Source organism: Cheilinus undulatus, linkage group 14 (assembly GCF_018320785.1).
Source record: "Cheilinus undulatus linkage group 14, ASM1832078v1, whole genome shotgun sequence".
Taxonomy (NCBI): Eukaryota; Metazoa; Chordata; class Actinopteri; order Labriformes; family Labridae; genus Cheilinus; species Cheilinus undulatus.
The window spans coordinates 31045355-31331595 of NC_054878.1; the positions used below are offsets into that span (position 1 = coordinate 31045355).

Genomic DNA, 286241 nt, shown 5'->3' on the forward strand with positions numbered 1-286241 from the left:
GTGTTTTGTTCTATTTTTGCCTATTTTTTTCATGTTTTTGCTATATGTTTGGTGTTTTCCTGCTGCTATGACTACATCAATCTCCCCCAAAGGAATCATTAAAATTTAATTGAATCCCATCTAATCTAATCTCAGAGTATAATAGCTTCATGCGGCCACACCAACCCCTTCTGATGCAGTTTTATCACTCCCAACTACACAAGGCATAAACAGCTCAGTAGGCAGCATGCTAAAGGCTTTTATTTTTATCAACACTGCAGAGTTTGTTTGGGTTAAATGGGTGGATGCTGCTGCTGCTAGTGATGGAAGTTGCAAGTGTGATTCCTTCCCTCTTCTTCTTGCACTCACAGGGCAGAAATTAGTAGCAAGAAAGCATGTAATTGACAAAGTCACGTGTTCTCACTACGGGAACGGGCACAGCCAGCTCGAGAGCGAATGAGAGCGAAGGAGAGAGAGAGAGAGAGGGAGAGAGGGAGTGAGAGAGAGCAGTACAGAGGTGGTGTGAGTGAGGAAAGGGATTGAAGGGAAGAAAGAGAGACATGACAAAAATATCAAAAGGCAGAAAGCACGCCGTACCATGCGAGCTCAATTGGTGACCGATGGGATCGAGGATGTCGGATTAATGGTGACGACCGCAGCCCGTTTTCGCAGAGGAAGCTTCTCTATTGCAACTTGGGCGCAGAGGGTCCGCGGGGAAACATGGCCGAAGGTTATTCTGCAATTATTTTCCTATTTTCTGCTTAGTTTTTCCCTCCCGTGCCGAGTAGAGAGGCGGAGGGACGGCAAGGTGCAGCGTGGTTGTTCTTGTTAAAAAAAAAAAAAAAAAAAAAAGCTCAAAAATAAGACTTGAACCGCCCCTCGCGAGCAACACATCTAAAGCGTGTTTCGCTGCGGTTGCGATATAAAGCATTGTTAGCATGTATACTCCGCTCTTCAGCCCACTAGGAAAGCTTGAGGAACCATGTGTACACCTGCCTTTCGGATCCTGTAGCCTTACAACTCCACACACAGTCGTATAGGAGCGGGCTGCAGATGCACGAGACAAATCCTCCACAAGTTCCACTACTGAGCATGCCTGTGCACGAGACAGAGGCGAGCATCTGTCATGGAGTCACAAACAACTTTTTTTTTTTTTAAAATAGGTAGCACCACGCGCCAAATGTGCTGTCGAAAATAATAGTAGTGGTGTAGGAAATTTCTACCGGCCGTGAACTTCACATAGCCAGTGTTTGGAGTGAAGGGGATTCCCCCCACGCTTTCTTCAAGAAGTTTTTTTTTAACGCATTGAAACTTACATAAACCCGGTGTGCGCGAGCGTAGTCACATAAATGTTCTAACTTTCTTCTTCTGTGTGCCCCCTCCACCCGTGAATTGTTTTCAGGAGGGCCGGGTAAAGGTGGCGGAGAAGACCCCGCCAAGTCCACCGAGCAGGAGGACCGGACTCGACCCCCTCAGGTCCTGTCGGGCTCGGGCTTCTGCAAGTGGTTCAACGTCCGGATGGGCTTTGGATTTATCTCAATGACCGGCAGCGAAGGGAGCCCCGTCGACCCCCCTCTGGATGTTTTCGTCCACCAAGTAAGTTGACGTCGAAGAAAGCACAAAAATCAAACATCTGCATCAGCCCCATCCGGGTTTGGGTTCATTTATTTAAAAAATAAATGAAAGTGGTTGATTAGTTTTATTTCTACTACTTTACTGTCACTTCAGCTCCCATCTTGATACCCGCAGGCCCCCTTTAGTCTCCTCCACATTGTACCCTCCGGATGTTTTGCATTGGCCAGCATGTTAGTGTGTAATCACACGTTGTCCACGGGCTTGACAAAAACACGTTTAAGTTTCCTCTTTAAGCCACATGCGTCCAGATCGCTCTCTCCCCTTCCTCCCCCCCCTTTGCTTCCCCTCTTCACTGTAAAGGAAGGGGAAGAAATGTCGTGTGGCTGTGACACGGTTAGTTTCACACTTGGCTCTAATGGACAGCAGAGCTCGCTTCATATGCAGCCAGCCAACATGTCGGAAAGCATGTTATTTCTCTGAGAACCTAAACTGGGAGGCAGCGATCTAAGCTCCTTTTCTGCTGTTTTGTTGCTCTGACGTCCTGTTAAACTGAACCATCCCGTTACGTTTCCACTCAGTGCTTTTCCATGATTTATTACACATGGACTTCATTTCTGGGGCCTTGTTTTCTGTAGCAAACAAAGGGCACCACAAACCTCCTTTCTTTTCAAATCGTCCCCTTTTACAGTCCTATAAAGTGGCTCTAAAATAGTATGGGAGGAACGGCGAAGGATTAGGAGAAGCATTTTCACTAGTTTTCATTTGACACCCTCTCCTTGAGGTGTCTTTATTGTGGACTCACTGGGATGTTGTGCTGAACTGGTGGGAAGAAAGGGGAGGGGGGGCACAGAAGAGGTCAGATGTCAGCAGTGATGTAGAGGGGAATAAAAAAGATGGCTCCACTGATCATTATCAGGCAGACCTAGATGACTAAAAATACTAATTGTGCTTCACAGAGACGTTCATTTTTAACCCCTTTATTTTGCATTTGTGGGACTTCATTATGTTGGTGCTATAGATTTTTAAAATTGTTTACAGCTCTCTGATTTTGCATGTTTGGCTTGGGAAAAACTGCCTTTCCCTTTGTTTTTGTTCATCATTTACACAAATGGGGAAATTTGCATTGCTTATATGAGATCCTAATACTGCTTAACTAAACAGTTCCTACGTAACCTTTATTTTTATCATTCCAATGTAATTATTGATTTTTAGCTATTGATGTAAACATTTGTACAAAATTCTGAAATCCTTCATTGTCACTGGGATTAAAAATGCTTTATAAAGGCAGACCAAGTGCTCCATCTGCCTTCCCATGCATGGCATGGATGGTCACACTTTAAATAATGCATGTTGAATTTTTTCCTGCCTATACTAGGACGTTATGAATATTTGAAATAAATGTGGATGTTCAGGAAAGTGCATATCACAACATTGCATTATCAGCTTATATGATTGATACTTTCATATTGTGGCTCCATGGTCTAGACATACTGCATTTGTATCCAGCAGATACTGCTGTAATAACCCTACCAGACAGAGATGACAGAAGGAAAGTCTAGTTTGGGAAAGAGGCTAAAAAGCTGTGCAGAAGTCAAATAAATGGTTTCCATCTAAGGAGTTTGTAATAGCACAGGAAATGCTGCTGTTATAATGCTGTCTAAGGGAGTATTTTCTAATGCATGAAGTGATTTTAAAGGCTCGGCTGAGCGAGGTGTATTTTTATGATAAAGATGTGGAGAGGAAAATGGGTGCACTGTGTGCTTAGGATAATGATTTTCTTACAGCAAATTTTTACTTTACATTTTTGTTTCTTTTTTCAGCATTTATAAAATGCACATCCATCCCAATAAAACCTTGAATGCACACACTAGATTACATGTTTACATGAGTGCATTTCCCTCCAGTGTTTACATCAAGACAGCTTTCATTTAGCACAAAGCACAGACAGCATGCATTCATACACACATTGTCATATTGTATGCAAAACAGCTTGCTTGCTATGCCTCCATGTATACATCCATTAAATCAGTCACCCATTTTCTCCTATGTGTTTCTATACTGTCACTCAGCAGCCATTTTGACATATAGATGCTGTTTTAATTCAGGATGCATGATGTTGGCTTTTTGCTGATCTCTGATATGCTGATATAGCCAAGCTCATTTTCGCCAATAGACACATACATAGCTAGTACATAGTGAAGATATTCAGAACTAAATGACAAAGAAATCATTTGGATTACATGTACATTATATACAAAATGTTTTTTTTTTTCAAACTAAGAGTCAACCCAAGCTTCTGTTACCTTTTTGTGTGCTACAAACATCACTGTAACAATGTGGTGACAGACAGCAATGCTTTAAGCGCTTGAAAACTGAAATTAATTCTTCCTAACTAAACAGCAAGTTTTCAGGCTGGTTTCCTGGGAAAATCTTAAAAAAGATGTTTGAAATAACACAAAAATCTAATTATTTTCAAGTTCAAAATAATCAACTAGCTGTAATTTGGAGTTAAAACTTCAGTCTTTAGAGCACAGATCAGGAGAACTGCCAAGGGAGTTAAATATCCCGGGCTCATCCCAATTTAGGAAGATGCAGGGACATGCTACCAAGACATTGCTATCAGCTAAATGCACTGTTTTTAAGAGATTTTAAATATTGCATATGGATTTAAAAATGGATATTTAGAATACCAACAAAGCCTCCTACTCCTTTTGAAACCAACACAGACGATCAATAATTTCCACTTCTGCCTTCTGAAAAGGGCAGTTTAGTTTTAAGGTTATAAAGATTCTACATATCAAAGGTAGAAGAATTAGGTATAAATGTGTAAAATTAGTGGTCAAAGAAAATGAAGAGAAATAGATTTATTCATGCAAATGCAGAGAAAGTTCAAATTTAGTACACTGTTGAGTAGTACTTCTAAATGCAGTTTGTTTTTAAGTTATTGAGGTAATCTCTTTGCACTTACCCATAAATACACTGATCAGAGAACAACTTTTTACCAACCTAGAAGAAAACATGCAGGGCTAAAGCCCTGTAAGCCCCCCCCTCACTACGCCTATGGCACAGATTGAAAAATGTTTAAAAAAAAAAGAAAAAAGTAGGTCCATTGGTTCCTTTGGTGCACAGCTTATTTGAACATTTGGCTGATATTTTAGCTGGAAATTTGAGCAGAAATGTTGATATTTGCAGATACCCATAGTTGCTTTTTTAGCTGTTACCTGCCAATACTGATATGGTGCTTAATCATACATCTTTTATTTTACGGTGTTTTTCTTACTGATCATGTTCAGTTAAAATCCTGCAGATGATGTTAGAGTATATGGAAGTGCTGGGAAATTACAATTTTGGCTTCTTATGATCATGTCATATGCTATGCTATGCTCGTTTTATCATATGTGAAATATTAAAGTGTTTGTTGTTATTCTTTGGCCATAAAAGTTTTTCATTTTTATTTATTCCTGGTTATAAGATGTAGTCAGTTTTATATGTTAGTTTTGTCACTCATTTATTTTCATTTATTTTGAAAGTGCTGAGAGCATTTTAGTTTGAGAAAAGCATCGGGTGCAACAATGCAAAATCAGTGAGTAATTATGTTTAATCAGGGTTTCTGTAGATCCTTGAAAAGTCATAAAAGATTGTTAAATTTAAATTCAAGTCCATAAAAAGTCTTAAAACGTCAGATTTTTACTTGTAAAATGTTTTAAATTTTAAATGACACATATACGCGGACATGTCCTTTTCATATTATTGTTTTCTGTCAACTTTACATGATTTTAATCATTCTTTTTGCATATGTTTATCCAGTTCTCAGGCCTACCACAGGGTGTCCAGAGGGTCTTAAAAAGTAGTTGATAAATCTATTTAGTCAAAGTACGTCTGTTAAAAATATTTAAGTCTTAAACACAAGAAAATGAGGTCTTAAATGTTGTTGCTTAAAAAAAAAAAAAAAACATCTCCACCATAAAAGGTCACAAGTAGTTTTTCTGCTTTTGATTTAAATGTAATTTTAATCACACGAGATGTTCTTTAGGACCTCAGATTATTAAAATCGATACAAATCAACTATAGTAAGCTATATTTTATTAGCTGCAACAGGAAAGTGATCATAGATACATCAATGAATTTAAATTGAAATTATAGAATACTTTAACTACCCTAAAATGGTCAATAATGCCATTCAATTTATTTTCTTAAAAACCTGAACGTATGCTCTTACCTTGTAGTTTCAACTGAAGTGTAGAACGTGTAAAAAAAGGTACTTTGAGACTGTGGTATAGCTGGTCTAGGTAGTTAAACTAAAAAATAAGATCTTCCATTGTCAGTTACCTTATGGTATCAAACCAAGGCCTTCTTCCTTATATTCTAGTCTCAATATGCTACAAGAAAGCTTAATTTGCATACCAGAAGAAGAAATACCATTGGGCTTTCCTATGTCATCACATTCTTATCTTACAATCAATACGAAGTCCTGTCACTAATGTAACGCATTAAAAATTATAGATACAATATTGTCTTTAAATGCACCAAATGAGTCTTTTTAAAAGGTGTTAAAAAGTATTAAATTTAATGTTAGATTTTCTGTATCTGTACCAAGTTGCCAACTAGAAATATCTGAACTCCCTCATCATTTTGTCAGGTTCTCGCTGACAAAAACTGTTGTTTTTCTTTTTAATAATTTAACTTTTTCAGTCTCAGGTTTGCACGCTTGAAAATATGTTATGATAAATATCCCTATACGGTATACTGATAGAATTAGAGTGCCAGAAATCATTAGATTTGGGTGTTATGATCCAAAAATGTCTACGCCTTATACCATTTGTGATTTCATATACAATAAGTTAAATAGACAAATTCAGTCCTGGTCTGGTGGACTAAGAAATCTCACATCTTTCATTCTTGAATGTTTAAAAAGTAGCATGAGTTAATTGTTTCTAGCTCAGGTCCTATGAAAGTCTTAAAAAGTCTTAAATTTGACTTTTAAAGGTGGGAAGGAACGTTGTTAATTATAAGGGTCTCAAAATCAATCAAGAAAATCATGATTATGATTTTTGTGATAATCAAGCAACCCTAGTATGAGGTTTAAATTTGTTTAGCAGAAGTTTCTGGTCATTTTTTTTTTATTTTGCTTATTTTTATTAGCATGACTTGAAAGGTGGTTCAGTATTTTCTGAATGTATGATAGAAGGTTAGCTAAAGAAAAAAGGAGGATATTTCTACGTTTTCTCTGCACAGTTCCTCTCCTATATGTTTTTGAGTGTAGGGCAGAGGTATAAGAGCGATGGGGAGGGGACAAGGGAGCATGAGGACAGGAGAAAAAAAAAGGGGGAGAAGAAGAGAGGAGGAGTTTTCCTAGGAGAGGGAAAGAGGAGGGATGTGGGAAAAAATCAGTGTTAGTGAGGGCCGGGTGGTGGTGGTGGGGGGTGCCAGCGGTAGCAGAGGAGGAAAACATAAGCGAGAGGTTTGAAAAAGAAGGAGCCAGTGGAGGAGCAGGAGGTGAGAGGGAGGGTGAGAGCGTGTACGAGAGTCAGCAAGAGGGTCTCTTCCTGGGAGGCCTCTTCATCAGCGCTCCTATCTGATCACTTCCTTTTTGGAAGGTGTGTCGGAGAGAGAGAGAGAGAGAAAGAGAGGGGAGAGAGAGTAATTAAGCTTCTTCACCCTCTGTACCTCTCTGCTTAGTGATTCCAAGCACAAAGCCGTTTCATTATCTCTGTTTGTCAACCTCTTCTCTACCTGCACTCAGTGTTTTTTTCGGTGCGTTATAAGTGTGGGTTTGTGTGAGTTCCTGCTGGGACGGGGGGTGCTCTCTCCTCGGGCATTCTTTTAAAAAGAGGAATTTCTTTAAAGACAAAAAGGCAGGAGGGTTGGGTGGGGTGAGGAGGGGGTGTGTGTGGCGGGTGAGGTGGGGGGCTGCTTGCCCTTTGTCGGTAATCAGTTTGAAATGTTGAACAGTTTGCTGCTGCTGCTGCTATTCTCCTGACTGTGTGTTCAATTTATGGAGCCGCTGAGAGTCCGTGAGCTTCTTACTTTCTCCTCCTCACCACCAGGTTGTTGATGTCTACATGTGAGCCGTTGTAAGATGTTTCAGGTTTTTGTGAGTGTGTGTGCGCGTGCAAGAGAGAGAGAGTGTGTGTGTTTTGTGTAGCGAGGTTAAAGTGGGCCCCTAGTGAGATTAACCTCTGGTCCGTGTCACCGTTTGGCATGCAGGCCCCACCCATCTCTGCCTCCAGATAGCCAGTATCAGGCTTTGTCTCTCCTGCAGCCACACCACCCCCCCACGCACACACACGCACTCCCCCTCCGTTCCTCCTCCACCAACCCACCCTTCTCTTCTGCACATCAAAAAACGCAAAAGAAGAAGAAAGGCCAGTCATGTGACTTCCTTTTGAGGAGCTGGCCACATAGAGCGGAGATGATTGGTAATTGGAAAGGTGGCGGAGGAGAAAGCAGAGCAGGGCTCCAAACAAGCCGCAGTTCACCTGGAACACAAAGAGAGAGCGCCTGCTCGGTGCTGCCTGTGTTTGCACCTCTGACATTTATTTAATTCAATTTAGTTTCAATCCATCGACACGCACTGAAACATTCAACAATAAAACCTAAAGAAAGCTCAAATTAATAAAGTTAGAGTGTTTTCCCTCTTCCATGCAGATGAAAAATCATTTAAGTGCTTTAAACTTTGACATGCCTCGTCTCGAACATAAGTGTGCTATAACTACCCAGATCCATTATTAAACATTTTAAAATTGTTCATTCAATGCTTTTATTTAAAACGCAAGGAAATAATAGACTGTTGTAACCTTAAAGAGCTTTTGTTTAAAAGCTTATTTTTATTATTTGTTAAGTGTATTGAATCCAGACACACATCAACAAATTTCCAATACATGTTAATGTAAATATACTGGGATACACACAAAAGGTAAGTGTCATCAGATTTAATGAACAGTACTCCAGCCCTCCCTGTACAGACTCTAACTGAACCCCAGAAATAGAAGACAGAATAATACATGTTGATACAGACTTATGCGTTGCATTAACGCTCGCCGGACTTTATCTCTGCTGTTATAACTGCACACTCCGTGGGCTATTCTCGTTTAGAAAAAAATGCACTATAAACTATTCACCAGTAAACCTGCACATTGGTTCAGTTTCTCCTTTGTACATACTCTTTGTGATGTTTGTATTCTATTTATATTCTTGGTTTTTTACTGTTAATAATTTTTTCTCTAACATTCTATTTACTTTCTAATATATTAAATATTTTCATTTTTATTAGCCTCTTAATATTCTTATTCCTCCTCTATGTTATTTGTTTTGCACTAAACACCAAATCAAATTCCTCATATATGAAAATGTGCTTGGCAACAAAAGCCAATTCTGATTCTTATTCATAAGATATTGAAACATTTTATATTAAACTATTAGACTATGTGTCAGTGAACTTATCCTTTTTGCTTGAAGCATGCCCAGAAAATTCATTAATTCTATACGTAAAGCTATTATTGATTTGCCACTTGTAAATCAACCAGATGTACGAAGTGGGATTTTAAAAACAAAAAATTTACATGTATGAAACTTCGATCTTAAAAGTACACAAATGCATGCTTATAGTCTGATTTTGGGGTGTTTTTTTTTTTTTTTTTTAACTAAATACTTTGACACTCACTATACACACATTATCTACAGTCTTCTCTTTAAAAAGGGCTGAGAAAAAACAAAGTTCTTGAATGAAAAATATATTTTCTACTTTATCTGCAACAGATCTGCCTATCTGTGTGATCTGCACTACTAGCTCAGATTCTAGACTTATTTTTTTAATCAAATGTGGGCATGTTAAAGTCTTCGCATTACTGTCATAAGTAAGCAAATTTGGTAGTAACAAATATCCACATCCCAATTGCTCATGCATATATATTTAAAATGAGTGCTTACACTTTTTGTAGACGTGTCATTAATTGTATTGTGTGACAGTATTCACCCTTCACTGTCAGGTCTTGAATCAAAACTTGCAACTGTGCAACTGTTTTAGTTGTTGGTTTATTATTGTTGTTATCATTTAAAGTGTACAGTATGGGTCTGGGTGTTTTTGTTGTTGAAACTGCCCCCCCTTGAAAAATAAATCTCTGACCTCAGTGGGACTAACATGGCTAAATAAAGGTTATATTTAAAAATATATACGTCATTACAGTAAATCTGAAAACAGTAGACCTCACCTGCTAGCATCACTGCCACAAACTAAAAAAGTACCACCTACTAAGTTCTAACAGCTTTATGCAGTTGTGTTTTCTCAATTGAGGTTTTAAATGAATTAATAATCTCACCCCAGAACCTCTGTCCAGATGTGTTCAAAAACAGGACAGTAACAAGTGTTGGAGGACGATGCATCAGGTTGTCAACGTTTTGACTAATAACTTTACGCTTGTGACGTAGATTTGACTGATTTGTGTTTGTGATAGTTTTTACATTCAGCTCTATGATTGTGCTGCTGCCTGTCTTGGCCAGTACATTCTTGTAAATGAGATTCTTAATCTCAGTGAGGTTTTCCTGGTTAAATAAATACAAATAGAAAAAACAGTAAGAAGAAGTGCTGTGAATGGACTGTAACTATAACAGACAACACGGGAGATTTACATTTGCACAGTCAGCTTTCTCCTTTAAAGGCTGTAAACTGTGAAACCATGTGAATTTAAATTAATCACAGATTTAAAATCTTTCACCAACAGCAAGTGCTGGTCAACAGTAAACCAGAGCTGAACTCATGCTTAGATTGCCATTTTAAGCTTCCAGTTTGTACAGGTTTATAGCATGTGTGTGTGTATTGTTTTATAGTTATTGTGTCTGTATACACTAAAGCCCTATGCTGTTGAATGCCAATGATTGTCATACATTTTATCCACTGTGCTTACTCATTAATAGTTAGAGGGGACAGGCACTGGTTGCTTTTTATTCTGTCTGGACATCTGCCATTGTACATCATCTCCTTACTGAACTTATCCAACAGCCATGATCACACTCTCTAAAGTGACTGGATATTAATGCTTAAAGTTCTGGGAGCAAACACTGAAATTGGTTAAACATCCTTCAGCTTTGCACAGCTGTTACCATAGGTCAATTTCAAACATGAAAATTACTATTTCCCTATTTGTGCCGCCTTGTTGTTGTTGCCCTCTTTTCATGTGCTTATGTTAGGGCTGGGCAATACATCATATTTGTGGAAAATCAAGATTTTGACATTTCAAAATCAAGATTTTCTGTTAAATGTAACTGCAGTAATACCAAATTTAAAAGATTCTGTCAGAAGCTTTAGTTTTATTTAAGTTCTGGCAACCCAGTCAACAAAATGATACTTTTTTCCTTACATATTGCACGTGTGTAAGCAGTCAGCGTTTTCAAACTCAAGGAAAACATCCCCTCAAAGACTTGGTCCTGCTTATTTTTAATAATCATATTGACTCTGCATTATTGTAGTAGAATTTGAAATTAAATGAAGTTTTAGTCTGCTTGCCAACATTTTTATCTAACACTGATTCTGTGGCAGAGATGACGAGCAATCAATTACAAAGAGAAATAATCTTCTGATGGTTTTGTTTACTTGAGTAGATCTTGGAGAATCATCAGCATGTTCATGTTTCTTAAGCAGAAAAAATCTTTGTGTTCCTGCAAATAACCATCTATCCTGACAATTTTGTTACATATTGTTTATAAAAAATAAACCTGAGTAGTTTCTTTTTCATTTGAAAAAAAAAAGCTTAAAATCATGCATCGAGTTTGGTGGGAAAAAAAATCAGAGATTCAATTTTTTAACCATATCGCCCAGCCCTAGCTAATGTCTGTTTAATATCCTTTTCTTTTTGCAGAATCTATTTGTTTAAATGTACTCTTAATGCCATTGCAAACTAGAAAAGCACTCAGAGAGCGCAGACCTCCGCCATTAGCCCTATCTCCCAATAGTGAAGAATCCTTTAAAAACATTCCTGAGTTCAGACGGTGATCTGGATCACTACCAAAATCTAATTCGCCGATTACTCCCTCCCTGGTGGGGTGGAGACACGGTGAGGCAAAGCATTGGCTTCGCTATGTGTGGACTGTCATAGCGGAAGCACCCATGGTCTCACCGGATGACTGAAAGTCATGGCAGAGGGTGAATATTCCACTATTCCTCCCAGCATTGTAAGAATTCTCGTTACAATTCGCTGTCTTTCTCTCTGTTACGCCCAGACTCGTCTCCTCGACCGGGCGTGTGTCTTTCAAACTCTATAAACTCCAAAACTTTGACTAAGTTACTCATGTCCGCCATCTCCTGGTGTAAAGTGGTAACAGTGCAGACATCTGCCATTAGCCCTATCTCCCAATAGTACAGAATCCTTTAAAAAATTCCTGGATCCAGATGGTGATCAGTCCCAAAATCTAATCAGTTCTTCCTTATGCCATTTCTGATGTTTCCTGAAAATTTCATCAAAATCCGTCCATAACTTTTTGAGTTGTGTTGCCAACAAACAAACGAACAAACCCACCCGATCACATAACCTCCTTGGCAGAGGCAATAAGAGTGTGCCTTGGATGACATCCTGAGATTAAAGATGAATGACTGAAAATGGCCTGACTAGGGACAAAACCTAGGAATTAGACATAGCTAAACTCTGCAGAACACCAGCTTCATGTTATAGCTGAAACCATGTTATACTGCATCATCCTGATCAAATGTCAAATTCAATTCACATCTGAAAAGGAAAGGCAGCATTTGAATTCAGTTGGAGAAAATGCATAGCTTGGTTTAAAAAACTCAACTAGAAACATTTTTATTGTATATGTATCTATTATTCTTATTTGGTATATTCAGGGTTCCTGTAAACCCTTAAAAAATCTTAAAGGTCAGACGTTTTAAAGTTAAAGCCTTAAAAAATGTCTTATTTTCACTAATGGGAGGTCTTAAGTTTTAGAGGGAAACTTTGACTAAGAGGTGTCTTCATTTCTAGCTGCATTTGTTTTTTTTGTTTTTTTTTTCACGTATATGCTTGTAGCGTATGTTATGATTAATATCACTGTATGTTAATTTGATTGGAAAGAGGCATTAAATGTGCCAGAAATGATTAAATTTAGATTGGTGCACGACTGTCATTCCTGACTGTTTGATACTCAAAAATTGGTATTTATTTTTTACATCTCAGGTCTTAAAAAGCCTTGAATCTGATCTAAAAGTGTGTAGGAACTGTAAACTGTCTCACAAAGGTTTGAACAGCTCTTCGGAAAAAGTGTTGAAGTTTGCAGCTTTCTTTACTTGGAGGATGCTGGATTTATGCTGATATCCAATATGCTATCAGGTTCTATTTGTCCAATACTAAGATCAATATATGAATGTAGTTCAGACCTAAAACTTCAGTCCTTAGAAAACACTTTAAAGTTCAAGAGATGAGATTGAACAAAGAAAGACTTCAGGTGAGGGTCTGCTGGTCATGCCTAGAACTACACAAACTTAATTGCACAAACGATCAATGTTTACAGCTAATACATGATTTGTAAATATTGGTGGAAATATAAATATCTGCCAATACTGAGAGTAAGTTTTCGAGCTAAAATCTGCTGACATCTGTTTAATGCTGATAAATCCTGCATCACTAAATACATTATGAATAGACCTGAAAGTTAATAATCTGCTCTCATTGAATGCTTTTAAGGGAAGTTAAATGACTATGAGGCAGAGCCATTATGATTATGTATGATTTTTGGTGTTTTAATTTGTTTTTTTCATGTCTGTTAATGCTGTTTATTTATTATTATTGATTTATATTAGCATGTAGTGCATCTCATTGCTTGTTAGAAATTCTGGTGCTGTTACCTGTTTTACCCAGGAGCCTTTAGCAGAAGAGATATCAATCTCTAAGGTTTTTCAGGTTGAATAAAGGTCAAGTATTTTGTCTTAAATTGTGCTTTCCTCAGAGGAGGTGTTCCCTCCTTAAATTGTGGAAAAACTTGATATCTGAGTCAGAGCCCCTGTGCTTTGTAAGTGTGCTGGTGTTTTGAATGGCTGCAGTTATTAGCAGGCTGTGTGTTTTATCACCAGTCACCTCAGCGAGGTTCATTTCCCCTCTCATGCTGATAAACGTAGCTAGATGATCTAGTGCTTCCTCCTCCAGATCAAATATTTGCCCCAGTCATAATCGGGGGTGTTGGATGTTGTTAATTTGAGGCAGGGGAAACATGAAGGCTTTTAAGTGTTTGATGGGGGTTGGGCAGGGTTGAGGGGTCAGGGCCACTAATGACAACGTGTTGAGGAGGGCTTGGGTGTCAGCGTCATAAGAGCAGCTCTGTTGGTGGTTTTCTTTTTTTTTTTTTTTTTTTTTTTTTGCTTTTCTTCCCCTCTCTCCTCCGCTCTTTTTCTCTCCCTTCTTTCTTCTTTGGTTTATATGCGCCCTGTTGCGTTATGTCCATCCGAGCTGATCTGGCCCAGCTTTGTCCACTTAGCATTTCCTGTGTGTAAAAAGCTACTTAATGGCACCACGCCACATGGTGACCGCCATCTCTGTCACACTCACACACACCCCCTTTTTCCTCTTAGCACGATCCAGCGAGGACCACCTCTCTGATTTAAAGCATCCCATAATTAGCCCTTCCATAGCTGGTGGTCGCCACGGTGAGAGAGAGGCAGGAGGAGGATGGTGGGTCTCCTCTCTCTCTCTCTCTCTCTCTCTCTGCCACTTCCCCATCCCCTCACGTTACAGCTTCCTGTATTGATTGCTGGGCCTGGTGATGACGAGGGCCTGGCTGATGAAAAGGAGGGCTATTTCTATCCAGGATGTTGGAGTCTGTATTGATCGCCGGCTCCATCCTACACACTCAGTCACACACATGTGGCACTATAGGAAGATATTTATTACACATACGGAAGCTGGTAAGCATTTTCAAGCCATTTTAGAGGAAGCCGGTGTCTGCTTTAAGGCTCAGTTTCTGTCGTTTTTAGGTGCTGGTGGCTCTTGATGAGAAAGCATGAGAGCTGGTGTGGTCCGCCACTCTGGTAGGGGGTGGTGCTGGGATGGGTACACCGCTGACCCCCGGATTTCTGCTGCTGACCTGTGGGGCTCCTGATCAAATGGGGGTTTTGTTCCTGGGCTCCCCCCAGGTCCAGCCACTGATCAGGAGTTGCTCCTCCATTGGAGCTGAACAGAATGCGCTGGAGGCATTTCCATGAATCCCCCCTCCTCCTCTACTCCCCTCCCACATCCACCTCCCCCCTGCTCCAGGCCACTCCTCCATTTTGTGATTTCCCTTCTCTCTCTCTCTCTCTCTCTCTCTCTCTGACGTTACTGGTTCCCTCTCCTCGGCCGTGCCCTTTCCTGACCTCTGTGCGTAAACTGAAACGGGTCAAGACACCCGCCAGGTCACTCGAGCGGAGGCGACTCAGGTTACAGGTTCTGATTTGTGAAGTTTTTATGCTGTCAAATGCACATGCACATGGTGGCACAAACAGACATACATGCAAGTCCACATGCTGGTTATTACGTAATTGTGGGGCGGCTGAACTGCTGCAGAAATTAAACTCATCTGAGACATGTGGGGCATGACTGGATACCTCATCCTCCATGGAGGAGATCTGTGAGTGTGCGTGTGTTTTCCTGCGGTTCTGCAGAACAAAAGGGGTTGTGTGGTTTCCTCACTGGTGCATTGTGGGCATTGCTGGGGTTGGAGAGGGGGTAGGGTGCTGAGACAAACCACTCAACTTTGACCTGGAGAGACAAGCTGCTTGTGGTCTGAAGACAGGAGAGGAACAGGAAGGGCTCATGCGCCGCACAGTCTGAAGACCAGTCGATGATTATTCATCATTATTCTGAATGCGTTTGCTTTTGTGGGGGATGGGCGCAATTTTTAATTTGCTTTTTACTGATTTCTGCTGTGAGTGCCTTCGAGTCATTGAGATGGTCTGATGCTTAAAGTAATTAAAGAAAATTGACATTTTCTGACTTTTTGGGCATTTTCTCGTTTCTTTGGTTTGTTAGAAAAAAAATAGATTTGTGTGCGGCTTCCATTTTTACAGTAATAAAGGATTGATTGCAGTATTGCGGTATCACTGTTTCTGCTGCCCTGCCACTTGTTATTGATCATTATTGGATGCTTGAAGCCACAAACTCAGTTTATTAACGTCATAGTTCTTGCTTTATTCCTCCTATACCTGCTTCAGATCTCTGCTGTCCACTCACCTCCATTCCCTCATCCTCACCGTTTCCTTTAAAGCCAAACCCGATACACAAACGAGTCATCCGTCAGCAGTCGGAGCAGCTGAGAGGAAATCCGAGAAAGAAACTCATTACTTTTCTGGCTTATAATAAAGTGTTGTAATCACCACTAGTCTTCCCAAATCATACATAAAATATTTTAAATAAATTTGTGAAGATACGAGGCAAAACAGCATCAGAGAGGGTTGTTTTAAGGCAGAGTTTCCCTGTCTTTTCAAGGTGGTAATGAACACAAAACGGACTTTAATTCTTGTTCAGTTTGACGCCAAATGTTACTTATTTTACTAATTTAATTTCTTGACCAATATACGTATATTAACATTTTAAAATCGAGGAAAGAAACTGATGGTAACATTGTGAAAATCTTCCGATTTCAGAGCAGAAGTTTTGATAAATTTAAGTAAATGGGAGAATTGAATAATTGTATACTTTCCCTACTCCTTTCCGCTCATGTAAACTGGGATGTTTAGGTATTCAAGTATTATTTAAGTAGCATTTAAGTTATCATTTACATGTTCAAAATAAAGATATTTATCACTCAATCATTTATATCAAGTTACAGTATATTGTACTTACACAGGTGCATCAGTTTAACACACATAGGTCAGTATTGGCCAAATCATGTGGCATGAGCAGATATCAGAGCTGTTGTGTCTGATCAGTTTTTGTCTTGCATCTGATATATCTAGTTGCAGAATTAACAGTTTATTTTTTTACAGGACAGAAAAGGAGACTTGTTGGACAAACTGAGAAAATGTTGACATACTAGGAGTGTTACAGCAAAACAAGTATTAAAAAACACAGCTTTAGCTAAATTGTTATTCTAAATATTGGGATAAGTGTTTGTCTCTTAAATGTGCATAAAACAAAGCCTGAAAATGTCCATGTCTGTTTTTAGTTTCCACCTGGAAGAAACTCTTAAAATCTCTCATAGATACTCCAAACTTCATTGTTATAAATAAATAGTTCAGGTAGCATCATGTTTGTTTCTCCTTTTCTCTTTTTCTCCTGATTTTCTTTAATGTGTTAACTTTAATTTTTGCACAAATCTTGTAAGATTTATGGTGTGAAGTTAACCTGCAAATTTAAGCTCAGTCTTTTAAGTTTTATTGGATGAAAACTCGTTAGATTATATGATGAAAAGCTTTTCCTGAATTGAGTTATAGTCTTGGTTCCATCTGTTTTAACTTCATTTAACCACTAGCTGAGATTAAGTAAAATCTCACATAGAGATCATTTTTGAAAAAAATGTGGAAATATTTATCAGACCGAGAATTTGCTTAAAATGTTCTTTGAATTTTTAAAATTTAAAACCTGTGCTGATAAGTTCAAAGACAGTTACTATAAAGTATTTATTTCGTTTTTAAGTTTCTTTTATTTTTTTAAATGTTTATAAATAAAGTAATGTGTCCATTTTTAATTCTTTTACAATAAAATAGGGAGTGTTTTAATGTCTATAACCTCTTATATGTAATCACAGTCATTCACTTGGGTATTTATCATCATGCAGCGGTAACCAGTTGAGTATACATATGAGTGCAGAGCAGGAACACTATTCTTAGTTTTTAATTAATTCACACTTCCTTTGTCACTTCCTCTCTTCTCCCTTTACTTTTCCCACTTATTCTGCTCTCTTACATATTCATTTATCTCTATGAATAGACCTCATATAGAGCACCTTTAGCTTCCTGTAAGTGCTGTCGTCGACAGACATTATAGAAAAAAAAATGCTGCTGAGCGCATTTTCTCTCCTTCCTCTCGGTTCACATCTGATTCCCTCTGCTCATTCTCTCCTTTTTCTTCCTGTCTCCTACACATCTGCCTCTAGAGCGGGCAGTGAATTTACAGATCGCCTGCATTGTTATTTTTAGGCCTCGATGTATAGTAGGTAGTAGGTTTGCTCTGCACACTGCATGCTCGTGTGGGTGTGTTTACCTATGCCGAGATCTGCAGGGCTCCATGCATTCATGAAGGTCACAGGAACAGTGCATAGAAGCAGAGCGTTCTGTGGCATCATGAAGACATAAATCATTGTCCAGTGGTTATGTAGTAACTAAATCGATACTGGCGATCATGTAGATAAGATGGATGGTGGATGTGTGGAGAGAAAAAGGTTGCATGGTTGCGACGTTGTCTTCTTTTCTCCCTGCAGAAAGAATAGGATGTGGCGTCTCTGTGAAAGTAGATAAAGGGAGTAAAGCAAGGACGCTGTGTGTCAGATAAGTCTAGACTTTCATGGCAGTTGGAGCTAACCGCTTAAGACAATCCACCATGTTTGAATTGATGTGCACATTATGTGCTGCTGGATGTTGTTTGCAGCTGCAGCAGTGAGAACTAGATCCCAAAGAAAACTTCTTAGATAAAACATATTGATGCAGGAGTTTTCTTTTAATAACATTATTTAAGTGTCACAGAAGCTTTCAGAAATGTACACAATGTGAAAGCTAAGGCATAATATATTGAGTGTTTGTGTAGAAGAAAATACATTGAGTCAAGACAGAGACTGTCTGTACTGTATTGAAGATAAAACATTCATTCTTTGTCAGCTCTCTGTGGAACAAGTCAAGGTAAAACAGTGACAATAACTCAGATACTGTAGATTATCTCAATGCTTTGTGTTTTTACCCCTTCAGGATTATATCAGATTTTTGTTTCATTATATAAAGAAAAATGTATAAAAGCAATTTCACATAACGTGGTTGCTACTTTCTATCATACTTTCAGCTATACCTCCACTTTCTTAAACACACACCCTTGTGTATTGTGTGCATTATCATTAGGAATTCATTGAGCTATAAGCGCCAGCCGCTTTTAAATGGATAATTGCTTTTTTCCTCCCAACAGAGCAAACTTGTGATGGAGGGCTTCCGCAGCTTAAAGGAGGGTGAGCAGGTGGAGTTCACCTATAAGAAGTCCTCCAAGGGCCTCGAGTCCCTGCGGGTGACCGGACCTGGTGGGGGACCCTGTGCAGGCAGCGAGAGACGACCCAAAGGGAAGGTCCCACTCCAGAAACGCAAACCAAAGGGAGACCGGTGAGTGGGAAATTTGATAATCTTGAAAGAATGATAATTCTGCAGGGATCTAATGACTCATATTAATGCACTCATGCCCCATAAGTCACTGCTTCAGCCAAACAAACCCTAAATTTGTGCAAGCACTGCATCTACAGAGCTGCCTATAGGCACAGGAGACATATGTTATATGTACATCTCACTGCAGTGAGTGATTTCTGAGTGGGCTGAGATTATAGATTAGATCTATTCAATCTGCCAGACTACATGCCTGTTGCTATGGTTATTGTGCACCATAATAAGGAACTGAATAGGGCACTTTGCCTGCCATCGCCGCTTTTTTTTAAATCAATTTGCCAGCTTTTACACTAAAGACGGCATTAGCACAGGGATGTATTGGGCTTATATGCATCTCAATGCGGCAGCAGCTCAATCAATTGTTTTGTCCTCAGTAAAATCCTGAAGGGTGCTTTGCTAAAATCTGTCAGAGGAAGCCATATGGAGCTCCTTGAAAACGCCTGCTGGTTTAAAGCAGAGGAGACAGAAGAGACAGAGGATGACGTATGACGGCACGACCATGCAGAGGCGAGAATTATATTGTATGGGTTGTAGGAAGGCATCACATGACTGTATTAGAAAGTCCAGCTATCTTGTTGTTGCCTTACAGCTCCAGCTTTTAAGGTTTGAAGAGAAAAGCTTGAAATGAGGAAACAGTATCTGAGAGAAGGCTCCCTGATTGGTTTACGCAGCTGAATAATTCAGCTTATTTGGGATAATTGATCCAGTGTTAGGTCAAGTGTCGCTACCTTCGGCTAAGGTGGTACTGGCAGTGTTGGATTCAGACATGGCAGGTAGATGGCTGTGATGTAATCCGTCATTGTGAGCACGCTCAGTGTGAGCGGCTCCTGTGGCTGTTACGCTGCTCTGACCCCTGCTGGTCACTCTGTTATGCAACCAACTATTGTGACATTTGTTCTTCATACTGGTGTGCAGCTTGTGGAAGGTGCTCAAAGTAGAGGTTGTGGGTTTTTTTTTCTTTTTTTTTTTTTTAGCTTTTGAGGAAATAGTGACTCAACTGTCTACCCAACTTGCTCTCCAGAACCATGCTTCCTAGAGAGACTAAGTCCATTCAATTCAACTCTGCTCTGGTATGCTATGAGTTGTTTCACAAATATTTTCAGCCATCTTGTCCTCATTAGTGCAGTATCTGAGGTGGTTTCCAGCCTCTTTTTTCACAACATAGATCATCAATTAGTCATGTTGTTTCTGAATCATCTTCATTGCTTTCATACCAGAAAAATACCTTTGAAACTGTTTTTATAAAATACAGTTATGCATAACTACTGGGCAATGTTCAAAAAAATCTAAATACCTCTTGTTGCTTAAGATGCCGGTACATTTCAGACTAATGTTGTCAAAACACTTTCACTACACCATGCATTTAAAAATGATTGGAGATCCAGATATTATAAGCTGATTTGACGCTTTCTGCTGACGTTTACAGCTGATATATCAGCTGTGTAAGTATTGACCATATTTACAAATAATTCTGCAGAGCTTATGGCAAGAGGAACAAACCCTATGACAACTGAAGCCCTTTTAATATTTAAATCCACATTCCTTAAATGTATAATTTTGTTCTAAGGCAATTAAATATGTTTTATCCATTACTGTAAAAAGTAATTTTTGAAATTGAGTTCAATATAAAACAAAAACATAGCTCTTAGGTAAGATTTATGCTTAATTGTAAGGAAAATGAACAACAATGATCTAAAATGTAAATCTGTACAAGATGCTTTAACCACCTCCAGGAAATTTGGGGGTCCTTGTTCTGAGGCTCTGTTATTTTGGGGGTCACAGACTAAAAAATTTGGGAACCCCTGTTCTGAGGAGTAATGTTTGTAGCTTTGTTTATCCGTATACTTTCAAATGTGTTAAAGGACTAAAGTTTTTGGTCTTAACTGTGTTTATATATTGGTATAGACTAAAATGAATCTGTAAATATCAGCATATTAGATATCAACAAAAACAAATACTATGCATCCATTAATAAAAGCTATAGCAGCCTTTTCCAAACATCAGTATGCTGTGGCTCAATTTTGGACCTGAAAATCATCTGGGGTCCACCAAAACTCATTAGCATGAGACTCAGATTTTTATCTTTTATTTATCATATTTTTCTGTCATAAACAGGGAACTTCTGTGCAATGTTAACATTGCTTGGAAAATGTTTGTGGCATCCCAAAGTAAAAATAATGAGCCACTTTTTTAATTGTATTTTGGTCTGGTATCTACAAAGTCACTTAGATTTTCTTTTTTTAAATATTATTCTCTGTATATGTAGCATTAATGCCACTTTCCAAGTAGCTTTAATGTCTCTAAAGACACTTAGAACTTCATAAAGCGAGCAGCACAGTAGAATTGGTGTGTCACCAGTTAATCCAACACAGATTAAACCACTGTATACATCAAACAAAATAAATGATTAAAAGGTGACAGGAGTTAAAACTTGGGACTGTGTTTTGACTTTTGAAACTTTAGAAAATAACATCTAATCAAGTTTTTATGATCTTTTAAAACTTGATTTGATTGTTTTATTTTAAACTTCCATGATTTTCAATTATTATAAATGACCTCTCACGGCCCACCTTCAGTAACTCTTGGGGCCACACTTTTGAAAGCACTGAGCTGTCGATGTTAAGCAGTATTTTAACCAAAATCTGCCCCAAGCGATAGAAAGAGCAGCCGTCCTCCATTTATATTCACAGTTTTGAATCTGGATAAGTTTTCTACAGGCAGAGAGCAGAGGAGGCATGCAGTTTTTGCCTTTACTGACAGAGAAGAACAGCGGATTGGAAACGGGGAGGAGAGACATGCAGGAAGGGAGCCACAGGCTGAGAACAGAACACCTGCCCTCATGGGAGCAACCTACCCATAAGTTCATCTGTTCCCCATGAGTTGTGAGTTCATCATTAAACCAATACCATTATTTGTAATAAGTAGATTGAAAAGGGTAAAGTAAAACTTAGCAATGCTTTTTCACTTATCTTGTGCACACTTTTTGAAAAAACGAATACCTTTTAAAACTTTTCTTGCAAAGCAGTAAATAAAACAGCATATACAATACAGAGGCACCTAAAACATCTCACAAAAGCAGCTACACACATCACAGAGAGACAGAAGACCAACTAAAAAAAGGAGTTAAGGGAAGTCAATAGTAGATACTTCAGAAAACCAGATGCACTTTATAACAAATCAACATATGAAGCTATGATCCAGGCTATGTCAATCAGTCCTGATTACAGCTTTTGAGATTTAGTGCTTCCAAGATATTTAAAGAAAGGTTCTCAAGTCTGGTAAAATATAAATACGTTTATCATTTTAGTCATGTGCATGTTATGATTATTAAATACTCTTCAAGGTTAAATGTCCTAGACAGTGCTTCAAACATTTTTGATGCAGTTAGACGGGAATCAAGCTGACTATCAGCCTCCCTCAGAATAATGTGTGCAAATCTACTGGCAAAAAATAGAATTTATTTGGGATTCAAGAGACACATGATGAAAATAGCTGGAGTTATACTTGATATGGATTCTTAAATATTAATTTTAATCTGGTTTTCTACAGATTTCAAAATGCACATTTTGTCTCATATCATGCAGCAGAAGAAAAGAAACCTTCACTCCAAGATTGTTTGCATTATAAATGTATGAAACAAATGTTAATTACACCTACTAGGGATACACAATATTTTCTGCATGATATAGGTATGAGCAGATATTCACTAAAATGTTAATCATCAGCAGGGGTAGAGCCAGGAGTGTGAGACACCTGGGGTTTAGCCCAAACCTAGAAGGATCCAGAGGCTTTACAAGAATGTTTTTGCTCAAAAGACAGTTAAAAATGTTTATTAACTATGCCTGCAAATAAATGCATAATTTGGGCATAAATGATGCAATTCCAGTTTTAAAAAGCATCCTCTACAGCCAACATAATTTCATCGATTATTATTTTTCTCCTGTCAAGATTAATAATTTCCTGTTCCGTTGCCTTAAAAAAGGGCAGAAACTGTTAGCAGTTCAGAGCAAAAAATCAACAATTCCTGTCAAGAAGGACAATAAAAGCAAAATGTGGGGTTCCAGCCACCCCCTCACTCTGCCCAGTGGTGGACTAGGAAGAAAACTTGGCCCTGGCATTTTTTGGTTTCAACTAGCCCTTTACCCCTGGTTAGCTTTAGGGGTCTGAACATGATATAAATGTATCTTAGTCCCTTTATAAAGTTCCCTCAAACTGTTTTAATGCCGTAGACAATTAAGATGGCATGTTTTCACTCTCTTTGACTGGCTCTCTTGATGTTAATTGGTAATGCGGTGAACATGATACAGATATCACAGTAGAAATACGTAGTAAGTTTGTATTATTTATCTCTTAAGAAATCTTAATAGAATTATAACAGCCCTGAAGTGTGATGGCCCACTGGGAAATGCCCTGTATGACAGATTACCAGTTCAGCCCTGGCTCCGCCCATGATTACTGGTATCAGTGGATATGAAAATTTTAAACTAATATTTACAACCCCTGTATAAATTTTTTTTACCAGCCTATTTTAGCTGTACATAACCAGCCTTATGTACAAATAAACTGGAGAGTTTTGGGCAGGACAGAAGTCTTATTTGCTTATCATTCCATAATTTTTAAAGGGTTTCTCTAAGGACTGAAGTTCACTTCTTTGTTCATCCTTCAACTTTGAATTGGTTTTAAGGACTGAAGTTTTGGGCTGAACTACGCTAGACACTGGTATCGGCTAAATTGAATTTGTATTTGTTGGCATGTCAGATATCAGCTAATATCCAATAATGTGCATTCATAAACTCACTACATATTTCTGAGCAGATTCTTTTTTCCCCTCGTGGCAGAGAGAAAATATATAGCAGAGCTAATTTTGCCCGGCACTGAACTTGTCACAGTTTAGCCCCTGCAATATAACATATAATGATCTGTTTTCCTGTAAAGTAGCAGTGATTTGTTTTCATGCTGATCACCTATGTTTTTGCATCTCTTCTTCACTGGCTGTCATACAGGATGAATTTTAACAGCTTGAATCATTGTTTTATGATTGTGTGACTGCTGTTTAGCGCCTCTGCAAATACATTGTTTGGACACATGCTTTGATTAAAATCATCATGAAGAACAGTGATGTGTTACTCTGGTATGAAGAAAATGTCAAAACAGTGTGTGAGTCACTCGTCTCTGACTCTGTGGCCTGAGGAAAGCTGGGCTTTGCACAGCAGATTAGCATTAATGAAAATCTAACACCTAAATTCGCTCAGAATGTCTTGTTTGATCTGATTCTGTTCCAAAGTGTTTGGTGGTGTCCTGATGGGCTGAAATATTGGTCACATTTTCCTTCAGTTTTTTTTCTCTACTCTTTCATCAGCCAATTGCTACTTGTCAAATTTAATAACACTGTGTAGTTTGCCATACCACAGAGTGCTGCCCACATGAGATTCAGTGGAATATGAGATGTCACAGCACCATCTAGTGGCTGAATTAATTTGGGGTAGCTCTGTAGTTTGACAGGCCTTAAGAGATGCTGACATTTTTATAAATTTGTTTGTTTTTTTACAGTAAGGTCAAGTTTCATGTTGCTTTCACATTTTTTATTTTTGGCTCTACTATCAAATAAAGTATTTGAATGACTCAGGATTATTGTACAAACATGTAGAAAAAGAGAGGTAGTAGTACACGCCTGTGAATCATAACTGTACTAGAATACAGGAGTAGAATAAGTAATAATACTTATTTTTGTAATAATGAGAAACGGAAACTGGATGCAGTTGTAATCTGAAATATTAAAAAAGAAGTAAAAAATCCGCTTTTTCAGGTAAGATTGCATAATGTTCCAGGGACTATAATGTATTGTTTATCAAGCTAAGTCATTCTGCAGCCAGTCTGGTTGTACATGATAGCTAAGGCCAGAGGTAGTGAGTAGAGAATGTATGTTTGTCAGTGGAAAGTGGGAAACTTGCAGACTTTAATCACTGAAGGTATTTTTGCACATGCACTCCTGGAAATTTTTTGAAAATTACAAGACTATCTGTGCCTGAACTCCTTCTGAGATGTTTATTTAACACGTCACTTAAAACATAAAATAGGAGGGTAAAGGGTGGGATATCCTAAAGAGGTGGATAGAATGTAAAACTAGGGCTGCAAGCACCACTGAATGGGCCCTCACACCTTTGCACATCTTGGGATTTGTTATTTATGTCGGTCTCGTGGCATTCTTGTTGGAGACAACAAACAAACATAAACATAAAAGCATCCATCCATCCTGGATTTAAAAAATCTCTCTGCTGTCATCTTTTTAAACTCTCCCTGACTCGCTCCATATCTCTCTACTTCTGTTAGCAAACTGCACTCTGCAGACTCGTAAGTATTTCTGGGTTGATGTACCAGAGTCATTTGTGACTAGTTTTACTGCAAAGACGGGAAAAAGCTGTGCCATTTAAAAAAGACTACCGTTGAAATGCATTGACAACAGCCCTGTTCGGAAGGAACAAAAGGTCATTCTTTGAGTATTTATGGTAGGCCCAGCTACAGGGGGTATATACACAAGCAGCTAGGGATGCAACAGTATCAAAATCTCACGGTACGATTATACCTCAATAACAAGTCCATGGTACAGGATTAAGTTCGGTATTAATAAAAAAGAAAACCCAGACAAAATGCGTATGTAGACATGGAAAAACAGATGTTTTCATTTATTAAACGACAACTGCACCTTAAATTTTAAAATATGCGCAAAAAGTGCCATATGTGTGCATTGGTATAACATTATATATCTACACTTTGGCTCCTGTGTGTTTGCTAATCTTCTAAAACCTTTGTTGTCCACCTCCAAAAATAGCTTTAGTTCTTTGGCGATATATTTATTGATACGCCTTGTGATGTGTTGAGCCCTTGCGCTGTTGTAGCGAAGTGGGACTGTGAACACTTCTGTAAGAGTGTTTTGGTCTGGCTGGATACTTGCATCTTTGCAGATCTTTTCTGAATGATTATTTGCCAAGTGACTCCTTATGTTACTCATATTCCTGATCAAATGTGTCGCCAGAGTCTGTCAGTGTCTCTATTGTGTTTTGTTTGTACGTCACCTTTCTCCTTTCTTGACATGGGGGAACCAAAATGCTTCTGCATGTCAGAATTAAAAGTCATTGGAGTCTCCACAATCTCAAAAACATAGTCAGTCTGCTCCCCCTTGCCACTCGTAGCACCCAGCATTTTTGTGCTGTTAGAGCAAGCCAGCGAGTGAATGCAAAGGATGATGGGTGCACAAGGGCTGATGGTAACTGTAGTAAAAATAACGCTTTTTGCCTCGAAGACCTATCTGAAACCATCACATGTCCACGACGGCATTGAGATGCTTCTGTCACCACGATACTTTTATATAAACGATACTAGTAAATCTCTTCAAGCAGCGTCTGTTTGCATAGGTTATGAGCTACCTCTGCATCGATGCAAAATCATCCACATCATGATGCATTGTGGAAGGGATTATTTTCAACACCACTAGCTTATACCCAAGTTGTGAAGAAAGTTTTATTATGGCCTTGAATAGTTTTGCCATTTCTGTTCATACATGCAGCTCATCTCAAAATAATTTCTGAAATTTTTCAGCAGTATTGTGCATGTGTGAAGATGCAGACAGAAATCCAGAGCTCTATTTACATTTGCACAAACGTCCAGAAAATGTCCTCATTTTTTCTTGGTGAGGTGCAAAGATGACAATGGCCAAAGAGAAGCCCAAGGCCCTCTACTCTCTCCTTGCACAATTCACTTCCTGAAGCCCTTACAAAATCAGAGTATATGTCATTTTAACAATAAATGCAAAGTCTACCTAATTTTTAACCTAACCTGTGAAACATACAAATGAATTAAGTAATTCGGAGTTATATATAAGATGTCAACTAGCATACAAAATACTAATACTACAGAATTGAGTCTACCAGTATTGTTTTTTAAGGCTGATAAGACTATCAGTAGTTCATGAGACCAATAACTGGTATTAAGAAACAATAGGCATTCAAACTGAACCATTAGTAAGCAGGTTATAGTAAATAGAATTTCAGATTTAAACATGTGATAGGACATAAACCTGTGGTTCAAAATAACTTGGCAACTATTACTACAGATAAATATCTGCAACAATGATAAAGTTGAATGTTTACATCTGAAAACCATGCACCTTTTATGGTCGACATACTGTGTGTTTTAAACAGCAGTACAGGTGCTCACATTTTTCACTTCAGTAACAGCAGCAGTACCACAGTGTAAACACACTCTTGCTGAAGATCCTACCCGTTTAATGGTATGGCCCCACTGAATTCGTCTATCTCACTGATTGAGCGTTGTGCTCCGCCCACCTCTGTTGCCTACCATCTTTTTATGAATTGAGGTGTCATCTTTCTATAAGGTGTAACAGTAAACTATTGTTTCATTTTTGTGGATAAATGTCACATACTGAGAAAGAAAAGCTGTTTTAAAGTGCTGGCTTATGCTTCTGGCATACGCAAGCTACATGCAAAACATTTTGGGAACTAGATGCAGTGTGAGGTGGACAGGCGTTGCCACTTTAAAACACATTTTCTCCTTCAGTATGTGAAATTCAACCATGAAAATGAAATGGTTTGCGGTCTAGTAACTACACCTTTTGTTGTTCAGTTCCAATGAAAAGATGTCTCAATTAAAAAAATGTAGTAGGCAACAGAGGTGGGCAGAGCACAGCGCTCTGTAGGCTTCGACAGTGGGGCCATACCATAATTATAATAAACAAAATATGCTCAATGAAACAAAAGTAAAACTGTATTTTAGAATGTACTCCTGTATAACAGCTGATGTATTCATGTTTATCACTTTAGGGTTGTAGAGGATAAAGTGGAGCTGATTTACATTGATTTTATTCTGGTGGCTGACTGCAGACATTAACCCAGCTGCTGACTGCTCAGGAGCTACCTGGTAAGAGGCTGCATGGGGGACTGGCTAATTACAGCTGCAAACAAAGGCTTTGTGGTACAGAGCTGTGTTCCTACTTCAGAAACCCTTAACTCCAAGGCTAAAAATATGCTTTAATACATGTACCATTTTCAGCTTAAAAAGAAAAAAAGCACAGTTTTTGAATTAATTTTATCAGCAATCTGCAAGTAGATTACATATACAGATTCTTGGCCAGATACTCAATATTGGCCCTGATAAATCAGCGAGGCCAAAGGTCAGTAAACCTCTACAAGAGACCCCGTATCTGTCAACAAAAGTAACTTCAACCTGAAACAATTCATTGCAAAAATGATCATTGAGGTTTATGGTTTGTTGAAGCAATTAATATTTTTAATTGCCACATGTGCCTGGTCTTTAAACAAAGTTTATCAAGGTATTCAGTGTTATTTTTTATCATATCATCCTAAGTCATAAGCTAGCTGCTTTATTTAGATGCTTTCCTCAGTGACTAACTTAGATCAGATCATCATGCTACCCTTAAAGGGGTACTTCAACATTTTGGCAAATTCGCCCATTGCCATAATTCCTGTGGTCTTAGTAATAGGTTCGTTTCCTCTAGTTGTCGGTGCAAGCTGTTTTTAGATCTGGGGGGACTGATATACCAGCTGCACAGCTAACACCATGGAAGCAGACGGCATTTTTTGCTTTCCCTCATCAAACTCATCAAATACACAATCCAACAACTCCAAAACGTTCTCATGAACAAGTTTCGACCTGCACATTCACCACGCTATGAAATAATAATGGAACATTAGGAGACGGAGATGTTTTAAAGTTAAATGCAAAGCCGGAACTACACTCCAGACATGGCTGCGGCACTGTGTCATTCCGCCCAGTGGTTTACTCAAGAAATAGTTCAGAGTATTTGCTTCCTGTGTCGTAATGTTACATAATTATACATTACTATTTCATAGAGTGGTGAAGGTGCAGGTCACAACTTGTTCACGAGAGCGTTTTGGAGTTGTTGGATTGTGTATTTGATGAGTTTGATGAGGGAAAGCAAAAAATACCGTCTGCTTCCATAGCGTTAGCTATGCAGCTGATATATCAGTCCCCCAGATCTAAAAACAGCTTGCACCGACAACTAAAGGAAATGAACCTATTACTAAGACTATAGGAATTATGGCAATGGGTGAATTTGCCAAAATGTTGAAGTATCCCTTTAACATCCCAAACACGTAAAAAACTATCTGCTCTCTTCATAAACACAAGCTCAACTGTCCTTCTAACATTTGTTTTCACCTGCAATCTGACTTTAAAGCAGTACCCGTGCAAAGAAGAAGCAAAGAAGATGTTTATAATGTCTTATATAAAAAAAAATCAGGTTAATTTACTGAGGTGTGACATCCAGGAAATGTTCATGTTGTGAAAGCTATATTTCCAGTATGTAAAAATGTCTGCCAAAAATGAGGCCCTACGCAGAGCACATGATCTGGGTTTAGGGAGTGGCAGGCCTGCATGTGTAAATGCAAACAGCTGAATTTTTAAGCAAACTGTGGGAAAACTACAAGCAGGGAAGAACAGGTGTGAACAAGCAAGAACAAGCAAGTCAGGAAGTTTTCTGGGTTGGTTTTTTGGAAAATTTCTGGAGAGGACGTGTGAAAAGGGTTCATTTTTCAATACATTTGGTTACAGTAATTTCACTTTAACATGAGCGTATTTTGGAGGAAATATTGCACGTCATTACGTTTTCAAACACATCAACTACCGAGCAAAAAAAACAAAATTTAAAGGGAACATATTATGCAAAAATCACCTTTTCAGGCTTCTCTAACAAAAATATGTGCCCCTGTCCACAATCCCCTCAAGTACCATAAAAATCCATTCCCTTCCCCTCTCTTTTTCCACCTTTCAGAAAATGTGTGCTAAAATGAGCTGTTCTCAGATTTTCCCCTCATGATGTCACATGGGGAGTAAGCCCCTGTTCCCAGGTTTGGTTGGCCTTCCCTGCTTGGAAAAAAAAGTTCCACACTCCTCTCGTGATCTTCCTCTCAGCTGCCAGCTGAGATGCTGAATGGCTTAGTGGATTACCCTGCTGACTTTTGTCTGGGAGATTGATGGTTCGAATCCCAATCAGGGCCTTCACTTTGCATAAAAGTGTCTGTAACATTATTACAACAGGAGTGCCCCATCTATTTCCTGAGAGGGTTGTGGTCAGGGGCGGAGTCAGGCAGCTAATTACCATTTAAAGCCACAGACACAGAAACGGCTTGTTCAGAGAAGGGCTGAGACAGAGGGGTTTTTAGACATGCAAGAATCTAATACAGGAGTGTTTTTACTGCAACAAACTTCACAGGCATGTTTTGGGGACCTCTGAGACCAATATAAACTTGTCTTAAAAGGGTAAAATATGTCCCCTATAAAGTCAGAACGGACAATTATGTTTAGTCAAAGTGAATCAACTAGCTAGTTTCAAAGCTTTTCTGTCAATGACATAAAACTGGCCAGTTGCTTGGCTTTGACTACACAATTGTTAGGAGCACATAGAAAATGATTTCGCATCCCCAAACAGCTGTTACATTTCACTTGATTTTAAAGGGAATTTAACTTTAGCTTAACAACCTTGTTGGAGACCTATATTCTCATGTTTTATTGCCAATATGGAAAATCATTACTGTACAACTCCTCGGTAACTACTCAGTATTTCAAATAAACTTTAAATGAATTACATTTTAATTTAACTTGAGTAGAATTAAAGGCTTGTAATTTTAGTTCTCATTAAGTATATTTTACGAAGGTGGCTGTACTTTCACTTGAGTTCAGGCCTGCTCACAGATTTGGCTGGACCCCTGAAAAGCCCGGAGACTTCTTCCTTTCCAGTTGTGATTTACTGATAGTATTAATGTATGTTGGATCAGTAGATGCTAGCACCTACTGATCCAACATACATTAATACTATCAGTTGTGATTTACTGATAGTATTAATGTATGTTGGATCAGTAGGTGCTAGCATACGTTCTGACTAACAGTTGCTTCATTTAGGAGCTGAAAGTGTGTTATACTATTACTGTGTTCTAATGCTGAAATTACTTATTGTGCAAAATTTTGGTCCACTTTTCCTTTTTACCAATATTTGCCACATTTTAACCTCTTTCTGTCACTTTTTTTCTGCCCATTTCTGGCATTTTAACCCATTTTTGCTACATTTTCAGCCTATTTTAGCCTCTGTTGACCCATTTATGCTATTACCACTATCTTCACGCATTTTGCCAATTCGAATCACATTTTATTTTTTATACCCTTTTTTGCTTCTTTTAACCTAATTTTGCCACTTTCCATTCATTTTTTTCCACTTTTAACTCACAATTCCGTTTCACACACCCCCACCCCAATTTTTGCCCGTCAACCCCTTTATACCACTTGTTATGTCCATCTTTGCAGATTTTAACCACATTTCACTATTTGTTATGTCCATTTTGTTACTTTTGCCATTTTCTGCCTCTTGCTTTTGTTTTTGATATCGGGTTTTGGCCGATTTAAACACCTTTGAACCATTTCTAATTCTCGTTTATAAGGGAAAGGGGTTTACATTTTTAAGATTGCATACTGAGGCACAAATAAACAAAAAATATGTTTTGCTTTGCTAAGAGTGGTTATTTTTCAGGTAAAAAATACAATATAGCTATCACAGCTTAACTTCACAGTGGACTGTAATTTTGCTGACCTCCATATGTCCCTATTTTTTGGCTGGGCCTCAGAAAGCTCTCCCCTTTTCCCCCCTTATGCGCGGCCTTGCTTGAGTGCAATCTTCTTGTACTTTTTCCACCTCTGAAAATGTAAGAGTCTGTTTCTGCGTTTTTGATGACTGAAAAGTCACTCAACATCAAATAAACACTAAATGCACAGCTTTTGTGTTTCTGTTTTTCTTTCTGAAGAACTCTAGATCTTTCCAAACTTTTGGCATATTTGTGCATTATATGTTAGTTTTATTACAACCCTGACACCATGTTTCCTGTCTCTCCTCCAGCTGTTATAACTGTGGAGGTCTGGACCACCATGCCAAGGAGTGTGGCCTGCCCCCCCAGCCAAAGAAATGCCACTACTGCCAGAGCATCACGCACATGGTGGCTCAGTGTCCCCACAAGGCGCTGGCGCCCACCTCAGGCTCTCAGGACCAACAAGCGTCTACCTCTGCCTTCAGCCCAGGGACCGGGCCCTACCTCTGCCCCCCTGAGGAGGAGGAGCGCTCTGGCTCGTCTCCCCTGGAGGGCTCCTCCTCTTCCCCCGAGGAGCCCCACACACGCGGCCCCCGGACCCAGAGGTGGAGGAAATCCTGAAAAACAGCCAGTAGAGGTGAACGTCTTCACCGCTAACCCCCTGATCCTCATGTCTCCTCGCAATCAAGGAAGCCCCGCCCCCTTCAAATCCCCCTCATCTACCTCACACCTGTGAAAAATGGGAGGTCTTGATTTCTTTACTTTTTTATTTTATTTGTTTGTTATGTTTCTAACCAGCGCAGCTATGGCAACGATCACCGGGGTACGGACATGTGTGAATGCGTGTGACTGACTTGCAGTCATCTGGTGCAGCTATGGCAACCACCGCTTGAAAGGTGACTGTAGGGAATGACTGTTTTCATGTTTCAATCAGTGCAGCTCACGAGTGAAACAACACGGTATGAATTTGGTTTGATGAGTTTATTTTCATTTCTTTTTTTATCCCTCTTGGACCTAAGTGTCGGCCATTTTAATGCTTCTTTTTCCTACAGCTGTTGAGTTTAAAGCCGTAAATTTCTATCCTGAAGGCATTCTGAAAATCATGATGCATCCTTTTAGCACACACGGTAGCTTGTTTTAAGAAGGATTAGAAGAAGACTTTTAAAAGCTCAAGACCCTCTAAGCTATAATCCCGACTCTGAGGATTGTTAGCTTTAAATGCTCTATAGGGAAACTTTATGGATTCCAGAGGGAATTTTTATTTTCTGAAAGACAATGGGCTGCTAAACACGTTCTCTGTAATCTTGAAAACCCTCACTACATACCTCTCTCTTCCATGAAATAGACTGGACCAACTGATTGTCAACGAGCAAGCATGTGTGTTTGAGAGTGTGTGTTTGTATGTGTGTGTGCTGAAAGAAAACAAGACTGGGGTCAACACTATTAACGCTCAGTTTCCTCTTCTTAGAAATAGTCACGCCTTAGAGAAAACTTCATGTAATCCAGATAGTTTAGATTCAAAATGATCATTAGATTCCATTTCAGTTGTTGCATAATTAGTTGAAAATAACATTGCAGTTTATAAAATCATAGTATTAAGTCATTAATATATATGTAAAGTCACAAGATATAATTGAAATTCTATTAACTTTAAGTAATGCTTATAAGGAGTTAGCTGATAGGTGAATAGCCCTGTATATTGCATGGGAAACGTTGTTGTTGTGTGAAATCTTGTAGCTCTCTCTCTATTTAACCACAAAACAATTTTTTTTAACGCCTTCGAACACCTCCGACCCAGCACAAACAAAACACACCTTTGTTTGATAAAGGTGCAGTTTCTGACCATTACAGTATCATCGCAGCTGCTCTACTTACTAAATACCTCACCACTTCTTCCTCACAAAGATGAATGTTGCAGAAGCTGTTTTTTCCACTCTCCCAGCAGTGAGATCCACCTGTCCCTCTTCCATCTGTGCCTACTAAGTTGTCAGTTAGCACCAGCCAGGTAAACGCTCACTCCTCTTCAGGGCTAGGCGCTGCCACCGCTGCTGCTGCTTTAGACTCACTGAAAACAGAGAGAGATGGAGAGAGAAAAGAGAGAGAGAAAAAGTGCTGCTTTTGGTATAACTTGACTCCCAAGCATGGCTTTAGTGGCACTTATTTGTGACCTAACAACTCTTCTCTGACCATATTGAATGTGAAAAGAGCTTATCTGAAGTCGACTCCTCACAAAAAAGTTCACTTCGGAGTTGTATCTTAATGTTCTGACAAATCAAAATAACTTTGTATGATGATATGAAACTAGCTTGTGTTTTTTTAAAGCTCTAAGTAGACAACCAACTTATTTGGTATATTTCTATACCAAAGAGTTTGGCTTTATTTTTTTGAAGGCATTTAAAAGTTGAGACTTGCTGAAGTGCTTGCTAACCTCGCCCTTTCACAATAAGAGGGACTTTATTGCTGAAAGCGCAACACTGCAGTTGTTATTGTTTTTTTATGTACAGCTTTTTGAATGTGTGCGTGCGTTTAAAATCAAATCTCAACAATGCAGCATGACAGGAGAAGAAAAAAAAAAAAAAAAGAAGTGAATGACCAAACCGTATAAGGAGCACAGCCCATGCTCAAACCTTTATGAAAGCAACATCTTTTTGTATGATGTATTTTTACATTTTTACACACAATTCCTCTCAGGATGATGAACTGTTCTCAGGGAATTAACCAAAAAAGTGTATTTTATTCTTTTGGGAATCATCCACTGACTGACTCAACAAACTCTGTCAAGCTATGGTGAAGAGACAAATGTAACTGATTCATGTACTGATATTAGCAACTACCTCTTGAGTTATACATAGTTGTGCATTTCTTTTTGTTTTGTATATTTTTTGATGAGCTTGTATGATTAACTTTAGGTCTCTATTGTACTGAGGTGTTGTGTGAGAAGTTCCCTTGTGTTGCCACAGACTCCCTGGTCTTCCTTCCCATTTTTGATGAATTACTTTTCCCGTTTACTGCAAAAGTTTCTTTCCCTCTCTCTCTCTTTTTTTTTTTTTTGTTTACAGCAAAAGCCTACCTCATATGCGCTGTTTCCTCACAAACTCCTTACCTCCTCCCAGCCCCCTCTACCTCCTCCATGCAGTTGTTTCTTTTTTAAATAAATTGCCACTTGTCGCACTAGAGTCACACAGCATTTTTAAACAAATCAGCCCTGAAATGGCTCATCACTTGTGACTCCAAACTATCTTACAATCAAAGCTCTTTTTGAAGGTTCAGCACAACTTTTCAGAATGGGCATGTTTGTCAAGTGTTCTGCCTGTTTAATGCTATAAAATCAGTGGAGAAATCATCGCTGAGCTGCAGACATCCAGCGAGTTACCTCAGTTTGTTGGGCTAGCTATTGACATGTTAAGATATTCCATATGAACACATTTTGAAGAGACACCGACTGTTGTTTTTAGCTTGTTTGTATTTGACCATTACCATTTTGTAACCACTTGATAGGATGGGCTTATGGTGGAGAAGAATTGGATTGTACTTCGCACAAGGAGTGCCTGTCTCTATGTTTTGTTTGTTTTTCCCTATTACCAAATAGATGTTTTCCTCTTTTTTTTGGGCTCCATTGTAATGGCCATTTTCAGGCATTTTTACAGCCTCAGATAATCAGAAGTTGTGTGGAGATGATGCCCCCTCCTTGTTGCAAACTACATTAGTAGTTTAGAGCGACATTGTTAACCTGAAATCAGTAGATTTTGTACTAATGGTGACATTACATAGACGTCATTCTAAAAAAATGTTTATGAAGATGAATATTGTTATCAGTACCTTTTTCTTTTTATAAAACTAACTCATGAGATCAAAGATTGATTTTGCATGTAACCACAGTATTACAATTCAAAGTCAGCTGACATTGTCGCAGACATTGTGAAGTGGATGCCTCATGCCAGTTATGAACAAAATAAACAACCTGGTAAAATAGTGATATAATTGTTGTTAGTAGCTTTATATATTTTTTCCAATCAATGTAACTACTGATTGATCTCTTGTTTTTCAGTATGTGACAGCCAAGAAACCCTCTTATAAATACAATTATCCTTATCAAAGTAGTAACAATCAAATGGTTGTCATAGATGTTTGCCAGACCTGCATGCAGGATAACAAATTTATAGGTTCATTTCTTCATATTTTCCCACTTCAATCAATCAATCAATCAATCAACCTTTATTTATACTCGAGAAATCATTGAGGGGCACCCTCATTTACAATGATGTCGAGTCAATTACGGAAAAAAATTAAGAGAATACTTAACTTTATCACCATGTAAACATGAGACAACACAACATCTTCAATAAAATCACAGATGTTTCTGAACAAAACCAACCAACACCAGTAAATGCACCAGTTGTATCGCAGCAGGGTGAGTTTGAGTCCAGGGCCTTTAAATCAAAAACACTTATTGATATCTAGTGTGTGGTCACCAAAGTCTGAAGTCCCAATCCAAAATTAACTATTTTTTGAATTAAAATCAATCTGAGACCCCAAACTGGTGCATTTCTGCCACACAGTGGTGGTAGTGGAGAAATGAAATATATGACAAATAATGATACACATGCTATGGGCTTCATCCAGTGTTCAAAGGCATTGTAGAGATATCTGAACCATGCCAATCCTGACAAAAAATGTAATATTTATTGACAAAATGGCTTAACTTTTTGAAAGCTCTCTGTTTGGTCTTTTATTTCAGTGTATTGATTTGTATGTGCTGTAGAAGTTGATGGGATAATTCAGGTCTTACGGTCTGATTCTTCTGCCTAATAATATACAAGGCTCGACTTCCGGTTGAGGCCACCTTCTCCGGTAGCTTGACGTTATTTGAAAATGAGCAATTTCCTTTGCACCAAATGGACGCCCCTTTAAATTTTCAGGTAAAACTTGACACCAAGCACAAAAAATCCACCCAAAACGGTTGAGTTTTACGCTGTGAAAACAGAAGAACTTAGTGACCTGGTAAAAGAAACTACAACTCCCATTAGAATTACACAAGCGCGCTAGCATTGGTACTTACGTAATCTTGGAGTCCGTTGGTTCTGTGGCCGTTGAATTCGTTAGTGCTCTCATAATTAATTATTTTGACTTTACAGTCTTTTTATATACGTCTTGTCATTTCCAGTCTCACCCTGTGTTTCCAGAGACATATTTTAGCTAGCCGCCCCCACTGCTTCAATCAGTTTGTGACGTTTAGCCCGCGAAAAGTGTTTTGCTTGAACGCGGCTCAGAAATATATGTCGAATAAACAACAGAACAACACAATTAGCACAAAATTACCGTCCGTGTCTTAGCATGTCATTCAAGCCTTATGATATAGTGTCATGAAAGGCTCTGTACCATCGCTGGACTAGTAGTTTTATGAGGATTTAAAACTAAAGGGGGTTTAAGTGAAGTTGGTACCCTCCGGGTCACAAACCGGAAGTTCCTGTTATAATTCGACCTCCCATAATAAAGTCAGACCAGAAGCTATAAAGTGATAAACTACTCTGAATCGAGGATAGCTGAATGAAGCTTTAAGACGAGAAACGGACAAAAATAGCCGGCTTTGCCTTGTTATCCAGCCCAAGTCAACCCTTCAACTTCGAATATGTTTAAGTCAACTTAGAAACTTAAATATTTCAGTTTACTTTTGAGCCCCAGGTGGATAAAGTCAGATTTGTAATTTATCCCCTGCTGTTTTGTGCTGAGCTAAGCTCACCACGTGAATGAACGGGTTTACAGAATTAGAATATCTTCCAAACATTCAGTTATTTGCATTGCAAACTTTTTACACTCTGCTTCGATTACAAATCAACATTTAAAGGGTTCCAGGGGCTCTTTGTCTAACTTTTGAGAAGTAAGCTGATTTTGGGTCCCAATATGAAGTTGAAATCAAATTAATGTGGCGTTCTTTTACTGAGAATTATGTCTACTAACATTAAAAATTAAAATATGGCTTAACTTAGTTGAAATTTTTAAAGCTTGATAAAAGATAATGGGCGTCACTAACCCATACATACCTGGCCCAAAGTCTGTCCATTTTGGGCCTCTATACTAAGACAAAAACCTGAATTATCCTCATCAATGTATTAAAATCGCATGTACAGACATGTTGTACTAGGCTGACTGATGGAGGACTTTTCAGTCTGTGCCACTGCTCCCTCATGTGGTTGTTTAGGAGAATGAATGAAGTACAAATACCTCAACTGCTGCCTTTTATCAGCTGCTCTTTGCCTTGCCTTGACTGGACAAACAATGTATTATTGGGACGATCATTTATGATGTTTATTTTTTTAAACTGAACTATTGTTTTTATGTACATGAAATCATACTGGAACATTTGACCTCTAAAGGGCCTCTTAATCCAACCAATGCAGTTTTAAGTGCAGATACCTCCTTGTATTGGCAGATACCCTCACATTTCTCATGTTTGTTTTTGTTTTTTTTTTTTTTACTCTCTACATCATGGCCAGAGAGAGTGTCTCCTGGTCTCTTTCTGAAGAAGAGCCAAGCACTGATTGCTTTTGAATGGGGAAAATGTTCTTCTATGTGCATATCACTCATTATTTTAGCCCCAATATAAGTGTACTGCCTTTTTTATTTCTGTGAATCTTGGATTGGATTTTTAAATATGTCTGAAATGTTTTACTTGATTGGAAAATAAACATATTATATTGGCATTAAAATATGTATAATTTCCTATTAGACATTGCAGTGGTTCGTTGCTGTCTGTGACTTTAATTTCTTTCTGTCAGACTGTATATTCAGTCACAAGCATATATATTTCCATTTGATGAATTACTAGAAAATTCTGTCTGTTCTTGTCTTGATGTTGAATCCCTAAGACACAAGTCTTAATGATTATAGAATGAATACATCTGTAATTTGCTACATGGCTTGCTGATGACTGAGGATGCAAAGTAGCTCCTTATCTGTAGCTTTCAAATTTCCTTGTTTAAAGTTTTTAAAATTTAATCCAAAAAAATCTTTTGCAAGTGACGAAGCAAGTTCAAAGGTATTAAATTAATTCAGATTCACTTTGAAGTTTAGTCTCTTGTGGCATCAATCAATTTTAAAACATAAAAAGCATTAGTTTGTGTTTTACATAATTAAAACACTTTATTATTATACTGTTTTATACTGTAAACTGTTGCGTAAAGGCAATATTTGAATAGATTTTTCCTCTCATGTCAAATAGTTTGCAGTTGATAGAGTGAGAGAAACTTTGAAGTGAGTGCGATGACTGAGCACAAAGACTTTAGGCCTCACTGAAGTCCAAATTCTTGTCTTAACATGGCATGAGTCTTTAACATAAAAGGGACTGATGTGCCTCTGAACCAAGAAATGTAAAGATGCCTCCTATTTGGACATTGCATAAACAAAACAAAAGTTTGAAAAAAAGTTAAGTTAAAATGAAAAGAAACGAGTGATTTGATGTGTTACATTCAAGGTTATAGAGCTGAACATTTTTATTTAGTTTTTATTGTAACTGTCTTTCGACTCCGTTTTCACTTTCAGTGTAGTTTAAATGCATCTTTTGTGAAAATGCTTGGTTTTAGTTGAGTTTTTATTTATATTAATCTTAGTTTGAGTTTTGAGTTAGCACACGTTTCTTGCAGGAGCAAGACCCAGAGGGACCAGAAAAAAATCAGCTTTTTTTTTTTTTTTTTTAAGAGAGTATATATTCAAATACCCTTTACTTTCATTGTTATTTATTCATGTTTGATATTCAATTAAAGTTCAAGACCTAATATATTTTATTGGTAGGTCTTGAAATCACATTAAGCCATGTTTTACATTGCTCAGACTTGGGTGGCCTGATATCTTTTACTTTAATGCTAGAGGTTAATGTAATCGATCTATAATTATTAAAGATCCTTTGTGAAAAGGGCAGAGGTGGAAAAAGTACACAACTATGGTACTTAAGTAAAGTTACTTCGGTTGAAATTTACTTACATAGAGGTCACAGTACTGGTCTATAAATCTACTCAAGTAAAAGTAAAAATGATCTAATTTAAATTTTACCTAAAGTACGGCACAGATACTGAGGAGTTGAACGGTAAAATATGATATAGATCTTTTTAGTCTCATTCCTCATATCGTGCTTTCTTTGTCATCTGACTCCACATTCACTCACTGATGGCAAACGCTGCTATAGTGGCCATCAACATGAACTTATCCCTTTATGCATCCATGTATTCACACAACACAGATGCAGAGAAAGGACCAATTGTGGCTGTCCTGCCAAGGGACACATAAACACGTGTTAATCCTGGGGATTGAATCCTCTACATTCTGGCTGTGAGATGACTAACTGTACCAACTGAGCCGCAATCACCCCAAATAAAGAAGCACAACTGGAGTAAAATACCAGCACACATATCTATCATTAGTCAAAACACTGCCATATTTGAGTAGTGTTATGAGGCCAAAATGGTACAAAGAGCCATGTGGGAGCAGAGAGAGTGTATCTGGATAAGGACCAAATTGTGTCACAATTTCAAGACAAGGGCAAAAAAAAATAAAAAATAAAAAAAATAAAAATAATAATAATCCCAATCTCACTGTACAAATAAGATGATTATAGATATCACTTTGCTCTGATTACCATTATTTACAGTCATAATTAGAAAAGAGTCCATTCTTAAATCCTGTGATGACAAAAACTGAAACAAAATCATAAACAAGGTGTAGGGAGATGGTGGTCAGTATGCAGGCACATTAAACATTGTTATACTCTTTGTATAAAATCACAAATGTAATTTCTAATAAATTTAAATCTGTCAGCATTTAATGACTTAATCCCTATAAGTTAGAGTTCATCATTAGTGCATTTGTTTTTTTAAAATCACGATCAATTGCATCTTTATTGTTCCTCAGTGTCTCATTTCAATATTATAAACTCTCAGCCAGCCCATTGGACAAATCAAAGGTCATACGTGTCATGTTAGCAAACACTTACATTTACCTTTTTATTTTAATTTCAATCCATAACATGTTCTTTTTTTCACCAGTTGAGTTCATGCTTAAATCTTTAATGTACCTTAAGTTCCTTATTTTCTTTCAAAATAAAAGCAGGTCTGTATCCAAAGAGGCAGTCAATAACCTTTCATTTAAGACAGTATAAAATCCAAAATGAAACAAAACAGTTATAAAAGTAAGAAAGTGCAATTTCAAAATGGGGAGATTGATCACGATTCATCATAGAAATTCTATGTTTAATCATAATGAACATTTTTTATCATTTGACAGCCCTAAAATTATATAAAAAAGGGCCTGTATGGGTTGGATAATTGCCATAGGTATGCTGGACCTGACTTACGCGCCATTTGGCAAACAGTTTTACATCACAGTCTTTGTGCCACTTTTTTTTTTTTTTCAGGTACACATTTGTTACTGACTGAAAAACAGCTCCACAACCCACTTTTGGGTCTTAACCCACCAGTTCAGCTCCACTGCTCTATTGCACATTTGTATACATTGAGCCTCGGTCCTGTATTTCTCTGGCCTCCTGATGACCATCATGCAGGCCTGTGCCAGGCCCGTGTCCCATCTCTCCAGGTATCCTCCCAGCTGCATGATGCTCATCATCATGTGTGCACTAGCCCACCAGATCCTGGGCAATCCATATGCATCCAGTGAGCTTGATCAGGCCTGGAAAGTGCACCAGGTTCCTAATAAAAGAACAGCCGCCGTTCCTGTATCAAGCATCTGACCCGCCCCATCCCCGCCCTCCTGAGTACATCGGCATTAGACACACACAGTCTTGCCAATGATACTCAAAGATGCGCCGAAGTTGTCACAAAGGAGTCCAGCCGGCGCCTCTTGCCATCAGTCAACATCCAGGCCTCACAAGAGTATAGTAAGACCAGGAGGACCAAGGACTGGAAGACTCTGACTTTCATCTGCATACCAGGAATGCCATACTGTCTTGCTCAGCGAACTCACTGCCCCATGCTCAAGTCCAAGTCCATGGTTGATCTCAGCCTCATAGTCATGGTAGGTGAACTGCTCCACAACTTCCATGCTCTTACTATTCACAGACACAGATTCGATGGCAGCATCCAAGGTGTCCCCAAATGCCCAAATATATCACAGTCATACTTTGATATTATTCCATTTAAAGGTACAGTGCGTAATATTTAGCCCTGTAGCATTTAGCAAAAAATCTTGGTAAAAATGACATAAGTTTTATGAGTAGACCCATCTCAATTAGTGTGTCTTTACCTGAATATATTAAGTGTTTTGTTTTTATTAACTTAGAATGAACCTTTTAGTCATCTAAAGGGAGGGTCGTCCATCTTGGATTTTTGCATCTTGTGTGTTTCTACAGTAACACAGATGGGACCAAATAACAGACACATCGTAATACAGAATGTAACTTAGATGTTGCTTTTATTCCAGTTTAAGTTCCCTGGCAGTGAGTACTGCTATCAAAGTTGCCTTTTACATCTTTCTTCTGCCTCTCAGTTTGTTTTCTACTGATTTCCAACAGTGAATCATACTTTTACCTGACAATAGAGGAGTGTCATGGCTTAATAAATCACTGCACCTCTGACACTGAAACTAAAAGTCAGTGATATCAGGTTTCAAAGGGTATTAAAATGTGCTTCTTTACCTTTTCAGCCCCCCCTTTTTCTCCACTAGGGGGCAGCCTGGTGCTGCTGTATCATCTTTCCGCCTCGGGCCTGTGAAGGACACAGCCAAAGCAGATTAATCACCTCAACACATCTGACTCACCAAAGACGCTGGTGTTTCTTCACCACCTCTCTCTCTCTGTTCTCCTGCTTTTCTTTAATGGCCCAGCACCTCGCTTTTTTTTTTTTATTTTATCACCAGCTGCCTCTCTCTTTCCTTCTCTCTCTCTTTCTATGTACATCCAGGCTGGAGAGGGGGTCTATTAAATGAATGCCTTTTTGTTTAGTGTTTCCCTTTGTTACCTGCCATCATTTACCTATACAACTCCCTTTTTTCCTGCATAACATATCTAGAGATGGCTTCCCCAAGGTCAGGCATTTTTATGGCATTGGAAATTAGATGTATTACGGTAATAAAGATGAAGACATGAGAGGGTAGAGAGAGAAATAGAGGATAAGCACTGCTGGACAAACAGTACAGAGTGTCTTCTGAGAGGCTGAAGAGAGGACAGGAGTTCCTATCCTCACCTTCCCTCTCTCCATCGTCCTATCCCTCATCCCTAAACTGCGTGTTGACCTTTGTAGTACCGCCTCCGGGCTGTATGCTTTAACCTTTCCAGTGAGATAGAGGGGGCCCCTGCACTGGGAATACAAGATAAATCACAACTGCTGTCTGTTAATGCGGCAGATGACAACACACCGGCACATGCACGCTGCTGAAACCTTTTCTTGTGTCACAAAACAAGAAAAAAAAGAACACACAAGCATGCCTCCGTAAAGACACTCCCAGCATCAATGCACTGGGTTATTATTTTTACAGGCGCAGCCTGAATTATTCATCCTTTATTAAAATGAGGAATGATAGCCAGGAGTGTGTTTTTTAGGTATTCTTTCTTCTTGTTTGAGTAAAACACAGGGGTCATTAGGAGTCATTTCTGGTCAATTTTGTATGATCAACCATGCTCCAGAGAAAGACAGAAGAGAGGGGGAAAGAAAAAAAAATCCCATTTACTTTCTGTGCATTGGGAATTCATGTTGAGAGAGATCAAAGGGGACAGACAAAGAGATGAGAGAATCGACATCTCCTCGTCTCCATTTGGCTCCCTCTGAGAGGAGGAAAATTACTTTAAAGCTGCTGCCTTGATGAAAGAAAAGGGCGTTATGCCTGATGTATTCCTCTAGAGGTGGAATCAACAGTATGAATGACTCAAAGGGAGAGAGGGAGAGGGGGAACATTTGTTTGAGAGAACCTAATGGTGGATTTTGGTGAGGGGCGAGAGTGCTATTTGACAGCAGTGAACAAAACAGCCATTCTACTGTCAGATGTCACTGCCTCTACACTGTTATTTCCGGTGTGTGCATTACTAAAAACATGGGAATGCTAAAAACCACAGCTTTTGTCTGATGCTGGTGGGTGTGAAGCCATCTAAAGTGGGTTGGGAAAATAATGGATGCCAGCACCAGCAGATGCCAGCATGTCTGTGGTATTACCAAAAATATCATGTTTTCTCTTTCTGCTAAATCCATCTGTAGTGTTTTTATTGTAATGCAGTGTTTCCAAACCTTTCCCCTTAGAGCCCCTTCCCCCCCAAATACTTGTATCTAAACAGAAGAGCTGAGCCCCCATGACCCACATGACAAAAATGACACTTTTATTTGATTTATTCAAACTTTTTAATTTCAAACCTTTATTCTCAAAAGAACTTTGAGGTTTTCCACATTTTCAGTGCCATCAGGATTATACTGGGCCGTCTGAGGGACCCGGCTGATACCCAGAGCCGTCCCCCTGCCTAACCCTAACCCATCAGAGGAACCAGCTAGGCTCAAAGTGGGTTTGGGTTAGTTTGCACATGGGTATATATGCAGTTGGTTCGCTCAGGATGCAACCCGGGCCCCAGCTGAAACCCAGAGCTGTCCCCCCACCCAGGGCTGCCCACAGAATTGGCTGGGCCCCTGAAAAACCAGGAGAATGGGCCCCATCACAGTTTATTTTTATTGATATCAGTGCATGTGTGTTGGACCAGTAGCATCCTATCATTTATGTCATATCTTTATGGCATTTTTGTTCCATTTTTGCCACATTTTTCCTAAATTTTACCACTTTTAACAAATTTTGGCCATTTTCCATCTATTTCATAACTTTTTAACCCATATTTTCTGATTTAGCTCATTTTTGCTTAGTACTTCTATTCAATTTTTTTTGCCATTTCCTGCCCATTTTTGCCTTTATGTAGCCACTTTTCACCCAATTTTGCAACTTCCTTTCTGGCATTTTTATCCCATTTTTGCCATATTTTTCTTTTTTTCAGAATTTTGCCACTTTTAACCAATTTTTTGCCATATTCCATCCATTTTCTCATTACACTTTACCCATATTCTCCACTTTTGCCTTATTTTGTGACTTCTTTTTGCCACTTTAATTCCATTTTTGCCATTTTCCACCTGGTTTGCTGCTATTTTGCCACTTTTCTCCCATTTTTGGCAGCTTTAACCTATTTTTGCATTTTTTTGCAACTATGTAGTTGTTTTTTTTATTTAAGTTGTTAAAGTTTTTTTCTTGCATCCTGACATTTGTGTACATTATGGCCTTGCTATGAAGTCAGACATTACTTTCCTTATTGCTAAGTTCAGTGTGCCCATCCACATTGTCAACATCACCAATAAAAAGGTATTTTTCTTTTAGTAAAAGAGGTTTATATTTTGAAAAAGGTTATATTGTACTACAGCATAAATGAAAAAAAATATTTTGTTGCTTTGGTAGGAGTAGATATTATTATTTAGGCTAAAAATAAGGCAGGCTTAACCCTGCACTGGACCATGATTTAGTTGACCTCCACTGGCCCCTGTTTTGGCTGGGCTCCAGAAAGCTCTCCCCTTTATCACCCCTTGTGGGCGGCCTTACGCCTGTCCAACCCTTACCAGTGGTTTAAGCCTGCAGAAGAACCAGAAGCAAGACAAAAACAACAAATATAATCAATTTGAAAAACAGTAAACAACTGGAAAAGAAGTTGCTTAAAGTCAAGGTCCTGAACTCTAGAGGGGAAAGGACTTAAATCTTAAGAGTTTGTTGGAGGGCCTTCCATGAGCTTGAGTCACTTTTACCAAATTAAATGCAAGCTCGAAGGGAGCCTGATGTAAAGTTTGGCTTAAGTAGTCTTATATTTTTGAGTGAGAGAAAGCTTACTCTTACAGTTATATCTATAGATCTCTGGGAAAAGTAACCTGTAAGTGTGCTATCATTGTTTTAGTTCATTTGTGTTGATTTAATTTTGACAACCTCACAGTAGACAAAGCCTCACGCCCCCTTAAGGACAAGGACGAATCCAAGGGGTGGCCGAGGGCCCTGGAATTCTGATTGGTTACCCCAGTGACCACCCCAAAATTCTAAATTATGATAGGCCATACGCTTTGTCCAAGGCAAGGTAGGGAATTTTACTGCAGGACTATGAACCTTTTGAGGAACTCTGTGCTTATTGACAGGAACCAGGGTCTAAATAAAGTTCTGGGGTAAAAAAAAGAAAGTACTCCTTGGGAAGTCCTTGCTCAGGCGGCAGTATTTTCCACATGCCTGGGAAGTAGGGGAAAGGGGCGACAATGCTGAACATTTCTGATTGTAACTAGATCAACGGCTCTGCACACAACTCTCATGTGACCACCCAGATCAATCGAATGTGTTCACCCTCCACACTGAAGCTGTTTGATGTGCTTTAAACAGAGACACATTCACAGGATCTGAACACAAACCTGCCAGTAAGAATGTTTGTGCATGCAGCTTGCAGCATTGCTTGCAGATGTCATCATCATCAGTCATTTTTTTCTGTAAAAAATGACCGAGATAATAAACTTATTGCATTTACAGCCTCTGTTGTGGTTTGTAGTTCGTCAGCCCTCAGGAGCCACCTTCAAGCCTGGGGTCTCAAGCAGTTGCTTCTGCATTGATGAATGACATCAAGAGAAATGTGAGGTTCTGTGTCATGCACAAGGACCTTTCAACATTTAGACCCGAGGAGCTGGGATCAACCTGGCGACCTTCTGAAGATGTTGGAGTCTACCTTTGAACTACAGCCACAGCAGCGATACACAATCTGAACTCTGATTCTGCAAATGAGCCGAGCATTTAATGATGTCTGCTATTGATTCATCCACTAATGAAAAACAAATCAAACACACATCAGATACTTTGATCTAAAAAAAGGATGTTAAGGCCTCTAATGCTGTCCCTACCTCTGACAAAGCAGCAGTCAAGACCAGTTAATGTTGCAGTCGGGTGTTATTTTACTCAATTTAATCAAAATCTGAGCAAAATGACGAAAACATTCACAGGGGAAGATTTATTTTTTAAATATTTTTAAATACAGAATAGGGTGTTGTTAAACATTGAAACCCTTTTCATCAAATATTATAACCAAAAAAGTAATTATACTTGAAGGAACATATTTCCGCAACTTCCAAAAAAGTTGGTACAGGGTCATGCTAACCTCTCTGTAGCATCACCTTTTCTTTAACAAGAATCTGCATGTGTTTGAAAACTGATGAGGTTGCTTTCTTTTGTTATGGATGTGGAATGTTTTACCATTCTTGTTTCAAAGAATTTAACTTTACATTACAACAGTTCTTCACATTTTACTCGATGTTCAGCTCAGGCACAACTTAATGAAAGTCAAATACACTCGAACCCGGGCCACCCGAAAATAATGGGTGCTTACTCTGTAATGTTTGCAATGTGGTTATTTCATGAATATAACTGCCAGACTTTGTTTATGAATGAATTTGAATAAAAAAAACAACTTCTACAACAGGAAATACATGGTCCTTCAGAGCTGATGCTAGAACAAATTAGATGGAGGGCATTAAGGGTCACAAACTGCCATTCATAACTATGATATCCATTCATGTGTTTGCCATCGACAACAAAGCCAGCTTCACCTCAGAAGCCTTTCAAATAATCAGGAAACCCAGGCATCAAGTTAATTAAACGTATTTTTTCTTTAAAAACAGCTGGAAGCAGCGATCGTTGGTAATGAACCTCCTAAGAACAGTTCTTCCCCTCTGTTGTGCATTTGTGGGTCAGGTCTTTTTAAAATGTGAGCTAAACAAGCTTGGGCTTGTTTTTATGGAACATTGCACGTCTGTGGTCTGAAAATATGGCTCTCAGAGTGAAGAATAAATTTTCACACATTGCTGCAGAGGCTCCAAATGTCAGGGCATGTTTGAGAGCATTCAGTACACTTGGCAATATGGCAATGATGTGTGGCACTTTGACACGATGTGCTGTCCTGTCCTGTCTCCCTCACTTTGCTGTGACTGTTTGTGTGCGCTGAAAAACTCTTTAGTGACGTCATACTCTGCCTCAATCACTGGCGATACTGTAAAGTCTATAATGAGCCTTATAATCTAGAGAAGAGTCACTTTCAGGATTCAGTGCAAAAAGTGCGATGTTCAGCTGTGAGTTGCGTTTGTTCAATCTGAAATCCACCTCTCCAAACACATCAGTAGTGCTGAAGTACAGCCTCCAAAGTCCTGCAGAGTGGGCTGAGTGGGATGGGAGGCAGCAGTGGCTCATAAGGGGGAGCATGACTTGCGAATGCCCCCACATGACACCGATATTGAGTGGTCTGACATCTGCGGCTTGCAGCCAGACCTCACTCCAAATTTTGCAGTGAGAGTAGAAAACCTCCCGAAGGGGGCCCCAACTGACAGCACCCACAGATGTAACAGTAGATGACTAAATGTTGCTGGTTTAGCCCTAGCTATGAGCCAGAGTCACTTAACATAACTTCAGCTAGCATAAAATCATGTACGTAAAGTTAATATTTTGAAATCACAAACATTTAATGTGCTTAGTATTTTGATTTTGACAATAACACCAAACAGGAAATGTGGAAATAAAAATTTTAACTTATAGTATGAGTATGGGTAATGAAGACTTGTTGGAGCGGCCATCTGTGAATTTTTATGTGTCAGTATTAATTAATACTGAGGGACATTAATAACATCCTCTGCAATAAAGTCAAACATGCAATTAGCAAAAGTCAAATTACATCATGTTCCAAATCATTATGCAAATTGGATTTAAGTGTCATAAACATTCAATTTTTTATTATTCAATTAAACTCATGGATGGTATTGTGTCTCAGGGCTCTTAGGATCACTGAAATAATTCTCAGACACCTGTGATAATTAGTTTGCCAAGTGAGCCCAATTAAAGGAAAACTACTTAAGAAGGATGTTCCTCATTATTAAGCAGGCCACAGGTTTCAGCAACATGGGAAAGAAAAAGGATCTCTCTGCTGCCGAAAAGTGTCAAATAGTGCAATGCCTTGGACAAAGAATGAAAACATTAGACGTTTTATGAAAACTTAATCGTGATCATTGTACTGTGAAGAAATTTGTGGCTGATTCAGAGCACAGATGGGTTTGTGCAGATAAAGGCGTAATGAGGAAAGTTTCTGCCAGACAAATTCATTGGATTAAGAGAGCAGCTGCTAAAATGCCATTACAAAGCAAACAGGTATTTGAAGCTGCTGGTGCCTCTGGATCCTCCAGAGGCTTGCAGTCGTGCACAAACCTACTATTCGGTCTCCCCTAACCAATGTTCACAAGCAGAAACGCTTGCAGTGGGCCCAGAAATACATGAAGACTCATTTTCAAACAGTCTTATTTACTGATGAGTGCCATGCAACCCTGGATGGTCCAGATGGAGGAGTAGTGGATGGTTGGTGGATGGCCACCATGTCCCAACAAGGCTGCGACATCAGCAAGGAGGTGGCAGAGTCATCTTATGGGCCGTAATCACAAGGAGAGAGCTGGTAGGCCCCTTGGGTGTGAAAGGTGTGAAAATGACCTCAGCAAAGTATATAGAGTTTCTGACTGACCACTTTCTTCCATGGTATAAAAAGAAGAACCGTGCCTTCTGTAGAAAAATTATCTTCATGCATGGCAATGCACCATTTCATGCTGCAAAGAATACCTCTGTGTCATTGGCTGCTATGGGCATAAAAGGAGAGAAACTCATGGCGTGGCCTCCATCCTCCCCTGACCTCAACGTTGTTGAGAACCTCTGGCGCATCCTCAAGCTAAAGATCTATGAGGGTGGGAGGCAGTTCACTTAAAAACAGCAGCTCTGGGAGGATATTCTGACATCTTGCATAGAAATTCAAGCAGAAACTCTCCAAAAACTCACAAGCTCAATGGATGCAAGAATTGTTGAGGTGATATCAAAGAAGGGCTCCTATGTTAACATGGAACTTGGCCTGTTTTGATATTTTTGATTTAAACAGCTTTTGATTTCAGTAAATATGACCTCCTAATGCTGCAAATTCAACAAATGACCGTTTTCGGTTCTTTACAACCTATAAAATGTTTTGAAACTCTGTTCTGTGTGATAATTTGGAGCAGTGCATTTTGAGGTTTTTATTTTGGGAAAAAAATAGTAGCTATTTGGAGGTTTGTTCAATAAAATATGATTTATCTTCTAACAGTTGATGGCTTAAAAATTAAAATGACTGTCATTTGCATCGGCTATTTAGGAAAATCAGAGAAAAATATCATTTGCATAATAATTTGGAATGTGGTGTATTGTGTTAGTCAAACTAAAACTGGAATTTTAAAATGCATGTAATACATGTTGGTCTTACAGAGGTTGTACTAAAACAAACTGGTCAATGTCGGATGAGCTTACCCAAAATAATGCAAAGGAGATCCATCTTGTTTTGCATGTTATCATGCAGGGGCATGTTATCAACCATAATGAAGCTTTCATTGATACAGTGATTCTCCTGCAGTGCATGTATACTTGGAGAAGTACAGTAGTCCAGTTAAATTACTTACTGAGGCATAACTGTAGCTTGACTTGCAGGTAAATATGTAGCAAATACATTGCCTTGTGTATGGGGAAACTGCCATTTAAGGTAAAGCACCAGAGAGTCCATTTACAGTCACACTGAACACATGCTAGATCTAAAAATTATTTGTTGTCATTTTAGACAAAACTATGTTTTTCTCTGGAGAAGTTTGAGGAAAGGTCATGTAAATCTAAATAGCCTCCAAACATCGCATTAGATTCCCTCAACCTTATTCATCCAGCCCCGTCATTTTTCTGACAGAGCTGTCAAAGCCAACCGTCCTACTTACACGTAAAGCAAATAGAAATGAAAACATTGTCAGTGAAAAGACTCATGGGGTAACGGAGACGCCAGGAGCAGGGTGAATCACTTAGCAAGCTGTGCTCCTCCATTCTGCAGCTGCCACCCACCACAACACATCTGCCACTGGGAAGGGAAAAAAAAAACACCAGATAGAGACAGAAAACACATCCTAACAAATGGCAACACGACACAAAAGATCATTTTGTCAAATTGAAATTCATTTGCAGGGGAAGCAGGGTTTGTCCCCTTGGGTACATGTGTGGATGCAGAAACCTACATACAGGTGCAGACTCAGAAAAAAGTGCTCACGCTGGATGTATGAAAATTACAGTAAGACCATTCGATTTCTTTATACGAGGCTGATGGTACCTCCAATACCCCCCTGTGCTATCTCTATACAGACACATGCCGCTGCTGGGCGAGGTCCTAATGCGTACCAAATCACCACTTTTCAACCAACGACGCCCACCCGGCTCAACCCCTTTACTGCACCCCCTGCTTTTATTACATTTCCCCAGGATTTCATATTTTACACGCTGAACACCACAGAAAGGAGTCGAAGCTCATTTCTCGACCTGAAATGGCAACAGAAGGGGAGTCATCTACCGCAGGCTGAATATTGCACCAAAAATACTGCTGCTAGCTTTGTTGATATATGAACCACATGGTTACAAATCATTAAATTATTTACACACACTGTGCCAGGAATCAGGGATTTGCTGTTGGGAGGGTGGATAAAATGATAAATTATGGACTTTTTGCTTTTCTATTTTAATCAGTGAGTAAGTTTGCAGTCAGGGCGTATTAATTACTCTCATTTGAAACACCATTTAACAAAAAAATTATGCTATTTGCTTTTTCCTTGTTTTTATGTTTATACAAGTAATTAAACTCCTTTATCAGTTAAATCCAAGTCACAGTATACATGATGAATCATTTACTTATACTGTGGTGTTGTTTTATACACTGTTTCAGATCAGGCTTTACTGAACCAAGCCGTACATTGGTGAAAATGCAGCTATACACCCTAGTTAAAAGCAGCCAAATTTATGCAAATGTATTGACAGACTTATAGACTCAAAGGATTAATACATTCAGAACAGCTGTGAAAAAAATCCACCCCTGTTTAGTTTTAACAAACAAAAACAGAGTTGTTTGACCAAAATTGTTTTGTGAATTCCATTGCAAATGCTTTTCCTCTTGCAGACCACTACTGTGAGACGCTGCCTGTGACAGGATCGAAATACACGCTAAAACTTTCAAAATAAAATTTGATTAAACTTAGCGTTTAGGTAAGGCTTAAGGCAAGGGTTAGGATACCAAAAGTTAAAAGTCAAGAATCTGACCTACAAATCCTAATTGCAAAGTTTACAGCTGACTATAACAGTCTGATTACAGGAGAAAACCTTATCTTTCATGAAAGCTCTAACACAGCTAATGTAGCTGAGGCTAAAGCTAATGAAGCTACATTTGCTACATAAGCTACGTGGTTAAAATAGCTGAAGACTATACACATTTTACAGTTTCACAAATCTCCTTCACCCATATATCATCCATGCAACATAGCTATGTAGCTAACATAGCTAAAGCCAAAGAAGCTACATTAGCTTAGGGTACATTTTCTAAAGCTTACTTAGCTAAATAGGGAGTTACCAGAGTAGCTAACTTACCTATGTTTACATGAGCTACTTTTGCTAAAGCTAATGTAGCTATGTTTGCTTAAGCTATGTTTACCTTAAGCTACGTTTATCTTTAAGTAAAGCTAATGAATCTAAAGTGAGCCACTGATCATGTTACTACTTCTTTTGTTCAAGATTGATATGTTGAGTGTTTTTTGCCTTCATTAGAGAGACAGGAAAGTGGATAGAGCCAGCAACATGAATGAGAGAGCGGGGGATGACATGCAGACATGAACCCAGTTTGCTTGCGATTATCGGGCACAACCTTATCACTAGGCTTTCTGTGCTGCCATGTAACTACTTATAAAATAGGTTGATACATAATTTAATCCTGACTAGACCTCTGACCTTTATTTTCTGGGCTAGTGATGAGTGCACCATCTCACTTTCCCTGAGAGTGCTAGCTCAAGGCTTTCTGGCTAATGCAGCTTATAGTTGCAGCAGCAGCAAATGTAATTTCAGCTGCAGGGAAGAACGATCGATGAGAGGAGATAGAACTGAACAATCCACAGTGGATACCTGTTTCTCTTTGGGACTACTCCAACAAAACCATGATATTTGGATTTACTGTTTTAGCAGAGGTTACAGTTGAGATCATCAGTTTATGAAGACTAACATGCGACTGACGGTAAGACCCCATTTTCTTTTGTAATGTGTTATTTTAAGGTGGTGTCTAGTTAATGCATCACTGGTTAGTTATTTATTTAGATAATTTGCTCATGTTGTTTCAGTGTATATAGTGAAACTGGTTACTCATAGTTTTCATAATTCACATTATTTCACATTGACAAACTAAAGAATGGCTTTTGTCGTCATTTCCGAGGTCTGGTCATGGGTAATATTTGATAAGCAGGCTGTAAGAACAGGGTAACAAGAACTTAGGCTCATGTTCTACTGTGGTGGACTAGGATCAGGTTTGGACAGACACGTTTCATCATTTCTGCTTTAGCGCAGACTTAAAGCCATATCATGGTATTTCTGTTTTTTTATTGCTGTGAAATGCAGATTATTGGTCACATGGCTATCTAAAGTATACAGTATGTCCAGTAGTTGTTCTTATAAGCTGAAATTCTCAAGGACATTATAAGGTCATTGTTACATTATAAGGTCATTTTGGCCAGACAAAAAAGTCTAGCTAAACTCAGATACATCCTCTGGGATCAATAGCTCAGGTACAAAGTCTCAAGGTAATCCATCCTACTGTTGCTGAATGTTTAAGTCTGATGTAACTGGTGGTGGACCAACCGTTTTTCCCTATTAAGCAGTCCTGCTCATTGATTTGTGCCTTCGCACACAGTGACCTAATACAGTAAGAATAATAAGGGAATAAATAAAACAGCATAAATACTATGGCATAGTCCCTGACTGTAGACAAAGTCATAAAAACTCTCCTGACACATCTTTCTTTCAACCAGCTCTACTGTATATAATGACTTTACAAGAACATGCAGCGCTACTTGTTTAAAAGAAGAAATCAAAGTGGACTTACATAAATCTTAATGGGAATGTGAATTATTAAAAACCACGGGGAAATGAGCAGAGGAATACATTTCCTCCTTCACAGAACCTTCCTTGGCAGGTGCTCTTAGCCTACAATTTCTGTATGACGAACCAAAGTCACATTCAGAAAGCAATTTTCTGTCCACAACGCAATCTCGGCCATTAATTGCCTAATGAACAAGATGTTATCCAAGGATACCTTTCCAATGAGCACTTAGGAAAAGGAGGAAGAGGTTTTAATATGATGGAAATAAGTGTGACAGACTAAACGGTCCCCGCTGAATGCACTGACGCAGACTCTGACCTTGCCTGTCAATCTGGAGGGCAGACAGGGTGGCCGTTCATGTTGTGGCGGCAGGAACGGTTTTCATCATTACTCCCAGAAAACCTTGTCAGAAGCTGAGCCCTCTGACTGCCTGCCTGCCGCTGCCTGTGGGGGGGAAATAACAATAAACAATGAAAAATCAGAGAGGCAGAAGGCGTGGAGCAGTCTGGGGTGCTTTTTGTCAGGCCGTGCAGCCCACTGGGTATCATTCTGAATTCTATATACTTACGGTCATCTGGATTTCGTGTTCTCTGAGGGGCAGTTCAGAAAATCTGTGGTCAGAACACAAAATACACAGCCAGGCACATAGCCAGGTGGATACTGAGCAAGGCAGTCAGAAAAATAGCTGCTCAACACGCTCACAATGTTGATTTGATTAACAATTTAGCAATTACCTAATGCATTCCTTTGGATAATACAAATCAAGTCTTTGAGCGTTTAATCAATTAGACAAGGCTGACATTTCAGACATAATGCTCATTATTATGCTCAATGGCATCACTCTAAAATGAATTTCCAGAATGCTTCCTGTTTCCTGATCATTTGGTACCAAAAGACCATGAAAAAGTTGCAAGAATAATATACGGTCAGAGTACAATTATGACATTTTTAATGACATTATTTGTAAAACTTTGCATCAATGTGGATTTCCATGAGCTTATTTTCTGACAGGACAGCAAAGCTTTTGGAGTCGTTTCAAAGAAATGTTTCCAGGTATTCAATCACTTCAGCTGGCACCATGAGATAGAGATGCGAGGAAATGACAAGCAGCATTGGTAGAACGCCAATGAGTTTCAGGATTATGTCTTCTTCCCTGTCGATTATCATAATGCGGTCGTCTCAAATGAGTCATTAACTTTCCATTTGTGTACAGCCGAGATGTCATCGCTAGCTTTGGCCGTTGTGTGGCTGTTTGTTTTCTCTGAATTTCCAGGATTAACAAGGTCGAATGATGATGGAGCTAGTGTGGGAAGACTGGGAAGTGAAGACGTTACCTACCGTGTTTGCTTGTCATTTCTCAACATGTACAGAGAAAACAGAAAAAAGACGTGTCGTGGGGCCAAATGTGATAGCGTTGCTTTGTGATGGAGAACACATCTGGAGACAATTAGTGGATAAATGCTTAAATCCCCTCTAGGAGAGATGAGTTGAACTCTTGGCGTATGAACAAAATTGAGATATTGCCATGCTAACGCACATTATGGGTCTCAAAGGTGATGATTCCCACATCAGCTTTACTGCATCTGAACTCTACATACATTCACAAGTCAACCATCAGTGAGGTTTTATATGCATCTATAACTTCAGAAACTAAAATTCAGAAAAAAGGAGCTTCCTCAGAGCTTGAATCAAATCCCACAATCCATTTGGTTGATAGATTTGCCCAGTTGGACTGTTAGACGGTGAAAGTGTCCGTTAACTCTGAGAAATTAAGCAAGTTCTGAACCAAACATTGACATTGTAGAAATGTGACACTGGCACTGCATTTCACCACATTTCCATTTCATCATAAATTAAAACTGAAAGTTTGCTGTAAATGTGAAAAAGCAGAGAACAAAGTTGACTGAATATGAATTTAGATTGTTAGGAAGTTTTCTAGACTTTCAGGCGGGACTAAATGCCGGGCTCGATCACACACTGAGGTGTCAGGGCAGATTTGACAGTCAAGACTGACCTGTTTTCCTGCAGGTGGCCGGGTTTGCGATGCATGGAACAGACACATCCACCACATCCCAGAGCAGACATTCCTTTTTAAATTTTCATAACTTTGAAACTTGCTAATGCTCAGCCACTGCCTGTGCTCTAAATTGTAAAGGTATATTTAACAAACTTTATGTCACAGTTCAATATGTCATCAATATGTTGATTTTTTAATGAAAATTTGAATTATTTTCTTAATTAAGGAAATTGATTGGGAATAAAGGGGTTGTGTCCTTTTCATAGAATCTCAGGTAATTCATTTGTATGTTTTCAAGAATTTTCCATCATTTTCAGGGAATTTGGGGGAATGTAGCTGTGCATTTTTTGAGGATTTGGAGAGATATTTTGGGGAATTTTGCTTTAAAATTTAGGGAATTTTGGCCGACACACATCCAAAACAAAAGCTCAAAACCTAGCAGAAACCAGACCTTTGGGGCAACTGTGGAAATCCCTCTTGGTTGAAACTAATTCAAAGACAAGGCTGACCTTTTTAACCTTTCAGGTCCTCATTCCATCCATCCATTTTCTACACTTGCAGACCTGTCGCCAAATTTGAGCAAAAAATTGATGGTGGTGGAAATGACTCAAAATTTGACCAGAAAGTCATGGCCGGAGACCTTTTTCCAAATTTGAGCAAAAACAAACAAACAAAAAATATATATATCAACAGTCTTGAACATCACTCAAAATGTTACCAAAAATTCATGACCACGGCCCTGTTGCCAGGGAAACGACTTGAAATTTGACCAAAAAGTTATGAAGGCGGGACGTTGTCAACTTTGAGTGAAAAATCTATGATGGTGGATTTTTCACTCAAAGTTGACAACGTCCTGCCTTCATGACTTTTTGGTCAAATTTCTGGCTAGAGCCTATCCAACGGTGGGGTGCACCCTCGACTAGTCACCAGTCAATCACAGGGCTGAAACACACTCACACCTACGGGCAATTTAGAGTCATCAATTCACCTTACGGGAATGACCAAAATGCTTAGGGAGAACCCAAGCATGCAAACTGCACAAAAACGCCCAAGCTGGGCTGACAGAAACTTTCTTGCTGTGAGCCAATAGCACTAACCACTGTGCTGCCATGCGGCCCTTATCAGGTCCTACTTATCCCAAATAAGTGGGAGAAACTAAAAATGCATTTCCAACAAAAGCTCAGGTCTCAGGAAGTTAAACTGTAAAACCAGTATACCTCAAGTTTTTTTTTCATTGAATGAACACCACTGGGAAGTCACTACAAACAACATGGGTGTGGCCTTAAGTTATAATCAAACCATCTGATGATTTTATGTCAAGTCAGTTGGATGTGTATCACCTTAAATTTAAGAAGTCAGTGCCTAATCACGTGTATTTTATCTAAGCTATCATTATCTGCTGTAGTAAGTCTTCCTTTGGGCCTCACAAATCCATCAGTTGAGCCTTGCTTTTTCCAAAAAGAAGAAAAGCTGGACATGGAAAACCAAACTTTTAATCAAGACTTCTCTCCATTGGCATTACTAATATTTCTTAAATGTCCAAAGCCAAAGTGAAGCATCACTTGTAAAATTGCAAAACAAACAAAAAAGCAACACATTTTGAATCGACACCAAAGTATCACTGTATTGATTTTGAACATTTGTCAAGCTCTGACAGCTTAAACCCGCCCCATACTGGATCCAAGGCTTGTGGCTGGTGGAAACTTGCAGACTGAACTAGTCAAACTGTCTTCGTCATTTTCTTGCACTGAGTCATTTTTAACTTCTTCTGCAGTATTCGCCTTAGATAAGGCTTCAGGACTCGATTCTGTTCAAAGCCCACACCCTTCCCTGAAGGCCTGGTCTATCTTCAACAAAAGCAACAATGCTTTGCTCTACTACGTCTATCACAGTGACTCATCTTGGCTACTTGTTTTCAGTATGACTTTGCTGAAAAGACTATTCCAGTGTTGGGAATGAGTCACCATTTTTTCCGTCAATGAGCACCACTTAAACAGTTTTATTGTTTTAACCATCAAAAAAGCCACCACATTATCCCCAGATAGTACGCACAGCTGGCCCCACGATACCAACAGACAGACTGAATCCGTGAATGATGAGAAGAATGATCCCTACAGCAGAGTTTGAAGCCCGATCGCCAACAGGTGACGGATTTTTGAGGGCTGTGTTGGTATCTGCTACATATTTTGTCCACAAGAGGGGGGCTACCATGATACAAAGTACTACAAAACTTCTTGTTCTTGTACAAAAACAAACATTTTTGTAGAAATCCTGCATTTTTAAACAACAACTGATACAGACGGCGTTGTGAAGACAGACATGGAGAAGGACTTTGACAGTTTACGTTGTTTGTCGAGGCGTTCGAATGAACAGAACAGGCCTGGTAGAAAGTTCTTTACAATGGCAGAACTTTGGCACGAGAAAGGCGTTACAGAAGAAAACGATGAGTTATCGACAAGGTCAGCATAAATGATTCCAAACTAAACGTCACTTTTTTTTTTTTTTTTTTTACATCAGTTCATTATTAAACCATTTGGCACTGACTACCGCTCCCTTTTGTTGGTGAGATTATCATTGTTAAATCATTCAAAAGAAACTTAAGCCACTGAAGGGAGGGGAGGATGGGGTCACACATACATGGAGGTAAGACAAAAGGGCATTGACATCAACAGAAAAACTACATCAGGTGTTACTGTCACATTAAGAGTTTTCCCGTCTGCACAGGTGTCTGCATGTTCATGTGTGCATATATGTTTGTGTGTTATCTGTGTATAAGTCCACTTCTAGTATGGACCAGACGTATATTTTGTCCCGCTCTGATCTTCAAATGTACACGTTAAAGTCTCTCCCTTCTTATAGTGGCGGTCACAGTGAGGTGACACTGCTCAGGTATCTATATTTCCACAGGAAACATCCGTCTACATAAGCAAGTGGGTTCAAAAGAATCCTGTTCGGACTGCCAACCTCAGTCTGTGGTTAAGTCAGCATCGATTTTACCCTTGCCGCCCCTTCTGTGGTTTAAGTTGAAGGGGCAATTGTTTTTGCCCAGTGTTCATGCCATGGTTTCCTTTCCTGGGAGTCTCCTGTCGTTGAACGTGTGCATGTTAATGACCTCCTCCGTCTTGACGATAACGGGTGGCTGAGGCTTCTGTTTGAGGCGGCGTTGGCACTTCAGAGAGACGCGCAGCTCGTCCATCATGGCGCTGCAAAATGATCGCTGCGGAAGAAAACAGGAAGGAGGGAAGAGTTATGGCAGGCGGCGTGCTGTTAGTAAAAAAACATCCAGACAATGCAGATCTGAGGCACTGTTATTACTTTACTGGGGATACTGTATTATTCAGTGTAAGAAAACAAAGCATTTCCATGATTGCTTGCTTTTATTTCACTGTTTTCTTTTATTCGCCTCTATTTGTTTCAGGCAACACTACATGGCCAAAAATATGTGTGAAAACCAAACATTACATCCATGTTGAACATGACAAAAAACCATAAAAAGATTTTAAGATCAAGACTTCATGTATTTGTCATTTTTTCTGTTTCTGCAACATAAAAAGACAAAAGGCTGTTTTTCTAGCCCCCTAGCAGTGTGACAGAAAGACAAAAAGAACTACAAAGGAATAAAAACCCCAACAAATACTCTAAAAGAACTCAAAACCTCAAGTTCTCATAAATATGTTGATATGCTTGAAGACAGATTGCCCACATGTTAATAATTGATGCCCATACTCTTCTATGTTGGTGATGATGGACAGGCCTGCCCACAGACTTGGCAGGGCCCCTGAAAAACCAGTTAATGGGCCCTTCCTAGCTGTGATTTATTGATATTATCAATATATCATTAGCATTGGTGCTAATGGCTAACAATTACTTCATTTTGGAGCTGAAAAGTGTGTCAAGTTATTATGGGGTTCTGATTAAATTATTTACCCATGACACCTTTGAACCCCTATAAATCACTGTTTCAAGCTATTTCGCCACATTTGTTTCAGTTTTTGCCATTTTTGTGTTACTTCTAACCCTTTTCACCACTCTAGCTTTCCATTTCTTGCCACTTTAAACCCATTCTTGCTATTTTTATCCACTTTTAACCATTTTTATCACCCATTTTTGCTACTACGGCATTATAGATGAGGAAAATTATCATCTCAGTTCTAAGAAATTACTTGCTACAATACCACCACAGTATTACCAGGGATGGGTTAGGGTTAGAGGGTTAGGGCAAGAGGCTCAAAGTTAGAGTAAAACACCACCAAATAACCAGAGAACTGCCACAGTATTACAGGGGTAAGGGGTTAGGGTGTAATGGTCCTGGTTAGGGTAAAGTACAACCTCATTACCCAAGAAGTGCAACAATATTATGAAGGTTAGGGTAAGGGTAGAATGCCACCTAATTACCAGAGAACTGCCACAGTAAACATAAAGGAAAATTGCAGTGGATGAGAACCTTGTAAATGATATATATAAAATGAGTGATTCTTGATTAAGAAACAAAATTATTATTATTTCTTAGGTAATCAGTAATGAAAAACCATTTGAGTATTTTCAACTTGTGCGGTCTCAAAGTGTGCTACACAAATCCTCCTGTAGTCATACGACTGTAGTATGTTTTTATCAATACATTTTGACTAGAATGATTTGAGATTTTTCACATTTTTTAGGGGTGCTGTGACAGAAGAAGGATGAGAACAGCTGTATAAAAAGCAGGGGTGGAAAGTAACTAACCACATTAACTCAAGTTACTGTAACTGAGTAGCTTTTGTGTGTACTTACTTTTTACTTTTACTTGAGTAGATTTACAGATTACTACTTTTACTTCTATTTAAGTAAATTTTATCCAAAGTAACCTTACTTTTATTTGAGTACAATAGTCTCGTACTCTTTCCACCTCTGATAAAAAGTTGATAAAAAACAGCTTATTTCTTCTTTGACTTTCAGGTGACCACTTGTAACTGAAACCTTTTCATTGCTTTAGTCTCAGCGGTTTTTGTTGTGATTGCAATTTTCTCGCAAAAAAAAAACGATCTGAACAAGATTTGTATTTTGATTTTTAACAGTCCCTGTGAGCCTGGCCCTTCAAACTCCAAACCCATTTCTCTGAAGCATCATTTAAGGTTATATAAGCCTTTTTTTGGATTTAAAATCTCCTCCATTGCCAGGTAAGACAATTAAGGACAGCTTTTACAAGCTATGTAGCACTCCTCACGATGAGTTCTGTGATCCTCACACTAAAAAATATTGCTGAAGTGCCTCTGTAAAATTCAATGTGTCTGATAAAGCCGTAAGTGGAATCATTAAGCTAAAAGCTTAGAGTTTCAACATTTGCCAGACTAAATGAGGTCCAGCTTCTTGTGTTGATTCTTAAATAATGTTTTCTGTGTAACAAACGTCCATTTAAAGGTCTAATGTGTCCTAGATTTTCCTTTTTTCCAGCTTTACCAGCACACAGCGGTGTGAATGCTGTTTCAAAGCCTTGTGCTGTGATCAAAGAGAATCACTGAATACTCATCCTGATCGAAAAACAGAGAATGTAAAGATATTGAATAAAGGAGAGAATATCCACTCCTGGGCAGATTAAATCCAAAAATGTTGGTGTGGTACCTTCTTTGAAAACATCAATCACACTCACACAATGACATGTGTTATATAACTCCCACAATAAGAGCCTGTGTTGTTCCTGCATTATGTATGTGCTGTGAAATCCTATAAAACGTCAATACGATGGTGCACCAATGTTGCCAAGATGAATTCCCATACATTCACTTTGTGATTATGCAAAATGTAATTCTCATTCTTCGAGGGTGTAGGAGGAGAGGAGACGTAAGAGAGGAGGGAGAGCGGTAAAGTACCAAGCTATTATTTTTCCGTTTTGTGCGCGAGCGTAGGTGTGCGAGATGGATATCTGTAGGTGGCTCATGCGCCAGGTGTTTTTGTTTTTTTTCCCCCCGTATTTACATTTATTTTCCTGCCGTATGAATGAGATATTTTGTACGCTCGCTGAGATGAGTGATTACAAACAAAGAAAAGGGGCAGGAGGGCTGAGAGGGAAAGAAAATGGTGAAAAACAATAAGGGAGGGACATAGATTAGAGTGATGGAGGAATGAAGGGGGGAGAAAGCCGGGGATGTGAGGGTGTTGGAGGTTGGCAGAGGAGGAAAATAGAGAAGGAGAGGCTTGTTGTCAGCATGTAAATTACTAGCACCTTGGCAGCCTAGAGACCGTGGCATTTGCAAATTATCTGAATATTGTGACCCAGCTCTTGCGGCTCTTGATTAATGATAGCTAAGATGTGGTCTGAAACATATGCACACTGTGAAAAAAAGCCCCAAAAACTAATTACTATTGCAATAAAGTAACACACTGCGGCGCTGTGCTAATTTTGTAGGTGTAAATAATTAAAACAGGCTATCAAAAGGACTTTCACAATTATCTGGAAACATCATTGTACAAGTTAAAGTGCACTAAAATACACACGCCACACTGTGTGATGAATCGTGAACTCAGTCCTAAAATAGAGTGCGGATGGAGGAGTCGGCATTAGATTCAGCCCCTTGCTAGAAAGAAACAGAGCCAGAGTGAGGAGGAAAGAGCGGCTGTGTTGTGTACAAGCTGAAACTAAAGTAGCTGCATTTCATCCTTCTGAGAGAGTTTTGGTCTCTTTAAATATCTCAGAATATGAAACCCATTTCCACACAGTCCTCCCTTCTAAATCAGACATCAATGAAAAAATAAATACTCAGATGTGAGATTTCAAGGGTAAAACGTGGAAATTCATGCTGAAATGTCTGAACCAATTAAAAAATGACTACCTCTATGACATTTTTTTCTTAGCATATTATTGTACTATATATACAATATACTTTGTTACTTTCTTATTTGGTCCATTTTCCTTTTAAAGTCCCTATTTTATTCTTTTATTATCTTTAATTGCAGGGCTTTATGTTTTTAAAGCACTTTGTAACACTGGTTTTCATCAGACTCCTCAAAAACACTGTGGCCACACTAGACATTTTCAAGTCAAGTGGGAAAACGCTGATCATCTCTGTTAATTACTTCTGATTTTAAAATGAGGACTTTATTTATTAAAACTGGTCTTTAAGAGAAACATTTATCGCATCTGGCTGGGTTGGTTGATGGTGTCCTTCTAGCAAGACTAAAGTACTATTCATATAGGACTAGTATTTACTGTACACTTCTGATAATTTGTGAAATACCCCCCTGATGCCAGTGTTTGGTGTGGTGTATTTGCTTGGGATAAGTGAAGTCTGTAATGTACTTGAATTTACAGACATTCTTAAAGGGGAAACATGACAGTGAAGTATGGCTGCAGCACTGAAAATGCACAGTGAATTTTTATTTCTAAAGGTCATACCAAAAAAAGCAATGTTATGCATGATTCCACAGTTTGCAACATACAACATGCGTTCAAGTGTCATTCCCTTCTCTGTATATTCTAACATTTTTAGATCAGAAGCAGACTGTCTATGACTGATGAACTTGTGAAATATTCCTCTAACTAACTCATTATGCGTCGAGATTGTGCAAGTCACCTGACCACTGAATCTTGAGCGACACATTTCTGATCATAAATTGTGTATAATGCATGGCTAAATAATCCTGTCTTAAGGTAAGAGGAGAATTTGTTGTTAAATGTGTCATTAAAACAAAGTACTGTTAGGTTAGAAACAGCTCCAGCTGTGTGTAGCACATTTACGTTCACATGGACATGTGTCTGTCTGCCTGTCTCAATCTGGACTGCATAACATCAGACTGAAAACATCCTTTATCTGACTTAAACCATAGGCAACAGCCTGCTTTTTGACTGTTCAGATTTGTGCTCATTGGGGAGCGAAACTTTGTTAAAATTGACCACGATGTGACAAAATATTAGCCACAATTTCGCACAACAAAATAACATTGCTCGTGTGAAAGCTGAGAGCTTATATTGACTCTCTACATGCTCCAATTAAAACAATGTTCTGTGAATTATTAGCATGAAAAACACTCCACCAAACCAAGGTTACTATAGTTAACTAAAACCAACAAAATAACTAAAACTAAAATTTGAAAATAATTTTAGTCAACTGAAACTAAGTCAGAACTACGCTTTACCAAAAAAACGAAAACTAACTAAAACTGTATTGTGCATAAAACTAACTAAAATAAAATAAAAATAGAGACAAAACACCTTAAGTTTTAGTCTTTGACACAACCATACTTACTGGCAGCTACACCCAAGTCTGGGGAGTGTAAAATTGCCTGATTTGATTGGTTAAGACTTCACAGAGTGGTAGTTTTATGCCGTGACTTGTATTCAATCCAAACATCTTTAAATAAATAAAATGACAAGTGAAGAGTAGCCTGTTTGAATGTGTTTTTAAAAATGTGTAACATTCACTCGACCCCAACATGTAACCAAAAAAATAACTAAAACTAATAAAAACTAAACCAAAAAAAAAAAGGATTTTTGCAAGATAAAAACTAAACTAAACCAAAAAAAAAAAAAAAGCAGAGTAAAAATGAATTAAAACTAAACTGAAATTGAACACAGAAAGTGAAACTAAATAAAAATACAAACCAATGAAAAACCCCAAACTATTATAACCTTGCACCAAACTCTAGACAGCAGGGGGATTTCTATGCTAGTGCTACAGCCAGTTTCTCTGCTTGTGTTTGTACAGCTCACAACTGCAACTGAAGCCAAGCGTTTAATGTTGGAGCTGATAAATATTGAGCTGTAGCTTTTGCAAAGAAGAAAAGAGAGAAGACATTGGATGAGATGGACTGTATGGCTGCTCAATTAGATGAGGCAGAGGATGGGAATGTTCTGTGTGTTCAACCACTGAGAGATGTAGATGAGGAAATGAACCTCTGATATTTTCAGATGTGTGCGATGAGATTTGATGAATTTGTTTGTCATCTGCAGCCATCTATCTCACTCTAGAAGTACACACAACATGCCTGTGGACATTAACTGTGAGATTGACAGTCCCCCTATGCTACCCAGCGGACAAATCACAGTGCTCTGACTGTGTCGTTTTGACGTGTGGTTACATTTTTGAGATGCACGTCAGGCACATGCCTAAGCTTCTGCATCATTTGGTTCAGAGCTACGCAGAAACTACACAATAGAGTATCAATCAGGGTTAACCCTAGGAGATTTTCAATTAATCCTCATATAATTTTGTATTGGTATGAGATGAAGATAAAGTTCGCAGTCCTCCTTTTTCACTAATGTCACTTTATATTTAAGCAGACAGTAATTTGAGGCAGTCAGGGCTAGAAGAATAAAGTGCACTATCTATCAAACACAGAACAAAATTCTCTTTATTATTATTCCTCTTCAGTAGCTCAGCTAGGAAACACTGTCCAAGTGTATTAATTGAAGAAGTTAAATTATTAGAAATTAAATTAGTTTTGGCTAACTCTTCTTAGCTTCAGCTTATGGGATCTCCTCACAGCCAGCATGGACTTGAGGAACAATTACAGAAATGAATGAGTCATGTTCTTTCTGCTTTGTGAGGGTTGTTTTAAATGGGTGAAGTATAAATCCATCCAGCTTATTCTATTTCTTTTTAAAGCACTTACTGCTGAATTTATAAAGACAGAACAGAGATGGGGATATGCTGATGAAGGACAGACATAACTCCATAAAATCCCTTTGAAATAATAAAAGACAAACAAAGGTGAAAGAAAAGACAATGTTTACAGTTTAAAATGCACAAAAAAAGGCTCTAGTACCTTCTCCAGCTGGGCGTTCTGCTTGGACTTATACAGGACCTCCCCCACAGCCACAAACACCGACAGCACCAGTCCTGCAGCCAGCACGATGAAGATACCGCCAATGTTCTGCACCCCCAGAGCGCTGGCCTCTTTGCTCTCCTCCTCGGGACAGCCGTTCCCTCTCCACCACTTCTCCTTCATCATGTGCAGCTTCCCTTCCTCCTGCAGCTGCAGAATGGCTATTGTGATCTTGTCTCTGTACGGAGAGCCTGCAGGGAGAGGAAACACAACAGGGGACAAATGAACAGGGATAATAGCCAGAAATGAAACACCCTGATTATTCCTTTGCAAAGTCATTGAGGAGCGGTTATATATAACCAGCAAAATGCCCATGTGATCATATAACCTGTCATGTTATTGTTGGCTGCTTAGATGGAGTTTTTTGTAAGTCCTTCTTCAAATCCCACTAATCCCTATATTCTCGGAGTGATTCCAAAATACTCACTCCTATCTGCAGTGTGTGAATTATAATGCACAGAGAGTTGGCAACAAAGGCTTGGCTTTGTGTGCAGAGCTGCTGTTGGTTTTGATGAATTAGCTGGCGTGTGCAGAAACTTACATACGCATAAATGGTGTGTATAAACCCAAAAACATGGGGAAGCAGTGGGGTGTTTGTTACATGTGTGCTTGTGTGTGTTAAGATGGGGTTGCTCTTGGTTTTTAAAATGCATTTTAATGGCATGAATTTCAAAAAGAAAGAGTGCCTATGAAAAGTATTCAACCCATTGGCTGTTTTACCCTTTAATTGATTTTATCAATCAATCATGGTCAATATAATTTGGCTTTTTGAGATAAAAAAAAGCTTTTTTTATGTCAAAGTGAAAACAGATTTCTACTAAGTAATGTCATTTACACACAATTATGTAATGTCAAATAAGTGTTTAGTCAGTGTTTAGTAGATGCACCTTTGGCTGCAATCACAGCACTGAGTCTGTATGGATAGGTCTCAGTCAGGCTTGCACATCTGGACACTGTGATTTTACTCAATTCTTCTCTGTAAAACCACCCGAACAGCCCGTTTCAAGTCTAGCCGCGTGGATTTCCTCCAGGATTTTCCTACATCTAGCCACATTCATTTTACCCTCTACCTTTACAAGCCTTGCAAGGTCAGCTGCTGAGAAGCATCCCCACACCATGATGCTGCCACCACTGTGCTTCACAGTGGGGATGGTGTGTTTGATGTGCAGTGTTTGCTGTCTACCTAACATAAGGTCTTGCCTGATGGCCACAAAGCACCATTTTGGTCTCATCAGGCCAAAGTACTTTCTTTCACTTGAACATGGAGTTTCCCACATCCTTTATGGAGACTAGTAGAGATTTAATGAGTTTTCTCCAACAGTGCCTTTCTCTTTACCACTCTCCCATAAGGCTTTGACTGGTGAAGAACCCTGGGAACAGTTGTAGTATGCAGAGTCTCTCCCAGCTTGTAACTCCTTCAGAGTAGTCAAAGGTGACTTGTTGGACTCTCTCACTAGTCTCCTTCTTTCACGGTCACTTAGTTTATTGGGACGGTCTGTTCGAGGCAGATTTACACATGAGCCATATTCCCTCCATTTCTTGATGACTGATTTAATTAAACTCCAGGGGATGTTCAGTGCCTTGGATTATATTGTATCCATCCATTCAATAGTAATTTATCTGAGTTGCTTGGAGTGTTCTTTTGTCTTCATGGTGTAATGGTAGCCAGGAATACTGCTGAGCCAGTGACTGGACTTTCAAGACACTGGTGTCTTAATACTACAATCACTGCACTCAGGTAATCCCTGTTTGACTAATTATAAGACTACTATCACCAATTGGCTGGACCTCTGTTTAACTAGATCAGACACTTTAAAGGGGGTGGATATTTATGTAGTCACTCATTTCACCTGACATTTTTTTTTGTTTAATTGACATTACTTTGTTGAAATCTGTTTTCACTTTGACATTTAAGAGTTTTTTGTAGTTTCTTCAGTGGTGAATACTATTCATAGGCACTGTAATTATTAAAAGGGACCAAATCTAGATAAACAAGCTGCTGTTTTATGCTTTTATTTGCTGCTAAATGAGTGAAAACAGGCAGATAATTGGAAGGAAGGCTTACATTACATTTGTGTTTGGCTTTATATTGTGTATTTGGGAAAGGCTGCCCTCCCTTGTGTTTGTATGCATATTAATAGCATGATTAGTCAAAGGGCCCAAATCCAAACATGCTTCCATATGACATAAATGATGTATGTAAACACGTAAAACAACAGAGCCCGGCGGGGTGTATATTACATGCATGATTGGGATTATATATGTGTGTTTATGAGATATGGTTGCTCTATCTGGTGTGCTTTTCTGCATTTTAATGTCATGAGTAAAAGGACCCAAATCCAGACAGTGGGATGGGGGCCAGAATTAGTGACAAGGCATTAAAGCGCAGCGGGTGCTGGTGTGATCAAAGGAGGAGTAATCGTTTCAGAGTACCCGACTGGGGTCGTGTTCCTCTCCCATCCACAGTAAGTGTGACACAACACACGGCCAGTGCGTACACTGTGTCCCAACCAGGCCACGGAAGATTAATACTCACAGTGAGCGTTCATGTTTCATTTATAAACTGCTTTAAAAGCTTGTTAGTGTATTTATGTGATTAGAGAGCGAATACATGCTGAAGCCTGGTTTCCATTTCAGGCTTTTTGGCTTATTTGCTTATTCGGAGTGACTTTAAAGGGATGAAACAGTTGCAGAATGCTTAATTTTTCTGATTCTAAAAGCAGACGTCATTTTTATTAACATGTAGGAACAGTTTGTGCTTAAACTCTGAGGGAAGATCAACAAAACATGGCCCCAGGTAGCATCACTTTGTCTGGTGCTCTCATACAGTTTTGCCTGTCAGCCCCTTTAGTTGATTTCCTCTCCGTCTCATCTATCATTTATGTGCTGCCATCCATCATCCTTTCATCTCTATGTCTCGATGTATTTAGGCTGACAAAGGGGACATTAATATAAAACCTGAAAATTACACAAAGTGTCCCGGTATTTTTTGGTGAACAGCACATCACTGCTTTCTTCTTTGATCATAAACAGCTTTGTGCTTTTCTGAGTGCATTCATGAGTGCTTTTCTTCTGAGAAAACCAAATGCATACTAAGAGCCTTTCATTCTGTGCATGTACAGTAGCAATGCGCTCTGAATACGCAGTTGTGTACATGCATGTGCTGCGTGCATGTGAAAAGCATATGCTTGCTTCATTTGAAGATGAGGGATCTATCAAGTATGCGAGTCCCCTGATTCCAGCTCCCCTCATATTTCAAATGATTAATGATGGCCTAACAAAGCAGTCCTTGGATAAATGCTAATAGGATGGGTCCTCAGAGAGGAGAATATGGAGAGCGGGGCCCGGGCGGATGGTAAAACGCTGTGCTTGACACACTGCGCATACACAACTACCTGACAGATGTTCAACACCAGAGGACATCCATCACTCCTGCCCTGTCTGGCCCCAAGTATTAACGTGATCTCAGTTTAAGTCGATAGCTTTAAATGACGCATTTCCGTTTTTGGGGAACTGGATGTGTGAAAAAGCGACAGGCGCTAAAAGGTTAAGACTTATTATGCAGCTTGATCGCGTTTATTGCTGTAACAGCCCTACTGGGAATGATCTGCTAAACAGTGTTGAGCATGAAAAAAGTTAAAGGCTGGAAGTGAATGTGAAGAATTATGTCTTCATCATTAGAGGAGAGCACATATTCAGAGCTTTTACTTCAGTAAAAGTACTAACACTGCACTCTAACAATTATGTTCAAAGGTACAATATGTACATTTTTTACATTAATAAAAATGATTAAACCTAGTATCTAATTCTTAGTTTCAGAGCGGCAACAGTCTTTTTCATGTCATGATGTCTACCATGAGAGAGACACCACAAAACATTGGACACATTAGATTTCACCCCAAAGACGACTAAATAGGTAAGTGTTGTTTCTTACTCATGTTTTGTGCTCCTGCAGCATGATAGTATTTGCACATTCTGTCACCCAAGCTCTCCCATAAAATCTGACATTATGACCCTACCCTACATATAATATGTATATAATGTTATGTTTTATACTGTTATTTTTTTACAAACAAATTTCTAAGAAAATCTTTTAAAATTCCAGGAGAGTCTGCCCCTAAAATCTCCTTAAGTTTCCTGGACACATACACCTCACAGTGGGAGGGACTGTCGCTGATGGATAGGAGAAAGGAGGGGCCACAGGAGGTGACAGACAAAGCAACAGAGTCAAACCGTAGAATTACAGTTTTTACATTTTATAAATACTAAACTGAATTGGACGTATTCACTGTATTGATGTATGAGTGGTAAAGAACAAAAACTTTGAGGCAACCTGGCTACACACATGACGATTACACAGGTTGCTCACAGGCCGTGTGACTCAGATTAGTTAAATGTTATCTCATGGCACATTTTAGAAATGTGAGATGCAAATGATGTCGCTTTCATCCACTAGCATAAGAGGATTTTCCTGAATATTTTCTGACTTGTTCTCACATTTTCTCACTCCTACATGTTTTATTTCTAAAAGGGCTGGAAATAAACTTTAGGTGAAGTTGTGTAAAAAGAAAAACATGCAGGGCATTCTGAAACTTTTTTCCAAGTTGTAAAAGTTGATCAACTATTATTTGTACCCATGAATTTATTGGTTAGAAGAATTTTACTGCTGGAGTTACTTTACATCAATGATATTTTCTTTGCTACAAAAATTCAAAGATTCATCTGCTGATTATTTTCTTGGTAATCTGATTGTTTCAACTTTGTAAAAAAAGTTACCTGGACACGCCAGCAGGACTGTTTTATATATCCATTGCATGGATCTAGTTCACATTCATCTGGGAAAACTCCCATAGAAAGTGTTTGGGAAACAGGACTTAAAAAAAATAAACTCAGAAGGTGATTGGATGATTATTCTGTCTGTCACATTCATGACGGCCAATAAAAAAAAGCAGTAGGCATGCACAGCTCTAGTAGCAGCCTGAGCTCTACAGGCAACATGACAAATTATCCTGACCTTAAATCCCTCAAAAGATATCAAAATAATTACAAGGAAATGCAAAAATTTCCCAGATCAATGGGACATGAAAGCTTCTGTCTGTTTTACCTGAAAAATGACTCAGGGAATCATTATTGCTGTCAGTTAACTTTAAGTACTCCATATGCTTTGTTTATAAAAGTCTCAATGTGTGAAGTTAACAGGAGCTGACAGATATCTGTGATGGAGTGGAAGATTAAAGCAGCATGAAATAGGAAATGATAAAAGACGCTTAGATTTATTCCACAGAACAGTAATCACATAAATCTACTTAATAACATCTCGTTTTTCCTGAAGACGTTGTGGTCAAAGAAACAAGGAGAAAACCACAAGATAAAAAGGTCCTTACTCTTCAGGAAAGACTTCTGCAATGAAAACAGATCTTACTTTGAATTAATGAAGCAATCAACTATCTCAAGCCTTCTTCTATTGCATTAGAAACATTTTAGAGGCTGTGATCAGCGTAATTTCTGAAATACTGAGCAATGAACACCAGAATTAAAGCCTGAAATGACTTAGTGAGCTGCAATAACTTTTAAAGAGGACATTTGTAATCATCATTTTTCATGCAATAGAATATTCGACCACTTATCACTGAATTAAAGTGATTTGAGAATATTTTGCGGCCATATATTTGATGCACTCTATCACCACATGAATGGAAATAGACCTGAAATACATCCTGGGTCTGCGTGGCCATCTCAAGGGCATAAGTGGAAGTACTCGTGCACTTATGGAGCCACAGAGGGACTATATTTCACTGCATCACCTCAGCTTTGTTACAGCCGCGGCAATCACGGCATCCCTGCAGATCTATAACTGCCCCACACTCATCAGCGGGGGCCGCGTCCAGATGTGGATGGCCGGAATGAATCCTCCGTATTTTGATGGCCCTCGTATCGCTGGTGATGGATGCAGCGATTACAGATGGCTGCAGTGCTCTCTGTGGCCTTGTCATAAACGCTTTACCCCCGGTGACATTCGGACGGGAACAATCACTAAGTTTTCTAGGGGACCAGGGCGTGAGCTGCAGGGCAATTAACCCTGGTTAAATTTCATACATGTTACAAATGAATTATGATCTAGTCTGAATGCTTATAAATCTTTTTTTCTTTTTGTTTTTCTTTAAAAACTCCTACAAGACACAAACATGGATGTACAACTTTTGGGTTTGCATTTTCATACTTGACAGACGTTTTTAAAATTTCATAGATCCCTACAGCCATGTCTCTATTGTTTACATCTGTGCACAGCTGGTTGTGCATGCTGGATAGAATTACAGAGGAGCAGAAAAGGACGCAGAGACTGAGTTAAGTGTAAGGAGAGGAACAGACAGTACCATCCGTACCATCTTTAATTAGGGGGAATGTTAGATCTCTCCCTAACAGGCCGGAGGAGAACATGGCGCTCACCTGGCTGCAAAGGAAGTACTAGGAGTACTCAGCCTGGACAAGCTTATAACTCTGTATACGATCTCTTGTCCTCACTGTCTCTCACTGTCTCCCCTTTCTCTCTGTAAGCAAGAGGTTTTTCAGCTAAATGTAACTCAGGAATACATTTTTAATGTTTAAAATATTATTTTTGAAGACTTAACCCCTGAGACAACCCTTGTAAAAAAAAAAATTACATACTGCCTGTTAAATAAAGACAGACGCTATAAGACGGTTTGTGAAATTTCATCCCTGTTTGATAATCCACAGTCAACTGTAAGTGATATCAGAAAGTGGAAGCATTTGGGAACAACAGCAACTCAGCCACTTAGTGAAAGTCCAGTAAAGCAGACCGACAGTGGACTGTAGAGTTGTGGAAAAATTTTCTATGGAGTGACGAATCACATTTCTCTGTTTGGCAGTCAGATGGGTGAGTCTGGCTTTGGCCTGTGCCTGGAGAACATTACCTGCCTGACAGCACTGCACCAACTGTGGAGTTTGGTGGAGGAAGGATACTGGTATGGGGCTGTTTTTCAGGGTTTTGGTTAGGCCCCTTATCTCCAGTGAAGGACAACCTTAATGCTTCAGCATACCAAGACATTTTGGACAATTCTATGCTTCCAACTTTGTGGAAACAGTTTGAAAAAGGTCCTTTTCTATTCCAACATGACTGTGCTCCAGTGCCTGAGCAACAGTGTTAATTTTTGTCGGCTTAAACTATGGCTAAAAATGTTTGTTGACATGGCAAAAACTAGACTAAAACTAACAAAAACAGATTTGGGATGACTAAAACTGACAAAAAGTAAGTTTCGTTTTTGTCAAGATGACTAAAACTAGACTAAAACGTCCTGAAAAATGAAGCCAATGTGGAAATGCAAAAAATTGCAATAGTGTCCACTTGAGGCTGGCTGCAGGAGCTCACGGCTGTGACACGCCGTGAATAGGCAGTGTTTGATACTATGACAATGAGTGAATGACGTGAACACCATAATGTATGAACAGCCCCATGGCCAGCCCACTGTAGCCTAAAACATCCTCTGTAAGACAAATTGTCCCACTGTTACTGGGCCTTTAATGTAAAACTCAAGTCATTTTTTTATGTAACATTTAATTTTTTCTTCACAACCATCTATCAAATTATCTCATGACCCCCACAGAGGTTGGTAGAAGTGCTGAGAGAAAGACTAAAACTGTCATCATAGCGTTAGTCTCTGTTGATTTGTTTGTCATTTCTCTGCCATCCTATTTATCCCGTGTCTTGCCTCCTGATAGCACCCTTCAGTCTGACAAGTACAGTCTCTTACTGTGAGGTTGATCTTTTCAAATCAGAGGGGCCCATGGAGGTCAGAAAAATCATGGTCCATTGTAAAGTTAATCAGTGATAACCATATTTTATATCTAACCTAAATGTAAACCTATTTTCTTAAAACAGAATGACCTTTGTATTTCTAATGTTAAGAGCGTGGATGGGCACATTGAACTAGACCATTTGGAAAGTTATGTTAGACTTCATAGCTAAGCCATTATGTGCACAAACATCAGGATAAACAGGTGTAGAAAGTGGCAAAAACTGTCAGAAGTAAGAGGTAAAAATTTGTGAAAGGTTGGCAAAAATTGGTCTTAAGTAGAAAAATGTGGCTTAAAATGGCAGAAAAAAATGGGCTAAAAGTGTCAAGAATTTGCGGGAAAATGGTGAAAAGCAGTTAAAAGGTGGCAAAAATAGTTTAAAAGTGGCAAAATTTGAGGAAATAAGGGGTGAAAAGTGGTTAAAGGGTGGCAAAAAATTGGTAAGAAGTGGAAAAAAGAGGTTAAAAGAGGCAAAAAAGGGATAAGCGGCAAATATTTTTATTGTAACTGTGCTTTTTTAATCTCTAAATTTAACAACTGATATGTTTTAATGATTGTACACATTTTTAAGAAAATTTAGTCTTTTCTATTCTGTTATTTATTGTTATACAACACAAATGTTTTGAGTGTTGACTGACTGCTGCCAACGAGATTTTGTTGTATTGTCTCAACAGTGCAATGATAATTAAGCTTTTTTCTTTTTCTTTGTGGGTTAAAGAGTGGAAAATCTGACAAAATTGGTTTAAAAAATGGGTTAAAATGGGGCATAATTGGGCCATTAAGTGGCAAAGGGGTTTGAGGTGGCAAAAACACTGGCTAAAAAGACAAAAATTGGTAGTAAAAAGGGCAAAAAGCAGTTAAAAAGTGGCAAAAATGGGTGAAAAATATCAAAAAGGGGCAAAAATCATCAGCTTAAGTAGTGAAAAGGATTTAAGTATAAAATAGTCCAAAGTGGCAAAAAATGATGTAATGTGGAAACAAATGTGGCAAAATAAATGGAAACAGTGATGAAAAGAGGTTAAAAAGTGGCATGAATAAATAATGCGAATATCAAAACCAAATAATAACTCCAGAATGAAGTAATTGCTAGTCAGGATGCTAGTACCAATGCTACTGATCCAACGCACATGCATTGATACTATTAACACATCACATCTGGGGAGACCCATTCACCAGGTTTCTCAGGGCCCCGGCCAATTCTGTGGGCAGGCCTCCATTTGTTTGAACAGGCAATTCAGGACAATTTAAGGAGCAGACTGTCCTGAAATTGTCAGCAGTGCATGCAGGAAGACATTAAAATGAAGGAATCTGAGCCTCTGATGGTTTAAGCTCCTATATTGGTGCTTTAAAATGTTATAATACATTTTCTATCAAGAGCTGGATCAAATAAACAGTTCAAAAAGTTTTTATTGCTTGTTCTTTACTCTTTGAAGTGCTTTGTTGTTGCAGTTGAATGGTCAGATACAATTCACACTGTGTCAGATAACTCACAGGGAATTGCACTGAATTGACTTTCTTGTTGCTCTCTGTGATTGCTATGCGCTCACAATCTTGTGCCTCTGTGACTCCAAAGTGGGCTAAAACACACCATTAAAGGCCTAACTGAATGTTGGTTAACCCAGGTTTGCTTCTGCGCTCTTAAATAATCCTGTGAGAAAATCATTACAGAGATAAAAACCCACACTAGTAAAGGCTACAGCTCTGACAGTGCCTGCATCTGAAGCTGCGGGCACATTTTAACCTTCTCCATAAATTCAACCTCAAGCCATTCACTTTTCATTAAGCTAAACCTTTTACACCTCACGCTGTTGAACCATTTTACCCGAGACCCCATCAATAAAGGTCAACCTTTCCATTCCCAGAGCTGATCCATCATCCAAACTATATACCTTTATCTGTCACATAGTATCTGCAGTATCTCCCTCAAAGCTCAACGTTTCTCAAAGGTTTTTTACAACACCGCAGGCAGCACAGAGAATTGTTTTTAAGAGGTTTGACGTTTACCCATAGGTGTTCCCACGCCGTATGCTTTGGAGTCGATCAGGCCGCCGATCTGTGTGAGGTTGCAGTTACGCTGGGTGACGAACTCGATAGTGGTGGACTCCATGAGGAAGGCGTAGTCGGAGGTCAGGACACGCTGGATGCCCTCCTCCACGTTCTTCACCATTACGGACTGACGTCTGCTGTTCATGAACTCCCACATCTTGTCATAGGTGGAGATTTTTGTTTTCTATGTAACAACAGGTGATAGAAGTAGAGTGAGATTGGCATTGACATAAGGCATGAACATTGTCTAAACTCTGAATGCTGCTGTTTGAGTGATTCATTGGGTTTAGTTGGCCTTAGTCATTTCTGAACTTGATTGAAAAATAAAAGAAAATTAGACGGTGACTGTAATTAAGATGTGGACATACTGTTGCCTCTAGTCTGGGAAAAAAATGGACTTGTCCCTCCCGAAACCCAATTTAAGGACAACTTAACATATTTTAAATTTTGAGTTATATTTTTTATTTATGTTGTTTTCTTTCTGGGAAGAACACTTTGTATTGCTTTGTTTCTGAACAGTGGCCTACAAATAAACCTGGCTTGCCTTACCTTAACCTGCAATCTTTGTCGTGGGTAGTGGGCTGAGAAAAAGAAGTCCTAATATATAGAAACTAGATGGTACATAGTTTCTAGACCATCTTAAGGATTCAGATTTAAGACCTTTATAAGACTTAAAAAACACTGCATGGACTTTTCTGGCCTCTGTAGGACTCAAAGCCTTGATTCCCAGGTTTTCTGTGTGGAGGGAACATAAATAACCAGTGGCTACTGTGACCCACAACAAAACATTTTTTTTTAACCATCAAAGTCTAGATGTTTAATATAGCTTTACTTTGTAGCATAAATTTCATTGTCTGGCTGCAGACCTCAGCTTTTGGACGCCCCCTCTTGCAGACCACTACTTTGAGACTCTACCTCTGTCAAGACGGAAGTGACACAATTTGCCAGTACCCCCTATTTCCTAACCTTGCAAAGCAGATGGTTAGAGAGTGACAGGACCAATCAGCGACGAGGGGCAGTACTTGTGGGCGCGGCGGAGTTGTGACGTAAGCGAGCAGCAACAAGAGGCTGGTGCAATTATGGCGGAAGACATTAGTGTGGATGCTGCTAAAGCGCCAGTTTTATCAGAACTTGACAACATTTCTTTGTTAAAAGAAGAAAAAAGAACAGCAGTGAGTTGTTTTCCTTTCAAAAATGACAAAAGTCGTGTACTGACATGTCTACAGTTGCCATGGTTCACCTTATGCAGTTCCCTATGAAGTTTATTCCTCGGTAGCTGTGCACGCACACCTCGGTAGCGGCGATGACGTCACATATTTTGTTGCTCTGATTGGCCCGTAAAGATGTGACAGATGGAACGTTCATCCAATCACCCTCCAAGTCTTCTTTTCAAAAGCTCTGCCCTTTCCCAAACACTGTATATCGAAGGTTTTCCAGACGAGCATGTGAAACAAATTCTTCTGGCATGTCAGGCTACCTATTTGCTGTTTTAGAAGATTTTTAAAATTCAACTTAATTCTCACAAAGTCTGGCAGTTACATTCATGAAAGAATGAAACATTGCAAACATTACAGACTAAGCAACCTTTCCTAAATAATACAGAATAAAGGTCAGGGATCGTAGCCAGTATTCAATTATGTATAGACCTGTTTTGGAAGTAGTTATGCTCACAGTGGCTCGCTATAACTCACCCTAACCTAAGAAACTTAGCTATGTGGCTAAGGTAGCTTAGCTGGCGTAGGTAAATGTAACATTAGCAAACACAGCTTCTTAGGAACGCTAGCTATTTGACGTGAATAAAATATGGGTTTATGAGATTTACGTTACTTATGTACCTTATGTAGCTAACATAGTGAATGTAGCTCCTGTAGCTTCATTCGCTTCAGCCGCCATTAGCTGCGTTAGAGCGTTTTCACAGAGGATGAGCTTTTGCCTGTGAGCAGACTGTTTAGTTGGTGGTAATATTTTGTAATCAGGTTTTACAGGTCAGGTTTTTGACTTTTCAGTTGGTGTATCCTAGTCCGTCCCTTAACCACTGCCCTAACCCTTACTGGAAGTTTAATTTGATTTTATAAAACATGTTTCAGAGTGTAATTCTGTCCTGACACATGCTGTCTCTTAGTAGTAGTCTGTGAAAGGACCCTGAGATTTGTAGTCTGCAGCCAGACTGAATATAAAGGCTTTAAATGAAGCGATCCCTGTGTGTGACTTAGCTGAGCCACTGGTTCCAGCCTTACTCTTTGTGGTAAGTCTAATAGCATCACGTAAAAGCATTATTAGGATAATTGTGAGGCAGTCACAGGAAAGGCAGTGGTTTTCTCCCTAAGGCTGGCACAAACTGAAGTCATTCATCTCAAATGAACCTCCAAGGTCATGTTCAGCCTTTTTTGACAGCAAAACTAGTTTTTAAATTTTGCAGCGGGTAAAGGAACAAAAAGGAACAGTAAGCTGCTAGATGAACAGCTGCTCACCCACAGCTCCTTAGAAAGTATAGAAAGTAGACACATCCTTTACAGTCCCTTATTCCTGATGTTAAAACTACCTGAGCCATGTTCAGCGAGAAAAGTGGATTAATTACCGTCTGACAAATGGAAGCATAATAAACTGATTTAAGTGGCAAAGAAGCTGTTCAGTGTTTGATACAGATTCAAGTATGTGTGTGAAATGACATGGGTTATAAATCCTGGCACACCCAGGTACCTTAAAGAATGCCATGGTGGCCCCATCTTCCACCACCCCGTACAGGATCTTAGTCTGCTTAGCGAGGTCATCAGCTGAGTCTATGGGCGACTCCATCCTCTCCACGGTTAGGAAGGCGGCTAAGTTAGCCGTATACGAAGAGATGATGATGAGGGTGAAGAACCACCAGATGCCTCCCACTATCCGAGTCGACAGCGCCTTTGGCATAAGCTCTGAGCCTGGTGTGAGGGAGGCGTTACACTGATAAATGCATTCATCTCAGACAGTCTCTGCTATGATTTAATCTTGTATTCAAGTTTAGTGGGGCAAATAAGATGAGACCAGTTCCTAAGAAAAATCAAACTTGTTTCAAGAGCTCTCTTTAGTTTTCAGCTCAGGCAGATGCGCCACTCATCTTAAGCAGAAATCACTAGAGAGCACCCAAAACGAGATGATTGTTGGGTTTCAAACAAGTGAAATTATCCCGTCTAAGTCTTTGGTGAGAGCTTTGAATAACACTCGAGAAGAAAATATCTCTTTATGAAATGTTATAAAAATGTTACAAATCATTCAAAGTAAATCAAACACATTCAGTATTGAGCATTGAACCCAGAGTGGAGAAGTGACAGGCTGTTTGGGCCAGAGAGTCATGTACCCAAGGTAACCTCACATCCTGACTCCACATCCCACTGAGCTCTAGGTGCTGATTGGCCGGGAGCAACAGGAGAGAGCACTGGGTATTGAGGTGTCATCATAGAGCCTATTTTTAGACTGTATATTATCATAGACTGTATATTAACATGGAACGAACAACAGCTGCCTCAGAGGGAAGTCAAAACGAGGAGATCTCTCTGCTGACTTGCTGCAGTGAAGGTCATAAACCTGCCTCTTCCATGTTAAACTTTAAAGTTAAAATACCCTTAAAAACCCAGAGAACGGGCCCTCCCCAGCTCCTAACAGTTCATTTTAGGGATGAAAGTGTGTCTAGCAATAATTGGGCTCTGATATTGAGATTATTTATTCATGCCACTTTTAAACTCCCTATCATCATGGTTTCCATCAATTTTGCCACATTTTCTACATTTAACCCACTTTAAAACAATGATGCCACTTATAACCCCTTTTCACTACTTTGTCTACCCATTTTTGCCACACCTCTGCCACTTTTAACCCCTTTTGGCCACCATTTAACACCCCTACACTAACTTGTCTGCCCATTTGTGGAACTTTTTCTGCCAATTTTCAACTCATTTTTCCACCTTGCATCCATGCTACCATTTTTGCCACCTTTTAACCCCTTTTCACCATTTTTTCTGCCACCCACTGATGCATCACAAGAACAATATTTGATGTTTTTATTCAAATTTTGCAACAATTTCAGCTCTTTTCTTGCCATTTTTTGTGATAAAATAAATACAATTATTTTGATTGCTCTGATACGAATGAAAATAATTCAGGCAAAATAGGAAATGTTGTTTATACACATCAACTTGGGATCTCTCAAGAGGAGCTGGAAAGTGTTGGGTGGAGAGGGACAACCGACCCAACCCTGGATAAGCGGAAGAAGATGGACTGTAATGTCAGATGTCATGCCAATGTCATGACTTACGCATAAGGACGGAAAAGTGAGGCAACTTTCTAGGAAACTTTGATCCCTACAATAACTTAAAATACTCATCAGGACCATAGAGAGGTGAATGGTAGGGGGCATTCTGACCAGCAAACTATGCCGTGCCCAAGCATGCTTCAGCCCAAATCTTAATTTGTATGACTACTGTGGGTGCTCAGGCAGTTGACACTTCCTTGGCCCTGCAGAGAAGGAGGTGGTGGGCTTCTTCACAGTACCATTGCTCTTGCATATGTGAGTAAAATCAACATACAAGACCATTCCTTTTGACAATCATTTAGAGAGCTGTATCTGACAAAAACAACAAAAAATAAACTGCAAAGTGATTAAGTTATTATCCTGTTTCTGTGTATTTCTCCATTAAGCTGATTATGTGAGGACACGTCTCGTAAACTGCATGTCATGTTACAATGTAATGACATATCTGTGTTAAGGCTCAGTTGGGCTTGGAGCAGTGTGAGTGCAGACCAGTGGGGGGCTGGGGAGGGGAGACAAGCATGGTTCAGTATAGTGCAGGGCAGCTGGCGCTTGTGTGAGTGCACTCATAGCCAGGAGGCTAGCTCCAATGGTACTGATCCAACACATATGGATGTTTATAGATTAAAATCTCCTACGCCTACTGGCTTTAATTCAGATGTTAAATGTCTATTTACAACTCTTTTAATTCAGGCAAAAAAATTATCTTGCTGTGTTGGAACACCCGATGGCTAACATGTGGATATCACAAATGGCAGCCTTTGTTGCCTTGGAGAAACTAAGTCATGATTTTGGTCATAAATCTGACAAATTCTGGAAAATAAAGTAACTCTATGACTTGTTGCTTCAGAAAATTAAAAGCATTTTCCTAGAAAAAACTTACCAGCTTCATCAATTGTTAGCTACTTAACTATTCCTGGTAAACTGGTTCAAAACACTCTTGTAGTACTTGTGTACAATTTCTCTGTTTATAAGCTCTCTGTTGCGTTTGTTGTCAGTTTGGGATGTTTTTTTTTTGTTCTCTTCTTTATTTGTGAAGGCATTTTTGAATAATAAAACTCAGTAAAAATGAAATAAACCACAGCTACATCTGGAGAGGGCCTACCATCAGATGTTTTATCAGCAAGGTTAATTTGGGCTATGGGTAGCTGAAACGGCTCCACCTGCAGCTCCCTTCTGGGCATGTCTTGGCTACAAAATAGCATCACCTGCATAATATGTCAGCACCAGTTTAAGGGTATTTTGGCATAATGTGTTCAACTAAATAAGACAAAGATGGATGGTCCATGTTAATATACAGTCAATGCATAATATGTGAACCAATCTCAGCTATGCTCTAAAAACATCTGCATGTTTTAATCTATAATTCAGGGGTTTAAGCAACATTTTGATTTTACTTAAAGTGCTATAAGTGCTGTTTAAATCCATTCCCCTCATATATACATATATAGGTTTACTCCATGTTGCTGTGAGCTAAGTAGATCAAATTAAAAACCCATTACATGCACATTTACTCTGAGTTCGCCTTCCTGGCAGTGAACCCCCAGAGATTTCCCTCTGTTGCCGCTGGCCTGAATAAAACAACCCAACCCTGAGAGACAGTGGGATATAGAGAGCTCCAGCTCCACAGAGCAACAGCAGCCACAGGGCGGAGGCAACTACCTTGCTGCATGAGAGCCCCAACTCCAAACCAGAAACTATTGAGCAGCGTAAAATTGTTTTCCACTACGTCTGAGTCAGGGTTGCATGGGTGCGGGTTGTACCACTCGTACGGGCTAAACCTACAAAAGGAGAGAGCACAGAGACAGATGTGTTAGCAAAGAGATTAAACAGCAGGTAAAATTTAAAACACAAGCAGAACAAAGAGGATGGAAATGTGCAGGAATCCTGCGTTGTGGCCTCAGGGTCGGAGCCTCTGCAAAGCAAATCATCCTGGCTTTCACAGAGATCAACTTATTGGCATATTCAAATGCCATCAGTTTATTGTGAGGACAGATCAATAGGCTGGAATAACACTGTCACAGGCGATAATGTCCCAGAGCGTGATGATCTTCGGAGCTCATTTGGATTCACTGACTCAGAAGGAGCCGTTATGCGATTCCCCGAGCGACTGCAATCACTGTTACTCTGCTGGTGCCATATCCTCCTGCGACCCCTGACATGAGACTTTTCTTTTTCTCTCTTAGAGCCGACTCTTTTTCCAATCCCTTACTCCCTACTCTCCCCATCCTGCACCTCATTTCCCCTCCAGATTGCCTCCCCTTCCCCTCTGAACCTCCCCTTTTTACCCCAGGCTTCTCTCCCTCTCCTTCTCTCCTGATTGTCACCGTCTCCAGGTCGGGTGTGGACATTTCTCATTTATTATCCTAAGCAAAAGTGGCACGGCATTAGCGCAAGGTGATTGGGTTAGCGGTAAGCATCGGGAAGTGATTGAGTTTGTGCTAAAGTGGGGAGATAGAAGGAGCGTTGTTTATGCAGAGTTGCTGGGGCTCCATCAGGTGAGGCGTTTAGGGAGTTTCTTTTTTCCCTGACATGCTGCATGCTAATCAGCCTGTGGGTTATATTTATCTTAAAGGTTCAGACTGCATGGAAATGTGATGCAGTTTAGAGGCGCACAGGGACGTATATAGACAGGCTTTACAAGATGCAGAGAAGCGATTTACATCACCAAACCAAGTGTTATAGAAAGAAGATTTGATCTACATACAGATGTGTGATTTGCAGGGTAATTAACACTTCTTTTACAAGCATGCTGCAACATTTTGGTCATATTGCTCTTCCTTTAAAGTGATCTTCAATCCCCAGAGAATCATCCAGCCTGCACGGACATGGTTGTGATGACACACTATAATTCTTCCTGTCAACCCCATCAGGATGCCTGATTTGCTGGAATGTCAATGAGCTCGGTCTCCTTGAAACCACAACAGGCAACTGAAACGGCACAATAGCCTTGTGGAGGAGCTGTATGCTGAATGAACTCTGTAGTGTGTGCGTGCTGGTCGATGTATGTGTGTCGTTTATGAAGCCTCTGGTGCAGGGGTGTTTGCGCATGTCCCTCTATAGCTGTGTGGGTGTGCGTTTGTCTGCCGTAGCCACTGTTGTATTTGCATTGGCTCAATCAAATATTTTCTCTGATGGTTTATTTATGGCGGTTGGATAATGCTGAGCTGCAGCCCGAGGCACATCGTGGGTGTCATCAGATATGTGCCATAGGTAAGGTCGTGTAAATCTGTGTAAATCTATACAACACACTCTTGATTGGATTGTGTTTGTCCCTCTGAGCGCCTACATGGAGATCCTCTGTGTGACCTTTGCCTGAAGCCGGTCCTTCTGTATTCATGTGGGCCATGTTCTGCACACTGATCACCAGGAAAGAAAAAAAAAAAAAAAAAAGGAGGAAGTGCAACACGGACGTAAGGTCACCTCCTCACGCTGAGCATGAAGGACGTGTCGAAGTGCACGCTGAATCCTTAAAAGATCTCCTCCTTTTCTATTCCATTCTCCTTCGTTTGTCCCCCTTACAACAATAACACAACATGCTCCCTCCATTAACTGTCTGTGTGGTTCAATTACCCAGCCTGGCATTATAGATCTGCTGCTTTTCTTCTGAAGAGGCTGTGTTGGAAGAAAGAGCGGTGGAAACATGGACACACATGGCTTCAAATAGCCTGTAATTACATGTTAGCACCCTATAATGAGAATGTAACGATACACTCAACCTAAAATTCACTACTTACTTGGACCACATTTCAATTTTATCCTGATTTTCTAATTTTGAAGATGAAACCACATTAAAGTCAGTTTAGAAATAAATATGATTCTATAAATCACTGATTTCATTATAAAAACAACTAGCATTACATTGCTGTATATTACTGCATTGCTGCTATTTATCAAAAAATGCTGCATCTTATCAGTGCTACCATTATATAATTTTAGAATACCAACAGATGCACTGATGACCTAAAGTGCAGCAGCCACCTTCATTCACTGCACAAAACCCCCCCAAAATGAAAAATTTCCCCCATTCTTTGTGTATGTGGGGGTAGAAAAAGGCACAGACCAGGCCCATGGTGTCATTTCCAAACAGCTTTTCTCCCTCATTAGATCATAATCCTGCATCCAACCCTCCAAGCCCTAAGCCATTTTTTAACCATTTTGTCTCACCTAGACTTATCGTCTTAAAAAGACTGCAAAACATCAACCCTGTATGGCACAGTCATGCTCTAACATCCTTTTTTTCATGGGCTTTAAGAATATGTGTGCTGCAGTAATGTCACTTGCATCTTTAAAAAGAAGAAGACAAAAATATAATAAAAGGAAACTAAAACTCATAGATTTTTGTGTGTGACAGAGTAAACAATAATGACTAAGACTTAAAAACTCAAACTTGTTCTTCCATCCCCTGGGGACCAAAAAAGTGAAAAAATAATAATTGTGCCAAAAAAATCTTCAAATTATTGGTGTATTTTTCAAAAAGAAGTCCTTGCGCTTTTTGTATTTTCTCCATTTTTGCTATTATTCAAAGCAGTTCCTGTCTGCAGTGACACAGAGGGCCACATCACATCTCAATCATGATCTAAGTGTGAAGACATGCACAATTTGACAAAGCATGACACAATGACTGAACAGCCTGCCATTGGTTGTCACAGCCTGTCACAGAGCATTGTGGGACAAATACTTGGTGTTTAGCATTAGCTGCTAGCGGCAGAAACAATTGAAAATTGATTAAAAAATTGATGAAAAGATGTTCAATATCAGATTTACTTCTGATACATTATACTTTTCACAATTGCTATTAATAAACAGTTTTGCAGCCTTTTGTTCTGACATTCAAGCACAGATTTTTTTTATAAGTCCCAAATTTGCGCACCTGTTTTATGTTTTATTTCAAAATGTTGAAAAGTAAGGTCATCTCAATTGGCTTTGATGTGTTAATCATCTGCCCAAATGGCTTTATCTTGAGACCTGAGCTTTAATTGGTGTCCATTTTTGTATCTCCAAGTTATTTAAGATCAAAGGACCTGATTAGTATAAAAGCTAAAGGATTTTATCCATTCATTTTTTAAAGAATGTCCTCATATGAGAACAAAAGGTTCATTTGATGGTATTACACAGTAAAGAGTCCATCTGCATCTGAGTTTTTCTACCAATTAGCTGCAAAAACATGCATTTGGTACAAGTCTGCAAAAGCATTTATACTCTCTTCCATAGTTGAAAACTGTTGGTTTGATTCCAGAGTCTTCCCAAGATATGTTGGACCATAAAACAACAACCAAGTCCCAGTGTCCACATACGGGCACTTGCTGTTTAACAGAGTTGTAGCTTCGTAGTTTGTAGTTTGTAATGCCATATCAAACTAAAACATTACCAAGCCTAAATGAACAAGTTTCAGTAATAAAATTTGAAGACTGTTTTTTAACTTTACCAGTTTTGTGTCAAGACTGGCAGTAGAACATTTTAGCAGGAATGTCAGCCACCTTTAATGTACACTGACAAATGCATTGGGCTTCAAGAGGGCAGACAAAGAGTCCATGAATGAGGCTAATGGGTCTATGCAGAGATGCACACAAGTCATTTTTTGCAAGTCCAAGTCAAGTCTCAAGTCTTTGGGCATGAGTCCAAGTCAAGTCTCAAGTCTTTGGTCACGAGTCCAAGTCAAGTCTCAAGTCTTTGGTCACAAGTCCAAGTCACGTCTCAAGTCTCCGAAGGTTGTAATGAGCGCTCTATGATCTGCCTCTGACATCCAGTCTGCTTAGACCACTGCATTTTTCTATCCGAGGAATCTAAATCCTGTACTGTGTTATCACCATCAGTAGGGTGGGGTATTGCCTGTGGCCGGCTTGCCGTGGTGTGCATATGTGTACACTTTACATATGAACAGGGCTTGACATTAATTTTTTTTCACACCAGCCACTGTGACTAACGACTACTAGCCACTGTGTTTCACTACAGCCACAGTTCTGTTGTTGGGTATGTATGTGCTATATATGTACCTCTGCTGTAACATCCCTCATCAACATAATCAATACCAGCCCTCCTCTTAATAAAACTCTTCTCTGTGTACATATGATACTCTACAGACACATGAGTCAGACTTCACTGATGGAGACAGACACTGAGACACTGTTATTTGTCATATATACTTCATTAATGGTAGTAATTTTATACTAACACAAAAACACTTACTGTTAATGAACTGTTTAATCTGAAATAAAACAAAAACTCAATGATCATTTCTAATCCTCACTCAGACAGATCTTCAACAGAGTATGCTGAGTATTTCTTCATTCTCCTTAAAACTTCTGTCATCATTCATGGTGTGAATTTCTTTATATGGGTAAAATCGACTCCTTAGTTACTAATTTATCTGTTACAGCCTCGTATCTGTCTGTCTCTGTTTCTCGCTGCCTCCATGAACAGTATTTAAAGTTTTAATGTTCCTATCGTCTTTTATGTCCGTTCATTATCAATAAGCAACAATGCAGAGATTCCAATACTGATTTGTTCCCCATAAACATATGATATTAAGGGAATATTACCCAAATCATATTTTAATATTGTGCACACCTATGGCTCATGCGGGCGACACAGAGACACACACAGCTGAAGTGCACACACATCAACAGCGCTGACGCTAATCCTCCGTGGTCAGAGGAGCTTTAATGCAGGAGAAGAGAGTTTAGGTATTCTGAAACTTTTGCCCTCAACAGACTGAAGTCTGAAGTCTGACGTCTACCAACATGTTAGCGTGCGTTTCAGAGTAGGTGTGTGCGTGAGCTTCGCGGTTGTGTGTCATATGCAGCATGAACGAAGATGAGGAAGAGAGGAGAGCGGCTGATGGTGCTGCGTAAAAGGCGCACGAACCGTCAAACGTAAGGGGAGGAAAGGGGCAAAAAATTACAGGGAGACAGGAGATCACGATGGAAATATTAAAAACCAAAGATTGTGAACGCGTCACAAATCACGAATCCAAGTCGAGTCTAGAGTCTTTTGCGCTTGAGTCCAAGTCAAATCTCAAGTCACTGATGTGTGCGACTTAAGTGCGACTCGAGTCCAAGTCGAGGACTCGAGTGCCCATCTCTGGGTCTATGTTAAGAAAAATCAAGTTTAATGGTGCAGGCTTCTAGGAGGTTAAATAACACCCCATGTGGTCTGAAGTAGTCGTTTAGCCAAGCCCGGTTTAATTCTGCTTCCCAGCATATGTTTTGAACATACTGGTGCCTTGAGTTGTGACTGAATGCCTCGACAGCTCATTGGTTTTCATCCCTGACTTTGGTATAGTAGATCAGTGGTTCAACTCCATGTTCAGTTTCCAGCGTGGGCCCTTGGGCTAGGTCCTTAACGCTAATGTATGTAGCTTCTGACTAATGCATCATCTAAATGACTTTGTAAAATTGCAGTGTGGTGTGGTTTTATGCACTGAATTTTGTTGGGTGTACTTTTTGTAAAGCTCATCAGTTTCTTGCAGTATTTTCACACTGTTTCAGTCGACTATTATCCCACCTCTCTTCCACATAGCAACCTTGAAACCATACTGTGCTTTCCTTTCCCCAAAACCTTCACCTGCTTCCACCACATCTATACATCTTTCTTCTCCAGCTAACAAGAGAAGCCAAATCAGATAAAGCCCCCTACTAGTATAGTATGTTTTTGCCTCATTGATTCCATATCTGTCGACATTTCTAATTGTGTTGTGAGGTATCGTTGCATCCTTACATTATAAAAATGCAAAAATCTTCTTCACAGAAGATTTTTTTCTGTGTTGGCAAAGATTATAGGACGTGAGACAGTAGCTCCTTTTTTTAATAAAATGAGGAATCAATTCCACCACATACCAAGCCAGGAGAAAATGTATTTCTCTGGAGCTTGAAATGAGATAGCTTATTTAGTCGGGAGGGAAAAAAGAAAGGGAGTGTGTGTGTGGGATGCTGTTCAAAGACGTGAATCCCTGTCGAGATTGAGGTGTTTAGTGTTTTATTGTGCAAAACCGGGAGTTCATAAGCACACTCTTCTCACTCTATTTGCAGGGGGGATTAAAAGGAAATAATATACCCTGCATTTAGGGGGATTGTCCGGTCAATCTGCAGCCGTGCAATCAATACAACAATTATGAGAGAAACTGGCTCAGCGGAGTGGAGAAAACCCTGGACTTCAGGTTGAAACTCTGCTGAATATTTTTGGCCACAAGCACTATTTATTGCAAAACTGTGCAAAACAAGGGCAAAATGCATGCACTCAGACAAGAGCATTATAATTTAATCAAAGCACTGAGGCCATTTCATTATAGCAGAAGAAATATCAAGATAATGCATGCTAATCACTTACCCTGACCAACCGTGGAAACAAAAAGGGAGTAAAAGAAATTTGCATATTCTGAACTAACTTAGGTGACAGTTGCTGCTTTTTTCTCGGATGTGATCATTTTGCCGGTAACATTTGATGAGATGTGCGTTAAACCCAATAGCTCTCAGAAATCGCAGAGGGAAAGAAGCAGAGGAAGAGGAGCCCTGGGGTTAACACACATCTTTCTGCATCGGTCATGCATCGAGGGGCTCTTAGAGGGGTGTTTGTAACAATTGTTCTTGTACAATGTCAGCACTGCACTTGTACATTTCTTAAAGCTGATTAAAGGATATACTGTATAACGGGTTGCTGGTTTTACAGTTGCTGATGCTTGTGCAGAAATAATGTGGTGAATCAGCTGGTTTATAACTTGATTCCAGTGTTTTTTCTTGTTTTAGCTCACTAAAGCTGAAATGGAGTCGGTAAGAGAACCAGAGGAAACATCTTTTTCTCGTTCCTTATTCCCTTTATGACTGTTCAACAAAGCTGCTTCATAAGTGTGTGATAATGAGGTTTAGACAGCAGATTGATTAGGAAAGTTTTGTGGGTGATAAGTTCAAGGTGCTGAAGGCAGCTCTGGAATCTGAGATTTGTTGTTTTGGCACTGAACTATTAGCTAAATCCATTAAAAACTGCCTACTCTTTTAGTATCCTCAGGCAACTTTAACAAAAATTAAGAATTTAAAAGCACCAGTGCACTTTTTGAAATGATTAAATAGTGTTACATATAAGAAAACAAGCAAAAATACTGTTTTTTTCCTCTAAAGTAGCATATTTAGCTTTATTTTCTTATGTTTTAAACCTCTTACAGGACTGCTTTTACCCACTTCACAGCTTTATCATTTTCTCTGAGTGAATTCCTCTCTTCAGGCTCGGAGGGAGCAACTGCTGCGTGTTAGTGAAAGCAGGCAAACAGCAAGTGGAGGAAAGGAAATGGGGAGGGTTGACATGTTACCTGGCTATGACAAACAGCACACAACTGACACCCAAGCAAGCCAGCAGAATATACATCCAGATATCAGGCGAGAGAGGGTTGAGGAAGGAGAAGACGCCCGGGTTGGTGCCGTTGGGCTTGCGATACAGGATACTTATCCCGAGCGTCATGAAGGGTTTGGAGAAGTCGATGACCTTCTCTCTGACGTAGGTGATCGCCAGAGGAGCCACCGCCAGGTCCGCTTTCTGTAATGAGATAAAAGATGTGGAGAGGGGCAGGTGTTTGAGTCAAGCAATAAGATACAAGTAATTAAATTAACATCTGATTTCTGTCCACAGGCGCTTTGCTGGATATGTGTGCTGAAAGCAGGAGTCACGATGGAGCAGAGGAGGCAGCAGGGGGCTTTTGATCAGATAGATTTGGAGGTAGGGGGCTTTTTTTTTCTTCTTGTGGAAATTACATATTATATGTCTGATCCGTCTTGTGTGGTGTCACAGTTGACAGCAATTTTAGGATTAAATAAATCTGTGACAAATCTGTCCCACCTGTAAAGGAGATTAGCAGTTGTTGATGCTTTACGCTTCCTCTGAGTGATGGTTTTTTGTGGTATAACAGCTTCAAGAAGAAATTTTGATCAAAAAGAGGCAGTTTTATGGGCTTTCTGCTCATGGTGCTTCAAATTTTTGCATTTTGTAAGAATTGTAAATATCAAACATGTTTGATATTATGATTCCAGATCAGGGAGGCTCTGACTTGGTCAGGAGCAGTAAAATAATTCTATTTTACCACACACTTGAGGATTATTTGGACAAATTAGGCCACACTATGAATACAGTTCTAAAACTCAACTGGTCTAGCCTCAAGACCCACCCCCACCATCAGGATGACAAATTGTGACCAAATTTTTAAAAGGACTCAACTGCTTGATTTTACATCATGAAGAACGATGTCTTTAAGACCTGAGAAAAGACCTAAGTGGCATCACAACTTACTTTAGTCCTTTTTGCCATAGAGAGAACCTATATTTCATGTGTTCTTTATCATATTTGCTGTATCATTATCTTTTGTCTTTAATGGTGGATGGCATCCAGCATTTTTTACCCTACCACCTCACTATCACTCCCTAAAAATACGCCATATGGATGCAGTCTCCATCTGCAAACATTTGCGATATAAATGGGTCGTTCTGAAGAGCTCTGTCACTCCACATGTGGTACTGTGATGAATGCCACCTTTGCTATAAGCTGTTTCTGTATTTTCATCCCTGTTTGATATTCCACAGTCAACTGTAAGTGATATTATTTGAAAGTGGAAGAATTTAGGAACAACAGAAACTCAGCCATGAAGAGGACGGCCATGTAAAATCACAGAGCAGGGTTTAATGACTGCTAAGGCGAGTAAAGTCACCAAAGCTCTGCTGATTCCAAAGCTGAAGAGTTCTGATCTTCCACAGGCATTAATGTAAACACAAAAACTGTGCAACAGCAGCTTCGTGCAATGGGTTTCCATGGCTGAGCAGCTGCATGCAAGCCTCACATCAATGACTCCTATATCAAGCATCAGGTGGAGTGGTGTAAAGCACACTGACACTGGACTCTGGATCAATGGAAACGTGTCCTGTGGAGTGACAAACCAAACTTCTCTGCTTGACAGTTAGATGAGTAAGACTGGGTTTTGCAGATGCAGGGAGAACGTTACCTGTGCCAACTGTGAAGTTTGGTGGAGGAGGGATAATGGTATGGGGCTGTTTTTCAGGGTTTGGGCTAGCCCCCTTATCTCCAGTGCTTCAGCATACCAAGACATTTTGGACAATGTTATGCATTCAACTTTGTGGCAGCAATTTCCAACATGACTGTGCCCCAGTGTACAAAGCAATGACTATAAAGACATGGTTTTTATAAGTTTGGTGTGTGGAAGAACTTGGCTGGCCTGCACAGAGCCCTGACCTCAACCCCATCAAGCGCCATTTGGATGAACTAGAACAGATTTCAAGCCACGCCTTCTCATAAATGCTCTACAGGATGAATGGGCACAAATTCCCTCAGAAACACTCAAAAATCTTGTGGGAAGCCTTCCAAGAAGAGTGGAGGCTAATTTTGCTGCAGTTTAGACCAATAATATATTATTTAGGTTAGTTAATTGTTCAGTGTAGACAAAAACTACTTAGCTGGGATACTTTAGGCGAAGGTATTATATTAAACACTTGGATTTTTTTTTCCATAAATCAGTGCTATTGGCCACTCTTTACATCTGTAAGTGGGTTACACACATTCTAAACCAACAAGAAGTGCCAAGCATGATGCTATGACAATTCAGTTTTAAATAATGTGAAAAAACTGCAATATCATGTCCTGGAAAATAGTGGGTTTTTTTAGATAAGAGGTTATGGCCCAATGGCAATGATGTGCAAATTGCTGTGTTCAAATGTCTCTTTATTCAATGTAGTGTCGGCTAATGCTTGCACTTGAAGAGAATGGGTTTACTATTTTGGAAACCTTTTCAGTTTTTATGTTGAGCAAACTTGGAATTTTTTGTAAGACTGATCAACTTATTGAGTGTAGCTATTTATACGTGTGCACTGCTTTTTGCAGCATGTTTTTTTCTTGCTATATTTTATTAATATTAATTCCTGGGAGGCTCACGTCACTCCTGTCTTGCAGGTTGCAGGAGCTGCTTGGCTCTACTATAATTAACATTATCAGTCTTTCCCATTTATTGCCATTATGGTTACTGATGTGTAAATTATAATGATCAGTCTATGTTCACACTTTGATGTTCCTTCTGATAGCAATATGACTGTGATTGTAGCTGTAAATCTGTTGTGTTGTTTCTTTATTTATTTGTCTCTTTCTTATCTTTAAGCCAAACACAGTAGCAGCAGATGGCTGTTCCCTGTGACTCTGATCCTGCAAAAGGCTTTTTGGTTTAGACCTCCTCAGTGTAAAGTTTCTTCAGGGGACTTTTATGAAAGGGTGCTACAGAAATAAACATTGATTTCAGTATTTATTGTCTTTTTATTGTCTTTTATTTGTACTTTTGGCATCATCAAATATAACAACATGACCTTAGTAATTCACTGAGATTTAAAGGTTTAGTTTAATGATGCACCATATTTGTTCTTCTGCTTAAAGACAAGTACAGGTGCATATAAAAACATAGAATACCATGTAAAAATTGCCCCCCCCCCCCCCCATCACTTCTCACCTGTTTTCATCACTTTTTGCCCTTTGTTGCCAGTTTTCTCCCCATTTTTGCCAATTTTAAGCCAATTTTTGACATTTTATTAAGCCTATTTTGCCCCCTTTCCCCCATTTTTGCCACTTTCTGCCCTTTAATGCCAGTTTTCTCCCCATTTTTGCCAATTTTAAACCAAGTTTTGCAATTTTATTATACGGCTTTTGTCCCTTTTCACCCATTTTTGCCACTTTTTGCTGCCTTTTGCCATTTTTCCCCACTTAGATTGTGGCTCTTGCAAAAATATTTTTTCAACAATGTGGCTCTGTGGTTCAGCAGGGTTGCGTAACACTGCTCTAGAATATATGGAAGTGTCTCTTGAATCAAATCACAGTAAAAAATGTACTTTTCATGATATTCTAATCTTTTGAGATGCATCTATATAGTAATGGCTGAGTTTTCTGAGCCTCACTAAAAGCAATCCATTCCATGACCTAAGGTGGTTTAGGCCCAAGGCAACCACCAGTATGACGCCCTTCCCCATTTGGTTAGAAGCAAATATGGCAACTTAACAAAGCCAGAGAAGTACAGGACATACCCCCATCTGAAATACAAATACCTAACAGTGTTTCATTACCTCTTAGCAGAGCATCATAACACAAACCCCCCACACTGTACAATTTTACAGGCATCTATCAAATATAGATAGCTTGATATATAGACACTTTAGGGGCTTTTTGAGGTTTGGATCTTGCTGATACGGCTAGAGGTCTTTCCTTAGGACTTTTTCGGATGATCAAAATGTTTTATTTTCATGCTATTTTATCCATTCTTGGCACATAGGATAAATTCAACATAAACATCTTAATCATTAAAAGTGATCTAAGACATTAACCTCATATTTAGTGCACATCATAAAGAATACACCTCGAAGCCATAAGCAATCATCTACCTTTGTCTAACAGTGAACTACTTATAGTTCTGACAATGTTTACTCACATGGTCCATAAGCTCTCGCACCATGCCGTTCCACTGGCCCGTGCTCTCGTCCAGTGCTCCGTACTTTCCATCCTCCACTAATCGCACCTCATAGCGGAAACCAAGGATGCCTGAAAGCTCCCTCAGCAGGTCGATGCAGTAACCCTCGAAACGGTCGTTTCCATACAAAGGCTTGTCTGACTTCTTAAACATGACATATGGCTCCTCCTGTGCAGGGAAAATAATTCATTTAGAAAATGTGTCTGTTTTGTATCAGGCTTTTGTCTCTGTTTGTTTGTTGATTGTGTAATTGTCATTTTATTTGGCTACCAGTATGGTGGATACACGCAGGGATTTGTTAGCCAGAGAGTCTGTGATGTTGGACGTCTTGCTTTTGTGACTGTCCGTCATATTCAGGCCGCTGGGAGGATCCCACGTTCCAATCTGTTGAAACATTTTAGTGTCAATCAAAATCACCCTGTCAAGTCTTTATTTAAGCACTTTAAAGCATCTGGAGCAGCACTTCCTTTTAAAGGCTCAGACTCCAAGAGGTAATTTAAAACGCACCTTCTCCAGCCCCTCCTCCTTCAGACTGATGACATCAAGGTCGAAATCTGTCCTCAGTCCGTTGGTCTTGTTGAAGAGAACACGTCCTGTCAAACCATCCCAGTGTGCCTGCAGACAGAAGCACACAGCATAATAAACTAAAAACCATCCACTCCTGATACAGCCATTCCATTAACCTTAAGATATCGTCTTTCTCAACAATATCAATCTCTCCGCTAACCATACAACTTTTTCTGTCCCAATTACGAATTCCGTCTGGCTCTCCTTTCGCTGTCGATCTCAACAACATAACAAGAAACAATAAAGCAGCGGGGAGAGAAGGAGGTTTGACAGGTAAGAGTTCATTATGCATGTGCTTCATTGTGCTTGAAGTTTCACTTCAAAGCTGCTGGAGGAACAGACGGGCACGGAGAGTGATAGCAGACGCAGGAAGGGGGGAGGAAACGCCAACCACTACAATGGGCTCATTCTGAAAATTACCTGCAATGATACCATCCACAGAATGAAAGATCTTTGTAGAACAAAGCAAACGGCTGACCCTGACCAGAGTTAAGAAGACGCACAAGGCTTTGATACAAACACGGCTGGAGATGCACAGGAAATGCCAGAAAAGTAGGAGAGGGGGAATCACAAAAAAACATGTAGTTACTCTAAGTAATGAAGTGATAACATTATTAGAACGGCTATTGAGAGTATTAGATTTAAAAGAACATTTTTTCAGGAAGCTGGGGGTTGTTTTAGAATAAAGTCAACAGGAGTAAAACTGCTGCAAAATGGAGAACCAAGTTAACAGAGTCACTTTATATAAAACATGCTTAGTCTGCAATAGGGGTGGAATTAGCTGGGTTACCTGCAGAGCAATGCAATATCACACAATACAGATAAGTATGATTAACTGTAATATGACATGGTATGATACAATACAAAACAAAGCAAAATGATTTGATAATTAACTGCAGGACAATACATTATGATATGATAGGATACAGTAATGTTCTACGATAAGACAGTGAGTTACAAAACGATACAATACAATGTGGTATAATACAGTACGAAATGATACAGTAGGTGATGTGCAATAAGTTGAACTCAAGATGGGTGGCAGGAAGTGATTTCTGCATAAAGACACTCTATCAAAGCTGCAAAAATTTTGCCCTGTTTACAGCTGTGCAAACCATTTAAAATGTAAAAAATAAAACAATCCCCAGCTACTTTTGTGTCCAGAAAGTAGTGACACATTTGGATTCAAAAAAATCAAAAGCTCACAGAAAAACAGATTAAAACCTCCATCCAAAGCCCTCCCCAAGGCTTGGACAAAGTGCCAGATAACCCTCGTGTAGGTCCATTTTCATTCAGCTTTACTTGCTGCGATGGGAAATCTGTTTTTCTAAGGAGTTCTGGACCATTTCTCTCAGCTCAGTGATAAAGTTAATAAATGAATTCATGTGGGACAAGTTTGGCTTTTAGAATGTGTGTTAAATATCAAAAATGAGAAGGGTAAACTGGCTCTCAAATGGGAGCCAGCTCCTTTGGTTCCCATAAAAGAGCCAGCTCGTTGGTGAACAACACGTCATTACTTTGTCTTGGTTAACTGCATATCACCATTTCAATTAAAAGTATGTTTACGAGAAAACGAGGGAGAAAAGCTGTTAAAGAGGTTCAGCTAGCCTCTTAACTCTGTATAGGACTCCTCAAGACTCTTCATCTGGTTGGATGTGTAGGAGAGAGTCTACAGGAGGAAGTAGTATAGGATATTGATCAGCACCACGTCAGTTAAATCAGTTAACCTGTGGGAAAAATCACAAATTTCTTAAGTTGAGGGATCATACAGAAATTTTGTAATGACATCTTTCCTCCATTCCCTAAGCAGTGTTCTTCACCTCCTGCTCCCATCTGACATCCATGTGACACCAGAATCACATAACTGCAAACAACCTGCACGATATGATAAAATACATGATACGATACGATGCAGTACCAAGACAAAAGACATAATACCATTAGTTACGGTACGGCCATTGGCGTAGCACAGGGGGGAGAAAGGGTACTGACTACCTGGGCCTACAGTAGGAAGGGGCCTTGAGAAGCCTGCAATGAAAAGTGTGTTTTTATGTATATTTTCTAACACTTTTCTAACAAGTGTTATTATTGAATCAAAAGCAATTTAATTAAACAGTAAACAGACTTAAATTGTATTAAATAGAATAAAATAAACTGCTGGGGGCCCTGCTCCTCCCTTAAAAATGTCCAAATGGTGTCCAACAAAGAAATTAAATTTAATTTAACCATAGTAGAAAAATATGCTCATAAATGGGAAAATTACGGTGCAAAAATACATGTAAATGCTTATATATTTGTAAAATGATGCAACATTTGTTGCTTGGCTAGCCAGTTAAGGGGGGCCCTGTGTAATATTCTTTCTGGGGGTCCAGAATCCCTAGCTACGTCCCTGGGTATGGCATAGTACTAATCAGTATTACACAGAAAACAAGATACACAATACAATACGGTATGGAACAATACAGTACCATAGCCTGCTATACCATACAATACATGAAGACACAAGACATGATACAATAACTTTAGGGCTTGAATCAATAATAATCAATAATTAAATGATGAAAAATATGAGGAGAAGTTTTGTTTTCCCAAGATGGAGACAAGAAATAGGTGACCTACAAAAACATCTTTTGGCCAAAAACTCTGGCGGAGCAGAAGTTTAGTTTTTGGTTAAGACCATGGCAGGGTAAAAATGTTACTGGTTGGCTGTGGGACATTAGAATCCCCTATATTTCACACACTGTGTCTTATACAACTGTCAAAAATCATGCATGAGAGAGGAGAGGTGTGTGCGCTGTAGATACAGGATGAGAGGAGTAGTTGTCTGTGTGTATGATCAGTGGATAAGAGTAACAGAGATGAGAACTGAAGAGACAGTAAGCTTTAGAAAGCTTATGATAGCTTGGCCAAACAGTGAGTGACAAGGGTCTGTATGATATCACAACATATCAATAGCCTTTATAAGGCTGAAGAGATTATAAAGAGCAGCTTGATTGGTTCAATCTGTTGCTTTCTTTGCTACAGTGAATGCCAGATGAAATAATAAAAGTACTCCAGCGATACTCTGTATTTCAATACAAGTAAAATTATTTCATTCAAAACATATCAGTGCTGCCATCAGTATGATCTTCAAGTGTGCGTGTGTGTAAGGGAGGAGTAAGGCTATGCAAAAACAAATTTATATATATTTACAAGACCACTATTATCATGGCATTCCTTCTAAAATGAGAGCCTGAATGGTTTCAAGCATAATGATCCGAAGCAGACTGCTAATGCAGTGAAATCATTAATGTAGAGGAAAACAGCTGATAAAAACAGACATTTCAGTGAAATAAATTAAATTTAAAAAACTGCAGAAATGTCAAGATAATCTCTGGGAAGTGCTAACAACACATGGTATAATAGACCAAAAGATAACTTAAGAAATCTGAAAGTCTCCCTTAAAGAGCTCAAGATGTGCTAAATTAAAAGGGAAGTCACACTCAGTGCTGAATTTCATAATCCATGAGATTATGCCCCCCCCCAACACACACACACACACACACACACACTTCATTCAAGTCCTGCCTCTTGCTCCTTTCCTGCATATCTCTTCCCCACTCTCTCATCCTTGTTTCTGATTCTATCCACCGTCCTCCTCTATGAACAAAGGCATAAAAATCCCCAAAACTGTGCCTAAAGTATGACGGTGGGTGGGCTGGCATCTGATGTTAAACTGATGCATCTGTGCATCTCTAATTTTTTGCATGTTGCTCAGTGTTTGTTGCAGCTATTTAATGTAGCAAAGCCTGCTAACATTGTAACAGATATTCAAAATTTCATGCTATTTCAGCAGCTTTGTAGACGTCTGTGTCGTGTTTTGGAATAGAGAGATGGACATCCTATTCATGGGGCGCAGATGGTCTAGGGCATTGATCATCAACTGGAGGCCCTGGGGCCAGATCAGGCCCCCCACAACCTCCCATCCGGCCCCCAGAAGATTATGAAATTCAGAAAATATGTTATGGGTTTTACAGTATCTTTTCATTTTCAAAAATCCCTAAAGGAAACCTAAAATTAAAGGAGAGTGACTTTTTTTTTTAATTTGCTTGATGCTTGAACAGTTCCACAAAATCCACCTGTCTGCTATTATTAGTCAATAAGATGCAAGAGAAACACACAATCATCAGTCCATTGTTGATTAGAACTGCCAGTTATGGTGTCAACCAATCAATCAAAAGGCCTGTTTACTGCATGTGTTTTTCACCAGTCAGGATTAGACTCAAAACCCGCGATGCACAACATGACAGCCCTACAAATATGTGGCTAAAATATCTCAATCGCCCCCTTGTGGTTGGCTGCAGTATAGGTGATAGGGACTGAATTTACTGCTTCTCCTTAAAAATAAGGTACATTTCAAAGGAAATCACAACATCTCAATAGATCTTATGTGCTTAATCAATAGTCTGGCCCCCACAATGCCTGCCAAGAAAAAAATCTGGCCCTTGCGCAAATGCAGTTGGTGATCCCTGGTCTAGGGGTTAGGGTGTAGGGCCCTATGTACACGGGTGTCTTGGGTTCAAGTCCAGATTCGACTCCTTTGCCACATGTCTCTCCCTCACTCTCTCATCCCTTTTCTGACTCCATCTACGGACTTCCTCTCTAAAAAAAAAAGGCATTAAAGGCCAAAAAATATATCTTAAAAAAGGAAAAATCTCATTACTGCAATATTGCCAGATTAATCGATCATTATATAAATTGTTGGTTGCTGGATAAGGTGTGGTAGGTTGAGTATCATTCAGTATTACGCAGATTACATGATACAATACTATATCATACCAAACCAGACATGAAAGTATGTCAGTGGCACTCAGAATGGTGTGTCGAGACTACTGTAATTTGCCTTGAGGCAAAGTCGATACTGTAACATCTGCTTGATAAAAATACGGTCTGCTGTGAGATTTTGGCTTGATCTTACGTGTGCCTTGGGCAACAAAGAAAAAAAAAAGAAAAGGAAAACCACTATGATACAGTTTGGAGAAAAACTGGAGAACAATAAAATCTTTACCTGGCAATTCAGTGCCTGTTTCATCTATTAATCACACAAGGTGGCATGAAATAGTGACATGCTGATGGAAATTACCAGGAAATTACATTTCTAGTGCAATATTCTCAATTTAGTTGACTAGAAACTCCTGCCACCAGTGTGTGGGTACTTGTAGATCTTTTCCCACCCTTTTCCTACATAACTCAGCAGTTTCCAAAGGTCATTCCACAGAGCCTGCTGATGGCCTCGTACCTCTTTGATGAGGCTGATGAAACGCCCTCCAAAGCGCCACGGCTTGTGTCTGTTACACTGCAGGGAGCTGACGGTGATCTGCTGCGACTGCTGCACTGCCACCGCCACCACGTGCACAGCGTCGTACATCAGCGCCGCGTCCGTCTGAAACAAGGATAAAGGGTGATATGGTTAGACATTTTTACAACAACTGCCAATACATCTGTCCAAGTAACCACCCTTTCAACGGTCCATTTGTTCACCTGCAGAGGAGTGTAAGAAAGTGCGCGGAGTCTCGGGTGACTTGTTTTACTTGGAGACATAAATTAGGTGGAACGCCAGGCGGTAAACGCCCCGCACAAATGGCACAGTGTCTCAGCCTGTTAGTAAAAATACCCGAGCACTGTCTGAGGGAATGAGAAAGCTCCGCCAGGGAGAGTCTCTCAGTGGACGGCTGGGCCTGTCACCGGGAAGACTAATGGCTCCTGATGGGTGTGCCTGCTCTCCAGAAAGAGGGATGCAAAACAGGCACTGCTGGTGCAGATGGGACGACTCGGACCGGAAGACTTAGCGTAACATGCTAACCATGGCACAAAGCCTATATAACTGGGACACATGGGGAAACAGCCTGAGTGATAGCCGTGCGTGTAACCCTAGAAATAAGTCATCAAAGGGAGTAAAAGCTCAGCTGATTTTCTCACACTGACACACTGAGATTTATCTTCACACACGACTTCCTTTCTCTCCTCGCAGTTCGCGACTCTCCACATTTACCCAGGTCAACACATTACAGCTCAGCTCACATCCTCTTTCCATGGTGAAACAGACTGTGGTGATCTTATTTGACAAGTCCTGGATGACCAACCTGCATGCGAGGGAGTATGAAAAATGACTGTGAGAGCAGAAAGTATGCGCAGATATAAGGTCTTTGTAGATGCACTGGCTGTCGGGGAGAATGAACCGGGCTCAGGCCCTCAGCGGGAGACCAATGAGCTGCTGTTCTGCTCGTATCGGCTCCGTATGTTATCTCTATAGGCGCAGTGGAGCATCTGTGCCATCCATGTGGAAGGAAAAAGAACGCATATGAGAAAAAAATACGCTGTGTGTACCATTTCTCAAATGGAAATGTATGTTGGCAGGTCAATTATAGAAATAAATCTCACTTTCAAGAGCAGGAAAACAGACAGAAAAGAGGGGAGGGAGTTTATGATGTGGGCAGATTGTCAGTTTTCGCTTGCCGCACAGCTCTTTTGGAGTTGGTGACTGCTGATGTCAAAGGCAGCCGCAGATCAGAGGATGGGAGAACCATCGCTGCTCTCTTTCATCCACACTGCGTCCCTGAGAAAGAGGACAGGCAGTGCTGTATGTGCTCTGCCAGTGCCGGCAGTGTGAGAGTGTGTGAGAGGGAGTGTGTTTTGGTGTTCATGGCCAAAGCCGATTAGGGAAAGAGTCTAATCTATTTCTTGAATAGCGGGGAGGAGTTCTAAACACTGCCAATATCCAAACACTGAAGAGAGAGTTCATCACGTCCAATCATCCAATTATTCTGTTACCAACTATCCAAAGAAGCGTGATTAAATAGAGCTTTATTTCATTTATTTTAAAGGAATATATATGTTTTTGATTTTGACCAAAGTTCTAATAATCACATTGAGTTTCAGTCTACTGCGTTCCACTTCAAAAGTTCATGATGTATTTTGAATTCATTTATTCAACAAATTCACTTTGGAGGAGATTTTAAGTTTGGCTGCGACTCGGTGGAATTCATGCAATTCAAATTAAATCTGTTGCGCTGCCTTCCACCCATTCTTTTTCAAATTTCAGTTTAAAGTTTGACCTTTAATCTCTTCCCCGACAGCCTCGACTTTTCTTCCTTCAAAAATCAATCAATATCACATTCCTGCTCTTCTGTCTGCACACTCTTTATTTATCAGGGTCAAACTGCAGCATGCACAGCAGCTTTGGATTGAGAGTTATAAATATATAGTCTGAAAAAACTTATCAAACGGAAATCTGACAACTTATGTATCCTAAAAACAGACCGCTTGAAAGTTCTGCTTGGAAGTTTATTTTTGTTTCACTTTCTTTTCTTTTTTTTTTTTTAATTACTGGCAAGTTCAAAAAGCCAGCTGGGATATTTTAGCGCCAAGTTGACGTGTGACTGGAAGCTGAAAATATGAGAATTTATAACTTGGTGATGCATTTTTTAATATGCGAGATATTCTGTTTAAAGACTTGTTAATGATTAAAGGAATATCATGGCAAATTTTAATGTAAAAATTTGTGTGCAGTGGAAATAATTTTTTGAGTATGGCTCAAGTTAAAATATATATTTTACATGTTTCTCATCTACTGCAATTTTATCTTACGTCTTTCAGGTATTCTACTTTTTTGAAATACTTTTATATTTGAGTTTTCCAAATAAGTGAACATAAAACAGGTGAGGACAAGGGTAGGTACAATACAACCTCAAAATTACAAAAGTACACATGAAAGACTCAGGCACAGTCTGACAAACTTAAATGAAAACAAAGAGTTTCTTCATTTATTGCAATTCCATTTTTCCCAATATTTCTCTCTTTTTTTGTATTTTAATTTTGAACAATCATGCCACCCATAGTAATATATTAGGATTGAATACAAGTAACAATAACGAAAAGATGCACTTTGACCCACAGAGTTCGGTACATCATCCTTGCTATGTTGAAGTTGGTTCCCCCAACTGGGGCTTCCCTAACTGAGAGGATAACTTCACTCATGGTGCAAAGTGTCTGATGACGAAAGGCATTTCTGAATAAATCTAGAGGTTTAAGGGACAATTGTCAAATCATTTTAATACAATGATAAAATAATACTTACAGTGATTGAGTTCTGTCTTCTTAAAACTCTTTATAATGCATTTTCCCATAATAAGTTGTTGCTGAGCATTTTGTTTCTCAAGATCTCACCTTGGTTAATAAAAAAAAAAAATGGAGACAGGCAAAGCAAAAAGATTGAGTCCTCACTGAGTCCTATTGCAGAATTCTGGCAGCTTGTGAACAACACAGTATAATGGGTTTCCCCTGTCAGCCCATTCCTATTTTCCTCCTTGTTGCTCGCATTGAGATAGGCAAAGAACGTAAAGAAGGAGATGACAAGGCATCAGGAATGTCTGACAAGGCTATTTCATTGATTTTCCTTCACTTTTCTCACTCAACACAGCTTGTCAGCTTGCTTTACAAAGGAGAGATACACTATGTGGACAAAAGTATTCAGTCGCCTGACCATTATACACTAACAGGGACTGTACTTACTTTCATTCATATACATTTACTTTAATATGGAGTTGGTCCCCCTTTTGCAGCTGTAACAGCACCCACTCTTCTTGGGAGGCTTTCTACAAGTTTTTGTGGGAGTTTGTGCCCATGCATTCTGTAGAGCGTTTGTGAGGTCAGGCACTGATGTTGGACCAGTAGTCCTGGCTCACAATCTCTGTTCCAGTTCATCCCAAAGGTGCTTGATGGGGTTGAGGTCAGGGCTCTGTGTGCTAGTCAAGTCCTTCTACATCAAACTCATCAAACCATGACTTTATAGTCCTTGTGCACAGTTATGTTGGAATAGCAAAGGGCCTTTCTCAAACATCTGGAAGCATAGCATTTTCCAAAATGTCTTGGATAGTGAAGCATTAAGATTGTCCCTCACTGGAGATAATGGGCCTTGCGGTTGTTGACCCTGCTCTGTGATTTTATATTGTCTACAGCTTGTGTCTGAGTTGCTGTTGTTCCTAAACGCCGCCACTTTCTACTGATATAACTTATAGATGACTGTATTATTATACTCCTTTAGAGGAGTTATTGCAAAGGTGGCATTCATCACAGCACCATGCTTAAGTCACTGAGCTCTTCAGAAGGACCAGTTTTGTATCACAAACTTTATGTTTGGGTTTGGTAGCTGATGATTTTTAACTTTGTACATGATTTGAATAGTTTGGAAGCCAATCAGGATCTTAAATTCAAGTGTTTTTGATTTTGATGACGAGCAGGTTTATTGGATCTCTGCAGGTAGATTTTATGGGTATTTCTTAGTGCTGAAGAATGAAGTTTGGTTCTGTATTTGTCTACACAAAGTAACTCATGGGAGAATAAAGGAGTAATACAAGGTGTATAGTGATGGCTATACACCAGATCTTTAGTTTCATATAAAAGTGTGATTGATATTTTTGATTTAATTGAATTTAAACGTGATTTCTGACAGTTTGCACATCTGCTATTATATTACATTACAAATATCACATCCAGTTCAGCTACAGCTGTTTTTGTGTTGTTATAGATCACAACACTAGTTTCCTCTTTTTTTTTTTTTTAGAAAATGACTGAAATTACCATAAAATCAGGCGGAAACTTGTGTTTCAATCCAGGGATGGCAACATAAATATGTCAGGATCTTGAGAGAATAACTGAAATGTACCTGTCATTACAGGAAGAGTGGGTTAAATAAAATCTATAGATGTGTGCCCACATAGAGCGTCTGAAGAGTGCTGTAAAGTTTTTTTAATCCTGGTAAACCTGTACTTAATGCAGCATGAGAAATTTGGCTACAGGATATATCAATTCAATATAGGTTTTATAGTATAAACAGGGTCGTGCAAGCTGCTGCGTTTGCACTCTAAAGCCAAACGACTCCCATCAGCCTCTTGTTGGTCTGATTTATGTCTATCAGCTTTTCTCTTTGACTTTACAACCAATCCCAGAAATATTTCCCCCCTCTTTTAACTTTCGATTGCAGCGATATATCAAATATTGTCAAGGGCTCAAATGATTTGCATGGCAGAGATCTCCCTCCTACTTGCCTTTGGAGCAGAACAATTCCTCAAAATCCCTTTGTGATGGAAACAAAAAGAGGCTGGCATCAAGTGGAAGACAGAGAGATGAAGGAAGAGGAGGAGGGGGGAGAAGGAGAAAAAAACGTGAAATGATGGCTCACGGCTCTGGCATATTGCATTCAATTTAAAAACAATCCAAGAGCGATCTTGATATTTATATCTGAGCCGAGCATGGGTCCTGTGGGCTGTTTTAAGTGCTTTAAGTGAAACCAATCTGAAAGCCCCGGGGACACTCAGACTCAGTGTGGAGAGGGTTTCAAACAAGATGCCCAAAACCTTTGTTGCCATGTCTTTCTCCGTCTCTTCTTTCACTGAAACACACATCTGAAACACACAATCCTCTTCTGCTTCTTTAAAAATATATACATCAAACTGCTTGGATTTTTCTGTTAACACACAGGTTGATGATGTTTGGTTGTGATAGGCTCTAGGTTGTTCAGGGTACTCTAAACACACTGTTCTGTCTCCCTAGCTGGGCCAAACTAGTTGTAATGGGTTCATTCAAAGTTAAATCTCTGGTTTGGCTATTGCATTTGACTTCCCACTCATTTTTTCCCCTCTCTTTCTGGATCCTTCCCCAACTTTTAAAGGATGATAAAACAAACTGACAGCCAAGTACTTCATAGTTGGACACAATCTTCACCTAAAATTATACATGTTTTTTAGCAGCATAATTTTAGCCTTGCTTCAGAGTAAAAATATAGTCTTCGACCCTTTTATTGATTTTATAAATGAATCATGATCAATATAATTTGGCTTTTCTGACACACACACACACAAAAAGTGAAAAAAACTCTTTAATGTCAAAGTGAAAACAGATTTCTATAAATTAATGTCAATCAAATAATAATATGTAATGTAAAATAAGTGACTGCATAAAAATTCTCCTCCTTTAAAGTGATTGCCCTAATTCAACAGAGGTCCAGCCATTTGGTGCTAGTAGTCTCACAAATAGTGACACGCTGATCACCTGAGTGCAGTAAATGTGCTTCGAGTGATTGTAGTATAAAGACACCTGTGTGTGGAAGGTCTAATAACTGGTTCATCGGTATTCCTTGCAACCATTTACACCATGAAGACAAAACAACACTCCAAGCAACTGGGAGAAAAAGTTATTAAAAATTACAAGTCAGGGGATGGATACAAAATATTTCCGGGGTACTGAATATCTTCTATTGTTCAGTTAAATCCATCATGGATGGAATATGGCACATGTGTAAATCTGCCTGGATCAGGTGTTTCCATTACAGGTTTTTGCAAAATAAAAGTGTTTTTTTCTTAACTTTCAACCAAGTACAATTGCGCTTTGAAAGTGTTTCCATTGAAGGGAGTTTTCTCATAAGATCTCTTCTCGCGTGACTCTGCTGCAAGGAAACTGGACACTCAAAACCTGTTGCGTGTTGGTATGGTCATGTTTACATCTACAGCCATTGCCTTGACAATTTTAAACAAAAGATGAAGGTGATGGATGTTAGTTCAGAGGCAAAGCCAGTCTATAAAAGGGTAAAAGTATGATGTTAAGAAAAGTCTCGTCTCCTCTTACATCCACACACACTGCGCCATGTTGTCTCAGAATGATCTGGTCATGTGACACCATATATACGTCCTGTGACATGTGAATGCAGAAAAAGTGTTTCCATTGCACTTTTGCAATATATATTTCTATATCAAAAAGTCTGAAAAGCCTCTTCATGACAGCATAAAAACGTTTTGGCGATATTTGAGAGGTTTTTCAAAATTCAGGTGTCTCCATTACCAGTTTTTTATTGCGCTATTAAGATTTTGCGTATTTCTAAGGGAAATGGAAACAAAGCTAATGTGAATGCTCTGGAGGGGCCGAGTCCAAACCTCAATCCAACAGAAAATTTGTGGCTGAACTTGAAAAGGGCTGTTCATGCCTGATTTCTGTGGAACCTGACAGAAATTGTAGTGTCAAGATATGCAAGCCTGATTGAGACCTATCCACACAGACTCAGTGCTGTGATTGCAGCCAAAGGTGCATCTACTAAATACTTGAAGGGGGTGAATATCTGTGCAAGTACTTATTTTACATTACATATTTTAGTCAATTGACATTACTTTGTATAAATCTGTTTTCACTTTGACATTTAAGAGTTGATTTTGGTCAAAAAAGCTAAATCATATAAAGACCATGAGTGATTTATAAAATCAATGAAAGGGTAAAACATCCAAGGGGGTGAATACTTTTTATGGGCACTGTATGCAGAGAGGAATAGATTTGCTTAACAAAAACATCAAGTATGGTACTATATCCTTCACTAACTTGTAAAATGATTTTTACATTTTCTATGAAAAGCATCTTAACCCCAGCACTTCACAGCGACCTTGTGTAAAGTGTGTGAAATATGAGTTGGGTATTTTTTAACAGCAGCGTTTACTACAAGTCAGGAGTCCCCTCTTGCTTAATATACTGGTTTTTCCACACTTCATCTTCCCTTTGAGCCTCTTGATGTCTTAGTGCATCCTTGCATGCTCCCTTTTTTTTACAAACATGATGCGTGACCAAAATACAAATCTAAAAACACATGCAGAAACCAATTAGGAAGATGTGTGCTCACCACACACGCTTAAAAACAGGAGCACAATCAGACACAGTGACAAACCTCAGCGTGGAGGCTTCCCAGAGGTATGCCTCATTTGTTGTAGTTGCATGCAGTTTCCTCATTTAGAACAGGTGAACTGCAGGCTCCACTGATCTACCTGCTGTTAGTGCGTGTGAGTTTACACAAATATATTCCTCTTTACTGCATCAGTATTCACACCAGCCCTCCACCTGTGTATAATTCCATAACTCCTGCGATAATGTTGCACCCTGAAAAACTGCATCTCTTTTTCTCGTCTCACCTCTTTGCAATCAGTCATCCTCTTCCCAGAATTCCTCAAAACACACGCTCTCACACACACTACCAGTCTGGCGATGGACGTGTACTGTGGCTGCTTGTGTACAGTGTAGAGCTCCACTGTTTATACATATCATATACATCTGATTAGCCCTAATGAGATTAGCACTGACCTGTTATTCACCATGCATCACTGGGCTGCAGCTGCCAGCCACAGAGCAACAACACACTCACTCGCACGCTGACGCACACACACACCGGCAGCATTGCCATCAGCATCAGAGTCAGAGAGTCAGCGGGGGAGAGAGAAGCTCATTGTTTTCTTGAAGCTGCAGTCACTATGCCCTCAGATCGCAGACAGACCCATGGGGTTTGATGATTTGATAGAACAAGGAGGTAATTATTCATTTCATTCCTGACTTTGTGAATGTTTGTGCTGCTTCTCTGCACGGTGTGTGCAATGCATGATGCACAGAGATAAAAAACCCTGCTCTTATAAACCTCATGAATGTTCACAATTAAATCTTTACAAGTCAAGATACACCATGATTTATAAATTCTACTTCAATCACAATAACCACTCACTGAGTGTTTTATCTGTCATGATGAAATCCTTTTAAAGAGATGGAAACCAGAAGAAAAAAAACACATCATTACAGGTGATAAATTTCAAAATCATAGCAAGTAATGGCTGGCTTTGAAGTACGGATGTGAAGTAAGCTAAATGATTGAAGGTTGTCAGCTTTGCTAAATGGCTCCAGAATTTATATTTACTTAACCCAATCATTAGTTTTTAAAAAATAATTTAGCCCTCTAATGGAAAGAAAACTCTGTGTCTGAGCTGTGATTTAGTGCAATAGTTCTAGCTAATGTGTCAGAATGCTCAAATAAAATTATTTTAAAAAACAGGGCCTAACTCATTATCCCCCTTTGAGGGGGTTGAGCCATAGGACAAACCACTGCAGTGCTATGATGTGCTTTAACTTGTAATGCTTAAAGATTATGAAATCAAGTTAAAACTGAGCATTATCTTACACAACATATAAAATCTTCAGTAAGGGTTTTAACTGACACTTGAGAAAGCATCATGGCAAAAGCAAGATAAAATCAGTTTAGACTTGAGAAAAAGAATTGTTAATGTTCACAAAGCAGCGTCACACGCAGTGATTCCAAGTGTCAAGAACTGGAGTGAGGTCAAAAAATTCAATGAGAGCCACACAGTCCAGAACAAGCCTGGCAGAGGTAGGAAGAGAAAGATTTCAAAGACCCTGGAAAGAAAACTAGTGAGAGATGTGTCTAAAGACCGCAGAACAACTGCCAAGACACTAGTAAATGACGTAGCCATGTCAGGAATTGTAGTCTCAAAGAAGAGCATCACTAGAGCCCTGAACAGTAATAGACCAAAAAAAGGTCCACTTCTGCAGAAGAGACACTTTCAAACCAGACTGAAGTATGCTAAGGCCAACCTTGAGAAAAATGTTGATACTGGAAGCATGTTCTTTGGTCAGATGAGACCAAACTTAATGTTTATGTTTGGAGAAAGAAGGGAGAGGCATATAACCCGAAGAACCCCCACAGTGAAACATGGCAGTGGGAGTATTTAGTTGTGGGGCTGCTTCAGTGAGTCAGGAACTGGTAATCTCATAAAGGTGGAAGGAATCATGAAGAAAGAAGCATATGTGAAGATTCTGAAAGAAAACCTCAAACAGTCAGCAGAAAAACTGCATCTGGGTCATTGCTCTGACTTCAACATCGCAATGACCGAAAACACGTGACTCCTGGTGAAGAACTACCTCCAGAAGACTTAAGTGAACATTACTGAGAGGCCTGACCAAAGCTCTGACTTGAATCCCATTGAAACTGTGTGGGGTGAACTGAAGACCAAGGTCCATGCCAAAAGACCATCAAATCTGGAGGAGCTTGAGAGATCAAAGAAGAATGGGCTAAAATTGCATCTTCCTCTGTAAAGACACAGACCAGACCAGTGTGGTTTGGTGCCTCTTATTAACTGCTTTCCTTATGGTTTGCTAAGTTAGATGACAGCATTGAACTGATGCAGATAAAAATCTGCTAATGACATCTGTTGATGCTACATTATTTAGTGATGTGCTGCTGTCTGTCAGCAGGGCTGATATCACTGATACTGATGGTGAACGGATGCACTGGTGTAACCCTACTATCAATCCTTTTGGCTTTTATTATCTTTACATGCAGGTTTCTTTGGCTTATTGGTCTTACCGAACTCATCTATTGGATTTCAACTTGCCTTTTGCTGTTGTGCACACTTATTATTAAATGGCAAGCCGATTGGAATTGCCATTACATCTAGCTTGTTGGCTAACTGTGCCGACTGTTAAAAAAAAAATCACACTGTGGAAAATACTGGATGAAGTCATTGCGATGTCAGCCATTTGGCTACCAAAGGAAGCTTATGAATCCAATCTGCAGTGACCACCATATTGAAACACTGGCAAAGAGGTGAAAGACGTGAAACTTAAGCCTCCAGACAAATGGCTACTCTGTGCTAGCTTGCAGATATCAACCATGCCCATTATTATGCATAACTCATATCCTTCTTACACCAAAATGGACGAGTTATAGATAAATTCAGTCTGACAAGTCTGACAAAATACATTTTTAAACCAGACTGTAAAAATGATTATTTCCACTGCAGAGATGAGCATTTTTAACACTGGGTGTGTATATGACTTCCAGTGCTTTTGGCAGGCAGCCCTAAGTGGACATTTGAGGAACTGCAGTTTGTTTTTTGCACTTGTTTTTCAACCACAGAGACTTCCACTTGTAAGAGACTGAAGCTGAATAACACTCCTAGTTACACGACTACACATATTTTTTATAATGCAGATGATTATTCTCTTGTTAGGGATATTTAATGGACACAACTTTTAAAATGTGTTTTTGATGACAGATACATTATTGGGCTCCTAACAACTGGACTGTGTGGCTGGTTAGCCTAGGTTCAAGGTTCAAGGTTCTTTATTAGTACCCAAAATGGTAAATTTGTTGTGCAGACGGGAGCACAGGTTAGGTTAGTTGCTGCTGGTTCTCTTTTTGTATAGATAAACAAACTAGAATATATTCATAAGTGAAAGAAACAGACACTTAACTCATTGAGGGCCATAGACGTATATACGTCATTTAAAAACCAACGTTTGAGCGCCATTGACGTATATATACGTCAAAGTGTTTTTTTGGCAGCTGGCACAAGGGGGCGCTCTCATGCTCCCTGTAAGTAATTTTGGGGCTTCTGGGATAAGTAGTGGGAACACTGCAGTCAGAAGCGATGGTAGATCAGAGCCACAGAGGTAAGAGGTGGAGACCCTGGGGTCAAAGAGCAGAGCGATCATTACGGAGGTAATCTGAGTTAAAAGTTCTAAAAATAGACGCTGGAAGAAACTTTAAACTTTTGCCTGAGGAATCGCTTACTCACTGAAACCGACACTGAACTTAACAACAGCGAAGCCAGGGATCAGCGCTTTCATTTATCTGCCTATGCTGGCCAAGAGGCTAAAGAATGCTGCGAGGTCTCCCCCATGGGTAGGAGAAATAAGGCAGCCTCTCGCCAGCTGGACGCACACAGCGACGACACTTCAGAGACTGACTTTTCCGACCCAGACTCTGACGAGTGAGTGAAGCGGATCTTGTTCTCCGTCCCAGAGCAATGGAGGTAAGTTAACGCTAAGAACCCACTGATTATTCAGCCAAATTTATCGAATGAAACCATCACTCATGCTCCTGTGATTTCAGAAGCAGACTTGAGAGAAGAGCAAGCCCCATGCAGTTCTACAATACCATACCAGAACAAAAATAATATATTATAGATTATATATTATATATAAAAACATATATAGCTATTATATTACTTATATAATTTACAGGTAGTGCCAGAGACATGCAAGCAGGAGAGGACATGGGCGTATAGGGGATCATGTGGAGGCCGTCCAGTTCCAGAGTGTGAATGGCATGACAGTGACTGGAAGCATTGTGATTTATTTTACAATAAAATAACATTTGTAATACAATTTTCAGATGTCTTTTATGTCATTGAAGGTAAAATTATAACATTCAAATCACTGTTTCGCTTGACAGACTCTCTTTCACAAAAATGCATTATTTCTCAGTTTTCTAGAAAAAAAAGTCTTTTTGGTGAAACTAGCCTCTATTCAACTTAAGATAAATCAAGAACGGAACAAGGTGCAAACAAACAGTTTTTTTCCATGATGAAATAGAGAGTTTCTTCTTTCATTTGAGCTTTTTGGTGTTTTCAGAGTCATAGTACAAAAATATTCTGTGGGTCTTGACTCAAAATGGCCAAAACGCTGGCACAAGCCACTTTCCATTTTACAAAAGGGTTGGCACTCAATGAGTTAAGGGCAGATTTTGTTTCTTCATCTGGTAGAACTTTATTATAATAACTTAGTAATCTATGGTAATAGGGGTAATCATCAAGTAATTTCTTAAGAATGAGGTGGCTATTATCAAGTAATCAAGTATTTACAGAGTAATACTTTATTAATAATCAAGTAATTCCTCATAATTTTGTGACAATTTTCTGGTAATTAGGTGGCAGTTAGCCTAACCCTAACTTCTAACCATAACCCTTGTAATATTGTGGCAATTCTCTTGTAATAATTAGATGGTATTTTACCTAGTAATGTCTAAGAAATAAGAGGATGATTTTCTGTACAAGTTGCTTGATAATTCCCTGGTAATTTCATTATTTTGGTCCACTTAATTAAAATGAGTCAATTCTGAATAATTTTAAACTAATTTTTAGGGGTATGTTTAGAGGGTTATGGTTAGGTTTAGGGTAAAATAATAGCTAATTACCAGAGAACTGCCACAATATTACAAGGAATTACTTGATAAGTAGTACAGTATAAGGTAAATACAACCTTAATTTTGCCTTAATTCCAAAGCATTACTTGGTAAATGCCAACTTTTTATAAGGTAATTACAACCTTATTCTTGAGAAATTACTAGACAATGACCCTTAGTAGTATAAAACTGCTGCACAAAAATAAGCGCCACCCTTTATCCTCATAGCGCCGAGCTTACTAGTCTTCTATGCATAGGGATTAAGCTAATATCTCACAGTTTTGGCACCTAGAATATGAATAGGCTCTATTCCAAAATACTGAACAATCCCTTTGAAGGTCATACAGTTGATAAATGTTCCAGAGCCTCAAACTTGTCTCAATATTTGGGTGAATTTACAAATTCAAGCGCTGTTCTGAGGTTGAATTCTCAAGTGCGTACATATTTGTGGCACTGGTGAATAATAGAAGAATCTGGGTGATGAAACCGACCTACAGCATTGAGAATCATGCAAACTTTCACTTCTGGTATAAGAATGAAAAGCAGTGGAAAACAGTGGAATGTGACGTGTGATTTATGGGGCATATTATGTCTGTTTCGGGCCTGCTGGCAGAGAAGGGAGAGCAGGCAGTGTCAGATCATTCTGGTGGGAAAAAAAACCCTCGGGTGACTGCGGCTCAGCCTAGTGCAATCTTTCTCACTGTCCCAAACTTTTCCACTCTGTCTCCCTGCATCCCTTTCTCTCTGACCGCCTTATTCTGCCCCAGTCTGCTCCTATCTCTCCCTCCCTTTCATCCCTTTTGTCTTCCTCCCAGTGTCTTCCCTCCGCCTGCTCCACTCGCTCTCTACAGTATTTCACTGAGCTGTGCGTGAATGTTTCTCACTGTGGGTATGGGGGGGGGGGCTTTGCCAGCGCCGTCACTGCCATTTTTCCGCTTTTTTTTCTTTTTGTGCGTTGGAGGTTTAATCCCTTTCTCACATTGCGTTTCCACATGCAGAGGCACCACAGAAGCCTGGTTGTACTTTTTTTTAAATGAGGTTTTTGTCACAGGGAAGTGAGGCTGGCTTCTTCCAGCGAGGACCCCTGGGTAACAGATCCATTGATGGTGCCGGATTTATGTGAAAGCGTCTTCATGGTTTTATTGTAGATTTAAGCACACTTTAAAGGGGGATAAAGGAGTACACTGCAGAGTTTTTTGGTTTGAAAGAAAAGGGTCCAGTGGGAGCAGTGAGAGGGTGAGCAGATCTCTGTTTGATGTATGTCTATAAACTTTTATCCACTGTTTTTGTAGTCTTATTAAAGTTGACTTATCAAATAGATACAGATGCCTTAATGTTGACTCCAGATTGAACTTAGACAATTCTTAAATCAATGCCAAAGGGACTAAAACTGTCTATTATGTGATTCTCTGTGTTTATATTGTTTTTATATTCAAAAGCTCTATTTCTCTAACTGCAGGCTTGTTGGCGAGGGCAGGAGCACTGGGCAGTCATAGCTGCAGCTAATCTTTGGCAATTAAGATCTCCTTTAAATCACCTCGTATTAAACCTTCAGACACCAGAGTATACTACAGCTGCCAAATGAGGTAGCCAAGCTCCTCTTCAACCTTTAAATGGAGTAATTTTTTTTAGTGATTTTGCAGTGTAGTTTTTTTGGCCTTATCAAACACCTTGTTGTCCACTTTTATGGTGCCTTCGCCCCTGTAGACTGGGACCAAATCTTATATTTTTCGGAGTAGAATTTTATGCAATTCGAGTAAAATTTCCTCAGGTAAATTTGCTGTGCATAGGTAAAATTTCTGCCATGGTATGGAGTTTATGCAACATTGAAATCACCACTTTAAACGCTTGTGTTGCGGTAAACAATGCCGCCGTTAATGTAACAAAGTGATCAAAGACAACAGGTCAGTCTGAGTCCAGTCATCAGCATGTTTAACTCTGACACTAAAAACGAGCGGCCAGGTAACAAGCCAAACGTTATCTGTTTCTGTCCATATGATTATTGTGACGCACACTAAAAAGATGAAAGGTACACTATATTGCCAAAAGTTTTCACTCACCCATCCAAATAATTGAGATCAGGTGTTGCAATCACTTGCATGGCCACAAGTGTATAAAATCAAGCACCTAGGCATGCAGACTGTTTCTACAAACATTTGTGAAAGAATGGGTCATTCTCAGGAGCTCAGTGAATTCCAGTGTAGGACTGTGACAGGATGCCACCTGTGTAACAAGTCCAGTCATGAAATTTCCTCACTCCCAAATATTCCACAGTCAACTGTCAGTGGTATTGTAACAAAGCGGAAGCGATTGGGAACGATAGCAACTCAGCCACGAAGTGGTGGGCCATGTAAAATGATGGAGCGGGGTCAGCGGATGCTGAGGTGTATAGTGCGCAGAGGTCGCCAACTTTCTGCAGAGTCAATCACTACAGACCTCCAAACTTCAGCTGGCCTTCAGATTAGCTCAAGAACAGTGCATAGAGAGCTTCATGGAATGGGTTTCCATGGCCGAGCAGCTGCATCCAAGCCATACATCACCAAGTGCAGTGCAAAGCGTCGGATTCAGTGGTGTAACGCACGCCGCCACTGGACTCTAGAGAAGTGGAGACGCGTTCTCTGGAGTGCGAATCGTGCTTCTCCATCTGCCAAACTGATGGATGAGTCTGGGTTTGGTGGTTGCCAGGAGAACACTACTTGTCTGACTGCATTGTGCCAAGTGTAAAGTTTGGTGGAGGGGGGATTATGGTGTGGGGTTGTTTTTCAGGAGCTGGGCTTGGTCCCTTAGTTCCAGTGAAAGGAACTCTGAATGTTTCAGCATACCAAGAGATTTTGGACAATTCCATGCTTCCAACTTTGTGGGAACAGTTTGGGGATGGCCCCTTCCTGTTCCAACATGACTGTGCACCAGAGCACAGACCTCAACCTGATTGAACACCTTTGGGATGAATAAGAGTGGAGACTGAGAGCCAGGCCTTCTCTTCCAACATCAGTGTGTGACCTCATAAATGAGCTTCTGAAAGAATGGTCAAAAATTCCCATAAACACACTCCTAAACCTTGTGGAAAGCCTTCCCAGGAGAGTTGAAGATGTTATAGCTGCAAAGGGTGGACCGATGTCTTATTAAACCCTATGGATCAAGAATGGGACGTCACTTAACTTCATATGTGAGTCAAGGCAGGTGAGCGAATACTTTTGGCAAAATATGTATGTTCTCTCCTCGTCCTGGCGTCTGTAATAACAGAAACATGAAGCAAGTGTTTGCTTTGCATGGCGGCTCTGTCGGCCTGTCTGGTGCTTTTATATGAGCTGGGCTAAACATGGTTTGTCTTTCGCCCAGTGCTGCAGTGACTCGTGTAACAACTGCTTAAACAAACGTGTAGATACATGTTAAAACTATTGATTTGCTTGTTTTAGGTTCATGATAATTGAAAGAAGCGGGCTGTGTTGATAAATGAGCTGGGAGAAGCAGGTGTAGACTGTGTAGTAGTGTAAACTCACTGCTACTAAAGCAAAGTTAAATCAATGAAAACATTATACCGCCGACAAATCCTTCACAATAAACGCCCAGTTTAGTGTTTTCCCCCAGTGCTTTTATTGTAAAGACATGTTCCTACACTGATCAAATGTAAAGTGGAGACAGCTTTTCTAATGCCGAGACTGCCAGGATTCAATGGTTGATGAATGACTCAGAATAGACAAAAGAGGGGGCCAACTGACTGACAGTAACACATTGCAGGAAAAAATCCCTAATTGTTATTTTAACTAACCACACATGATAAATATTAGACATGCATATCCTATATACCTAACTATTTTGGGAGGTTAAAGCTCTCAGAGCTGGTGTCCCAGCAGACCGTTCAGCAGCAGCAGCATGCTGTTGGCACCATTGTCCTCTTCAGCGTCCACACTAATTAGCACCACGCTGCCTAACCTACATCTGATTAAGTGGCTGTTTAACACGATGGCCTCTCCTCATATTTAATCAACCCCCAGCCAGGTTTAGCTAAAGAGGATAGTAGGTGCTCACTTGACAGTTTTTCCCCCCTCCCTTCTGATCATCAGCTTCAAACTGAAAAGTCCAAAGTTACAAAATAGTTTCAATTCAAAGTCTCTTGAAATTATGCCCATAAACAATATTGGTTGAATTTAAAATCCCACTACAGAGAGATGACAGAAAGTTAGAACTGGTTGTGAAAGAGTGGAAGAGGAGGGGGGAGTTTGTTGGAGGGCTAAACAGTCTAGCACATTTCGCTACCATCTGGTGGACACTGTGGCCAGAGAGAGAGAGAGAGGAGAGAGAGAGAAAGAGAGAGAGAGGAGGATGCAGGCAGTATGGAGGGAGTCCACACTTGATTCATTGCCTAAACAACAGAGGCTGTGTTAATTACATCTGGGTTGCTGCTAAACAGTGGGCATTTCACAGGGGTCACTGCTGGGTAGGGTGATGCTATCAATTTCAAAATGGGTACAACAACTGGTGCCTTTTGCTTTTTTATGCTGTTATCACATGGGAGCATGCAATAACACATTGTTCTTTGCAAAACTGCAGTAATAATGCCAGCTGGGTATAACTTGTTTTCAATATGAGCTTACAGTGGACATACAGTCTTATATCTCTCTGAACTGTGCTGCATTGGTCTGCACGCCTCTGTACATTTACATGTCTGTAAGCAGACATTTGTAGAAGTGTGCAGGGATGCTAATTATGGAAGAACAGTATGTAACTGGCAAGAGCAGCCATTGTGTAAATTTAAGCATTATATAATAGTTCTGACCAAGAATTCTGATTAGTTTTCTATGAGTGCTGATCTAGAGTACAATATCACTGGGACTTTTCACAATGTGCACCACTCCACCTTAGCTGTGAATTAATGTTCAGCATCAGCATAGACACAGAAAAAGAAGCAAATGTGCAGGATACTAATGGGTTGCCTTGCAACAGGAAAGCTTCAGTAAAAATATGGAAATAGTTTAATCAGTAGAGAAAAAAATGTAAAGAATATTTTGTTTCTTTCTATATGCAAGTCCTCAGACTGCTGTATTAAAGTGGTATCACTCTCAAGGGCAGGATGTTGTGCTGTATATCGTTGCCCCCTCCCCCCACAGTTTCTCTGAAACATGTACAGTGCTCAACAAATTTATTAGATCACCTGTCATATTGGACTCAGAGACCATCCAGCATCATGAAGTGCATTAATGTAGACTCTTTCATTTTCAGTGAGCTCTCCATGTTTTACCATTTTGAACAGGAATGAGGAATTTCAAACGGAATTCACTTTTTTATACCCAAATTTTAGCCGGCTCACTGGGCTTCTCTGAGAATTCAGGAATTAATCAAGCATAACATTCAACCACTAAAACTCATTTTTCTGTTCAGGAATGCAAGTAATAAGCTATAATTTGACATATTAATCAAGAAATAATAATGTGCTTTGATTTTTTTTTTCAGTTTTTTTGTAAATCAGTAAATTTGAAAATTCATGAATAGCAATAAAAATTATATTTTAGTATTAAAAATATCATTTTGGTTAAAGAGCTTCTACATATTGGTGTATTAACCATTGCAGAAACTTAAAAAATGATTTTGATAATTACCAATGCTGTTAATTTAGGGCAGCTGTGGCATAAACCTTACTTTGGGTGGTGGTCTAATTTGTTAAGCACTGAAAATACACAGAGTGATGCAGGCAGTTTAAGTCCCAGTGATGTTGTACTCTATGGGGCTCAACAGTGTGGTTCCAGATTTTAAAATTCCATTTATTTTTTCTGATGTGGATTTCATTATCAGCCATATTATCAGAAGCATCTGGGTTAGCCTTACCCTAGCATCCTGGGAGTGAAACGATAATGTAAGCTCTTGTAGATGACAAAAATTCAGAAAATATCACTCTCAAGTCAAGAAAAACAAAGTTGATTTGGGATCTCAGCCAAAAATACTACAATACCCACAATCCATGACTGTCATAGTGACATCTCTGAGTGGTGGGGTCTCTGGTTACCATGAAAATGTCAACTGAAAAAAAAAGTGGCTGTTGACTGTTGATGATGGCTATTCAGATTGCTGCATATGAAGCAATAAATATGCAAACTATGATATCAAAAGCGATTATTAACAACAAATAAAATGAATCACAATGGATTGTGTGATATGTAGTTCCTCCCTCATTGTAAAGAAATATGCACACAGTCTTGTATCTTTGCCTTTTTCTGCTCTTTTGAACGCTGTTTTAGCACTGAATTAAATGCTTTATAGTCACGAATAGTCAGGTAGCTGGTTAGCTTGGTTCATTCATTAAAAGAGTTGTAATAAAGAGCTTGCAAAATGTCTATCGGGGATTTGAATGGGCGAATTGTACTTCCAGAAACAGAGCTGCCAAAAAAAGTTGCTGGGCTCTGGTGAGCTCTATCACAGTGATAACTAAAGAGGGGTTCAGGGCCCCCTCATGAGATGCCCTCCGAAACATTTAAAAAAAAAACAACATGAAAACTTTTCAAGAGTAATTAAACCTGAGGTGGATCTACTCTGTAATTAAAAACCCTTAGAACTTAATGGACGGAGCTAGGAAGGAGGGGGGATAAGACACACCCACTTCCTCCTTTCCACTGTCCCTTATCAGCCACAACATCATTCAGTCCATGCTGCTTTTTAGATTTTTCTATTAGCCCCAATGTCATAACCACTCAAGGCAGACTTACCACTGAGTATGAAACAATGATATATGGCCATGAAGAGGGCACAAGTTTGCTGATTATCCAGTTAATTTTGAGAAAGAAACAGTCCATCTGAACAATCTTGGGCAACAGTACTACATTACCCACAATCCAAGAGTATCAAGGGCCTTAACCTTTGAATTTCAGCTGTTGGCTGCTATTAGTGAAATTAACGTTCTTGGAAAAAGTGGGCAATAATTGATGAGCTCTGTGGTGATGACATGTATGTCACAGTAAAGGAGATTACTTTGATTCTGATTCAAGTCTGTCTTACATTAAATTACTATTTAAAATATAATCCCATTCTGAGGCTGTTGGGTTCTTTAAAGAATTTCATAAGCCTATGGGGAAAGACCCATTAGTGAGGCTACACAGCTGTGTGCAACATTAAACTGGCATTGCCAACTGGCACTGTTATTTTAGGCGTTGAAATGTTTGGGAACCCTTGCTCTATAACAATACTCATGTCTCTTGTCCAATCAGATTAGTTTGTCTAAAATTATGTATAAATTCTGGAAATAGCTTGTAGCTTTTACTTCAAGTTATTATTGTTATAGAATTGCTATTAAGCACTGTAGCTGTGTATTGAAATTCATTCATTTTCACACCTTCAAATGTATGACTGTTTATCTGCTTCACAAAGGCGACATGAAGGTGCACCTTTCTGTATCCAGTATGCACTGTAGTCTTGTGTTTACAGGTTTCCATTTAAATGAATCCCCTATATACTCACACTACACACACTATAGAAACTGTGGTTGGGTGTGTACGCGGGTTGGCCAGGCTCTCAAAGAAGGATGATAACTTGCCAAGACCTCCCAAGGCCAGCCAATATCCTTGAGCATAAGTGTGACCATGACAAGCACACACTCACACACATACGCACAGCTCCTGGGGTGGACTGTTTGATAGTGATCTGATGATGGTTGTAGTCCCTGATTGCACAGGCTTTTATTGTGCTATATAACATCAGCAGGCGCCTGCTTGCATTACTGTTGAGGAATGTCTGCTGTGCATGGTGCGTGTGCAGTGATACTGAATGATTATGTCAGGGAGTCCATTTTTTGTGGATTTTTTAATGTTTTAATCTATTTTTATTGAATGTAATTTTCTTCTTCTCCCCTATGTATCAGAACATTAACATGTTAAGATAAAAAACAAAACAGACATTGAAATAAAACCTGGTATAGGGGGCAAAATCAATGAAAAAAAAACACATGATAGTTTTTACATGCCACCTCCTCATCTCTCTCCCGCTGCCTGTTTTCCCTCACAAAAGGCTTCTATGGAGCGAGGGAGCATTGGTGCTAATAATGTTGATGCTGTGCCAAGCCCAGCTGGTGGTGGCCGGCACAGGGCATCGAGTGTCTGCTCTCCACAGTCGCTGTCTTTAAAAGGCTCGCTCCTCTGCCAACTGGGATCAGAGGGAGGGAGATCACACTGCTGTAATGGACTCAACCAACCTGTGAACCTGTGTGGAGCTCCGTCTGTTAGCTCTGCCTGCCCGCTCTCAAATCCAACAATGAAGCATCATGATATTTCATGTAACTACAAAGAATAAGATAACTGACAACATCCAGATCACAATCTAATTAACTCATTATCAGGATAAAAGCAGTTTTATTATGCACAATTAACATAACGATGGTTAACCTGAGATAAAAAGATTCTTAGCCCACCCTCTCCTCTGTCAAAAAGAAATTCTTTAGCCAGATTATAGCAGCAAAGCTAAACAACAAAAACTAACCCTGTGTTAGTTAAGCAGTATTCCTGGCTACCAAGAGAAAGCCATTGTTGAAGAAAAATAATCTTAAATTTTGACTACAGCTCACCAAAAGGCATGTGGGGGACTCCATGGTCAGGTGGGAGAAAGTTCTACAGTCTAATGTGACCAAAATTGAGCTTTTTGGCTATTAGACAAGACACTGTTTGCATTGCAGATCACCACAAACACACCATTCCCACTGTGAAGCATGGTGGTGGCAGCATCATGCTGTGAGGATGCTTCTGAGCAGCCAGCCATAGAAGACATTTAAAGGTAGAGGGTGAAAGAAATGGTGCAAAATATAGGAAAATCCTAAAGGACAATCTTATTCAGTCTGCAAGAAAACTGCGGCTTTGGAGAAGATTTGTTTTCCACTAAGCAACACAGAAATAGTTTGAAGACAACAAGGTGAATGTTCTGGAGTGGCCGAGTCAAAGTCCAGACCTCAATCTAATAGCAAATTTGTGGCTGGACTTAAAAAGGGCTGTTCCCGCCTGATTTCTGTGAAACATGACAGAACTTGAGCAATTTTTTAAAGAAGAATAAAGTTGCAGTCTCCAGATGTGCAAGCGTAATTGAGACCTATCCACATAGACTCAGTGCTGTGTGCAGCCAAAGGTGCTTTCATTAAATACTGATTTTAAGAGATGAATATTCCAGTCACTTATTTTAAATCACAGATTTTTAATTAGCTGTAATTACTTGTCGAAATCTGTTTTCACTTTGACAATAAAGAGTTTTTTTTTTTTTTTTTGGTACTTTTTTGGTAAAAAATGCAAATTATATTAATCATGATTGATTTATAAAATCGATAAAAGGGTAAAACAACCAAAGGGGGTGAATACATTTTATAGGAAATGTATGTCAATCATTTTTTATCAAATATACAAAGACAGAATCCATTTATTTCTTCCTGGATGAAATTAGTTTTTCTGACATGTGCCCTTTTCTATAGACATGTGCATGCATGAAAATAAAAAGAATTTCAACCGTGAAACTGAATCTCTAAGCAGAACGATTTCAAGCAGGTTGAAGAAAAAATTGCATATAAATTTAGCTAGTAAATCCCGGGGACTGAAATCAGGTGTAATGCTAATAAGACAGTATTAGGGGACCCTTAAATAGTCAAATTGATAACAATTTATACAAAAGAGCCTCATATGATTGTAATCTCATGGTTGACCGCCTGCATAAGAAACAAGGATCATTCCTTGCCTGCCATATAGGGGAGCTTAATGTGCAATTTTACATAGAAATGCTTTTTTTTCCCACAAATAAATCTTGATTCATAGCCTAATTTTGGAAAAAAATTCACAGCAACACCAGAGTCACAGTAACCTAGAAGAAACCATGCATATTACCATAATGACCTTTTTAGATTTACATTTGTGTCTTTTAAATGTATGTTGTACAAAGAAATGCACAAGATTTCCACATTTTGGAGAAAATTTTAAAAATATGTGTAGGGTGTAAGGGTGTGACTAATGCACTTATACTCTAATTAAATAGTTTATTCCTCTCACTGTGACTTCGCACGGGTGTCTAGCAGCAGCACATTTATTTCACCCTTTGATTGCGGCTCATGTGTTGCTCAAAACAGCGTGTCCACACACTTGAGGGGTGACGGCACTGATTTAAACCGGTGTCGGAGGATCAGCTCAGTTTCTTTACAGGCTACCACACAAAATATTTGAGGAACAACTACATGGACAGTATTCTTTTCAAGAGTACTTCTTAGAGCCACTGCTGCCTTGATGCATCCTGTTAATCTCGTGAGACATTTCTCACCTCAACTAGAAATGACGTTATAGTCTCGACGCCCCTAGTAGGCTGTCATTTTTGTGCAATACACTCTCAGTAATGGTGTCACATGGCTGCTTTGTTCCTCTTCCTACAGCCTTCAGGGTGTACTCATCTCAATCTAATTTACTTTTTCTTTCATTGTCCTCTTTGCTGAAACTGCACTTAGGTTTAAAACTGAAAAGGTTTTAAGGATGACACTCAATGGGACAAAGAACAATGCGGCCATATGACAAGAGTGTACTGCACAGCAGTGGCAGCCTAATGTCACATTGATGATTTTTTTCTGTGTATGTGCATGTTTTTATTTAAACACTGCTTTCTTTAGCAGTCAAATCTACTGCCTATCAAGAACCTTTGCCGTGAAAAAAATGAGTCTGTTTTGGCAGCATGAAGCTACACTCTCTCTGACTGCCAGCTAGGAATCATTCATCTTGATGCGGATGGTCTCATTTGCTGTTGTAGGTCATAAAGATGGTCTGTTTGAATTTTAGTCCGTTTCATAACCAGAAAAAAAAGCTTCAACTTTCAGTCTTTAAATAGCACCACATATGGCCATTCTGGGCTTCTGTAGCTAGAGAGAATTTGACAATTGCATTAAATGAAACCCTTACTGAAGTCAGAATACCATGTCTACATTAAAAACATGTATTTAATAATATACTTACTGAAACCATTACGTGATAAAGAAACTCTTACTGAGATTCAAATCTAAAGCTTCTTTAACCTCCTGAAACCTGAGCTTTTGTTTGGAATGTAATTTATATTTCCCTGCTTTAATTGGGATTTCAAAGTCCACACTAATTCCCCAAAATGTGGGCTTTGTGCTCCACTTTTGCAAACCTCTATAATGGAGTGGCCTTAACCGTGGGGCAGGAAGTGACATCCCAACCCTTGTTGGGGTTTTCCTTAGTTTGTGCTGTGTTATTTTTAATTGGATCCCCCTCCCCCTTACCCTGACCTTTAGGGTTTGTCTGCCTAACCCTAACCCTCTCTGGGTCCTTTGTTTGTAGTGGGTAAGATTAAAATCCCCTTCAGTAAATTTACAATCTTTATTCATAAAAATCAACTTCTGTAACAAAAAAAAAAAAGCCACTTACTGTAATCTCTGACAGCGAGGCGGAAAATATATGTCATTCAGTACGTCATTCTGGTTCAGACTTGGGTAATGTACATCACTTCTTGTTTCACACATCCATCTGGAAAACCTTCCATAGACAGTGTTTGGGAAAGGGCAGAGGCTTTGAAAAAACTCTCGGAGGGTGACTGGATGAACGATCTATCTTTACGGGCCAATCAGAGCAACAAAACACGTGACTTAGCTGTTACCGAGGCATGCTGCTGCTGAGCAGTAAACTCCAGAGAGAACTGCGTAACACGAACAATGGCAACTATAGACATGTCAGTACACGACTTCTGTTGTTTTTGAAAAGAAAACAACTCACTGCTGTTCTTTGTTCTTCTTTTAACGAAGAATTGTTGTCAAGTTCTGATAAAACGGACACTTCAGCAGCATCCACACTAACGACTTCCACCATAATTGCACCGGCCTCTTGTTGCTGCTGGCTTCCCGAAAGTACTGCCTCTTACTCCTGATTGGTCCTGTCACTTTCTAACCAGGCCCAAACTGTTCAGATGGGAGCTTTGCAAGATGGATTCGCCAGTGAGAAACACGGAAACAGGCAAATCCATCTTGCAAAGCTTGGGAAGAGGTCTGCAACAGATGAGCCCAAAACACCCCACCAAAGAGGTCTGCAGCCAGATCCTCTTGGAAAATTTCAAAGAAATTATCTTATGTTCTGTGAAATTTATGTAACAAAATTTAAAAGTATCCAATAATAAGTCTCCCCAAATTTCTTCTAATATACACCCAAACAAACATTATTTTCTTACCCAATTCCCAAACATTAATAAACACATTCCCCAAAATTCCATTTAAATTTAATATCTCTTGAAAATTTCCAAGGATATCCTTATCCATATTCCAAAACAACCCCCCCCCCCAAAAAAAAAATTACAAATACATTTGCGACATTTTAATGAGAATACCTAAAACTTTCAAAGCAAATTTACCCAAAATATTCTCATCAAATCCTCCAAAATAAGAAAAACATTTCCCAAATTTCCATTAAAATGCTAAAGATTTTCAAAACATATTTCCCCCAAAGCTCCAATGAAACTTTCTAAAATATACAAACTTATAATGAAAATTTTAATGGAAATAGTTGAAACTGTCCAAGCAAATAACACAATAATCCAAACAGATTCCCTTAAATGAAATTTGTGAAAATTCCAGAGCAAATTCTTCACATATTTCAGGTCATTCACTTCAACTTTAATGCAGTGGTTCTCATCTGGTGGGTCATGGTGCCCTTTTCAGAGGGTCACAATTGTTTTCCTGGAAACAAAATTGCATCAAAGGTCAATGAAACTCTTTCAAAAAGTGTTTTTTTTTACCCCTAGTCTTAGATTAGTTGGTTTTATATGTTTTAGGTTCAAACTGTGATGTTTTTAGAAAATAAACCCAACTGATCCAAAAAATATCAGAAATTCAGGTAACAACTTTTCATTGGCTGGTCTGGAGACTCGACCAGTTGAAAACCAATGCTTTAATGGACATTCTGGACAATTACCTAAGAAATCCTAATAGCAGAAATAATTACAGTTTTGTAAGATGGCTGAAATGCCATGTCCCCATATGTGCATGAAGGGTCTTAGGAGGATAAGGAACATCTAGGGAACGTCACATTTGGCGCCCCCTTGTGGACAAACGGAACTTCCTCTCTCTTTGCTGATGTGTTAGCAGCTTCAAATGCCCCCAAAAATCTGTATCAAAAGTCAAATGTGCAACTCAGAATTTTTCTTAGACATGTAAACATTTTAAAGTGGCTTTTTTCACAGTGACTTGTTTATCTCTTCTGACCCCAACCCCCTGGCAGTGATATCAGGCATTAAAAATAATGACATAAAAATGATCTGTCTCCTTCCTGATGGTCTGATTTGCTTTTAAAAGCTCATATAGAAACATCAATATCAATGTCAGTGTTTTCATAAACAAGAAAAACAGTCCTCTCAGGAGCTTTAACTGAGCTATTTAATGTGGGATAAATAATAGTTTCAAAAGCGCAAGTTCACAGTTGTATACAAAATATATAAAGGTTTATTGCAATTTTGTCCTTCAATCAATTGTTTCTAATGAGCGGTGGTACACTATATAAAGCAATTAAATAGCAATGAACTAAAATAGCCAGATAATATGAGTCATGCTGATACATTGCTCTGAGTCTGCAGCAGAAATCTACTATGAGGATATTAAATGTACTGTGGAGCTTATTTAAGCTGCAGGCTGAAAACTGAAGTCAGTTTTGAGCAAATAAAATGAATCCCCAAATACTGAATCTAATTTCCAGTTAAGTTTATTTGTGCAATGATTCATATCAGGCTGGATTACAGTTTATGTGTGTTTGTGTGTGCGTCTGTGTCCTCTACTCGATATTTTATTGACCGGGGAACAAATTTGGCTCAACAGCCACGCCAAGGACCCTCATTTGGTGGAAATGTTGCATGAATGGAGCTCACTGGGGGAGGGATTCAAGTGTCGGTATTCTCTTCCCTTTGTTACACTACAGGCTACCGTGTGCTACCAAACAACAATCCAGCCGGAGAGGCCGAACCCGAGCCAAGACGATCCCTTTGGAGGAGACACTGAATATACACACAGTAGAGGATATACATTCCTGTATGTGAACATGTATGGAGCAAAACCCCCAGAGTGGAGCGGCCACCTAGCAGGCTACTCTCTGTTTTCACCGTGTGGGTTGCTCCTACTCGATTCCCTGCAGTGCTTGTTAATGCAGCAAGGTGTCTGTTCTCCCCCTCTCCTTCCCCGTCCCTCCCTCCCCTTGTGTATTGCTCTGCAGCCTGCTACCTCTCTGTTTATCTGTAGACAGTAACACTAATTCAAGAACTGCAATACATCACTGACTGTGAATATCATGTAATGATAAATAGTGTACTTTTTAAGAGTTGTTCATTTCTGGTAGCAATACTCAAACCAACAAGAACTATCCTTAGACCCTCAAATAAATACGACACTCTGAACAGAATTTTCTTGCAGTTTGACCCACCCTGCCACCACCTCACTTCTCACAGTGGCTCTTATGACATGACTGCAGTTATAACATTAACACCAGTTAATTATGTTAACAGGTGAAACTGACAACGTATTGCAGTAAACAGAGCGACACCTACGAGCTACTTCAAGCAGACAACACATACTGCACTGATTTCACACTTGACATGCATCATTATCAAATCACCTGACAAACATCTTCTCAACTGGAAGTCCATTAAAGCTGCAAGATGACCAGTCTCTTTCTGCCATGATATTCCAGCTCTGTATTTTCACCCTTGCTTTCAAAGATAATCTAAATTCCCATGGGATCATTATCCTTTGCTGAGGATCATGTATTGTAAGGTATGGTTTCATATGGTATGGTGTCGTAGGAAATAGGGCTCTGCTCTCATATTGTAGCATATTTTGTATCATTTCATATCATATTGTACTTTTTTACTCTGAGGTTGCCACCCTTAACAAATATGAGTACAAATATATTACTGAAAACTGGTCCTGGTACAACATTATTGTATCATATCATAACTTTTTGTATCAAATTGTGTCATATTGTACTATAGATTGTTTCTTATGTTGTGGTATTTTTCATATTGTCTCCTGCCATATCTTGTTGTATTATATTATATCACATGTATCATACTGTATGAAATCCTATCTTATAGTAATGTTTCGTATTGTTCCATATCATGCTGTTATACTGTAGCACAGTGTTTTTTTCAACCATTTGTCCTTGGACCCCCCCACCCCCTACATGTACCTGCAGCCTGTCATTTTGTACTTTCTTTACTCTCGGGTGGCCATCCTTAGCAAATATGATTACAAATATATTTCTGCTAACTAGCCCCAGTTTAACATTGTCATATTGTTTCTCAAGGAACAAAACTGCGAGGCCAGACGTTATAAACTGAAAAAACAACATTTTTGTCTTACTAAAATATTATTGTAAAAAAAATGTTATTTTCTTTCAAAATTAACGGAGCTTTAAGCCTTCTAAAGTGAGATCAGTCCCTAGCACCTCTACTGCAGCCAGCCACAAGGTGGCGATTAAGATATTTTAGTTACATATTTCTGGAGCCCTCTTGATGCTGTGTTGTGATTGGCCAATAACAGAGGGGGACATTGCACTCTCAAAAAGTGTTATGTGGAACACTGAGGCAAAAATTGCAACTTTAATTAAGATAACAATTATTAGTATGTGTTTACCATGACAAATTACAGAAATGCTAGTGTGCTTCTAGTCTGATAAGCTGCTAGATGGAAGATTTGATCTAAATTTACAGTTGATCACTGATTTAGTACATGTTTACTCTTTCCAACCTTTCCACTAAAATGAGCAAAAATATGTTTTTGATAACTACTGCATCATATTGAGAGGTTGTACTGTAGCATACATTTGTATCATATCATATGACATTGTACTTTTTTACTGTAGGGTTGTCATCCTTAGAAAATATTAGAACTTTGTAGTGTATGATATGATATTTAGGGGTGTGACGAGCTCTTGTGCCATGAGATCTCGCAAGATCAAAACGCCACGATTTCTCGTAGCAGAGAAAAACAATCTTGAGAGATCAATAATGCTCACACACTTGTAGCAGCGGCTCTCCTTATAGAAAAAACAATACCAAACTGAAAATTATAAAAGATCACAAAGATGTCCTGGACACTTTAAAACTGTTGGTGAGAGAGCAAATGAATAAACAGAGCAGATCTGTGACCCATTAAGATGACCGCTCCAACCTCCACCCCCTCCTCCGCGTGCGCTACTCTGGGCCGCACATGATCTGCCTATGCATGATAAGTTCATCACAATGGTCCGAAATGATGAAATGCTGCTGCTGGAAACCTGTGCAGTCTCTGTTAGGAGAATACAGCGTTTATTTAGTCCGTGTATTTGCACAGACTCGCACATAGTGCCGGTATATGTGACTTTGTAACTTTGATTCAGTCGCTGCTTCATCATGTCTCCGTCTCATCTCACCTTCTGTCAGTCACGCATCCATCAGCTGTTGGCTGTGCTATCATCAGTCAGAAGCTTAACATGAGAACCGCAACGGGCCGTTGTATACTGCAGTGGTAAACGTAGCCAAAAAAACTCTGTTTGAGCGCCATAGAGTCCACCAATGCACACAGATTAACACACACGCTCATCTGTGCATCGTGTCCAACACTGTCAAAGCTCATATGAGAAAAAAAGACCACTAAACGATAAATAAGCTATGTCTCTAAATTACAACAAACGTTTTATTGACAGAAAGATTTATTTTGAGTTTTTTAAATAAGGATGTACTAAAGAGGATGAGAAATAGTTTGATTTTACTGATGCAGCTCTTTATATTGTGCTCGGCTGTAGACAGTTTTATAGTACTTTCAAAATAATCTAAATTCTTTTATTATATATAATTAAATATAATATTAATATAATTATTGTAATTGTAGCGATGAGTGCATAGTGTAGTAAAATAAAGATGTGGTAGACTGTAAAAATGAAAGGTTTGATGTGAAGAGCATTAAAAAGTACAGTTTGAGTCAGACAAGACAAACTGTGTGTAAGCATTGATAACTCATTCAGTACATCAGGAGTTACTTTAAACGTTTCTGAACACACCTGAATGCTTTGCAATTATGACTTTCAGCTGTATAAAGGACATATTATCCACCCATCTATTTTTTTTCCAAAATGAAAAAAAAAAAAGTGTAAAATCTCGTCTCGTCTCGTGAGATAGGTGTCTCGTCACACCCCTAATGATATTGCATCACAGTGTATCAAACTTTACAATATCATTACCTGCCCTAAGGTAAAATTACATAAGTAAAGGTAATGCCAGGTCTTGTACTTTTAATTTACACAACATAAAAAAAAGCATCATAGCGGAAGGCGGTATATCCAAACATGTTTTAACATAGTAACCGTAAGTTAATGTAACAAAATGCATTGCATTGCATCATTTGCTTTGTTCAGTGTAGCATATCATATGGTAAGGTATTTTATCATATTCTATCCTGTCTTATTACATTCTATTATATTTTATCAGCATGATTTTGTATCAAATCATATTGTATTGTATGGTATTATATAGTTGTTTACTCTGTGCTTTCCACCCTTACACTGATTTGGTACCCTAACCAATAAGCCCCCCAAAATTAATATGTTTTAGATTAATTATAGTGTGACAATAACAACAAATGCATTGTGTTAACAGACCATTTAATGTTCAGTCCAAGCTGGCAAATGTCACATCGTTATTAGTAATGTAGGGCTATACTCATTATCAGCCAGTACTTAGTTCTTGGTACTGCAATAGGAAAACAATTGTGTTGTAATATCTATATGTCTAAAAGCTTTATTTCTAATTCTACACAAATCATCCAGCAGTGGTAGAAAACATATAACATTTGAAGCTGTTGATGTGATTTCAATTGTAGCCAGCCTTCTGGTTCCTGGTGCTAACAGCAAGTGTGTTTTAATACAGGTCCCAGAGTTCAGTTCAAAATGAAATGTATCGACCGGTTGGGAAAACAAACACCTTGAGTGGCTACTCTGTCAAGAAAATGAAAGAGGACAAGCAACCCGTGTACGTGTGCACAGAGCACCCAAACAAACCACGGCTGTGAGGATTCATTGTGTCACTGTTGAATTATAGAAGTCAAATAAAGAAATCATGATCAAATGTTTTGCATTATGTAAAATGCATGCATGCTCAGGATTTTGCCTGGAGAATGGCATCCAGCAGAGACTTTTCATAACAGCAAAAAGTCTGAACATGCAGGCTGCAAATGGTGGTAGCGTCACATTTTTAAAATGATCATATTTGGGTTGTGGTCTGCTTTTGTTTGTCGGATGTGTCTGATTTACTACGGCTGAAAATGATCCCATGTTGCATATTACAGTTTTCATGGTACAACTTTGGTGTAATGGGAGCAGGCATTGTTTCCTGTTATGTAATTCTGTCCCATGGGGGAAAAGCAGACTGCCATTATGAAGAATATATGGAGGCAGAATGCCAATAAACTTTGGGCATAAACAGAATTATGAGTTGAAATCTTAAGGATTAAAACCCTGAAGAAAAATATTCAGATTTTAACTTGGGTGTTTGAGGCTCTCTCGCTCTCTTCCCCTGTTTAATTATCTGTGTGTCATCAAACTGTGTTTTTATCACTGCACAGCTACTACAGAGGAAGAAAAAAGCCAAATTAGTTTTGTTTTGGAGACAAATGCTGTGTTGTTGCTTTTAAATCATTGTCATTAGCAATTATTTACTGTATCCTGGGAAAGTTTGCTGCGTGTGCATGTTATTGTGCTGATTTGAAATGTTTTGCTCACAAATATGTTAGCTCTCATAAGGTTATGTTCTCCCTGATTTGGAGGTATCTTACAAATGATAATGTGTTTTAAATAGCTGCTTTTTAAAATGTCCCACGGCAGCCCAATCAAATCACACTTATTACCCCAAACAACTGCTGTCTATTAATAATTATTATGAGCTATTACACCCGAATAATCAGTTGTGATTTTAACAAAAGAGATAATCCCGCCTTCTGCTGTGGTAATTATGGCTCACTGAAATGTAGACATAAATGAAATGATGCAGATGTAGAAAATATCGGGCCCTTAAGCCTCAGCAGGGTGTTCAGCTGGGAAATAGGGTTTTTTCACACTCAATTTAATCCAAGTGTATACTTAGCTTGCTGAACTGGGATTTAAAGGAATTCAAATTAAAACAAAGCATTAGAAGTAAACATCTTATTATCTGCAGGCGGTAAATATAGGCAAATGGGATGAAAACAACCAGATTAGGTGCGAATCAATCAATCTGTCCATCTATCTTTTCCATCTATTACTTGTTTAAGATGGAGGGTAGCCGTTTCAGCTGAAATGACTCTGGGGGGATGAAGGGGAAAGCTTTCCTGGGCTCAGCCAAATGGGGGCCCATGGAGGTCTGGAAAATCATCGTCCCCATTTGAAGTTAATCTTTGATAACCATGTTTTATATTTAACTTGATTAATAACGACTTCCATCAAAGCAACACACATAAATGTTCTTTATTTATGCTGAAGTATTATAAAATGTAAACCATTTTCTTACAACAATATCTTTCTATTTGTAATGTTAACAATGTAGATGAGCACACTGAACTAAACCATGTGGACAGTAATGTTAGACATCATAGCTAAGCCATGATGTGCACAAACTCCCATATACCAGATAATGAAGCAGGAGGAATTTAAATAACTTTAAGGGAAAAATGGTAAAATTGTTTCAGAATAAATTGGAAATTCAGCAAACATGGGTTAAAAAGTGGTAAAAAGTGGCAGAAATGAGGTGGAAAATGGGGAACGAGTGACATGGCAAAATTTGGCTTGAAGTTGCAAAAACAGGAGGGAAAAATGGTGGAAAGCGGTTAAAAAGGGCAGAAATGGATTGGTTGGAAAATGAGCAGAAATAAGTGGCAAATAGTGGTGAGAGAGCGGCAAAAATGGGTCTATGGTGGCAAAATTTGGCCTACAGTGGCAAAATGGGCTGCATAAATTATGAAAAGCTGTTGAAAAGTTGCAAAAATGGATTGGGTGGCAAAATTTGGTGGAAAAGGTGGTGAAAAGTAGCTAAAGAATGTCAAAAATAGGGGAAATATCTTTCTTAAAACCTCTATCATATCAGACAGCATCTCTTGATTTTAATTGATATTACTGATACTCAATGTGTATGTCTAAGTGTTTTAATTAGTCAAAATTGGCTAAATGTTGCAAAAATGGGTTTAATTTGGAACAAATTTGGCAAAATAGATGGAAACAGTGATGAAAAGTGGTAAAAAGTCCATCCATCCATTTTCTATACTGCTTATCCCGTTCGGGGTCGCGGGGGGGACTAGAGCCTATCCCAGCTGGGTGAGATTGGGTGAGAGGCGGGGTACACCCTGGACTGGTCAGCAGTCAATTGCAGGGCTGACATATAGAGACAGACAACCAGGCACACTCACATTCACACCTACGGCCAATTTAGAGTCACCAATTAACCTATAGAGCATGTTTTTGGTGGTGGGAGGAAGCCGGAGTACCCAGAGAGAACCCACGCATGCACGGGGAGAACATGCAAACTCCGCACAGAAAGGCCCTGACCGGGAAGCAGACCAGTGACCTTCTTGCTGTGAGGCAACAGCGCTAATCCCTGCACCGTCGTGCAGCCTGTGGTTAAAAGTGGCATCAATAAATAATTTAAACATCGGAACCCAATAACAGCTTGACACACTTTTCAGCTCCAAAATTAAGTTTCTGTTAACCAGGGTGCTAGCATGATTGCTACTTATCCAACCCACATGCCCAAAATCCCCAGTTGGGGGGGACCAATTCACTGGGTTTTTCAGGGGCCCAGCTGATTCTGTGAGCAGGCCTGCTCTGTGGATACAGTTGTGGAGTCACACAACCACACAAATACACCACACTAATTAGCATTCTCACTCTTATTATGCACCCCTCCACATCACAGATACCTCTGACAAACAGAGTTAAGAGGAAGGGGCCGAGTGTTTTTGTGTCCGCGAGGAGGGACTTCTCATTATGAATCCTTCCCCGAGACAACGCTCGGCCTCACCCAAGGCACCCAGTGTCACTGTGATTATACACCGCCCTGCATTAATGCCAGCCTAGCGGCACGAGTAAACATTGCATGCACCTCTTAACATCCTCCTCCATCTACTCTTCCTCATTAAACCCCTTTTTTCAGCCACCACTAACTCACCTTCCCTCCCTCCTCCATCCTCCCTCCTTCCACCTCAGTCAATCAATCCTTCATGAAATCACAAGGTGACACAGGCCGGCGTTGTCCTGGTAACCATCGCTACAAAACTGTTGCCTGGTCACCGTGCACAAACAAGCCCAGAGCCCAGCGAGACTCCGGTGTGGCAGAGAATAAGAGTAAGGTGTGTACGGGAGAGAAAAAGAGAGGAAATAAAAAAGGCTGGAGGGAGAAGTCGGGGGAGGTGGAAGGTCATACATTGGCCTACGCACACGCACGCTTTAATCTAATGATACCCTTCAAGGTGGCTCCTCCGCCCAGAGCACTGTGGCATAAATGTCAGGCAACTCTGCAAATTAATTAAACGCATTGGAGCTGCAGAGAAACCCAATATTATTTTAAGCCATACATTTATAACGCAAGAAGGGGCTATTGTTTTAGAATAACCAGCTGCCCCATTATGCCTTTATTATACCATTAAAATGACAATGTTTTTACACTTGTGCAGCTATTTCTCTGTTCACTCATTAAAAAGGAATCCTCTCAGGGTGGAAACCTCTGAAGAATAAAACACATCAGAGCTGCGATTCATAAATAGAGCACTCTAATGAAGTGCTTTATCAAGCTCGCCGGAGCTGTTTGGATGCATTATTTATTATTTAACGCCGGTTCTAGTCCAGTGAGATATGTCAATACGTAGTACAAGATCTGACAAAGTGATTCATGCAGTGTAATTAATCAATCCAGCATTCTGCACTAATTTCCATTAATTTCCTGCAGAGGAAAAACAAATGGTGTGATTTAACCTCATTGCATGATGCATTCATCCTTTTGCATGTATAAGTGCTCATCTTGTTTTGGTGCATTCAGGAGCCACATGGGAGAACGATGCTGTTTATTAGAGGGAGATAAAATATGATGCACTATATTAACAGCAGTGTATGTCTGCAGCAAGAGATCATAGTCAATTTCTATATATTACCATTGCTGTATGTAGGATATTAGAGAGTATACAGTATGGTTTCTATAGCTGATTATTTTTCCATTTTTAGGCGCTATTTAAGGCTGTGACGGATGTATGAATAAGCACCTAATTCAAAGCTTTGTCCTTGAGTCTGTGATGCAAAGACACTTCTTTCATTACACCGATTTCTGATACCACATCTTCAATCTGGCGAGAAGAAAGAAAAGGCTGGCTGCAGGAAGGAAAAAAAAGGTGTTTGTCTGCAAGGAGGGTGTTGCGAGGGAGGTGGAGTAAATTGACTGTTTACAACAACAGACCCACAGAGAGGGACCTTGAATGTCCATGACGAGACGCATTCTCCTTTTTTTCACTTTCAAATCACCTCATCCCATGCGTTTTTGGAAGCCATCCTAAAAAAACCAAGGCCATAATTTCCATCCAATTTGTTCCCTCTCTCTGCATGAACACTGACAGATTGTCATATTTTGGCCACACTCCCAGAGGAGAGTTGAAAGAGGCAGGAGGGCAGATAAACGGCTATTACCATTCACACCAGCTCATTACGGAACATTTAGACCCAGGAGCTCCAACCCGAACGCTACACTCAGAGGGGCGTTCATGCTGCTCCCATTCCCTCCCCAGGAGCCCTGCACCATGGAGTGTCTGATTGACAACCTACGTTCAATCATTTATCCTCTCAAAATATCTTATATTTCACAGAATTGATTTTTTTTTTCCAATCTACATTCCTCTTGCTTCATAGAGATCATTCTATACAAACACAAGCGCCTGCAGCATAAAAAGCTGAAAGATGCTGTTACATTATGGCTTCCAATTGATTTGGTCATTTGGACAAATAAAAATGAGTAATGGCTGCGTGCATGTGCACACACAGCACATCGTGTGTGTTACGTAAGCAGCATAAAAAGGGTTATGGGCGCCTACCGTCATGAATCCATCCAGCAGGCCTGAGTCCGGTTTGGGCGGGGCTTGTAGCCGCTCCATTGACCACTTCTCAATGATTGACGACACCTGAGAGTTTTCTGTGTTGAGGATGCGGAAACCTGTCATGTTGACTCCACTGTAACGGTACGGCTCCATGTCAAGGGCAAAAAGGTCCTGGAAAAAGATGAAAGCCTTGATGTGATTCAGGAAAAAATAAACTATTTTGTTTATAATTATCTTTTTCATACTGTAACGGTTGGACTTGTGTTTTTTTTTTTTTTACTCTAGTGATTTGATTTTTGTATTTTGTTGCAGTTTGGAGGGCTGTGCATTTTTCTGTTCTTGTATCCCTTTGTTACAGACTGGTGGGAGTGGTTAGAGGCACAGGAGCTCTCCAGCTACACAGCTGCAAGCAATGTGAAGCAATCAGCTCCAGTTCTTATTCACCTGGCTGAAGAGTTAGAGGTGCCAGAGTATGCCTTAACCAGCGTGGTAAAAGGATCTTGCTCTAGCTTTGTGCCTTGAAAAGATTCTGTCATTTTCTTAAGTTTTTTCATGAAGACTAACTGCCTTTGTACTCTTTTTTTCTTCCAGTGCCTCCGTCCAGACTCCACTTGCATCTACCACTTCACCAGCCTCCCCTCTCCAGTTAATTACACCAGCCGTTTGTGTTTCCTATAAATATCAACTTCTTACCAACACCCCAGTCTGTGTGTCGCTCCTGGGTTCAGACCAAAGTTACCATCACACATGCAACATATATTTTAGAATAGATTTTAAGGTTCTTTTACCGGTTTTTAAAGCTCTTAATAGTCTTGTGTCTTCTTATTTATCTGATTTGCTTTTACCCTGTGAGCCCAGTAGAGCCCTCGGGTCTTCAGGAAGTTCTCTGTTAATGGTTCCCAAAGTTAGAGCAAACTCAAGACCTACCTTTTAAGTCTGGCTTTTACCTGAATTTAATATGCTCGTCCTAATCTGTTTTAGTAATTTAGGTGTTATCTTATTCTGTTTTAATTCAGAATTATCTTTTAGTAGTTTATCCTCTTACCTAACCTCCAGTTACTCATTTTAAACCTTCAAGATGGCATTTCCTCTGTGTGTACTGGGTACATATATTTCCCTGTTCTAGTAGTGCCTTTTAATTATGATGCATTTTTGCCAATACTGTGAATGAATTGTGGGGGGGTGGGTTAGCGGTTCTGACAGAGTGGGTTTGGGTCATACCCAAGCCTTTTATCTTCTTTTAATTTATCTGTCTGTGTGTAAAGCACTTTGTGCTACATTTTCTTGTATGAAAAGTGCTATATAAATTAAGTTTGACTGACTGATTGATATGAGTGAAGGCAGTCTCCCAATATGCAGCCACAAGAGGGATCTGGCTGCAGACCACCGAGCCCCTCCTCTTGCAGACCACTACTGTGAGACGCCACCTTCTGTCTGAATGCAAGTGACGTAATTGGCCAGTGCAATGTTTTAGAAAGCTTTTATAATTCAACTTTATCAATAAATAAAGACTGGAAGTTACATATTCATGAAATAACCACATTACTAACTTTACAGACAAAGCAACATTTCATAAATAAAAGAAAAAAAGAATCCTAATTCTGGAATAGATTATGTGTAGACCTGTTCTTTATGTATTTATGCAAACAGTGGCCTGCTTTAGCTTCATTAGGTATGGCTGAAGCTAAAGTAGCTTTACTAGCTACGTAGTTAATGTTATAACATATGCCAATGTAGAAACATAAGCTTTCACTTAAGCTAACAGCTTAAGTGAACCACCGTTCACATAACTACTTCAAAAAACCTAGCTTTAGCAGACATAGCATAATCTAATGTAGCTAACATAGCTTCATTTGCTTTCGCTTTAGCTATGTTTTTTATGTAGCTACATTATCTACATAGCTAAAGTATCTTTGCTAGGTCTAGCCTTAGCTGCGTGATTTGTGTTAAAGTGTTTTAATGGATGAAAATCTTTTTAAATAAAGCAGACTGTAAACTTAGTTTTAATAACGTTTTGTAATAAGGTTTGAAGGTCAGGTTTTTAACTTTTGGTATTGCGTCTCACCATAGGGTTCTACAGGTGTGTGTGTGTGTGTGTGGAGGATTGCCTTGACCGACTGTATGGTTTTATTAGCTTAGTTAGCAGTTTTCACTCCTTATTTTTGGTGACAAAAGCTGGGTTTCCATTACAGTTTTTCACAAAATAAAAGCGATATTTCAAAAATTTCTAGTAAGTACAATTGCGCTTTGAATGTGTTCCCACTGACGAGTGTTTCAGGCTTGAGCCTCATAATTCCCGTAAAATCGCATCTCGCAAGTATCAGCTGCAAGGAAGCTGGACCTGTTGTGTGTTGGTACGGTGATGATTATATCTTCAGCAGTTGCCTTGACAATTTTGAACAAAAGACAAATGAAACAAATGATAGTTCTGAGGCAAAGCCCGTCTGTATTACAAAAGCCACAAATAAGGGTATAAGTATGATGTTAAGTCCACATGGGCACACACATACTACGCCATGTTGTCTCGGAGTGAACTGGTCATGTGACATCATACGTCATGTCCTGAGACCTGTAAATGTGGAAAAAGTGTTTCCACTGCACTTTTGCAATACACATTTCTATATCGAAATGTCTGAAAAACCTCCTCATGATAGCGTAAAAACTTTTTTGCAATATTTGAGAGGTTTTTTTGAAATTCAGGTGTTTCTATTACCCGTTTTATTGCACTATTTAGTTTTTGTGCATTTCTAAAGGTAATGGAAACGCAGCTAATGATATGAATTGGATTATTAATTTTGGCTAAACGCACTCCAAATACATTCCATAAATGATCAACAATCTGCTCTTCTGTCGTTTTTAATACATCCAAAATGTAAAAAAGGATTTTTGTTCAGGCAGAAAGACCAAATGTAACTGATGCTACAAGAATTTGAACAGAAGGGTTAAGCTTAAACTGGTTCTGACATTTTAGCTGAAGCTAGTGCTTGCTTAATTAGCTAGCTGCCTCGCTTTTTTTGACGACTTGGATATGAATTTGGAAGCTAAATTTGTCTAAACAGACATTTAAGAAATATTAATCGCAAATTAGAAAAATCTAAATTCCTCTCCAAGAGGTTTTTTTTTTTTCGTGCTGCCAAATTGTTAAATAGTCGAAGAGGATGGAGCTACCATTACTCTTTTAGGGCCCTATGAAATCCATTTAATTTTTTGCCAAAGTCCGTTTTTTCCATTTTATTTTTTTTTTTGGAATTCCATTTTTTTAACCTTCCCACTAATTTTACCATAAAAGAGTGTTTTGTTTAGGTAAGTGAATAAAATGTTCACTAATAAAAAAGAAATAACCTTAAATTTATTGAAAAAGGGCCACATTTGGCCCAGGAGCCATTGTTTGGATAACCCTGATATAAAATAATTATAATCAGTCAAATATTTCCAACGTTTTAAGACACATCCAGGTTTATAATCACATCTTAACTGATCTTTATATCGTAAATGAAGAAATCCTTCTGTTCTCTTAAACAGACAGTGATAATAACTGAATAAGAAGGTCACAATGAAGTTAAATGGTTAAAAGTAAACCTGTTACCTAAATTGTCTTTACTCTCACAGTCTGTAACAGTACACGCAGTGTGATGCTATATTGTTCTACTCCTGATGGTTCTCTCCTCATCTCTCCATACATTGCTGTCTGTCCGTCTGCCTCATATCAGACTGTTACTGTAATGCAGACACGTTTTGGCTTGTAAGGCAACCAAAGGGAAGGAAGACTTGACCATAAACTTAAAAGAGCAATGTTCCCAAACAATCAGTCTTCTTTCAGCCAATATGAGTAGCCCCCTCTAGGCCACTCGAAAATGGCAGGTCTCAGGGACTTCTGTATCGACTTCCCTTTTCAGACTCAGAGGCCATATCTCCCCCCATACACTGTCTATGATCCGTCCTCAGCAATTAGAGTAGTCATTGAGTGGCAGCTTTATCGGAATAAATGAGGGCAGAGGAGGGCAGCTCAAGGTGCTTCATGAGTTATTTTATTTCATGCTGAGGCAGTAGCCATGATTAAGGAAAGCCTTTCAAGGTTAAAGGCAGGCTTTTGGTGGACTGCCATCTATCATGAGGAAGCGAAAGGACAACCCAATTGTCCGCTGCATACAGCATGTCTGGCATCTCACCAGGCAGATGTCTCCGGGATGCGACAACACAGTTGACAGAGCAACAGCAGGTGATGGACGCAGAATGAGGTTGCCACGGTCAATGTTTGCCGTCCTATTCGGAAAAACAGCACGGATGGCTTGGTACCAGTATACAGAAGCTCTGGCCAGCACTGTGGCCTGCCAAACACTGGCTGATGTTAAAGTAGGCATGTTTCCATCGTTACAAGCAGCAGCATGCGGCGGAAACAGCCCTATAATCATCCCTCTCTTCCCTTTCCCAATGACATACCTGCTGTCACTCACTTCCCTTTCATCTAGCCAGGTCCTTATGTGGGTGCACAAGATACAGCCGAGCATACTTTGCTCTGGTAAATGTCTTTTCTCAGGTCAGTTTTCTCCAGCCTTTCCCTTTGCCTTTCCAATTGTGCTCCAAACAAACACAGCATGCAATTTGTTTGCTCGAGCTATGATGGACCAAATGGGCCTCAGTCTCATTTACTCAGGCTGTTATCTGAGCTCTCAGTCTTCTGTTCTCTGGGCTCAGCGAAGATAGCAAGTAATCTTTGTAGTGGAGAGATCAAAGAACTTTGGAGTACTTCAAGCACTGCCAGAGTCAGAATAAAATATATCCAACAGCTTTTGTTTCCTGCTCTCAGGGTTTTAGGCAGCCAGGTGGGGTGAAAAGGTTGGTGTGAAATTCAAACAACAAACTTAAAGTTTCACAACTAATACTTTAAAACTGAGAGTATTTTTATAATCAACTGGATGACAACGTGTCAGCTTTCAAGGACTTTTATTCACATCTTTAATTCGGGTCATAGTGCAGGTTGAAAAAATATTTTTATCTGTCTAGCCTCAGGTTATGTCTCTGTTAATTTTACTCTCAGGAAAGAAAAACAACCAGAGTGATAGATGTATTTTTGCTTTGTGGGGGGAAAAAGCAGTTTGGACTTTGAATAAGCCCAGAAATAGAAATCAAACACATTAGCAGGTATATGATCCTGTGCAGAGAAATGTCATAAATAATACTGGAAAAAAGACATCCTCATGTACTCACCAGGGTAGTGAAAATGTAATGGTAGTACTCCGTCATCATACCCATGGCCAGGGCCTGCAAGGAGAAAGGAACAGTAAGTACTGACAAAAAAAAAAATCAGATCTAATGCACTTATTATTCGATTTGTGCTACTGAGTTCTCCATTTAACTTTTATTTAACCTGTGTAATCACTCTGACCCAGGACACAAAGGCAGCTGAAGAAGTTAGAAGAAACCAGGAGTCGGGACCATCTGCACATAGCCAAACTGAGGAGACTTAACATGTAATAAAAAGGCTGAAATAAGGGTGCTGTGTCCCAGCAGGGACTGTGTCCCAGCAGGGACTGTGTCCCAGCATGATTGTCCCTCCTCCCCTCTACCCTGCTGGCCTGCTTTCACTTTCGGAACACCGTTCCAGGCCTGAACGTACTTGGGTATGAACACTGATAGATACAGTAGTTAATGATTCGCGCGTATGATTTGCAAATCAGTCAGGAGGATGAAAGAAGGGCCAGCATGGCAATGGCTTGCACCACTTTTTCTCAGATCAAACAATGGAGTCCATTCTACATTTTACTAAGGATGTTTTCATTATTTCTAAGATGCCAACAGCAACCTTCTCCTAACTCTATTAATGTGCAGCTCAGAGGATGAGCTAGGCCCTTTCTGCACGGTTGCCTCCACATTTTCCACTTACCGTGCCATAGTACACATGAATCATGCCTGAGACCAGCTCTTTAGCCTTACTGAGTAAGGTATGCTTGTTTTATCAAAATGATCGAAGGGATTGGCCTGTGGGGAAAGGGGAGAGGGGTGTGGCAGCAGGCCGCAGATCTTACACGCCCTCTCTTGCAGACGACTATTGTGAGATGCTGCCTTAAATAAGGGACAGTGTTTGCCAGTCAAATGTTTTGGAAGTTTTTTCAAAAATCAACTTTTTTCATAAAGATGTCTGGCAGTTAGATTCAAGAACTAACCACATTGCAAACATTACAGACATCTCATCAATAAAGAAGGGTAAAAAAAAAAAATCAGGGTTCTAATCTGGGATCAAAATTATGTATAGACCTGTTTAAGAATTAGTTACATGAACTGTGGCTCACTTTAGCCTCCTTAATTTTCAGTTAGTGCTAACATAGCTCCACTAGCAATGTAGATAACGTTACTATATAAGCCAATGTAGCTACCTTAACTTTAGCTAAAACTAACAAAGTTAAAGCGAGGCACTGTTTGCATAACTACTTCGAAAACAGATCTAGCTTTAGCAAATGGAGCATCGTACAGCATAAGTAGCATAAAGAAAGGTAATATATCTTCATTTGATTTAGCTACGTTAATAATGTAGCTATGGCACCTACTTAGCTTACATAGATATTGTTGCTTCAGTAGCTTAACATTTAGCTACGCTAACTATAGCTATGCTATCTACGTAGTCAATATAGCTTCATTAGCTTTAGCCTTAGCTACGTTAGCTGTGTTAACAGTGTTTCCAAGGAGTATAATGGAGTGTTTTTTCCTGTGAGCAGACTGATGAGCCGTCTTTATTGAATGTTTTCTAATCCGATTTTGCAGGTCAGGTTTTTAACTTTGAAACGGTTAGCTGTGTTTGGATGCTGCCTGTTATTCAGTGGTCCCTGCTGCAGTTCTTTTGCTCGTGTTTCTGGTGCATTGTTGTTGATTTTTTGATGTGCGACACATTTGCACCATGAACGAAGTTACCCACTGAGTAAGAGTTCCTGTCTGTGACTTTAAGTGTTCCTAAAGAATGCATATACCATAGTCTTCATCATCAGTCTACAATGCCTTGCTAAGAGGTTGACTCTCAGCTTTGTTTGTACCAGTGGAGACCCACCTTGCCACAGATTTTCAAGAGTTACTGGAGCTCTGTCATACTGTAAACATTCAACACTTTGTAGTTTAACTATATGTAGTTTGGACTGATATAAACACTTAAAGTGTTAAAATGAAGTCTTTATGAGTTTAATTAACACTGCCAATTTTTCTGTGCATTTTCCTTTTAGAGGTGTGACTTTTTCTGATTAAACTGGTTGAAGATTTATTCTCATGTTGTTATTGCCAATAAGGAAAGATCATATTTTACTGTACAACTCCTCAGTAGCTACTCAGTACTTCTACGCTACACTGACAATAGATTAGCAGCATTAAACGATAGGATATGAATACACTGGTCAAATCATTCTTCATCTTAGCTTTAAAATCACCCAAGCTAATGAAATGCTCTTTCTTTATAGCTAGGTCCACGATGAAGGAGCAGAAACAATAAAGCACTTCAGTAAGAAAACTCATGATCGTAACACTTAAAATCTTTACTGTTGCAGCAGAATCTAGTTTGTCCTTGGTGTCTTGGCTCTGACTTCATCACTCCTCACAGATGTATTTTACATGCAGAAATTGAGACGTGAAAAGATAGAATCTTAAACCCCATATCGGAGCCTACAGGTGGATGCTGGGGTGGTGGTGGGGTTGAAAGCAAGAGAGCAGTGCTGATGCAGGGCAGAGAGAGGGAGGACCAGAAATGTCGGCGCTTGAATAGACCGCCAGTTAGGAGGATGTCTGTCAGGTGACTGGGTAATGCTGCAGGTATATTTTTACCAATTCTAAGATCAATGCTTTATAAAAAAAAAACAAGTGCCCAGAGTATATCATATGTATGTAAGCAAGACTTTTGGTACTGAATCATTGCCAGTGCTTTTCTGTAATTTGCACATTAAACCAGGGTTTACCTGCAATATTTAGGTATAAATAAATAAAACAGGTTTGATTTTTACTTGCATGGCATTGTATTAAAATTTCTAGTATCCTTTTACAACCCTGGCCAAAACTAGAAGCTCAAAATGACACATCTATGGTGTCTTTGTCTGTTTCAAGAGAGGATTTTTCACACATCATGTGTTGTTTGTATGAATGTGAGCTTGTTTATTTCACAGCTACTTCTCTCTCCAAAAGGCTATATATATTTATATGCATATAAAATATTTCAAAGTCTTTGTTCTTGGTAAATTTATGTGATAGCACACATGCAAGTCATTACACCCAAGAACACTGAAAACAAAGTGAACACAAGGAAGAACTGGCTCTGAATTGAACTGTTGATAGCATTATATAGTTTGTTGTGCCTACCAAGCATTCACATCAATAAATAATGTTCCTTGTTGCTTCCCGCAGACAAACTATATAGAGTAATCAAGCCGTGCACAGTGCCTTTGAGAAGAATTCAATTCAATAAGAACCCCCACTATTCTCATAAATTATGTGCCCCTGTTAAATGAATTTAACATGCCTGTGAGCAGAATTAGACTTTCTAATTAAAAAACCTTTATTGTCCAACGGAGAGTGTCCATTATGACAGGTCAGTAGTAGAGATCTAATATTCTGCAGAGAAATTAAAGATGCACCGAGCAGAAAGTGTCTGAGTCATTTGCATTGGAGTTTTAAGAGAGAAAGAGGGATGCTGTGACTGTTTTTATAGTTGTTTTAGTAGATATACATTATGAATGAACGATGAGTCCATGTGCGAAGAACAGAGTCTGTGTTTCTGTGAGGGGGAAATTATGTTAATTTTGGGACAGCAGTTAAGTCAGTTATTATTCAGTTCATGAAGCTCCGAGAGAAATGACTCATCTTGTTCATAAATTTAGCTGACTGTCCTTTCAACATGACCTTTGCACACTGAACTTTTAAAAAGACAAAATGTAACAAACAGACACATGCATAAATAGTGGTAATTCTTACGTAAATAAAAGAACAATTCTCATCATAGACTTAACCATTTAATGCAAAATGTGGTGATGGTTTTGTTTAAAATATGCTCCATAGGTTAGCCAAGCAGCATGCTTTGACTTTCAAGTGAGCACCAGTCCAAACCACAGAATTGGCTAGTCCACTGAAAAAACCAAGAGAATGGGCTCTCACCAGTTGTGATGGTGTCAATGCACCTGTGTCTGATCAGTAGCAATGGTGCTAGCGCCCTGGCTAACAGTTACTTCATTTTAAAGCTGACAAGTGTATCAAGCTATAATGGATTCTGATGTTAAAATTATTATTCATACGACTTTGCCAATTTTACTGCTTTTCACCTTTTTAACCACCAACTTTTTCACCGTTTTCCTTTCTTAGCCCTTCTTGGCAGCTTATTCCTTTTTCTGGCCTCTTTCAATATTTTTGCCACTCATTTAGCACTCTTCACCACATGTTTCCACTAATTTTTGAAACTTTCAACTCATTTTTAACCCGTTTCACCATTTGCAACACATTTTTGCCACTTTAAGCAATTTTTTGGCTACCTTTACACCAATTCTGCTACTTTTTAAGCATTTTTGCTTCCCATTTTTGCTGCTTTCTCCACCTGTTAACCATTTTTATTTCCCATTTTTGCCACTTCTAGCATTTTTTGTCACTAAAATTATTTCATTTCCTTTAGTTTATTCTCTGGTATCCTGACATTTGTGCACATCATGGCTCAGCTATGAAGTCTAACATTATTTTCCCAGTAGTTTAGTTCAATGTGCCCATCCACATTGTTAACATTACAAACAAAAAGGTTGTTCTGTTTTAAGAAAATGTGTTTACAATTTGAAAATGGTATATTGTACTACAGCATAAATAAATAGCATTCATTTTTTTGTGGTTTAAGTAGAAGTGGTTATTATACAGGTTCAATGTAAAGTGGTTATCCCAAATCGATTTTACAATGGACCATGATTTTCTGACCTCTGTGGGTCTTAATCCCGCTCCCGCTGGATTTCTGACCATCACCGCCCACTCCTGCCCACACCTACCCACACCTGCAAAAGGCATGTCCAATCCTGCATGCATCTCACACAGATTTGGATTTAACTCCCGTTTATGGCTTAGTAATGGAAATGTCAGACTAATATTTAATATCATAATTTATTTTTAGGTCAAACAGAGGTTAATATTGCTCCTGATCTCTGTAAAGTTTGTGCGTCATAAAGGCTGCAGCCCACTTCCACTGTGTGTTTTTCCCCCAAATAACTGCATAACGGCTCAGCGTCTCTGCGCACTTGGTTTTCAACATAATAAAGGGCGAAGTAAAGCTGTGCCTTTTGACTTACAAAGTTTCAGAGCATGGACTTTATGGTGGAGCTTTAACAAAGTGTCACACCGATTGGCTGCACGGAGACAGACACATATTCTAACATGTTTACGCAGCACTGTCAACTGCAACCAACAAATAACAGCAAATAAACCAGGATTTCTAACGTCAAAGTGTGACACATCTCCTGTTATCTTGTTTAATATAAGCATCGAGAAGTGCTTTAAAGAGACTTTAATCAGGGATCCTGGAGCTGGTGTATCATATCCAGGTGTGCCAAATACAATTCCTTACAGGCGTGTTTCAACAACATCCAATTGTTTTACAGCTCTGTCACTTTCTTTCCACGTTATAACGAAAAACCAGACTCATTAGCCATGTGCATGGTAGTTTAGCATGTGTTTGAGCCAAGGCCATCTCCTCTTCAGCACTGTGGCATGTAATAGTGGACAGGGACAAAGAGGGGGGCAAACTGAAGGGAAAGGTGCAACAATTTGGGATTTCATAGAAAATCTGTACATATTTATAATTTTTTTTACAGCACATATTTTTAACCAGTATACCCAAGAAGTCTTCTGAGAGGTATCAAGGACAGTTGGAGCAACAATGTGGTGTGCAAATCAACCCAGACAGACAGACATGCTGCCGATATAATAGCAGTAAGATATGGCATTTATTTTACATTCAACTGAAGAATTTAATGACAGACTTGTCTCTCACAAGCTACTGGTTGCTAGAGGTCAGTGTTTCAGTGGCTCACCTAGAGGTTCACGGGCTGTCCTAATGACAATAAATGTACCTTGTAAGCATCTTTCTACTTCTATCAAATCACAGTCCCAACCCTCAAACAGACACAAACTAAAGCTGAGTAAAGGCGATGTTATGTTTGATAATGTCTGAATTTAATGAATGAAAAATTCATACAGCATACATCTCAGATGGCAGTGACGTTAGTTTAAAATTATTTTATCCAAATATGAGTTTGGATATTTACATTTGACATACATTATAGTGCGATTATTTTATTTCAGAGAAGCTCACAGAAGAAAAAAAAGGTCTAAGACCCCTGGTTAAATTTATACATTTAAGCTATTCCCTCATATGACTATTGATTAGATAACCATTCATCATTCATTAGTGATATTTAATACCCTGGCAAAACAGTCTCACAGGCTATGATTTGCAATTCCTTTAATAAACTATTGAACCGCTCCTCATTAAGTCAGGTTCATACCTGTTTTAGGATCCAGGCCGCCATCTCATGTCCACAATCAAAGATGACATGGAACTCCTTTGCCTTCTTCATCTCTTTCAGAAGTGGCTTGGCGTCCTTGGTCTCTGTGGGCAGCTGTCGGATCTTCAAACGGATGTTGTATCGTGACGGTGCCTTGATCAGCTCCTGCAGTCGAATGAGACCTGCAGACAAAAGAGGATACATATAGCGTGAAAAAGGGAATTTAAAGATGCAGCAACATGGTGCGTTTGATCTGCTGCCATTTTGAAGTATCTCTGACAATGCGGAGGCCACAAAAACCAACTAGATTCAGGTCTTCTCAGCAGAAAAAAGCCTCATATGCATTCATTCCTAATCCTCAGTCTATTGATCCTCCTACTCATGCTTGGCAAGCAAATACACTGCTTCAGACCTATCAAGACAATTTAACACCAACCCAGCACATTGCTCTCTTTTATACCAAAAAGAACAAAATGGAACCACGATCTGCAACCGCCCACAGAAACTTACAATCCCACAGAAGCCTCCTCTCTTCTTCCATGACACCATACAGCAGCATGGAATAGGTTCAATTTTATCCTGATGGAAAGCTGTGGTCAATCCTGCCTCTGTGGTGTCTCCCACATGCACTTCAGATGTGTTCTGATGAGAGCCGCTCTGTTTGCCCAGCTTGTACTTCTCCCCCTAGGGAGCCCGGCGCGGGGTCCGTCACATATTGAGGTACAATCTTCACCTTTCATTTCTCGACCACACGCTCAGGTAGAAAGCTCTCCGGGAGATACTGTGATGAGATTACAATGAGTTTCTCCCTCGGTAAAGAACTTCAGAGTGCAGGGATGAAAGAGGCCGGATTGATGGGAGAGATGATTACTTGTCATGGGTATAAAAATGGATGGAGCAGGGAGGATAGTTGGAGAGGGAACTGGAGGGAGATAGGATTTTTTTTTCTTCTTTTTCGTGGAACCACTTTGAGATAGCTCAGCCTATTTTTTATTTTGAAATGAAGTGCAGGGTGAGCAGTTTAATGGTCTCACTGTGAGTGGGGCCGGGTCTCCCTGAGGCCTACAGAAAGATTGGTGTGAAATAGGAACATGCAGGTCTTGTTGTGAAAAGGCACCATTGAAGAGAGGAATACTGAACCTCCTGGAGCTTTCCGCAGGTAATCCCGATAGATCCCTACTCTAGGGCATGTCTGCGACTCCCTGTTTTTGTTCAAACTGACACTTTGGGAGGTGTTAAGCAAGAAAAAAAAAATCTGTCAAGGGAGCTCAACGTTTGGGAAACTCTGTCAGTGTGGATGTTTGTGGGCTCTGGCTAATGCCTTTAGACTTCCCCCCTGGATCCTCTAACGGCTGTGTGTGAATATTTTATCCCCTCCGATAGTTTTTCCTGCCAGCCGTCAGATAGGCTCCAATCAGCAGCAAGGGGCCCTGGAGCATGAAGCTGTGTGATTACAGCCTGGGACCAGGTGGAAATGGGGGAGGGGAGGAGGCTAGCAATGCAGCGATGCAGCTGTCACACTTTTCAGAGCGTCAGGTGTGTTGCAACAGAAATTGTCCGCTGAGGAGGCCTGAGCCGCTCCTCTCTGACAGTGAAGGGAGGTGAGAGGTCACCTTTTGGCATCTCACAGGGGCAGTTTGCAGGAGAATGAGGGTGTTAACGTAACCGAGCTCCCAGGCAGGAAGTGAGGAGAGGTCAAGGAGATGAGTCAGAATAATGTGGCAAGTGGGACGAGTCACAGGGATAACATCAGAGGTTATCACAGGGGTGAGGAAGGATTTTACTGAAATTAATACAAGGCATCTGAAAGTAAAGGAAGAAAAATAGCTGCAGGGGTGTGCATGATTAGTCAACTAAACCGTTTAACATTGTCACCCACACTAGTCTGCACCAGAATTTCTTGTCTACTCAAATAGTTTTTTATATTTTCATCAATTCAGGCCCAATAAAACTTTGAGCTGAGCTGTAAGGCAACCTCCTAAGGCAGCAACCAGCCACTTGCTGGGGCATCTTAGCTTAATCTACCCAGATGTAATCAAGCTCAGTGCAATGATGGCATCTCGTAGCCCGTAGCAGTTTGGCAATAATTTCATCTAGAAATGGAGATTAGTTGTATATCCTCCTGAGACCCTGCATGTACATATAAGGACATTACATTTTGGCTTTCCCACACCATACTAATAACATCTGCTCTTGGATTTCTTAAGATAATTGTCCATAATGTCCATCTAAGTTTGAATAATTTGCTTGAAGTGTTGGGATAATTTTCTGTAGAATTTTCAGGAATTTTTATGGAAACTATAAGTTTTTTTTATATTTGGGGAATTTTATATGACTTTTTAAAGAGAGTTTGCTTTGAAATTTTTAGGTATTTTTATGGAAATTTGATAAGATAATTTGTAAATTTTTGGGAATTTCTTTGGATGTTTTGGGGAATTTTTTCATGGAATTCTTGGTAACGTATTTGTAAATCTTTTAGGCTTTTTATTGTATCGACATTATTCCTAGTCCACATGTTTCTTTGCATGAAATATGGGTGCAACTTCCGGTCCCTTCTATATAAATGGGACTTTGCATTGATTACAAGATGTGAAACGTGATTATTAGAGCAATTTGGACATTAAAATATGCAACTTTCGACTGCTTCACCTCAAACGGGATAATATTATTATTTCTCCACCCTCTACTAAAGAGTACAAAATGATGACATTACCTCAGATAAACTAGACAGCTAACTTTATTAGCTTTGTATCAGTATAGTAATAGACGATCTCGTTTTGTTAATTGAGTTAGACACCACCTTCAGATAACATTTCTAGTTTGTGGGGTTACTGAAATCCTTATTCCACCACTGCTGAAGCTAAATTACTTTAGTAAACCCTTGGAAGAATCGCGTTTTGCTATTATTGTTACTGTACGAGAAGTTCCACCCACATTCGCTACAGTAGACCCCCAGAAATAATGTGGTACCCTCCTTATTTACTTACAGCTTACAAAACAAACAATGTGAACATGTGATTACAAAAATATATTAATATTTACAAATTTGGGTGAATTCCTATCAACAACTGTTGTTCGTAGTGAGCATCTATCGTTAGCTGCTGTATTAAAATACATGTATTTATGTACTTCTGCCTTAGCATCGGAAGTTTCGCCCATATTCAGATTTACAGTAGCGGCCCCAGGAATAAGGTGGATACTTTAATAATTTTCTTAAAATTTTTACAGAAATGTAAGGTCATTTTTTGTTGTTTGGTTTTGTATTTTTAAACTATTTTTGCTTGGAAATTGTCAAGAATAATCTTCAAAATTTGGGGATCCACGGTAACTTTAGGAATTTGATTTGACTTTTTGAATGGGAATTTGATTTGAAATCTGTAGGTATTTTCATGGAAAATTGAGAGAATGATTTGTAGATCCTTGGGAATTTCTTTGGATGTTTTGGGGAATTTTCTGTCATTTTTCATGGAACTCTGGGTAACACATTTGTATATTTTTTAGACTTTATGATATGAGGATATGGGGGAAAATTTTAGGGAACTTTTTATTTAGACTTTAATAATTTGCTTAAAAATTTTATAGAAATGTTAGGCCATTTTTGGTTGTTTTGTTTTGTTCTTTTTTTTTTAATAAATACATTTTAGGAAATTTGCTTGGAAAAAGTCAAAAATATTCTTGGAAATTTGGGAAATGTATTTGTAACTTTCAGGAACTTGATTTGACTTTTTGAAGGGGAATTTGATTTGAAATCTGTAAGTATTTTCATTGAAAACTGAGAAAATGATTAGTAAATTCTTGGGGATTTCTCTGGATGTTTCGGGGAATATGACATAATTTTCATGGAGTTTTCGGAAATGTATTTTTTTTGGGGGGGGGGGGCTTTGTTGTGAAATTTTTTTAATTTGCTTGAAGTTTTTCAGGAATTCCTGTAGAATTTAGGGGACATTTTTATTGAAATGTTTAAGCTTTATTATGTGGGGGAATATATGAGGAATTTTGGGGGGTACTTGTGGTATGTGCTAAACAATGTTTACAGAAATGTTAAGTCTTTTTTTAATTACATTTTGGGAATTTATGTAGATTTTGAGTGGGAGTAGAACCAAAAGCAAAAATTGAGGTCGTCCTGCTAGCTGGCTGCAATATAGGTCACATCCAATCTTCTCCATGTTAACAGATGGGACATAGTTGAAACTATGATGTTAAAATGTAGGTCAAACATATTTTTGTCTAACCCAAAAATGTGTCTTTAAATTTAGCTAGCATCATCCAAGTGTTATTTTTCAAAGATGGTTTGTTTTAATCAGTAATTTAATGCAACCCTCATTTACCCTCAAGCTGGTCACCAGCCTGGTCACACACACTGCTGTGGGTTGGCATCCCATTCTTCAACCAGCATTTGTTCCAAGTTAGCAAAACAGCACACCCAAGCTGATCCCACAAGTGTTCAGTGGGGTTGAGATCAGGACTGCTGGCAGGCCCTTCCATCCTCTCCACTCCCAAATTCTGGAGGTAGTCTCTGATAAACCCCGCTCTGTGGGGTGAGCATTGTCATCTTGGAGGACAGAGTTCAGTCACAGACCTTAGAGATATGGAATTGCCACTGGTTGCAGAATGTCATCTCATTATCTCTCTGCATTGAGAGTACTTCCAGTGGTCACAAGCCTTGCTTATCCATTACCATTACACTGCCTCCACCAAAATACGTTGGTGCAGCAATTAGAGTAGTGTTCTGTGCATCTTCTTCACACTGTTGTAGGCAGAATCTGGACTCTTGATTGGCATGACGTGCCAATTAAGCACCTGATTGCCAGCATCTAGGGGTAGCTTAGCTTAGCTACAGCAAAATAAGCTGTTTGGCATTGGTAGAGAAGATTTGGCTAATTTTTCATGGGTGCAACCCACATACTCAGCTCTGCTGCTCATCCCACAAATGCATGTTCCTTGCAAATGTGGCACCACATTAAAGCAAAACAAACAGCGTCACTGTTGTGCCCAAAAGTTTTTCCTCAGCCTGAAATGTCAGTGCGCATTTCAGGAGTATTTGGCTTCACTTTGGTGTGATGGAGGGAGACAGAGCTCACTGTCCATGTTAAAGTAAATTCAATGGCTGCAGTTCTGAATTAAATTGTGTGAAATGATTGGGCTCAATTTGGGCTGTTTTCTGAGAATTTTTTAACCTTTTGTTGAATAGCCTGTATTTAAATTTGCATTAAATTGACAGTGAAATTAGTCTCTAGGACCATTCTGAAGTAAATCTCTTAAATTTAGTAGAAAGAGCAGAAAAGGGTTAAGAGTTATTCTATTCAACAGCAGAATTTATGATGTCAACCACAAGACAATATTCATTTGTTCAGCTCTGGCAGCGAATTCATTATAAAACCCGTCTAAAACCTCCTCTCAACTCGTTCTCATTTACTTACATTAAGTTGTCAACCACATCACTCCAAATGGTTCATAAATTGCAAAAGGGAATTTGAATATTGTTATCTCTCTGGAGTGATTATGTTTTACCTCATAAAAATATCACTTCGTTCAAGCTAAAATACGCCTCAGCTTTTTAAAACGTATATTAAGCGCCACTCCACAAAGTCACAGGACAGCCGGAATGGCTCGCAGACACATTTGATAGCCACCCTCAGAGATCAAGTGTCTCTCCCTGTTATTAATGTCGCTTGTCAGGCCCCCACATACTACAGTTCTGCATTGCATTAATCTGAAGAGACATTGGGTCATTCTGGGTAGCATGGTTCTCTCTTTTTCCTCTGCTGTTGCTGCTCACTCTCCTGGAAGACTGACATGGGCAGCACCTGCAGGACTGAGGCAGAACAGTAAGCTATTGATTTCTGAATTAACTTGACAGGTTACAAAGCACTCGCTGAACTCGGAGCAGCAGCAGTGCTCCTTTTTCTAGTTCACCTGGTGCCATTTTTAGGGCGTGAGAAGCTGCAGGGTTTTTTTTTTTAACATGATCACACTCATCATGCAAAAAAGAAGCAAGCACTAATAGGAAAGATAAAGACAGACACTGACTGTACCTGTACCTGTGCTGTCGTCATAGACAACAGTGACGGTTCTCCACTTGAAGAAGTGCACCAGGTCGAGGATAGCTCTGCTGAGGGACGAGAAGTCCGGGTACAGGCTGACATAGTACGAGTCTCTGTTGTCGGACACTTGGTGCTTCCACTTGGTCTGGATGTGGGGCACTCCCAGAGCGTTGCAGATGGACTGGACCGCATTGGCTGATGAGCTGTGTGAGGGGCCAAAAATGGCCGCCACACCCAGGGAAAGCTGGTCACATGCTGGAGGGAAGCAAGGGGATGAGAAATGTCATTTTAGTTCAAGCAAACAAAAAGAAATCAGAATAAATGCTGTAAATATCATTCAATTCATCTTATGAAGAAATTATGAGTAAAAATTTAATCCACTTTTATTTTACATGGAAAAAAATCTATTTAAAATTAGCTAGTACATTGTGATTGACTTGGGTTCTTATCCCATTGACAGCTTTTTTCATTCTTTATTGATGTTGAACAAAAGCGTTATGTGATACAAATTCCTGACATTAGTTTTACCCTTCTCTACTTGTCCATGGAGATTATAAGTAGCCATTAAAGTCTGGTAGAGGCAGGCTAGAAGAAAACTACTTGCAAGGAAAACATGGCTGTAAGATTGCAGGTTTTTAAAGATGATATCAAAGAAACCTGCTCTGTAAATGTTTTATGAGAAAAGATAAGCATTAAACATTTATCATATACCTCGAGGTTGCATGCAACCTATTGCAAAGACCCTGTTAATGCTTTTAAATTTTCCCTTGATACTTTGTCAAGCCTGTCTTGATGGCTTTATACAGTAATGTAATGTACTTCATAAAGATGCTGTTGACAAATCTGCCAACATCAGTTAAGAGTTTTATATCTTTCAAGATTAGAGCATCATGCAATCAGATTCTTAGCAGATTTCAAGGACAGAGCTTTATTATTACCATTATTATCATCATTATCCTTATTATTGTTATCATTGAAGCTTATGCCACTATAACAGCATGTAATCGGGATGGTTTGTATAAAAAGGCTCTTTTGATTAGAATAGTTATTAAAATCCCATACAACAGATTGTATATAAAAGTTCTGGAAGTTAAAATAGCAACTAAGTCCCATCTTAAAGTTGCAGATATGTTGGCAATGCACTTCATAGCTGGATGTACTGTACATCTGTGTTAATTAGCTTGATGCTAAAATGTAATTGGAACTGCCATTTTTTTTTTATCTGTTTTGTACGGTGTCCTTGGGTGTTTTGAAAGGTGCCTATAAATAAAATGTATATTATCATTATATATATATATATATATATATATGCTAACTAAATTAGCATTATAATTGTTGTATAATAAGAAATACTTTCTATTACTTAAAAATGATGCTGGCATGTGAGCTTATTGAAATTAGTCCTAATGATTAGTAAATCAAGGGGGCATGTTATGAAATACTGTCATACACACTGTGGAAATATATGTAAGAGGATTCAACAATGCTTGGGCTGTCAAAAATAAGTCCATTTAGAGATACTGAATGTACTTTTCTTGTAACGATAGTTTGCCGAAATTAGCCTGACAGTCTGACAGCAGATGTTGTACTGTGTAACTCAAAGGGAAATACACGATACACATAGCTACATTAGCTTTAACTACATTTGCTAAATCTCATATTGCTAAAGCTATCTTAGCTACATTAGCTTATGTTGTAATGTTTATTATGTAGCTAATGTAACTATGTTAGCTTTAGCTAAAACTAATGGAGCTAAAGCGAGGCAACTTCTAAAACCGCTCTATACATAATCTACTTCTATATTAGACCGCTGACCTTTTTCTTTTCTCAGTTGTGAAATGTTGCTTAGTTTTTAATGTTTGCAATATTTTATAAATGTAAACTCTAACAATGTAAGGTGTTGGAAAAAAATAGATTCACAACAGACTTCACTAATATTACTTCTTCATTCTGAACTTCTTTGATTTGATTAAAAAAAATGTTATTTTCTTTCATGCTCCCCTTCAACTGTACATCAATGCAGCAAGAGGTGTGTCTGTGCTGGCTTGACAGTCAGGCTGCTGGCATTAGCAGTGTCAGCTCTAAGTGTCAGTATGTAAAAGTGTGTCTGGCATACAAACTGTACTGTCTATGAACAGCCCATCACATTTTCATTAAACAATATAGTTGGGATGCGCTTTGGATTTAGTCATTTCCCAGGTAAGAGGAGGAGTAAACCAGTGTACAGAACTATGCCTACAGTAGGTTTTAGTCATGTTTGGGCAAAATTGAGGCTTAAGTAAGGCGTAAATGTGGCGAGTAAGCTTCCTCAGGGCACTATTGGGCAGGAAGGAGGATTGACACAACCACAGTTGTGCTCTGGATGTCCTGTTATACTACCACGGGCATGGGGATATAATCTGTTGAAAAAAGAAAACAAAGTCCACACCCTTAGGAAAAAAGTAAAGGGTGGATGTGGCGAGTAAGCACAGCTTTGGGTATTGGAGGGTAGTAGGGTTGCCACGAGCCGTCTGGTTGTGCTGTGGATGTTCCAAGGGCTAAAAGACCACCTGTGGTCTCCATGGGGAATAATCAGGGATGAATAAGCGCAGACAAAGAGATGCCATCGAGCTTGACCTTGGATGCTGAACGACACATGAATGTGCCAAGCTTGGCTCTATCTTATAATCAAGGCTTACTATCTCACAATTTTTTTAAATACTTTTTTAATTTTTCAAACTACTTAACTTTCATGTTCTTATTATTCCATAAAATGAAAATATAAATCATCATTCTATTTATTCTAATGTAAAAAAAATAGTTTCATCCTCTTAGTGCACAGCAGACTAGAAGAGATCCGTATTAAGTAAGGACCTCTTTGTAACTAACAGGAACTGTTTGAATTGGAATCAAAAATTGATTTGTGAGTGATCGTGAACCCCAGAATCTAAACAGAATTTCATTATTAGATATGGTGAATTCACATCCTTGGTGACAACCCTTGATAGGCCCTGTCTGGTTTTTAATACGAACCTCTTCTTCTATTCTGTGTTTATGCGTTCAGCTAAAAAGGGTCAAAGAAACTGATGGAATATCTGAGTGACAAAACAGTAACCATAAATGAAGTGCACTATAGTTAACGGAAAGTGATTTCAGACACAGACTGTGATTTTCTTTATTGACTTTCTGTGTTTGTCTCCAATCTTTGGTAGCTAATGTTCAATTTACATAATTTGTGAGCTGTTAAAGCAGACAGTCAATAGCAGACTTTTAAATTACTTTGCAGGAACATGTTGTAATTGAGTTCTGAATGTATTCATATGATTTAGAAATAGCATTTATTAAATGATCATGAACAGAGTAAATTTCAATCTACTGCTAATCTAAATAAGGAATACATTTATTTCTCCTTTTCTGAACGCGTTTTAACTTGGTATAACAAGAAACCGTGAGACGTGTTCACAGGAAGCAGCAGAAATGATGAAATGAAAATGCTTTTAGACTCACCTTTCCTGGAGGCCTCGAAGCTGTCGAAGATGTTTATTCTCTGGATGTCATAGGTCAGCGTGGTGTTGGGGAGCAAGGTGCGGTTCCTGTTGATTGTGTTCAAGGCAAATTTAAAGGCGAGTTCCTCTGCTCCAGAGGGGCCACTCTCAATGGATTCAAATATTCCTCCTAAAGGGATGAAAAAGAAGAACCTTTTGAATACACTCCTGTAATTGCGAGAGATTCCTAAACACAAGTGTCATGTGGTAAATGATCGATATGAAGCTGGGAATTACTGTTCAAGCAGTGTTATCATTTCAGTATTTATACTGTGGTATTATCAATGCTGTGTGCTTTCCACAGCTCCGTCGCACAGTGACATAAAACAGATTTACAGTACGGATTAGCCCATCGGATCTCGTCTGATTTGCATTCTGTGGCAGTCGACTGTGTAATTATAGGCAATTAGTTACGTGGGGAGGTGAGTTCAGGGGTGACTGCCCTTCTTTAACTCCCACTGCTCCGCTTTGATAGAAAGGTTCGCACTTCCATTTTGTCCCATTGATTTCAGAGCTTCTCAAGTAAGAGGAGAGCAGAGGAGAAAAAAAAAAGAACAGGAGCGCAGGGAGTGGAGACAAGAGAGCAGAAAGAGGAATGTAGAAAGAATTTAAACCATGGGAATATCAGTAACACTACAGTTAGGAAAAGGCAGAGGTTATGTGGAAGAAATCAAGTGAGAAATAGAGATAAATCACTCCCATTTTTTAAATTACACTCATTTCAAACTATCGACTCATGAGTTCACATTTTTATCATCCTGCTTTGTATTCCACTCTGTTGTAAAATTGTCATAGACGAGCATCCTAATGAGAGATCCATGCTGCGCCTGCCGGAGATATTTTGTTACCTCTCAGATGTACGAAAATGGAACCTTGCGATTGCTCATTAATTGACAAAGAAAAAAGCCTCGATAGAAAAAGCAAACAATTCACGCTGTTTTTGTCCCGCTGCACGTGTGAGACGATATAATTACCCGCGCAAAGTGAGGTGTTGTCGACTTAAAACAGCTCCCATCAGACTTGTCAATTATGTCGGGCTGAACAACAACAATGAAAGCTCCAGATGGGCCGTCAACTCTGTGAAGGATCCTAAACGAAGGCGCGACAAATGGGCTCATTTACAGATTATGTCGAGAAATAAATTACCTGAATTCATCTGACATTTGCCAAGAAAAGAAGAAGGGAAGACTGGATTTTTTGACTCCATATTAAGGTCATTTTTGGTGTGTTTCACCAGATTCTACATGCCAGGACATACTTCATACATTTAGACATCATCTATGAAACTGTAAGGACTTTTTTCACACATTCATGACTAGAAGAATTCATGTTGTAGGAGGTAAATAAAATCACTGACCACTTTATTAGGTACATCTGTTCAGCTGCCCATTAATGCAAGTATCTAATTAGCCAGTCACATGGTGGAAAATATTGTGTATTTTATTAGCGGATCTGTACTGACCAGGTGAACATTGTCAAAATGTACTTATTAAAAAAGACTGCAATTTTCAGCTGAAATCCCACTGTGTACTGCTAGCTCTCCATTGATTTCTATCACCAGTTTGAGCTCTCTTCCACTCAGCATCTGGAACGTCAGAGACTCATGCTGCTGTGATGTCCCATGCATTCCCTCTATAAGGGGTCTAACTCTATATTTCTTGTAGTCTGGAGTGTTTACAGTGCCTTTAAAAATAATTCATCCCTTGGATGTTCTACCCTTTATTGGTTTCATAGATCAGCCATGGCCAATATAATTTAGTTTTTTTTTACAACAAATAATGTAAAAAAGAAACACTTTAAAGAGGTAGTGAACACTTTAACATTTTTTTCATCTGTACACTGAAGTATCTGACTCCCAAGTAACTAACCAAGTATCATAGTTAGATACCCCATTTTATGACTTTTAATTAGCTCAAACAGACATCTGCTTTGAAAAATCTTTTCTGAAAAGGTGCAGCTTATGTGACATAGGTTTCCCAGTCACAGACTTGATATAAAAGGTAGAACGTTACCGTCTCTAACCAACTTCACCATTCAGAGACCGCTCCCATCCTCTCCTGTACCTGCACTGCCTCGGCTCTGAGAGCCTGCTTCAGGGGACTCTGGAGGGGGAAATCCTCCACCTTAAAAGATCGCTCTGAGGCAGCAGTGCTGCGGGACTCTGTGTCACTTTCTGGCAAGGGGACGTCACCGTCACTCCCGCCCCATCTGGACAACCCTGTCCTTTTCCCCTCCCTCTCCTCAGTACCAAACTGACCATTCTTAATGCATTTTTCACATTGCTGAGGTGGGCAGATCAAGCCTTTAGCTGGGGGTTTACTTACATTTTAAATATTTTTATTTGATTTACTTTACTTTGCCAAAATCTGTTCTCACTTTGACCATTTTTTTTTCTTTTTTCTTTTCTTTTCTTTTTTTTACAAAAAGTGTAACAAAATGTACAAATTTAGAATGAAGGTTCAAACCATGTATGAACGAGTAAAAGGAATTGCAGTGTATTGTGGGATGTGTAGTTCCTTAAGACTTGTAAAAATATATGTACATAGTATGTATTTTTGCCTTTTTCTCTGTTTATGAATCTCTCATTTTTGCATTGAATCAAATGTTTTAAAGTCATGAGTAAGCTGGTATGTGGTTTACTTAGTTAAGGCAGTTGAAGTGTTGATATAAGGATTTTACAAAATGTCTACAGAGGATTTGAAAGGGACATTTACTTCCAGAACCAGAGTAGGTGGGCGGGTGGGCTCTATAAGTATACCTAACGTAGTGATCTGTGAGTGTATGTGTGAGAATCAAGCATATTAAAGAGAGAATATTTGTGTGATAAACAGGCGTAGAGTCAAGCAACCTCTTTCAACCTTTAAAAATACACACAACAAGAAAGTACACCTTCGAGGGTGGACCAAACCCTGAGAAAGTTTTTACAGAAATCAAACTTAAAAGAGAATGAATGAGGAGGGAGAAAAGATGAAAGGGGGTCGTGAGAGCTGCTTTGAAAAAAAGGGAGAGAGAAAAACACACTTAGAGTAGAGAGCAGAGTTCAGCAGTCTGTCCACGGCTCCCGTCCTCTCTAAGGACAGAGAGCCGGTTTGACGAAATCCTGGAGAAAAAAAAAGTTTAAAGCCTGTTTATCGATTCAATTACAGAGAGCGAGGGGAAAAAAGTGAGGCTGAGAGAGGAAAAAGACAGAGAGTGACGCACTTTTAAAGAGTGGAGAAAAAGGGAGAGATGTACAATAATAGACAGGGAGGCTATAAATAGCTGCTGGCCATTTCAGGGAGTGATAGAAAAGAAGTATAGGAGGGCAAAGAAGATGTCATTAACTTAGGAAAGTGAGCTTTATCATTGTCACCATGTTACAGCTCTATGATAGGGCTATTTCTATTATATTTCTATACATTTGAAGTCCAAAGGAGAATCGTAGAAAATGGAGTGAAGGAGAGAAGAAAACTTAAAAAGGCACTTCACCATGTTAGATCTTCACTGTCAGTCACTGAGCGATAATAATTAGGTTTTCATGTGTCATTCCTTCTGAAATACAGCAACGTGATGTGAACACGCTGCTATTCATGGCATTTCATTTCACCAAAATGGCACATTAATCTCCAAAAGGAACGAATAGCCTGAGATTCACCATTAAGGATGATTGGAATCATGTCAGCCTGACCTAATAGATAATTATTACACTATTGCCCCGAGGGAGTGGACCGAGCTCCACTGGCCTGTTAAAGAGTATGAAAATGAGCAGAAGGGTATTAAGTTACGCTCATCAGATTTTCTTTGGCACACTGCACATGCTGGTTTAAAAGAAAATCATATACCTTTGAGAACACACAGAAGGAGCAATTAAGTCAGGTCCAAATAGGGTTACTTGCTATTTCCAAAGAGATGTCACGCATCATAAATCAGCAAAATTATGGCAAGAGGTTACTGTAGAGACATGATTTGATGTGATTGAATATATTTTACTGCTCACCATACTACACAAAAATGATATAATCCAATGCTATAATATGATACAATGTAAAATAATGCAAACTATGCAATGACATATACCACATTACAGTTCAATAATATTATGTAAAGCTACAGTTCGCGTCACAATGTACCGTTAAAGTTCACTTCACTATGTCACTTTACAGTTTGCTACAATTTGTTATGTTACATTTTGCTTCATAGCTACATTACAGTTTGCTTTTCTACTTTACGTTACAGTCCTTACACAATGTCATGTTACACTTTGCTTCAATATTTGTTAGAATTTGTCACACTTTGTTACATTACAGTTTGCAGTATGTTACTTTACTGTTTGCTTCAATATATCTTAATGTACGCTACACAATGTGATGTTACAGTTCGCTACACAATGTGATATTACAGTTCACTACACAATGTGATGTTACAGTTCGCTACACAATGTGATGTTACAGTTCACTACACAATGTGATGTTACAGTTCGCTACACAATGTGATGTTACAGTTCTTACACAATGTGATGTTACAGTTCGCTACACAATGTGATGTTACAGTTCGCTACACAATGTGATGTTACAGTTCGCTACACAATGTGATGTTACAGTTCTTACACAATGTGATGTTACAGTTCGCTACACAATGTGATGTTACAGTTCTTACACAATGTGATGTTACAGTTCACTAAACAATGTGGTGTTACAGTTCACTACACAATGTGATGTTACAGTTCACTACACAATGTGATGTTACAGTTCACTACACAATGTGGTGTTACAGTTCACTACACAATGTGATGTTACAGTTCACTACACAATGTGATGTTACAGTTCACTACACAATGTGATGTTACAGTTCGTGACACAATGTGATGTTACAGTTCACTACACAATGTGGTGTTACAGTTCACTACACAATGTGATCTCAAAGTTTGCTTCACATTGTGATATTAAAATTAGTTACAGTTTGCTACAGTTTGTTACTTTACTGTGTAATTCAATATATTGTGATTTACAGTTTGCTACACATTGTGATGTTACAGTTCGCAACACTATGCTATTTACACCATATAATGTTTTGGTTTGCTACACTATGTTACAGTTCTCTCTACTTTGTTATTTTACAGTTAGCTAAACCATAATATGTATCAGTTTATCACACTATGTTGTGTAAGGGTTTGCCTTACTGTGTTATACATCAGTATATTATGTTTTCACAGTTTGCTACATGTCATGTGACAGTTCTATATACTGTTATTTTGCGTTGTCCAACATTGCAGTTCCTTACATTTTAACAGTATGTTTATATTTTTGTGGTACATTGTGTCAGGTTACATTTCACTATGGTACTTTATTTTACATTATACTTAGTTATGGGAAATGACTTTACCTTATGTTACCTTACATCACGTTGAATTATGTTAGGGTGCAATAAAGTATAATTCACTATTGCCCATAATATAATACATGATAAGGCAGGAAACAAGACAATAAATTACTAAATAATACATTCATTGATATGATACGGAAAGATAAGATACGATACATTGTGAAATTGTGCAATATGACACACTGTGATACAATATATCATTAGATGGGGTATGATACAATAAGATACAACACAATAAAATAAGGTGCAATGAGGTATGATAAGATAGAGTATGATACACTGCGGTACAAAAGTAAGAATATGCTCTCATTCGATACCATATTATATGATTTGATAAATAAAGGTTAAGTGGGCTAAGATGTGAGACAAATAGACAATATGAGAGGACACAAGACAAGACAACAAGAATATAATACAAAACAAATTTTAGAAATTTGGTGAGTCCATGGGTCAATTTGTCTAGGACTAGAATATGACTTACATAGAGCTGTCTCAGTAATTTACATAAATAAAAACAAACAAAAACATCAGCTAACTGTTAATTTGGCTCACCTATTGTCTATTAACTCTCCGTCATCTTTATCTGTCCATCCTCCTCTAACGGCTCGGTGTTTTGGTCCGTCTGATTGGAGGTGTGTGAGTTACAGCTTAGATAATCAGCGTGTGTGTGAATTATGGAGCCGCCATCATTGGGATTGGTGTGAATTATAGTGCAAGTGAAAGCTCTGAGTGAGTTATGAGCTGGATAATCACCCCGACGAGGAAACAGGCCTGCTGATCTGAGTGTCTTAGTGTGTGTATGTGTAGTGTGTGTAATATGAGTGTGAGAGGGAGGGAGAGAGAGAAAGCCTTTGTGGAAAGTGGGAATGAAGAAGCAATGTGGGAGGGAGTCACCTCTTTGTTATTCCATTCCTGTTTTAATATTTGCTCAAATATTTAAATGTATTTTGATGGAAAATTATAAATGAGCTTGGCTAAAGGCCTACTTTTTACATGAAAAAGCTCAATTAAAAATTGTTTCTTTACTTCATCATTAACCACTCAAGGACATGCAGCGTGAGGAATAGTAATAAGGAAAATGTGTGGCAGCTCATAAGAGTTTGACTAAAATGTAAAAACATGTTCTACAGTTCACATTGAAGTTATACTTCATATATTTGGGACTACAGTCCTCAGTAATTACTAGAAACTAGGAAATATTTACTACTCAACTAAAGTTACTCTCTAAACTGTGAATGAAAACACAACTAGCTCCTCTAAAAAAGGATGCTTTTGTACTAAGGGTGATGAGAGTCAGATATGTTGCCATGGTTACTCATGCATCCAGTCTATAGCTAAGAGTCCTCAGCAGTTTTGGATTTGGAGTGGCTGATTGGAGGAGGAAGGGCGTTGTGATAGTGCATACAGCCTGTCTGTGTGACTAATGACCAGCAGTGCAGCTGCAGGATAGCGGTGAGCTGTAGGGTGGCTGCCATGGCAACCAGCGAGCAACACTGTCGCTAGGGCAAGTGGCCCAGGTACTCGCATGAAGACACTCAGTTATAGGCATAAATACCCCCCACCCAGGCCTGCTCTCAGACTTGGCTGGGCCCCTGAAAAACCAGTGAATTAGCCTTCCCTAGCTGTGATTTATTGATATAGTCAATTCATGTGTGTTGTATCTGTAGCATTGGGGCTAGCATCCAGGCTAACAGAAACTTCATTTTGGAGCTGAGAAGTGTGTCAAGCTGTTATTGGGTTTTGATGTTCAAATTATTTATTCATGCTACTTGTTAAACCCTTTCAATCACTTTTTCTGCCTATTTTGCCACATTTGTTTGCATACTGAACCCATTTTTGGCACTTTATTTTAAACCTATTTTTGCAACTTAAAACAATTTTCACAATTTTTACTGCCCATTTTTGCCATTTTAAGCCAATTTTTGCTACTTTAAACCAATTTTTGGCCACTTTAAGCCAATTTTTGCCCCTCTTAAACCATCTTGCCAATTTTCACCTGTTTTTTACCACCAATTCTTGCCACTTTCTTCCTTTCTAAACCCATATTTGCTGCTTATCCTCCTTTTTGCCTGTTTCAATCTCAGAACTTTCACCACCTGAGATGTCCATGTTTGCCACTGTCAACCCATTTTTGACTCTTTTTAACTGCTTTTCCCCATTTTATCACCAATGTTTACCACTTTAAGCCAATTTTGACCCCTTTGAATCAATTTTTTTGCCAATTTTTAACTGCTTTTCACCTTTTCTTCTGCCCATTTTTTCCTAAACCCCTTTTTTCTGCTTACTTCTTTTAACCTCTTTTGCCACTTTAAACCAATTTTCCCCACTCTCTAACCACATTTCACCACTTATATCTGCTCATCTTTGCCACTATCAACCCATTCTTTTTACTTTTTAATGTTTTCAAAATTTTGACTGTCTATTTGTGCCACTTTAATTTTTTTTGGCACTTTAAACCAATTTTTGCCCCTTTTTAACCACTTTTCCTCATTTTTACTACCTACTTTTGGTATATTTTTCCTTTCTTGACCAATATTTGCTGCTTATTCCTTTTTTGCCCCCATTTAACCTATTTTTGCCACTTTGTACCAATTTTTCCACTACTTAATCTCTTTTCAATCATTATTTCTGCCCATTTTTACCTATTCTAACCTATTTTGCCACTTTTTCATCATTAATCACTTTTTCATCTAAATAACATTTATTGTTTGTTGCTTTGATAGAAATGGTTGTTATTCAGGTTTAATATAAAATATGATTATCACAGATTAACTTTACTATGGACCATGTTATTCCTGACCTCCATCAGCCCTCTATTTGGCTTGGCCCCAGAAAGCTCTCCTCTTCATCCCTCCTCATGGGCGGCCTTGCCTCCACCAACCACACCCCAAACAACACCCTGGCCTGTTTCTGTCTCCCTGCGTCTTTCAGCCTGGGAAGATCTGAGCTCAGAGCCAATAGGCAGGGTGCAAAAGTGATGGAAACGCTCCGTAAATATCCCAGAAACTCCCGGTGGGGGCGCTCCCTGACATGTTTGGCGGTGAATGGGACATGATGCATGAAGGCCCGCAGAGAGTCACCGCCCCTGGTCATTAATCTGAAGCTCCCCTTGTGTAGGACTGACCTTCGTACGCCGCATGAGGGTCAATTCTGTCCCTGAAGATCCCCAGAACTGTGGATGTGAAACATCCACCATACAGGACACTAGCTGGCAATATGGTAGCACACAAACACACAATCATCACTGCAGTACGCAAAAAATAATCTCAAAGCTGTCTTAAAGACGACAAAGTCCTGGCTTAATACTAAATTTATGTCTCTTTTCTCTCATCCTTCTCCCAGCTATCCTGGCATGCACATGTGCAGGGACACACAGTGCTTTAATTCCATTAACACAGGTGATACATCACACAGTGTTTGACCAGCTACTTCTTCCCTGGCCAAGGCTCAGAGATTTTATCTCACAGAGCTTTGGTTGTGTAAGAGTAAGATAAGGAAAGCCATAAACTTGGTTAATAGAGTAACATTTTCTAAGGAGACACTTGATAAAGAGCTGAGCTCAGCTGAGTCTGGTGAACTTATTTAGAAGCCAAACTTCAATTAAATGGGAGAAATAAAAATAAAAGCACTGAAGTGAAGTATTTGGGTTTTAAGTTTCTGCATGTTTCTGGAGATGATATAAATCCTTGAACTGGAAAGATCATGATATTAAACACAAAAAAAGATCCTTATCTCAAGAAACCCCACTGAAAAGAGCAGAAAACAAGCAATCCAGTGAGTCAGCAGACAATCAAGCATTCTTTAAGACTTCTGGAGAGTGAACATGAAGCCATTAAAAAGCAGCTTATGAGAACAACAGTTTAGCTCTTGTTATCCAACTTGTTTGTCTTGTTATGTGTTTATTTCTCCAGAATAGAATCCCTCATGTCACCCTAAAGCCTCTTGACACTGGACTGTCACCTGCCACAGCCGGACGCTAAGCCTCCGGCTGACTCACACACTTGAACAAACACGTGGGAACACACACAATCACGCACCCCGAAGATTGAGCCTAAACAGGACTGTCAGGTAAGAAACGACTCAGTCCTGGGAGAGTGACTGATGGGGGAGTTCAAAATGCACACCCGCGGGATTCAGAGACACACAGAAGTTTATGTTAATAATTAGCCAAAAAGATCAGTCTCATTCATTTCCTGTAATGAGCAGATGTGTAGTCTTTAAGGGTGTAATGATACCTGCAAGTCACACTACAATACATATCACAATAGTGGGGTCAGTATGAATCTATCACAGTTTTAAATTGTTTTCTTATTTTTTATAAAGGCTTGAGATTGAAGTTAACATATTAATTAATTCAGGATTTATTTGCTCCCTGTTTAGTCAGCACCAGAACTAAAAGTCTGTTAAACTAATTAGTAATATTTATCATTTCAGTTCCACAATGCTTGCTATGACTACACTGTAATGCAGCCATCTGCCAATAGCAACCTCTGTAGTTGTTTTTAATGACTACAGCATTGCAGCTACAATTCTCTTTACTCTAATGCAAACATCTGCAAACTGTCAGCACTGATAGCATCTCGTAAGAACAGCGGTTAAGCTCTATTTTGATCTAAAAAGTGGGGTTTTAGATGTTCGGAGGCTGCGCCAGATACTACTCACATAACCGAAGCATTGGGTGACAATGTTCAATATTCAGTAAAGGAAAGTGGACGATAAAATGCAAACGATTCAAAGCTCAGCAGTGCTAACTTTAGCCACATCCTGCAAACCAACTTTGCATTGTTATGGTTAAGGATGCGCCTGATTAGCAGGCTAAATGGTTAAATTCAAATCCCTTTGTAGAACTACAATTAGATGTAACTAATTATTAACAGTTTTTATCAGTTCAGGCCAACAATCCCAGCCAAACTGTAACACAACTGCTTTCCACTAGCAGGGATGTGACGTTCATGGATGAGCCTGCAGAAAGAGCCGGCTCTTTTACGTGAACAATAAGATCTGAATCCTATTTGAGACTCATTTTATATCTTATTCTTCTTATTAAATTATTACTATTATTATCATCATTATTGTTATTTTATATTTTGTGTGTGTCTGTGTTTTTTAATGAATGAATGACTTTATTTCAAACAAAATAAACTAAAAACAATGTAAAATACAACAAACAACCAGAGAGTAGGTAGAAGTAAAACCTGTATATCACTACCTCTTTCTCACTTTCTATTTTCAACTCAGATTATTTAAGCAATCCTTAACCAACATACAAACAGCTCTCTCCAATCTATTCACCAGCTTAATGGTAATCAATGGTAACATTTACTATATTACAAGTGTTCACTGAGTGCAGTCAAATAAACACAAATATTACAGAACCTTTCATCTACCATGTACCTGTCGACTAGTAGGGATCTTTTCCCCACACTGCTCCACCACAGGCATACCACACACCAAGGACTCGTGCTTGATGGTGTAACATTCGTTTTTCAAATCAGGTGTGTCAAACAGTCAGGCCAGTGAGCACATTTCATCTGACCCAAAATGCATTTTCAGAAAACAGTATATTTAAAAAAATAGAAAAAATAATGGTGTTAAATTTTCATCAGTTACAGGAAGAATAGACATTTAATTGTGTGGTAATATGAAGAGGGATGTGCAGGAATAGTATATTAATAGTGTCATAGTGGTTATCCATAGTATCACAATTTAGTTTCAGTGACAACTACTATAAGGCTTTAATAGCCAGACCTGTCTGCTGGTAAAAGGGGGGCCACAGGCATCCACACCACACTGACCTAGCAGCATTGCCAGCACCACCAGGCGGTAGATGTGGGTAGTAGATAGGAGGAGGAGCCCCAGCTGGTAATGATGCTAGGTGCTAGCATTGCTTATGTCAGCCACATTTTGCAAAACAATTTGCACCATTACAATGTGACATTTTATATATATATATATATGTGTGTGTGTGTGTGTGTGTGTGTGTGTGTACTGTGTATATACATACACTGTATATATACACACAATATATATTGTAAATATAAGCACAGTTTCAATGCTTTTATATACCATTATATAGGATGACAAAGGGAAGCCAAGGAACATCACTACAATGTGAAGTTGTTTATCCATTGCAGTTGGTATAGGAATGTATTTACTTGATTTTAGCCTAGTCAGCTAAACTTAATTATAATCTGGGTTAAATAGAATGGGAGATTATTCGTCTTGGAACATCCCTAGAATGACTATCAGCCTATGTAAACAGCCACCATATTTTCCACTGGCAGGCCACTCTTCTCAGCACTCAGCATCCCTCTTGTAACTTTTGGACAACTCTGTGCTCCCCAGTGTTACTTCTTCCTGACCAACCAATTAGATTTAAGAAGGGGTGGGGCTTCTGATATCCGCTTTGTCTACAGTAATGTCAGGACACAATTCTTTTATGTTGTTTTCATGCTTCCATGCTTTGGTGATATTTCCTTGAATTAAAGAAAATATTAAGAGACAGGAAAAAAACATGACATCCCAGATCCTATCTAGGGAACTGGAAGTCAACATTCGTAATCTAGCAACAATAACAGACAGTTAGAAGCGCTCTGACACTGTCGCTGGGGGAACACTGGCAGGAAAATGGCTATTCACTCTATTACACTACTCTATTTCTAATCTCTGACAATAAAAATTGTTCATCCATCTATCCAGCCATCATCTACACTGCTTATCCTGTTTGGGGCCGCAGGGGGACTGGAGCCAGTCCCAGCTGTCACTGGGCTAGAGGCAGGGAACACCCTGGACTGTTGTCAGTCACAGGGCTTTTTTTTCCCTTTTATTTAAAAGGTTTCAAACAAACATAGATTGTTTTGTCAAATCATTTTAAATGTTCCATATTTGTGTTGCTGTTCAATTGTACTACATCCCTTGTTTCATCAAGCCGTCACATCCCAAGCTTTAAATCACAAACGTGTGCAATCACCCTCATCCCTCTCCCAGTGCCAAGAGGGAAACCAGTGATCGTATAACATGTATTAATTCTGAGCTCTGGCAACAGATGTGCTAATTTTCCCGGCTCTCTCTATTCATAATAATGTGCCAGCTCCCTCCTCTAAATATGTGCTAATTTGCAAGGGCTCATTGTGAATGTGCTAAACTACCGGCTGACATTTTGTGTGCTAATTTGTCAAGCAGGGACCCTTTTTGGTACTAATTGTGCCAAACTGTGAGTACACTTCCACAGGCCTTGAATCGCTGAAGTCCCAAATGATTTCTGTCTCCCTGCAGTTTTCTAGCCTCTCCACTGCTCTCAAACTGCGATTGAAAAGAAACCCTGTTGAAATAAGATGTATAAACGCTAAGTGCACACACTTGCCTGCACACACTCGTGCACATTTCACAAAAATATGTGCCTGCTCTTGAGATTAGACGAGCTCCTTTAAGCTACATAGGGAGGCAGCAAGAGCCAAACGCTACAGTACCATCTAACACACTTTACAGAAATAAGAGCCTGTTTCCTGAGATTCAAAAAGCTCCTTAAAGTAACATGAGGTCACAAAGAGTTTAACATGAAAACATGCTGTGTTTTAGATGATGGCACAAAAAAATCAGACCATCGTGAAACAAACCTGCAACGGGAAGTGAGGCTTAAAATTAGGTAAACATAGGAGCGCAGTGGGAGGCCAAAGCTTCTTTGAACAGTCTCAACAAACACATTTCAAGAGTTCTCTTTGTCTCTCAATTGATATGCAAACATAGAAAAAGAACAATCACTCCCTGATTAGTCTATTTTCATTGCTGTTTCATCTGCCAATCATTATTTAATCATCAACTAATAGTTTGTTCTGGAAAAGATCAAAAACTGGTGGAAGATGTCCATCACAATTCTCCAAGGTGGCATGTCAAAGTCTTCAGAAACAAATGCAATATGGTTTAAAATCAGAGAAGATCAAACAATTCCTCAAAACTCTGAAACTCTGTTATTCTCACTAAAATAATGAATCTCAGACAATTGTCAGAAGAGCTAACTTTCTATTGATCAACTCATCACTGAGTCATTGTTTAAACTTGGATGTCTTTACGCCTGATAAGTTTCTACTTTCTCATTCATGGTCATACCGCGCTTTAAACACTGGTCAGGAATAGTAGGCATGTCTGTCATGGTACAAAGTGATCCTTCATTTAGTGGATATTTTGAATTATAGAATTATTTTAGTGCTGTCAAACAATTATAATGTATCAAAATGATTAATTTTAGAACTCCTGTCTTAAACAGCAATAATCTCTTTTTATGTGAAATTTTAAAAATCCACTATTTTGCACTATTTAAAACTGTCATTGTTTCATTTTATATTTTTGTGCTGCTTAAACTGAGGGTAACTTACTTCCTGTTTAAGTATTCGTATGCTTTTATTTTGAAGGATAAAAAGAAACTTTGGGTAGACCTAAGATTATGATGTGAACATGAACATGAGGGGGTAGCATAAAGGTAAACGTTTGATATCACAAGGTGTGGATGACTTTTAATCCATCTACTAAGCTGCCTTTGAGTATTTTAAAGTAAACTGAGACAAAAAGGTGCACTTTTGGACTTATTTTACATCACTGTAGCTGCAGAGAGTCATTGAAGTGGCTTAACCACTTTAGTGGAAGAAATTTCCATTTAGGGTTTAGGGTTCAGGGTTCAGGGTTCAGGGTTAGGACACCAAAAGTGAAAAGTTAAAAACCTGACCTACAAAACCTGATTACAAAACATTTACAAAGCAGAGAAAACAGTCTGCTTACAGAAGAAAAGTTTTTCCTACTTCAAAACATTTGAATGCAGAAAGCGTAGCTTACATAGATAACGTAGCTACATAGATAAGGTAGCTATGTAGATTATGTATCTTATGTATATAACATAGCTTTGTAGATTACATATCTTACGTAGGTAACAGCTATGTTGATAAAGTAGCTATGTAGATTATATAGTGTATGTAGATAACAGCTACAAAGATAACGTAGCTATATAGATAATGTAGCTATATAAAATACACATCTTACATTGATAGAGTAGCTAGGTAGATAACGTACAGTGCTACAGTGCACATTGCTAAAGCTAACTTAGTTACATTGAATTGTATGATAACGTTAATTATGAAGCTAGTGTAGCTTTAGCTAAGCTAAAGCAAGCTATCGTTCTTAAATGACTGTGCATAATCTCATCCCAGATTAGACCTCTGATCTTAATCTCAGTTTTATTTATGCAATATTGCTCAGTCTGTTATGTTTGCAATCTGATTACTTCATGAATGTAACTGCCAGACTTTGTTTAAGAATAAAGTTGACAAATAAAAAAATAAAAATAAAGATAAAATACGTTGTACCAGCAAATTACAGCACTCCAATTCTGAAAAGACAGCGTCTCAGAAAAACAGTCTGTGAGAGTAGCTGTCAGAGATGTACATTCTGCAGCCAGACTGTTTGGGAAATTCTTCCATAAGGTGACATGGTAGTTTATGATTTAGTAAAAACACCTCAGAGAGCACATTTGTTGATTGAATATAGACCTAAATTCTAAACAAATAAGAAACAGAGGTGGGCAGAGATTAGTTGCACATCCCTACTCTACTTGGAAATGTCTAGTGGAGCCACAGTATTTCAGGGGGGATGAAGTCATAGCCTACATTTCAATGGTACAGAATATGTCATTTATCATAAGTAGCAGCACAGAACATAAATGGGATACAGCAACAGAACAGCAGCTTCAGTAGCAGATCATGCATCCTTATGTAGCAGTTTCACACACAGTAGAACATCTAGCATTTCCTTGGCAACAATCATGACAAGACATGGACTGTCACAAGTATAATCATGAAGGATTTCTTTGGCTTTAAAAAAAGGAAGTAATAAAATTACTCATGTAAAAAGTACATGTAACAAAAGAGTGGTACTTTGTGTTTAAGTGCAAAAAAAAAAAAATCATATTGCACTTTCAAAAGCATGAAAAGCTGTTAAAATAGAAATTTTTGTCAAAAGTTTCAAACAGGCCTTGGTCTGAATAGGACGGGATCTGGGTCTGTGGTCCACCATATACTGATCTAAATACAGTCCATGCTGTCAGCTCCACATTTATTTAAATCAAGAAAAGCTCACGGAGCTGGAGATAACAACTGTAATGTAGCCTGCAAGAAGGTGACAATGCATTTTTTGCCACTCTTCTGGCATCATTCAGGCCTTCTGAGAGCGTGCAGTCAAGCTTCAATAACTACTTTAACTCTGTGCAAGCTAAGACTTTTCAATTGCCTTTATGTTCTTTCTCTGTGGGGCACTTTGGAAATCTCTTTCCCCACTAAGATACCAAAGATTAGAGAGATTTTTGGATGTATCCCTCCCCGCCTAGCCTGAATATTCCTGGGTATAACGTGAAACACGATTACACGAGTAGCAAATAAACACCTTGCAGCTATGATGTACTGCTTCTACTATATGCTACAGTTTGAGTGGGAAAACATGATTTGATTGATGTACATTTTGGGCAAAAACAGTTGCTTTCGCACGTTGCGGGTTTTATGAGCCTTGGAGCTCTCACACCTGCAATCTGACATCCAGGTATAAACACGAGTATTCCCAAAACTGTAGTGGCGAGGTTATAAGTTCAACGAAATAACACAACTCCCAGAACTGCAGTCAGGGGATTTTTCTTTCAGCACGGAAAAGATGTGATTTGGACCCACATATACGGGCCTGAGGGACTGAGGGGGAGCAGTTATTGAACAGAATGCTTCCCGATGCTTCATGCCTCACCCATTTTTGCCATTTCGTCTCTTTTATCAAACAACAGCACATAAAAACACCTTCCTCGCTTCATATGACTGGAGTACATCTCATGGTGGCCTCGGCAGGTGACAGATGGCGACCTCACAGCGCAGCTCACAGTAAACTGAGTTTTAATCAAGCTTAAGCACGTGTGAGAGATGCTAATTATCTACCACAGGCTATAAGGAGACAGGAGTTCATCCTGGGGAATGTCATGAGCATGTGTGTCGCTGGTTTATAATCACTTTCAGCCAAGCATTTAAAACGTCAGGGCATTATTATTAACAATTTATAGCAATGCAGCTAAGAAGCACAAGCCATGATGGACAGGGTGGCTCTGATGTCTCTGGATACATAGACCCTCGAGCTGTAGCACTCGCCAAAATAAACAGAGCTGAGGACTCGACTAATCTTGGAGACTTGAGACAAACTCTCTGGAAGTTAAGCGGTGGGATTTTCAGCCGTCTCTCCGCAAACCTGCCAAAAGAACTTCACACTTTTGTTCCATTTACGAGCATTTCAAACCTCCACTCGAGACTGACAGGAGTGTAATAGTAAGATAAACTGAAACTACATCATCTCCAACATGAATATGACATGCGATATAATATGCAGCCGACCTTGGTACAGAGCTAAAAAGGAGCTCAATTTATAATGTTGCAATTAGGTCAGAGCAAATTAAACCAGACTCTTTCGTCCTTCGCCACTCTCATTCTAATTCTCGCTGCTCTCCTGCTCATCAAAATGGCCATGTATTACACTCTTCCCATTGTAATTTCAACAAAATGGCTGTAAAATTAGACTCTCTTTCTTGTAGCAGGGCAGATGTTATCTCCCAGTCAGAGCCAAAGGTCAAGAATTAATTCAGAAGGTGGCTCTTTAATGCTTACAGCTGGGTTTTTGAAGGGTCAGAGGGAGAAAGAGAAAAAGATATCATACAGGATTTAAATAATCTCATTATTATAATTTTTAATCTTCATAAATTTAAAGATACTTATGCAGATGGAAATTATCATTTTAAGATGGATAATGACAAAGAAGCTGGTAAATGTTGACCTGGGTATACTAAAAATATATATCGAGTAAAATATGAATATATGCTGATTTACCAGCTTTTCTTCAAGTTCAGATTTACGTCAGGTTCAGGAAAGATTAAATGACCTCAAATGTCTTATTTGGCGCCTGTATGTCAAAATGAATGCATTAATCAGATACAACAATTTAAAAGCAGCCTAAAATCAGGGGTGGAAAGTTACTAATTACATTTACTCAAAGGACTGTAGTTCTTTTGGGGTAACTGTCCTTTGTTGAGCACATTTTGAAATCAGTGTTTTTTCTTTTTCCTAAGGAAAAAACAGCAGAAACTGGAGTGTTGATACCTCAGTGATTAACATTTCAGAGTTGATTTGAACTCTGGGTGAAATGGTCTTCAGTGTTAGAGTTATTTGAATCGACTGATCTACTCACTGCAATTTTAAATTGGGGGGGTGGGTGGAGTTTCCCATCATGCACTTGGGCAGAGAGTTGAGATGTATAGTTCATGTGTTTAGTTGTGTTTGGATGATCCCTACTGGAGTTGTTTTGGTCATGTTTCTGGTGGATTGCTGTTTATTTTTGGTGTGAGACACATTTGCACCATGAGTGAAGTTATCAACTGAGTAAGAGGCCTGTGATTTAGTTACCATGAGTATGTATTGCCTTGTTATGAGGTTGGCTCTGGTTTGTTGTTTCCAGAGGAGACACAAGTGCAGCAGATTTTCAAGAGTAACCTCAGCTCTGTCGTAGAGTAAAATATTTACCACTTATATATGTAGTGGGAGCCAATAAAGACATGTTTCAATGTTGAATTTAAATCTCTATGGAGATAGAGGTGACGTTACCTGAACGACACGGTTAGAGATCTATTCTCTTGTTGCTCTTGCCAATAAGGAAATATCACGTTTAACTGTACAACTCTGCATTAGCTACTGAGTACTCTAAGTAATTTAAAGTCAAATACTTTTTACTTTTACTTGAGTAACTTTGACTAGTACTTTTACTGAAAGTAACTGAACTTTTTCTTAAGTTAAATATTTTTTTTCTTTTTCCTTCTCTGCCTGAAAAAAACATCTTGTTTCATGTTCTCTTATAAACAGTAGCACAGATGCTACAAATACTTTGGTACTAGCTTTTAAATTACTAGAAAAAACACTCCAGGTAAAATGTGATGTTAGGAAATTGAACAGTTCAGTGCTAGAAGAGAATGGTATATAATGTAATGGAAGCTAGCCTGAGGTTTGAATGTTTCAGTCACAAATGTAAAGGATTTGCTGCTTTTAAATATAAAGTTAAGAAAGTAAAAAAAAAAAAAAAAAGCAGAAAAACTAAGCATTTCATGTGAAAATTTCGGTCTAAAGCTATGTCCAAAACTGTGTTGAACTTTTCACATCTCCCAAGGATCACAAAATATTGTGTAACTTGTTTTAGGTCAAATCTCCCGGCCCTAATATAGAGCTAGAAATAGACAAAGCTTGCAGAGCCATTTTCAATGGATTCTGAATGTGATCCTGGCATAAGAGGACTCAAAAAGTGAGGCACTTTTAAAAATATTTGATTTGCTCTGTCTCGTTGCTCTGTCATGTTTTTACCATCTGAGGTTTAGTATTGCACTATTTTTCATTTAATAAATCTAATGGGTTGAAAAATATAGGAAATTTGGGTCACCATTTCTCATTAAAGCGTTAGTAGTGGGTCCTGAGGCTAGAAAAAGTTGAGAACCATGGTAATACATAAGATAATTACATGTCTTTTTTCTTGCTAGTATTAAATGGGATTTTGTAACTGCCAACACTCAAGTGTTAGTATCAGAATTAGCACGGGGGGAGAAAAAGTGGTATCCACTTTATTCCTGGTGGCTCTGCTGAGATATGATTATGAATGGAAGTTAATATAGTGGAAAAATAGGTTTGTCTCAGTGGCTAACGAACAATGGTGGTTGTTGTAAAAGGAATTCCCCTCAATCTAGCAAATACTGTTTCGTTTAAAAAAAAAAAAAATCTGGGTTAAAAAAATATCTTAAGTTGTAAGATATATTTTCTGTAATGTCCTTGCCAGCATTAATGTTGTATTAATAACCAGCTGAAGTTAAATTTGTGGCTTGTGGTATTTGAAGAAATGCATCAGGGATGTGATTCCTCATGCAGAATTTGAGATTTACCAACCTGAAGAGGTGACCCACATGAATCATGGAATAATAACAATTTCAGAACATAGACAGGGCAGGCAGCAGTAACAACAGAATGACACCACTTTAGTCAGAAGCAGAAGAAAGGAGGAGCTGGGGTGGAGGAAGATTGCAGAAAACAGCTTGAAGATGGAGCAGCAAAGTGTAGCCAGCTTAAGTACGACAGCATGAGTGCAATTAGCCAATAGCATACTTAGATTGAATCAGCTGGCTGTCAGCTGGTGAGGACTTGCATGAGATCAGCTGGTCTCAATTGTATGGCAACACTAACTTAAATCCAAGCGTACTGATGACAAGGCTCTGACTGGGCTCTACATCTGCTTTATCTTATTTGATGTATGACAGATGATTTTAATACATTCTAATCTTTCAATCAATTTAATAATCAGAATTAGTATATTATTACAGTTGAAATGCCAGTTTGAGAGACAGCTCAAGAAGTCACACCCACTATTCAAGCAAAGTATCATGGGGGCTAGGAATGAGGTGGATAAGAATCATTCAAATATTCGGCTGCCTAATCATTACACCAACAGAGACTGTAAAGACAATGCATTCAAATAGATGCACTTTAATATGGAGTTTGTCCCCCTTTTGCAGCTACAATATCCTCCACTTTTCTTGTCAGGATTTCCACAAGAATTCTGTAGAGCTTTTATGAGGCCAGGCACTGACGTTGGACGAGAAGGCCTGGCTTGCAATCTCCCTTTCAGTTCATCCCAAAGGTGCTCGATGGGTTTGAGGTCAGGGCTCTGTGCCAGCCAATAAAGTTCCCCAACAACAAACTCATCAAACCATGTCTTTATAGTCCTTGCTTTGTGCACTGGGGCACAGTCATGTTGGAAAAGAAAAGGGCCTTCCCCAAACTGTTGCCACAAAGTTGGAAGCATAGCATTGTCCAAAAAGGCCTGGCTTACGGAAGCATAAAGACTGCCCTTCACAAGAGATAAGAGGCCAAGCTCAAACCCTGGAAAACAGCCCCATACCATTATAATTTCCCTAGAAAACTGGCGCACAATGCAGTCAGACAGGTAATGTTCTCCAGGCATCTGCCAAACCCAGACTCAATCATCTGACTGCCAAACAGAGAAATGTTTCCACTGCTCCACAGGCCAGTTCTGATGGGCCTTGCCATTTTATGTGGTCTTCTGCTTTGTGCTGTTGTTCCTAAATGCTTCCACTTTCTAATATCACTTACAGTTGACTGTGGAATATCCAGCAAGGATTAAATTTCACAAACCGAAGTCACTGAGCTCTTCAGAAGGACCCATTATTTATCACAAATGCGAATGGAGACTGAATGGCTTGGTGCTTGACTTTATAAGACTGATTAGTTAGTGCAAGACTGACGGTCTGATTGAAACACATTAATTCAATCCTTAACAGGTGTGGCCGAAAACTTTGGTCCATAAAGTGTATATCTGCAATAAAAAAAACTACTTTTATGGGAAGTAAGAAGAGACCTGGTTAAGCGGCTTAAAAGGGAGGAGTATTGTGCTGGACACACCAGTTTAAATGACGTAACCATCGTTATCCTGGATTCATTAAAAACATCATAAAGTAGGTCTATGGTGAAAAAACTGCATTCAGACTGGGGAGGTTCAATGGAAATGTGAGACAGAAAAAAGCTTATTCTTTGCTTTGAATTTCAAAGGTACAATAGGAAATAAAGATTTGGACTGTGTCTGCCATCTGAGGATTTATGCCTTTGTGTGCAAGGACAGTGAGACCAGGGGAAGAGGGAAAGTGAGGCGTGATGATAGTGCAAGAGAACAAAGTGGAGGGGCAGGACTGGGAGACAAGCTGAGAGCCAAAGGGAGACAAAAGACAACATGGAGAGAAGGACAGTGAAGGACAAAAGGGAAAAAAATGTAAAAAAGAGAAAAGATAGAATAGTCTGCCGACCCTGTTTTGTCTGGATTCTGGCTATCGATTTAATGCCAAAAGTGTGCAGCGCTGTCTCAGTGTTTCCTCACAGCCTGTCAGATTTGCTCAGAAAACAACAGGTGACAGCCATGATGCCTAAAGTCGGAGTAAGCTGTATGCAGATGGCAGATGGGCGTGCTGTCAGACGACCAAAAAAGAGGATAGTTTGGAGGGAAAAGATAGGGGATGGGCGGGAAAAAAATAAAACGCATGAGTGAAGGAAACCAAGAGGGAGAAATGGAGAATAAAAGAGGTCACCGGAGGCAGATAAAAGACACTCAATTAAACGACTGAATGGATGGCCCATTAGACCTGAACGGACACCTGCATCCCCCAGCCTCTCCCTCAGCCACAGGGCAGGGAAATGTCAGCTCCGGGTGTGGGTTCATCAGCCTCCCATCAGCCACTGCTGTACACAAGCAAGCAGATAATCAGAGCTACAGGTACGAGTCAATATGCTGCTTTTGCTGCAGCAAAGGTGTGTCCATTCTTTTCCTGAGCTTGTTCTGCAAACACACACAGGCAACAGCAGAGGAGCGGAGGGAGAGAGAAATGAAAGCACAGAGAGGAAAATAGCCAGAGGCTTATCGATACAAAAAAAGACTGAATAATAAAGTTCCTCAAATATGCATGCTCATTATTTCCTCAATAAATAAGAAAAGATCTTGAGGTAAAATAAGTGGAAAAAACAAATGAGGTGATCTAATCTTTCTTCTGATCTGCAGTTTTCTGTTTGTTTCATTTTATTTCACAGCCTGCTGGGGAGGAAATCCACAGTCTTTTCTTCTATTTAAAAAGCAGTGGCTGTGTATGTGTGTCTCATCCAAGAACAGGAACTGGCTTTATGATTCGTCCTTGAAATCTTGAAACAGAGGCAAGTGAGGGAATCAATCCAAGTCTGTTTACATGTTTTTAAATGATACAATCTGCCTTATTTTCAGTGATCAATGATAATGACAGACAACTCACAATTCAATACATATAATAATACTGTGCTCACAGTCAAATTTAATCATGATTATTTTCCTTGATTTTCTTATTTTTATTAAAAGCATTAAACTGAAATCAATTTAGCACTAATGGGGAAAATCCACTTCAATTAAAGAGTTCCAGTCTGTGTTTCTGGCACTGAAGCACAGAAAGCTCTCAGAAAAAACTAAACTTCCTCATTTGTTGTCCTCTAATGCAAGTTTCAGTCACATTTTGATAAGTTGGGTCATTATAGCTGGCTCTAATGTGTTAATTACGAGCAAACATTCTGCAAACACCAGTGTTTGTAGTAATCTCTGTGGCCTTGTGTGGCAGGGGTTGAATCCACGTTTGAGCATGTGTTGTTAACATGGTTTTGGTGTTTAAGTCCTTGTAGCGTGGCGCCTTTTTACGTGCTGCAGCATGCTGATTGTGCTTTTTGTATTGTACACATAACTGTGTTGTAATAACTGCACACAGCCTTTTGTCTGATTTATGTAAACACTCCCGCAGTGATTCAAGGCTAGAGCCCTGCACACATCCATTAATCCTTTAATTTAAGATTGATTTTTAACATGGATATTTTATTTTGGTTGAAACTTTTTTGTACGGTTACAGAGTTGAGTCAACTGGAGGTCCATTCCTTCCAACCGGAATCTCCAATATGTCCTAGAGCCCTGGTTCTCAACTGGTGGGTCGGGACCCAAATGTGGGTTGCAAAGCCATTTACAGTGGGTCAGGATGTTTGCCAAGGAAACTTTGTGGTAGAAAGTCAATGATGCGCTTTTATTTTGAAGGATGTGTTTCTGTGTCTTTGTTTGGTCACTTTTTGGTGGTGGTGGTTGGTCCTGACTGCATGCGAGTTGAGAACCACTCTCCTAGAGGTGTGCAAAACTCCTCCCCTTCATAACACTAGTCCAGTATGTGCCGCGAGAATGTTGAAAAGAGTTGAACTTCAGCGATGGATTTTGGCAGCACTGTATGGCAGTGTGCTAGCTTAGTGAACAAGTTGCTATCTAGCTAACAGGTTATGGCTACAACAATTCATATTTTTATCAACTCTGTATGAAATACAGCAAAACTGATCAGTCCATAAGAAGTGTTGTCAGATCATCTCAGCAGTTTAAAATATAGACATTTCAGGAAAAAGGTAGAATGTATAATTAGATAAATACGGGTTTGATAACATACAAACAAACATCGGAATGGCTGAACAAGTTAGCTTAGCTTTGTTTGTTCAGCCGTTCATATGTTTTTATTGCCTGAAATATCTTACGTTCAGGGCTTAACACTAACTTTTTGCTTACCAGCTACTATGGCTGGTTTCCTTAGATACTAGCCACTAGTAATTTTCATTGTACAATCGTCCTATTGGAAATAATGTTATATTATTAAGGTTGACCGTGGCATGGTTAATACTTACTTAAACTAGATCTGCAACCCTTTGAAATGTAAATAAACATTGTACTTCAGTTTTTTTCCTTCCACCCTGAAGAAAACACAAATTGGTTAACAAAGTTTGTAGTCTAATATAAAGTTGGTACCAAGGTAATTATAGTAAACTAAAAATGAATGTAATAATAGAAACTAAAATGAAAAAAACATTTAGGTAACTGACACTAAAATCAAATTAAGCTTTCCAAAAATGAAAGGAAAAAAAACATAAAATGAATTAAAACTGCATTTTTATGCTTACAAAACTAAGTCAGATAAAGTAAAATTAAGGACAAATATTCTTTAGTTTTTAGTCTTTGACAGCAGCTGGCTGACTGCCATATCCACCCAAGCCTGGGGAGGGTCAAAATGAATGATTTGACTGAAGACTTTATAAGATGGTAACTTTAGGTCATGAGTTGGACTCAAATATCATATTTGAATGACAAAAATAGGAAAAAAAGGGAGGACCTTTTGAATATATCTTGTAAGATGTTAACTTTTGTGGCCCTTTTGGGTCCAATTACTGACAAGTATCCAATGTCCCTTAAAAAAATAAACTTACACTGAAACTTATACACTAAACTAAAATGAAGCATTTTTATAAAATGAAACTAAACTGAACAAACAAGTAGGCAAATCCCCAAACTATTATAACCTTGGTGGGCCTTTTGCATTTGTTTTGGGGAAAAATTGCCACCTTTATGTCGAAACAGCTTCATTGCATTAGCATGTACCACTGTAAAAGTGCACTCAAACAATGGCGCCAACAGCCGAGCCCAGTTAGACCAAGGCACGGGATGTGACACCGATAAATCCAACCCCACCAAAGTGTCTAATGGAGTCACTACACAACCTGCCACCGATGATATCCACCTGCATTTGGCTGGTTGGTGGGTGGTAATGTCAAGCCCTGCTACATTCCTGGCAGGCCAACTTCTTCACTTTTTTCTTGGCCGGTTAGTATTATTTCTGTTTTTGTCTCTTTTATTCTCCAAACACATTTTCCAAACTACTAGATGGTAAAAACGGTAAAAACTATCCTCTTCCCATGGCTACAGGTAGTTTCTATCAGGTTTCTATCTATATGTAGAAGATGTGTTTCAATGTCGTTATGGACATGTGATGGCTCTAAATGGTAGGTGTGCAGGGCAAAAAGTGGATTCTTTTTAGTGGAGCAGAGCAAAGGGAAGTGGGAACTACAGTTACCATCATCATCCTATAATCCTGACTCATAATACTGATAAGCGCCCAAGCAGCCAGTTCCCACTGGAACAACCCTACATTATACTTTGAGGGTAGGATAAGGCTAAGTATAGTTAGGACATATTAAACAAACAAGAAGGTTTATTGTTTCAATCATGGTGACAACACAACCCAGATAGAGGCCATTTTAGTCAGAATTGTAGGGACTTAGCATTCAAGACTGATTTGTGAAATTAGATTTTATTTCTTCAACTAAAGAAGCACTTTTGTTCTGTTCCCTGGTCCTTTTATATCAGCTAAATCTGTTTGCTTTCCTATTCATGCCTCTCTTTTCCTCCATTTCCTTTCCTAAATGTCTTCAAAACAAAAAAAGATTGGAAGCCTGATTTACGGAAAACTACACAAACACTTAAAACCCTCAGAGCAAAAAAAAGGACTGAAAAATGAAATTCAACATAGCAGGAGGAAACATTTTGCATAACCCCGGTGGTTCGTGGACAATACAGCGTCACGCTGATTCAAAGAACATGATTTTTAAGTAAGCCTGCCTCAATACGTCCTCCCACAGAGCCCATTTCCCCCCGTGTCCTTGGTTCACACAGAGAAACGCTCATACATCCGACCGGCTGCGCTGTCAATGGGAGCCCGAACTCTTGCTTTCTCTTCCTTTCAGTCGGCGGCTCGCCCTCCTCCTCCTCTCCTCCTCCTCCTCCTCTAACTCCTTTATTCAGCTGGCTGGAGATGAAGGTGAATCACATCACAGCCTAACCTGAACACAGGAGGGCTTTCTGCAAATCAATTGATTTCTGGATTCCCGTGTTGTTTGGACGTCAATGCTTTCATTTGCGGCGTATACGTCAAAGAAAATTTGTATGTTTTACCTGCTCTATGTGCTTTAGTATCACATATAATTGGTACCATTTTAAAATAACCATATGAAATTACTCATGCATATATACCATTCAGCCCCTATGGCAACAAGCACATCCAACAAAAGGCAATCAATGCCTCCTCCTACATGCAGCTAATACACAGTAAACATTTACTCTAGCTCTTAATTAGCACGATCGCCAGCTTCCAAAATAAACCTCCGACTAGTGATGTTTGTTTCCCTTCTATTGAGCAATCACTTAATGGTTAATTACTGCAGCCGAGCTCTGATGAAGTTAAAGGTTACGCCCACATATGATGCAAAGTGTGGCGCAATATTGCAGCAAGTGGAAGGTTCACACATCTTACAGCACAGCCTGTTCAGAACGTATATCACACTGTGAGTAAATGAGCGAGACGGTCACATCAAAACCACACAGGCGCTCATGGTGGTTTAAAATCCCAATATATTCACACTGACATGCATTATTAATCCTCACTTTTTTTCAAATTCACATGTTTGCATTCTCACAGATGGTAACGTGTGATAGATACACACAGGAGGAGGGGGACAACTGGGACTTGGCAGTGTTTACCTGCTTTTCTGCCAGTTTTTTCTTTGTTCCTCTTAGCAATACAAACATATTGATTTTCATTGGTTCCCACCAGTCTACAGGGAGTACAGACGGCCAAAGATGTAATGAGACGATATGGATAAATTCATGGGATCTGAAAATAGTTCCCAAAGGAATCTAAATGGATCCTCTTCTGTTTTATTTTACTTTCTTTCCTGTAAATTGTTTTTATTTACATGTGTAGTCACAATTTTTTTAAATGAAGATTGTAAAACATGCTACTGAGAAGTACCAAAGAACAAGAATTTTGACATTGGCTACAATCACACTGCAGGCCTTCATGCACAATTCTGATCTTTTCTCAGATCTGATTTTTTTGTTTGCCTGTCCACACTGTAGTCAACTTCCAAAAGATCAGATACGTATCTGATTCAGAAGCACATACAAATGTGGCCTGAATCTGATTTGAAGGCTATGTTCACACTGCAGTTAAAAGTGACCTGAATCTGATTTTTTTGCTCACATGTGACTCATATTTGATTTTTTTTCTGACCATGTGAACAACGCAAGTCAAACTGAATCTGACCTTTGAATCAGATTCAGGCCACTTTGGTATGTGATTCTAAATCAGACACGTATCTGATCTTTTGGAAGCTGACTGCAGTGTGAACAGGCAAACAAATAAAAAAAAAAAACAGATCTGAGAGAAGTTCAGAATTGAGCATTAAGGCTTGCAGTGTGAACGTAACCGAAAAGGTCAGATTCAATGTGACTTGTGCTGTTTACATTGTCAGAAAAAAATCAGATACGAGTCACATGTGAGCAAAAAAAATCAGATTCAGATCACTTTTAAATGCAGTGTGAACATAGCCATTAGCTGCCAGTCAAACAGCCAATTACTCACTGAAGAGTACTTATGCTCCCATTATTGGCTAAATATGTTGGTTTGACCAACAAGTTTGGACTCGCTTTTCTTGTATCCAACAGTCAATCAACTTATTTAATTATTTCACTTTTAATTAATAACATCTAATTATTGTTTTAATATGCAAATATTAGGGCTGTCAGTATTAATGCAAGATCCATTACTAGTGCTTTAATAGTGGTCTGCAGTGAGTAGACAGACAAATATGTAATGAGAGTATGGATGAATCAATTAGATGTTGAAAAAAAAAAGTATTTTGGGGGGGCGTGCCCCAATGAACTTTGATGGATCCTCTTCTCTTTTATATAATTTCCCCCTATACATGCTTTTTACTCATATGTGTAGTCAAAGACAAATTGTCAGCTTACCAAACTATTACACTGGCATTTATTCAGAGCTGCAGTGCATGTCTCCTGGCCTCCCACTATATTTTCACAGCACACTCTACAGTCCTTTTCTGTCTGAAGCCATCAGAAAACAGCAATAAAAGACCACAAGTGAGAGTGGGCTGAGAGTGGACTGCTTACAGGCAAACTAATCTATCTTTACTCTATCTGCTGGCCTCAACACTCACTGTTTTTCTTCTCCCTCACACTTCCCTTTTTCTCCTCCCTGCCTCCACCAAACACTTTTTTGCTTTTCTTACACCTCTCAGTGACTTCAAATTGTCTTCTATCTCCCTGGGTGGGATTGTGAGAAGGACAGCTCCACATGTGATAAGAGATGCAAAAAAATAAAAGAGATTTTCTTGTGAGTGTTTTCAGCTCTGACCTTCAGTCAGCTAAGAGCCAGACAAGCAGGCGGTAAGACGAGCTGCAGAGCTCTTCTCAAGGGACAGTTTCACAGAACAATCGCACATATAACCCTCGAACTCCCTCTGCTACATGGGGAAAAACCTTGAGTGACAATGACAAAGAGTGATAGGCTGTGAATAATGAAAGACGATGTAGGAGTCAAGCCGTCAAAAAGGCAGCAGAAGAATATAAGACCCGGATATAAATTTTCAAAAATAGAAAATGTCAGAAGAGGGGAGGAGGAGGAGGAGGGGGGTTATGCTAGAAATGGTTACCCGGAAAACAAGGTCAAACAGCAACAGCCTCCGTCCTGTAAATAATCTCTTCAAATGCAGCTGGAAAATCTTAAAAATTGACTAAATGCTAAGCACGAGAAAACTAATTTCATACCTCACAGATATTTCCCATTTGAAAAATGGCAAGAAATCTGTTCACTGAATTAATCACCATTGAGCCTTTTGTAACCGAAGCATGACAGAGAGACCTTCAAAGACTCAGGACTGTAAACATGTTTAAAGAAATTCATCCGGATAGTTCCCCGCTCGGAGCCCGCGTGTGGTGCCGCATGCTAATGTAAGGCAGATCTCCTTTTTGTTCTTGAAACCCACGGTGGGTATTTTTAAACCATGGAAATCATTTGCCAGCAGAGAGGAGATAGTTTCATATTTCTATAAGCTAAAGCGGGGCCAAGTGACACATGAATATTTTAAGCAGCTTTGTGCCTATTTAAATGTGTTTGCTGTGAAAGTGTTGGCACTGAGCCAGGGCACAGGGTGTTATCCGTTATTCCTGCAATCCCAAACTTAACTCCAGCGTGCCGATAATTTGGGCTGGCGGGATGCGAAAGCAAATAAAGTCAATTAACTACAAACTTCCCCTTGAATTTGTTCCCTCTACTCTCCTCTACAACCTTGTAATTTCACCAGCAAAAAAAAAAAAAAAAAAACAGCTGAAGGGATGAAAAGAGTGTTAAATATTAGAAATGTAATAAAGGACCTTTATCCTGGCACAGCATTGTGGAAGCAGTTAGATAAACATAGCTTCTACCAGAGGGGATTGTGGGGTTTTTTTTCCCCCTTTTTTTTGCCAGAGGACTGAACTAAAAATAAATAAATAAAAAGAAAACTTGCTTTCCTTTCCAAAATGAAAAACAATGTTGCGTTTTAGTCATAAATATTCCCAGACATGTCTGTGCTGGGGAAAAAGTCTAAACATAAGCAGGAAATAAACAAGCAGAAATGAGCTTCTCTGAGTCAACAATGCGTTCAGCAGCAGTTGACAGCCCAGGGACATACAGCGTCTGCCAGTGAAGATGGCGGTGATAATGTTATCACTCAACCTCACAGCCGCAGACCAGCTATGGTCATCAGGATTCAAACACTGCCTCACAATCGCTGCTGGTTTTTTTCTACTGTTTGACTTTCTTTTTCTGTAAATTCAACACGTCCTTAAGCTGAACTCCATTAGCTTTGATGGAAAGGCTGCTGCAGTGACTCATGGACATTTGTGTGCCCAAAATAAATCAGAACAGTCCTTTTAACTTCAAAACATATAAAATTAGTCCCTTTAATTCTATAACAGGAGCCAGCAACAAAACGTTTTGAATATGAAGTTCCTCTGAAAAACTTTCACTTTGTGTTGATTTTGCCCTGCTGTGTACCACAGGGTTTTCATCAGAGTTTTAAACTTTCATATGAAACTGATAAAAATGAATTAGCCTTTGTTAAAGCTTAGGCACATTTTGATACTATCATCCATATAAATAAAGGAGGAGGAGTTCCCCAAGGAACCAAAATGGATCCTCTTCTGTTTTATTCTTCTGTCTTTCCTGTAAATACTTCTTTATCTTTGTCGCAGACAATTTTCAACAAAGATTGTATATTTTAAAACAATTGGAACCGAGAAGTTTCAAAGTATGACGTTCCAAGGACACCAGCTGTCAGCCAAACAACCAACTACTCACTTAATTATGGTGGAGTATTTTAATTTCCTAATGTTGACTTTATACAATAGTGTGACTGACATGTTGCGACTTGCTTTTCCTGTATTCGACGGTTTGTGAACTCATACTATTGTTTTATTATTAGGGCTGTCAGCATTAACGCAACGTGATTAGGTCCATGTTAATGCCTTCAATTATTTAAAGCTATATTTTAGGGCTTTTTATGTCTTTACTGATAGAGGAAGATGGTGGACAGAATCAGAAACAAGGATGAGAGAATGGGGTGAAGGAGCCACAGGCGGGTTGATGCCCGCATACATTGGTCGCGACCTAACCACGAGGCCATCTGCACCCCGCATCCATTTTTTCTAATCACGTTTTATTGCCCCTTTCACCAGACTTGAGTTAAGCCACAGTAGTGTAAAATAAGAACAATGCTTCTCCTTAATGTCACATTACACAAAAAAACTCACCTTCTGATCCATAGCAAGTTCTTTTTGCCGTGGTTAATTTAATGTCAGAATCTTCAATCTATCTGAAGTTCCTTATGTTCCTTCAAAATAAAAGCAGGTCTGTATCCAAACACAAAGTCAAATCCATGAAACAAAAACAGTTTAAGTGCAAAACAGTGGAACTCCAAAATGCTGTTGCAACTATGATAGTAATTCTGAGAGATTAATCAGGATTAACGTTTCATCATTTATTATTTATATTTTGTATGTGGCTATTATAAGTGCTAAAAGCAGTGCAAAATTATCTCTTGAGACTGTCTTTTATCATTTATTAAATCTGTAATCTGTCTGTTGAATATGTATCATTTATTGTGGCGTGTGCTGCAGCAGACGTCTGGGCCAGGTCGCCCTTGTGAAACAGATCTTGATCTCTCATCTTTATCTTGTTAAATCAAGGTTAAATAAAATAAATAAATGCTTAATGGATGGGGCGGAGTGCAGCTTTCTGAACACCTCCTCTGATAGCTGGCTACTTTTCCCACAGGCTGACTACTCCATATGTCTGTGGAAAGCCTGTGAGAGAAAGTCATGACACCCGAAATTCAAACTTCAATATAATTTTATTAACTCACACAATATCAATACTTGCTTTGAGGCTAACATAAATAGTCCTTGACCAGCATTTTTGAAAACTGGAATCCTTACACTGACCCACCAGGGGAGGATAGATGAGTTCTGACATATAAATTAATAGAATGCATTAAGACTGTGTTTGCAGGGGTGCAGATGGCCTAGTGGTTTGGTTGTGTCCCACATAAAGAGGCTAGTCAGGCAGGTTTGTATCTGACCTGTGGCTCTTTTCCATCATGTTATTCACCACACACTTTCCCTGATTTCCTCCACCATCCAGAAATAGCTTTGTTAAAGAAAAACAAATAAGGTGTGGGCTTGAATGTTTCTTAAAATTTCATTTTGATGTAAGGAAGGAATTTTAAAAAATTTTCAAGATGGGGGGTGAAGGCCAGAGGTTTATGCTATATAAGGGTGCTTGGCACAGCATAGTTTGGAAAGTCCCGTGCTGGGCAACAAAATATTGGGAACTTGGGAAGTTAAACTCTTACATGCTGTCTAAATTACACAAATACATTGGCAAATTTTTGGTACCACAGTAAAATTACAACGGTAAGTAGAGGTCTACTTTAAATTCTAAATGGATTTATTCTTGAAAAGCAAGGTATTGGATTTTTGACTATGTCCTTCATCAGGCCTGCTCACAGAGCTGGCTGGGCCCCTGAAAAACCCAGTGAATGGGGTCCCTAGTTGTGATGTATTGATAGTATCAGGGCATGCAAGTTGGATCAGTAGCAATGATGCTAGCATCCTGGCTAACAGTTACTTCATTTTGGAGTTGAAAAATATGTCAAGCTACTATTGAGTTCTGTTGCGCAAATTATTAATTCATGGTACGTTTAACCCATTTCATCACTGTTACTGGCTTATTTTGCCACACTGGTTTCCAGATTTTTAATTACACCCATTTTTGCCACTTTTAGCCAATTGTTTGCCACTTTAAACCCATTTTGGCCTATTTTTAACTGCTTTTCACCATTTTTACTGCCAATTTTTTTCCACATTGAGCCAATTTCTCGCCACTTTAAGCCAAATTTTGCCACTTTAGACTCTGTCTTTTGCCACTCTTTCATCACTTTTCACCACTTATTTCTGCCATTTATTGCCACTTTTATTTTTCATCTTTTCTCTGCATCCATTTACTTATTTTTTCCCTTAAAGTTAATTCACTTCCTTCTATTCTCAGTATACTGATGTTTGTGCATATCATGGCTTAGCTATGAAGTCGAACAAAGGTAATTGTGTGTTAAGAAAATGGGTACACATGTTGAAAATGCTATGCTGTTGCTTTGACAGAAGTGGTTATTACTCAAGTTAAATGTAAAATGTGGTCATAACACCTTATCTTAACAACAGACCATGATTTTTCTGACCTCCATGGGACACCCATTTAGCTGGGCCCCAGAACGCTTTCCCCTTTATCTCCCCTTATGGGCTGCCTTGTCCAACATGCCAATATTGACAGACTGATTTCAGGCAATAGCAATATTTAGATGTAGTTCAGACCTAAAACTTAAGTCCTTAAAACACACAATTTAAAGTTTAAGGATGAACAAATACACAAATTGCAGTCCTTGGAAAAGCTAAAAAGTGCTGATATAGATCTGTTGGTCCAGCCTAAAATGTAACTTATCTATTTGTTCTTATGGCCAATATTTACATCTAATATAGCCAGATGTTTATAGCCAACAAATCAGTTGTAAAATGTCTCCAGAAATTTTGATATCTGCCAATATGAATAATTCTCTTTTTTAAGCTAATATTTGACAACATCAATCTCCTGCCGATAATATTGTGCACCCATAATTCATTCCCCAGTCTAGCATCTATCTTATGAATTCAGTGTAGTTCTTTTAAAGCTGGGACATTTTTGGATGCTTGCAGTCATTAAAATGATGGTAAATATTGTCTAAAAAAGCTATACTGAAACTTACTGAAGTATCAGAAAAATTGACAACCTCAGTGGTGAAAGTAACTCTTTTTCTCTTCTGACTCGGTCTTGTTCATGCCTTTCTTTTAATCAGTCAAATGGATCCCTTACTGTGATAATTTGCTGAGTAAAAAAGAAACAAATGGATTTTATTTGAAACCTGCCCCACATTTTAATGCATTAAAAGTTAGGATATAGGAATATTCAGGCTTGTTTGCTTTAGTAGGTCAAAATGTGCCATCAGTATCCATTTTAGTCTGTTTCATAACCAGCTAATGAAACCTCCTCTCTAGAGCTTCACTGCAAACCTAATTTCAAAACACCTCATCATATGACCACTTGAAAACTGAACCCTGACCAAATTAGCATTTGAAAAATAAACACATCACTGGAATTATTTCAGAGACAGAGTAAGGTCGCATGTTTTTAATCTCCTGTGACAGCCCTCTCAAGATCTGATGATGTAGATTTTAAGGTAAAAATAAGTTTTTAATTTATTCAGCTTCAGATTACCATAGAGTTCAAATTTGGGGCACTTTCTTGGATTTCAAGTTAACTTTTTTGACCTTAATTGATGGAGTGAAAAGCAAAAAGGCACTTGAAAAAAGATTCCTTTTTTTGGTCTTTTTGCAGTATCCCTCCAGCTACAAAGTCTCATTCAGTGCTCCCAAAAGGTGAGTGTGAACCGGTAATAAAAATCTTCTGTCTGGTGTGTTTTATCACAGCTGATAAGAGCTGCACAGGGTCCACTTTGGTATCAAAGTAAATGGATTACCTGTAACATTTATAAATTGGTAACACAGAACGCAATAATTCATCTCTGTGTGGAAATTAGCTCAGCATGTTTTCCTGCAGCTGGTGGCCAGAGTGCTTTTTTGGTTTCTTTTTCTCCTCCCGACACTTGTCACTCTACATGTTGAGGCCGGTGCTGTGAACACAAAGGGCTGACTGTGCTTTGGTGTTTCGGTGTGTATGTGAGTGTAAAGGTCTCAGGTTGACAAGGGAACAGAGCTTGTACAATGTGAGCCGCCTGTCTGGGCAGAACGGGGGAAACTTGGGGCGTGAAAAAAGGGAACAGACGGACCTCGGGGAGACGACCTCCTCATTTAGCCAGCCTCATGCAGGAGCAGCTGGGGATTATCTGCTGAGCAAGCACATCCTGTAGGACAGGAAACGCAAAGGGGAAAAAAAAAGTACCATTGTCTCTCAAGGCATTTTTTTAAAAGTAACTCCTCTTTCTCACAGCACAAGCGCTTACACACACTGACATACATTTTCTTGTGTTGATAAAATCACCCACACACATCCCTATCGGCATCTGTCTCTCTCTTTAGTAACTCAGTCCCTTTACAAGCAAGAAGATAAGCGTATCATGTTTTTTTTAAAGACAATGAATTACAATACACGAAGTGGAGCCTTTTTACAAAAATAGATGCAAAGTGGGTGCTAGCTCAGTGACGAGATAATATTATAAAAACAAGAGGTAAAAGCAAGTACAAAATATGAAGTTATGATTAAAAAGCAGAAGAACAGTGTTTTTGGTGGACCCTGTGCAGCTCCTATCAACTGTCACAGAGTAACTTTGATGACCTTGCAACAGTCACAGAGTTACTCTAGTGACCACTCAACAGTCACAGAGTTACTCTGGTGACCACTCAACAGTCACAGAGTTACTCTGGTGACCACTCAACAGTCACAGAGTTACTCTAGTGACCACTCAACAGTCACAGAGTTACTCTGGTGAAAACTCAACAGTCACAGAGTTACTCTGGTGACCACTCAACAGTCACAGAGTCACCCTGGTGACCACTCAACAGTCACAGAGTCACCCTGGTGACCACTCAACAGTCACAGAGTTACTCTGGTGAAAACTCAACAGTCACAGAGTTACTCTGGTGACCACTCAACAGTCACAGAGTCACCCTGGTGACCACTCAACAGTCACAGAGTCACCCTGGTGACCACTCAACAGTCACAGAGTTACTCTGGTAACCACTCAACAGTCACAGAAATAGTCTAAGGGCCACTTAGCAGCCACATTGCTACTCTGATGACCACTCAACAGTCACTGCTGTAAATTTGTCCTTTTTTGCAAAGATACATCTTTTCTACTAGTCCACTTTATATGCCATTCTTAAAAATTTTTATCTATATTTTACTTCAGTACAACCGGTTTGTTTACTCATTATCGTTCCATTTCACATTATCCTTTCTAATATTTATTTCCAATTGAATCTTTCTCTCTTTACACTCTTTTCTTCATACATTTATATTTGTAACTTTGATTTGTTTTGTTGTTTTTATGAGACTTCTTCTCTTTGCTTTTGCAGCCACAAGCTCACCGCTAAGAAAGCCAGGTTACTGTCCGTGGTCCTGAAGAGTGGCTTTTTCAGGACCCTGGACAGAGTCACAGCTTTTTAACTCCACCAAAACACAGGCAAAACCAGGCACAAGCTTCACTTCAATACAAGAGATCACAGTGACATGAATCCCTTTTTTATCTCGCATGGTTTATCTCTAACATTCCTCTAATACCTGATGCCTTGCAGATGCAGCCTGTCATCTAGGGCAGAATATCAGTGCTAGTATCTCCAAAAGAATCTGTTTGACATTATTGAATGCACACAATAAATACACACTACTGAAGTTGCAATCCCTTCAAAGTGTGGCAAACCTCACACTTATTATATCACTGCTCCCCTCCAGAATTTACTCATCATCCACCGGCTTGTAAACTTCGGTGTCAAATACGATCACGCAGAGAGTTTTCCATCCCCAGCAGATTAGTGAATAGACGCCCGGAGCATGTCAGACAACATGTGAGACTGGGGGTAAATCGCACATCGGAGGCTGAGGATGCAGCAGGGAAGACAAGCACATCCCGTTGCCATAGCTTCGGCTCCTGCGGACGCAGCCTGACTCTCAAACAGGACCCTCAGGGGGATTGGGGGGATTGTAAGGATGTGTTGTCAACACTTGATGACATCCGCTGTTGGGATGGGGATGAAGGAGGGGGGGGCTGGATTTGGATTCTAAAGTGGGAAGGAGGGTGGTGGGCTGCCCTGTCACTCCAAGATGTTCACTGTATGTTAGCAAAGAGAGGCAAAGCACAACCCATCCTGAGAGGGATCCAATTAAGCAACAGAGGAAACCACAAGAGGCTCTGATTTAGTGATTTAGAGCAGGAGCACAGGCAATAATGGCACAATATCAAAGTTAAGAATCAGCAGCAATGCACTGTAGTGGCAACTGTTGAGGAAGTGCTTTAATAATCAACTTTAATTATATGATTCCTCTGTCAGGCGATAGATTCTGTTCTTGAAGAGAAGTGGCTAATCAATTTTTAGGCTAATGAGCTACACTTAAGTACTGTCAGGGTGGGAGATGTTTTCCGATTAGATTTGTTTAAGCTGTGACTCAGCCAGGCAAACCGGAAATATCTGTTTTACCAACGTATGCGAGGCTAGAAATACGCGGAAATGTGCACGCGGGAATTCCGGTTGGATAGCAGTTCAAAGGGATGAAAAAGTAGTGCCCGGCGTATTGATCGGGCCACGGTGACAGATCGGATTGATTGATCCGCACTCCGGGGGTAATGTTTACATGTAAACATTTACTGCGGAGGATTTGTTAGGGTGTCAGCAGTTTAAAAGGCGAAGGAGGAACAAGAGAAGGCAGCGTGAACTGTTGCACTTGAGTTTTGCTTTTACGGCTTACCTACGCTTCATTTTCTCTCCAAGTTGCCGGTGTGAAGGCTCGGAGGAGACACAGATCACCCTCTGTGTCGGCATAAATTCACATGATCAGAGTATAACGGTGCATTAAAGCTCCAAATGCGATCATTTTTGTTGTGCCAAATACAAAACAAGCGCAAGAGTAGGACAAAATGAGCCGATGCATCTGCGTTAGCATCACATGAATGCCCTCTCCCTGTGGCACATCATGACATCGCTACAGATGGAATCGCATCATAAACAAACAGGTTCTTACCAAATCTTAAAACGTGCGGCATCCCGCGAGAGTAACCAAGAAACAGCAGCAGAAGCGGGATCAGCCTGAGGTTGGACCTGAAAACGAGACTGGTTATCATCAGATGATGGGAGGTAATCTTCATGTTGTTTTTAAAAAAATGCACAGTGGTTTTAATCCACCCAGTGCGCGGGTTCGATTCCCCCGTGTTTCTTCTACGGACAAGGCAGGGTGACGGCGGCCCTGGATGCGCAAGATCACGGCATGGTCACTTGCGCTTTCCCTAAATCCATTAGCAGTCCCGGCATGATTCCTTCCTTCCTTCTTCCCCTTCCCCTTCTCCTCCTTCACTGCGCCAGGAAACAACAATCCTCCGGGTCGAGGGACGGCGGGACGTCCATGTCGAAGGGTACGGATCCAGAGAGGAGGAGGAGGAGGGGGGAGAGCCCCAGCATGGGCTGGAGGTGAGCTGCTGGAGAGGGCTTTGAGAGGAGGGCGAGAGAGAGAGAGAGAGAGAGAGAGAGAGAGCGCCAAGCAGAGGATACAGCAGCGATATACAGCCCCCTATGAGGCGCTCTGGGTTGCTTGCGCTCCCATTATACTGCACTGCTGCACAGACTCTGACGTCGAGCCAAGGTTAGTGCTGTGAACGCGCAGCAGAGAGAGAGAGAGAGAGAGAGGAGAGAGAGGAGGGATGCACAGATAGAGAGATAAAAAGGGCAGGATGAGAATGAAGGGAGAGTGAGTGATGGAAGGACAGAAAATGAGAAGGAAAAGATGTAAATGGGAAATAGGAGTGGAACTTCAACCACCCTTTTTAGTCACTACTTTTTCTTCAACACTTCTAACTTGCCCCCATGCTCAAACGCCCACAAGGGGGAAAAGGGGAGAGCTTTCTGGGGGCCAGCCAAATGGAGGGTCCTGTGATAACCATATTTTATATTGAACCTGAATAATAACCACTTCTATCAAAGCAATTAACTATAAATTTCACTGAATTATGCTGTAGGACTATGTAAAACAGAATTACCTTTTTATTTGTAATGTTAATAATGTGGATAGGCAGACTGAACTATACCATTTGGAAAGTAATATCAGACTTCATAGCAAAGCCATGATGTGCACAAACATCAGGACACCTGAGAATAAAGAAGAAGAAAATGAAATACTTTAAGGGGAAAAAATGGAATTAATCCAGAATAAAGACGAAAACTGGCAAACATGGTTTAAATGTAGCAAAGATTGGCAGGTGAAAGAGCAGAAATAATGGGTCAAAAGTGGCTACATTTGGCTGAACGTGGCAACGATGGCTAAATGTAGCAAAAATTGCTGATAAAAATGGTGAAAAGCAGTTTAAAAGTGTCAAAAATGGCTTAAGAGGGCAAAAAGAATTTAAAGAGGCAAAAAGGGATAAGCTGCAAATATGTTATAAGAGGAAAACATGGAAAATTGGGTGGTGAAAAAGGTCAAAAACTAGGTTCAAAGTGGCAAAATAATTGGCTAAAGTGACAAAAATGGTAGGTAAAATGGTTGAAAGCAGTAAAAAATTGGCAAAATGGGTAAAAATTTCAAACATGGGCTAAAAGTGGCAAAAATTCGAAAAATAAGTAGTGAAAAGTGGTGAAAGAGTGGCAACAATGGGTCAAAAATGGCAAATTTGGCTGAAAGTTGCAGAAATTGGCTAAATGTAGAAAACATGGGTGATAAAAATTATGAAAAGCTGTTAAAAAAGCGACAAAAATCACTTAGGAGTTGCAAAGAGTTTAAAGAGCCCAAAAAAAATGTAAAGCCGCAAATATGGTATAAGAATTTGACAAATGGGTGGCGAAAAGGTGAAAAGCAGTTAAAATGCGCAAAAATCAGTTTAAAGTAGCAAAAATAGCGTAAAATGTGCAAAATTAGCTCAAGTGGCAAAATAATGGGCTAGAAGTGACAAAAATGGAAGGTAAAATGGTAAAAAGCAGTTAAAAAGTGGCAAAAATGGGTTAAAACATTACAAACATGGGTTAAAGTGAGAAAGATGGAAGAAATAAGCAGTGGAAAGTGGTGAAAGAATGGCAACAATGGGTCAAAAGTGGTGAAATTTGGCTGAATGTGGTAGAAAAATTGCCAAAATTGGCATAAAATCAGCAAAATGGGACAATATACATGGTGAAACACAGTCAAAACATCCCAAAATTGATTATAAGTGGCAAAAATGAGTTAAGAGTGGCAAAAAGGCAGAAATAAGTGGTTAAAGAGTTTAGAAAATGGTTTAAAATTGGCAAAATGAGTTAAAAGCGGTTAAAAAAGGGATATGCAGCCAAAATGGGTAAACAAAGGAAAAAAATGGTGGTTAAAGAGGTGAAAATGGTTAAGAATTGGTAATGGGTTACAAATGGCAAAATGTGGGTTTGAAGTGTCAAAAAAATTGGCAAAAAAGTGAAATTGGTGGTAAAAATGATTTTAAAAAAGTGGTTACAATGGTTTCAAAGTAGGTTAAAAGTTGCAAAAATTAGCTTAAGGTGGCATAAATGGGTTCAAGGTAACAAAAATGGCTAAAAGTGACAAAAATGGACGGTAAAAAAGGTAAAAGGTGGCTGAAAGGTGGGGAAAATTGGTTGGGGGGGAGAAATGAGAAGCTAAAGAAGTGAAAAGAGTTAAAAGTGGCAAAAAATAGTTAAATGTGGCAAAATGAGTGGAGATGATGTTGAAATGGTCATGTTAAAAGTGTCATGAAATAAATCATTTGAACATCAGAACCCAATAATATCTTGACACACTTTTCAGCTCCAATGGTGCTAGCATCCTGTTAGCCAGGATGCTAACACCATTGCTACTGATCCAACACAAATGCATAAATGCTAATAACATTAATACTAAATCACAGCTAAGGTAGCTCACTGGGTTTTTCAGGGGCCCAGCCAATTCTGTGGGCAGGCCTGCCCATGCTTCAAGATATTTACAGAAAGCAACAGTAGCTCAACCCTTACTTGCATTCCCTTCATAGCAACCAAACACACATGTGAATTCACAGATTTGTTCAGCAATGAAAGCCAAAAATAAAGTTATAATGTCATCCTTAAAATACAGGTGTTAAAGTGAAGTGGAAAGAATTAAGAGAAAGCTGTCACCTCTATTTACCACTGTATCCTGTGTGTTTATGTTGTTTGTAAGGGCAGCAGCTCAATTCAGCACCATGGACAGAGGCACAGCATTGCAAAGCTGCTGTTAGTAATCCTTCGAAGAATTCAAACATCCAGCAATGACTGAGCCAATGTTCAGGCTTGGTTGAAGTCTATAAAAATCCTTGTGTGTTTGGCAAAATACAGAAATAACTGTACACACTGCAAGGCAACACAAACCCTGGCCAATCTCTGCACGCCACAGATATAATCTCATGCCTGAAGGATACCACTGCTCTTTTTTTCTCTGCTGAGTAGGATGTGTAAGCTCACGTTTTTTTTTTTTGTTTTGTCATTCACAACTTCTCTTTCTCTGCATTTTTTCTTCTTGATTTCAAGCTACAATTTTCCACAGTCATTCCAGTAAAGTGGGAGGACTGGGCTGAGAAGAATTCAAATTGGCAGAACAGCAAATCTAGTGATATTGACATAGAAGCTGCAGAAAGGCGTGAATATTTAACCTATGCAAATAATTCCACTTTAGACTTGAAAGCCTTCCAGCAACAGACTATTCTCAAGTGTGAAGGTGTGAGTGGCACACACACACACAGAGGCACTAAAGGGGCTCCACATTTCACGGTAAAAGACAGTTAATATCCTATCTCAGGAGGATGGATGTAGGCCTATCATGTTTCTATCTGATTAGCAGGTTCAAACGAGGCTGAATTGGATGGACGCGTTGCAGCTGAGAAGATGGATATCTGTGGCCATTGCGTGGGCCTACACGCTATTGATTTTACACTACATGCACCTTATCAGCATCCGCCCCCAATGAGCAGCAGCTCTTCATGGGCTGTTGCATCAGCTGGAGCTGCAGGTACAGTGGAGCAGCCATCACCCCCTTCCCCACTCCCAGGAGGGTGGAGGGACTATTTAATCCCAACAGGGATGTGAAAGGAGCCCTTTGATCGGCGCCACCAGAGTCCAAAAGCCTCAATGAACACAGTCATTGTGTGACTCAAGTGTGAATGGGTGGCCTGTGTGTCTATGAGTGTGTGTGGAGTAGAGCTACTACAAAATAAGAGCACTACAGTAATGGTACATGGCAGTAAAAGATATTTCAAATATGTTTTGGTGACCCACGGAAGCCCTAAGCTGACATATATCTGTAAAATTGTATTCATCATGAATTTTTTTTTCACAGATTGGACCTTTACTTTTGAATCAAACAAAAAAAGAACTGAAAAAATGGAACTATGCTGTTCTTCAGCTGGTCATGACTCAAATTGTGCGATTGAGCAACACTAAAAATCAAAATGAATATCCATGAATTTTACTAATGCATTAGCTCCTAATTTTTCTTCACTGTAGGCTAAACATTTGCAGCAGTTCCATCAATATTATAATAAGTAGCTGGATGAACCTAGCCTTTACTGAGATGTGTTTGTTTCTAGCTGCTCCTGCAGCATATGCTGTATAAATCAGAATGAACACCAAAGAAGTGTTAATCTTGTTGATGAAAGCCATGACTAAAAATGTTTGTCGATTGCCTTAATACATGACTAGGATGACACTGAGACTAGCTAAATTATAGATCTTTGTTGATAAGAACCCTGATGAAAAGTAAGTTCAGTTTTCATAAAGGAGAGAGAAATAGAACTAAAATGTTCAAGCTGGACCCTAGGAGATTAAAAATCAATATTTCTGCACTGTGCATAGGGTATGTCAGTGTTTTCATCAGTGTTTTACAGTAAAGTAAGTATTGATAGTGCATTATACCTCTGCTGCCATGAAAGTTTTAAAGGACATTCTTGGAGCCTTAGATAACAGACAATGTTATTTGCCTCTTTTTATAGATTTCTCCAAGGCCTCTGATACAGGGGATCACAGTATCTTACTGGATCATCTAAAAGCTACCAGGTTTTCAGAGCATGCTGTCGGATGGTTTGCTAACTATATTACCGGCAGAACCCACACTTTTCAGTTAGAGGGTGTAACATCAGAGGGATTACAAATTTACAAGGGAGTAACACAAGGTTTGGTCCTGAGCCCACTATTATTTTATGCTGACGATATGGTCATTTGATGCTGTGCACTTACGCCTGCACAAGCTTTTGCGTATCTTCAGCATGCTTTAGACATGGTACAAGGTCAGCGTTGTCTGCTGCAACTGCTACTTGACAGAAACTTGACATTTAAAGAGCATATACAGTGAGTGAAAAAAAACTGTGGGTTTTATTGGGATTCTACGCTCAAACTTGAACTGTTCAAATTTGAGCGTAGAATCCCTGCCATTCTTGGACAGGCCTCCCTTGAAAAAGAGATCTCTGATCCCAGTGATTCTAACCTGGTCAAATAAAGGTCAAATAAATAAAATGTTTTGTATGTATGTTAATTTTACAATTTGTCAGGTTCATTAGTTAAAGGAGAACAAAAATTGTGACTAGGGATGTACAATATTGAATTTTTGCTGATATCAGATATACTAGTATACAGGTACATCTCAAAAAAAAAAGAATAGCATGAAAAAGTTCAATTTTTTGTCACTCTTTTCAGAAAGTGAAACCCATATACTATGTAGACTCACTACACATAGAATGAAATATTTCAAGCCTTTATTTCTTGAAATGTTGATGATTATGGCTTACAGATAATGAAAACCCAAAGTGCAATGTCTCAGAAAATTAGAATATTATATAAGATTAATAAAAAAAGGATATTTTAAACAGAAATGTCAGGGTTCTGAAAAGTATGTATATTTCTATGCACTCAATACTGGGTTGGGCCTCCTTTTGCATTAATTACTGCAACAATGCAGCGTGGCATGGAGGCGATCAGCCTGTGGCACTGCTCAGGTGTAATGGAAGCCCAGGTTGCTTTGATAGCGGCCTTCAGGTCATCTGCATTGTTGGGTCTGGTGTATCTCATCTTCCTCTTGACAATAACCCATAGATTCTCTATGGAGTTCAGGTCAGGCCAGTTTGCCAGCCAATCAAGCACAGTAACACCATGGTCATTGAAGCAGCTTTTGGTACCTTTGGAAGTGTGGGCAGGTGCCAAGTCCTGCTGGAAAATGAAATCAGCATCTCCATAAAGCTTGTCAGCAGAAGGAAGCATGAAGTGCCCAAAAATGTCCTGGTAGATGGCTGCGTTGACTGTGGACTTCATAAAACACAGTGGACCAACACCAGCAGATGCCATGGCAGCCAAAATCATCCCTGACTGTGGAAACTTCACACTGGACTTCAAGCAATGTGGATTCTGTGCCTGTCCACTCTTCCTCCAGACTCTGGGACCTTGGTTTCCAAATGACATGCAGAATTTACTTTCATCTGAAAAGAGGACTTTGGACCACACGAGAAATGCCACATGGTCTGTGCGTAGTGACTCTTGATGCAAGGACTCCAGCCTCAGTCCACTCCTTGTGAAGCTCCCCAAAATTCTTGAATGGATTTTGCTTGACAGTCCTCTCAAGGCTGTGGTTATCCCTTATGCTGGTGCACCTTTTCTTAACACACTTTTTCCTTCCACTCAACTTTCTCTGAATATGCTTGGATACAGCACTGTGTGAACAACCAGCTTCTTTAGCAATGAACTTTTGTGGCTTACCCTCCTTGTGGAGGGTGTCAATGACTGTCTTCTGGACATCTATCAAGTCTGCAGATCATGTAGCCTACAGACCCAGATTGAGAGACCATTTAAAGGCTCAGGAAATCTTTGCTGGTGTTTGGAGTTAATTAGATGATTAGAGTGTGACACCATGACTTTCCAATATTGAACCTTTTCACAATATTCTAATTTTCTGAGACACTGAAATTTGGGTTTTCATGAAAATTCACTTTCTGAAATGAGTGACAAAAAAATATTAAACCTTTTCATGATATTCCAATTTTTTGAGATGTACCTGTAGTCATACTCATTTAAGCTGATACCAATCCTGATATATACACACCTTTTTTAATGCAAAAGTAAACATCAAGTGTGTCCAGTTCATAGAGAGGCTGAGTCAAGCGCAGCTGAGAGAGGAGCGGGGAATGAGACAGTCTGGTAGCTGTTTTACATGCTCAGGGCTCATGATGGACCTCCTTGAGTGTGAATCACCCTAGGTAACTAACTTTACCTGATGGTACACGTGTACATTTTACCAATATTTAAAGTGGATATATGATTTACAGTGCATTTAGAAAGTATTCAGACCTCCTGACCTTTTAGATTTAAAGGTTAAAATTGTTAGGTTGTAGCATGATGCTATAGTTAAAAAAAAAAAAAACATTTTTATTCTCATTAATCTACCCCATCATGACAAAGTGAAAACAGAATTTACATTTTTTTTGCAAATTAATTAAAAATAAAAAATGAAGTATTCCTTTTGCAAAAACACTTGAAATTTTGTTCAGATTTCTCCAATTTCTCTCAGGGTTTACTGAGGTGTTTCTACACCTTGATTGGAGTCCACCTGTGGTAAATTAAATTGATTGGAAATGATTTGAAAGGCTCTAAGAGCTCTAGAGATCCTGTAGAGGATGGGACAAAGTTCCAGAAGGACAACCATCACTGCAGTTCATCACCGAGCTGGGCTTTATGGCAGAGTGGCTAGGTGAAAGCCTCTCTTCAGTGCAGAACAAATGAAAGCCTGCTTGGAGTTTGCAAAACATTCAAAAGGAAAACAAATAAAGCCAGCTGATATCATGTTGATGATATCATGATCTAACCTTGGTTAGAAAGTGACAGGACCAATCAGCATCAAGGGACAGTACTTTCAGGTGCAGAGGAGTCGTGACGTAAGCCACCAGTTTTATCAGAACTTGAAAACATTTCTTTGTTAAAAGAAGAACAAAGAACAGCAGTAAGTTGTTTTCTTTTCAGAAATGAAAAAAGTCATGTACTGACATGTCTACAGTTGCCATGATTCAGGTTATGCAGTTCTGTGTGGAGTTTACTCCTCGGTAGGGGCGCAGCTCGGCAGCTACGTCACATGTTTTGTTCCTCTGATTGATGTGACAGACAGAACGTTCATCCTATCACACTCTGAGTTTTTTTCAAAGGCTCTGCCCTTTCCCAAATGCTGTCTATGGGTGGTTTACCAGATGGATGTATGAAACAAATCCATCTGGCGTGCCAGGTTAATTATGATCCCTAGTTATGACTAAAAGTTTGGACTAAAATTTAAGGATTTTTTTATTGACTTAAACTGGACTAAAATGCTTTTGAGTTTTCGTTGACTAAACTAGAATAAAACTTTAGGTTAAAAATTACTCAAAAAGTGAATGCTATATTCTAAAGAAGGGCATGTGCATTTTGGGCAGGGGTCATCAATGGCATTGGCCCAATTGGCCTCCTTTCATAGCAGTTGAAATAAAAAAAAAAAAAATTGGTCTGATCAACATTGTTGTTTGTATTCTTTACAAGAAAGTTAATGAGCCACCAGCACTAAAACAGGCATCTGTAAAGTCACCTTGACTTTCCTTTTTTCACATGTCGTCTGGCTGTTTTTTTTTTTTCTTTTTTTCTTTTTTTTTTTTGGGGATAATTTAAAACTTAATTTTAATTTTAAAAACTATGCTTATGGTTTTTATATGGGTAAAAAGCCCCTCACGGTTCACCTGCATTACTCCTAGGGCCAACACTTTTTGGGAAGCACTGGTTTTAAAAAAATGACTCAGTTTATTTCCTTTGTGTACAGCAGATCAATACATGGATCCCATTCTATCTGAACTGCAGGAAAGTGATCCAAAATGATCAGTGATAAGCTGTGACCCATTTCAACACTTTCTTTCCTGGAAAAACAATCCTGATCCTGGGCAAATTACTGAAATATGAATAAAAAAAGTTAAAACAGGAAAACCAGTGAGAGAAAAAAAGAGACAACTGAGTGGAGATCTTGAGAAAACAGTTGGAAATTACAAATCATTACAGGTGAAGTACAATAAAATGTATGGCTGGTCACTGCTTAGGGACTTCTGTAGTGACTTATACATGCTTTGTAATTCTTAATGTGGTATTGCTACATGTTATTTCCTTGTGCATCATTATTTTAATGGTTTTTACTCACTGTGATTTATGCTTGATTGTGTAAATTGTTCCTCAGCTGTTTTTGCCCCCCCCCATGAAAAATACAGATCATTTCAATGGAACACACCTGGTAAAATAAAGGTTGAAAATAAAAAACAAGCTTTTTATACAGCAGAATAGAGAATTCATAGCCATATGTGTGGATAAACAATGGATCATGACACCAACCCTCTCTATGGTTGGAGTGCTACTCCATTATACAAAACCAGATCTGTCAAATCCCCCTTTCAAAAATAAAAGCAAATGCATTTAATAGTTAAGAGGGCGCTTGTATCAGCTAAAGAGAAACACGGAGCAATTACACAGGATCAAGTGCTACGTGGTGTGAACGCTGACTTTGAACGTGTGTCAGTTTGCGTGGGTTCTGCAACACGAGAGCACAAGTGCTCTGCAGCAGTGTGAGAATATCAAAGAGAATGGCACTCATCATGCTACCATCTGGACCATTAGCATAATTATGGAGAAATTCAGGGCTTCGCAGAAGTCAGCAGAGCTCCGCACACAGCATGAAAGGAATGCTTATTGAGCTGAGGGAGAAGACTTCCACTGACAGGCACGTAGGGGTTCCTCTTAAAGTCACAGCGCCCTCTGTGCCCCATGCTGGAGTAGTACACTCTGAAAAGTCCTCAGGTGCCCCTTCAACAGCTCAATTTAATTTGCTGAGCGGAATTAAGGCTTAACTTGATTTCCAACATGAATCTTAATGGTTTAAATTGTATGTCTGTCTGTGCCTGAACAAAAAGGACAAACAATCCATTTTCCACCCCTGTAACTATCTCAACTTCATACTTGTTTTGCAGTTATCTTGATTGCCAATTAGAAGTCACACTTTAACAAACTTTCCCCTTAAGCAAGTAAGGATACAATAAGTGTTTGTGTGTGAACTAATTAGAAAGACGAGGCGAATCGTCTCATTATGATGTTAAAATGACTCCTGCTCCTTCCGCTTGTTGCGACTAATACGGAAATACTATTTGGGAGACTCTTTTTTTTTTTTTTTTTCCCCCCCATGATCAAACCATGTCGTTTTTGAAGCAGACCACAAATTAGATTACTTTATACACACCCACTCGCTTGTAACCCATGGAGGCTTCTACATGAGCTGGTTGGTGTGTTTATTCAGACGCCCATTCATGCACTGGGTAATGCAAAGGGGACTTTATGCAAAGGAGAGATAACCACTGCTAAAAGCCTTCTGTCATTCTCTCTCTCTCTCTGAGTTTCTCTCCCTCTCTTTCTCTCCCCCTCACTCCCTCTCGCAGGCAGACTGCTGGAAAGATAGCATTGGCACAGGGAAGGGAAACCATGGAAACGAGAAGCTGATGCACTTTGAATGGTAAGACCCTGAAAGAGAAGACATTCATTCAGCTTCGCTCGCCCTCATCTCTACTGCATTATTCTGAATGCTACAAGTTTATTTTAACATGGTTGGCTGCGGAAAGCCAACAATGCTCTCACTTCATCAGCCCATTGTGTCAGGATGACTGTAGCTGAGGAGGTCTTAACGTTTTGGCAAGTTGAAGAGGAGCCCTAGTCAAACAGGCACACTTTCTCCTTTAGTACTCACACATGCAAAAAACCTGTTCCTTTTCCACAGCCATACTACGACTCTTTCATTTTACTGAGCGTGCCTCTCTGGAGCCTGCAATCGTGGCAGTTTGGATCTCAATATTTCCCACTTGTGGCTTAGCTTCAGGAATGCCTTTGAACATAGCAGCATGCCTAAGTCAGCACTGGCCTATATGTCTTCAGCGATGCTGTCAATGAGATTCACGGGACCCTCATAGGGAATACATTCTTCAGAGACGACAATTAGTCAAGTGAGACAGTAATTAGGACCTCTCTGCACACTGTCACTTCCTGTTAGTGCTGACGGATGCCCGCAAATCCCCCCCGACAGCAATCACAGTCAGGCACTCTTATGCTGCTTATGGAGTTACTCTGCAACTTTGTTGTGACAGCTATCTGTAATAATACTAAGAAAAGAATAGCATAAAAACACAGCCTGTAAAATAATACCTCATGTTTAGATTGCCGACAATTGTAGCAATGTTTACTTTATCAGTATCAAGCTGAACATTACTATTTTTTATACTAGTGATTGTTTATGATTCAGTGTATGCTGTCTTGAGTTATTCATGGGAATGTTTGTTATGTTTGTTGTTTGTCTGCCCCTACTGAGATTTGTGAAGCACTTTGTAGCTGTGTTTTAAAAAATGTTATTTAATGAAATTTATCATTATTATATTATGATGACCAAAATGTCATGCTACAGTTGGTTAAATATACAATATGTAGAATTTTTCCACTGAAATATCTATAGTAATTAAAAGAGGCCATTCCTATTTTGGTTACTTTTAGTTGAAGTCTGACAGTATCTTAAATATTCCCTCAAGTTTTCAGAGCCAGAGAAATTATTGATTTGAGGAAGTACTGGGGAGAGAGAGTGGGGGAAGATATGCGCCAAGACCTGGGGGGTACTCCATCAAAGTAGCGAACGAAGGTTGAGCTTTCCTAAATTAACCTGACTTGAACTAGCTACAACTTCTACTTAAGCCTCAACTCGTTCCACAAACGTGACTCAGCTAACCTTGCAAAGCAGATGGATACGCCCGTTTCCTTGTTTTTCACCGGCGAATCCATCTTGCAAAGCTCCCGTCTGAACTGTTTGGGCTTGGTTAGAAAGTGACAGGACCAATCAGCAACGAGGGGTAGTACTTTCAGGAGCAGCAGAGTCGTGACTTAAACAAGCAGCAGCAAGAGCTGGTGCAGTTATGGAGGAAGATATTAGTGTGGATGCTGCTAAAGTGCCGGTTTTAAAAAAAGTCGGAATATTAAGAGAAAAAAGTTGTAATATTACAAGAAAAAGGTCGTAACATTACGAGAAAAAAGTAGGAATATTACAAGAATAAAATCGTAATATTACGAGAATAAAGTCGAATAATAAAGAATAAAATATTACTATAAAGAGAGTCTGCCACAGTGCTGCATCCATTAAAATGAGCAATGTTGAGCATCTTGTGAAGCTACTTTAGTATCGGTTTCTCAAATAAGGAAATACTTCATCTTTTGGCACATCAGCATAAAATCATTATCAGAATCAGGACAATACTCGTTGTAGATCCGCGGCACTGCATTAGACTGTCTTTCTCGTAATATTATGACTTTAATCTTGTAATATTACAACTTTATTCTAGTAATATTACGACTTTAATCTCGTAATATAACAACTGTATTCTAGTAATATTACGACTTTATTCCCGTAATATTACGACTTTTTTCTTGTAATATTATGACTTTAATCTCGTAATATTACGACTTTTTTCTTGTAATATTATGACTTTAATCTCGTAATATTACGACTTTTTTCTTGTAATATTACGACTTTAATCTCGTAATATTACGACTTTTTTCTTGTAATATTATGACTTTAATCTCGTAATATTACGACTTTTTTCTTGTAATATTACGACTTTAATCTCGTAATATTACGACTTTTTTCTTGTAATATTATGACTTTAATCTCGTAATATTACGACTTTTTTCTTGTAATATTATGACTTTAATCTAGTTATATTACGACTTTATTCTCGTAATGTCCTTTTTTTTTTTTTAAATATCTTTTTTTTTCCCCCTCTTCGTGAGGCCCTAATACTCCGCCGTACAATTTCACTACATGTGCTTGTTGAACATTCATGTTTGGTCTCTGAGTCCTTTCTCATCACAGCTTTCAGTACTATCTAGTTTGATTAATCTATAAAAAGGGACATTTGGGTAACTTGACGGTGATTGTCACTTTTGTAAAAAATTCTGTAAGATTAGTATCAGTCATATGCTTAAAATGAATTGACCTTCATTCGCTCTTCACTTTTTCATCTCTTTAAGTAATCTCAGCAGCAGCACAGGACGATCCAGCAGGCAGAAAAACAGTAGGTTTTTTTTCTTCCCTGCCTCCCGCGAGTGACATGCCTTACGTGCAGATAATTAGATAACACCTTTTTTAAAAACTTTATATTTTTTTACTGGCTTTTAATTTTCAACTTTCAGGTCAATTTCATGTCTGAATGGTGCTTTATGAAAAAAAAAATTATTTCAGCTGATTGTTAGGGGGCAATAGCAGCGATAAGACACGACTTTGTCTGACTTAATGCCTTAGAAGCAGAGTCAGAATTACTCATATGAACATCTAGTGAAACCATTGATGGTTACCTTCCATCCATCATCCTAATAGAACAGATCTGGTTAAATAAAGGTTAAATATGAAACAACTTCTTAACATCCTTTGGAGTATTTTGTTTCTTATACTACTAAAAAAGTAGCTGGACATATGGTCAGAAGCAAATAATTTCACTCAATCTTAGTGTACCAATTATACTACACCATCATCTTAATGAGCCCTGTCTTTCCAAGTAAGCTTGTATCATTATCATGATGAAAACAATGCTACGCAACAGCACAGTGAGCTATACCTAACTTGATTGTCAAGTAAGGGAAAAACAAAAGCTTAACATTCAGAATAAAATATGTAGAAACTTGTCTTTCATGTCCAGAATCATTCAGTTCAAGAATGAGCTGGCACAAAAACCTTCAGTAGCAGGTAACATGAATAATTCAAGAGAATGATTCTAGCATTAAGTTTAGACTCGCGGTCTAAAAAGGCAACAGAACATAAAAATAATACAAAAACTGCGCAGAGCTACCTAATGTAGCACAGCTAAGCAGAAACATATTTAAGCTAGCACAAGCTAACATTTAGTTGTCCTTTTCTCTTGTAGCGTAGCTTAGAGGTATTTGACATCCTAAAACAGCCTCTAGTGTTGTACAACTAAAATAAGAAACAAATGGCCCATCATCGCATGAATAGCCAGGAAAAAAGTTACTTACCGAATTTGGAGACCAGACAAATGTGAAACTACCTCCAAACACAGACCAAACACAGCTTGTGCTAAAAAATATTAGCAGGAAGTTAAAAACATTCAGGATGGTATGGAAGCCCTTTGCTGCCATTTAAAAAAAAAGAAGAATGTAAGGCAGTTCTACAAATAAACAAACAAAAAAAAGAGGAATTATTAGATAAAAAGTAAAAGGTAAAAATAATAAGATAAAAGTCAATATTATGGAGGAGTATGTCATAATTCTGAGATTTTAAAAAATAAACATCAAGATATACATTCTCATCTCAAAATATCGATTCTTATCTTATAATTTTGACTTTTTATCTCAAATTTGACACTTTACCTCATAATTTTGATTTTTTTGGATCTCAAAGATTGGACTTTATTTATCAAAATCTCAAATTTTTATCTCATAATTAATACTTTTAATAAAACTATTTTAACTGTCTAACTCATAATTATGACTTTCTCATAATTTTGGCTTTAAATCATTATTATGACTTTTTTTTCTTATAACTGTGATTTTTCTGTCTAATACAATCAATTTCTTATTTCCTAATTTTTGCTATCTCATAATTTAACCTTTTATCCTATATTTTTAACCATTTTGATCCCATAATGTTGGCTTAAGTTAATTTACTGGATCTCAGCATTTGAAAACAAGAGAAGTCCCTCCTGGGTACATATGGAAGTTTTTTCTAATCCTGACATCTCTCCTATTTCTCTAATGTGCTCTTCTCTGCCCATGAAAGCTATCAACAACATAAAAAATCCTGTTATTAAGGATTCTCTTCGAGTTTGGTTCCAGCTCAGAAAGCATTTCAACTTTAGTGCAACTTGTGGTCACATGCCCCTGACTAATAACCATCTTTTTCCTGCATCCCTTAGTGATGCAGGATTTCAAATATGGCACAACAATGGTTTTTATCTTTTTCAGTGATCTGTTCTCAGACGGCATCTTTATGACTTTTGAAACCCTTCGGCAAGATCATGATTTACCAAGAACACATTTCTTTAGATACCTTCAGGCCTGGAGTTTTGCCAGAAATCACTATTCATTTCCACATATTACTGTCAATAACACCCTTGACACAATATTAGACTGGGATCCGGTTGCTAGAGGTAACGTTGCTAAATTATATAAAATGTTCCAGGCTAATGGTGCATCTTCCTTGGACAAAACTAAATCTGCATGGGAGCAGGATCTAAACATTGAGATTGCAGCTGGGATCTGGGAGCATGCCATACAGCGCATTCACACAACTTCACTCTGTGTGAGGCATAGTCTAATCCAGTTTAAGATTCTGCACAGATTGCATCTCACTAGAGTTAAACTGTCTAGGTTTTATGCTAACACAGATCCTACATATAAGATGTCACCAAAAGCCTGCAACGACTGGACATATGTTTTATGAATGCTTATCTCTACACTCATTTTGGAGCAGCATTTTTGATGCTTTCTCAAACATCTTCCAGTTAACAATTCAACCCAACCCGCTAATGGCTATATTTGGTGTGCCAGATGAGGACATAAACATTACCATCCCCCAGGCTAACTTTGTGGCATTTGCCTCACTCCAGGCTCGGGGGCTTATTCTGCGCAACTGGAAGTCGGAAAAGCCCCCATCATTTATATCTTGGGTAAAAGAAATGTTATCTCTAATTCCACTGGAAAAGCTTAAATACAATAGATTCAAATCCAGAAAGAAATTTATTAATATCTGGGCTCCATTTCTAGAATTCACTATCACTCTTTCTTTTCCTCCAACTGTATGAATACTTTGTCTTCTCTTTACCATTTCATTTTTATTAGTACTTGTGTGAGCCTATATGAGTCTGTGCACAACTTTGTTCGACGTGTTTTTCCCATTCTCAGCGTATTGCTGGTGCTGTACATCTAGGTCTCCACTTTAATGTGTTATACTGAATCGTCAATCAGTGGTGCCTTATGCGAATAGTTGCCCCTCCTCTGGTAAGATGCATGCATTTTTGGATATAAATGATTCTTAAAAATGCTTAGTATTATTTGTCTTTCTTCTTTTTATATTTTTGTACCTTGTTTATTTATTTACTTTTGTATTATTGTTATTTGTTTGTTATTATCATTTATTTTATTTATCTACTTTAAATATGTATGATTTTCTTCACTTGTTTTCGTCAGGTGTCACGATGCGGGGTGGGTTGATTGTTCCTTGTTTGTATTTATGTTCTCCTGCATGATGTTTCTTTATAATAATGTAAAAATGTATAAATAAAGTTGGGGGAAAAAAAACAAGGCTTATTTCCCACTAAGTATAAAAGCCTCAGAGAAGGTTTGAGCTGTCACTTGAGGAGGCACCATGCCAAAATAAAAAAAAATCAGTTTAGACTTGAAAAAAATGTAGATGCTCACAAAGCAGGAGAAGGACAGTCAAAGTTATCACAGTGTTTCCAAGAGTTTAGAACTGGAGTGAGAAGTATAATCAAGAAATTCAATGAGAGCCACACAGTCCAGAACAAGTCTGGCAGAGGTAGGAAAAGAAAAGTTTCAAAGACCCTGGAAAGAAAACTAGAGAGAGATGTGTCTAAAGACCCCAGAACAACTGTCTAGACACTAGTGAATGACGTAGCCGAGTCAGGAATCGTAGTCTCAAGGAACCATCACTAGAGCCCTGAACAGGAATGGACTGCGAGGTTGCAGACTGAGAAAAACTCCCCTTTTGCAGAAGAGACACCCTCAAGCCAGACTGAAGTATGCTAAGGACAACCTGGAGGAGGACTATACATACTGGAAGCATGTCCTTTGGTCAGATGAAACTAAACTAGAGCTCTCTGGCCACAGAGACATTGGTGATGTTTGGAGAAAGAGGCGTATCACCCAAAGAACACCGTCCCCACAGTGAAACACGGTGGTGGGAGTATTATGCTGCGGGGATGCTTCAGTACATCTGGAGAGAAAACCTGCAGCAGTCAGCAGCTAAACTGGGTCTGGGTCGTCGCTTTGTCTTTCCACACGACAACAACCCAAAACATACGTTGGTGATGAACTACCTTCAGAAGACCAAAGTGAGTGTTATTGAGACGCCCGCACAAAGCCCTGACTTAAATCCCGTTGAAAATCTGTGGGGTGAACTGAAGATGAAGGTCCATGCCAGAAGGCCATCAAATCTGGAGGAGCTTGAAAGATTTGCCAAAGAAGAATGGGTTAGGATTCCTCAGAAGATGTGTCAGAGATGTGTTGAAAACCACAACAAACAACTGCAGGCTGTTATCCAGCAAAAAGGAGACATAACTGACTAATAATTTTGACCCTGGTAGGTTTTGTTTTTTGTGTAATATTTTCATTTTTGTGTGTAAAGTAAAATAATTTCAAAATCCAAAATAAAACTAGGATGTTTGAAATAGCTGTGTTAAAAATTCTCTGCTTTGTTTAACAGCACTTGGGAAATACCTTTAAATCAAAGAACTTTCATAGGGGGGCTCTTAATTTTGTCCTTATGTGTATCTATATACATTTTAAGAATTGCCTCATTCACATATTTTTTCGGTTTTAAGAGGCAGAAATTTGCTTACATAGGATGGGGCTTGTCCAGTAAGGTTAAGCAAAGGTCAAAGATTGCATTAAGGCAAAAGTAATATCTTTTTGACAACTGAGAGGTATTCTAAAAGATGAATTATTATTTATTACCATTTCGATGCTATGGGACTGCCACGTTTAGAGTTTCTGTCATGAAACTCATAAATTTTTTATGTGTTATTTGCTTTGTATTGTCATGTTAAAGCATCCCCATTGTTTGTAATAAAGATGGATGATTGCCAGGAGAAAAGTTGCCCCTTCTACCCCTCTGGATTACCTGTGTGGTAAGATACCAGTTTGAACTTTGCTCACAGCAGACATTTTTGAAGTCACAGTAAGAAAAGGGCAGGTTTAATCTATAACATTAACAACTTTATTCCATTCAGATTAGCAGCCCCAGCCAGGAGCTCCTCTGGTTTAATACAAGCTGGTGCCCTTTCATGGCTTACTGGGACACTTAATGGAACTGAACCATTGTAAATGTTATTAGTTCCACCTGTGCTTTTCCTGTTACAAGGAGTCTGAATGTCTGCTATGGGGTATATTCCCTGTGAACAGCACCACTACATCCATTCAGGTGTTTCCACTTACTGTGTCACATTAAACTTGTGCTCAGGCTGAAGGTGCTAAAGAAACTTTGCTGGGGAAAACAACAACAAAACATAAGAATTGAAAAGAAATGATCAACAAGACAATCTTTGCAATTTCAATACAGTATATGCCAGAGTTCATCAACATATACTTGATGTATCCCACAGCTTCTTCTTCTGTTGGAGTTTTTTAGACCAAATCTTCTCTTGGGTTCAGAAAGTCCACAAATATTAGGAGATGTTTTGCTAGCACATCAAATTTCATGGATACTCTCATATGGACTTCTGGTTGACTCGCCTCCGTAACCATACACAAGTGGCATGCAGGCTTCGACAGAGACAACAACAACAAAGTGAGCTAAAACAACACTTAATTTAGGGATTTCAACTCGAGGGGTGATGGCACATCATTTACTGTGGATAAGAGAGGATACTTTAATGACCAAGAGTACACAGAGGACACTCAGCGGGAAGAAAGAGAGAGGGGTAAAACTAGTGGTGACTGGTTATCAGGAGAGATCCTGAGTAACCTAGTGGTGTAGGCCTGTAAACTGTGAGCCCATGCCAACTGAGTTACCGGTGTCATGAGTGGGATTTCACAACAGTTCTCCATGACGTTCCAGATCAGAGGGTAGCAGCTCACAGACGTCTGCAGCCTGCATCACTCCCTATCCAGAGTTCCCTGCCTTAAGCCATCTGAATTGAATTTCATTCAATTCAGATATGTTTTTTTGGGAGTCACACCAACATTCAGTTGGATCTGGTGTAACTCGTCATGCACTATACAGGAGGAAAACTACAGCCGACCACAACCTGACTACAGCCCCACAAGTCGCTCTGGATTGGTCGTAATATTTCTCACATGTTTGATACTTTGGTTGTATGACTGCTCACACTTCCAAAGTGAGAGCAGAGCCATGAGCAGAATCCTCAACTGTGGGGTATTTTCCCCCTTATTAAATGTCAGACAACATCTCAAATCACCATGAAAACAGCAGGAAGTCCCTCCCCCTGTAATAAAGGAAAAAATATGCTTCCAGCTGCATGGATGGCAATGTTGTTTGTGTGATAAAGGGAGACACAGTAAGAAAGAGAGGGAGAAAGAAAGGATGCGACTAGATTCAACTTCGTATGTCAGACTTTTTCAAAGTGAACTCCAAAGATTTTGTCAGTCACCCTGAGTTCACTCGTACAGTGGCATTTCAGCCAGCTTTACTGAATGGCACTGCTTTACTTTCAATGAATGGAAATTTGTCATCCAAGTACATTATGATTGTTGCTTCTAATGGCTGTTAACTAGACAAGCTACAGTTAGCATGATATGTTTACTTTATGACAAAAGTGTGTCGGTTGTTTAAGTGAAAAACTGAGCTGAATTATCTACTTTTAGTTTGTTTTGTCTGACGAAGCCTGCATTCTCATACAGTACAGTCTACTTTTGTATGTTCACATACTTTTTTAAGCATGTCACCTTTATTTATCAATTTCTTTATCTTTCTTTTTCCAGAGCTTATCTGGTGCTGATAGCATTATTCATGAGAGAAATAATACATGCCATATTTTTATATAATATCCCTACAGCACAAAACCTTACAAAGCACTTTAAATTTATAGATGTTATTACTTTATTGTGAATGAGCTGTTTATGTTTGGGCTCTTGTCAGGATAATAAAAGCTTTCTGGGCTTTGTGGCTCCAGATCTTAAGAAAAAATCATACATATTCACAGTGACTGAGGCACACAAACACAAATACACACACACATTTTCATACACAGCAGAAAGCCCGGCTGATTGGATGGTGAACGGCTGGAGTTGTTATTACAGAGCGTCCAGCAGAGTCTGGTCTGCAGGATAAGGATGTCCTTACAGGGCATTTCTTTGTGTGAGAGATGAGGAAACAGCCCCGTGTGTGTGCGTGAGCATGTGTGTGTGTTTAAAAGAGAGAGAAAGAGAGAAAAAGACAGAACATGGACAGATGCATCTGTCTGCCTTCATATTTTGTCCATCAAATAGAAATCTTGGCTACGCTTGCAAAAAGCGACTCTCCCCTGTTGGACGTGTCAGTGCCAAGGGTTTGCTTGCAGAGAAAGAAACTGGTGGATGACAGAGGAACTCACAAGGCCTTTTTTCTGATACAGAAAAGAATCCAATAAAGTTTTCTTTCTGCTGAGACATCTCCATCCTCTGTGTTGCTGAGGAAGAGCAAAGGGAGAGTCAGACAAGGAAGTGTAAATAACGAAGAGACACACACGGTTGATTTGTGTTCTTCTGGGGCTTTGATAATAGGCTCTCATGGTGCTCATTAGTTACTCATTAAGGCTTGATCTAATTCTCAGCATTTTACAGACCATTGACAAAAGAATGGCACCATTGTGATTACATATTAACAAGTAATATCAAACAAGACCTCTGCCCACACATCAGAGGTGAAGCAGGAAATCACAGGGCAAGTCTTTAAGCATGTGGGGCCCTACAAAGACTTTAGTGTTCATAGCATAGTTTATAAACAAGGAGAAGAATCCTCCTGCTTTAAAAGTGAAGCGAACCACTATAGACCCATTGGCGTATAGGGTGTTTGCAGTCACATGATATCGATGTGCTAGTGCCAGATGGGGGGCAGGAAGTGAAGGACAACCATAAGGGATGAATGGGAATGGAGGAAAGTTAGAACATTAAAGCTCCAAATGGACCAGTTATCATTGGGAAATCTCTACATGCATTGATAACAATCCTGAACTTTACAAAAAAGGGAGTTTGTTTTCCACAGTTCAACCAATTTACCTGGTGTGGAGGCGTCGGTATCACAAACTATTCAGTCTTTCAGACCTATATCTTCTAGTATCATCTAGCCAGATGTAGGGAAGAGTCTAGAGTAGTGGTTCTCAGCTGGTGGGTCGGGACCCAAAGGTGGATCGTGGAATAGTTTTCAGTGGGTCGCGACTAGGTGCCTGAAAAAAAATGGTGGCAAAAGTCCTGAAGTCCTTATTGGACATGCATCAATACCTTTTATTCTACCCTGTTATACTGTGAAATTGACTAAATTTAAATATCTAATCATATTTCGACTAATTTATCTTCTCTTCTTGTAATAAATGGCTTCTTTTCCCATGAAAATGAAGTAATTTCACAAGATCTCTGGAAAATTGGCAAAAATTGACACGTAATAATGGGGAAAGAGGGTATGAAATTTGTCAGTTTTGTCCTTTTTCTTTTTCATATCAGGCATTTTGGTCCAATCATGCTAAAATAACGAAACATGCGTTGTTGAAATTTTGTGGAAACTTGGGTTGCGATCTGTCGTAAGATGGACTGGTTGGTCTTGAGGCCGGACCAGTTGTTTGTTTGTCACAAACATGCTTTTAATTGAAACATATACTACCAAATAATCCTTGTGGGGTAAGAGACAAGTAGTGATGTGCCATTTATGAATGAACATGTTCAATAAAATGGCTCTTTAATGTGAGCTACTGTAGCTAGCTTCTGTTTGAGAGCCAGTTTCCTTTCCTGCATCCTTTGTTGTTATTTCATCCACATCTGAAAAGCTAAATTGGTAACGAATGGAGAGCCGATTGTAGCCAAACAACCAACTCTACTGAACTGAGCCGAATGATATGGATCTCTTCAAAGAGACATCACAATAGGTGAGACTGGACGGACGTCAGCTGAACAAACACTAGCAAGATAAAAGTTTAATGTACTTTTAATCTGTACATGATGCTTCTCTGCAAGCTTTTTAAACTCTTTTTGTGTTTTTCGCCTGAATATGTCACTACCGCCAGGACGCTACAGTAGCTAAATATGGTTTCTTTTTCGCATTTTGAACAGGTGGTACAGTCATAAACAGCACAAAACTTTGTCATTTTGACAGTGCCAGGGCCATAGTGTCAGTGGGTATTTGATGTTAGGCTGCTGTGCCTAGTATAGTGTGTCTAAAGTTAGCTGTTAGCTTCACCAGCCCTTGTTTCTCTTTGCAGATCGATAGCATGCTTAATGTGGTTACTCATCACTTCAGTTAAGTAGTTATTCAAGATCATAACCCTAAATAGCCTATGAACAACTTTATTTCCATTATTTAGTGAAAAAAGACTGCCATACCATGCTGTTCCTAAGACACGCTAACTGCTGAGCCATCAGTAAGCTTCCTATGTTTACACCCAGCAAAATGCCATGAGGAAAGCTCTGGCAGATACAAAACGACATTAACTGATGCTACAGTGACTACTAGTGGTTGGAGACTTCATTACAGTTTTAAAAGAGCATTTGCATGGGATCTCAGGCCTGCATTTAAAAAAAAATCTTACATAATTCATGTAACTGACTCATGAATCTTGCACCATCTAATTACCTCCGCCAAGGAGGTTATGTGATCAGGTGGGTTTGTTCATTTGTTAGTTAGTTAGTTAGTTAGTTTGTTAGCAACATAACTCAAAAAGTCGTTGATGGATTTTGATAAAATTTTCAGGAAATGGCATAAGGAAGAACTGATTCGATTTTGGGAGAGATCCAGATCACCGTCTGGATCCAGGAATGTTTTTAAAGATTCTGTACTATTGGGAGATAGGGCTGATGGCGGAGGTCTGCGCTCTCCGAGTGCTTTTCTAGTTTGATATCTGCATTTAGCCATTTGGCCAGCTAACAGCATGTATTCCTCGGTTGAATAATAACATTTAAAAAGGATGTTTATGCTTTACCCATTGAATCTTAACACTTTCATAAGGTTTTGTAGCAGCCATCTGAATCCAAGCTAATGGTAATATTAGCAAAAATTGACTTTATGGTAACAGTAAGTGTGGTGGTCAGCAAATATGTTTCAATCAGGACCACTTTGCCAAGAGTGCATATATTGCCATTATTTATATTTGATAGTTTGGCTATCCTGGGATCTCCTGCCCTTCCATGAGCCTATGCAGAAACCATCCAGCAAGACCAGCACATATTACTGCCTTTCCTGTACCTACAAGGAGAGAAGCAGCAATAAACCAAGAGCAGAGTGAGCATTAATGATGACAGAATGACACTGATTAAGTCAGAAGCAGAATAAAGGAGGAGCTGGGGTGGAGGGTTGCAAAAAGTGGCTTGCAGAGGGAGCAGCAAAGCAAAACCAGGCTGGAGCAGTTTAAATATGGTAGCATGAGTGCAATTAGCCAATGCCATGCTGAGAGCAAATCAGCTGGCTGTCAGCTGATGAGGACTTGTGCAAGATCAGCTGATCTCAATTATATGGCAGTGCTGGACTCCCTGGTCTCCATATGGCATGATGCCCCTCTGGGTTTTTGATGTTCTTGCATTTTTTTTCCAATTTTTATGTTAGAACTGGTGAGTTAAGTCTTCTGTCAGATTTTTCTTAACTTTATAAAACTTAAAACACTTGCTGAAATATCTTACTCAAGGCGCTAAAAGTAGTACCAGTGGAGCAGTTGGTGCCATTACAGTGGCCGAGTTCATCTCCTATCTCTAGGCAATGCTTAATACCAGACATTTTTCTGCACGTACAGAGAGAAACAGGAGATCACAGGGCAGACTTGGTACACCACTTTAAAGACTCCTGAGTTCTGAGTGAAAAGCTTAAGATAAGTAAAAGTTGAGGAAAGCATGCCTCAACTTTTTCATCAAAAATCTGCGTCACATGCAACAACACACCTGAAAAAAACTCAAGACTTCCTCTGAAGTAAGAAGTTGTAGCAGGCATGCACATCCTCCAGCCTTTTTTCAGCTTCCATCTCAGTAATGGAATCCATTCTGCTCCCTCAAAGATTCAGGGATCAACTGTTGCAGCTGGGGATGAGAGGGCCCAGCAGTCGCTTCAGAAACCAGGATCAGAAACTCCAAACAGGGATAACACCCTCTCAGCATTCAATGTTTTCAATCAAGGGATCAGCTACTGTGACTGGAAACAAAATGTCCCAGACAGCTATCACACAGGAGCTGCCGGCAGGCAAAAAGCTGGCACGACTAATATGGCTTGTCAGAGTGAAAATAGCCTGGTATTGTTCTCACCTTCCGGAAAGGTACAGGCGTAACGCTTTTGTCTTGTTCATCTCACAGGAGTCATGCTCTAATAGCTTTTCAGGCTCATATTGCTTTGGTGAGAGGGATTTAAAGTTGCTGTTCCACTTCCCACTGAGTGGAGTGATGGAGGTTGAGCTATTCATTTACAAATAATTCAGCATGAATTAAATTTATACCATCAAAAATGTGATAAATTCACTTCTTTAGACTAAATAGCGTTTGACGCATGGATTTGGGAATTATGAAATTGCCTGGTTAGGGATTTATTAAAAATAACTCAAGGTACACGGACTGTGCCTGCTACAGCTCGAGTGTTTTCATGGGCTGCCAAGACTGCAGTGGTACGAAAATATATTGGACAGATATACAGAAATGCTAAACAGTGTGACCAATTTGTCAAGCACTGATTGTCTGGAGGAGATTTAAGCACATATGCTAGTTTCAATCCAAAACTCTTCACACTTAGTGGCAGAAAAACAATCACGTCTATTGCATAAGAGCTAAATGGTTGCATAAACTTTCAGTGTGGATTTCAAACAACCCACTCCCCCTTATAAGCAAACACCTTTCTGCTTTTCCCAACACACAAATACTGATTCTAATGTATTCAGGTTCCAAGTCTTTTGAATCACTCTCTTTGGCTTGCACAAATCCTCTGAGGGGGTTTTAATAGACAAATACTTGTTACAAAAGGTCCTCAGCATCTACAGTAAGCCCCTGTTTGAAATCCACCCTGCAGGAAAAATGTTGCCACCTAAGCCCCTGTAAAACCCAGGGAGAAAAAATCTGGATGTGGACCAGCAGATCGAGCGTCAGTGTGGAAACATAAAGAAGGGGTTTGATCTCATTTATGCCCTCGCAGCGCTAGAGGTGATGAAACAAGGCTGGTCTTGAGCTCTAGTGAGGTCAGTCTTCTTTCCACTTCTTTCCACTGCTTCCTTCTTCCCCATTAATCATGCCTGTACATATGAAAATGAGCCTTTTGTTCCTATGCTGTGCTCTACTTTCACTCAAGGACACCTTGCAATTGCAGGTATAAGCAGGATCTATGCTTGCATATTCCCCTCTAATGGACACCTTTCAGTCTTGATCCCAGCAATGAAAACACGCAAGAGGGAGCTTTACCCTCTCTTGTTGAGGCTGTCACTCTTCCTCGGGTAGTCTCATAACAATTAACACTTCCATAAAGCCTTTTGTCAAGCGCTTAATAGAAAAAAATGGAATTGAACAGCTTATCCTTACCCTCTTGAGTCTGACGTAATTCAACCAACAACTAAACTATGGAAAGAAAGGGGGTTGGTGTGTAATATATGTGCTTATAGGAAGGGGAGGAAGAGTGAGATGACAGCGTGAAAAAGATAAAAATACAGAGGGGAAGGAAAGTAAGAAGAGAATGAGTAAGGAAGAGAGAGGATGGAAGAAGAAAATGAGCTGGGTCCCTTTGTGGCACAGTGCTTCACCACTTAATCATCCCCTAGTCTATAAATAGGCCTTCACAGCCATGGAATATTGGGAGATTAATGGAAGAGAATGGGACACCATAATGCTGTAAAGCTTAACACTTCAGGAGTGAAGATTTCATTTCATCTCATTTCATTTCATTTCACCAGCAAAGGCAGAATTTCTCCTCTTTAGTTTTATCTTCAGAAAGTGACATTTACCAGATTGAATCAAGTTCACTCCCTCCTTCAGTCTCCTTTATTACTTTCATTTTGCCAACAAAGTCTTAAAGGAGGTCAGACATGAATACTTTCAGCCAAATGGCAACAAAATATGTTTAAGCAGAAGTAATATTGAGTTATTAGTTTACCATATTTACATTTGTAATTAAACATTGTCATATTTGGAAGTTCAAATGTTGTAAAAATTCTTAAAATAGTTTTTGGCTCGGAATTGGCTATTGTGTTTGGATGTCTTGCATGATGCAATAGGAGAGGCATTTCTAGCTTGAAATAAAATACAGTGAGGGTAGCTAGGATGTTGTTTACTTTCTAGTCTACTGTAGGAAGGTATAAATCCTTAATGGCAAAATGTTAGCTAGGAATTTGTTTCCTTGTTAGTATTATAATAACAGAATAATAAAAAAAAGGAACTACTTCACTGCAGGTGTAAAGTGGGGAATTCCTTTACTTGTTAGAGTAATGTAAGATACAAATCTATTTACTTTTCAGCATAATAAGAATCCTATAAGCAACTTGTTTATTAAACACTCATTAATTTGCTTTTTTTAAGGCAAAATTTCTAAAAAACGTGTTTAAATATTTCAATACATTTGGATGGAAGCCCCATCACTGTCTCTAAGGCAGCTCAACCAGTTAGCAAAATATATCTGGGAATGGCCCTCTGGCCATTGAGAGGGATCTTTGTTCAGTCTTTAAAACAATCCAGTCAAATCCTGTAGTGTTTATTCTATTCATGCATTGTTCTTAATCATTTGACTCAATTTAAACTGTTTTGACTTCTCATCATTAGCATCTGAGTTTGAAATCTATTTCTTGGCAGCATGCTGACTGAGAGGGTTGGATTCCTTTCCCTCATGCGGACACCCCGATGCAAACTGAATCCATAAGAAAGATGCACATTCTGAGATTTAAAGGGATATTTCAGCATTTTTAAGTTGCATTCTATGAGGTACTTTGAAATGTTAGCAGCATTAGCCTCTTTAAAAGGATATTTTGGGATTTTTGAATTTGGGTCATATTGGCTATAGTAGTGAAGTTAGCCTCCAGTGATTTCTGTGAAAGTTGCTCCTGTGGTTATTATGAGCTCAGAGAGCCCTACAGCACAGTGGCTGTAAATGGCAACGTTCTACCCGTGTAGTTTAACCAGTTTTGCATAAAAATGGGCCAAGAAAATATGTTGGCTTGCCTGTACACTGTGTCAAAAACGTACAAAGCATTTCATTTCTCCCCCAGATAAACCTCTGTGTCAGGCACTAATTTACGATGCAGCCTTTGGCATTTTGTCTCCTTCTGCCTCTGGGTCTGAGAGAGAGCAGAGTAACTTCATTTGAAAGTTACCAGGTAACTCAGGATCTCTCCTGCTCAAAACTTTCAAATGAAGTTTCTCTGTGCTGTCTTTCAGCCTGCTGACTCTCCATCTGTATAAGTTCTTTTTCAGTGTACTCTGGTTCATACAAATATCCTCTCATATCCACAGTAAACGGCACATCCTTAGCACTCAAGCTGAAATCGCTCATATTATCTTTGTTTTAGCTTGGTGTGGTGTTATTATCCCTGTAGAAGTCCGCAGACCCACACAGCTGATCAGAGGATATCAGTGAAGGGCGGAAGGAGACAAAATGCCAAAAGCTGCATCGAAAATTAGTGCCTGACACAGAGGGTTTTTTGGGGGGAGAAATTAAGTGCTTTGTACGTTTTCGACACAGTGTACAGGCGAGCCAACGTATTTTCTTGGTCCATTTTTATGCAAAACTCACTAAACTACGTGGATGAATCAATCCCATTTACAGCCACAATACTGCAGATCTCTCTGAGCTCATGATAACCACAGTAGCAACTTTCACAGAAATCACTGGAGGGTAAGGCCACTACTTTAGCCAAGTACCTCATATGATCCAACTTCAAAAATCCCGAAATATCCCTTTAAGAAGACTCGCTGGTTGTTCGGGCAGGGATGCTATGCTATACAGTGTAGCAGACAGGTACACTTTCTCTGTCTAATTCAGTGAGTTTCAGGTAAAATGCACCAAAAAACAATGATGGCTTAAATGTATGCTCTATCAAAAATTATGGACGTTGTTTGTTTTTTGGTTCTCACACAGAAAGCTCCTGTGTTTGGCACTATCTTGCATTGCAAACTTCAGCCATGTGCTCTTCTGCCTTAGCATATCATCATCTCCTGATCAGCTGTTTGAATCTGCGGCTTCAACAAGAGAAATAAGCTAAAACAACAACCAGCAGAATGACCAGCAAGTCTTCTTAAAGGTGCTGAAATATCCCCTTTTAATTCAAGGGTAGGATTAGCTAGATATTTATTTCCTTGTAAGTGTAGTATCAGTAATTAATTCATTTCCATGCTTGCATCATATAAGCATGGGATTTTCCTGCTAATGTACTGTTAGCAGATATTTGTTTTCTTGCTAATTCAGCTTTAGCTCTGATTTTTTAACTGCTTGTGTTATGTTAGCTACTGTCATGGTACAAAGCGAAGTAGTGGTTTATATGGCATTAGCTGTTATTGTAGCAGTAGCGATTGCTGCTTTTTAAACTTCAGATTATGACTAGATGTTACTCTGGAACTTTTAAGCCTTCTTGAAGGTATTCGTTTCTAAATTTTGAAGATGTTCTGAAATGAAAATTGCCTTCAGTTCTGTTTACTAAAGTTAAAACCAACACAGCAGTGGGCCTACATCATTATAACAGAATTTGAACTCCTAACCCACAGCATGAAGTCAGAGGAAAATGGCTACCGTGTGAATGTGTTGAATAGCAGACAGTGCATGAAAAAGTTTTCCAAGCTCATTCTGAATTCTGTGCGATGCACTGCAGAGTTTCTCTGCAGCACCTATCACAAGTGCTCATCTCCCGAGGAGAAGTTGACGGTGTAGGTTTAGCAGGAATCACCTTGTATCTCTTTGCCTTCCCTCACTCGGTGTGCCTTCTGAGTGTACACTCAGGGGTTGCAGGAGTTTGTGTGGGTGCAGGAACACTGAGTTTGAGGGAAACATTACAGAGGTGTGATTTAGGTCAGAGAGAATAGTTGTTGTCTGTATGTATCAATTACATTAATTTCACCATCTGAAAACTCTGCTCACACTAAATCACAACCTCATATAAGCCTGTAAGCCCATTTGTACAATCCTTAAATGCTGGGTGGAGTAATTATGATGGATCTTAATGACAAAAGGGATTTGCTGCTGGTAGTTATATTGCTGTTGATTTACTACAATAGTCATGAAAGGTAATCATTTTGTAATCAGTTAAAAGAAAGACAAACGGATTAAACATCTAATAGGCTTTTTTCCACAGGAGACATTCAAGCATGGCATTGTGGGAAATGCACAAGTGTTAAAAAAAACAATAATAATGGCTAGATTATCATTTGTTGCTGTGTGCTCAAACCAGTTATAAGAAATGGACTAAGCCAAAGTGGAGGTAGCTCTAACTAGCACTAAGGGGGATGAGAAAAAAAGGTGTAAATGTATGAAAACCACTGTAAATTCAGGTGTAATTCAGATTGAAATAGAGTATTGTGTATTTTAAGGCAAGGCAGTCTTGTGATTGACACGTTTTTAACACGGCAACCAGAAAACTCTCCTATGTTCAGCTGTAGTGAAAGAAACTTTTAGTATTATGTTGTTAATTTTTTGGCTAGGACATTTTGCCAAAGCTACTTTTAAGTTAGCCAAAATTTGACCTCCAATGACAGCCAAGCTGACCTGGCTAATGGATGCTAACCAAGCTAACTCCTAGGCCAGACTAGGTTATACTTGAGCTTTTGTTTAGAATGCATTTTTAGTTTCTCCCACTTATTTTGAATAAACAGGACCTACACATTTTAAAAGCTCAGCTTTGTCTTTGAACTGGAGCTGGTTTTTACCAAAAATGATTCCTGGAAATGTCTGCAGATGGATCACAAGGGCTTGTTAAGCCCAAGCATCAACACATTTCCATTAAAAGTTTTGCATTTCTTGGACATTTTCTTTTCCCAAAACCACACCAATTCCCTTAAATTTCAACTTTCAAATTTTCTTCCATTATTGCTCAAATTTTCCAGGGAAATTTTATCTAAAGTGTAAACATTTCCTCAAAAATTGCATTAAAATTTCTTAAAATTTTCAAGCAAATCCCACCTAAAATTTCTCATTATATTCACCCTCTTTAAAGTGACTGACACATTCAACAGAGGACCGGCCAACTGGTATATAAATCTTTTTAGCTAAAATTTTTAGCTATGTTTGGCAGACACCAAACACTGCACATCACGACAAACACACCATCCCCACTGTGAAGCACAAGGGTGGCAGCATCATGCTGTGGGGATGCTTCTTGGCAGCTGGCCTAGGTTGGCTTGTAAAGGTGATTGGTAATCCACTAAAATATAGGAAAGTCCTGGAGAACAACCTTATTTACTCTGCAAAAGAGCTACAGCTTTGGAGATGATTTATTTTCCAGCAAGACAATGACCCGAAGCATACAGCAAAAAGCTACACAGAAATGGTTTAAAGAGAATAAGGTGAATTTTCTGGAGTGGCCAAGTCAAAGCTGGACCTCAATCCAATGGAGAATTTTTGTCTGGACTTCTAAAAGACTGTTCGCCTGATCCCACTGCAACCCCCTGCACTGTATACTGAATGTAATTTTATGGAGTGTGTGGAGACTAAGTCAACTAGTCCAACCATATCGAACAAACATGGAAACTACTTTCCAGAAGGTCCTATTTCTTACTGATGCCATTTCATTATGTTAGGTCTAACTTCAACTGTAAAATGTGTCATATATCCATCACAATAAGCTGGAACATAAACATAAATGACGATGTTGAATAAATCATTATTCTAGCGTCTTACTCCTCATAACACAAAGAGGGTGTTATCCCCGTCAAAGCTGTTAGCAGTAGAACAAAGTAGGCTCAGCTACTTCAGACATTATGTGCCTATTATCCAGCTCCCTCATGGGGCTCATTAAAATTTCATCTAATGTAAATGTGCATCTACAAAGTTTTCATTTACTGCTTAAGCAGTGACTCCAGGCGCTGCATGCTAATGACCGGGAAACTTTGTCAAAGAGGTGCTAATGTTGGGTATTACAACTGACTGATTAATGGATGGGTAGTGAAGTAACAATAAATAAACTTCAAAATGCTTACATAGAAAGGACGCCCTCGGTGTCGAGGGCTGGGGCGTTTGTGTCAGGGGTAACAGCCTCCAAGAATTGGGGGTTGTCACAAATTTGTCCTGGGTTCTCAGCTCTCAGGTTTGTCAGAAGCTCCCAGTCCCTTCAGGGTTGTCCTGGTCATACCACATGGTCCAACACACTGTGAGGAGCATGAAAAGATGCAGAAAGGCGAGTGAGAAATGGACTGTGATGCATTGCACCAAAACAATAAAAGAGAGGAAGAAAATCTCTTTGCATGAGCAGCTTAAGGTTTAATATGTTAGATGTGTTTTGACAGCGCCTGCTTGTCTAAAGAAAGGGAAAGCACAGCTGAAACAGACACTATAATCTTGACACTTCTTCTCTGGTTGGTCCTGATTCCTATCAAATCCTATACGTGGGCCCATTCTGAAAAAGACACAAAAGTGACATCTGCTAAAAATGATATGATTTATGTATCATTTATCTCCCTTTGAAGGTGGTTTCTTTTTTATTGCTTTATTTTGTCTTATTGCTTTTACCTTGTTTTTATTGCTGTTTCCTCCTTATAATGCTGTTCTCTTTTATTGTTTCTATCTCTTTTAATTGCTCACAACCTCTTATGTCTTCAGTCCTCTTGGTTTCCATTCATCAAAAAGGCTGAAATATCTGCAGAGCAATAATGTACAAAAATCCCCTGTTGATATCTAGACAATAGGCTGCCCCCGGGGGTTTCAATGCAATTTATCACCTGCTATCATATAAACTGCAATAAACTTTGGTACAAACTTTAGTACAGACCATGTTAGCATTGCGCCCAGGATCAAGTGTTATAACTTGGTTTAGTGTCATTATTACACTTAATTTCAAATCTTCCCTGAACTTTACTTTATGACGAAATACCCGGTTTGGCCTATAGTTAACATTAGCATGCTAACCCATTTATCTGACATAGAGGCTGTTTCAGAAATCACATACTAATGTAATGTCTACCACACATTCAAATACTGTTTAGTCTATGTAGTAGTCCAGCAGGCCTGCCCACAGAACTGGCTGGGCCCTTCCCATTTGGGGTTTATTGGTAGTATCAATACATGTGTTTCGGATCAGTAGCATTGGTGCTAGCATGCAGGATAACAATTACTTCATTTTGGAGCTGAAAAATGGGTCTGTTTATTATTGGCTTCTGATGTTCAAATTGTTTATTCATGCCACTTTAAACTTTTTTTTTTCCATTCATCCAATCACATTTGTTTCCACATTAAACCCATTTTACCACCTTCAGCCAATTTATGCAACTTTTAACCCTTTTAACTACCTTAGCTGCCCATTTTTGCCACTTTTAACCCATTTTTGCTTCTTTTAACTGCTTTTCACATTTCTTTACTAACCATAATTGCCACTTTTTTACTAATTTATCTTTTTCGCCCATTTTTAACTGCTTTTTGCGACTCAACCCATTTTTGCTCGTTATAATTATTTTTCCACTTTTTAACTGCTTTTCACAATTTTTTCTGCTCATTTTTGCAATTTCCAGCCATTTCTTTGCCCTTTGAGATCAATTTAGCCGCGTTATATACATTTTTGCCACTGTCTCACTACTAATTTCTGCCAATTTTAACTGCCAATTTTGCCACTTCATGAATTTTTTTGCCAATTTTTGCCACTTTAAATACATTGTTTTCAGTCTTTCACCACTTACTTCCACAAATGGGCCACTCTTAACCAGTTTTGGAAACTTTTAACTACTTTTCACCCATTTTTCTGCCAATTGCTGCCAGTTTTCACTGATCATACTAGGGCTCTTTATGTAAAATTCCCACAGAAACACTTCCAAATGTTGTGGAAGCCTTCCAAGAAGAGAGGAGGCTTTTATAGCTGCAAATGGAGGACCAACTCCATATTAATGTACAATGTCTTTACAGTTCCTGTTGGTGTAATGGTCAGGTGGCTGAATAGTTTGGCCGTACAGTGTACATACAGTTAGAAGTTCATGTGCTGTTGTACAGTTTATCAGCTCTCATGGAATTCCTTTTATCCAATCAGATAACTTGGTCAAAAGCAACCAATGTGACCCTTCAGCGTATCTATGCGTCCCTGCTGGGACCCCCATCAGACTGATAATAGAAGCTGTGATGATAATAAACATGTACAGCTGGAGTGGCTACAGCTTTTTCCTTTATATAGCGCTGGGGTGAGAGTTAAATCACACAGCTGCAGCGAATGTCATAATCCAGCAGAAATTTGGCTGCCTCTTGCAGTTAAAGGCAGCTGTCATGCTATCGCTGCAGCAGTAAAAGGAGGATTCAGGTGCAAGCGGCTGATAGGAATTAATGCATGCACCTGTACCTGGGAGTTAGTACCAGCAGCAGATTTTAGAAACTGCTTTGTGTTGTGGTTATATAAGGTGGATAATTTGTCATATGGTCACAGAACATCCCAAAGCCTAGGTACATCACGACTGTTCGAGAGGTTAAACTGCCCTTGGTTGGTAAAGATCCAACTGGATTCTACTTGAAATAATTACCAATAACATGCACAAATATGACAAAGTAAATACACTGATTACTTCTGTCACTGCAATACTCAATGTAATTTTGGCTAAACGGAAGGTTTCTGTTCATAGAGCTTAGAAGATGATGATAAGAGAGTATCCTTTTAGATGTGTCTGATTCTCATATCAAACCCATTGCCTTTACACTATAACATTTTGGACACTTTTCCACTACAATGAGGTAAAGCCATCAAGTTACTGCTAATATCTAGGTAATGTAGATGAAATGTACCCACTATAATATAGTAATCTATTTGACTTAATTTCTTTTAGTATCATCGGGCTCTGTGTCCCAGAGATGAATGTTTTGTAGGCCCAAAGGTGCGTATCAACCCTAGAACAAAAGCCGAAGATTTTGTGAAGATGCTGGCTGACGCTGGTAAGAGAGTATCATTATCCACAGAGATTTGAGTCCTGTACCCACATGGGCTTAAAGGCCTCTCAGAAAGGAAGAAGCCATTACTCCAAAAGCAACATGAAAAAGTCAGATTACAGTTTGTAAATGCACACAAGGAGAAAGACCTTAATTTTTGGCGACATGTCCTGTGATCTGATGTGGCCATAATGACCATCATTACATTTGGAGGATAAAGGGGGGAAGCTTACAAGCCTGAGAACACCATCCCAGCTGTAAAGTATGGGGGCGGCAGCATCATGTTGTGGGGGTGTTTTGCTGCAGGAGGAACTGGTGATCTTCACAAAATAGATGGCATCAGGAAAGATCATTATGTAGATAATTGAAGCAAGACATCAACATTAAAGCTTGGGTGGAAATGGGTCTTCCAAATGGACAATGCCCCAAAGCATACCGCCAAATTAGTTACAAAGTGGCTCAAGGACAGCAAGGTCAGTGTTTTGGAGTGGCCAAAACAAAGCCCTGATCTCAATCCTATACAAAAACGTGTGTGGGAACAAGGCAGCCTACAAACCTGACTCAGTTACACCAGTTCTGTCAGGAGGAATGGGCCAACATCCCAGTGAACTCATGTGAGAAGCTTGTGGAAGGATACCCAAAATGTCATACAGGTAAAAGGCAGCACTACTAAATACCAAGGAAATGGATGTAAACTTCTGACTTTGAAGAAAGTAATTAAAAAATCTCTAAAAACTTCTCTCAAATTTTTCAGGCATTTAGCAAATATAAATATTTTTTAATCCTAACTGACCTAAAACAGGGAAAGTCCAGTCAGATTTAATGACCGTGGGAAAAAAAGGTTATGTATCTTTTTATACAGTGTATGTAAACTTCAGGTTTTAACTGTATCCGTGCCATCCTACAGGGTGGGAAGAACTGAAAAGGGAGGGTTCCCTGACCCTGCTCAGACTAAGTCTGGAAATAGGCTTAAATGCTCCCTTTCTTAATTTCCAGGTGCTACCAAGGTGTTTTTGAGCAAGGCACTAGAGGCTTAATGCTCTGGGCAGGCACACCTTCGTTGCAACAGCCCCTCACTCTGACATCTCTCTATTACTGCATGTCCATAGAATGCTGTTTGTGCATGTGTGTAGCATGCTCATCTACAGTGTATAAGCTGAAAGTCTCCTTTAGGGAATAACAAAGTATAACTTCTATTCTTCTTCATAAGTGTTCACTACATAGCCTGAGCCGCTCTGGTGTTTCTAACTGTCTAGCATCACCAGTAGCTACTTTCTTGTTGTCACACATACAAGAGAAGAGTCTGGTCTCCCCTTTTTCATTGTCTGTGCTTTGCGGTGGCTGTGTATACACTAATTAATTGCCCTTTGAGAAGAATAGAAACCTCCCTCTGTTCAATAGCAGCTGGGGACCGTCTCTGTCTGTTCATACATCAACATTAAACTTTGTCATCCCAACGAGCTGCTGCTATATTTTACACTAAATTGTGCTTTGGACTGGATGCCAAAGTACAAATGACAGCATGGTGTAGACTCATTTATCATCCCCTCCCAACCCCAACATATACACACCTCCCCTCTATGTCTCTTCCCCCAAACCCCCTCTCTCTTTTTCGTCTCCATGGAAATCATGGTGCCTCCCTCCTCCTGCAGTGCAGGAGCTGACTGCAGACTTTCTGTTGACCATCAGCTTCATTTTCAGAAATGGAGCTCAGAGAAAAGACAATTTCTTTGTAGCAGGCTCAACACACCCATAACCACATTCATCATAGCATCACACACAAATAATCAGCAAACACTCAGCTAGAACTAATGTAGTAACATTTTTGAAAATAATGCCAAACTTCACAGGTAAGCTGATAAAACGAACATCAGGGTACCAGAGAATACAGGGGAAGGAAATTAAATAACTTTAAGAGAAAAGTAAGGAAATGATTGGAAAAAAGGTAAAAAATGGCAAAATGGGTTTAAAGTGGTGAAAAGTAGTGACAGAGTGGCAAAAATGGGCTAAAGGTGTCAAAAAAGGGTAAAAAAGATCAAGATAATGTGTGAAATAGGCAAAATAGTATAAAAGCTGCAAAAATGTATAAAGATAGGTAAAATAGGGGCAAAAATGTGGGGGAAAAGGTGAACAGTGGTTGGCATAAGTTTATTAAAAGAGGCAAAAGTTGGTTGAAGGACGCTAAAATGGGTTAAGATGGATAAAAAAGGGGGAAATGTGGAAAAAAGGTAAAAAGCGGTTAAAAAGTGGAAAAATTGGGGTAAAATGGATGGAAACAGAGATTACAAAGGGTTAAAAAGCAGCAGAATTTGAACATCAGAACCCAATAATAGCTTGGAACACTTTTTATCTCCACAATTTAATTATTTATTTTGATGTGTTTAACCAGGAAAGCCTAAAATGGAGTAACTGTAACAGGTCGCTGGCACCAATGCTATGGATCCAACACATATGCATTGATAACACCAATAAATCACAGCTGGGGGTGCGGGATTCAATGGGCCTATCAGGGGCACAGCCAATTCTGTGGGCAAGCCTGCACCCAGGTACAGGGAGAGACGACTACAACAGGACAGCTAGGAAGCCACTGGACAGGAAGTGAATGCCGGCTGGGCAACAGTGAATTACCATTTTGGTCTCCAATAATTTATGAAGGAAATGCCTAAATGTATAGGTAGTGGCTGCCTTTTCCTTAGTGCTGAACAGAGTGTAAATAATGCTTTTTATACTTCATGCAGCTATTCTTGAGGCAAAAAATGACCCTCATGAGAGTGCTGGGAGTGAACCAAAACAATAAGCTGAAAGATGCTATAAAGGAAATGCAGAGTGGTTGGTTCTTTCTTTTCAGTTCATTCCTAAAAGTAACATCTGCTGCATACAATTGGTCTCATGGTTACTGTCCACTACAGAGTCTGCTGTATGTCTATGACCCACATCTGTGACCTTCCACAGCTCCACACTCACCTCTAATGAAACAGGCCGTTTAAGGTGCCATAAACTTAACCACAGCATTTAAGAACCACTTTAGCAATTGGCTGTCACTCTGGTTTCTCCAAACAGACAAATGTTATATGAGAGAGTCCAAGCATTAAGGTCTGAAAGAGTACAAGCAAACACTGGAGGCTTTGATGAACACAAAACATGGTGTTAACTACCCGTGACTGAGATTTCACACATAACAAGTGATAACTATCATATACAATTAGTCTGTTGATCCATCATTATCTGAATAAAATACTTAGAAAACATGACCACATTCTGAAAATGCTGACCTGGCAGATATCAAGTGACATATTTACAGCACACTCACAAAGATGTACATCACACCTTTGTTTATATCTATATTTACTACAGAATATCTCTGCTCCCTTAATGCTGAAAGCTGCAGAAAGACAGGAGACCATTTGTAACATTTCACAGCTAAAATGCTCCTGCACTCACCGTGCATTAGTGGTATTATGGCCTACTGTGGAGTGGCTGCTGTAAGTCTATGAAACACATCTGTGACCTTCTGCTGCTCCACACTCACCTCTAATGAAACAGGCAGTTTAGGGCGTCGTAAACATAAACACAGCATTTGTGAACCACTTATGCAATTGGCTTCTACTGTTGTTGCTTCTAGTCTCTTTTACGGATAGTACTAATGGTATGTCAGAGAAAGGGAGAGTTGTATTTGTTAATATGGGCTGTTTTGCATTTCTAATAGTAAATTTATTGGTAATAATTTATTTTCCTGGATGTCAGCTAGAGATGGGGCAAAATATCTATATAGCACTGTATCGATGTCCCCAGTGGTGTGATAGAACGATCATTGCTGGTGTTAGATATCAACATTTTAATTAAAGATATATACAGCTTTCAAAATTGATTTCCCCCGCAATTTGACTCATTGCATCTCCAGTCCTCTGAGCTTGTAGACAGCGGTGATGTATTTTGTGGATGGGGTCTTACTGGAGTGCAGTCACTTTAGAAAGTCAAGGAGAATCTACAAGCCTTCTCCAAATATTTCAATATTTAAAACAAACTGACATGTTAGAGAGAGGGATCTGGCTGCAGACCACAGAGATCAGATGGTCTCTGTTGGAGACTACTACTGTGGGATGCCACATCAATCAGGGCGGAAGTGATGTGGTTTTATTGCTTTATTTTTATATATTTATTTATTTTTTATGATTCTGTTGAACCAAAATTCAAAAGCAAGGTCTGATTTTCAGTAGATAATTTTCTGTTATTTTTTTCTTTATCATTTTTGTCAGTTTCAGGTTATTTCGGTGACCCTTTTGGGTTTTTCTTTCTTTAACGAAAGGATACCAACAATTTTGTCCAGGTGTTTATAAACCCATTTTAGAAATAGTTAGCTACATTAGCTTAAGCCAATGCTAGTTAACGTTACTGTATAAAATAATGTAGCTATGCTAGCTTTAGCATTAGCTCCCTGAGCTTTAGCAAATGTGGCCAATGCCAACATAGTTAAATTAGCCACAGAAGTAATGTAGCTACATAGCCCAAATAGCTTTAGCAGACATAGCATTATGCAGCTTCGTTAGCTTTAGCTATGAAAGCTATGTAGCTATTTCCTTGAATAACATTTGGTTTTGAGATTTGCAAAACTGTGAAAGGTGAACAGTCTTCAGCTATTTTATCCACATAGCTTAGGCAGCTTACATAGCTAACATAGCTTTGTTAGCTTTAACCTCAGCTACGTTAACTGTGTTAGGTGTGTTCGTGGAGAAAAAGTTTTTTTCCTGTTTACTAGGTTTTATTAAACATTTGTCATTATGTTTTTGACTTTTTACTTTTGGTATCCTAACCTTTAAACAATTCAAAGGAAACTTTGAATCGTCCAACTTGCAAAAAATAGTATTTACTTCCAATGTTCTTGTACTAGACCTTCATCAGGCATCACTGTTTGCTTATTGAAGGTTTAATACTAAAATGTTTCAAAGAAAACCCCCTTTTTTGAAAGTTGGACTGTGTGGGGGAGTTTTCTCTGAATCGTTGTTGGACACCTTGCCCTCTGACACATCTTTCTTAAGAAGTAAATGTGCAAAGCAGTTCTTCCATGGTATTCAAACCCTTACCCTAACCCTTACACTGACACTAACCAGAAATTTAATCAAATTTAATTTATTTCTTATAGTCACCCATGTCAATGTGGTGAGGTTTCCTGCAGTGTTTTTATTGTTGGCTCACTGACTCAACCATCCAACTAAACAGACTAAGTTGTTGAACACCAGACTTCATTGTATACCTTGTACTTGCAGTGATGTCCAGGTTATTGTAGACTGAGGTTTGTTAGATGGTTTTTGAGTATTTAGGACCAACGTACTGCCTAGTGTTACCGTTCAAAGAGTGACTGTGTCAACTGACGACTGGTGCAATGTGTCAGGGGTTTTACAAGAGATGTCCAAAAGATCAAATACACTCATTAGATCTGCTTTTAGTAAAAAGCTAACAAAGGTAAATTTATCAGGAAACCTCACATTTTCAACATCTGCTGTAACTATGACAACCACAGACATTCAGCTTCTCTAAACTGTAAGCATGGAAAAAGCACATCTTTGTAAGACAGAGGCTATCATAATACTGATGGTAAATTGACCTTGTATGACTGGCTCAGTATTAACTTTTGTCATGTAATGTATGTTAGAACAACATAATTAAATATTATTATTATATTAGAAGAACATAAGTCAATGTAAGTACTGTGTCTGCTACTATATAACAGTGGTTTTCAAACTTTTTTGCCGAAGTCTCAGCTATCATCAAGCCAAAAACTCAAGACATACCGTAATCTTATCCAAGCAAAATAGCCTCTTTAACACGTTACGTTGTCTCTATTTGTCTTAGAGTAGTAGTTATGATGTATGGAGGTACAAATCCCCACAACACACCTAGACTTGCCTCCAGGCACACCAGTGTGCACACCATTTGGGAACCTCTGCTCTACACAACCAAAGTGTCTACATTTTGCTTCAAAGAACCTGTTCATTGATGGTATTGCATAACAAAGTTTTTCAGCTCCCTTATACTGGACAGCTGGTGCTTTGCATTTTTCAGTTTATCTGGTATTATGATGCTTAATGATGTTATTGTCTTAGAGTCTATTGGTTATCACAGAATCACAGTATAATTTGTTATTGTGGGCCATGTGTTGTGTTTGAATCATACCATGAGTTGCTCTGTGATTCACACTCTTAATGCTGGTCGATGTCATCAAGGCTGACTTTCAGCTGAATGAAAAGAAAACCCTTTTCTGTTCTGTTTATCCGTTTGTGTTGGTTTTAACACGACTGCTGTTAATCCTAGATGTCACACTTCAATAACAATGGAAGGAAAGCAAAATTGCCAATAAAACCACGCTGTTTCAAACCATACCTACTTCCTTTGTCCTACATTGTATTCAATATCCGTTAGACTCTGTCCCTATAAAAAGTCTTCACACCCTTGGATGTTTTACCCTTTTTATTGATTTCATAAATCAATCATGGTCAACATGATTTAGCAAAAGAAAAATAAATACAATTTAAATACACCCTCTTCAAGCCAGTACTTAGTAGATGCATCTTTGGCTGCAAATCACAGCATGTGATGTGGATAGGTTTCAATCAGGTTTGCACATTTGTCACTGCAATTTAACTCCATTCTTCTTCTTCTCAAGCTCTGTCAGGTTGCACAGGGTTCAGGTGTGAACAGCCCTTTTCAAGTCCAGCCACAAGTTCTCTAGGTCTGGGCTTTGACTCGGCCACTCCAGAACATTCACCTTGTCGTCTTTAAATCATTTCTGTGTAGCTTTCGCTGTATGCTTCGAGTCATTGTATTGCTGGAAAATAAATCTTCTCCCAAGCCACACCTCTCTTGCAGACTGAATCAGATCAGTCTCCAGCGTTTCCATATATTTTTGCCAAATTCATTTTACCCTCTACCTTTACGAGCCTTCCAGGGCTGGCTGCTAAGAAGCATCCCCAACAGCATGATGCTGTCCCCACGTGCGTCACAGTGGGGATGGTGCGTTTTTCATGATGTGCAGTCGGTGTTCGCTGTCCACCAAACACAACTTTTTGTCTGATGGCCAAAAAGCACCATTTTCAGACCACTTGACCATGGAGTCTCACCTCCAATTTCCACATACAGTGACCGTGCCCAATCCATGAAGCACATCGTCTCTAGTCTATCAGAGTATTTCCACAGCCAGCGCTCCAGTCTGCTGTGGTGCATGCCTGGAGCGCCACTCTGCTCAGCTTCGTTCGAGGTACACTGCAGCAGGTGTTCTTTTGTCTCCATGAGGTAATGATAGCCAGGAACACTGATTAACCAGTGATTTGACCTTCCAGACACAAGTGTCTTTGTACTACAATCACTAGAGACACATTCACCATAGACCATGATTGGATTATAAAATCATAAAAGAGTACTTTTAATAGACAATGTAATCAATAGGGAGGAAAAAACAATCTTGTTGTTTTACTGTTTTAATTACAATAGCTTCACTGATTCAATCTTAAGCTAAAGGTCAAAGTGTTGTAATAGATGTGAATACATTCAGGTCAGATGTGCTCCTGATGAATGCCATGAAGGAAAAGTCAATTTATAAAAGCTTTTTTTTGGTCACGTATCCTGCTCTTTGAATCAGATTGATTATAAAGTGTTAATAAATGATTATGTAAAGAGATCAGAGATGAAAATATAATTTTTGCTGTGAATTGACTCAACATTACATAATGGCAGAAAGATGTGATGCAGATTTTAAAAGGGAGTCTTTTAAATGTAGCTGTTTCTGTCCAGGATGTTTAGCTAAATTCTTTATCTTTTAGTGTGATTATTGGTATTAAGAATAGCAATCAATAAAAAGCAGAAATGTTTAGGTTGTTACCAGGAATGACAGTGTTATGTCATACTCTTCATCTTTTGGCAGACCTGAAAACGTGCTTTTACTGAAGGTGTGCTGAATATGCAGATTAAGACAGCAGTAAAAGTCTAATGAATGTGCATGAGATGAGGCATTTTATTGATGCACATTTTCTTTCCTGGAGAATTTGTGCCATAAAACATAACGAGTTAGAGTGAGAACGCTCATTGATATTTTTCTCAGGCAAGCAAAAATCCTTCTTGACCCCCCGTTGACCCACTCTTTAGTACATGCTGTAAACACACAAGCCAGCACTTCATACACTCTCAAACATGCACAGAAACCTTTCATTGCTTTTAACTGTGCCTATGTGTGAAGAGTGTCTGTCAGCGGGGCTCTTACACGTCATCATTCGTCTTGAAACTTGACAACCATTCAATCAAACAGTGGCCTCCGGGATTGAGCCGGAACCCCTGCTCTGTGGGGATGGCCGTTACCATGGTAACTGAGGAGGTGTGCGACCCACCAACATGCCAGAGAATGCAGCGGTGTCTTGTTTTTCTCCATCAAGAAAAACACAAATGTGTTTGGTGAGCTGTCTCAGTTTTCTTACCTTTCACATCTTTCCCCTGTGTGACGGAGTGCAGGCACCTCTCGCTTTACATTCAGGGTGATTGTGGGTAATCGTGATGTGCTACAGGTGTGTCAGAGTATGAGGCCTCTCTCATCAGTTGTCAGCGTGGATAATCTCCACACTAGATTTCCATTTAATAAAAGAGATAAAACTCAAAAAAGTCATAATTTAAACAGAATAGTGACAGGCACACAGAGAGAATACTATCTGGATTTACAAACCCATTGGCAATATTCATGAACCAGAATGTTACCAACTCATAAGTGCATTTTAGACAAGCTGCATGAGTTAGCTGCATTTTTAAGTGGTTAAAAACGAAACAGTAACACTTTACAAGGTACAAAAATTTTGCTTACAGTAGTTAGTAGGTAATGCATGTAAAACCAACTAAAAGTTAATCATTACCTAAATAGATAAGGTACTCAAATTTTATATAGTTAGTAAAAAATGCATCAATTTGCAAGCTAGAGCTAAACACAAAAATATTTTAGACAGATTGTAAGACATCAAATGCCAAAACCCAAATAAATTTGCTCCTATTATTTCAAAGAAGCACTGACTCAACATCAAGCTTTTGCCTTAGCTCAAACTCCTTACCTTATCTCTGAAGTCAAGCAATCTCATTTCAGATCCCCTAAAGTTCATCCTCTTGGATACTTTTCTTTGAAGGTTTTCTATGAGGAGATCTAGGCAAACTGTCTTTTCATCCTTGAATTATGTGAAATAAAATCAAGCAGCTATACCGCGAGTGTCCACTTGAGGCTGGCTGCAGGAACACTGGAAGTCCCGTCTGGACACATGTTAAACAGCCGGTTTTGACACTAGAAATAAACTGGTTTACAGCCTGGTTCAAAACACCGAATGTGTCTCATTATCTAGTGTCTTAATGTGCTCCCACTGCACGGGTGAGAATTTTTTTTTGTACCACAATCGTTTGGATTATATTTACAATGAAAGCTGATTGGCGCGTCTCATTTGATTGACAGATAGCTCGGCAGGCAGAGGCTCCGTTTCTGTCAACCGGAATGCTAGCTAGCAGGCTGACGGAAAGTCGTGCTTAGTGGGCGGGCTGTTAGGTTGATCCAAAGTTCGGTTGAGACCGCAATTTCAATATGGAAGCCTCCATGGATTGGCTTCAAGAGCCGTTTGAGTCCGCCTATTGTAAGCAGACAACTGACGTCACACGGGGTTTGTCCAATTCTTTCTACAGTCTATGAATAAAATGATGATTTCTAATTAGGAAAAATAAACCTTTAGTCAACACTGAAAATGAGTATTTACAGCTAGCTAAATTAAGTGTGCTAATACAATTTGGAGAAGGCCTTAGCATATTTCAGACCCTCGAATTAACCTCGTATTAAAAAATGATGCAAACTTGTGGCAAAGCAGGCTATTTAGTCAACAATGGAAATAACCAGACACTAACAGCTAGCTAACACTAGTAAGCTAATGCAATCTACTGATAACAAAACTTCTAAGTAGCTCACTGTTAAATAATATAAATAAGGTAATAGTTCCATCCAGCTAATGTTAGCTATATTCCATCATCCACAGACAGTTTACACAGTCTTAAGATCTGAAAGAAAAGTGAGTACAACACATAGAGAGCTAGCTACTTACTAATACAGCATAGCTACTTATGTTTACCTCGACCAACTAATAGTGTGGCTATCCAGGGATCTGAACATTCGGACAAAAGTCAGTCTTTAGGTCCTTGGTCCTGGTCTTACTATGCTCTTACGAGGTCAGGATGCTAACAAATACTCAGAGGTGCTGGTTGGACTCCTTTGTGGCAACTTCTCTGCACATTTTTGGGTTTTCATTGGCAAGGCGTGTCTAATGTGTCTAATGCTGATGTATTCAGGGGAGTGGGGATGAGAAGGATCAGCTGCTGGATATGGGAGCAGGGCTTCTACAGGCCCTGGTGCATTTTCCCAGGCCTGATCCTGCTCATCACATACTGAGCGCCCAGGACCCTGTGGGCCGCACAAGACACCAGGGGCAACTGCATCAGTGCATCACAGAGTGGTCAGCTGGGAAGATACCTGGAGAGATAGGGCATGGGCCTGGTCCAGGCCTGGAAGATATAACCATCAGGAGGCCAGAACAGTACAGGACCAAGGTTGACACGGCAGTGTTAGGGGCCTCATACCAGAGTCTGCTTAGGGCTCACTTTGGCAAGGGGCAGCCCTGGAGATAAATGTTATCATTAACTAGCTAACCTTAACTGAATGTTCATAATAGGCAGTCAAAATCATGCCAATGTTAGCATTATTTCACAGACTTTTTATATAGTCTAACTCTGAAAAAAAATTAAGTAATCATATTTAGCTAGCTAGCTACTCACATATGCTCATTCCACCAGGCTTATAGAGGCTTTAATGATATATGAAGGCATAGAAATGGTTAGCCAAGAAAGATAATTAGCAGAGCACTTCCAGCAAATTAACTTTTGTATGCTAATGTGAGACAAGTGTGAGATATTACAAGATGACACGTTGTACTTTTAGATATAGTTAATCTTTTTCTCTGCTAAGATTAGAGTGAGTGGCTCCTTTTGTCTACAGTGATGATAACAGCTAAGGTTAAAGCTAGTGAGACCACTCTTTGTTACAGGGAAGTGACGTAATTCACAGGGCTCCTCCTCGCTAGGAAGTGTAGGAGAATCCTCCCCTGAAGATAAAAAGAGAGACACTTCCTGAGCTCGGGAGCTCTCTGCTCTGTGAGCTCACTAGGACACACGAGTGGGTGATATTTGTGACATTTTGTAAACTTTATATGTAATCCTTAATAAACTTTGGGTCAATGACCATTTAAGCCGAACTAATGCTCTCTTTGTCCTTCTGCCAATCAAAGAACAGCGCAAAATTCTAACACAAGCATTAGCTTTAACTAGCCAGCCTAAGTTAGCTGAACTCTCACAACCAACTCAGACGGATACTTGGATACCAACTTTGAGGCTCTGAAATAACACTAAGAAAACAAGCGTACTATTTAGAGAACAAGTAACTTACTTTTATCCAAAGCAACTCCACTAGCCTCTGCAACTGCTGGTGATAAAAATATTTAGCATGGTCGAAGTGAGGCCAGAAAAAGTGGAGAAATGTTATAGTCTATGAAAGGGTGTGTGCAATCACATTGTGGAGGCTTATTGATTCTTTTGGGCATACTTATGGAAAGATGACAGGTTGGATCAGCAAAAGTTTTCACCCCTGGCACACATTTTTTTTTTTGGTTCAAGTCATTCACCCATCTTCCCTGCATAATTCAAAGCATAGATGTGGTAGTTAAAATTAAATGAAAGTCTATCTATTTCTAATAGGCTAAAAGCAACCAACAGACTCACTGGCATTCTACAGAGACATGTATCTAGCACAACTGGAAAATTAATGTAATATAATTAAAATGTTGTTTATTTGAAGTCCTGTTTAAAAACCTTTTATGCTAATTTCATAATTATTTTCTCAAAGCTGCTCTTGAGCTCTCTTTCTGTGATGGATTGCATGTCTTTCCAGCGCTGTAGCCTAAATCTCTGCTGGCCCAAAGCAGAAATCATCCAGCATGTCTTACATGGAGCCTACTTGCTATTTTCACTTGACATCCTCTTTTCTCTGTGAGTAATTAAAGAGAGCGTTTGGGCACCAGCAGTGACAGGAGGTCCACTGAGATAACCAGTGGTCTAATTAGAACCACATATCTCCTTTTTCTCATCTATAAAAACACTAGTCACCTGTGCTTTTTTACACACACTGGGATTTAAGACGGGATGTTTAATGAAACCTTTTAGCTGAAGGAGTTTCAAGGGTGCTGAACAGCAAACAAACATCACTCCGGAGAATATGGGTGTTTTTTTTTTCCCACTTCAGAGAAATGTCTGAAATTATGATTAATCACCCTGGAAGACAGGACTTGTAGAAAACAAGCTGCTCCTCTCTCTGAACTCACAGACAGTGAAAAAGAAATGTGGAACAACATATGGCCAGCGTTGAGATGGATGCTGGTTCATCACTTTGTGCTGTTTCATGTGCATGCAGGGCGGGGGTGCAGCTGATAAAATATTAACCAGGGAGAATATTTATGCATGTGTTTTCATTTATACCCGACAGGCCTCTGTTGTCAAGAAAGTACTATGGACTGATTCATTACGCTGGAGGATCATGTTTACCCAGCTCGACTCTGTATTATTTCTCATTCACAGGCCCTACGGGTGCCTGTGCTCGTTCACGTTGAACGCCGTTACAGTCAACTGCCAATCTGTGGACACAGTGGTGCGGGGCTCGCCTTGCTGACAAATGGCCCGGAGGAGAGGTCCAAGGAGAGTCCTGTCAGAGAGCGTCAGTGCCGTGCTGCTGCAGCAATCTGAGGAGATTTAGAGGGGGGAGGAGAGACAGACACAGAGACAGAAGATTAAGGAGGAGTGAGAAGATGTTCAGTAATGTATCTCTGAAAATTCTTCATTGACCCTCCTTTCCAGTGGCGGGCTTGGGATGTTTGAGGGGTAGGGGTGTAAACAATAGAAAACGCACCTGCTGAATGCTGTGGAGAGCCAGCAAACAAATGTTGTAAGACATTTATGGTGAAATACTACGAAACGCTGGTCAGGCTTATATGTTTATATGTGATTAAACCTCCTACTCCACTGTAATTACACAAATGAGAAATTATTTAGTATTTAACCATTTATTTCAGAAAAACACAAGGAAAGATGCCAGTGAAAATCCAATAAATACCGAGGCCCTTTATTGCACCCTCGCCACTATTTAAAGCATGGCAATAAATGGCAATTTGTCATGTTTTACTGATTTAGAGGGCACAAGAGAAGGCACTTTGTCATATTTTATCCACTCAGAGGGTACAAGAAAAGGCACTTTGTCATATTTTATCCACTTGGAGGGCACAAGAGAAGGCACTTTGTTATATTTTATCCACTTGGGGGGCACAAGAAAAGGCACTTTGTCATATTTTATTATCCACTTGGAGGGCACAAGAGAAGGCACTTTGTTATATTCTATCCACTTGGGGGCACAAGAAAAGGCACTTTGTCATATTTTATCCACTTGGAGGGCACAAGAGAAGGCACTTTGTCATATTTTATCCACCTGGAGGGCACAAGAGAAGGCACTTTGTCATATTTTATCCACTTGGGGGGCACAAGAAAAGGCACTTTGTCATATTTTATCCACTTAGAGGGCACAAGAGAAGGCACTTTGTTATATTCTATCCACTTGGGGGGCACAAGAGAAGGCACTTTGTTATATTCTATCCACTTTGTGGGCACAAGAGAAGGCACTTTGTCATTTTTTATCCACTCAGAGGGCACAAGAGAAGGCACTTTGTCATATTTTATCCACTCAGAGGGCACAAGAGAAGGCACTTTGTCATATTTTATCCACTCAGAGGGCACAAGAGAAGGCACTTTGTCATATTTTATTATCCACTTAGAGGGCACAAGAGAAGGCACTTTGTCAGATTTGTCACATCCAATAACAGGGCATCAAAGACAGCAATTTGTCAAATCTTGCTATCAACAAGGCACCAAAAAAGGCTTCTTGTCAGATTTTGTCTTCTTGATTCCACCAAAAATGCCACTGAAAAATGATAACCACTAACAGGGCATCAAAGACAGACTTTTTAAAAATCTTGTCAATGCAGAGGGCACCAAAGAGGGCACTTTGTTAAATTTTGCCTAATTACAGGACACCAAAGTGGGCTATTGTCAAATTTATCCACATAGGAAGCACCAACGAGTGGAATTTGTCCACTAGAGCTCCTTTCTGTAGTTGTTTTTGTTCGGCTGTTATAAACAGACTTATGGTCAAACTTGTGTTTTCCTTTCAGTCACTTTTGTGTCTTGTAATTACTATAAAACTGATTACATTATATGAATAATATTGAATCCTCTGTGACTAACAGCTCTAATATCAGTCTCAGATGATACTTCCCTCTATCATTCTAGATACCAGCAACAGCAAAACCAAATCTACGCCTTTCCAGATCAATAGCTATTAATGGTGACATCTTATGAAAGCCTTAAGGACATGAATCTAAACACTTCATTTTCATGTTTTCTTGTGGCAATAAAATTCTAGTTGTTTTCTTGAGATCTCAGCTTTTTCCTCTTTAGTCAGGATGACAATGCTGGATTTTTAGTGATGAGCTCATTTCTGATGATTTCTCATGATCTCGAGAGAAACTAGTTTTATTATATTAACATTATGACAACTGGAATGAGATGATGTTTCCTTCAACTGTCAATCATGGAGACAGTCACAGAGAAGCAGTAGTAATAGAGAAGGCTGAGAGTCGGACAAAGTTATCCTATAACAGGCATTCATTTGTCTGGCACAGAGGCATTCTGCCTGCCTATGTGTGACTTCACATTCTCTTCAGACAAGGAGTGTATATTCTGTTGCTAACATAGAAATAATCTGTTTCTAACATACTTCTGCATTAGTCCAGTAAATTTGCTGTAAATAGGCTGGCGGGGTGAAAGGTCACTTTAATGGTCAGAACTTCACAGACCTCGCTTCAGCTCCTTTCTGAATTTGGTTTCTTTGCCAAATCAATTACATGCTTGCTGACCTGGATAAGCACTGATGCAGACTTAAAAGATTCTTGATAGACTTGATGTGAACAGAAGGAAGAACAAATCATCCTAATAGATAATGACATAAATAAGTTAAAAACTGGAAACTACACCATCACAGAGAAGTGGAGTAAATAAGATGAATGGATGCATGTCAGCTTAGGGCTGAAAGGTAGAAATATTGATGTGACACTAAATAACTTCTGGAATAACAGAGTACAAATATATTTTGTATTTGGTTTGATGAATAATTAAACATTCAAGTGATGCACTGAATAGCTGATCCACAAAATTTCCCAAAAACTTGGCTGACTTAGCTAACATCCAAATTCACTGTGAAATGTAGGGAGAGTAGTTGTAGCAGCATTTTAGAAGTTCTGGTTAACAGTTCTTTAAACTATGTGCACACTGCTATTCCACTCTTAAATTCAATCAGTTTATAACAAGCCTCATATTCATTACCACTAATCCCTTTCTTAGTCATCATTGCATTCAAATTATACCACTATAAACACTATAAAGCACAGTTGCTACGCAAGTCTAGGACAAGTAGTGGCAATTTCAGTCAAAATCCCTAACCTGACACCCCAAACAGACTGTTTCATATACCCAGTGCATGGAATTTATCACACCATACAAAGAGTTTGGGAAAAACTTATTAAAAAATTTTCAGAAGGTGACTGGATGAATGTTCTGTCTTTCACATTCATTACGGGCCAATCAGAGTGGCAAGACAAAATGAGGTTGTAGGCGTGCGCTGAGCTTGGCAGGCAGGCACTGTTGTAGTCTACGAACTTGTTGGTGGATAAAACTCATACTGAGGCTGGTCAGGAGAAGTGCAAAAACATCTTTTCCCACAAGAAATGCTTTTAAGTGTGGCTCTTTGCTCTTTTTCATAATAAATGGTGTCCCAGTTCCAATCAAACTGGTGCTATAGGTTCTTTGCAGATGATGTCACACACCAGCACAGACTCCCTTCGAAACAAATGATTTCTACATAGAGAAATACTACCAAAAAGACCATGTTTTGTGTTGTTTACGACTATGCTAAGCATTCAAAGTGTGGGCATTCTTGATTCTTAAAGGTCACATATCATGCAAAATACACTTTTTCAGGCTTTTCTCACAAAAATATGTGCTCCTGGTCTGTCCACAATCCCTCCAAGAATAAAAAAAATCCATTCCCTCTCCTCTCCTCTCTTTCTCCACCTTTCAGAAAATGTGTGCTGAAACAAGCTGTTTCTCAGATTTTTCCCCTCAAGATGTCAAGTGGGAAGTTAGCTCCGCCCCTCCTCGCATGGAAGAAGGTTTTGCCCTCGAGGATCAGAAGAATCACATCCATTTAGCCATATCCATTTCCTGAGAGGGGCGGGGTCAGGGGCGGGGCCAGACAGCTCAGTTGCAATTAACAGACACAGAAATGGCTCGTTCTGAGCAGGGCTGAAACAGAGAGGTTTAAGATGTCGATTTTTTTAACTCAGAAAGGGAAGCAGGCAGGAATTAAAAAGCCTCCGTCTAAAGCTTGGACAAGCATGGTCCGTCTCCACAAAGTGGCTCTGTTTGGTTCAGCACGGTTTTGTCATGGTTGAGCGCATTAAACTCTGATCTCACCCATATTTCCTCAGCTGATGTCCTTGTCCATTATGATGGAAAATTTGTCTCTTTTAAGAAATCCAGATCATTTGGCTCAACTCAATAGAGCTGGTTGTTTGGCTTCCAACAAGCTCATTTGGTTCCTGTTCGGCTTTTTAAATGTGGACTGAATAATGACAAAGGATGAAGGAAAGGAAACTGGCACTCAAACAGGAATTAGCTACAGCAGGTAACATAAAGGAGTGGTTTCATAGCATAGGCTTGTTTGTGAACGGCTCATCATCACTCGGTTGCTTGCTCAACAAGGTTTATTCTGTTTTAATTACTAACAAGTGACAAAACGAGGAGTTTTTTTTTTATATGTTTAAAGGTCTCAGCTAGCCTCTTAGCTCAATACAAGACACTCTTGTCCTCCTTCATCCATCTAGACGATGCCAGACTCTAGGAGATCGCAGGACTCGGTGATTGTGATACTGATTGCTTCAATGCCAGATTAAGCGGTTAAACTGTGGGGAAAAAACACTTCTTTGTAGTGTAGGGATTGTTCTCAAGGTATGTAGAAATGTTTTGATGATAATTGCAGCGTAGAGGTCAATTCAGAGCTGTTAAGTACTGTTCCTCTGTTCCCATTGGCTGTCCCCCACTTCCTGACCCCAATGGACATTCAATATCATATGATTGCAAAAACCTATACTATAGCTACATCCGAGCTAATCACTCCACCAGCTTAGACTACAACAAAACCCTGCCCATAACTATCACCAACTCATTCTGAAGCAGGTCGGGAGAGAGGCTTATAACATCTTTTCCATCATGAAAAGCTTTTAGTGCTGTTCTTTGGATTTGCCTGATGACAGACATGGCCAATCCATCCTCCCTGCAAGGCTACAGTGCATCTCTTTGTCAGTTTGATCGTGGTGTGTTTTACAGGAAATGTCTTATACACACTTGTGTTGTTGCTCTAATCAGAAAGTTGGTCCTCCATCTCCCATCCATCTTACTTTACGCTTTGTGTTAGTGTCATCGCCATGGCTTTGTTTGTGGCGCCTCCATCTTCAGTCAGCTTGCTTCCTGATTGGCCATCACTCCATTCTACTTGAAAATCCACAGATTTTGTGCTCAGCTGTCCTCAGAGTTTCTCCTGCACAACAGGATATCTAGTCATAAATACTGAACATGATTATATTTTATATATTTATATATTAACTATTGCTAATCAGGTCATCTGATTGTATTTTTAGCAGACTGGGGAAGGTGAAATCCCTCTTAACACATCTCATATCATGGGAAAATCTGCTAAAATAATCTTCAGAACCATCAGACTGCAGACTTTGGCCTCTGCACTCTTTATGTAATTTCTTTTGTTGCCTACTTATCACAAAAATAAAATAACTCAAAAATGTTTGCATAGGTGCAATCCTTCCTGCATTTGACAGTCAATCAATTTGTTTAACATAATGCTGACTTTTAATATTGGACCATGATTTGCAAATATTATATAAAAAATGGAGAAAAATGCTGCTGCATGCAAAATACAGCACTATACTATGAGTAAGAGATACAGAATGCTTAGTGATGCTCTTAAGTCACAGTGTCTCACACTGGCATGAGTGTAAGCTATGGCTATAGTAAATTGATCTGCCTGGGGGTTAACCAGTGCACCATTGAAAAGCCATCCACAGCAGCTTGATTTACAGTTTTATTGGCTTATTATTCAGGTCCAAACTGCTGAGTGTGGTTATGATGCAGGCAGAGAGAGAGAGAGAGAGCAAAAGGTTAAAATGAAGACTTGACGTTTGGCACATGGGGAATCAAGCTTCTAATAATCCAATAATGTGAGATGTGAGATGTATTCCTCAGGAGTTTATTTCAGTCTGAGGGGGTTTACAAGAGTGAGAGGGTGCAGCATGGGAAATATGTTTACCTCCATCAATGATGAATTTATTGATCTGTTCACAGAATGAGATATCAAATGGTAGCAGCTGTCATACACACTACTGCTTAGAGTGACGGCCATATTTGTTTCATATTCAGGTAGGAAAAATCTTTGTGTTTTAAAAAAGGAAATACAATAAACCAGTAAAATATGATATCATGCTTGGATTACACGGCAGATTTAAATGTTAGACTGAATAGAAGATGTGATTTTATTATAAGCTGAAATTCATTAGTGGGAAGCTATAAAGCTAAATTGAAAACCATTAAGTAACAATCCAAATTCAAAAAAGCTGGTACACTGTAAAATGTAAATACAAGCAGCAGCTAAATGATGATTTGCAAAATGGGCATATTTTTCTAAAAACAAGGGAAACTCTCTGTTAAAAACGTTGATTTTTTATGTGCAATTTTTGCTTTATTATGGGGTTTTATTATTTGGAAGGCCATCACCATTTGTTTTTATTTACATTTTTAAAAAATGTCCTGATTTTATTGGACCTGACTTTAATGGAATATTCAGAGTTTTTATTTTTTCTATTGTGGTTTCAGTGCAGACTTGAATACATTTTGAATTTAGCTGTTCTGCTTTTCTGCCATTTTCTATCCATCCATCTTCTTTCACTTATCCAGGGCTTGGTCACAGCGGTAGCAGGCTCAGCAAGTCAACCCAGACATCCCTCGTCCCAGCGACATTTTTCCTGCTCTTCGTGGGGGATTCTGAAGTGTTTCAAGGCAAGATGAGAAATATAATCCATCCAGCTAGTCCTGGGTCTACCTCAGGGTCTCCACCTAGTTAGGAGTGCCTATAAGGCCTCCACATGGAGGTGTCCAGGAAGCATCCTAATCAGATACCCCAACCACCTCAACTGGCTCTACTTCAAGGATGTCCAAGCTCCTTTCCCTGTCTCTAAGGCTGAGCTCAGCCACCCGCCTGATTGATCTCATTTTGACCGCTTGAACCAGCAATCTCATTCTTTCAGTCATAACTCAAAGTTCATGACCGTAGGTGAGGGTTGGAACAAAGATTGACCAGTAAATTGAGAGCTTCACCTTCTGGCTCTTCTGGCTCCCTCTTCGCCACACCGGCCTACTACACAACGTCTGCAGTACTGCAGATGATGCACCAATCCGCCTGTCCATTCACTTGTGAGCAAGACCCTGAGAGACCTGAACTCCTTCACCTGAAACAAAGACTCACACCCCACCTGGAGGGAGCAATCCATTGTTTTCTGCAGAGAACCATGGCCTTGGACTTACAGGAGCTGACCCTCATCCTGACTGCTTCCTACTCAGCAACAAATCGTTCCAATACCTGTCGGAGGTCCCTGACAGAAAAAGCCAACAGAATGACATCATCTGCAACAGGGGATGCATTTGTGAGGTCCCAAAACCAAAAACTCCCCTCTCTGAAATTATTTACAACATTCAAAAGACACCCACAAAATCAATATGTGTGAGGCACCGTGGACATGTTCAGGGGGTAATTACCAAATATTTCATCAAGAATCAATAAAGGGACAATACATATATTTTCACTAACTCATGGTTGCACCTGCTGGCAGTTTTTGGGTGTTGAAGTTACAAATACTGTTAAAATATCAATTTAATTGCTCTAAAAAGTGCTTTCACCTATGAAACTTGTTAAGACATAAATCCACATAAAAAAGGCATGATATCCATTTTTTTTTTAACTTTTTAAAGTCTTATATATGTTGACCCATACATATTTATAGGTAGATACTGTCTTGGATTAAATAATATAAAGTTTGACAACAGAGTAAGTCAAACTAAAAATCTGTTTGTCCAGTGTTAATAAAAATGTAGTGTAATAAAATATCTCAAGAACTTCCCTTCAAACTTGACACACATGTTCACTCTGACTCGGGGAAGAACTGGAGCATTTTGAAGGTCACAGAGCAAGGCCACTAGGCATCATCACCCTTGCTTGGGAACCCAATATCTCAAGAACACTTGAAGGAATATTCTTTAAACTTCACTAAAATGTTCGCTATGAGTGTCTGATGGCTTGATTACATCTTGGAGGTCATAGATCTTGGTCACTGGGCCTTATGTATATCCCTCGCCTGGGTGCACAATATCTCAAAAACACTCTGAGGGATTTTTGCTTTGTGTATGAATGATACTTCATAAATGAAATAAGAAAGGATCTGAATACCTCTGCCACTATGGTTTAAAAGCAACAAATACACATTGTACAAAGTACGAGGCATGTTGGATAACTTTGATCATTTCTACTTGACTGGTTGTTCTGGTGGAAAAGCTAAAAATAAAACAGTCCACCCAGTCTAAGATTTTTATGCTGATGTGCCCTTGAGCAAGACAAAGAGTCTCTAGAAGGCAGATCTGAAAAGTCATGCAGAAGTGACTTCCTCCTCTTTGAATCAAGCTAGGCTGAGCGGTTTGAATCAAACTGAACTGGTCTCCCCACACGGCTCAGAGAGGAGACAGAACAGCAGGTCGTCTTCTTGCTTTTAAATCCACGATGTGCTGAGTGCCGTGCTTTCACCCTAATATCCCTGCTCCTCCCTGATACTGCGCATTATGAATCATTTCAACGTAAACATCCCGCAGTAGCGCTCTAAATTCCAGATTTTGGATCAACAGCCTGAAGTGGTTCTTTGTGCAGAATGCTACTGAAGCTGCTCTGATGGGAACAACACATACACATGCTGCACTATCAAAGTCAATGTTTTATGATAGGAACAAGGAAGCAGAAGAAATGCATCTATTAGCCATCCCTCTTTCCTTCATGCTAGTACACAGAAACACAAACATGCATGAGTGTTTCTCCTGGCTGCTGCTGCAGCGCCATGATAGAAAAATGTCTCTTTCCAGGGCTGCAGTATGGTACTGTCAGAGGTGTATGACAGATATTAATGTCACGGAGGAAACATGATGGATGGAATTCCTTTATGATGTTGCTTTCTATCTCTGGCTCTGTCTCCCAAAGCCTGGCATGCAGCAGACAGGCCTTTAATGAGCTCAGGAAACATCCATATCCGCTGACAGCCCTTCCTTAGCGGCCTCTTTGCCTAAAAACGCTCTGATGGGCACTGCAGACTCCCAGGGAGACGGTCTACGACAGAAAACACCAGACGTCTGCTTGTACCCGACAACAGGAAACATCGAGCAAATGTTTTCCTTGAATTATGAATGAGAGTGGGATTGTGGCAATTTAACAAATGCTAAGTTGAATTATGAAGAAATGAGCCGAGAAAAAGTTGGTTTTGTGGACAGAAAATGCCGCTTAGATTACTAAAATTAGATGTATAGAATTTAACATTGCTTATGGACAGGCCCCTGAAAAACCCAGTGAATGGGTCCTCCCCAGTTGGGATTTATTGATGGTATCAATGCATGTGTGTTGGATCAGTAATCGTGCTATCATCCTCGCTAACAATTACTTAATTTTACTCAATTTTTCCTACTTTTGATCCTTTTCACTCCTTTAGCTGGCCATTTTTTCAGTTTTTACCCATCTTAACCACCCTTTTCCACTTTTTAACTGCTTTTCACCATTTTCACTGTCCACTTTTGCCCTATATAGCCAAATTTTGGCCACTTTAAACCCATTTTTGCCCATTTTTAACAGCTTTCACTTTTTTTACTGCCAATTTTTTCTCCTTTCTTAACCCGTATTTGCTGCTTATTAGCAAATAAAAATAATACACCTCTGTGTTGAGAGAAAGAACTGTGACTGGCTATAGGAGCTGGGAGGCAATAATTGGGACATCCAGTTTCAACCATCCCAAAAAGTCCTCTGAGAGGTATGAATGAGAATTGGAGCAACAGGGAGATTTGCAAGTCAGGCTATCCATCCATCCATCCATCCATCCATCCATACAGACAGATAGCTCTCCAATTATAGCAGTAAGATTAACTGGCTGTCAGCTGATCACGGCTGGGCATATGACTACCATGTCCTGCATGAACTAACCCTAAGCTTTATTTACTGCAAACTGCGCGAATTTCTTGCAAAGTCAGATAAAAACACATACTTTTCTGTCCATTCACATTTGGATTTTCCCTTCTCTGCATCTGCCTTTTATTCTATTAAAGTAGAAGATACATTTTGTCTGGTGTACTGGCTCATGTACTCGCAAGAACATGTCCACAGGTGCTGAAATGTGAGAATGCCTGAGGGGAGAGCAGCGTCAGACAGGAACGGATATGTACAAGCATAACTGCAACACTGTGTGGTGGGACAAAAAAAGTGGGAAATAAATGTGACAGATGATCATACAAATATAATAAACTGACATTATTTCATTCAAATAACCTGTGTGGATCATCTTGAAGCACAAGTCTACTCGAAGGGCCACTGAAAATGACCTTGAGGGCCTGACCTGGCCCCAGCACCTCCAATTGAATAACCTGGTCATAGGGGATCAATAGTAGAAAAAGGTTAATGACCTTGGATCTACACTTAAGCTGGTGATTCCCTCTGAACTAGAAAAGCATCTGTTTTCAAACTTTCATTTCACTGAAGGTGTGTTTGTCTACTGTTGTGACTTTGATGAAGATCAGAACACAATTTATGACCAATTTATGCAAAAATCCAAGAAATCCCAAAGGGTTCACATACTTTTCTTGCAACTGTATATGTTTTGAGCCACTAAGGGCAAAACCCTTCTCTGCCCCTTAGCCCTCATCTTAGCCTTTCCTCTTGGTTTTGGGTGCTCATGTCAGGTGAAGTGGTATCTTTTTGATTTAAGGGCTATAGCTAAGGGCCAAGTGCTACATAGCCTTTGAAAGGAAGATTTGTCAGGACCAGACGTATGATGAATTTCCCACCATGCACCGCATTCACTTGTAAAATTGCACAACGGAAAATGAAGGAGGTGCAAAAATGTAAAATGATCAGCATTTATAATTGATTACAGAAAACACAAGAGCTGTCTTTTTATACATTTGATCTTCAGCTACTAGGGATGGGATTCTATTGTATTTCTGGTATGTACACTTGTAAACAAGGGCTATCAACTGTACAAATATATGGAGAAGATCAACACGGAGATCCATAGTATGAACGAGATAGTCCAAACTTTATTCAGCAATCCCCGTCAACTCCTCCAACGACCAAATCAGGCTACTCTGAGAACTTTAAAGTGTGAAACTTAGCAAGCATATCTTCTGCCACCAGTTTTTGTTGTTTGTGGGCTTATCTTCACTGGTATCACCCACAGTGCTCATATTTCTGTTTTACATTTTGACTCGTATGTCTCCCAAGAGTTACCATAGCTGTCATACAGCAGTTGTTGATGCTGTAATCTGGCTCGCTGTGCTAATAAAGCCAGAGCCAGACTGGAGAGGGTTCACTGCTGTATCACGTTAATTATTTTCTAATTTGTAAAAGTTTTTTTTACCGAGTACATCCCGTTAGACGACCCAGGAGAGTTTGCTCAAGTTACGCAAAATCTATTAAAACATCTCTGATGACACAGCTATTTATTGGCAATGTGAGATGATGTAACAGCAATCAAGTGGCATCCTGGGGAAACTTGTGTTGATTTTGGCGCCCTCTGTGGACAGAGCAGGCTAATCTACCCCTTTGATAATCTTGTCTTCTAGTATCTTCTTTATTTAAATGTCTAATGTGCAACTCAAAATGAATCCTATGTGGAAAAATTAAAATAGGCTGCTTCTGTAATGTGCTGTACCCCTCCCCACTGCAGGGGTTGGCTAATTAATAAGGACAGAAATAATAATCAGTCTTCTTGCTGATGGTCAGGTTTGCTTTTGGGGGTCATAAAGAGGAGTCTGCTTTAATTTCAGTCTGATTCATAGCCTACTAAAAACTTCTCTCACGCACTTTAATTCTTAACCAATAACGCCCTATTAACATAGTGTTTATAGAAATGTATTAAAACAAAATCACATTCATGGACATACCATTAAACTGAATATCAGAACAGCTGTTTATTATGTTTGACTGAATCACAGCTGTGCTTCTGTTCAGTTTACCAGCTCTCTCTTTCAAATGCTTTTCTTAATAACGTTTATCCTGTTGCTGTTTTGACTATTTACATGTTAAACTGGCCCTGTATTTGCATTTACATAATTTTCTCCATAATGCATGCTAGTTATATCAAGAAAACATGCAAGATGATAGCTAGTGTAGCTAATCAGTTGTTAATAAGTTTAGTGTCTGTACTGATTAACTACTAACTGATTTATTATGAAGCCTCTGCTTGCCTGCAGTACTTCTTCATATTGACTACAGTACAAATGTGTGGATCCATATTTTGTCTTTTCTGTCACATGTATGATTATATTTACTGTATTCAACTTCTGAAGCCATGTAGTGTAAAAGACTGAAGATAAAACAAGTCACAAGTGAAATTCTACGTTATAATCACAGCACTAATTCAGGTGTATCATTACCTCTTGTCTTTATCTTCCTTAAAGCTTTAATTTGTGGCCTCCAGCCTGTGTCTCTTTACTTTTACAGTAAATCTGAGCTGACACCTAGTGGTAGAAAGTGTCACCAGCTCCTGCACACTGTCACTCTCTCTTACCTTAAGGTTCTTTATTGATCCCAGTGGGGAAGTTCTCGTCTTGTTTGCCATCCTCTGGGGTGATCACAGGTCAGGATTAATTACAGAGCTGAGTCCCCCCCACCCCTCTCTGCAACCCCCCCGGAGGGAAACAGGGATTGAGCGTCCTGTCGAAGGACAAATCAGCAGGGTTCGATGCTGCAAAGACTTGAACTCTGGATCACTGGTTGAAGGACGAATCTGCAAGAAAGAAAGCCCCCTGGTGCCCCAGGAATCCAGCTTAGGAGATTTATAGTAATTGCATGTAAATTAACTGTTCTGTTACAGTTGACACAGCTCAAAGCATTTCTACAGTAAAGCAGAATTTACAGTTTACCAGCCAGGGTCAACATGAGAAAACCACTCCATACAACCCATGGGTTTTTAGAACACAGATGACTTGTCCAACATGAAGACATTGTTTCATTTTTCTCACTTTTGAGCAGTTTCCAAAGGCTAAATGTCCACATATTATATTTTTAATGTTCCTTTTTTAAGGTTGATAGTTGTAACTGAGGGGGGGTCACATAAAACAAAAGCTGTGTTCCCACTAAGTTATCTTGTTCAGTTCAGTTTGGTATGCTTACGATTTGGCCACACCTGTTAATTATTGAATTCAGGTGTTTCAGTCAGACCTGTTGCCACAGGTGTGTTCTGAAGAGGTTACTGACTTCAAGCTTGGTACTGTGATTGATGTCACCTTTGCAGTAAGATGGTTTGTGATATTTCACAGTAAACTGTAAGTGGTATTATTAGAGAGTGGAAGCATGTTGGAACAACAACAACGTAAAATCACAGCACGGGGTCAACGACTGCTAATGTGCATGCTGCATAAAAGTGGTCAACGCTCTGCTGATTCCAGAGCTGAACAAATCTGAACTTCCACTGGCATTAAGCAAAAAACTGTGGTAGGAGCTTGGTGGGGTGGGTTTCCACGGCTAAGCAGCTGCATGTAAGCCTCACATCACCAAGTCCAATGCCAAGCGTCAGCACAGGACTGTGGAGCAGTGGAAACATGCTCTTGGGGCAACCAATGACGCTTCTCTATTTGGCAGTCAGATTGAGTTTACATTAGAGCGCTACCTGTCCGACTGCATTGTGCCGACTGTGACGTTTGGTGGAGGAGGGATAGTGGTATGGGGCTGTTTTTCAGGGTTTGTGGTGGGCCCGTTATCTCAAGTGAGGGCTAATCTTAATGCTTCAGCATACCAAGACATTTTGGACAATGCTATGTTTCCAACTTTGTGGCAACAGTTTGGGGAAGGCCCTTTTCTTTTCCGACATGACCGTGCCTCAGTACACAAAGCAAGGACTATAAAGACATGTTTTGATGAGTTTGGTGTGGATAAACTTGACTGGCCCACAAGCCCTGACCTCAACCCCATCGAGCACCTTTGGGGTGAACTGGAACAGAGATTCAAGCCTGAGCTCAGTGCCTCTACAGAATGAATGGGTGCCAATTCTCACAAAAAACGCCATCCAAGAAGAGTGGAGGCTGTTATAATTGCCAAGATAACGCTGGTTTTGTCGTGATAACAATTAAACAATTACATTTTCGTGTTATCATGGGATAACAATGTTTTTTTCCCTATGATAATGAGTGGATTTACCCCATTATCAGGGGAAAACTGAGTAAACAATACATGTAAATACCTTTAGGGCTTCCTTAGTCTCATACTCAGTCACATACTCTATTCATTCTGTTATTCAGGGGCATTTTATTTCATTTCAATCATTACTTTTATTACAAAGATGTTTTATTATGATGTTATTTTCTATTTCACACGTATTGATACGTTTTGTTGCTCTCCTTTTATACTTTAATGTTTGACTTTTGCTGCAACTCTCTCTTCACTCAGTAAATCTCATAAGCTACTTTAACAACATGCAGCAGCACCAAAAATATTAGCTCATTTTGAATTTGATGGCAGCAACTCTTCTAAAAAATAAAATAGTGACATGGCCATGTTTACCCTTGTGTAGAATCCCCTCTTCTTTTCAACAGTCTTTGAACCTATGGGAAGTGTGTAGACCAGTAGCTGTAGTTTGGGAGAGGAATGTTGTCCCATTCTCGTCTGATGTAGGATTCTTGCTGCTCAACAGTCCTGGATCTTCTTTTGTTTTATGATGCGACAAATGTTTTCTACTGGTGAAAGGTTTGGACTTCAGCGGGTCAGTTCAGCACCTGGAATCTTCTACTGCAAATCCATGCTGTTTGGATTTGTGGTTTAGTATTGTCTTGCTGGAATATGTCTGATTGGAGCATATGCTGCTATAAAACCTCTTTTTACTTTTCAGCATTGATGGTGACTTTCCAGATGTGTAATCTGCCCATGCCATAGATGCCAATGCAACCTCAAACCATCAGATATGCAGGCTTTTGAACTGTGTGCTGATAACAAGTTGGATGGTGCATCTTATCTTTAGTCCACAGGACGTGGTGTTTAATTTTAAGTCTTGACTGAAGTGTTCCTGAGCCCATGCAGTGATTCCCAGTACAAAACATGCCTGTTTTAATGCAGTGACACCTGAAGGCCAGAATCCAAGATTGACCTTTGGCTTTGCCCCGACTGTACACAAAGATCTCTCCAAATTCTCTGATTTTTTTTATAATGATATTATGTATTGTATTTGCTGGGATATCCAAAATCGTTGCAATTTCATAGGAAAGAACATTCATCTGAAGTTGGCCAGTGTCCAAACTAAGAAGTAAATCACAGTCAAGCACAAGCCTTGTGTCTAAATCTGAGCCATCTTTGATCATAGTTCTAGTTTTTGCTGCAGTCTAATTCAAAATGAACTACAGGCCACATTTGGCCAGCTGGCCACTGCATGGACACCCCTGCTGTATACTGAGGCTGCTGTCAAACAGGTGGGCAGCCTGAGTTCAGGTTTGGCCCCTGGCCTCTTTCTGGCATGATTCCCCACTTTCTGTTTTCCTGCTCCAGTCACTGTTTCATCTCAGATAAAGGAATACATTTGTCTTAAATACAAAGAGTACAAAAAGGTTCTGGGGATTTGGTGGCGCCCTCGAAACATGTAGGATACAAAAAAGCAAGATGGCTGAGTCCATGAAGGGGATCATCCCAATGTATAAATAAATAGCTTATTCCAAGTTTATTCAAATATTTATATATACATATTCAGGTGATTAAACACTAATTTAAACAGGCTTACTTATAAATAACATGCTTTGTTTGACCAAATTTTGTCCGCTAAATTTATGTGGGCTAAATATTACACACTGCACCTTTAAGGCAGTGTTTCTGGGTTGGGACCTAAAAGTGTGTTGCAGAGCTGCTTAAAGTGGGTCACAAATGCATACCTGGAAAACAAATCGTAGCAACAAGCCTCTGATGGACATCACAGGCGGAGCCAGGGGTGGCTTACAGGGCTGTGAATGTTTTCTTCAAAGTCCTGGATCTTTTACCTGGGTAAAAAAAAAAAAAAAAAAGGTTATCTGCTGAGAGTCATGATAGTTTAATGCAAAAGAAATAGATAGTAATCAATAAAACAACATGAAAATGTCATTCTTGTAGCCAAACTGCTCAAATCAAGACATTTTTATAACCTAATATTATGGCTGTCAAGAGATTTACAATTAGAGAATTATTTTTTTAAATCCTGATTAATCAAAGGCTTTATTGTCTCTTTCAGTACACTATGGTAAAGCCACTGCAGCAACTCCCAGCAGGCACAGGGAGAGTCCACCACTGCACCCTAATGTCTCATATCACTTGAAAAAAATAAAACCCTCACAGACAGCTCAGTGGAAGAGTCAAAAGTCATCTGACCCTTCTTCTGTTCCCTTATTTCTTTTCAGTCCATAACAAGTTAAAGACAGTAGAAAAATCCAAAATAGTGGAATTCTGATATGCAATGAAAAGGATGCAATTCAATCACAATGACGACAGAAATTCTGAGATTTATCAGGACTGAAAAAATGTAATTATTTGACAGTCCTACTCTTATATTTTTAAGAGGCGGAAGTGAAAATTCTTGGTTTTCAACATGATGGTTAAACAATGATGAGGAACAACTAGATATCAGAAAAGATGTTTTGGTTAATTTGTCAGCAGTTAAATCTACATTTGTATTTAAGATGGTGTAAGAAAAGTGCATAGCCAAGCAAATCCCTTCCAGGGTTGCATGTGTCTGCATGCCTCTAAAATTGGGCGAAGCCCTTGATATTCATCACATTTGACCCCTGTTGAATATGCTTCCATTTATTTACTCCGTTTTGCCTTGACATTGAGTTAATGTGGTTGTTTTCTCATGATTTCTATTTATATTGGAATAACATAGCTGCTTTTCTAGTGATAATACGTTTATTTCTTAAGATCTTTCGAAAACAACCAAAATGAGCATGTTATCACAACAAATTGACTAAAATAAGACATAATCATTCACGTCCCCTAGAGCTTTTGCAATGATTTGCTTTTTAAGCATTTATATTCTATACTGTCTCTTTGTTAAGTCATATACTTTGCTCCATTTAAGGTCAAACGTGAAAAATATTTCATCTAATTGGTTGATAATTCTTGTTAATCTGGGTTTGTAATTTTTTGTTATTATTAAAGAGTTGTGAACAACTGCTTTAGAGCATGTCTAATGTTCTACTCTATCTAAAACATGCAATTTATTTTAATGAAATTTAATGAGGCATGCTTTTCAATAAAGAGGATAAGGCAGAGGGCAAAGTAATTATCTTTAAATTGCTAAAATGTTAAACACAATTTTATGAAGTATAACACTAGAAAGTTGATTTTCTTTTTTAAGGCAAAGAACATTTAGATCACCTTTATTTGTTCTAATAAATTTAACTGATAAATGCAGTCAAAAATGCAAACATTCAAAGACTCCTGGATACTTTATTAGCATTGTGAAAAAAGACTAAAAAAAAACAGAAAAAAGTAATTGTCAGGCTAATATTGTGTCTCCATCTGTCTAGGTTTTAGTTTAACATATACAACACCAGAGGGCGCTATAGATCAACAAGTGATCTAGCTGGGGGTTTTTTTTCGAGCCTCTGATTTCTATAATGCTCAACATAAACAGAAGAGTGCCTCTGTTGGGTTTTGTGTTGGATGTTTTGTGAAATTAAACTGATTTTTTTTTGTTTGTTTTTTTGAAGTCTCACTAAAATAATAACCCCTACCTGCCTTTTTTGTCTTATTTTGTATTGCACAGGAGAAGCAGGCATTAGGAATTCTGTTCCCGACCTGAGCCCACTCACGCTCAGTGGAGGTCAGCAAAGCCCACAACTATTTCCTTCTTGCAGGATGTTAACACCTGCATATCTGCCCATCACAGGCCTCGCACCTCCACAAGTGAAATCATCCACTTCCTGTGAGCGCCCTCTCCCTCACCTCTCTGCTTTTATTGTTCATCTCTGATGTGTGACGGCGTGCATCCCTGAATGTCTCTGTGCTGACGCATGATTGGTAGCTCCCCCCCGCTGCGCCCGTCTCCTCCAGGAAGTAGGCATTTCAGCCCGGTTCCTGTCTTCCTGGCTGACCTCGCAGTCAATCATGTGCATATTTACAGGCAGGGGAGCGACGGGAGGGATGCTTTAAATTCAGACAGAGGCTGAGGCCTAATGGCTACATTGGAGGGACGGTGATATCTGTTGATTTGTGTTTGATCGTGGTAGGAAGGCAAAGACGGAGCAGAGATTAGAGGCGGGAGAATCAGAGCATGGGAGGAAACACTGGGTGAGAAGGGTTAGAGACTGGAAAAGAAACAGCCATGTTGTTTTTTAGCATTGTTGAAGACAGCCCAGAAAATATGTAAATGGATAATTCTGCTATTTTTAAACCAATACCTCACTTTTTTCTTCACATATTTTTGGCTTTAAATAACAAATAATTGAGGATGTAATGACTCACTCACCTCAGAAAATATCATAACACCTACATTTCATCACAATATGTAAAAAAATATTTAAACATTGAATCAATATTTGAATAAAATTTGTCTCAATTTTCTGGCAAATATACATGCAATATAGCCTTTTTTTAAAGAGGGGTCCTCCTCAGTCTCCTACTGTGAGACACCACCTCTGTCAGACTGGAAGTGACGTAATTTGCCGGCACGTTTTAGAAGTTTTGTTTTAATTTCAACTTCATCCATAAACAAAGTCTAGACATTACATTCAAGCTCAGAAAATTACAAGTTTCTTCCAATGACTTACTAAAGTGATTTAGCCAAGGTGTTTTGAAAGGTAGAAATCTTCAATATTGCTTCTTTTTTAAGTCAGGCATCCAGCTAAATGTTATTATACACTGAAAGTTATAAACTGTAATTTCTGTAAAGGCTGATACCTGTTGCTCTGTTTGGGACACCAATAAAGCTTACAAAGTTGAATATGTGTCTCTAACAATGGCGTTTTAAACAAGCTGTTCCCTATCCGAATGCATCAGAGATTATTTTAATTTTAGTGTAATTTTCATTCTTCATGCTAAATTTGAGATTTACCAAATTAAAGAGTTAACTGAGTCAATCAAGGATAGTACGTTTAATTCACAAATTTACTGAGGGACTAGTAGGTGAAATAAGAATTTCAGCAAGCTATATTTCAGTCATGAAAAACATCTCTAAGTTTAATCAATTAAGCTTCAAAATCATGAAAAATCACAGTAAAATCTGTTCTTGGATGGTGTGGGTGTGTCAGTTGAATGAAGCCACACCCATTCATGAGAAAACGATTCTCTCAAATTAAAAAAAATAATAATCTTCTGATCAGAACACAGCTGCCTAGCTCTGTGCCAGAGCAGAGCAGCAGAAGTTTGGGAATACATTTACTGTTTTCTGGCACAAATATCTCAGTTACATTACTTTTTATGACCCATAGACCACCGTGGTTGATAGATTTGGGAAATTTACCTCATAATGAAAAAAAAAAAAAAACTGAAGACAGTTACTTCTTTAACTAAATACAATCGTCCCTATATAGACAGAAAGGACCAGAACACACAAAATATCACGAGGGCTAGGTATAAGGTGGATAGACCTGTTTTACTAGTAATTATGTGAACAGTAGCTTGCTTTAGCTTTGCCAGCTATGTCGGTAATATTACTACGTGTAAGCCAGTGAAGCTACAATAGTTTTAGCAACCTTAGCTAAAGCTAACTTGGCTAAAAAGGTAATGCTACTACTTAAGCCAGTGGAGCTACATTAGCTTTAGCAAACATAGCCAGCACTAACGGGGCTACGTAGGTAACGTTACTACATAAGTTGATATAGCTACATTAGTTTTAGGAAACATAACTAAAGTTAACTTGGCTATGTTGGTAATGTTACTATGTAAACCGATGTAGCTACATTAATTTTGGGAAACATAGCTAAAACTAACTAGGCTAGGTAGGTAGCATTACTACGTCATCCTAGTTGCTACTTTAGTTTTAGCAAACATAGCTAGAGCTAACTTGGCTATGTAGGTAACATTGCTATGTAAGCAGATGTAGCTACATTAGTTTTAACAAACATAGCTAAATCTAATGTGGCTATATAGTTAATGTAGCTACATGAGCTTTAGCCAACAAGCATAAGTTAATGTAGCTTTATGAGCTGTGTTTGTGTTTTCTTGGAAGTTGAGTTTATTAAACGTTGCATCATCAGCAGTGCTGGGAGTAACACGTTACTAAGTACTAAGTAACGCGTTACTTTTTATGGTAACTAGTAGTTTAACGTGTTTCTTTTTAAAATACTTTATGCCGTTACAATTACTGAGAATTTATTTCACACGTTACTCGTTACTTTTACATAACGTGACAGGACCTTAAGCACATCTGCATCCTTTGAGAGAATACCCTCTGCAGACGCACACAAACAAACACAGGCACGCACACACATCATGGCTATGCACTTGAGCGTGAGCTCTCTGTCTTGGAAAAAAACAGCATTACTTTTCCCTCCTCGGGATAAAGGATGAAAAAGAACAGGGAAGTAAACTTTCCCACTGCCAAGAACAGTTATTCCAACCTTATGAAGTAGTGAGTTAAACACGCTACAGCTAAGCTAGTTTCCAGAGAGCCAGATGCTACAAACATCGCTAACCCAGGTACAGCTCACGTTAGCCCGGCAGACCAAGGAGCCACTCCATGTAAACAACCACGGCTGGATTTTAAATCACCACCAGCTGCACAGTGTGTCACCAAGGCAGCACTAACGGACTGATAGCAGGGTGTGATGTTAAAGACACACTGATATAAGCTGTAGAGCCTGCTGTCTTCATAGAAATAATAAGAAAAAAAACATGAGACGAGAGAGGACCGTGATGCAGAAAGAAATTTAGAGAGCAGCTAGGATTTAATCTGTACTTTGTCAGTAGAGTGCATCTCTTTTAGAATTCTTAAACAGTGTAAAATGCTTTAACAAGGTCAAAAGTTGAGAAACATTTCTACTGAGTTCTATTGTTTCACCACTTCCCAACATAATGATAATGGCTACAATGTTATAAGACAATAGAGTTTTTTCCTCTCACACTGCCACAACAACACAAATGAATGTGATGTCTACAATAATGAGGATTGAAGTTAAAAAAAAGTATTGCCTGAGTTACTTTCAAAGTAACTAGTTACTTTTACAATGCAGTAACTCAGTTTCTAACTCAGTTACTTTTTGCAGAGGCGGTATCTTATAGCAGCAGTCTGCAAGGGAGAGCGTCTGCAATCTGCAGCCAGACTGTCTTGCTTTTTTTGTGCCTCCACCCAGGCATATAAAGCCAGGGCCCGGAGGCATTATGTTTCCAGGTTGTCCTCCTGTCTGTACAGGATATTTTTGTGACTTGATATCTCAAGAATGCTTTGAATGCTTTTTCTTCAAATTTTGCAGGAATGTCCACTCTGACATGAGAATGAACTCTTTACATCCTGGAGGTCTTGGCAATCATTGGGCCTCATGCAACTCCCTTGCACCTTAACAATGCTGTAAGGAGTTTTCTCCAAACTTCACACAGATGTCCACTCTGACTCAAACATAAACTAATTAGATTTTGGAGTTTATAGGTCAAAGGTCATGCTCATTGCATCTCATGTCCTTCCTTTGCTTGTTAACATAATAGTTCAAAAATGTCACCTGGTATAAGTTTTCATGTGTTTTCTAAATACTGGATCAAAACAGCTGGCATAATGAGTTAATCACCAGCCAGGATCTATCAAACATTAATCCTAATAGTAAACTTGATGGCCATATTTCCTCCCTAGAGTATTTCATTATTATGTTTCTGGTATTTAAAGTTTCACAGTGTGGTGCTGTGCTGCATCATGCTGGTTATGTTATTAGTGTTACACCAATGATTTCTTGTGTTTTCTGCTCTCCTCTTGTCTACACTCCTGCTTTGAAACCACAGACAGTTGGATGAAGCCTGAGACATGCCAGCCATTTGGTTATCCAAGGGGGTTCTGAAGGCCAATCCATGCCGCCATATCCAAAACAAACTAACTTTAGGGTCGGCTTAATAACAGACAAAGAGTTGGAGCTGAGGAGGGTCTCAAGCCTCCTGAAAAACAATAAAGACACACTGACTCGCCTGTAATTATGCACAGTGCATTCAGAAAGTATTCAGACCCTCTTCACTTTTGTCAGGTTTCATCCTGAGTCTCACTTTGCTATCATTTGGAGTTTTTTGCACACTCCAAGCAGGATTTAATGTGTTTGAATGGCATCAAAGGTGCATATATGAGGGGCATACTTTTATTTGCCCTGAAATAAGCCCTTATTTTGACCCTAAATACCTCTTTTAAACCTTTTCTTACACTATGAAACACAATCTGAGGCTGCAAGTGTATAAATATAGGTATAATATAAATATATTAAGATATAAATACATATATAAAGATGTTGGGGCCACTTTAATATCCACAAGGTCATGTATATGAAAGTTTGTAAAAGTAATGTAGTGTAGGCTAAGATATGCTTAGTGACTATGTCTAAATGGCTAGTTTACTGACAACAGAATGGCACTGATTAAGTCAGAGGCAGAATGAAGGAGGAGCTGGGGTGGAGGAGGGTTGCAAGGGAAGCTTGCAGAGAGAACAACAGAACATAGCCAGGCAAGAGCAGTTTAAATAAGGAAGAATGGAGTGATTTGCCAAAAGCATGCTTAGAGAAAATCCGCTGGCTACCCAAGACCTCACCAATGAGGACTTGGGTGATAATGGCAGTGCTCGACTCTATGACCTGCCTGAACTAATGCTAAACGCTCAATTTTATGGCTTAGAAGGCAAATTGACAATAATTTCCAGGTTTTTTGGGGGGGGCAATCCGATTTCAGTGGGCCTTGCTTGGCCCTAACTACCACTATTTGCTGCTGTAACCCATCAAGGAGTTAGAAAATAAGATATTGTAATCAATTTGGTTGGCGGTATGTTTACAATGTAGAGTGTTGTAGACTCACACAAAAAAAACACATCAATAAGTTCCTCTTGTCAAAATGTTTGTTAACAGAATTAGCATGGTAGCATGGCCTTGTGCAGGAACTATGAAGTACAATAGAGTCTAAAAGACACTTCATGGTCTAATGTAGGCCATTTTTCATTTTATTTCAAGGATTTGCAAAGGGCCAATCAAAATTGGACAGCAGGCCACATAGCTTAGACACCCCTGTGTTACAGCAATTGAAAACTGTTTTCACTCAAATGTTCTGTACTTATTCATCACTTAGACCCAAGAATACACTGGATTTAGGCCAGCATTAATCATACTAATTATAAATCTAATTTCCACAACTTTAGAGTCAAGCCTCTGTGGCCTACATCTCCTCCTCAGAACCAAAACTGGGTCCGTCCTCTCATCCCTCGAACAAGAAAGAGAGGGGAAAAAAGGCCGGGTGCAGGAGGCAGGAGGGTAAATATTTGTTTTGCGGTCTCTCCGTTGAGCTCCGGACCTCTGTGCGCCTCTTAAGAAAACTTTCTCCCGCACGGGAGCAACCAAGGCAAACAATCCCACATCATGCCGTCTGGCTCGCCCTGGACCCTCATGTGTTTGTTTGTTCAGACAGCCGCCATGACAGACGGAGAAACACTGGGAAGGAAGACATCAGAAGAAGGAGAGAGAGGGAGGAGGAGAAGGTGGAGGTTGGGGTGTTTCATGAGATAGAGGGACTGATGGAGGAGTCCGACACAGATGGTGTGCTACTCCCTAAAGACTTGCTCTCTGCAAACGCGCGGTACAACACGGTTTAAAAATAAGTCTGAGCATATGTTAGAACCTGCTGGATAGAAGACAAAATACACAACACAGAAGAAAAAGGACAACATAAATCATAACATATTATAGATACTGTAAGACTGACTGATGAAGACTTTCTATCAGTATTTAAAGAGTAAAAAAGTCTGGAGTTCTCCATCTTGATGATGCTCTAAGGAGGTTTAACAAAAAAGTATTTTATAAACAGCCATATAGTGCCTCTTTGCTCAACATCAAAATCAGCATTATCTGTACTTGCTTTGACACTTGTTTCAAAAGTTTAAAATGAAATGGATAAAAAACCTTTTAAACTCATTTTACAGATGTAGATTTTTAGTTAGGCTCAAATAAAATTATTATTAGCATGCTATAAATTCCAAACTGCCCAAGTTTTTTGAGTGTGCCTTAGCGACGCAGTACTCAGCCACTTATTCAACCATTCATTTTTTTTTTCTTATTTATGTTGGTCATTAGTTTGTCTTTTATGTGAGTTTCGATTTTCCTTGCTCTGAACCTTGTTTGACTGAATTTCCTTGATTTTCCCTTTCATGTCAGCAGCATTGCAACTTTTTCTTTAGTGAATCTGAAGCGTCTTGTGTTGGTATGGATGTTTAAATGTTTTGGAAAACAAAGTTTGACTTTTTGGTTAAATTCCTCATTATATCCCTCATTTTCTCCATGTTTCTATATTATATAATACTACATTCTGTATTAGAGCAACTGTATGTCTAAATTAGCGGTTCTCAACTGGTGAATCAGGACCCAAATGTGGGTCACAAAGCCCAATGTGCACCAGGAAAAAATATACAGCAAAAAGTCTATTTACCCTGACTGGAGATACAGAACATCCAAACTTTTGTTTGGATGTACATTTTGATGTATGTACATTTCAGTCATTTTCCCAACATTTCAACGCATTTATCGCCTTTTCATGATAACAAATCTTCTTTTCCTCAGATAATTACAAGAGTTGATTAAATGTCCATGCTGTCTTGGTAAAAAATAGAGTATAAAACGCATGCATACTCGTCCTTCTGTAATGATGTGCTTTTTAAAACATGCTTTTGCCCCCGTGGTCCAGACTGTAACATTTTTTATTAAATACATTTGAGTTTTTGAACATTTTGAAGAATTTGGGTCATATTTCTTGTAAGAGGATGGTGGTGAGTCCTTATGTCTGGCCAGGTGAGAATCACTGTTCTTAGATAACCTGATTATTTTTTAAACTGTTTATACAAAATGCTTCTTAAACTTTGTGTTACTTTTATTTGAGGCAATGTGTTAAATAAAAAAATAATGAATAAATAAAGAGATTAATTTACTGGATTAAATCATTTTTGTGTATATTCTGAGAAGAACAAGGCGAGAGGTGCACACATTCAGAAATGTATGAAAAAGGTGTGACAAGGCTCAGATGTTTAATATGGATAAAGGGACAGAGGTAAAAAAAAAAGAACCCCACAAATAAATAAATAAAATCCAGAGTAGAAAAAGAATAATTCATATATATATATAATATGAATATGCAGACAAATCTTCATCAAGACTCACTGAAACATGTAGACACATCCATCTTTCAACAAACCCTTTTTCCAATATTAAATCAAGGTGCCCCTGATTTTCAGTTTTGCCTGCCATTTAAAAAAACTGACTTGATTCAAATAACAGGGACACTAATTTATGTATGTGTTTTCTTTCTTTGTTTTGCATGTGTATATGTGTTCAAGCAAGCAATTTGAAGAACTTCATTTTTTTTTGTTACTCCTTGCAATCAAAGCAGAAGCTTTACTCATTTAGATGATTTAGTCCATGTGCTTTAAGAAGTGTTTTTTAAACCACACTCTATGACTGAACAGTAAAAGGTTATTAAAATATTGAGTCATTTTTACTTAAAAATCCACAATAGCTATTTCAGCACTATTTTTTCTGAGTTAATCTAACACATTTTTAGTTTTAAGTAAACAGCACTCAATCACTCTGAGTATTTTTTGTCATTGTACTCAAAATTATTTCACAGTCATCCTTCAATCTGCATAGTATTCCCAGAATGCCTTTGGACATTAGACACTCCTGCACCATGAGTGAAGTTATCCTCTCAGTTACTGTCCTGCCTGTGGGGGATAAGCACAGCAAGAATGATAAACTCTGTGGAAGAGGAGTTTCTGAGTGAAAGTGCATCTTTTAGTCTGTTATTTGTAGTCATTTATATTAGCTTTGTTTGGGTGGCATAATTGTTCACAATCATAAAATGTAATGGATTTAAGGGACAATTGCAGTGTCAATGTTTTATCCCTACTGCGCTGATTTTACTTAATTAGGTATAACAAACATTTTGGATAACTTTAACTGTTTGATTTTTATAGTGCCCCTGCTCCCTTATTTTCTTAATGCTTCGTTAAATCATTAAGACACTAAAAATACAAGAAGTTTTTTTCTGAAGCTTTGCTATTGATCACATCTGACACCTTCAGCTGTCCCAGGCATTATAGATAAACAGTAGTGGAAAGCAATGAGGTGAACTCACTTGAGTATTGTACTAAAGTACGCTTTTGAATTTACGTACTTCGTTAAATATGATTTTTGGGGCAAACGTACTACTTTTACTTCATTTAAATAAACCTTCGGGTTACTCATTACTTTTCTCTGATGCAAGCTGATGACTTTTCTTTTCTTTTCTAAATACAATAAATCATATTGTGTAGTTTTGTGTATGGTTTTCCTCAGTCAGCTATGTCAAGTCAGCCTGGCACGTTATTTTATGTGGCCTGCAAGGGCTTCCAAAGAGCATAATTTTTCTCATAGCCAATTCCAAGCCATTAAAATGCCCCACAATCCTTTGTACATACACTATGGGACATGAAGATTAGCAGTAGTGCATGTACAACCAGAACACATTTGTGTGTTATACCAAGATTTCCCAAACTTTTAAGCCTGTGACCCCCAAAATAACTGCGTCAGAGATCCTCCACCTTCCTTTAAGGGGGATAAAGTGCACAATGTTACACAAAGCATCATGTACAAAACTTCCATTTTAGGTAGCTTTTATAACTTTTACCTACATTTAAGCACAAATATCATTTGATAACTTTGTTTTTATTTTAAATAACTTATTTCAACAATATTTTTATGATAAATAATAAAATTCCTGATTTTAAATCCCATAAAACTTTTTCATTGTTTTTTGGAAAGCATCCTGGGACCCCTCTTGACTGTCTCGCGACCCCCCTGGGAGTCCCGACCCCCACTTTAGGAACCACCGTGTTATACCACTGTTCTCAATCAGTCAGTTATTAATGTAATAAACAGTGCCTGATGATATTTTTGTGGTGGCAATAAACAAACTTTATTGTCAACTTTCTAAAGATTCTGTGCGGGTAATGATGAGGTTCTTAGTCCAGAAAAGTCCAAGGGTTTATGTAATTACATCAGATAAATGTTGCAGTGTTTTTGCATTCTGTTTCTTTTAGCTTTAAGATAGTTCCCCATCTGTTATCGTGTGTTTGTGTCTTAACTGTTTCATATGTGTGTGTGTGTGTGTGTCTCCCTCCTCCCTTCGGCTCAGGCCCGTTGTGTGTTGGTGTGTGTGGAGCAGAGGGGTTTGAAGGAGCAGATCAGAGGCTCACTGAGCACTGTGGTGAGATTAGCTCCCTCACAGAGGAATCAAACTGACCTGGGAGGCATGCCATCAGAAGGACAGATGGATAAGAACTATTGACCTGCTGACCTGCATCAGATTCTCACTTACACATGCTAATCGCATGCTAATGAGGAACAAATGCCCAAATCTGACTTTTGCAGTTGATATCTCTGCTATTTTCTTCTTCTTCTACTTTTATTCTACAACATACACTCTGTACACACAACAACACACACTCAGACACATATTAACACTCACACATCCACACCAACATGCAAACACTTTCTCCCTCGTGGCGTGCCCTCATGGTGGTCGGTTGCACTTCTAAAGGCTTAATCTGTCGGTCCCACCTCCCTGGTTAAGAGAACAAAAGCCCCTCTCCCTTCACACAAAGGGAGCTCACACACCCCTACACACACGTCCGATTCCAGCCCCAGACAGACCACCCATCCTTGAAGACCATCACTGCACGCAGCGGAGGGGAGGGGGGGCACTAACAGCAAGGCAAGAGTGGCGAACAACGCCAGACATTAAAGTCTCTTTTCTGTTTCTCTCAGAGTGGGCCGTTCACACACTCTCTGGGAGCATTTTATTCTGTGGTAGAAAAGGCGATCAAGAGACACCATGATGAGGAGGCTCTGTTAGGCTTTGATCCAAAGGTTTGCTGGGATATGTGGTCTCAATGGCAGTCAAGAGATTAGATTGTGTCAACACAAAACAGACTTATTTCATGAAAAGAAAAAGGATTAGATGGACAATTTCTCTTTAAAGAACAGCTACTTATGACAAACACTTTAAAGGTCAGATGGTGTGATATTACAAGATGTCAGTCATGATTACAATCATTGAAGTCTGCAGCTTATTCAGTTTTCTCTTTGGTCACAGACTTTCTGTGCAGGATAATGTCACAGGGAATTAGCAACAATATTAAAATGAAATATTCAAAAAATATACAGGTTCCTGGTCATTTAGAGCACAGTTCATCCATTTTTGAGTGCTTATGGAAGACACTTCTCCTGTTTATTGCACTTTATATAATAGAGACATTTTCGTCTCGCATGCTTCTTCACTAAAACAGCAATTGTGTTGACAGAGTGGTTAAGAAGTGACTCCAACATTTCCTTTTTCTCAATATTTACACAAACTCAAATAGACATGGCAGTTTGCCATTTGAATAAATGATAAAGTAACAGTTCCACCTTTAAAGGACCAGGTCACTCAGGTCAAGTCACATCTCTATAATATAGTTCAAAATATATAAATATTTTATCATTTGAGTAACTACTGAAAATCTGTTGCAAGGTTGTTCTCCTCTGAAAAGAACAAAACTGAGTGTAAACCTCATAGCTAGGCAGTGCATACTCATGGAGGAAATGCAGCATGTCTCCAACTCAGTGGATAACTTCACTCATGGTGCAAATGTGCCTCACATCGAAAACAACAATAAACACGAGCAAAGGAATCCCAGCAGGGATCGATGTACCGCAGACAACATCAACACACAACTAAACACATATAAAACACATCTAAACACTCTGCCCAAGGGTATGACGGGGAACTTCGCCAACCCCCACCATATAAACTTGTCTTAAGAGGGTAAAATATGTGGCCTTTAAACTAACACTAGCGCATCAACACCGCCAAATAACTCCAACACTGAAGACCATTTCACTCAGAATAGAGTCAAAATTAAACTTGGGGAGTAAAAATCAACAATCCAGTTTTTGCTGTGCACTACAGTGGTTTAGGGATGTGATATGGAATCTCTCTGTGTTATTGTGTAGTCAACAGGGGGGAGGAAAATACAAGAGTATGATACTCAAGTAAAAGTACAGTTACTCTGGTTAAAATATTCTTATGGAGAAGTAAAAGTATTGTTTTCAAAATGTATTGAAAAAGTAGAAGTGCCCCCCCCCCCCAAAAAAAAACAAACCCTACTCAATTACAGTAATTTGAGTAAATCTAATTAGTTACTTTCCACCTCTGGTCAAAAGGAAAGGTAGGTTACAGCTTCAGGCCCCGGGCTATAAGCAGGACTCCTAATGTAGACGAATGTTCACAGTAGTAACTCAAAATGTGCAATGTTTGCAGTGACAGTAGGAAACCTCCCTGAGTGGCCCCTTCTAAAGTCACTCACACTTGTTATGCTACTAAGCATCATGTGTGTTATTCCTGTGTAAACGTATCTGTCAATGAAAGTGTCCATAGGACAATGAAGATGAAAATGAGGTATAATTTTTCTGGAGGTGCAACAGAAAGAATTAGAAAGTAGTAAGTAGAGTATATAATCATGATTAAATATAATAGTAAATGACTGACTATGAGGGTGCTGTCCCATGAAAGTAAGAAGGCTGCTGTGTCAAATACCCTTTCTGCATGAAGAGTCTTTCTGCATGGAGTCAGTTCTCCCTATGCATGTATGCTCATCGTTGATTCTAAATCGCCCGTGAATGTTAGTTCCAATATTTGTATTTCTTTCTTTGTCAGCCCTGTGCTAGTCCAGTCCAGGGTGTATCCTGTCATCCACCAGGACACTAAATGGGACAAGTGGTATAGATCAGTGGTTCCCAACCTTCCCAACCCCTTCACATATCTAAGAAGAGCTGTGGCCCCCCACGAAAAAGAAGTGACTTATTGCTGTCAAAAAATACACATCAATTTGAATTGTTTTCATCATTTAAAGCCAAACAAAATACCCCAAAACACAAGTGTTATTACCAAAAGACTTTTGTATGAATCATTTATGTGTTTTTTCATGATTTTAGATAGTTTGAATGACCCTAATCTTAACAGCCTCAGAGCAGACAGACCCTCGCACTCCCTCTGAAATCTCTGGCTCTCTCCCAAAGGGGTCCTGGACCCCAGGTTGGGAATCAACAGTATAGATAATGGAGGTAAGAAGGACTAAAGACAAAGCTGGTCATAGAGCCTTAAGTAGTGTGTTCTTTGTCCTTAGTAACTTAGCTAGGAGAGCAGCCTTAGAGAAAGTTACTTGTTAGAAGGCAATATCTTTATAGCTTTCAGTCCAAACTCTTCATCTGTATAACGCTACCTGTACAAGTTTTTTTCATTATGGAAAACAGAGGGTTTAGGTGTTGAATTACAATGTGGCAGGCTCTTAACGTAATCAACAGAATTTGTTGACTTTGGTAAGGTAGGCAAAAGTAGCTGTTTCAGCTCCATTTGTAAAGCTAATGCTAACATTGCTAACAATGCTGCATTTATGGTATATTTCCTGTATACACATGAGCTCATTTGTGCTGTGTATGAATGATTATAAATCGTTTCACTGTTGATTATGATTTCTGCTATCCATAAGTGTATTAATTTAGCCTACACTTGTCTGCCTGCTCACATTTATTTTCTGTATTAGCCCTTTAGCCTGATCACTTTGGGCAGTTAAAATGTCACACAGAAAAGGACTACATTTGTTCTATTAAATTTTAGTAACATATCATGCTGTTTATGTTGTTGTTCTCTTGTATAACCTTAACACTTACACAATTTACAACTCTAACAGCATATCTCATCTGCCTTTGATTACTCCTGTCTGTTTCTGAACAGCATCTGCTTTACATCGGCCATGTGCTACCACATGTTTAAAAATAATGTTCATATTTTAAGAGTCCACACAGAACCCTGTTATTTCTAGGTGCTCATGTGTGTCTTAATGATTTCACCATTGTTCCCAGCAGAGCCTCACTCTGGATCTTCCTCCTGGGATTGTACCAGTGAGCACCAGCAGCCTCGTCCTGCTCATTGGCTGACTGGCTGCATTTGTTTGAGCTGAGCTTTCTTCCCGTTTACTCACAGCCTCTGCCGAGTTGCCAGCCAGATCTCCATAATCCGCAAACAATTATCATATTTGCCTCAGCGGACAACTCAGGTTTTTGTTTGCTAATTCAAAATTAACAATTTACACAGCTGGCTTTGTAGCCAACACCTTTCTGGGCTGGCGGCGCTCCATCTGGAACCAGAACAGGATGGCTGATGTTTGAGCTGATTAAAAAAATATGGAGACATATGCAAATGAAGCTTGGGCAAAAATAATGTGACTTCTTAATTGAATAAAGTAAAAAAAAAAGTATGGATATGACCAAAAAAGAGGAGTACGGAAACAAAATCTACACAATAATTCAGTTTTAATGAGCAGTGAGTGGTATATGATATTTATTCTCCTTGGAGATTGATGAAGGATTTTCTTTTTTTTAAATTCCAGATCACTCTTAGCGTTTTTAGCCAACATGAATTATGGTTGGAACGTTGAGTGCATTTGTATTCATGAGTTGGCCTTTTCTGTGTCAGCTAGTGACCAATAATCACTTCCTTGTGTAAACCACGTTAATGAGGCGTGGTTGCAAAGGTCATTAAACTGCCATGGCTCAGAGAGAAGTTCAAGATGACTTCTTAAACATAAGGAGAAAAAAAGGACTGCAGCATAAACAAGGTTGCAAAAAGTAAGAAGAAAAATAAACTAGATTTCAATCGTACATTGTAGAAATATGTGGATCCAATGTGCCAGTAGTTTATCCCTTAAATCTGCTGTCAAATATTGTTTACAATTGTAACTCTAAAAGCATTAAACTGCAAATATTGTCTACAAGTACATTGCTGTGATGGAATGCTTAACACTGATTTCAAACTGGCTACTATTATCTACGTTTAATGTTGTTTTTTCTCCTTTTCTATGCAATTACTATGAAGCTCAGTGAAAGTTCAAGTAGCCACCCTGGTGATCAGCTGATTAAGGGCGTTCACTCTTGAGTTTTCAGCTAATCAGATTCTGCCACAAACTTGTTTGACCAATCATCATGCACCTGTCATACTCTAAATCTGTCTCTTTCAGTCAGCCTGTCTGTTCAGTGTGGACGCTGCAACCCTCCTCCACCCCAGCCACCTCTATTCAGTTCATCAGCATCTATTCCAGATCCTCACAGGTCTTCTGCGGATCTCATCCTGCATACCTCAGTCTCCTCCTCCAAGCCACTGCATTGGTTCCTGGTCCAACTTCTAAGAAGTCTAGTCCTCATCTGATCCTGCACCCCTCATCAACACCACCACCAGTGTCTAGACTCCATAGTGCAGTATCCTGTTCCTGCTGTTTGCCTCTCTACCCCTTCAATTACATGAAGTCATCATGATGGAGCCTAATCACTGAAGATTTTGCACAATTCGCTTTCATTAAATTTTGTAAAATGAATTCTTGTTAAACTCGTATTGAGTCTCTGAATGGAATGACTCTGCATAAGCCAGAGGTTAGAGGCATGATGTTTTTGGGTTGTCCGTCCAAGCCATTCTTTTGAATGCAATATCCAGAGAACCCTTTGAGGGATCTTCTTCAAACCTTGCACCAAAATCCACCCCGACTCAAGGATAATTTGGTAAAATTTTGGAGGTCACAGGTCAAAAGTAAGGGTCATTAGGCCTTAGTACAACATAGTGTTAACTTTGTCAACTAAAATATGACTAAAAGTGTTTCTCAACTTCTTTTTTTCCATGTGAAAGATCAGACTACACTTTTTTTTTTTTTTGCAATTCCCAACCGCCCCATGTCAGACTGTGCAACTAAAATCTTGTCCCATCTTGGTCAACAGCCTGGTCACACTACAAGTATTATCCTGAACGCTAATCATCCCTTTGATGAATGATAATACAAAGGTTAGAGCAAATGCTTTCCAACTGGTAGGCACTGGACGATGAGACACGAAAAATTCAGTTTTCTTGTCAAATCATGGTCTTGAGGCATCCTGGATGTGCCATGGCTGAATTCTTGTAGTCTGAGCTGGCCTTAAGACTAACTAAAAACAGATCTTTGGTTGTATAAACTTTGAAAAAAAAAAAAAAAAAAAAAAAAAGGTAAATTGATGTCACACAGACCAAAACATTACAAGATTTCTACCTCCGCCAAGGAGGAGGTGTGATCGGCAGGGTCTGTTTGTTAGTTTGTTAGCTACATAACTCAAAAGGTTATGGACAGATTTTGATGAATTTTTCAGGAAATGTCAGAAATGGCATAAGGAAGAACTGATTAGATTTTAGGAGTGATCCAGATCACCGCCTGGATCCAGGAATTTTTTAAAGGATTCTTTACTATTGGGAGGCATGGCTAATGGTGGAGGTCTGCACTCTCCGAGTGCTTCTCTAGTTCTCAACTGTACTCATTATCTATCAAAACACAAGCAGAGTTCATATCATTCATTTCATATCACTGATCGGGACTGATGATGCTGTGATCCTTACAGAGACTTTAGATGTCCTTGTGGAGGCTCTTAACCTGCTGAGTGAGGAGGCTGAAGCATTGGGAATGCACATTTCCTGGGCCAAAATAAAGATCAGGCGTTTGGGGATACCTTGGATGCTGCCATCAAATCTCTGTCAGTGGATGGTGAGAGCGTTGAAGTTGTGGAGCAGTTCATCTACCTTGGTAGCGTAATCCATTGATCTGCTGACTGTGAGGCTAAGATCAACCACAGACTCGTCCTGCCTAGTATGTGGTGCTTACGGTATCTGAGCATGTGGACAAAAGTCTGTAGGTCCTTGGTTCTACCAGTCTTACTGTACCATTGTGAGGCTTGGATGCTGACTTATAGTCAGAAGCACCAGCTGGACTCCTTTGCGGGAACTTCTCTTCAGCACATTTTGGGCATTATTGGCAAGATCATGTGCGTAATGCTGACATGCTCAGGAGAGCAGGGATGGAGAGGGTAAGCTGCCTGATCCAGGTGGCTGCATGTGTCAAAGAGGGGTCAGCTGGGAAGATACCTGGGCTGTGTGCAGACTACGGGTGAGTATTGGCAAGAACCTCACGATACGCATCACGATACTTGGGTCACGATGCGATAGTATCGCGATATATCAGGATATCATGATATTGTGATATATTGCGATATTCTACAGTTAACCAAGAAAAATATAGAGATGATGTATATGTAAATCACACAATATGTTGGTGGTGTTCCCGCTATATTTCACAGCAGCAAGACAGAGCTTGCAAACAGCATTTCCTTTCTCTAACTCGCTGTTTGTGCTCCCCATTTTAACTTTGAAGCCTAAATGCTTCCAACATTTTAATTGTGCAGGTGTTGTTATTTTGTAAGCCATGTGGAGGTGCGGAAGTCGTATTTTACTAACAACTCGGCTAAAATATGAGTTTTTACTTTTTACAAAAAAATTGATATTAAGAGTTGAGGTATGAATATTGTATCGGATGTCAAAGTATCACGATATATTGCCGTATTGATATTTTTTCACAGCTCTAGTGCAGACCTGGTCCATGGTTATCAGGGGGCCAGAGTCGTACAGGATCAAGGTTGATGCAGCAAAGAGGCGAATTGGCACATGTCTCATACCTGACCTGAGCTGATCAGTGGCGCTTAACAGTTTTGGTAGACAATGACAAGTCAAGTGATTGAAACAGGGACAAGTGAATATATTCTTTAAAATGTTTGTTGCCTTGCTCCCTTTTTAAGCATTTGTTGTCCAAAGTTTAAGACAATCAGAACAATAACTCAATAATTTGGACTGATAGGAACACATAAAGCAAGGACGTACTACTTTTAAACTTTTGTGTTGTAACTAGTTTGGCACACAAAATTTAAGGCCTATGGGTAAAAACAATCACTTAATAGAATTGAAGTCTCCTTCTTTCAACAACAGGTTACTTTTCCCCCACAGGGATGACAGTATTTTGTGTATAGTTGATCTTCCTGTCACACTTCAACACATTTCAGAGGTTATTCAAATTCACTGTTGCTTACAGCTCTGTCATCTATCTGCCATCAACAGGCCAAAACAAACAATTAACGCATTTGCCAAGGCTGTTTGGCTGTCAGTGAAAGATAAAGGAAGGATTTGGACACTGGTTGTTATTATGCCAGCTTTGCTGGTTGTGCCAAGTCATAACTCTGAGAGGAAGTGTTTGGCATGCAACTCCTTGTATCACCCAGCAGATCTAATGCTGGAGCTTGGAGATTATGTAAAACATGCACTCGATATGGACTGCTGAGGCACAGGACTGAAATTGGATTAAAAAAGTATGCCAAAATATAGAGAAAACATGATTAAAAATAAGCATTAAGCCATTATCAGCGACACCATCTACCTGTTCCACCTCCTGAGCTTAGTTTGTGTTATGTACAGCTGGAAAAACACTCACTTTTACACATGAACACTTGTGTTTCCATCATGTTGCTCATTATTGCAGCAGCAGGGTTCAGGTCTGGTGAGTCACACTGAGAATGGCTGGATAATTACACAAAAGAACTCTTTCCCCCGTCAGTGTTCATGACTGGACATTTTAAACGACCACCAGCTTCTCTACTTCACATACGTTAACTCCATCCTTTAATCCTCATGCTGTCTTCAGCCCTGTGCTCATCGTCAGACTGCCTCTTAAGGTGACTTTTCCAGTGTAAATTGTGCATTATGGCGAGTATCTCTTTCCATCTGTCTGTGTCTTTATTGGCGTTTTTATACTCAGAGTTATCACAGAACTCTTTCAGACAAATGGAGATGAGCAATAAGACAGTCCATTTCTCCCTTTAATCTAAAGCTCTCAATTTTCCCTGAAAATTTCCAAGAAGCCACAGTAATTGGCCAGTATTTTTACACAGACAAATTAAAAAGCAATGTGTAAGTACAGAACGTGACATTGTTCATGTTCAGCAAGTTTAAAAGAAACGAAAACCTGGAGTTGGTTTCTCTAAAGCACCTACATGAGTCATCCAACTACTCAAAAATATCTGTGCTATATGTAGGTTCTTAAAACCCCAAATCATGAAGCCAAGGAAGATTATGTCTTCACTTTTTTATGTTCAGGAGCTATGATTTTATTTAGTAGGAAAGCTAATATTGCTAGGGAAAAAGATCTGTAAAGTTAAAATTCTACACAACCTGACAAAATCTATCAAATGTCTGTCCTGTATATGGGAGGCTACAGAAAGTTATAGAGTATTTTACTCATCAGTGATTAGGTAAATAAGCTAATTTATCAAAAGGTTTAACAAACACTATTATCTAAAGAAAAGCATCTGTATATGTTTAGAAATAAGACAGATTTTTGCCATCAGAGCAATAAAAAAAAATGCAGTTTGCTGTTTTTTTGTTTGTGTGTGTGTGCATGTGCCATCTACATTGGTTCCAAACCTGGGCTCTGGGCTGGCCCCCTAGAGCAGTAGTTCTCAAACTGGGGTCTGGGGACCCCTGGAGGTCTGCCACAGCTTGGGGGTCCGCAAAATAATTTAAAATAAATAATCAAAGTAATGCCATGTCATTAAAGCACCAAAGCTAAGTCAGTTAGCCAAAAGTAGTAGTTTTGCAAACATTTACAAGAACAGATAGCACACTTGCAGGATAGATGTATTCAAAGAGTAAGTGTGCTGCCTAATCTGTTGTGCTTTTATCCATCCATTTTCATTTCCTTATCCAGGACTGGGTTGCAGTGGCAGCAGGCCAAGCAGGTCAGCCCAGACCTCTCTCTCCTCAGTGACATTTTTCCAGCTCTTCCTGTGGGATCCCAAGCATTCCCACACCAAATTAGATAAACAATCCCTCCAACAAATCCTGGGTCTACCCTGGGGCCTCCTCTTAGTTGGACAGGCCTGGAAAACCTCCACAGAGAGGGGATCAGGAGGCATCCTAATCAGAAGGTGAAATGTGTGACCATTCTCTCTGACACACTTGTATTTTTATTGCATGTACTGTAATGTTTTATGTAATGCACTGTAATGTATTGTATGTAATGTATCTTATAAGTAGGCATAGTACTGATTTAATGCATTTTAATGTCACCTGTATTTTATTGCATGTGCTGCATTGTATTGTAATGTTTCTTTTAAGTAGGCATAGTACTGTTTTTAATGGATTTTAATTATTGTAGTGCTCATGTCAGCTGCCCCAGAGACTATGGTTGAAAATTAGCCAACTTGGCTAAACTGGCATATTTACAGTAATGTCCATTAGTGTGCGTTGTCTCTGTATTTTAAACCAATAAATAAATAATAAATAAATAGATGCCCGAACCACGTCAACATGCTCATTTAGAGGCAAATAAGCATCTGCTCTACTTGAAGCTTCCTCTGGATGTCCAGGCTCCTCACCCTATCTCTAAGGCTGAGTGCAGCCACCTTCCTGAGGAATCTCATGTTGACCCAGAGCTCAGGACTAAAGGTGAGGGTTGGCAGAAAGATTGACTGGTAAATTGAGAGCTTTGCTTTCATGCTCAGCTTGCTCTTCACCACAGCAGTCTGGTACAATGTCTGCAGTACTACCAGCGCTGCACCAATCCATCCATCAATGTCTTTTCCATTCTACTCTCACTTGTGAAAAGACCCCTTCACTTGGGGCCAAGACTCATTCTCCACCTGGAGAAAGGAGTCCACCGTTTTCTGGCCAAGAACCATGGCCTCAGACTTGGAAATACTCATACTCTTTCCAATAACTTTGCACTTAGCTACAAACCATCCAATGCCTGCTGGAGGTTTCCAGCTCAGGAAGCCAGCAGAACCAGATCATCTACAAAAAGCAGTATGTTTGTCTGGGTCATGGAGGGGTGGGGGTGGGGGGGTCAGCTACAAGAAGCTTGGGACCACTAATCTACAACATCTGAACTACACATTTTTGTCCAAGGAACATAAATAATTGTACAAGGCTGCTTTAGAGATTTATCTAACCAGTTCTGCGCTGTATACATGTCTCCACAATCATAAGAATGTAAAATGCTTGTTTTTAATTTCTTTTTGACTGAGGTGATTTTTGGATTCTCAACCATTTTAACGGTGCCAGAAAAAAAAAGTTGAACAACACAGTGAAAGACAATGATTGGCAAAGGGTTCAGAGATTACCCATTGTGTTGGTTGCTGGTTGAAATCAGTGCTAGTATTTGATTTTTGGATGATCAGTAAGGGGTGCTGTGCACCCACTGGCCTAGATTAAACTAGAGTAACACCAACTAGACAGAGCTACGTATAGAAGCCCGACTAAATCAACAAAAAGTGCATCTGTGTGACTTATCATTGCCTCACTATGTCATTCTAGCCCTGTCTCTGAGAGAGACCTATTGCTTAAAGACCCTGTAAAGTGAAATCCAAAGTTTTTGTCTTAATACTCTAGAAATGTTGGAATATGGTTGCTGTAAACATGTGAAAACTCTGAGATCTACATGAGACTGAATTCTGGATTTAGGCCATTTCATCTCTTTCCGGGCTTGGTTTCATGTGGGCGGGGCCAATATGTGGACTCACGATGTCATGAGCCCACAGTAGAGAATGACCCCGCCCCCTAACACTACAATATTGTGGAAGGAAGCAGTCACCTGGACTGGGACTTCTGGTTCATTTTATGCAAAGGAACTCAGTCTTGTACTCTTATACCGTTCTATAATGTTCATGTTTCATTGCAAAGTTATAGTTATGCATGTTTTGTTCATTGGTTCATGTTTTAGGGGAAAATATTTTTCCAAGTATGACGCCAAGAGTGAGGGGGTTAATGCTGCAGACTACCCGTGTCCTGAGTGGGTGTGGTTTCAGCTCATTCAACAGACACACCCACACCATCCTGGAGCAGATTTTACTGCCTCATTTTTCATGATTTGAAGCTTAATTTTATAAACTTGGAGTTACTTTATGTGACTGAAATTTGACCTGGGGGTTCATAACACAGTGATCTATCATATGACAAACCGCTGATTTATTTTTACTTCACAGGGTCTTTAATTTTGGCTTAACCAGCTAGTTTCCACATAATTCCTTGGAGGCAGAGCTGCTTCTAACAACTTCATCTCTTTATAAAAAAAAGTTCTGTATCCAGCTTATTTGATGTGGAGAAGTAGTGTTGGTTTCAGAAACAATTTTTCCACACTAGAGACATTTCCTGACCAACAGCTGGTTCAACAACAAGTGGTTGCTTAATTCCTCCTGAATCCTATGTGCCAAATTTTCAGTGAAAACACTCTGGCTGTATTACTTAAACAAGATCAAATAAATTAAAGCTATAAGTGCTGCTTTAATGTTTCTGTCAGCATTTTATCCCTTGTTCCCTTTGTTGAAATGAAATCCCGCTCACTGGTGTCGGTTTTGATGACAAACACAAATCCCTAAATGGCAGTGTGTGCACAGCTTTACAGTTTAGCATGACATAGCAGGAAAAGATTTGCAGTTGAGCAGATAAATAAAGCTTTTTAAATAGACTGCTGGCTGAGAGTCATGCTGTTTACCATGAATTCCATCCCACACACCGTTTCTTGGCTGAATCTGCAACCGGAGAGATCGGAAGATTGATTATGGAGGCCTGTGTGGGTGTCTCGTGTAAATACATGCTTGTCTTCTTCCTCATCACAGCCATTCCTCAGACCAAACCAATGAGCCACTCTTTCCAGGAGCTCACTCTATTATTTTCTAGCCCAATTACAGGGTGCTTATGCTTTTCCTCGTAGCACTGCAGGATAAAACGAGGTGTCACTGACATCTCTGTGCCCTCTAAGTCCATCTCTGAAATGGGGCATGTGAAGCAAGGACCACAGGACACCAGAACCCTGCAGATAGGGCTCTATTTTTGTAAACGCAGCATTTATTACCTTTTTTGAGAATGAGTTAGTGCCATCTGTTTGTCTTTTTGTTAGCATTAAAACTACCAGCCTGATTCTCAAGGGAATTCACGCAAGGGTGCATTTTCTGTTGGAAGAACTAAGGTGGCCAGCAAGTGCAAACACACTGAAACATCTGAAATAATTCCCATTATGGAAATGGGCTGCAAATCCAGAAACACACCCTAAAGTCTAGAACTAACACAACAAGCAAAAAGCACTGCAAATGAATCAACATCGAGTACAGTGCAAACCCCCCCAAAATAACTGCAAAGAAAATAATCGCTGATCCAGCCATGACAGTGGAAGTGATCCAGAACAGGAACCTTCAGTGCAACAGTGACTCTTAAGTAAGAGCTCGGCTGCATTTATAGGTTAACCATGCAGCTAGCATTAACATTAGTTGTCCCTAACAAGTGGAAAGGTTCAAAGGCCATAGTATGAGTGGTGACTAAGAACCCAGTGGTCACTGACTGAACTCCAGAGATCCTGATTGGATAGGGGCTCAAATTTCAGTAGGACAACCATCACTGCAGCCCTTCACTGATCCAGACTTATAACAGAGTGGTTAGATGAAAGCCTCTCCTCAGTGCAAAACACATAAAATCCTGTTTGGAGTTTTCAAAAAGCACCCTAGGGCTCTCAGACTGCGAGAAACAAGATTATGGGGTCTGATGAAAACAAGACTGGACTGTTTTGCCTCAATTTTAGATGTAATGTCTGGAGGAAACAAAGCACCACTCATCATCTGCCTAATACCATCCCACCAGTGAAGCATGGTGGTGGAAGCATCAACCTGTGGGGATGCTTCTCAGCAGCAGGGACTGGGACACTAGTCAGGGTTGAGGGAAAAGCTGAATTGAGCAATCCTCAATGGAAACCTGCTTACACAGTGCTCAGGACCTCAGACTGGGTTTGAAGGTTCACCTTCCAACATGACAATGACCGTAAGCACACAGCCAAGACAACACAGGAGCTGCTTATGTCCTAGAGAGGCCCTGCCAGAGCTCTGACTTGAACCCTACTGAACATCTCTGGAGAGAAACGATATATTCCTGTTTAGTTTTGAAAAAGTTTTACATAAACATAGAATAGTTTCAGGACATGTCAGAATAAGCACAGAACCACTGCAAACGACTGAAAACGCTGTAGTATATATGCCAAGCCTGTAAGTGGTGCTGTTAACGGTGCCACGGAAATGCACCTAAAGAGAGAAGATTACGGAAAACTGCCTAAAACTTTCTCCTGATTGCCCTTCTAGTTGTATGCGGTGGATTTAAGAACATCTGGTGTATGCTGTTCTCGGTGGTAAAGGAGCATCATATTTGCTGTAAAGGTCATCTCAATAGCTTCTGCAGTACAAACACAGCCCTGTAATCCGCCATAGTTGTTTTGGTTTTACCCACGCATGCGGCTTAACTAAGGTAATCATTTTAAGAAACATGAGGTTGGCTGTCCATACGGAGACGAAACGGTAAGCGTTTACAGATTTGTTCACTTTGGGACGCGGTTTCAAAAAGGAGCATTTACGGCCTCTCAAAACGCCGTTTCCATGTGGATGAAACGTCAATATGACAAAAAACTTTTGCGTATACTCCTGAATTTGTCTTTGTGTGGATGGGGCCTGAGCTTGAGAAGATTGCCAGAAAATCCTCTAATCCAGGTGTGCAAAGCTTGTTACATGATATTCACGAAGACTCAAGGCTGTACTTGCTGCCAAAGGTGCTTCAACTAAGTACTGAGTAAAAGTTTTGAATACCTGTGTTAATGTGATATTTCAGCTTTTTAGTTTTAATGAAATAGCAAAGATTTCTAAAATTTTGTTTTCACCTTGTCATAATGGGGTACTGAGAGTAGATTAATGAATGAAAGAAAGTTCATTCAAATGACTGTAACATTAACCTGCAACATAAAACTGAAAAAAATGAATGGGAGTCTGAATACTGAACATGATATTTCAATAGTGCTTACGTCTGCAGCATGTTTCTGTTTGGTTTTGACTTTTCCATCTGTTTTTGATTATGTTTGATTTCAGATTTTGCAGCCTGATTCTTCTACAAGAAATCAGATAGGTCTTTGAAGCATGACTGCTCTGGTCAAACATTCTAACAAACCAATTCTGGCTCATGAACAAGCAGTTTCATTGACCACATGGGATTTTTATGGTTTGGGGAGAAAATATCCAAACATGTAAATAAATTGTGCCTGAGGCATTTTATAGACTTCATGACTGTAAGCTCAGCAGAGGTCTCTGAAGTGGGATTGCAAGTTTATGTGATTCAGTTTCATAGTTTCAAACTGACTCTAAAAGTGTCTCTACATCAGACAAACCTTGGGTCAGCATCCAGCAGAATGTCTTACTGACTTATAGAGACTACATGCCTAAACTGCCAATAAAACATAAGTAGTCTGCTTATTTTACTTTATTAATTTGTGTAGATGAAAAAGGAAATAGCCGTATTAAAAGAGTAATAGGCAATTTTGATTATGAGCATGATCTACTGTTCAACAGGAAACCTTCATTTCAAATCTGCTGTATAACTAAAGGATCCTGATGAAATAACTATGGCACTGATTTGTATTTATGTGAGTGGTGTTATGCTAGGTTGGATACTACTACTCACTGATGAAGAATAAAGCCCAAGAAACATTTTCTTATCCCAGCAACATTTTTTTATCTAAGTTTAAAAGCTGCAGCCCTTGTAGGAGATTTAATGTAAGCGAAGTATTTCCCCCAAAAGCCGTTTGTGAAACTTAATCTGTGAGACATTTTGTTGTTTATGAGCTGGAACAAAACAGTTTCACAGCTTAGTCATTTGGATGTTGTCGTAAAACGCCTGCCAACAAAGACATACAATCTGCGATTGCTTTGATTGCACAAGAATTGTGTTAAAGAGACATATGTTCAAAGTATTTTTTAAATCATTCACATAACCAAAGGTTGATCATTAGTAATGTGATGTGAATCTCTAGATCTTTTTTTAAGTAATAAGAAACCAAAAATCTGTGCTTATTCATGCAGAAGATCAATATAGGAAGAAACAAAGCTTGTGCAACTGAAATGATTAGTTTGGATTATGTAATTTTTCATGAAAATAAATTAAAGAAAATCATTGGTTAAGAACCAAGGCCTTGATTTACAATCTTTTTCATGGTAATACAAAATAAAAGATTGCAAAGGTTTTCACTAACATTAGACAGAAACTGATCAAGAGGAAAAAGTACAGTAATGCCATCCAGAGTCCTTCAAACATGAGTTGATCATCCGATCCAGATACTAACCTGTCTTGAGTCACTTTGCTTAATTTGCAGGAAAATTAAAAATAAAGACTAAATATGTCAAGGACAGATTCCAAGGATCCAAAATAGAGCCTTTTGGATCACAAAATATGCCAAGGTCTATTCCTTTTAAGAAATGACAGGCCAACCTGAACACATTAGGATCACGGGTGCACCATGGTTGTTAAAATGCCAGATTGTTACACTTGAGTGCAATTAAACATTTACTTTGGGGTGCATTTATGCCTTTATACAGATGTAGATAGAAACTAGAGAGAGGACAGGTGAGGGATGGCATGTGGCAAAGGAGCCACAGTGTGATTTTGAACATGTATCACCCAAAGACAGCACACAATACACAATACAATCCTAGTAAAAATGAAAACATATTAACTTAGTGTGACAGTAAAAATCCAGGGCACAAAATATGAGATAATTTCATGTTTTTGTTTACCACAACCAAGAGCAGGAAAACTTCTGCACACAGTCTGAATATAACAAATGCACCAGCAGTTTCCATACTGAATCATGCAATGCCTATAAAAAGTAAAATATTAGCCTGATCCCCATTGTGAAGCATGGTGGTGGCAGCATCATGCTATAGGAATACTTCTCAGCAGCCGGCACTGGAAGGCTTGTAAAGGTAGAGGGTAAAATGAATACAGTAAACCATGGAGGACAATCTTATCCAGTCTGCAGGGTAACTACAGCTTGGGGGATTTTTTTTTCAAGCAAGACAATGACTCAATGCCTACAGTGAAAGCCATACAGTAATGGTTTAAAAACAAGGTGAGTGTTCTGGAGTAACCAATCAAAGCCCAGACCTCAATTTAAAAAAGAATTTGTGGCTAGACTTGAAAAGGGCTGTTCATGCCCAAACTCCTAAAGAGCTTGAGCAATTTTGCACGGAAGAATGGAGTCATGTGCAAGCCTGACTGAGATCTATCCACACAGACTCAGTTTCTTGGTTGCAGTCAAAGGTGCATCTACTAAATACTGACTTGAAGGGGGTGAAAAGTTATGCACTTATTTTACATTACATGTTTTTGACATTACTTTGTAGAAATCTGTTTTCACTTTCACATTAAAGACTTTTTTTGTTGTACAAAAAGCCAAATTAAATTGACCATGATTAATTTATGAAATCAATTACAAGGGGGTGAATACTTTTCATAGCCACTGTATCAAGCATGATTTTATACTTTGATTATATTTTACATTTTGTTTGTTAGAAGTCAAAGATCCTTGGTTTTGGGACAAAATCTGTTATTTTTGTGTCATCTGAGTTTTGCTAATTCCTAAATATTTCAGTAGAAAAGTCTTTGTGAGTTGTGGGATTTAGTTGGAGTGAAAAGTGAGTATTATTTCTTTTGCAGTGTAGAAAATATTAGTTGGTGTGTGATGAAATGGGTTGTCAAAATCATGAAATACAGCCAAGATGTGATGAGCAAAACTGAGATTGAAAGTGCTGTGCAAGGTTTGCAAATTTTATTCCAAAAGCCTGGAAAGAGAAGGCACACGTTTTCTTCATTCTCTTTAGTTCAGTGACAGACTTTGCAATCTGATCTCAATCACATTCTTGGTGTCATGTGGGTCGGGGATGTGCATTACACAATATTAACATAAAAACTCTAAACCAATAAACAGCTTAGACTGGCTTTGATTTGTTTTAAAAGTGAGTAATGATTTGTAGTGTTCTGATGAACATTTGGGTGTCTTTTGTGCAGTTTGAGTAAATTCAATCATAAACACAGAGGACAGTGTAGGTCGTGTTGTTGCACACAGCACAGGTTTGACTAGAGGGCAGTCTTGGCGTTGTGAGGCCGGCTGTTCTCTGGCCTGTGTGTGTGTGTGTGTTCCAGTTTGATTTATTCACCTCCCCTGCTGAATGCCATGTAGTGGCTGGACTCCCCACTGGCTGCAATGACAGGCTCCATAGCAATCTGCCAGACACACAGCAGGACAAGACAAGCTCCCAGCTTCTGTTCGGGGTCTGAAAGTGCATATCCGTCCTACTGCTTTTTCTCTCCATCATCTATCTCTCCTCCTCTCACTTCTACCGCTTACTTTGATTCAGCATATTTGCATTTTTTTTAGCTTCTGGTTTGAGTTTCAGTGTTCAACTTTGAAGACATAAATCAACTGCATTTCCAGTCTAAACGCTGATGGAAATCAGCTGTTTTTGTTTTATATATAGCTTAGACTGTACATTCATTTTGGAGTTGAATTTTTATATTCTTGCACCTTTAATTAGGTAAACAAACCTTATTTATTTAGGGCCTTTTAGAAAAATTCAAGGTAGCAAAGAGTTAGTAATGCACACCAACATCAACATTTGCAAAAGAGAAACACAAATGCATGCAAGACCAGGAAGCATTTTATGGGAGTAGAATAATTTAAATAAATAAGCCATCTTTGCCGTTCTCTATTTCACCAGTGCACATGTCAAACGCATTAACACAAACACAAAGCAATTCATTTAAAAAACAATCTTCCTGTTGACACATCCATCCGTACAGCTCTACTATGAATTTGCAGTGGAAAACATTATGCTCTGAGCATATCCTCTTCCCCGCTCTCTCTCTCTCTCTCACTCTGCTTGCCCAGCCACCGCCATCACTCTCTAACGACAGATCAATCACAGGGACCATATGTGGTGATGTCATGTTCCTTGAGAGTGAAAGGGAGGGGCCTGTCGAGTCCATCTGCTCCGCTTTGTGGAACATTCCAGTGCTTTAACATTTGCATGGCTGTCAGACGGACAATAAAATTTAATCTCTCTGCACCAAAGGGGGAAAAAATTAAGCTGGTGTGAAATATCAGACCCAGGAAAGGTATATCTTCATCATCGAAATGGAGGAAATAAAGGATGAAAACCGAGCTTCAGCTTGTGTGTGATTAATTTGCTTATTTGTGCACTTTCATAATCCGGAAAATGTACAACTTGTTCTTATTTGTGCAAAGTGTCAAAGGAATGCCTGAACTTGACCTTGAGAGCACATACTAGTGTCATGTTAAATGCTCTGATTTCTTTTTTCAAATCTCACTTATGAGATCATGGTCTTCCTTTAAATATATTCAAGTTAAAATATTCAACAAGTATCACCTTGCTCAATAATGAAGTAATGATTCCCATGATGCATGTTTAAAGGCATTTAAATTTGGCATTAATTACAATATTTTTGGCCTAAAAAATTCTACACATTAGTATTGTGCCATTATCCCAGTGCCACTGTGTATTTGTTGGACCCAGCCTAGAGTCTTCACTTGCTAATTTTCTTTTTGTTAACAGAAATAGTTGGTATTTTTTAAGTTGCAGTCTATGAGATTGTCAATAGTAAGTCACAGGAATCACCAGTTGGAGTACAGCTTGGTAATCCCTGCAGTTTTGAAATACAAGTATCAAAATACAGAGTCTGCAATATGATACTATACAATATATCGGTGGTTAAATGGCCACAGGCTGAATGTGAACCCGGGCCACCCGCATGCATGGGTGGCACCTTAAACCACACAACCATCTGTGCTTCCCTTACTCTGCATTTTAATCACAATTTTCATTTTGATGCATTTATGGATTTAGAACTACAATAGAAACAACTGTGTACATATTTTCATCTATAAGTGCTATCATCAGCGAGGGATTCTTTATTTTTATCCTTAATGATACTGACATAATCATTTTAATGACTTCTTTATTTATCAAAACACACTCCTTACACCTGCTGTCAGACAGAGTTAATGCAGGATATTGTAGTAGCCTACTGTTCACCTATGGATGAAACGTTCTCCTCTTCATCTCCTCTCTCTATGCTGCTGTCTGTCTGTCTACGTCACGTACAGATGTGCAGTAGGAAAGACGCGTTTTGGCCTGATCAATAAACAATGGCATCCATCCACATCCACAACGCTACATTAACGCATGTGACTTTCTTAGCTCAAACATCACCAATCTGATCTTTTACAACACAAGTGCACACTCGTACACAACTTTGCATTTATTGAACGGC

The 286241-nt window shown here is 39.2% G+C and overlaps 2 protein-coding genes across 3 annotated transcripts; one reads left to right on the forward strand and one right to left on the reverse strand.

Annotated features, from left to right (window-relative positions):
• The first annotated feature begins 516 nt into the window (after positions 1-516).
• On the forward strand, positions 517-36159 carry lin28b (lin-28 homolog B (C. elegans)). The gene is made up of 4 exons (XM_041804765.1): positions 517-709; positions 1382-1575; positions 18624-18811; positions 31809-36159. The coding sequence occupies exons 1-4, from the start codon at positions 700-702 to the stop codon at positions 32116-32118; spliced, it is 702 nt and encodes a 233-aa protein (XP_041660699.1). The 5' UTR covers positions 517-699; the 3' UTR covers positions 32119-36159.
• A 20240-nt stretch (positions 36160-56399) lies between these two features.
• LOC121521526 (glutamate receptor ionotropic, kainate 2-like) lies at positions 56400-192760 on the reverse strand. Of its 2 annotated transcripts, none has more exons than XM_041805585.1 (16): positions 192437-192760; positions 155387-155554; positions 151898-152155; positions 145857-146038; positions 139567-139620; positions 134356-134529; positions 98760-98903; positions 93422-93529; positions 93185-93298; positions 92876-93082; positions 88724-88947; positions 81085-81203; positions 77841-78058; positions 75099-75324; positions 65223-65473; positions 56400-58701 (listed from the first exon to the last, which is right to left on the reverse strand). In XM_041805585.1, exons 1-16 carry the CDS (start codon positions 192558-192560, stop codon positions 58537-58539), a joined length of 2736 nt encoding a protein of 911 aa, XP_041661519.1. In that variant the 5' UTR covers positions 192561-192760; the 3' UTR covers positions 56400-58536. The 2 variants fall into 2 exon arrangements, with proteins under 2 accessions (XP_041661519.1, XP_041661518.1); XM_041805584.1 differs by having other exon boundaries at positions 151892-152155.
• Positions 192761-286241: the final 93481 nt, after the last annotated feature.

Coding starts and splice junctions, on each gene's coding strand:
- lin28b (XM_041804765.1), top strand. Junction 1,576..18,623: donor TGGATGTTTTCGTCCACCAA/GTAAGTTGACGT, acceptor TCCTCCCAACAG/AGCAAACTTGTGATGGAGGG. Junction 18,812..31,808: donor CGCAAACCAAAGGGAGACCG/GTGAGTGGGAAA, acceptor TCTCTCCTCCAG/CTGTTATAACTGTGGAGGTC.
- LOC121521526 (XM_041805584.1), bottom strand. CDS start 192,560: ATGAAGATTACCTCCCATCATCTGATGATAACCAGTCTCGTTTTCAGG. Junction 152,156..155,386: donor CTTCGAGGCCTCCAGGAAAG/GTGAGTCTAAAA, acceptor GCTTCCCTCCAG/CATGTGACCAGCTTTCCCTG. Junction 58,702..65,222: donor AGAACGCCCAGCTGGAGAAG/GTACTAGAGCCT, acceptor TTTCTTCCGCAG/CGATCATTTTGCAGCGCCAT.